The sequence below is a fragment of the Oreochromis niloticus genome, linkage group LG7 (genome assembly GCF_001858045.2).
Source record: "Oreochromis niloticus isolate F11D_XX linkage group LG7, O_niloticus_UMD_NMBU, whole genome shotgun sequence".
Taxonomy (NCBI): Eukaryota; Metazoa; Chordata; class Actinopteri; order Cichliformes; family Cichlidae; genus Oreochromis; species Oreochromis niloticus.
The window spans coordinates 31,847,582-32,135,939 of NC_031972.2; the positions used below are offsets into that span (position 1 = coordinate 31,847,582).

General features: G+C 39.7%; 12 protein-coding genes, 2 long non-coding RNA genes and 1 other non-coding gene across 24 annotated transcripts; 6 read left to right on the plus strand and 9 right to left on the minus strand.

The window, feature by feature from the left end:
• Positions 1-49,079: 49,079 nt before the first annotated feature.
• LOC100706356 (growth arrest and DNA damage-inducible protein GADD45 gamma) lies at positions 49,080-50,324 on the minus strand. The gene is made up of 3 exons (XM_003440075.5): positions 50,179-50,324; positions 49,872-50,079; positions 49,080-49,758 (listed from the first exon to the last, which is right to left on the minus strand). The coding sequence occupies exons 1-3, from the start codon at positions 50,277-50,279 to the stop codon at positions 49,645-49,647; spliced, it is 423 nt and encodes a 140-aa protein (XP_003440123.2). The 5' UTR covers positions 50,280-50,324; the 3' UTR covers positions 49,080-49,644.
• Positions 50,325-54,296: 3,972 nt separating this feature from the next.
• On the plus strand, positions 54,297-55,878 carry gadd45gb.1 (growth arrest and DNA-damage-inducible, gamma b, tandem duplicate 1). The gene is made up of 3 exons (XM_003440074.5): positions 54,297-54,525; positions 54,640-54,847; positions 54,960-55,878. The coding sequence occupies exons 1-3, from the start codon at positions 54,383-54,385 to the stop codon at positions 55,071-55,073; spliced, it is 465 nt and encodes a 154-aa protein (XP_003440122.2). The 5' UTR covers positions 54,297-54,382; the 3' UTR covers positions 55,074-55,878.
• An 822-nt stretch (positions 55,879-56,700) lies between these two features.
• On the minus strand, positions 56,701-63,905 carry nim1kb (NIM1 serine/threonine protein kinase). Of its 4 annotated transcripts, none has more exons than XM_025909382.1 (5): positions 63,789-63,905; positions 61,295-61,571; positions 59,779-59,838; positions 59,413-59,681; positions 56,701-57,701 (listed from the first exon to the last, which is right to left on the minus strand). In XM_025909382.1, exons 2-5 carry the CDS (start codon positions 61,557-61,559, stop codon positions 56,943-56,945), a joined length of 1,353 nt encoding a protein of 450 aa, XP_025765167.1. In that variant the 5' UTR covers positions 61,560-61,571; positions 63,789-63,905; the 3' UTR covers positions 56,701-56,942. The 4 variants fall into 4 exon arrangements, with proteins under 4 accessions (XP_025765167.1, XP_025765166.1, XP_025765165.1 ...); XM_025909381.1 differs by lacking the exon at positions 63,789-63,905 and adding an exon at positions 62,120-62,546; XM_025909380.1 differs by lacking the exon at positions 63,789-63,905 and adding an exon at positions 61,877-62,113.
• On the minus strand, positions 63,795-71,452 carry ccdc152 (coiled-coil domain containing 152). Of its 2 annotated transcripts, none has more exons than XM_005470453.4 (8): positions 71,221-71,452; positions 70,709-70,814; positions 70,203-70,271; positions 69,329-69,393; positions 67,371-67,500; positions 66,477-66,604; positions 65,389-65,496; positions 63,795-63,957 (listed from the first exon to the last, which is right to left on the minus strand). In XM_005470453.4, exons 1-8 carry the CDS (start codon positions 71,281-71,283, stop codon positions 63,829-63,831), a joined length of 798 nt encoding a protein of 265 aa, XP_005470510.1. In that variant the 5' UTR covers positions 71,284-71,452; the 3' UTR covers positions 63,795-63,828. The 2 variants fall into 2 exon arrangements, with proteins under 2 accessions (XP_005470510.1, XP_005470509.1); XM_005470452.4 differs by having other exon boundaries at positions 67,365-67,500; positions 71,221-71,443.
• A 1,185-nt stretch (positions 71,453-72,637) lies between these two features.
• On the minus strand, positions 72,638-99,256 carry ghrb (growth hormone receptor b; the record flags this gene model as incomplete). The annotated part of the gene is given in 9 exon segments (NM_001279455.1): positions 72,638-73,586; positions 73,961-74,030; positions 74,198-74,288; positions 74,488-74,632; positions 75,647-75,825; positions 77,206-77,384; positions 78,689-78,824; positions 90,174-90,261; positions 99,239-99,256. Coding segments are annotated over 8 exon segments (1,725 nt in total). The 3' UTR covers positions 72,638-72,740.
• Positions 99,257-102,956: 3,700 nt separating this feature from the next.
• c7b (complement component 7b) lies at positions 102,957-111,808 on the plus strand. The gene is made up of 18 exons (XM_005470456.4): positions 102,957-103,197; positions 103,345-103,397; positions 103,588-103,663; positions 105,365-105,506; positions 105,616-105,760; positions 106,051-106,189; positions 106,530-106,658; positions 106,789-107,032; positions 107,136-107,249; positions 107,354-107,520; positions 107,724-107,952; positions 108,109-108,280; positions 108,542-108,629; positions 108,742-108,874; positions 110,595-110,786; positions 111,003-111,099; positions 111,203-111,384; positions 111,500-111,808. Exons 1-18 carry the CDS (start codon positions 103,078-103,080, stop codon positions 111,673-111,675), a joined length of 2,598 nt encoding a protein of 865 aa, XP_005470513.1. The 5' UTR covers positions 102,957-103,077; the 3' UTR covers positions 111,676-111,808.
• Positions 111,809-112,405: 597 nt separating this feature from the next.
• On the minus strand, positions 112,406-135,783 carry c6.2 (complement component 6, duplicate 2). Of its 2 annotated transcripts, XM_019361312.2 has the most exons (21): positions 135,320-135,783; positions 134,912-135,084; positions 134,045-134,175; positions 132,129-132,267; positions 122,856-122,981; positions 122,314-122,470; positions 121,864-122,008; positions 121,639-121,780; positions 120,959-121,097; positions 119,237-119,434; positions 118,719-118,962; positions 117,701-117,823; positions 117,427-117,593; positions 117,121-117,346; positions 115,782-115,950; positions 115,573-115,684; positions 115,350-115,482; positions 115,020-115,214; positions 113,790-113,877; positions 113,362-113,606; positions 112,406-113,266 (listed from the first exon to the last, which is right to left on the minus strand). In XM_019361312.2, exons 1-21 carry the CDS (start codon positions 135,449-135,451, stop codon positions 113,088-113,090), a joined length of 3,363 nt encoding a protein of 1,120 aa, XP_019216857.2. In that variant the 5' UTR covers positions 135,452-135,783; the 3' UTR covers positions 112,406-113,087. The 2 variants fall into 2 exon arrangements, with proteins under 2 accessions (XP_019216857.2, XP_003440120.1); XM_003440072.5 differs by lacking the exons at positions 132,129-132,267; positions 134,045-134,175; positions 134,912-135,084; positions 135,320-135,783 and adding an exon at positions 123,377-123,664 and having other exon boundaries at positions 122,856-123,027.
• Positions 135,784-137,553: 1,770 nt separating this feature from the next.
• LOC100705033 (E3 ubiquitin-protein ligase RNF180) lies at positions 137,554-146,438 on the minus strand. Of its 3 annotated transcripts, none has more exons than XM_005470459.4 (8): positions 146,067-146,438; positions 143,386-143,478; positions 142,842-142,937; positions 142,083-142,709; positions 141,196-141,324; positions 139,681-139,930; positions 139,488-139,586; positions 137,554-137,918 (listed from the first exon to the last, which is right to left on the minus strand). In XM_005470459.4, the coding sequence occupies exons 2-8, from the start codon at positions 143,476-143,478 to the stop codon at positions 137,722-137,724; spliced, it is 1,491 nt and encodes a 496-aa protein (XP_005470516.1). In that variant the 5' UTR covers positions 146,067-146,438; the 3' UTR covers positions 137,554-137,721. The 3 variants fall into 3 exon arrangements, with proteins under 3 accessions (XP_005470516.1, XP_005470515.1, XP_025765068.1); XM_005470458.4 differs by lacking the exon at positions 146,067-146,438 and adding an exon at positions 144,939-145,090; XM_025909283.1 differs by lacking the exon at positions 146,067-146,438 and adding an exon at positions 144,681-144,819.
• Positions 146,439-147,748: 1,310 nt separating this feature from the next.
• On the plus strand, positions 147,749-149,803 carry htr1ab (5-hydroxytryptamine (serotonin) receptor 1A b). Its single transcript, XM_013268535.3, has one exon. The coding sequence runs from the start codon at positions 148,263-148,265 to the stop codon at positions 149,511-149,513; it is 1,251 nt and encodes a 416-aa protein (XP_013123989.1). The 5' UTR covers positions 147,749-148,262; the 3' UTR covers positions 149,514-149,803.
• A 15,747-nt stretch (positions 149,804-165,550) lies between these two features.
• LOC102079823 (protein tonB2) lies at positions 165,551-170,953 on the minus strand. Of its 2 annotated transcripts, XM_005470462.4 has the most exons (4): positions 170,795-170,953; positions 170,641-170,692; positions 168,738-169,174; positions 165,551-168,585 (listed from the first exon to the last, which is right to left on the minus strand). In XM_005470462.4, exons 3-4 carry the CDS (start codon positions 169,055-169,057, stop codon positions 168,114-168,116), a joined length of 792 nt encoding a protein of 263 aa, XP_005470519.1. In that variant the 5' UTR covers positions 169,058-169,174; positions 170,641-170,692; positions 170,795-170,953; the 3' UTR covers positions 165,551-168,113. The 2 variants fall into 2 exon arrangements, with proteins under 2 accessions (XP_005470519.1, XP_005470518.1); XM_005470461.4 differs by lacking the exon at positions 170,641-170,692.
• A 36,286-nt stretch (positions 170,954-207,239) lies between these two features.
• Positions 207,240-209,983, plus strand: LOC102079973 (uncharacterized). Of its 2 annotated transcripts, none has more exons than XR_269358.4 (2): positions 207,240-207,524; positions 209,069-209,608. It is a non-coding gene; the product is annotated as an uncharacterized LOC102079973 (long non-coding RNA). The 2 variants fall into 2 exon arrangements; XR_269357.4 differs by having other exon boundaries at positions 207,256-207,524; positions 209,072-209,983.
• On the minus strand, positions 209,068-214,088 carry LOC112847272 (uncharacterized). Its single transcript, XR_003220710.1, has 2 exons — positions 213,897-214,088; positions 209,068-212,834 (listed from the first exon to the last, which is right to left on the minus strand). It is a non-coding gene; the product is annotated as an uncharacterized LOC112847272 (long non-coding RNA).
• Positions 214,089-220,415: 6,327 nt separating this feature from the next.
• Positions 220,416-232,267, plus strand: parm1 (prostate androgen-regulated mucin-like protein 1). The gene is made up of 4 exons (XM_019361314.2): positions 220,416-220,548; positions 224,011-224,802; positions 230,626-230,704; positions 231,171-232,267. Exons 1-4 carry the CDS (start codon positions 220,515-220,517, stop codon positions 231,259-231,261), a joined length of 996 nt encoding a protein of 331 aa, XP_019216859.1. The 5' UTR covers positions 220,416-220,514; the 3' UTR covers positions 231,262-232,267.
• Positions 232,268-254,943: 22,676 nt separating this feature from the next.
• LOC100703954 (uncharacterized) lies at positions 254,944-260,185 on the plus strand. The gene is made up of 3 exons (XR_002062802.2): positions 254,944-255,079; positions 255,311-255,387; positions 256,795-260,185. It is a non-coding gene; the product is annotated as an uncharacterized LOC100703954 (transcript).
• Positions 260,186-264,065: 3,880 nt separating this feature from the next.
• spp1 (secreted phosphoprotein 1) lies at positions 264,066-271,713 on the minus strand. The gene is made up of 8 exons (XM_005470464.3): positions 271,437-271,713; positions 267,899-267,970; positions 267,736-267,774; positions 267,577-267,651; positions 265,717-265,779; positions 265,490-265,621; positions 264,887-265,231; positions 264,066-264,727 (listed from the first exon to the last, which is right to left on the minus strand). Exons 2-8 carry the CDS (start codon positions 267,950-267,952, stop codon positions 264,311-264,313), a joined length of 1,125 nt encoding a protein of 374 aa, XP_005470521.1. The 5' UTR covers positions 267,953-267,970; positions 271,437-271,713; the 3' UTR covers positions 264,066-264,310.
• Between the last annotated feature and the right edge of the window lie 16,645 nt (positions 271,714-288,358).

Sequence of the window (288,358 nt, forward strand, 5' to 3'; positions counted from 1 at the left end):
ACTCGGTTATAAAATAACTGAGTCATCGTCTATATCACTATAATTATCCTCTAATATCACTGTAAAACACACCCCGTTTTATGTGTCTGAAGCGAGAGCCCTGCTCAACAGAAAGCTGATTACCACCCTCATGATGGCCATTATTTTTGTCGAGCCAAAGAATCGCAAAGAAAGCCTGGCTGTTTTGACCTTTGTTCGCCATATACTCCTCGGTGTCACTGTTTCACAGCAGAATACTACAATTCTACAACGATGATAGAAAATCTGGCAGAGAACTAGGCTAAGGCTAAACACACAGCTTAAATACACAATTAGCTACAGGTGAAACACATTAGGGCAGACCAGGCTATCGCACAGGGGGAGACACAAGGGGGTGGGGAGGATGGGGCTGCTGAAATGAGAGACAAAGGTAAGTAAAGAATCACAAAGGGGAAAAAATAACAGAACATAACTTATGGCGTCCAATGGGACTTCACAGGATGTCTCTGATGCTTTGCTTCCAGTGTGTCTGTTTTACTGTGACACACACTCAGCAGCTGAAATACAAAATAATGTTAGTCAAGTTGACAACAAGTCAGTAAATTCATGTCATTCAATAGGCTTTACAATAACTGTGGATGGATATTTGCCTTGGTGTTGGCGTAGTGCCTTTCAAAGTAAGCAAGCTCAGTTCTAATCAGTTTGGCGCACTTAAAGTTTTTTCCAGTGACAAATTTTTCTTCTTTCAGCTGCTCCATTTAGGGGTGGCCAAAGAGGTTCATCTGCCTCCATCTCACTCTCTCCAGATTATGTGCAATAATTTTCATTTCAGGACTAACATGGCAACAGGGTTCAGGTGTCTTTGTTAGCTGAGAACTATGCAAAATTAAAGTTTTAAGAGTGTTATCATATAATACACCTATATTCCCAAACTGCTCGTGAGAAGCATTTAAGGTAACTGAAATTATGTAAAAGGGACTGACTAACCCAGCCATGGGAGGGCACAAGCCAGTGGATTTAGCGATGAGCCGAAGGCTGGGTAAATCGATAAAACAAGAAAGTTATCTGGCATAATATTTTTGACAAATAATACATAGTGAAGGACATGCAGGGAGTCGGCATGATAGAAAAGGCAGATGATCTGCTGTGGCGACCCCTAAAGGGAGCAGCCAAAGGAAGATCTCAGTGTGACTGACTGCTGCTTTTCATCCACCATTTATGTGGTTGCTCCAACAAACCAGTCACTGCTACCTGGCTTATTATCCAGAAACACATCCAACCAAGCCGGGCAGAATGATGAACAGCCTTGAGGTCATCAGAAGATTGGCACATTTAAAAAAATTCCCATTTGAGTTTCTTTGAAATTCCAATAAAATCACTACTTCAACGTCTGGTGAAATAACCATCTGTCTTGTGATTGGTTGATCTTCTGGTCGACTGACGAGATTACTCAGAGGAAGCTGTCAATACGGTCAGGTTAGAGCCAAAGCACCACTTAAATCCCACCGCTTAATTTAACTTTTTAGAGCCTCGTTTGGGGCTGACTAATAGAAATTCTTACTTGACACATTTTATGGATACTCAATGTGATCACCTCACAAAAGAAGCAATCAGACATTCAGATCCTCGCATCATCTGCTCCATCCACCACTGTGAGTAATGATGACACCTGTAATTGGATTCACTCTGGGAAACAACAATCATAAGAATGGTCCAGGGAAGAAAAAAAAATGAGTCAATTATGCACAACAGTAATGCGCTGAGCAGCGGATTTAGACAAACTCATATTTATTCTGAGAGGCGAAGTGAGTTAGACTGTGCGGTGGGCACTCTTCTGAGGTGTTTTATTGAATTTGTCAGGCTGTTTCCTTCTCTGTGGCCCAGTCCTTTCCTCTATCTGTTATATCCATCACACAGACTCGCACACACACAGACACACAAACAAACTTAAAATGATGGGTTTCTCCCTGCACCCCCGGGGCAGGGTCGACCCCTGCACCAGATTAAATCTGACACTCACGACCAACTCTGACAGGGGGAGAAAATACCGTGGGTGAGGATGGGGGAGGGTGGGATTTGAGGGTGGTGGGAGCTGAACGGGGCGATTAGGTTGAAGAGAGGGGTTCAGTGGTTAGTTTGGAGTGACAGACTAATAAGGCCTTTCCTTCGTGAAGCTTTATTTTCATATTTACTCCAGAACATCGGGAGGCCAAACAGCACCCTGACTCTGACGCACTCTGACCAGCATAGATTACATAGCAAACACACACACTGGTAAGGTCGAACCTTACCAATCCTGTTACATGGAACTGACAAAATCTAAAGAAGATAAGACTGATACTTGTGTCCAAACCAAGAGGAGGAACCGAATACCAACAAACTGGCAACAGCTCCCTCTGCTGACTGAAACTGAGTGAGCACATAATTAATAGAGCAAAGTGCAGTGATCAGATATTATATTATTATTATACTTAACTGGCCTTTAAATTTATTAGAGAGGCTTTAAAAAACTGTCACACTCAAGAGCATTTCTCTAAAAGTCTGATAGCATACAATACAGTAAATTTATTTAAAGTACAATGTTTTTAAAATCAGAATCAGAAAGACTTTATTTATCCCCAAGGGGCAATTAAGATACAACAGAGCAGCATGAAGATAAGGACAGGGCATGAACAGGCAATAAGAGTGAGATAATAAATACACAGAATATGCAGTATATACACATATTACACAGTTTTAAAATTAAAGTGACTGAAAATAAAAGGAGGTCCCTCATGGAAGGGAATGATGAAGGAAAAATGGAACAATTATAACCATGTATGGAATAAAAATCCATCCAATAAGAGGTCTTTACTTTAGCTGGTTTGACATGAACAAAACACAGAAGCTTAACTGGTTATGTCTTCTTCAGGGTGCAGACCCTGAAGTCTGCAACTTTGTCCAACAAAACGATAACCAAGCATCATCCTGATGTCCTTGAAGTTTTATTTATCTGTATATTTATGCAGAGATATATTTATCTGTCTCCACACAGCATGAAAACTAAAAAGACGCAAAAGCTTACAGTGTAAATATTACAGACCAGGAACAGTCTCAAGCAGAAAAGGAAAAAATAAAAGCAAAATTACTTAAAATGTCATCTTATTGTCCATGCAAAGGCATGTAAACTATATATTATATATATTATCCACAGAAATAATTAACATGTGTGCAGAATGATCTACATTTTGTGGTTTCTCTTTATTATACTAGTTTTGACTCACAATAACACGGTTGTGCTCTCTGCTAAACTCTGGTCATGTGACCTTTGCCTCAAACAAGCTTTAGAAGGTTTACAGCACTTTTAACCACTGTTAAAATGTGGGAGTATTTAATAATCCCACATTTTAGACTATTTTCAATACGTGCCACCCTTTTATTGTCTTTTGTCTATTGTGTTTTATTTAATAGATTTTAACCATTTCTTGTAACTTAGATACACATGAATCTATAACAGAAACATATAAAATACACCTTTATTTGACTGTCTCTGTGACACTTACATTAACTATCAAAAGAGCTACTGTTAACAAAAAAGGTCCCCATGAACCTTTAAAACATAACAGTTGTTTGTATATTTAGGTCTACCTTGAAGTCTCTTCACACAGCCATTTTAGGATCTACCTGTTTTTGTGCAAGTGAATGGAAGGAAAAGTAGCCTAGGCTGATGATAAAAGCAACATACAGCAGCTATAAACGTGAAGCATACTGATAAGCAAACAAATCTGTGCACATTCTGTTAGTGTCTCTGTTTTCCTCCCTGGTTTTCCTTTTTCTTTTCCCTTGGGATAAATAAAAATGAAAATATAAACAAAAATAAGCCTCATTCATTTACAGATTAATATTTATGACGTATTGAAGCCACTGGAGATGGGCAAAAGAGCTGTTCCTGGCTCGTGACCCTGGTATAGACACACAAAGATACAAAGAGAATTACAAAGAATAAATATATATATATATATATATATATATATACACTGTTTGCTGAACCTCATAATTCATATCGATAACTTTTCCAGAAACAATAATACAAGATAAAATATTTACAACTCCCATATGATACATAATGCTTGTGGAACTGTATCCTATAACCTAAGAAAGGATGAAATACATCCACTGACTTACTCACTTAATCACTACATCAGTAAATCACCTGGTAGCTGTTAAGTAAAAATGTATAAGTACAGTATGTGTAATACATTTTCCTGACATGTTTGCCTATTTGGGTAAAAAAGAAATGAAGGCAGCGGAAGATAACCCACAGAGCCACAAGGAAACTGTGCAAACTCTACACCTAAAGACCCCAACCCACTATCAAGTGTGAACCCTGCTGAAATGTGATCATAAAGAGATGGACATGATCAGCGCCAGTAATCAGACAGGCTTTGGCTTTAACTGATGATGAGTTGCTACTAAGAGGCCCAAAGTGTGGTTAAAAAAAATATCCCCCACACTATTACACCACCACATGAGGAAGGATGGATCCATGCTTTCATGCTATTTACACCAACGTCCCACCATCTGAATGTTGCAGCAGAAATGTGAGATTCAACAGACCAGGCAATGTTTTTATCTCCTTTTGGGTGAGCCATGAGTATCCTGTTCTTAGCTGATAGGATGGACACCGGATGTGGTCTTCTGTTGCTGTAGCCCATCTGCTTCAGGGTTCAATGCTCTTCTGCATACTTTGGTTGAAACGAGTGGTCTGAAATCAGCGACTCTCTGGATATTTTCTGCATTTCTCATCAGTGTTTGAAATCCTAAAGATGATTGACAGTCCCAGCAGATCATCAGTTTCTCAAATAATCATCAACACAACATTCACAGTCACTTCAGTCAAATTTCTACCCCATTCTGACTCTCAGTTTTAACTTAAGCTGGTTGTCTCGACCATGTCTACACCTACCTAAATGCAATAAGTTGCTGCCATGTGATTGGCTGATTAGCTAATTACATTAATAAGCAGTTGAACAGATGCACCTGATAAAGTTACTGGAGAGCGTACATGTACAGTTATACATATTAATACTGACTGTAATTTTTGAATATTATTAAGAGTTAAACTGTTAAACGATGAGATGCATTCCAGATTTAAAACCCTTGGAAAGCCAAAACCAACAGTGTGTTAATTCCTAAATATTTTTTCACTTCCCACATTGGATCACTCAGCCCAAATACCATGAATCACACTAAAAACACAGTAAATCTTTAAAAATAAATGATAAATGCATTGTTTTAAAGGGCTCCGTACTTCCATAAAACACTTCGGCACCGTAATGTTTAGCGAATGTCACCCAAACAAGATTGAACGTTACATTTTCATCACAGGATTTATATACATTTGGTTGGAGTCATTTACAGTTTGGCAGAAGCATGGTAATGTAGGACTGGTGCATTACAAAAAAAGCCCAACATATACTGTTTTTGTGGTGCTGAACAAACACATGTTCCTCATTGACTTTAAAAAAAAAACTTTTTATGAGAATTGTTGACAACAAGAAAAATGTAAGTTATCCTTGGCAGCTATTTTTATGCTTTGGTATATATCAGCATAAAAACTTCAGTGCCTCAGATGTCAACAGGTTAAGCATTACTTTTTAAAAAAATATAAATGAATAAATGGAACAGATTCAAAGGAGGCAAACATCTAACAAACAATTTCTCGGCATAGCCAAGCTCTGCAGTAGCTACATATTTGATTCATAGCTCGTGTCATAGCAGCTGCAGGTACAGCTATAAAATGTCATCGATCCCATAGACCTGTTAGTCATCTTACTGTGGCCTCCCCTACCAAGTTTTTATCCCCAGATCCCTCTGAGCACTGACACTGAGACCTACTGAAAGTATTTCACTGTGCAAACACAGAGCAAAAGAATCTCACGTGGTGCTAAAGAATAACAAGGATCGTGCAACAGTATATCACTCTTCACAGTTTACATATTACATTTATGTGTATATGCATGTGCGTCATGCCGTGTAGCTGCAGCTGTAGAGGAAACAGAGCTGAGTGGCCAACACTGCACAGCTCGGTGTCTCCTGAGAAGCGGAATGAGATGAGGTCATTTGAATAGTATATCACTTATAAAAAGAAAAGATCCCCTGAGAAAGCACATAAATGGGCACGAGAACATGAAGGCAGGTATCACAGTGGAAGGCTGAATGTACAACATGTTACTTCACTATGAATCATGATACATCCATTTCCTGGGCTGTAGTTTGTGACTGATCTCTCCCTGAGGATAATTACAGCCTGTACAGTTTAGCTTTTCTCCAGTGATTTCCTGCCCCATGAAAATTAGGCCTCGCTGAATCCATTTATCATTGCATTACCACAGTCCTGTCCCCCCCACTCCCTCTATATATATATATAGATCCAGGTCTGAAAGCAGCAGAAAATGAAAGGCAATAGCTCCAACAACAACATCACCAGCAATCACACAATCAGTCACCACCGCTTGATTACAGCACTTAAGATAACTCATGTGTTTGAAAACAAGCTACACTGACCTTTGTGGTGGTGAACTTAAAGGAGCACAAACAACCATCCCACAAAGCTATTTTATCTGTTACCATGTGAAAACTAAACTGATATTTATCACTCACTAAATATTTATGCCATTTTCTTCCTGGGCATTTTCTGGAAGCCCTGTTTTCCAGCTGTGCAGACAGAGAGAGCTGATTGTAAAAACAGATATGTGCATTTAATATGCACGATCTGTAGGCAAGGATGCATTTTTCTTTTTGCTACCCGAAGGTTTGAGAAAGTCTGAGAACTACTGAACAGTTGCATTTGAGGATTTGAGTTTTGGTTTGGTGCTAATAAACATTTCCCAGTGAAGAGCAAAAGCTTTTGCTAAAATACAGTCTAGAAACCATCAATCTGAGCATGATTTTGCTTTTTATTAACATCTTCATATTTATCAGCATTCATAAAATATGACTGACTGCATAAAAGATGAAAGATTAAAGAGCACAAACACAGCGAAGAGGCTCAGTTCAGTGAGTTATAGTGGAGGTGGGGCTTAGAAGACACGACTGCTACAGACAAATTAGGAAAACAGTAGTTGGAGTCATGGCTTCACCATAGTCACTGCAATCATTTGCAAAAAACTTGTTGCCCTTAACCTCGTATTTGATACTGGAATTTTAATGTGTTTATGATACTTCTGTGTCATCAGTGTGATTTTTTTTTCTCCCCTCCACAAGTTAAGTGCACAATAAATTTTTAGGAAACAAATTGCATTAAAAAAAGCAGGGTGCAGCAAATCCATCCATTCTCTTCTGCTTATCCTTAATGTTGTTTGGGACTGGACCTTATCCCAACTGCCATAGAGGGAGAGGTAAGGTATACCCTGGGCAGGTCGCTTGTATGCCACAGAGTTAACACAGAGAAACAGACAAACATTCACACCTATGGGCGAATTAGAAGTACCAGTTAACCTAACCTCACTAACTGCATGTCTTTGGACTGTGGGAAGAAGCTGGGTGTAGCAAATGTGCAACAAATTTAAACTCAAACGAATGTTTCATTTTCAAACATTTTTCTAAATTAGAAGCTTCTGGCAATTATTTCGTCGTTCGGGCTTTCAAGAGTTAAAATGGTTCCTTGAAAGATGGGAACCCAGTTTACGACCACCTGCACTCAGATCCCATCTTCAATGTGACTTTGTTGTGTTAAGATGCCAATAAAACAGCAGTAAGATGGAGTCAGTCTGCTATTAGTTTGCATTTAATGGGGTCAAGTTGGCAGTTCCATGCAATCTCTTTTGATAAGAGATTAACGGAATAATTTGCCATTTGTTGCAAATACATTGCCATCTGTACACATAGAAATTCATGTGAACTTAACATTCAGCGTCCAGCCAGAATGTCATAGAAACAGAAATCTATAAAATTCCTCTACAAAGAGTGACATCATTGCTGCAGGACATGATGTTTGGATCCGGTTGCCTGTGTAGAGACAGGACATTGAACACTGCCAGAAAAAACTTAAAGGAACACTTTGAAAACAAATCAGATCTCAGATGCCGGATGTCTTAACTGATCTGGGTAATGTCTATACTAGGCTGGGTAATGTGTTAGGAACTAAAGGAAGCCACATCGTTTGATAGAAACGAAAATGATCAGCCTACAGAGGGCTGAACTCAAAAATCAAAGTGAAAAAATGTGGCAGGATAGTTCATTTTGCTGAACATTTTTCACTGTCTCAAAATGGCACATAGTAGTTTGTATGGCTAGAATGTGAGAGCATGCTCCTAACGAGACTAAAGACAGTGTCCTGGAGATCTCCGCCCAGCTCTCCTAGAGTAACTGGCTGTGTCCTGGAATCTCCTCAATGGGACACACAGTAAACCTTCTGGCAACTGGACGCACCGATGTACCATCCTGAAGGAGTTGGACTACCTGTGCAGCCTCTGAAGGGTCCAGGTATTCCATCATGCTAACAGTAGTGACACTGACCAGAGCCAAAATGCAAAACTACTGAAAAAACAGTCAGAATAGATGAAGAGGGAAAAAAGTGGCCTCCCACTGTAAACCCACTCCTGTTTTGGGGGTAGAAACTGCTGAAAAACCCCTCTGCTGCCTAACTGACCAGATCAATATTGCAGAAATTTCGTTGACTTGAGCAGTGTGCATGTGCACCAAATATCATTGTAATCCATTCATTAGTTGTTGAGTTTCACTCTGAACCAAAGAGCTGGACCACCGGAGAGAATGACATTTCCATTCCTGTGATCATGCTAAAAACAGGAAAGGAAGGTGTGTGTAAGTTGACCCTGTAGCCATGATATTTTGCACACACAGAATGAAAATACATATAATAACATTTTAAGGTCTATACCTTTATTTATTTATTTCACCATGACATGACTGCTATGAATAATGCAAAAGGGCAGTAAATATTGTGGGAGGGAGAAAAAAAAGTCCTTCGAGTCTGCATGATAAAGCCAGCGGAGGCAGCACATTACTCACAGGTGTATGATGGCAATAAACGCATATCTGGGGAAATGCTATGTACATCTCCTGAGCTTTTCTCTCTCTTTGCTTTATGGCTGAAGATGAATTTTCTCATGCATTTAAATTATACACTGCTTCATTAAAACAAGGGCTCTCATTCAGCCTTTTCTACCAGGAAATAAGCTTCACGAGCAGCCATTAAAATTCATTTAAACATGTACGACGAACTCTCCAGAGAGGCGCGCGCTAGTAGCATAAAATATGACCGTGACGTGTTTGACTTTTGTTGGGAAATGAGGGAATGAGCGCTAACATTTAGCCTGAAGTTTATTTGACAAGGCTGTCACTCCAAAGGGAGCGCCTGGACTGGGCCATAAACACACTTCACCTGCAGTTTAAACAATGTCCAAGTTTTAACACTTAATTTTTATGCGAGAACAAGCCTTCCTTTTATTCCCTTTGTTGTATCAGTAAAACAGCAGGGAGAGGTTTATTTTGAAAAGAGAAAGTAGGAACACATTGCTGAGAGGACTCTACGGCTTTCTGTTTGGTGTCGATTAAATAAGGTGGCAGCAGTTGTATCAAAGTGGGCTCGGAGACCATCAGTAGTGCGTCATTATGTCGGTGGGAAAATGCGGAGTGGGAAGTGAGAAGTGATGAGGGTCACGGTGAGGTCGTGACATCAGGAGCGGGCCTGATTGAGTGAGAGGACCCCGGGGGCTTCTGCTCATGCATGAACCTCCTCAACCAAACAAAATATTTCATCTGAGCGCCTCTGTTCCCAAACACATACATATATCCAATATGTGGACTTCTAAACAAGTCATATCAGTCAACACGTCGGTAATGTTCAATGGGAGTCTGTGAAAAGTGTTTTCATCCTGAAAGCCAAGTCTCCTGAAAACGGAGAAAATCCACTTTAAAAACACACGTGAATGATTTAAAGGAGGTGCAGCAAAAGGTTAGAAAGTTACAGGGAAACTTGTGTCTCCTTTTAACTTTCAGTCACTGCTAACAGTTTTTTCCTCCCTTGTTAACATCATGGCTCTAAGGATGGAGCTTTCCATCTTCCTGTCATCTTCCACATTTATTATCCTCAGATGTTCCTAAAGACTTTGGTGTTCCTTTGACTTTCTTTAAGCATCTTAAATGTTTTCGGAAGATTCAATAAACACTCCAGTCTGATAATTATTTGATGATTCTGGCTTTACAATCTTCAGCATTTGAATTTTCTGAATTTTCAGCTCATATTTTCTGAAGAACATCAACATGATGCTGACTTTATTTATCCAATTTTTGGGAAAATCCTTTGTTATATGTTATAGCAGTTACGATGACAACAGAGCGGGTGGAGACGACTGTTCGGGGTGATTTGTGACAGATGGATAGCAGCTAAAGTGAAGAGGAAAGTTCACAAAGTTGTAGCAAGACTTGCCATGATGCATGCTTGAAGGCGGAAGCGCTGATAAACAGACACGACATTGAGCAGGCGACGCTGAGATTTTATCTGGAAGTGAAACGAGTGTATCAGAGGAACAGTTGACCAGAAACAAAGAACTCAGAGTGATGGTAAAACCGAGTTTACGCTAATCTCAGTCAAGCAGCCCGAGCTTTGTGTGAATGTTGGACTCTACATAATGGTGATTATTTGACGATGCATCTCAGACCGTGATACAGAGTTATTTGAAAGTTATGTAACAAGTACCGTAACTAAATGTTTAAGACTCCAACACTGGACGTGTATTTGTAAATATGGCATTTTGCCAGACATATTAAAAAAACCTCCTGCGATCTGGATCGACTCAGATCACTTCTAATTTGGTTGAACCCCACCTCTGAGTTTCATCCAACTTAAAGTAATACTAGTAACAAACAGACAAGCTGAACCAATCAACTAACCTTTGACAGATAACAAAGACAGAATACTCCTTGTTATCTGCACTTTTTCCAGCCCAGTACTTTTACTTTTTCACTTTGCAAGAGTAGCTTTGCATGATTCCCAGTTTAAAGTAATCCTTGAATCCTTGGCACCTGGATTCCTCCACCGTCTCAAAGAAGCTTTTTTACTCTACTCTAGATCGCTTGCCTTAAAGGCCATTTTCCCTCTAAGCCAGTCTTCTTCTCATTGGCTTCCCCTAACAAACAAAAAGGTTTGAATAGCAGGTGGGTGGGGCTTCTGTGCTAACAGCCAATAGTAAACAAAAAACAAATAGAGTGTCATTAATGGAGGATCTAGAGCAGTATAAACCTCACGCTTGTGCATTTGTTGACCTATAGACATTATTTGAAACTTAAATTAATAACATACATATGAAAGAAAATAAGCAAAACCACAATCATTCCACTTTAAATCTGGTGATAAATGATGACCTATTTTATTTTATTTTATTGTATTTTTGTGTGTGAAGCAAGGCATTATGGAGGCAATGTCTGTAAGTCATTAGTTTGTCTCCACTGGTGCACAGCTATTGTCCATTTGAACTGATCCACGTCCTCACAGCGTGGCTCCACATCAAATACACAACCTTCCCTTTTGTCTAGAAGTGAGCGAGCGCTCTGATGTTCTCTTCCCCATAAATGTTATTCCTGCTCTCATCAGATTTCCCCAGCAGTATCTGTGTCACCTCTTCCTGCCGAGAACTAACTCAAAACATGTTTGCCTGTGATTCAGCATACCACGCCGAACTGGTATTTGTTCATTAAACAGAGCGTTCGTTTTGGCTGGGAGGATCTCAGAGGTTTCTTTGCGGGATCAGGTATCGGTCATCCTGTGATTGTGGCGGAGAGTCTCCGGGTCACCACGAGGAAAGAATTCCTGAGAGGAAAATAATGTGTCCGTGTCAATGCCAGTCAAGTGCGTCAGCCGATCAAAAAGAATGTTTCCACTTAACTCTAGACATAAACAATGATTAAAGGCTCACAAACAGTCTGACAATGATGATTAAAAAGGGATGAGAAAATATTACCCACTTAATAAACTATAGGCGTCTCCCTCTCACTAAGGCCAGAGATCTCAGAATCTAATCCTTTATTATATACACAACATCTACTGAAGATACTCTCCCCAACTCAGGGTTACACCCCTTAAAGCTTGGCCTTATTAACAGCTGGATTGTTGTGAACTTTACCTTCCATATCTATTTCAAATAAGCTGCACAACACAGTTTTGTTTTGGAGTCTCATTAAACATAAAATATAGCCAAATTTACTTAACTGAAATCTGGAGTCATCATGTGAGGATAATTTAGACAAATTTGACGTCCTTGTATAAAAATATAATAGCAGAAAATATGTGAAAAATCTTCACATGCGTACACAAAGACATATGAAAAAATGTTATGAATTAGATCTGCTTTTGAAGAAACACATGAGCCTTTTAGACACCAATTCCTTTTCATTGATCAGAAGGCATATAAATGTGTTGGCTCTATGTCTGGTTGAGCACAATGGCTACTTTTTCATAAAGTCTGCAACCACAGTCTTAGTAGGTCTGACCTTTCAAGATGACACAAGTGTGAACTATGTGCCTTTGCATTAAAAAATAGGCATGCAGAAGATCTCATGTCTAAACAGCTCAGTTTAAGATACCTGCCATGATGCATTCACAATGCATACACTATATGAACAAAAGTATGAAGCCATCTACGCATGACACGCACAGGAACTGTTTGGCTGTGAACCCATGCTATGAATCTCCCAGCACACAGTTTTTGTGCTGCTGTTAATGCAATATGAGATTTGGAAATCTGAAGCGTTGGCTGATTTTACACATGATGCGCTTCAGCACTCGATGAAACCCGCTCTGTAACGTTATCTGGTCTGCCACTTCATGCCTGAGCTGCTGTGGTTTATAAATGCTTCCACTCTGTAATAATAGCACTTACAGCTGATTGTGGAACATCAAGAAGGGAAGAAATTTCATTACCTGAATTGCTACAAGGATGACATCCTAATACAGTATAACAGACACTTGAATTCATCTTTAAAATCTTTAAAACAACCCTTTCTTTCACAAGTGTTGGTAAAGGCAGACCCCTTGGCTAGGTACTTGATTCTGTGCACATGTGACAACCTCACTGAAAATACCTGAATTCAAAGATTAACCACATAGACCACACAGTGTCAAATTTTGCAAGCATAACAACATTTATTCTGTCAGTGTTGTTCATATGTTGGAATAAAACCGAGGTGAAAATTCACTCAACTAACTTAGCATTTTAATGAAGCTTCATCCCATCACAGCTTTCTTCACACATCTGTTGACCTGCTTTGTAAAGTACTTGGTAAATCCACCTGTAATGTGTTGAAATATTATTGTGTTGATACTTAAAATACCTTAGCAGGCAGTATTTTAACAATAGGGTGTATATGTTTGCAGCTGTTGGTGTTGGTGATCAATATCAGCCGAGTGGGCTGGAAACTAACGTGTGTAGCCAGGTCCCTTTTTTTGGTATATTTGTGCTTTTGTACATTTTCTCTCAATGTCTTTTTTGTTTTTGTCTCTTTGCCAGAAACCTCCATCCTGTTTTCAGAGACCTTGACCACAAAGATTTAAACAGCACATTACTAAGCGTATTTGTGGCTTGAACGCACACTTAACTTCACTCCAATTAAAGGCATCAGGCTGAACAGATATCTGCTGCCTTTTTGTCCCAGCTGTGAACTGCAGGACATTAATACCTGTCTGCTCTCCACTCCACAGTCTTTTATTTTTCAATCCAATTGTATTTATGTAGCACCAAATCACAACTTTATATTGTAAGGTAAAGAAACTACTATAATAGAGAGAAAACCCCAACAATCAAACCATGCCCAATGAGCAAGCACTTGGTGACAGTGGGAAGGAAAAACTCTTGTTTAACAGGGGCACTGGATGATTTGCTCCTGCCTGAGCTTGTTCGACTTATTTACTTCTCTTTACTTTGTCAGTTAATGTAAGTAAAACTATCCGTCCTGCCTCTGTTGTGTCTGACCTTGACTTAATTTTTTAAAGAAGAATAACGTTTACAATTACTCATTTGTTGTTATCCTATACAAAAAACAGACAACCAAACACACATTTAATCCTACATTTCCCATATTGCAAATTAATAGTGTTTCCTCCCTTCCTGCTCACACCTCCACTTTGTACTGCAGGCTTTTTGTTATAAATTTGCCGTCTCAAACTCGAGCTAAGATACCCTGCTGGTTAGTCTCTGGATGATTTGGCAAATAACTGTCTGCCTCTTCTAAACAGAAGAGGTAAGTGTGCGAAAGTGAGTGCATGAGTAAATGAATGTTAGTGAACAGCAGCTTCTCATAACATCCTCCCAAAGACGACAGATAATGAGTTTAGAATCAAATCAGGTGTAAATGCTGATATCATTATAGCGGCTGTAATGACTCAGTAATCACCACCATCGCAGTAGTTATGAGGACTGAAATGAAATTGTAAGGGAGCGATGGAAGTCAATGCCAAGAAATGGAAAACTGGAAAATGCTTTGTATTAACGCATTGAACAGGATTTAATCTTCATTCAGAGGAAACATTACACACTGTATTGTGTCTTTTAATGTTAACTGTATCATTGCTTCACCAGATTTACAGAATAAAGATTTATAGATTAACTGGCGAGCATCAAAAATAGCCTCTGATTATAATTACTAAAATATTTAAAGATATTTATTACAGATTTCTACCAACACAGCAGTTTGGCAGTAACCACCTGGTTTCAGACGGTTAGGGAGGCTGATAGTTGGTGGTGTGCAGCCGTCATTATGCTCAAAAGTATTTACTCAACCAAATAACATGTGAAACAATGAAATTATATATGAATTACCTCACCATGTAAATACAGGAGGAATCATACACTGTAAAGATGGATGTATCTATTGTGACGCCACCCACCGGTTTTAAACTCCACATTTTAAAGGCTCATCATCAGCTTTTTGATCTTTTCCATCTTAGTTTTCTGAAACAAAAGCTCACCATAACTGGAGTGCTAAATTAGACAGGGTAATGCTAGCAAGCTTGGTTAGCACACAGCAATCCTAAATTGTATGGATGTGATACAATGTCTGCACAAACCTGCTAATTAGGTATCATTCCATTAAAAAAGCAATAAACAGTGCAAGCAAGGTGAAGACTTCCAGCTGACTTAATCCAGTTAGCGGAAGTTTAGCTTAGCAGATGCAGAAAAGTAGCCACATCCCTAACTCCAGTATCCAGAAGTATGACTTAAAGGGTCAGAAGCCATGGAAACATGAAGGTTACTCTCAGGGCTCATCAAAACTCTATTTTATGGTCACCAAGCCACAAAACCCGTATGTGATATGTCCAAGCATTTAGTTGGAACTCTAAACAATTAACTAAGGCAAGAGAGAAAATATAACAGGGCTGCAAGCAAAATGTATTATTATCATTTTGCTGAAAAGTTAAATTTGCTATCCAAAAAAAACAAAACAAAAAACCAAATAAACAAATTCTAGTTCAGTGAAATTAATGACATTACTTCAAGATAAGGTCAGGGAGTCTTAAATGAAATGGGAAAACACGGTGGCACTGACCACTGGACCTCAATAGTTGCTGTGGAAGCAACAAACAAACAAAAAAACTCAAAAAAACCCAAAGCAACAACCTCAAAGCTTTTAACATGACCTGCAACACTGAACAGAGAGGTGGAGTAGCTGAAGAGATGCGCTGGCAGACCACAGCAACCTTGACAGCAGAGTTTCAACCATGTGTCCAAAGAGGGAGAGAAGCTGAGTAGCCTCAGAGTTTAGCCTTTTGTGGTCCAAAGTTCTGGCATAAACCTTTTACTTGGATAAAGAACAGAGGACGAAGCATCACATGTGCACAAATGGGCAGGACCTGTGTCACCTTGTAGTCTGGCTAAGAAAACTAAGGAGAATTTTGTTGTTGATAAAAGTTGGACTGCTAATGTGTTTAATGGTGCGAAAGGTTGCATTTTGACCCAAACTATGAACCTCAGTCTCTTAGCTGAAAAGGCAGCAGATGGTTTATGCAGAAGTGTAAACACGGAGTATTTTCCAAGAACATTACCAACAGATATGAAAAATGTTTACAGTGCACTGTCTTGACAGAGGAAGAGCAGACAAGGGTGACTTTGTGACTCTCCCATTTGTGTTTATCCTGATTCTGTAATCCTCATTACAGAATGATGAGCTGCTTTAGCAACTCCATTTACAGACCTGGTCTGAAAGACTTTTGACTGAGAAAAGTTGATCCAAGTTTTATGTTTTGAATGTTTAGTCTGTCTCGAAGTTTGTCAAAACTTATTTAATTTCTGTGTGTGCTGCTGAGATGAGGAAAGGTTTTCTCCTCCAGAAATACTTTACATACCATGCAGTCTCCTCTTCTCAGCAACTTCTGCTTTTTGTTACTAATGTTGTTGTCCTCTCAATGAAGATATAAACCCTTTGCCCACCTCTTGCTTCCTTATAAATATTGCATAAGTAGCTGCTATTATCTGAGCTCTGTAGCTGTGACCCTTGCAGTCTTGACTTTCAGATAGTTCTACTTTTATTCAATGAATCTTTCCCCTGGAGTCATGATATGTCTGGGTCTCTGAAGACATATTGCACAGTCTGATTGTTAGTAAGCTCTTGTAACTGGTGGAATCAAGCAGGGTCAGTGTGGGTGAAAGGACTCACTTAGAACTAAGTCAGAAAATAAGTTTTGTTACAAATTCCAGTAGATTTGCTTTTTTTGTGGCGGCTGCTGGATTTATCCAAGTGTGTTCTATGATATCTAAGCAGATGTTAAATGAAATATTGTGTGCTTTCCAACCCAGGCATAAAGGTAGCATAAATCTGGGAGTACTTTTGGTGTGTCTTCAATATTGCATCTCTGCAGGCTTCACACCATCAAATTACACCAAGAAGCATTTCAGAGCCAAAATGTTTAACCTGCACTGAGCCTTTTATTTTGAAAATCCTCCAGATTCTCTTTAGTGTTTCTGTCTCTGACTTTCTGACCATCTTATCTGCTGTGAGCACCTTGATAGGAAAATATCTAGGTGCTATTTTAAATGAGCACTTCCTCTGGGACACACTGCCGATTCTTTGGTGGAATGCATTCAGCGGTTGAATGCAGTGGCGCCAAAATAAAACACAGCTGTATTTCTGTATTCTTAGAGGCCTCTGCACTGGAAACAAGAATAAAACTATATCTGAGCACATGTATGTAAAGAGTTAAAATCAGTGGTATTAACAATACAAAACCAAGTTTGTGTCTTTGTCATCCTCTTTTCAGGTACACCCACTCAACAAACAATTCTTTTTTATTTTGCTCTATTTCAGCATGTTGTTTTACACCTTCCTGAAACAGAGCTGTGAAGCGCAGCATTGCTGTCAGTCAAAAATAATGAGAAGAAGAATTTGTGTCAGAAAAATTGTGCTGCATGTAGCTCCAAAACCTGCATGCCACAATCCAAGAAAGTTACCAGATAAATTTTATTTTGCATACAAGAATGAAAGTGTTTATACCAATAATACGTCTACATAACAACTGTACACAAAAATGAACAATTTTTAAATGATAAAGCAGTTTGGTTATATATATGAAGGTAGTTACTCAAAGCATTAGATAAATAACCTTAATTTCAGTGATTATCAGCACATAAAAACTTTATATATGGAACAAGACGTGAAAATGTGAAACTTAAAAAGTTTTAAATTAATGTTTTAAATGCTTCTTGTGCTGGTTATTATATTACTACCATCATCTTTGCTTTTGTGGATATCTTCGGTAGATTTCACTTTATTTCAGTGGCGTTTCCTTTTTTTATAATGTCTCTGTTGCTACCCGTGAATTAATCTAACAGTCACCATGGATACCACAGGCTCCCCTGCACTTGTCCAGCACAGTCCATTATTGTAAACTGTAACTGCAAACACCTCTGTTTAGCTGCCCAGAAAAACCTTTAAAACATGAATCTTTTTATCATTTCATTTGTTAAAAACATTTAATGGAGTGAATAAAACAATCTGTAGAGAATGAAGAAATCTGTATCTTCTCTCCTTATTTTCTCAGTCTCGTAGGTAAAGCTATCACATTTATAACTTTTTTTCCCCCTCGTTGGAAAATACAGCAGCTGTAGCTTCAGCTAGGAGACAAACTATGAGCCAGCTGCACAGAAATCTTCTGTGTTTTTGTTATTTGTTGAGATGTTTGAACACTGCATTTGAAATTACCTGCTCGCTCCTGTATTATAGCAGTAGCTGTGGATGTTGGTCAGCTGGAGCACCCTTTATGGCAGTGGTTCCCAAACTTTTTTTGCCAGGCCCCCCTTTTTTACAAGAAAAATGTTCGCGCCCCCCCACCACCTAACCCCCCCGCACAAACACATCCTCCAAACACACACGCCCATATTTTGTTTACAAACTCCATTGGGGTTTATTTCACACCTCAAACATTTAGTAAACAATTAAGCAAATACAAGTAAACGGCAATAAATTACAGGTAGTAATAAAATATACTACTAACTCTTTTACGCTACGTCCACAACTACACGGGTATTTTTGAAAACTCAGCTGTTTCTATGCGTTTGGGCTTTTCGTCAACACGTAAACGGCGTTGCGATTCACCGAAAACGGAGATTATTTAAAACTCCTTTTTTGCGTTTACGTGTGGACGAGGATTACAGAGTTCGTCACGCAATGTCAAAGGTATGTGCCTTTTTTCACGTCACGCTGTGCGCCACGTTATTGTTTACATGAGATGAATTGCAGAATGGCAGATAGAGACAAAATACTGTTACTGTTAATCTGACTATCTTCAGGTTTTACACGCTTACATATACACACGCAGTTACTGTCCCTCCATTTAGAAAGGCAGAGGCGTCACGGTGTAATTATTTTACGTGTAGTTGTTTTTTTTTCCTGTGTAATAATATTCAACATTGCTATCAATACATATATCAAAAAATGCCTCTCTGTACAAAATGGGTTTAAACACATAAACAGCTGTGAGATACTGTTTGTCCTGATTTGAACCGGGGGAACAAATTACAGCAGGATCAGCCTGATATTATTTGTATCCCACTGTAACTTTACCGCATAAAGAGCTAGCATCATGTTAGCTCTTGATTTTTAGTTCACAAACACTTCTTGTAATAACTAACTACTCCTGACATTAATGTCAGGAGTAGTTAGTTATTACAAGAAGTGTTTGTGAACTAAAAATCAAGAATGTTGGATACTGTTTGTCCGTGATTTGGAGAGCACAGCGCGTGCTCCCGACGCAGGGAAACTAATTTTGCAGGGGAGACCTACCTTGGCACTTGTGCAGGTGAAGCCAAAGGGAAGATATGCTTCACCATATTTTCCTGTCTTTGGCTTGGAAGGAAGTTGGTTTGGAAACATATTTGGCGATGCTTCATCTCCTGCTTTGCGTTTGTGTGGGAGCCCCGTCAAAAACCTGTCCACAGTGTCCAAGCGCTCTTTTTTTTTTTTTTTTCATACCGCGCCCCCCTGCAATGGCTCTGCGCCCCCCCTAGGGGGCGGGCCCCACACTTTGGGAACCTCTGCTTTATGGTATCAGCACCCATGGTCCCCAGAAGACTGTGTGTGTGAGAATGTGTCATAGGCTATTGAAGGGATTCTATTAGACACCTTGATGTTCCTCTCTGAGTAAAGCATGTGATTTACCAAATGAGATGTTCCACCTTGATGGTCAGTCCACCTTAAGGCCCAGTAGCCAGGGACAGGAGACGGTGATTAATCTTCACCTCTACATTATGTACTGGTCAGGTCCTCTATTTTAGAGAGATGCTAAATAAAGGAGAGGGAGAAGGACTGCTTTGCTGCCTGGGAAGTTATTAATTCCTTGTGGATTGTGATGCAGAAGTGAATCCCACCTCCCAAAAACCAGAGAGGGCAGGCTAAGAGTTCAACAGACTGCATTGTAGTGCTGACTGCAGTTTTTTCCTTAATTTTTATAGTGTTTAAACTTTTTGTTTTTAACCATTGTATACTTTTTTAATTGTTATATGGGTTTTTAAGTTTGTACTTATGTGTATAGCATTTATTAAGGATTGTGGCCTCTCTGATTGGTCTGAGCCTTTGCACCTGTTTGACTGAAGGATGCGTGGCCGCCCATGAGAGAGCTGTCGGGTGAAACAATGGAGCCAATTATGGAGCGTTTCTTCCAATCTGATTGTGGGAGTTTTATCTATGTTACTGTAGGGTTTTTGCAGGATATTACCATCCAGTTAGTGCAAAGTTTGTGGATGTAAAAGACAAGTGCTTTAATTTGATCTTATGCAACAAAAACGAGCACTTTTAACTCTTAAAAACTGAAAGTCGGCATGCAGAATAACCTCCAGCCCTACATCCTCGGGGCTCTTGAAGTGCCAGTGCCTCAGGGCCCAGCACGCCTAGTGCTGATTGATTCTTTAATAGGGAATGAACAGCAGCGCCTGGTGCTTTGGGTAATTGTCATATTTGTCACCCGGAGAGGCGAGCTGAGGCAGTGAGCTAAGGAGGCGAGCATGAACAGCGTCTGTGATCTAATTGGACAGAGTTATCAGGCACCGAACAGCGGCATCCGAGCGACGAGCGGTGGTGATCCATATCCTGCTCACAACAAGAATGAAAAGTCGTTGAGAGAGACAGAGAGACATTAGAGGCATTGGGCACATGCATCAATTTACACACATCCTCATAAACACACACACACACACACACACACACACACACACACACACACACACACATTGAGTGTATCATATTAGTTTTAGTACCAATATATCTACGTAAATATATAGCAAACAAGTCTTTGCCATAAAACAAAGCTGCACACGGGCTTTCATCATCACCTGAAATTTACACTAGAAGCAAGACATCATTTTAATAAGCACCATAAAAGCCTCTTTCCTCTTTACCAGGATGACTGATATCAGGAGTATTACCACACGTTCAATGTGCAAAAGTGTAACACTTTAGTTTTTGCTCACATTTATTATTTGAAATAATTTTGCTCTACATTCTTACTCATATTTTTCATATTTTATTTTTCTCCTTCCAGTACTATGGCCGCCTGCCAGAGTATTCATTTTGACAGCCAGAGTGAAAAAATGCTGCCAATGTTCCCAACTCTGAATATCAAACAATTATAATGACAATTATAATGAATTTATAATTTTTAAGACCTGGAGAAACTGGCAGTTGTTCAAAATTTTAAACCACTTCCTGAAGATTTTCTTTTACAGTGGAATAATTGGTTTCAAATCTGTTTAAATCCCTTACCAGACCGTTTGGCATCCACCCCGAAGGTTTAGAAAGCTCTTTAGCTCTCCTTGTGATCATGAAACCGCACTGTTCAGTGTCAATGAGAGCAGCAGACCCAGAATATAAGAGGTTTTAAATAAGACACGTCCCTCCTGTCCAAAAGAAGACCTTATTGTTGGCAACCCTGATTCTATATTTACAGATCTGAATGCATCACTTTAAAGAACAGGCACAGTTTCATCACTCATTTGCTTGCTGAAATATACTGGAACAAATCAGCAGTTTCCTTGGGATGTACTTATTTTTTCATGACTTAAAGGAAGAAAACTTTGATTCGATTTCAGTGAATTGTGCATTTTACTGTTCCACAATGAAACAAAACATCTAAAGGTGAAACTTCATGTCTTGATTCTCTTGCATTCATCACATGAATCCAACACAGATTTTACATTGATCCATACATGGGCCATTGATCCACTCACACTGTGGGTGGCCCATGTATGGATCAGATGGTAGTTGAAGCCAAAGGCCTTGGTGGCCCGATCCCCAGGTGCTGAAATGGGGTTTGCATACATGGCTGAATTAAATATTGGACTATATATTGGGAAATATAAGTAATCCAGGAGCCACTTACTTTTAACCGTACTGTCCACCATTACTGGTCAGTCAAATATGACCTAAAAGGTTTGCCACAACATAAACCATCTACTCCAAAACTTAAAACATGACCCTAATATGGTTGTTTTTTAATATATTTTAAAACTTCAGCACTAGAACAATAGTAATTCCTTGTGGGGTAATGCGAGTGCATATACAGCATAAAAGCTGTTTTTTCTTAAGGGAGGACACTACAGGTGATTAGATATGTTTTTGTATTGCCAGCCTCTTAAAAGTGTTCAAAGTGGAGCTGTTAAGCTTTTTCCTGTCAGTTATAATTTACAGTATATACAGTATACAGTTCCTGTTAAATATAGCAAGTGCTTCAAATAATTAGACAGAAGCTCAGACTGAAGAAAGGTTTTTTATACTGGGGTCTTTATGATGTCAGTGAGATTTGACATCCTAATATGTACATATCAGGTGCACAGCTCTTTGTGGGAAGGGCTAAAACAGCTTGTTTCAGATAGAGTGTGAATCGTTCTCTCTGAGAATAAAAAAGGCTGTAAAGGCTGTAAATACAGAGGACCACTTAAATGTGTACTTGAAGAAGACATGCTAAAATAGCACAAAATCTTCTCATATTGTCCCATGATTATCCTGAATTATACATGTGATAACATGTGATGTTAACATCCCAACCACAAAGCAGAACACGGCACCAGCGCTATGGTTTAGTTTGGTAAGGTTTGGTTTGCTTCTTTTGACTCTTTTCAGATAGTCGCTTTTCCCACGAAGAGGGTGTCAGTCCGTAAAATGAATGGGGGACTGATGCCTAAAACAATTTAGAAAAACGTTGTGTTGCATGTAGACGTCATAGCACAGATAACCCAGGACACATGAAAAAGGAAGCACGAGAGAGCCTCTTTGACAACACATGAGGAAGGAGGAGGCTACCTTGTTTAAGACCTTCTGATGAAAGAGTTGAACTAATGCTCATGTGTCCTCTGTAATAATTTATGACCCCCTGCAGCTGTGCAAATACCACTATCGAGCAACATTTCTCACCGCGAATGACGGCATGAGCTTCAGTATTATAATGACGGATCAGCCCTGGATAATTCATCTGAGGGCCCTAAAATATGCAATTACTCTGCAAGTTGCTGAGGATCCATCTATCACAATGCACAGCAATTCGCCTACAAAAGGCAGTGTTTTTATCAACGTAGCAGTTAAGGGATAGAACATTATAGACCCTTTTGTTGACCAAGAGGAAGATCTGATCCATAACAGCAACTTACAGTGGAGGTGGAAGAAGGCAGGAATTGCAAAATCTATTGACTGTGAAGAGCCAAGTGCTCAGGTTGACCTCTGACCACAACGATAAGGAGCCTGGGAGTGAATGCCTTACAACCTGCAATCAATCTATCATAAACACAAAAGCCAGTCCAATAAGAAATTCTAATGTCCAGGTCTCTTAATGTCTTACTATTTTGTCAACATGAACTTTTGGCTTCTGTCATCTCTTAAGAAACCGCCACAATTTTCATCATTTTATTGCTGTCTGTCCTGATTCCAAAGGGGAGGTTGTATACCAAATTTCTTGGAACCAAATTCCAAAGATTCACAGGAACATGATTTAAAAAAGATTCACATAATGACATGTTTGCTCCTCTGCAGGAATGAAAAATAAAGGCTGTGATTAGCTGAGATTTCTTTGTGTGTAAGAGAGAGGTGGAAAGGCCCAGTTCTAGTCCGGTACCAGAATGTCACCCCCACATTAATAATAGTAATTCATTTAGTTTCAAAACATAGTTACAAAGTGATTTACGGAAGATGGTAAAACAGCCCAAAGTCAAAAATGAAAAAAAAAAACCAAACTTGAGAAACAAACCATAAAACATGAACAAATGTGAATAATATAACAAATCAACTAAATAAGCGGCGGTAGAGAAATAAAACAGATTCAAGAAAAGAAGAAAACAGCTGTCCTGTAAAAGTAAATTTTGAGGAGTGATTTAAAAGCAGAAACATAGTTTGCTAACTACGTTTCCTCTGGTAGAGTTCCACAGTTTTTGCGTCCATTTGTTTATGTATTTGGCTACCATGTTGAAGGATTTTTGGGTATGGAGTCAACCCAGATGTGCTTGAGTTCAGTCCTCCAAAAAGCCAACAGCACACATCCCAACAGTGATGACGCTTTGCAAGGATGGAAGTCTGATGAGTTGAAAAGGTTGCTTGAGGAGGAAAGAGAGTGGAGTTTACCATGAACTGGAAGAAATGGAAAAAATAATTACAAGAGCAAAAGTTCATTGCTTTCTGTTTCTCGTCAAGCTAGTGGACCGACAGCAGTACAACCATAAACAATTGTAGTCCACAGTACTAGTGGTCCCACATGTTTTTTTAAACTGCCCCCTGGTGACTATACACAGAAACACCATGTATAACATAGTCTGCAGTTCTTCATAGAACCAGGCCAGAACTAGGCCAGAACCATGCCTGTCCCTCCAGAAGGGTTTTACGGTGGCCCTGAGAGGCCAAACGGACTGCAACTTAAGAAAACACCAGCAATAAGAAAAACACTGCAAAAGCACACAAAACACAAATGAAAAGGAAATGGGAATGTAACACGGCTACCATGTTTTGGGTTGCAACTGGTCCGTCCGGTTATTGTCTTCCCAGAAACACTTCCTTTGTGTTTTTTCCTATTTCTGTTTTCTTTTTTCCTATTTCCGTTGTCGTTTTTTCTATTTCTGTTGTGTTTTGTGTGCTTTTGCAGCGTTTTTCTTATTGCTGGTGTTTTCTCAAGTTGCAGTCCGTTTGGCCTCTCAGGGCCACCGTAGGGTTTGGCTTATAAGGCCTAAATAAATCCATTATATAGATGTAAGAAAGAACTTGTAAGAACAATTAAAAGTTAAAATAACCTCTGTAGCTAACAGGTAGTGTAGCAAGGTTAAGAGTGATGTGGTTATGCCTTTCTGAAATTGTTAAGTGTTGCAGCTGAGTTTTGAATGAGCTGAAAGTGGGAGATGGACTTTTTGGCTGTGGCCCAAGTAGAAGGAATTACATTAGTGCAAACATGATGAGATGAAAGCATGGGTAACTTTTTCCAGTTCTGCTTGAGATAGCGTCTATAATACCTTGGCAATTTGTATGTCAAAAATAAAGCTCTGTTCAAGTAAAAGATCACATTCAAACTGCACGTGGGATGCTGGATGTTGAAGGATGGCATTCCAAGATCACTAACAGCCATCCCAAACCAACTAGTCTGAAATGAGAATGGGTTATAAAGCCCTCGGTCGACAGGCTTGCTAACCTCAACCAACACCTCAGATGTGCAGAGGAAAGTGTGCACACTTGCAAAAATTACTTTTGAGTTTTAAGCTCAGAAGAGTTGCCCCAGTAACAAACCCAACTGACTGACTTTGGTGAAAAAAGGTTAAAAAAAAAAGATGATGGGGTTTTGATTTAAGCTGCAGTAATTTCAAATACCTGTTAATAGTTTTTAATCACTGAGTTATCCTTTAACTGCTTTTGTGGTACTTCCAGATTTAATGAATGTTAATTCATGAATGAATGCAAATAAAAATTACCAATGTGCTCATTGTTGCCGTATTTGTTCTGCATATATACTTCTAGTATTTTTATAGTGGCCAAATTTGAACTTTAACATGCAGATTTATCAGGATTTTCCTGGCCTATGGTAGACGTTTTTCATAAGACAGAAACATTACAGAACATCGGCACAATAAACACACAACGTGTTTGAACAGACTTTTTTATTCATTTATTTGATTGTTGCAGCACAGCCAAGTCACATGTTCACAGGAGGGATATAGACCTTTTCCCCCTTGTTTACCTATGAATTAAGAAAAAGACATATTGCTTAACATTTGACTGATTATTGCTAAAATTTGACTCAAGATAAATGACAGGACAATCCCATCACTCATGCAAAGTCACCTCTGTCTCTTCACTAGTCTCCCAGAGTGTTTGGGCAAAAGAATTCCTGTGGAAACCTGTCACATGTTTTGTTTTTTGTAATGTAAATACTGTATACTAGGGACCCAGTGACATGGAGGGAGATGATCTGCTGTGGCATCCCCTAAAGGAAGCAGCCAAAAGAAAACAAAGAAAACTGTAGATTTGTGCATATTTTTAAACCATTCCTTACTCTGTATGTACATGCCCTTTTAAATGCACTGGCACATGCCAATAGCACTCAAAGGCCTTGCAGTGTATATTTACAGACACTTGAATGAATAAATAAATAAAATACAATTTTATTTATACAGCACCTTTCTAGACAGAGTCACAAAGCACTGCACATAAGATAACAAATAATAAAAAGGTAAATCAGACAATATAAAACAGGCAAAAATTAATCAAAAGCAATTTTTAAAAAGTGAGTTGTGAGTTGTTTTTTAAAAACAACTACTGAGTCCACAGTTCTTAAGGAGGAAGAGGTAAGTGGGCAGCATGGTGATGTGGTGGTTAGCACTGTTGCCTCATAGAAAGAAGGTTCCTTGTTCAAACCTTCTAATCAGGCTGGTGATTTCTGGAGGATTCACATGCTCTCCAGGTACTTTGGGTTTCTCCCACAGTCCAAAGACATGCATATCAGGTTAATTAGTGCTTCTGGCTGTAGATGTGGATGTGACAGTGAAAAACATGTAAAAGAACTCTGATCCACCGTGTCCATTTCACGCTTTGCCTCTCCAAAACGTGAAATGGACATGCATGCAGAAAGTTGCATTACTGCATGCCTTAAAATAAAATATCTCGCTGTGCTGTTACTGCAGCTTATGGCTTGCATTCCCATTTCACGTTTTCGAGAGCCAAAGAAATGGACAAGTTGGACCGGTGTGTCTATTATAAGCTTTGGGTTGGGACATCAGGTTGGACAGTGTGTGGTTCTTTGCATTTCCATGTTGGCCCTGTGATAAAGCTTGCAGCCTGCACAGCATGCACTCCCTTAGTCCCACTATAGTAGTGATAGGCTACATCAGTGGTTCCCAAACTTTTTTTGCTGGGCCCCCTTTGTTTTACAAGAAAAATGTTCGCGCCCCCCCCCTCTGTTAGGTGTAGGCTGTGTGCAGGCAGGAATGGTGGACCCATAGTGCAGACGCTCGGAGGCAAAAAGGTGAACTCAAAAAAAGTAACAAAACTAAGACTTCAAACATAAACTCAGGCAAGCAGACAAAACACACAGCATAATAAACGGTAGATCGTGACAATGACAAACTGAAACACAGGGCTTAAATACATAGAGGGAGCAATCAGGGAATGGGCAGCAGGAGGGAAACAGCTGGGGCAAATCAGGACTAAGGAGACAAGGAAAGCAAAACCAGATACACTAACATGAAACACGGACTTTCAAAGTAAAACAGGAAACATAACACAGAGACGCGAACTTAACAAGGGGATACAGCCGACAGGGGAGACAGCAACTATAGAACACAGAGACATAAACCATAAGACGGAACTCTAAGAAAGAAACCAAAGACTAGAAATGATAAATAATATAATAAACTCAAAAGCCCTGGGTCAACGACCCAGGCATCCTAACACCCTCGCGCGCAGCGCACGCACGAACACAGCCTCCAACCACACACACCCATATTTTGCTCCATTGCGGTTTATTTCACACCTCAAACATTTAGTAAACAATTAAGCAAATACAAGTAATCTGCAACAAATTACAGGTAGTAAGAAAATAAACTACTAACTCTTTTATGCTACGTCCACACCTACACCGGTATTTTTGAAAACGCAGCTGTTTCGTCAACAAGTAAACGGCATTTCGAATCACCGAAAACGGAGATTTTTTTAAAACTCCTTTTTTGCGTTTACGTGTGGACGAGGAATACAGAGTTCCTCACATCAAAGGTATGTGCCTTTTTTCACGTCACGCTGTGCGCCACGTTATTGTTTACATGAGATGAATTGCAGAATAGCAGATAGAGACAAAATACTGTTAATCTGACTATCTTCAGGTTTTACAGCTTACATATACACACACAGCTACACAGCGACTCTATTTAGAAAGGCAAAGGAGTCACGGTGTAATTATTTTACATGTAGTTGTTTTTTTCCTGTGTAATAATATTCAACATTGCTATCAATACATTTTTCAATCCCTCTGCAAAATGGGTTCAAAAACATAAACAACTGTTGGATGCTGTTTATCCGTGATTTGAACAGGGGGAACAAATTGTGGCAGGATCAGCCTGATATTATTTGTATCCCGCTGTAACTTTACTGTATAAAGAGCTAACATCTCCAAAATGCCAGTAGTTAGTTATTACAACAAGTGTTTGTGAGCTAAAAATCAAGAATGTGGGATACTGTTTGTCCGTGATTTGGAGAGCCCAGCGCTGCTCCCGACGCAGGGAAAACTAATTATGCAGGGGAGACCTACCTTGGCACTTGTGCAGGTGAAACCAAAGGGAAGATATGCTTCACCATATTTTCTAGTCTTTGGCTTAGAATGAAGTTGGTTTGGAAACATATTCAGCTATGCTTCATCTCCTGATTTGCGTTTGTGGAGGCGCCCCGTGCTAGCAGTGTCCAAGCGTTTGTTTTTGGGTTTTTTTTGGTTTGTTTTTTCCTTTTCATACCCCCTGCGATGGCTTTGCGGGCCCCACACTTTGGGAAGGTCTGGGCTACATGATTGTGACCGTGGGCTAATGATCATAAGTTGGATATGGAGTTAAGATGATTTATGGATGGACGTTCTGTTGACTTATTTGGCTTTAAAGATGATTTTGCCTGCTTTTGGGAGGTACATGTATTCCCTTATGAATGTTTTTTATGATTGATCATCTAACTGACATTATACTGACATCATCTTAGTCCTGAATGAAGCATTCACCCTAGACATTGTCCTTTTGTGAGCCAAACTAGTTCACTGTGTATATCTGGGACTTGCACTTTTCACCCCCTCAGATCCCTGACTGGTCACAGTGCTAAATAGTTCAAGTTATTATTTCTTTTTCTTCTAAATTTCTAAGATAAATACCAACAAAGTAGAAAATAATATTTTAATAAAAACCTGTATTATATATTGAAACAGATCAGTCTTTAATCCAAGTTATTGACAAACTATTTGACTCATATGTTCATGTGATGGTAAGCTCCTGTTTTAGGCCTTAATTAAGAGACTGCTCCACAGGCACACGTGTGAATCCATGTGGAGTTAACCTCTCGCTCCATGACAAGTGTGGGGACCGACAGGAATGTGGTCTTTATCTACTCTGCCGCAGTTGAGCAGCTTTTTCTAGGTCATTGCTCCTCAAACATTTTCTTTTTAATATTACATCTATTATAGGTACATTAGTGGCATCATTAATCACTGAACATCTCAGTGGAAGTGATCACTTAAATAGTTTTTCAGCAGTATTTCAGATTCATTCAAATCATAGTATTTTTCATTTTATTTTATTAAAAACAAGTACTTTTGTAAGCATTTACATAACGAACTGTAGGAGGGAAGTAACAATACCTCCACTTGAACATAACCTTGTAACTCTTTTCAAAAAGATTAGTGCTGATTTTGAAATGCTCTGAATATTTAATATTTCAAATAAAACAAAAAGTCCCTCTGTTCTCATTTTCTACTGATGTTCAATTAAAATAAAATTCACACCACAGGGTGAAATATAGAGAGGGGGACACGAAAATAATAAGAAAAAAAAGATTATTGTTAAATAACAATAATCTAAAAAAGAGAGAGGACAAACATTTTACACTGTTGTGTAGAAGATCTACTCATGATATGGGTCACATTTAAATGTCAGGGGCCATCCAGACTACACCGCTGAACAAGTGGGACGAGAGATTTTATTATTTGGTCACAGGCTGGTGTGGATTGATGATGAGTGTGTGTGATGGGGCTGTTTGATGTATTTCCTCAGTTTTTCTCCTTCTTCATTAATGAAGTGCAGACATTGTTAGGCTTACTGTATAAGCTGCTAATAGTAATTAAAATGAATGTTTTTTTATATTATATGTGTGGGAAGCTCTGGGTTTGCAGGAGGAAAGGTTATATGTTGTGTCATAGCAGGCTGTTATGTTTGCTACATTATATTTAATAAAAATACAAATAATAAAAATATGACAGTGAGTCACCTTACTTATCTATTTCTTATTTTCTATTGAGGCATTGTGACTATCACTGTTGCCTCATAGCAAGAAGGGTCCTGGTTTGAACCTCCTGATCAGGCTGGAAAGATGTGGCAGGGATAAAAACCACCTACAACAGATAAAAAGTATCTGGAAGTCATGTGCTTAAGAAAGAAGGGGAAAAACCCTCAGCAAGGATATGATCTGAAAGATGAATCTGTCCCTTCAGGTGATCCATCTACTGTTGGATCTAATTTCATCAGACATCTCAGTGGAAGAGTGATTGTCAAGAAGCCATCCTTAAGGAATGGAGACCGGGAAACAAAAAAAGGTTTAGGAATGCCAAAATACACCAGAACTAAGCTGAAAATCATTGGCAATTGGAATTATGGATCGATAAATCCAAATTTGACATTATAGGGTGAAATCTTCATCAGTATGTATAGAGGAGTGGGAGGAGAGAGGGAAGGTACAACGATGAGTGTGTACAACCATCTGTAAAACCTGGCAGAGCTTCTGTCATGGTTTGGGGCTACATTTCATTCAGTAATGTTGGATTTCTTCTCAGAATTGATGGAATTATGAACACAGAAAAGTACCGTCAGATTTTTATCAACCATGTAGTACCATCTGGAAAACATCTGATTGAGAATGGCTTAATTTCTCAGCATGACAATGATGCTAAACAGACTGCCAATGCACACAATGAAACACCATCAGTCATGGACTGGCCTCCCAAGTGCCCGTAGTTCAATGTTATTAAAGCAATGTGGGATCATCTCCATGTAGAATGGAACAAAAGGCTGCGAAAATCCAAAGAAGAGCTTTGAATATCCTTCAAGAAGCCTGGAGAAGTATTCCTGAAGACAAGTTAAAGAAATGACAAGGAAACAGCCTAAGAGAGTTTAGACTGTGTGGAAGAATACATGTGGTCATACCAAATATTGACTTTTAAACTCAGTTCTTGCTTAATATAACATAATACAGTGGTTCCCAAACTTTTTTTGCCAGGCCCCCCTTTTTTACAAGAAAAATGTTCGCGCCCCCCCACCACCTAACCCCCCCCCGCACAAACACATCCTCCAAACACACACACCCATATTTTGTTTACAAACTCCATTGGGGTTTATTTCACACCTCAAACATTTAGTAAACAATTAAGCAAATACAAGTAAACGGCAATAAATTACAGGTAGTAATAAAATATACTACTAACTCTTTTACGCTACGTCCACAACTACACGGGTATTTTTGAAAACTCAGCTGTTTCTATGCGTTTGGGCTTTTCGTCAACACGTAAACGGCGTTGCGATTCACCGAAAACGGAGATTATTTAAAACTCCTTTTTTGCGTTTACGTGTGGACGAGGATTACAGAGTTCGTCACGCAACGTCAAAGGTATGTGCCTTTTTTCACATCACGCTGTGCGCCACGTTATTGTTTACATGAGATGAATTGCAGAATGGCAGATAGAGACGAAATACTGTTAATCTGACTATCTGCAGGTTTTACACGCTTACATATACACACGCAGTTACTGTCCCTCCGTTTAGAAAGGCAGAGGCATCACGGTGTAATTATTTTACGTGTAGTTGTTTTTTTTTCCTGTGTAATAATATTCAACATTGCTATCAATACATTTTTCAAAAAATGCCTCTCTGTACAAAATGGGTTTAAACACATAAACAGCTGTGAGATACTGTTTGTCCTGATTTGAACCGGGGGAACAAATTACAGCAGGATCAGCCTGATATTATTTGTATCCCACTGTAACTTTACCGCATAAAGAGCTAGCATCATGTTAGCTCTTGATTTTTAGTTCACAAACACTTCTTGTAATAACTAACTACTCCTGACATTAATGTCAGGAGTAGTTAGTTATTACAAGAAGTGTTTGTGAACGAAAAATCAAGAATGTGGGATACTGCTTGTCCGTGATTTGGAGAGCACAGCGCGTGCTTTGGACATGTTAGTAACATGTCCAAAATGTCAGGAGTAGTTAGTTATTACAACAAGTGTTTGTGAACTAAAAATCAAGAATGTGGGATACTGTTTGTCCGTGATTTGGAGAGCACAGCGCGTGCTTTGGACATGTTAGTAACATGTCCAAAATGTCAGGAGTAGTTAGTTATTACAACAAGTGTTTGTGAACTAAAAATCAAGAATGTGGGATACTGTTTGTCCGTGATTTGGAGAGCACAGCGCTGCTCCCGACGCAGGGAAACTAATTTTGCAGGGGAGACCTACCTCGGCACTTGTGCAGGTGAAGCCAAAGGGAAGATATGCTTCACCATATTTTCCTGTCTTTGGCTTGGAAGGAAGTTGGTTTGGACACATATTTGGCGATGCTTCATCTCCTGCTTTGCGTTTGTGTGGGAGCCCCGTCAAAAACCTGTCCACAGTGTCCAAGCGCTCTTTTTTTTTTTTTTTTCATACCGCGCCCCCCCTGCAATGGCTCTGCGCCCCCCCTAGGGGACGGGCCCCACACTTTGGGAACCTCTGACATAATATATCGTCCCTGTGTGTTTCCCCATTTCAATAAATTGCTGTAACAATTCCTCTTTTTCCTTAAAATGTAAAGAAATGAAGGCTGGCTCAAGAGTATTGCACAGTACTGTATGCATCAAAGCCTCAACCACCAGAAAAGCTTAGAGTTTCCACATAATGCACTCAAGTCCACATGCTTGGAATAAACTAGTCTTTAACAAAGTCAGTGGATGAGTGAGAAGTCACGCACATGGCAAAGAACTTCTCTGTAAACTCTTTAACATCACACTCAAAACCTTAGAAAGAGATTAAAGGTAAATAAGGCCAGAGAGCTGAAATCAAGTCAACTCCCTAAAAACGTTTGGGTCTCCTTCCATCCATCAGTGTGTTCATGGCTCTGACCTCTGTGGAGTCTCAGCAGTGCTGTAGACCAAAAAACAGCTCATCAGCAAACACATCAGAGTTTATTTACTCCTGCTAACCCACTCAGCAGCGTCTCTCTATGGCAGATGAAGCTTGCTCCTTTGATATCCATTACCGTATTATTCGCCGGTAATATCTCTGCCAGCATTATGGCTGTAATTATGACTGTCATTCAAGCTGGGCTTTTAACATAATTGAGTCATAAGAAATTAGCATAAAGGCTAATTTGTTTGATTATGCGTGAATTTTGGGAATTATGGAGCTAAGTGATGACGGCTGTGTGGCAGGTTAAAAATGAGCTGTGGGGAAATTGTTTAAGGAGCTCCGAGGAGAAGTGCAGCGATGCAGCCGCTGTTCATAATGTGTCCGTCATGCCTGCAGATCACCGCCATCCTGCCAAAACCTCGTAAATCCACTCTTTGACTTTCATGGTTTAATATCGGGAGAAGGATCGCTCCCTCCTCTGTAAATCCCACCGTTGGTCGTAAGAAAGGACGAGGTCATCAGTTGACATTCTGTAGACAAACACTAAATCTCAAGAGGTTTATCCTTAGATTTGAAAGGAGTAGGACAGAAAGAGCACAGCTAGTTGGAGTTTGTGCTGGGTGTCTGACGAGCTTATTGTTGGCAATATGAAAGAAATAGCCCCCAGAAAGACACTATTTGGTTTTTGTGCAGACTTAAAAATGAGATATAATGCATTAAACACAGGCAGCTGCCTCTGAGACAGGAAAATAAAGCAAACATGGAAGTGCTCATTCTAAGACTGGCTCCAAACGTGAGTCAGTCCCCATAGACTCCCATGTTAAAATGATCAACTTTAGAGGATCAGAAGCAAGATTGTGGCCTCTATGGAAAGTTTCCCCCCTCGTAACAGCTTTATGACGTCTTCATTAACAGGTGTCCCAACACAGGAAGCTGTATGCTAAGAAGATCTGCTGTTGGTGTCCTTTTGAGCAATTTTACTTGATATATCTAACAAAACACTAAAACGTACTGTGATGTACAGACCACCCAAGAAGTCTGTGCTTTAGTTTTGGTACGAGAAATTCTAATATTTAAGATAAGATAAGATAAGATAAGATAAGCTTTATTAGTCCCACACGTGGGAAATTTGTTTTGTCACAGCAGGAAGTGGACAGTACAAAAGTTATATAGCAAAATTAGAATACAATAAGAATAAAATACTGTACACAACTGTACAGAATAGAATAAAATAAAATACTATATACAGTAGAATAAATAGAATAAAATAAAATATACAATAGGATAAAAATAGAATGCAAATGCTTTATAGAACTGAGTAAAAATACAACTATGTCAGAAAAAGAATATTGCACTTAGTGTTATTGCACATGTGTGGGTTTGTGTGTTTGATCAGTTGAAGTCTTTGTTGTGGAGTCTGACAGCAGTGGGGAGGAAAGACCTGCGAAATCTCTCCGTCCCACACCGTGGGTGCCGCAGCCTGCTACTGAAGGAGCTGCTCAGTGCTGTCACAGTCTCATGCATGGGGTGGGAGATGTTGTCCAACAGGGATGACAGCTTAGCCGCCATTCTCCTGTCACTCACCACCTCCACTGGGTCCAGAGGGCATCCTAGAACAGAGCTGGCCCTTCTAATCAGCCTGTTCAGTCTCTTCCTGTCCCTGGCAGAGATGTTGCCACCCCAGCAGACCACACCATAAAAGATGGCTGAGGCCACCACAGAGTCATAGAAGGTCTTCAGGAGTGGGCCCTCCACTCCAAACGACCTGAGTCTCCGCAGCAGGTACAGTCTGCTCCGCCCTTTCCTGTAGAGGGCGTCTGAGTTATGAGTCCAGTCCAGTTTGTTGTTCAGATGAACACCAAGGTACCTGTAGCTGTCCACAGCCTCGATGTCCATACCTTGGATGTTCAGTGGTTGCAGTGGAGGATGTTTGTGCCTGTGGAAGTCTACCACCAGCTCCTTGGTTTTACTGGCGTTGATCTGGAGGTAGTTCAGCTGGCACCAGTCCACAAAGTCTTGGGTTAGTCCTCTGTACTCCTTGTCGTCCCCATCAGATTTGATTCATCATGGATGAATCAAATCTGTTGAAGAAATGATTCAGTTCATTTGCCCACCTCACATCCCTCCCAGGCAGAGAGTTCTGATGTTTGTGGCCCGAGATGGTTCTGAGGCCTCTCCAGACTTCACCAACGTTGTTTTGCTGAAGCTGGTTCTCCATCTTCTGCCTGTAGCTGTCCTTCCCATTCCTTATCAGTCCCCTCAGCTCTCTCTGCACCCTTTTCAACTCCTCTTTGTCTTTGGATTTGAAGGCCCTCCTTTAAATGTGAAACATAGATATATGTCTGTACACCCAAGGGTGACCCAGTGGTTTTGGGTTGAAATGAACCTTTCATAAAAAGTGCAAAACATTAATGATCAAAAATCAGTCTCTTTATTTCTTTTTATCAGTGTTGGGTTGTGGCTTTGGGCTGGTTTTTTCAAAGTGGACTGGAATAGAGACCTTTTTTGAGTTTTGAGGACAGATCTAAGTGGGAGAAATCCAAAGCCGGTCACAATGACCAGTCTGGGACAAAATTCTGGCAGTGTCAAACATTTAGCATGACTATCTCATGATGTGACAGTGGCTACAACCTACATCTGCCAACTACCCAATAACAGGAAGAAGGAACTTTCTGCTGCTCCTGTTTTATTCGAGGGATCACCAAAGGATGTGGTTTGGCACAGATTTTGTACCAAATGCCTTTCCTGACACAACCTTTCCCTTTATCCAGGCACGGGACTGACACCTGAGGCTGAATTTGTATCTCCTCTCCATCTTGAAGTGGGGAGCTTTCATGTGTGAGATGGTTGTGTTAACCACTAATTATATACATAAGCATAACAGCAAATCTCCATACATCCATTCACCCACTTTTGTTTATCCACTTCAGGTCACCATGTCACCCCATCTAAACCCATAGATCAGGGATGTTACACTCATTTTCTATCACGCGCCACTTAGATCCCAGTTTGATCTTAAATGGGCTGGACCGGTGAAACTCCCCCTTCCCGTTAATGTGAAGAAGTTCATCTGCACATTTAATCCCTGAAATATCTTAATATAAGAAAAAGGAGAAGTGCAATTTCAACAGTACAAAGAAATCTGACAGCATAACTTTTTAAACACTCTTTAAAATGACAGAAAAAAGGTTCTAGTAGCTCACTGCCCAGACTGCCCTGTAATTATAAAACAGAAAAGTTTTGCTATATCACAAAAAGTCCTTTTTTTAAATTGCAAAAAAACAGAAAATCCTGTGGCAGACAGTGAAAAACAGGAACCTTTCTGCCGTTGAATTGTTTACCTATTAATTCATTAGTTTAGTGCAGTATGAATGATCATGGGGGAGCTTCACAAGTCTTTATTAGTAGGAAAAGCTGTAAAACTAAAACTGAAAGTCAAAATTTTAAGCCCTTGTTCACTTTTTTTCAAAGCTGTCCAGTGGACTGAATTAGACTCTTTGCCAGGCCAATTTTGGACCCTGGGACTTATGTCTTACACTCCTGCCACAGACAGTTTAAAAGATGGACACAGCCTAAAGTCTGCTATCCTTTTAATGGCCAACAGAGGGCGATACCCACAACAAACCCTCTGGTTGTATAGAAGTCTGTTGAAGAAGAGCCTTCAGCTCCTTTGTTTTTTTGATTTAAGTAAACATTAAGTTTGTGAAATTGGTCACAAATGTCTGTATTGTAATTCCTGTGTTGTGCATTCAGTAGATCATTAAGTGCATTTTGTAAACTATGATCATTTGTCGAGTCAGAAAAGGAGGATTATCTAGGTTATGCTCACTGACTTGTCTGTGGGTTAAACATGCAAACAAATTGGAGCTGTAGCAGCAGATGCTTGGTATTCAAGCAACAAAGCTGCCAGTTACATCCAGGTTACACAGTGTGGACCATAGCGTGTAGACAACTTTACCCCAGGTCTGTCTTTGGTTAAGGGCTCAGTTTTTTCCTCTCCTTTCATGGATGCAGCTTTCTGACCAAAGACATCGGTGTGAAGAAACTTTTCCCATGAGACATTTAAATTCAAGCACAGAAGAAACTTTTTAACTTTGTAGCCATTTCTAATGGATTTGGAACTTTTTACCTTCACTGAGAACATCCTCTCTGTAATCACTGGAAGTGCTCTTTCTAAAGTAGAACTAGCCTTTAGATCAGTGACCCTGTTTTTTTTTTTCTTTTTACACTACACAGGGATCAAAGTTCAGCTCCAGCGCCTCACTCCTGAAGCACGTAGGATGAAAGAGAATTTGATGAGGCAACAGCTTTTGTAATTTAGAGCGTGGCAGACGGACAGATTTTCGAACAAACGTAATTAACGCTGGTGCTTCAGGACAGCAAAGTAATGAAACATAATATAACAGCAAAGTAGGTGGAGAAATGAGGAACGAGCTGCTGATTTAGGATTACATGGAACAGGCTTTTTGACCCGAAGGGAGACTTTATGAAAGCCGGTTTTACACCAAATTGGCAGTCAGAGTCACAAACCCCACCCAGCAAACACACACACACACACACACACACACACACACACACACACACACACACTCTCTCTCTCTAAACTGAAAAACCAGTAATGAAAATAAAGGTTCTGCTTTTCTTTTTACTAAAGGTTAAAATAAACTTGCAGTCATGCAATTAAATACTTATAATAGATTTTTATTTGTTTGTGCGCCGCTGTTTAAAATTGGAAACAATTTTAAAATTAGTTTGTTTTCATTAGAAATAAATAATTGCTTTTTTATAAAACTTTAAATGAGCATATGTTTTCATTATACAGAGCATTTCACAGTTTGCAAAGTTCAAGGCAACAAATGCTACGTAGAAAAAGCATCACATTGTTCCAGTAAAGAAAAATATTTTAAAGCTTTTAGTGATTTTTTAAGTGTCCTTCTAATTTTGTGGCAACCAGAAGATGAACAAAGACAAGGAGTGTTAAATACAGTGTAGCGGTTAAGAACATGTGATTTATTTATGATAAAGCAAGCCCAGGGGCATTTAAAAATGCTCTAGAATCATCCATCACAGCAATCAGTCACAACAGTTGTGTCTCACTGGGAAAGGCCTCAAGGTCCAACTCCGCCTCCACGTCCGACACCACCTCCACAAACAATTCCACAGCCAATCTCAGGTCTCCTCGGTATCCATTCATCTTGTTGCCAACAATCATGTCACATTCAAAGTGACTTAAATTACCTTTCTTGGCCACGCAAACACTCTGCTTGAGCTTCAGCAAGTCGACTTGACCACGTCTTGGCCCCATGTGATTGGCTGATTAGACATTTGCATTATGAAGCAGGTGAACAAGTGTTCCTAATAAAGCAAACCAGTTATGTGTAAATGAATCATGAATTTAATTTAATAAGCATGTTTTTTTTGTTATGTGTTTAAAATACACTGGCTTTATTTATTTGTTCTTTCTATGGCTTTACTTGTGATAGGCCTTTGCATGCAGGAGTGTTAAAAATACAGAAAGTTTTGTTTGGATCATACCACGTTTTGCTTCATAATGGAGGGGTGATGGTCTACTTTAAACATGTTGCTTGTTTCATTTGATTGTTGAGGAATATGACGTTTTAAATGCTGATAGGTTTAAGTAACTATTGAAATAACTGTTGGTTTTGTGTCTTAGTTATAAGATATGTTAGAGTGTGTTTAAGCTCCCCCTGTCAGTCAGTGAGCTTGGGTTGGATTTCCTCTGAGTAATTTTCATGTGTTACTTTGATTGGGTTTAGGTTTTGTTTTGTTTTTTTACCTCTTACAAAAAGGCCCAGAACTATGATTTGACTTTTTGTTTAAAATAAAACCGTTTTCCTTCAAAACCACATTGTGTTTCTCATCCTAACCAGCTCACAGTCCTTTACAGCTCACCTGATCCGGGCATTATCACCCAGCATCAGTGTCAACCTCGCTAATCTCTCACGGCTGAGTGGGAGCGAGTCTCTGCAGTATATCTGCTCCTTATGTTGTGCAGAAATGCCTGAAACCAGAGTGATGGAGGCTGTTACAGCAGCAGAAAAGGCCACTGTTTAAATGACGGGGTGTCCACATACTTTTGTTCGTGGGTTGTAAGTTTTCAGTCTGCAAGTGTTTAGCAGTGTCGAAGCAACAGCGTCTCCCCCCAGAGTCTATGTTTCTGGCTTGCAGCGGGAGGCTTTGTGTCCTGCAAAAAACTGATACCCAGAGTCAGTGAAGCGCACGAATCCAATTTGCTGTGTGGGAGCATTAGAGTATTAGACTCCTGTGTTAATTTCTTTCTGAAATGACTTCCAGTCTGTTGTGTGCGCACCCTGGGACAGAGAGAGGGGAAGGGGGAGACAGATTAAAAGAGGAAGCTGGGGAGAATCAGAGAAAACGGGGGAGGAACCAGACAGAAGGCTGAGCAGAAGTATTCAAATTGCTCAAGTATCAGTTCTAATATTAAGACAGAATGGAGGCAAAAGTGTTTAAATATAATGGCATATCTTTGAAAAGTGAGGAGGGTACAATAAAGTCGAGTGTTTTTTAGCGAGTGCAATAAGACTGAAATGTTTTAGACGGCTAGAAACTGAGTGGATGAGATGATTCAGACAGGGATGATAGCAAATTTAGCAGCAGTTATAGCTGGACTGGAGCAAAATATTGCCCTGAATATTAGTTGTGTCCTTTTTGTGTTGTCTCATATACAAAAGCAGTCTGTAGATGGATTCCAGTGTGCCTATATCTGCTGCTAATGACAGATTCATGTTTGATAAAACACTCAAACTTTAGAGGCTGAGGAGGTGTTCTTACCACACTTCCCTTGATAGTACGTTCAGGTTCTTCTATTTGATTTAATCCAGAAAAAAAAGGGGGAAAACCCTCTGATCTTTGGAACTAAACCCCTCAAGAAGCTACATTAGAGCTCTAAAACTTGGCTATTCTGGTCAGTGCTGCACCAGAAAAGGCGTGTGTTTGCTTGTGTTATTCCCACAGTAATGAAGTCACATGTGCTGACCCATGGTGTTTGTGTTCATGTGTAAGTGAACGTCTGTTTTCCAGCAGCTGAGAGCCAATTAAAAGAAAAGCTGCCGGACTACTGACTTCCCCGTCTGACACTGTGTTTCTCCAGTCAGGCAAATAGTTGCTGTAAGTCAGCAGAGACTTGTGATCTCAACTGTCCGCCTCCAGTTTAAAGGACTGGACATGAAGTGCTGAGCTTAAACATGTTGCTGCCTGTAGCCTGTTTCCATACTGCTGATCTGCCACGAGGACGTGTGGATGTATTTCCAACACAGTGACCACACACACAGACTCTCTGGTGGCTGAAAAAACACTTGCTCAAAACTTTGCTTTAGCTTCACGACTGGGTGGTCTGATTTTTGGGATGCAGATCCAAGCAGCAGCTGTCATCACCATCTAAATGTGCATTATGGAGAAAAGGAGGACTAGAAACACAGAAGTTGTGATATGCACTTCATGATTTTCTTTTTAGGCTCCTCAGAGTATTTTAACCCTCCGGCTGACGCAACAGCGTAATTAAAGCTTTGGTAAATCTAGCGGACCTTTATCAAATCCACTGAGATTTTAAATAAGCTATAACAAAAAGATAATTCTACAAAACTATTAGGGAAAATGGACCTCCCAAGCGCAAACAAAACACAGCAAAGCCAAGCAATGTGGACGAGAGATGGAATGGTTGACTGCTACCAATTAACCTTATCACCAGACTCCACCCAACAGGTGCCTGTGGGAAGGGGACTTTCCAGAGGAGAAGGGGTCCCATCTGCAGCTTGGAGACCCGACAGACCGACTCTACTTCATTGCACGACACACCCCACTTAACCTAATCTTGACCCGGCGGCACCACCCGCCCAGTGCTGTGACTGTGCTTGATATACTCAGCCCAGAGGTCGTCATACTGGCTGCTTTTCAAGCTATCAAATTCTAATAGGAGAAAATTTACAATACTGTGCAAAAGTGTCAAATCATCCTTCATTTATTTATATTTTGCCTGGAAAATGAGAAATATGTGCAAAGATTTATTGAAAGGTGCAAATATACATGGAAATATATGTTTCTCTTAGGAAAGCTGTCATTTCTTTAATTAGCTTACATTAATAGTTCTCCAGGCTTCTTGAAGGAGATTTAAAGCTCTTCTTTGGATGTTGTCGGCCTTTTTGTTCACTCTCTGTCAAGATGATCCCACACTGCTTCAATACTGTTGATGTCTGGGCACCATGACTGATTTTGTTCAGCTGTGTGTTTCTTCCAACCTTTTCTATTCTTTTACTGCATTGTTATTGTGTTTGGGATCTTTGTCGTGCTGAAAAATCAAGCTGTTGTTGATCACATGCTTTCCAGATGGTATTGCATGGTGGATAAAAATCAGACAGCACTTTTCTGTATTCAAAATTTCATCGATTTTGAAAAGGTCTTTCAGGTCGTGCATCAGGTCTTTGCCGGATTTCTTTCTCCCTAATTCTTGGACATGACTTTGATATTGTTACGGACACACAGCACACACACTGTTATCTTTGGTATTTCTTGTAGATTTAACTATAGAAATGGGAATAAGTTTTGTTTTTTGTGACATAGCAAAACATTGCTGTTTTCTGTTTGCTTTTCCCTTGAGTTTAGGTGCCTTTTTATGCTTGAATGATTAATAGGTCAGTGATGGTCAGGTACAAGGACTGAAAATGGATAAAAAAAAAAAAGCAGCCAGTGGTCAGAGAAAAACTTTGAAAGACCTGGAGAACTGTTGATTAAGACACCTTTTTAAAAATAGCTTTAAAAAAGTTAGAAAGTTTGGTTCACTGGAAGCAAAATACTTTGAAAAATGAGGGGTGGGCCAAGCCTTTTGCACAGTAGTGTGGAGTGCTAAATTGTCAGTTAATATAAGCAAGCCTAATTAGCAAAGGTGTAACTATAAACTGTACTTATCCACTGCACAGTGCTAGGTAGCAGGCCAATGATGTATTAGACTTTCAATCAGCAAAACTGGAGCACAAGTGTCTGGGCCTCTCTGAACCACACAACAAGCCATAATATCCTTTAGATAATTCCACTACAGATCCAGATCCAGCTAAAAGGGATTTCAAAGTAAAGAATCCTCTTAGAATAACAATAATAATCACAATGGAGAGTGAAATATAAAATAATTATGAATGATAGTTAGTTAATTATCATGATTAATAATAAAATGTTCTAGAAATAACAGATAAGAAATAGAATTTAAGTGCAATGATCATTTGTGTTATTTTATCATTTTAACAGATGTATTGCAACAAATAAAGAAACTTTCAGCTTCTTTATTTTATCATCTGAATCTAATTGACATGTTTTTTACGGTCATTTTTATCCATAATGGACTTAAGACCAGGCTGCACGACATGCTGCACTGTTATGCAGGAACCCTTTTAAACCACTAGGTGGAGGTATTTCTCTTCGTTCACTACGCCGACTGGAGGAGAGCGGTGATAGCTGTAGTGCCACTGTGATGCTACAGGCTGACAGAAGAAGACAGGTCCATTATATCTTTAGCTGTAAACCCAACCTAAACTATTTACCAGTTAGTGTAACGTGCATTAGTTTATGTCCGTTTTACGCCATGTTTTATGGTCCTACTCCACCTGTCAGCTGTGTTCGTCTTTCAGAATAACGTGTTACATTTGAAGAAATACAAAGAAGTCTCATAAAAAGAACTGTTCAATATTTATGAGCGCTTTTTATATTTGTGGCGCCTCGCAAAAACACTGTGCTCGTCCGTTTCACCGCTATGATTTCATTCCCCTCCTAAATAAAGATTAGGAGGGAGTCCAGTTAAATGTATTAGATTTTTTATTTTTTACCCTTTTCTTTCGAGTCTTTCATCTCCTAACACGCGGGTCCCCTCTGCTATGCCTTAAGGCAAGTGCAGGCGTGCACTTGAAACAATAATTTTGAGTAAAACTGCAACTAAAATTTCTAAAATCAAAGTGTATTTCTTCAAATAATTAATCACTAAGGTATACCGATGGATTAATTTTGACCAGGTTCCATTAAATGAAAGATGTCATATGTAAGTCAGCTTTTTTTTCTTTCCTACAGCCAGGCATACTTAATGCAATAAGCAGTTTCAAGAAAAATGCTTTTAAAATGAATACAAATAATTTTCTTCTGACACATAAACCCAGTTGATTAACATCATTATATATGACATACTGAATAAATGTATAATTATGGGTTCATTTAAATTCCCATACTATTTACTGAAGATTTTGTATGTTCCATGCTGGCCTGCATTTTGAATTTTGCGGGTCAGCATGCTTTTCTGTCTTTTCTGATACACAATCATTTGCAACAACTGCAGAAAGAGAGTCAAAGGTCAGGTCCGTTTAGAGGAATAAAACAAATACCTACAGATGACCTATACCTCAAATAACTATTACAGTTTTAATACTAGTTATATTTATTTTAGGCCACATGCCTGTAAAATGTGTACATTGTGCTTTCACACCAGCACTGGACTCAAGATATCAAGGAATTTAAGAATCAAGTGAAGAAAAACTAAATAATATCTCATTCTTTTTGTTTAAAATAGTTCTGGTTCATGAAAGAAAAAAGATTTATTCATGTGATAAGAGTTAGTGCCCAAATATGTAGCATTAGGTTTCTTTCAAATTTGTATTAAAAAAAAAAAAGATTTCTTAATCTGAGGTTTGATTAATGCTGCTAAATGCACTGACTGCTTTTTAATGTATTTGTTTCATCCTGTGATTAACTGATTAGTTTCAGTGGACATCTGAGGCAAAAGGAGTCGAGCAAAAAGTCCTAAAAAGTATACAAAATAATGGATTTTGACAGGTGCAAAAGGAAATAAAATATTAATAGCACTTATCAATCCGCCACACAGATCATCCTCAAGTATTACAACAACAAAGTCTCTCACTTCTATACCTGTCTGGGTAATTGAGAAGCTGAACTTTTAATAACTACATCCCATCGGCCAATCAGAAACTAGAGATTTGCTGTTGCTGAGTAGCGCAGTGGGCAGAGCTCGAGCTGCTATTGGCCTAGGTTGGATTTCTTTTAGTGATTCCTGAGCAGATGATGTGCCTACAACCATATGGCAGACCTCGGGGTCCTCCTTTGTGCTGTGACTTATGTGACTCCCATCAACTTTAAAGGGCCCCACTTTAAAAAGCCCCCCCCCCCCCGCTAAACCCCACCTTCCTCTTCCTCTGCTGCTGCTGCTGATCTGCAGGATCAATGGGGAGTCAACTCTACGTCGATCTGGCAAAGTGTGCCCTTCGTTTTGTATACAGCCTCCTCCCTTCTCCTCTTCTCCACCCCTCCAGCCGTGCAGCCTGTCCACTCACAGCGCCAGACTTTGTTTTTTGGTGAAAAGGACCGGCTCAAATGTCCCATGCAGCCAGCAGCAGCTGCTTCTGGACCTCGCCATTCTTCAGCACAAAAGAGGACAGAGGGCCGAGGTCTCGCTGCACCTTTGTTCGGGGCCCCTCCTGTCGTTTTCTGCTCTTTGTGTCCATTGATGGGGGCGTAGACGTGTTGGCTGTAGCTTTTTTTTTTTCTTTTTTGTTTGGTGGGGGTGTGCAGTGGGTGGAGGTGCAGCACAGGCACATTTAACCATCTGATCTTCCTCCTCTGCAGCATACAAGGATACAGGCCACTGCTGTGTCACTCAAATCTGGCCTCTAATCTACATTATTACATAAATTATGGTGGCTTTGGACTCATTTCAGTGTTGAAATTCTGCCATGTTGTCTGTAAGGCTAAACGCATACACAGCAATTCACCGTGTTGAACCAGCAGCAGCTGAGCCAGGCCCTCGAGGGCCTCAACGCTCAATGGAGAAACAGACCCGTGTTTTGGCAACAGCTGGCAGCGCTTCAGCTCTCTGAGTCCACTTTATCTTAACAAGCTGCAACGCTGGACAAAACAGATAAACTCTTTGTCTTCATATTTACTTATAAACACTCTTGTTACCTGAAAGATGAAATCATCATGCAAACAAATGTATTTTCACTCCTAACTGATTTCTAATTAACTTGTAACAATGCTGAAGTTTTCTCTGGTACAAATACAAACGAGCTTTGGTTTACTTCTTTAGATGGTGGCGTGTTTACACCGGATCTTTGTGCAGGATTGAGGCCAGCGATGAGCGGCGCAGCCTTCAGGGGGCCTGCTAATGTAATTAGTGATTAGACTCATTACGAGCTGGAGCAGGTCTGGGCGATTGAGATCACAACCAGAAATTAGCATCAGCAGCTGATGACCGGGAGAACAGGGTGGGCGTTTCTGTTCCGTATGTACACGTGCACACATCTGAGTAACTGTGCACACAAGTGCGTCGTTTGACCAGCAGCGCGACAGCAGCAGGCGTATGGAAATGATGAATCAGGAAATTAGCATAGTTAAAAAAAAAGAGAAAAAGATTAGCATTGTTGACAGACAGCTACTGATTTCTGCAATTTTGTTTTTTCTAAAGTAAAAACAGTTTAATTGAAATTCAATAAAGCTTTGGCTAGGGCTCTTAGATTATTAAATATTTTAGGATTTTAGATGCATAAAAGCCTTTATTGACCAAAAAAACCTGATAACCGAGCAAAGCAAGAAATATAAATGGGTTTGAGACTGTTCAATCAAAACGCCAATAAAACGGGGGAACACAGAAACACACACTGAGCCTGCAGCCCGTCATTACCATCTGCTGCAGCTCTCCAGCACTGAAAAGACTTTAGGAGGAGGAGAAGAAAGCTTTTATGTTGAAAGGATACTTGAGAAGCAGCATGCGCCTGCAGCAGCACAGCTCTTAATGGACGGGTTGAGGCTGAGGGCAGCTGGGTTTGTTTAGGGTTCAGAGAAGCAGACAGAAAATTTACCCTTAAAGGTGTTTGCAGGTGTGTTTTAAACCTTTCCACTTCCACCCTTAATGTTACTCTCTGACTCCAGCGATGCTAAGCTAGTATGCTAATAAAATTCTGATCCCCTGCACATGGCGGACACTGGTTCTCATTAAGTGTATCATAAAAAAATAATAATAATAAAATAAAAGGAAATTTTTCTAAAATACTCAAAACTGTTTAACTACTTTTAGAGGCCGCTCCGTCCTGCTGTGCTCAGACTTCATATGTGTTTCTGCTGACTGCTCGGCCGGGGGATGTTGTTGTTAGTCAGGATTTGGCTTTGAATGGATGAATGGCAGCAGACTTGTGCCAGGCACAGGGCCACCTCCTCCTCCTCCTCTCTCCCTTTCTCTCTCTGTCATTAAATTGGACAGCAGATGGAGTGAGTGTTGGGTTGGTTGCTGTGGAAATTTAAAGGGCTGATTACGTTTCAGCTGGCCTGGCCCTTTTTTCTTCCTCTTTTTTTTGTGACACAAAGGGCTGCTGGGTGTGCGTACGTGCACACGCCAGAGTGCAACACAGACTGATGAAGCTACTTAAGGTGCAACTGATTTAGATCAACCACTTTTCTTCTTCTTTGGTTTCATTTTTCAATCTTTTAAAACATCACACTAGAAAGGTGCAGATCAGCAGAAAGAGTAAGGACTTAAGTAGCAATCATGGGTGTCTGTGTGTGTGTTTGTGTGTGTCATTTAGGGTATGGGGGGCCTGCAGCAGCTGTTGACGCCACAATAGTTCACACTGCAGGCAACATGCAGGTCAGAGCGCCTTTAAAATCTGAATCCAAGCACACAAAAGCTTCTTAAACATTCTGAATTGTAAATTTGAGAAAGAGAAGAAAAAAGCAGCGTGTGCCAGGAGCAGAAGATCACCTCCATTAACCTCCATGCAAACTCTGTGTAGCTGAGTTTTATGGGGTTTTTTTGTTTTTAAAGAAAACATCACAAAGTACAGTTAGCATGCTGACAAGAGTGAAATAATTTAAAATGTTTGGAGTTGGCAATACTAAATGAGGTAGCCTCCGAAAATGTCATCGGTTCAGTCACTGCAAAGTTTTATAAACACCCTTTTTTTTAAAAAACATAAACTTACCTCTGAATAAACTGGCCATCAATTAAATGAGGAGACTCAACTTTAAACAGTTTGGAAAGAATCAGATCAGAAAAGTTTGATGGATTAGGCTGGGAGTGCTGCCTGAATAGAGCGTGCTGGAGGCAAAACGCTTGATGAGCATTTGCTAGCATGAAATGCTCCAGACAGTTAGCCATGTACTTCCACATCTGCTCAATCTAACATTAGACAGAGTTTTTACCAATAAATTAGCAGTTTATGTGTGAAAATGACTTTTAAAAACACATTTTCATCATGTTGCTTAAAGACAACAGAACTGATAGAAACTCTGTGCTAAACGTGTCGCTACAGATAGCAAGCTAAAGTTAGCTTATGCACAAAATATCGCAAATGTAGATTCTAAGTTGTACAGACAATGAATAAATGTAAGCTATTTTTATATAGCACATTTAAAACCAATGTACTTTACAATAAAATAAAAAAAATTAGTATTACTAATTCATGCTACCGCGTAATTAGGAACAGCTATAATTAGAAAGCTTTAAATGTGTTAATGGATGGATTTTGTGACTAGTTTTTGCAGCCACACATTCAGTGTTTTGGCCTGGGACATTTGAAAGGATGCTACAGTAAGTCTTCTGAGGCCTCCAGTCTGAACTGAGTTTTACAAATTTGCATATTACCCTAACATTATTCTCTTTACATTAGCTCCGGGTTGATTTAAGAATATGTTTTAAAATAGCACACTTATGTACATTAAAAACGGTTTAGAGTATTTATCTCGATTTCTTGTTAGACACATTAGACTCACTGCTGCTCAGTGTCTTCGCTCAAAAGCTCAAAATCTGTTTGCTGTCCTTTGTAAAAGACTGAAGCCTGTAGGGCAGATAGAGCCTTTTGGTCTGTGGCGCCAAGGCTCCGGAACGATTTACCACTCCACCTCTGTTTAGCCGACTCTGTGAAGTCTTTTAAAAAAACAGTTCACTTCTGTTGACATTCTTTATGGAATTAAAATAAAGGGTGAAAAAGGGGATAAATAACTATGTTAAAGGTGTCAAATATGTTTATGTTGTCAAAGTCATCAGTTTTTGAGATACACGCAGATGTTGTTTGCCCGTCTAGCACTCATTATTTGGTTACATTTAACTCGAGTTTAGGTTCATCATCAACAGGACTTTGTAATAATTTAATAGAAAGCAAAAAAAACTAGAATATCACAATCTGAAAGTTTTCCTTCGTAGGTCAAAGTCGGCCTCTCTGGCTATAGTATTCAAACACAAGCTGCTAATAGCTAATCCACTATGTTTTTAATGTACCAACTTGACAAAGCGTGATAAACAATATATACAAAAAATACTTTTTAAATCCATTTTTGAGATTAGAAGGTCACCTGACAGCTGTGTTCAGTGTTGGTAATTAGATTAGATTTCAAAACAAATTTCAAATTTCACACTATCCGTCCATCCATTATCTCTCTTATCATTATCTTCATTAACCTTATTAGGGTCATAGAATTTCACACTAAAAGAAAAAAAATATTTTGACATTTGAAGTACAGGAGAAGCAGCAGGCTCACAGAGACAAACTTTATTTGAGCTGTAATCATTACTGTAGAGTGAAAACAGCAGATTTAAATCTCTGGCCATGCCAGGTAACGTTAAAATCACCTCTGGAGAAGTAAATGGATTGGTCTTAGCTGTGTTTCACGTGACTATGAAACTTTTTAGAGGTCTACCATTATGCATCTATTTTTCCCACTTAATTGTTTTTTTTATCCATCTCGTAACCCCTCACATTGTTCTAGATCCTTTACTGCCATAAAGAAATTAGTCTGATAACAAGAATCTGAGCTGTGCAATCACATTGTTATACTCTTGGTTTTCTAAAACCCCTATTCTTTAACTTTATTTTTATTTCACTCAGTATAATGACGCTGACTGAATATTTTCCTCTGTTCGTGAGGAGCTGCAGACCTTGCTAAGTGATTCCAGTAAAAGTAAAACTCCCTAAAAGGAGCTCAAAATGTTGCCACGGAAAACATTCAAGTGTTACTGTGTTTCTACTTCAGACAACTGAGACAAAAAATTAAAGAATAGTTAATGAGCAAAGTAGAATTTTCAAATGTTTTATTTGTAACTTTTCATGTTAAAAAAATATGCAAGAATTCACAAATAGTTTCAGTTTCCATGAAGTTGAATTGAAAGAGTTTTTGTTTCACACTTCAAGATTTAAAGTCTTTTTTTTTTCATTTAAACTTTTTTTTTAATTCAGTATTTAATATCCAAAGTGAAACCTTTAGATCATTTTTTTCAGAATCTTTTTTTTTTTTGTCATTGTTAAATTTCTAAAGTGAAACCTTTAGAGAATTAAGACAATTCTGGAAAGTGGGAAACATTTCCGCTGACTGCAACTGATGTCATGTTGCTCAACAAAGAGGACATCCTTAAAAAGTCCCTTTCTAAGAAGGCCTCTCTCTCAGCACCGCTTCTTCTCCTGCTGCGCGTGCTTCAACGTGCGACATTTGCTCTGTGGAACCACAGGACGCAGAACTCGCTTCTCCTTCCTCTCCAAACCTCATCCGCACAAAGAATGAGGGTCGATGCGTCGCTCTTGTGGCATGCCCGACCTCATTCACATAAAGAATGAGAGTCATCTTGGCATGGACGGGACAAGAGGCGACGGTTCACGGGGGCCCCTCGGGCCGGCGCCGTGCTGCCTGGACGGGAATCCTCCTCAGGAGTATCCAGGGATGAGCAGAAACAGGGTCATCCTGTCCATCAGGATGAGTATTTCCAGATAAGAAGCTTTGCAGCATCTGAGCAAGTGAGGAGCAGGTCCCAGATCAGCGCTCGGGGAGGCTGATCTCAGGAACCCAGTCGTTCAGACGCCGGCTCTCCTCACAGAACAGGTGCAGTTTCTCCAGAGCAGGGTCCTCCCAAGACCCGTCAGCCGGGTTCTGTTCAAACAGGAAGAGGAAAGTAGATTTAGTCGCATGTTTCTTTACAGAAAGCACACAAAAAAAAATCAGCCTTGAAATTCTTCACAGTGATGCTACTGAGCTCTACATACCGTGATGAGGACGCAGTGCGCATCTTCAAACTGCTCCGCCTTGTCCCCAACAATCTCCACCAGACGCTGCATGTCGCTCACTCTGACGATGCTGATGTCGTTGTCGAAGCAGAAGGACTGGATGAGGGTGAAGTGGATCTGGAGGGCGATGTCACACTCAAACTCCTCATCCATGGCCAGGACGCAGAAAGACACACTGTCCGGGTCTCTGTAGGCAAACAAAAATCATCCTGTTAAGCGCTGCTGTTCACTGTTTATTAACCCTAATGTTAAGAGAAGATGCTAAGGTCACATGAAGTTTACTTACTCAGTCATAATTTTGGCACTCTCATAGACTCCAACAGTGAGTCGCTCCTCGCTCTGAGCACACAGCAGAGCTTCCTTCAGAGATTTTCCAGGAGACTGCATGGTTATTTTGTATCTCACAGTTCAGCTGAAGCAGGGTCAGAAAGTCCAGAAAAGGCTGTTTGTGCTGCTTCCAGGAGATTGCCAGCATTTATACTGCAGACCCGGCACGTGCTGACTCTCTCATTGGCTGATTGGAGCACAATGGTAACAAGAGGCCAGCAGCCCCCACCCCACCCTTAGGCACGCGTGCCCATAGAAAAGTCTTAGAAAGTTGGGGGCAGCTTCATTTGAAAGGATCAAATGTAGAAAGCCTGACCTTTAAGTGCTTATTTCAGCTTACAAGAATAATGAAACCACACAGCAAGACTGCTATTGTGAAAGTCCTCAAAGTTTTGCAAGATTAAGAAGCGACTGATAACGCCACTGAAATGCTTAAACGATGAAGCCAAAGGATATTTAAATCTAAAGTATTTCTCATTGCAACTGCATGCTTTCCAAATCATAATGTTGTACTGTAGGGTTTTTTTTAATGCACCCAGTCATTTGCATGGAGTTAAATTTACCGGTGTTTGTGGCATCTCACCGAACATCAACAAAGTGTTTGTCAGGTTCATTTCAGACTTTTCAAATCTATCTGTTTCAAACTTGCTCTTTCTTGTGCAATCATCTAGTTTTAATGATCTTCGATTACATCAAGAGTAACAGAGCATTAGTAGGATGTAACTTTGGTCAAAACTCCTGCATTCTTGCATTCTTAAGGTTCTCCATGTAACGGTTGCTGTTGTTTTGTGCAAATTGATGTCTGCCTGGATCAGTGCAATAAAAAGCTCCAGTGAAACCAGTAAGAAGTCTATATCCTTTTGATCCAGATCATTTCATATTTGCCATTTAAAATGTATTACTCCATTCATCCACTGAGTTTGGGCTCTGTACAAAGCTTTTCTGCAAGGTTAGAATCCTAACACCCATGTCTTCAGACTGTCTGCATTCATTCATGTCAAAGTTAACTTCAGATCAGATCTAAGCCAGCTTATAAAGATCGCTTTTAGCTTAAACTACTGCAACTCTTATTAAAATGAGCTGAAATCACAGAGAAAGACTTGCTGTGGAAATCAATGGATGGCAGTGGCTGACTGGCTGATTGGTCTGCTGTTAAAAACCCATCTAAAGATGGAACTTTAAAATCTGAAGACATAGAGCATTAGATGTTCAACTTGTTTGTTTTCAAATGATGACGTTATATTTTTCTGTATAAATAAAAGTTTGATTTAATAAGCTAGTCAGATAAAGTCTTGTGTACACAAATGCATCAGTAAACTTACTCAAGACTTGTAAGATATTTTCATGCTTTCACCACTTTTTGAAGTTTCTTAAGAGCTAAATATTTTATTCCTAACTGAAACTGCAGCTGGTGGAAAAATGCAAAGATATAAAAATTTATGAAATATGCACAATGTATATTTGTAAATAGGTGAGAAATGTCCAAATTGTTACTAATGCTGTGGTCAAAACAGCTAAAACACTATTAGAACACCGTTGGAGAGGGCCCTTTTAAGAAGTCGTAGAAAATTTTCTGGAAGAATAAGCAGAAACTTTCCTTAAAAACAGCATCAATGCAGGGTATTCACCAATGTTTGATGTCAAAATAATCAGAACTATCCACCCTTCCAACTGTACTGACTGTCAGGCAGACTTTTAGATGTCGTGACCAGCTTCACATCATGAACTGTTTGTTGTAGATTAAGAAATGGCACGGGCCGCTGCTTTGCATGCGTAAAGACTGGCGCGTGGCATCTGGAGATGCCTGCATGCTTTATCTCTCTACTCTGCATCACTCTCCATAGTAACCGGGAGATACCATCTGTCCCAGGGGGAAGGTAAAGCGAGTGTGAACAAAAGAAGTCACGCAGCACCTGCTGGGCGTGACAAACAAATTTTCCACTCCTGCAAAGATTATATTTGTAAGTTGTGTTAAAAAAACAAGCAGAAATGTAGAAAGACTGCGTGGGTCTACGCTAAATATGATTGTTATGTAATTTGTGTCGCTCTCTAACTCAAAAACGTATTTTCTCAGTGCAAAAATGTATACAAATATTTTGTTTTTATTCACAAAGCCTAAGTCATCTCTGCAAACACTAAAAACACATTTCTGCAAACACATTTCTGAATTATCTGGCAGCTTTGGACATTTTCCTTTATAACGCAGAGGGTGGGATCTGTTGAGTCGCCGCAGGTCACCAGTAAGGAGCTTTGACCACCAACACCTGTCGCGCGCTGCCGGAGAGTCCTCCATCTGGCAGATGTGCTTCACCAACAATGGATCGGTATCGATTTGCACGCGCCTGGCCCGTGGTGATACGAGCTTACGAGCTCAGTGTTTGATTTTGTATCAGCTAGATCCAAATCAAACTTTGGGCCAGATGACGCGCAGATGAGGACTGAAGTGAAAACAAATAAATGACCCTGTTTGAAGCAATAATGCAAAGATAAGCATTTTGTTGTTAAACGAAACACTTGGGGCATTCTCGTCTGTTTACAGCTCAAACTGAGAGTGATTTTTATCTGCCTCTACATGTCTGGGGAGATAGCCTTTTACATTTTGCAAGTTTAGACTGTGAAGTCTGGTCTTTGGTATTCTAATTTAATCAAAACTCAGACAACAGACTGGCGAATGTTGAGACATGTCGACAAAAGACAAAAAAAAAAAAAAAAAAAAAAGCCCTGGGGTTGAAGATGACCTGGGTTTAGGAGAAAGAGAAGGGGGGCTTGGGGGAGGGGGTCCCCTCATAGCGACAGTTCTCCATCTGCCACTGTGCCTTCCACAGAACAATAGTGCTGAATCAATCACCACCGACCTGTGTCTGCACCTCCAACCTCCTGCGCAGTTTACGCAGCAATGGCAGCAGGTCTGACCTGATGCAAGATGTGTTTTGGATTATTATGCAGATGAAATGGCACCAAATAAGAATAGATGTAGAAGAGAAACGGCACTAGAAGTGAACCGAATGAGGCAGCACCGTGCATAAAAGTTTCGGAGTGAAAAGAAGTTGTGGATAATAATAAAGCCAAACAGAGGTCAGGTTGTTTGAACTGGATACTAAAAATGACCAGATAATGACAATATATTACATCGAACGTGCCTAACACGTGGAGCAGGTGAAATGGAGTCGTGCGTAAAAGTTTGTCGGGACCACTTAAATCACAAATGAAAGCATTTAGTGGACCTATGGGCCAAATTCCAAGTAAAATAACTTTTAAGGCTATTTCTGCATAACTCGCGTGGCTCCTGAACTCCCCAGAGTAAATAAATAAAACCCGAGGACGGTAGGATTTGGGGGCCAGCTGATGGCCACGTGGTTCGCGTGGGCCAGCACTGCAGATTGTGCAGCCCGAACTGCGTTCTGGCACGCGCTGATCATTTGCATTTGTATAGAAGACCGTGACAATAGAAGAGCTTCTGTGCTTACAATGGGGCAGTTTTATGGCCAGCCTATACTCCACAGATGGCATCATCCACCTGCCCTTTCTCTGCTGCTGAGAGGGGGAGGGGAGCTTCACACTTTCTCCATTCTGCTACTTAGATTCTATCAGAAAAGTATAAAATGAAGGAAACGGCATTAGAAGTTTGTTTGGAGTTCAAAAAATGTTTTAGTAAAGTTCACAAAGAAGTTTGTGGGGCTATAAGTGTCCATAAGTAACCTTTGCAAAGATTTCCGAGTCTATATGTGCAATTTACTTCAGTTTGTAGTTATTATGAGTGCATGTAAAAAGACAGGTGCATGATGTATCACAGCAACTTGAATCATATGCTGTGTTTTGGGTGGGTTGCACAAAAGGGCTGCAGAGTAATCAAACGCTTTCTGTAATATAATTAAGCTATTTTTAGCTTGCAGGCCAAGCTGCTGTGTGCGTGCAGTGGGGGGTGTGAGTGGCTCGATGACCCCCATCAATCTGCCACGAGCCGGAGTGTGACAATAGCATTATCATACCAATACACCATTCAGCTTTAGCCAATCAGGGCGCAGAGCTTTCACTGCGCCGCACGAGCTGCAGGGTATAAAAGATTGTGACTGCGGCTGTGAAAGCACTCTGCTCTCTCTGCGGATTTACTCTTCACACTTTCTTGAGCTTTTCCACTGCGGAATATCCTCACAACCTTCATCATGACTTTTGAGGAGGTCCTGATCCAGAAACCCGCCGAGCGTGCTCAGTGCGCCGGCACTGCCCTCGAGGAGGTCCTGGTGACCGCCAAAGACAACGACTCCCTCACCGTTGGTGTCTATGAGTGCGCAAAAGTTATGAACCTGTAAGTATGAGACTGCTGGAAAAATAAAGTTTGCTACGTGTAAACTTATTTAAACACTGTTTTATTCAGTTGTGAGTAGAATCTCATGGATTTTGTTCTTTAATGTCCCCACAGAGACCCGGACAGTGTGTCTTTCTGCGTCCTGGCCATGGATGAGGAGTTTGAGTGTGACATCGCCCTCCAGATCCACTTCACCCTCATCCAGTCCTTCTGCTTCGACAACGACATCAGCATCGTCAGAGTGAGCGACATGCAGCGTCTGGTGGAGATTGTTGGGGACAAGGCGGAGCAGTTTGAAGATGCGCACTGCGTCCTCATCACGGTATGTAGAGCTCAGTAGCATCACTGTGAAGAATTTCAAGGCTGATTTTTTTTGTGTGCTTTCTGTAAAGAAACATGCGACTAAATCTACTTTCCTCTTCCTGTTTGAACAGAACCCGGCTGACGGGTCTTGGGAGGACCCCACTCTGGAGAAGCTGCACCTGTTCTGTGAGGAGAGCCGGCGTCTGAACGACTGGGTTCCTGAGATCAGCCTCCCCGAGCGCTGATCTGGGACCTGCTCCTCACTTGCTCAGATGCTGCAAAGCTTCTTATCTGGAAATACTCATCCTGATGGACAGGATGACCCTGTTTCTGCTCATCCCTGGATACTCCTGAGGAGGATTCCCGTCCAGGCAGCACGGCGCCGGCCCGAGGGGCCCCCGTGAACCGTCGCCTCTTGTCCCGTCCATGCCAAGATGACTCTCATTCTTTATGTGAATGAGGTCGGGCATGCCACAAGAGCGACGCATCGACCCTCATTCTTTGTGCGGATGAGGTTTGGAGAGGAAGGAGAAGCGAGTTCTGCGTCCTGTGGTTCCACAGAGCAAATGTCGCACGTTGAAGCACGCGCAGCAGGAGAAGAAGCGGTGCTGAGAGAGAGGCCTTCTTAGAAAGGGACTTTTTAAGGATGTCCTCTTTGCTGAGCAACATGACATCAGTTGCAGTCAGCGGAAATGTTTCCCACTTTCCAGAATTGTCTTAATTCTCTAAAGGTTTCACTTTAGAAATGTAATAATGACAAAATATTCTAAAACATATATGGAAAACAACAACATGTCTATATTCTAAAGGTTTCACTTTAGAAAATGGCTCAATTAAGTTAACGTCATGAGAATTTGTTAGATTATCCTATAAATATTTTACTATGTAGCCTGTACTGAAAACAAATGTTTAAAAAAAATAAAATTTGACTTAATGTGTTTGATCTTTTTGAAGCAATGCTGGAAACTAACTTGGTGTTAACTTATCAGCTGTTTCAAACATTATTGAAAGCTGTAAGTGGAAAATACTCAATAAAACTTGAAAGATGAATTTTGCGTTGTGTTTTCACTTGCAGTTGCAAAACTCTGTTTTTTGTGCTTGTTCGGGGTGTTTAGAGGGAGGAGGGCTGAAACTAGCACAAGCTTTAAACTCCCTTTGGGTGGAGAGACCAATACAGCATGACATCTGAGGGAGGAGGGGGCAAACACATTCAGGCCCTCCTCCTCCAGACTTCATCTGCATATGTATGGCGCAGAGCACAATAGCGGGGCTCCAGGCCTGTCAGCTCCAGCGGTCCAAACAGAGTGCCTATTGTCTAGCCCGCAGATGTCTTCCCTGGCCACGCCGCGCCATCTGCTGCTTCCTGCAGGTTGGGGTTGGGCAGGGCAGGGCAGGGCTGGGAGGAGTCGAAGGGGTTAGTCAGTACACTGCTGCAGGGGGGCTGAGTGAGGTCTGGCTGGTTTGGGCCGGTTTTGGGGAGAAGAGAGGGTGGGGGTCCTGACTATCATATGGTATCCTGCCAGCTGCTGTCGGGACTATTATTTACTGGCAGGCACTTGGTGAAACTTTGGTAAACACAGCACAAAGACCGGAGATCAGCTGTGTTTGGGTGCAGCAGCAGAACCACCTGCTCTGCCTTTAAAATGAAATCTGCATCAAGCACCGCTCCTTACTTTATTTACACTTTCATGAACAGGGTATAAGCGTTCTCTCTCATTTAATGTACAGAGCAGTGCAATAGAGTCCCATTCTCTCTCTTTTTACAGCTTTTATATTGTCTGTTGGGCTTTGGGAATTTAGAAAAAAAAACATTCTTTTAAGTGTTTAAATATTCCTAAAAAGTAATAATTAATGAGTGAAAACACACATTCCTTCATTGATTACGACCTTTGTTTAATTTCATTTGGCACTTCCATGTTTATTTAATATTTAGGGTATTCCAAACAGTGCAGAAGGTGTCTGGGGCATTGCTGCAGGTTGACACCTGAGTTGCATTAGGAGGAGTGAAACAAATTTATCAAAAGCTAAAAATGGTAAAAGCTACAAGTCACTTAAAAATGTTCCTGTTTGTTGCAAGTTGGTATAAAATAAGTCTGTGCAAAAGCAGTGCTTTATTATGAAAGCACACAGAACTTGGAGGTGTGCCTGAGGCCCCTGTAGGCCCGGAGCCCCTCCCTCTTGGGGTCTCTCACCATCCCTCGGACTACTGGGGGAGAGTCGCAGCCCTTCTTCTTCTGGGTGTGGTGCAGCAGGATGCGATAGACCCCGGTGACGGGACTCCGGCTGTCTTTCAGCTGATTGTTTTGCAGGTGCTCTCCGGTAAAGCCGAGCTTCTCCAGCGAGCTTCTGACCTCCTCCACTTCCTCCTCCAGGCTGGCGTTCTCCGAGACCATCAGGCTCTGCAGGGTGGTCATTGAGTCGGAAGGGAGAAACGACCAGGAGAACTCCACAGGTAAGAGCCAATCACAGCCCAGCATCTGGTCGATAGCGTATCGCTCGCTGGGGACCAGCCTCAAGATGCCCTTTATGAGCCTCTGACAGGGGCCTGGCACCCAGGGGGGGATGGTGTAATTGCCTTCAATGACGCAGCGCCGCAGCTTGCCCATGGTTTCGGCACGGAACGGCATGGTGCCGGTCACCATGAAGAAAAGCAGGACTCCCATTGCCCAGACATCTACTGGAGGCCCCAGGTAGGACTCGTCCCTGAAGAGCTCTGGGGCTGCGTAGGGCGGTGAGCCGCAGAAGGTGTCCAGGGCATTGTTGCGGTTTGACACCTGCGTGCTGAATCCAAAGTCGGCCACCTTCACGCAGCCATCGATGGTGAACAGGACGTTCTCTGCTTTCAAGTCCCGGTGGATGATGTTGATGCTGTGCTGCAGAGCAAAACATAAAGAGAAGGTTGGAATTTCAAACTGTAAAGTAAATGTGAGGTTATACTTTCACTATTAAAGCCTCATCTGTGAAAAGGCTTTTGGGAATTTAGATGTACAGCTGGACGGCTGTAATGAATTATAATTTTAATGGTGACCAGTAAAGTGACCACACAACTTTAACATTGTTTTGCAACACAAAAAGTGCTCTGAGCAGACCTGCACCTAAGCTGTCCAGGTTACAGCTAAACCCAAAATCACCCCTCTGAAAATATCTAAAGTGAAAATTAAAATATTCACTCCAATGGTTTAGATATCTGGGTCAGCACAAAGGCTTGTTTATAATCATGTTTTTGCATATTTTTGGTGTATGTCTCCATGCTCCATTCCAAGATTTCATCATCATCATCAACAGGCCCTTTTTCATTCTTCTAATGCAACCTGACTATAAGAGTTGAGTGTGACTCAATAAAATAATATCTTATACAATAGGATAAGGAAAGAACCCTTTTATGAGTAAATATGAGATATATATTGGATCTTCATCAGGACTTCATCAGGATTTTCCGGTAGAGAAAAAAATTTGGGACTTGCCAAAGAGGTTTTATTCTTTCCCCAAAAGAAAATCACCAAGACTGAAATAAAAATATTAAGCAGGATTTTATTTACTGAAGCATGAAGTGCATCAAGTATTTCATGGCCAAAAATAACAGTACATTTCCTCGTGTAAGGTAGCACAGACTTGATGCCACTGTCATGATCCTGGATATTTGACCCAGCGCTTCTGGCTTTGGACTCTTTGTTGTAGTTCTTGCAGTTTTGTGCCTTCTTTACAGTTATCCCAGTTCCCTGGCAATGTCAGATGTTCCTTTGTTTGGTCACTTCTCGTTTTATTTTGCTAGTCTCTTGTCTCCTGTGTGTTTAGTTTTGATTCCTCTTTATGTCATTAGTTTGATTCTGTCCACCTCTCTTTATTTTTCCAGCTGTGTTCTTTATCTATAATTACCCACCTCATGTGTGTATTTAAGCCCTGAGTTTGTCATCAGGTCTTTGTTGTGTCATTCTGGTTTTTCCCCAGTGAATGTCCTGACTTTTAACCTTTGTTAGTGTGGTGATGTATGTCAACACATCAAGATGTTTTTGGTGTTTTTCCAGTCAGGTTGTTTTTATGACAACAATACATACATGTCATGAGGGGTTATGTTTTTATTATAATACCTAATATAATAAATGCATAATGATAAACTAAAATCAACCGTGAAGCTGATGAAAACTAACCAAAACAAGCAAACCCACACTAAAAATTTACCAAATAAAAGAAAAGATACAATTTCAAATAACTTTTTAAAATGGGTAAAATTATAACAGTTCTGTGTCAGACATGGTGAAATTAGCTGTTAGCTGTTAGCTGATTGCTGACCTGCCAGCTTCCCAGTAAAAATCCAGTTTGCGTGTGAACAGGGCAGGTTATAATCTGGCTTATTCACAGCGAGCCAGCGTCTGTCATGGGTCCTGCCTCCTGCACGCTCTACCCAGGCAGCTCCCTCACCTTTAAACCAAACACAGGACTGCCAGCAGCCATGACACATCTGAAGGAGATGATGTCGTGTGTGTCTCACATGTGAGAAGGTGTGACTTCACTGAGCACATAACTAAACTGCATGATGGGAAACACAAGCAGCATCTTGCACTGAAAGCTTTCAACATCACTGACCATATATTTGATGGCAGAGAGGATCTGGGCGAAGGTGATCTTGCTGGCATTGTCTGACAGTTTTCCCTCGTTGCATATCCTGCTGTGGAGGTCTCCTCCTCCTGCGTACTCCAGCACCAGGTGGAGGCGTCTCGGCGTTTCCACAACCTCGTACAAACGGATCACGTTTGGGTGGTGCAGGGCCTCCATGCTGCTGATCTCCCTGGAGAGAAGACGCTGGGCTTCAGCATCCAGCCTCGTCCTATCCAGGATCTTCAGAGCCACTTTGTCTGTGAAAGATTGGACAGAGCGATTATGTCATGATAACTCCAGAGAAGGTGTCCATGACATCAGAGGCTGAAAGTCGAACAGAAACTGAAAGCTTACACAGAGACGGGAGTACTTTTGCATTACATGGAGATACATGGAGAGAGTAGTTCAATGAATCTAAAAAAAAAAAAGTTAAATAAAATAAATTTCTTTAACTAAAGAAGTGACTGCGAGCAGAATTCTTTTATTAAATTTATAACATATAAAAAGATGGTGTTAATTATTAAGTAATGATCAAAAAGTTAATAAAGGGTTAGCTTGCTGAAGGTAAACCTGAAATCCCAATCTTTGAAATTGTTTAGCTTATAGCAGGATAAGATGAAAAAGGACTGGCATCACCAGAACAGCATGTTTATATTATATAATATATAATCAACTGCAGTTTATTGGTCCTCTTAATTAATTTATCCAGATGAACCACCAGATATCAGCTGCTTTTCAGACTTGACTGCTTGGAATAGAAAATTTTAACCAGCTGCATAGTGGAAAGCAACCTGTCTTTGAACATTTGCAGACCAACACAGATGGCAATCAGTCTCAGACAGATTGGCAACGGTTTGCAAATAACTGCCATTTAATTTATAAAAAATTTGCTAACATGTTTCAATCAATATGAGTTGGTCTGAGGCAATATTTCAAATCTACGAGATTCTGGCTAGAATCAAAATAATTCATGTGAATTTCTGTGGATGAAGACAGCAACAGATTTGCAATCTTCACAGTTAAATGTTGTATTATCACAAACAAAATTACATGTAATTGTCAGTTTGACCCCATGTTTTATTCCCATTGCCCTTGCTTCTTATTGCTTCCCATTGCAAGTTGCTTTGAAGATGGCAACTAACTGCGAGTGGTCACAGACCTGGCCATTTGAAAGGCAACAATTTTGCAGTAATTTTGGTCATGCTGGAGTCTCCAAGCAGTTACCTCTAGCAGTTCTTGTGGTCCTAGTGGTTCAACCAGCATTAGCAGTTTTAAGTCATTGGATTTGTGCCCAAATGTTGAAGGTATTAATAATGATAAAATCTGTTTGTGCTTCGCAAATGTGAAAATCTCCTCAGTTTAACTTTGCTGTATGTTGAATGTGTTTGTAATGGACTGTTTTACAACACATTCAAAGAGAAGCTATCTCAAGCTATGTGAATAATTGGATCTTTTCAGGCCAGATTTCTGCCACCTGTCCTGAAACTACTCAGCACATCAGGTTTGGAATCAGGTTGCAGCTGTAGTATTTCAGTAATTTCTCCTTTTTACTGAGCAACTAATCAGCATCTGGTGCATTGGAAGCTTTATAGATGAGTTTTAAATTTGGAAACTGTGTTGCATAAAATTGCTCATTATTGCGTGAGCTGTGTTTGGTTCGCAGTTTCAGGCCCGTCAAAAATCAGACGTGTGTAGTCTTTAAAAAAGGGTTTCAAGTGTTGTCAACAAAGGGCTGCAACCAGTTTAAGCCTTGCATAGCCACACTCTATTCAACCTCTTCTTTGAGAGGGTTGAATCTGAGACAGAGGCAAAGGAAGCAAAGGTAAAGTGTAAGTGAAGATTATCTTGAAGATTCAGAATATCCATCTACCTCTCGTCAGAGCATGAAAAGCCAGTTTGACCCTGGAGAAGGTCCCGTAGCCGATCTCCCCGCGGACCTTATAGAATCCAATTCTGCGCCCTATGATCAGCTCCTTGATGGTCTGCTCGTCCTTGCACATATCTCTGGTGAGCTTCTCCAGGGGAGTGAGGTTGTCTGTCTCCTCATCCTCAGGCCCAGCATCAGAGCTGTCCGTCAGGCTGTAGAGGCTGTGGTGGAGCCTGGCGCTCGCCACCTGGTACTGGCCTCCAGGCATTTCTGCAGCAGGCTGAAGATAATGGTGGAGTCATTAACAGTCCGTCTTATGTAAGTTACAGTACAGAGGAGCATATAGAAGTAAACTAGAGGAACAAAGGGGTTGTTTTTTACTTGATTCCTAATATTCTCTATAAATTTCCCCAAAAGAACCACTATTAAGTTTCGACATTTATTTTATTGAAACCAAATCGCTCAAGTAAAACATTAATTAAAACTTCTAATTCTACATGTTTTGTTACTGTTTTAGTAGCTTTGTGAAATGGCTGCAATAAAACAGTAACACACACAAATAACTACAATGAGAAGTTTTCTTACCAAGTTTCTGCATCAAACCATGGCTTGCAAATGATATTAAAAAAGGGTTTTATTTTGTCCCAACAGGACCCTAAAAAATGCCTTCAGAGCAGCGTCGTCATGGCCTCACTCTCTTCTCAGTCCTCTAAATCAGACGACTACACACTCATGGCAAAGCACATGCAAGGCAGCGTGGTAGGGGGAGCGTCTCAACAATTAGTCAAGTGTTCAGTCAGTGTGGGCATCTCTGGCCACACCCCTCACCTTTGCTTATCTTCAGCCTCTCTTCATGTCCAAGAAACGAAAGCTTAAGATGATGTCATGACCTCTAATCCTGCTTTAATCTGAGTCTGCCCCAGTCCTTTCATACAGCTAACATCAATTCAAACAACAAAAAAAGGGGCCATAAAACAGATATGCACAAATAAGTTGTTTTTAGAGTTCATATGATCAGAATGCAGATTTCATGTCTAACATAATACACCTGTGCAACTGACATCCATGTGCTATCTACGTAAAGTTGATCTCTTGGCTTTCGTGAAGATGAAATGTTATGCAACGGCATTAGCAAATGTTCCCATAGAGATTAGCTCTCTGTCCCCTTTAGATGCTGACAGAACAGCACAGATAACGAGATTAGAAAGGTCAACGCCTCAGCAGGCATGAGCATCTCCATTCAGGTGTGTCATCCCTGTGTGGAGTAGTGGAAGGACATTAATCAGCAGACAGCAGTCAAACACCATGCAAATGTACAAGATCATAATTACTATACACACTGCTCAAAAAAAATTGTGAAACACTTTGCCCCCCCCAAAAAATCATGCTGGATATTTATACTGATACGTACTGGGTAACATGTTAGGAATAAAAGGATAAATAATCAGCCTGCAGAGGGCTGAATTCAAAAACACCCTGGAAGTCAAAGTGAAAATGATGCAGCAGGCAAGTGGATATATGAACGTTTTATTTTTACTGTGCAAAAGATGGAAATGTGACAGTAAGGGGTAAGGCTAACATAAAAGCTAGTAGCAAATAATCTCCATCTAACCAGCCAAAGCTTGATTTCCAGCAATTAATCGAAGCAGTGCTGAGCAGACAGGCTTGTAGCACTGTAGCCTACCTGTAACTGTTTCCACATGTAAACACTTCACCAACTTTGTTGTTGGCTTTGTGTTAATACTTAATGGTTTCTTTTTTAAAGAAGCTGACAATGTGTCACACTGACAACACCCATGCTGTTCACACAATGATACATTGTTTCTAAGTATAACTTGCTGTATCATCTATTTTATTCTAAACAGAGCTGCAATTTATAAAAGAAAAAGAAGAAAAGATTTGAAACTGAGCACTGAAGCCTTGAGAAAACAGGCATTAAGGTAATTTTCTCAGGTATTTTTGGCAAACAGAGGAACTGCACCCGATGTTTTCACTGGATCAACTTTACACATTTTCTTATACAGCTCCTGGCAAGACACTCTGCTAGTTGAAGACTTTTGTCAATTAATAATGCTCAGAACAATAAACCACAGAGAAAATGTCTGACTGACCGCATCTATATGAACACAAAGAGAACTCAGTGTGAATTATAAGAACCTTGAAAAAAAGGGGAATAAGTACTATTAATGATTTCTTTGAATGAAAACAGATAAACAGATTTACATCCTTGAATCAGACTGCCCTTTCAGCCAATTCATTCACAATCGCACTACTCCATCTACACTTCCTCTGTCCCTCCATCCTTCCCTGCAGGCGTCTAATTGGATTAAATCCTTAGACAGGAATACAGCATGTGTTTGTACTTTCTTCACACTGGTCACCTGCAAGAAGAGCTGAATGTGCAGTCAAATCTAGTCACACTGCACAAGCACCAAGTAAATGTCCTGTTAAATATGTATGATTGGAAATTTCAGAATGCTCTATGGGAATCATGCACCTCCACTGGCAGGTCAGCAGCTCGTTAGCCTCTAAACAAATTAAATCTTTCTTCTTTTAGGACGGCTGTCCAGGATGCTGCTGGCACGCTGATTCTCTTCCAGCTCTTTGATTCTCTGACGCAGAGCAAAAATCTCTTTGTTCTTTTCCTCCTGGAAAAACTGCAGCTTCTGAGAAAAACATAAAAAGACATACCACACACTTCTGAAAACACAAAATCACCGCTGACCTATAAAACACTCCCTGTAAATAATAGCTTCTATTCTTCAGATTAATGCCAGGTAAACGAGTTTAGATGAAAAATCTAGTCTGCCATGTGCTTTGCACTGAGTGACTGCTGAAGCTGGTGGATATTTTCATTGCTGTTCATGATTACATGCCTTTTGAAATTATTTTCTTATTCAATCATTTAAAGCCCAAAATGTAAAAAAACACATAAGAAGGAAGGGTTTTTTCCTCTTAATGAAATACATTTTTAAATCATAATAATTTTGGTTAGCAATTTTCAACAAAACACACGAAACCCTGTCTGGGATTTATGAGATACCAAAAATTACCCAAGCATTAGACATTTTTTCTGTAATATAAAATGAGCAACCAAGTACCCCACTTGAAGGAAGGTTTTTGCTAAGTAGCTAAGTACACTCACTGACTAGTTTACTGAGTACAGCTACTGGTTATTGCACATATCTAACATGCCAAGCACATGGGAGCACCTCAGTGCGTTTTAGCAATGTACACACAGTCAAGATGACTTCCTTAAGTTCAGACCAAGCACCAGAATGACTCAGAAAGGTAATTTAAGTGGATTTGAATATTGGATGGTTATATCTAGTGTGCATTTTCTGTATTCAACCAAGGTATGCAGAAGCGCATCTCTGAATGCAGATGGAGGACGGTGACACAAGGTGTCACCGGTGCCATCTAAGAACAGGAACCTGTGGCTACAGTTCACAGGGGCTCCCCAAAATTGAGCAATGGAAGATTGGAAAAATGCCTGGTGTGATGAGTATTGCTCATACCAAACTGGTATGAGCAAGGTATACCTAATAAAGTCGACAGTTAGTGTTAACCTGAAGGAGGTGTCTGTGACAGTCAGCATCAAGATCAACTGTGGTGCAGTTCATTTATAGCAATGAGCCTAAAGATGCCATTTTACTTATGCAGTTTAATTTATGCTTCAAAAATGATCCAGCTGACACTTTCTGGGTAAAGACATGCCCATGTTGAAAGCTGAGTGGTCAAATAAGACTAGAAAAGCAACGTATACAGGCAGTCAGCCTACCATTTAAGGGGGAAATTATGTCTGTTAAAGCATTACTAAGGCTGATAAAGCTGACACAGCATACCAGGAAGTAGCCTGATGACTTAAAACGTGTAGACTAACAAGATAAGATTTCTAGTTAAGACTTAATGGACTTTGCTCTACTCTCAGTTGTAGTTTCTATGAGAAGGATACATCAGTACATCAGTAACAGTTACACACATGGTTTGTACTCACATGTGCTTTTGGAATACGGTAAATCACACCAAGACGCTTAGTTACACACTGACAACAGTTTAAACAAGGGGGTGTAACAGGTTCTATGTGGGCTGCTTACCCTTTTAAAGACACTCTGAGGAAGGCTGGGGCCATGTTGCTGCTGCTGCTGCTGCTGCTGTTGGCTCCACTGGGCTGAACTCTGAACTCTGGCTAACTTTGCACCAAACTGCCAAAAACACACAGAGCAAAACGATGAGCTTGAAACTGAAACTAGACACTCAAAACAAAGCAGAGTTCATTCTGATTTCAGAGATTTAGGCTACGTTCACACTGCAGGCGAAAACGCATCAAATCCGATTTTTTTGACCCTATGCGACCCATATCCGATCATGGTATGACAGTGTGAACGGCACAAATCCGATATTTTCAAATCCGATCTGGGTCACTTTCGTATGTGGTACTGAATCCGATACATATCCGATGTTTTAGAAAGCGACTGCTGTTTGAACGGTCATGTCGCATTAAATCCGTCTTTTACGTCACTGACACAAGACAGACGCCAATCATCAGCGCCGGAGAAGACATCGCGAACGCTTCCTGGCCATCCAGTGTAGATGTCAGTGAAACTGTTGGGAAGACAACGTGAACATTTTATTTGTACTGTATAATCTGTAGATTCTGACAGAAATCTGCAACTATCCTTTGAAGCACCGCCTCTCTAAAACAGCAATAAGGATAATTATTAGGTTATCTACATTATTATGTAAATAACAAAATAACTTAAAGCAAAAATTTGGAAACGTAAAGTCCGAAGTCAAACAATATTGTTTGCTCTGGGTCTAAACAGAGCGCGTTGTGTGTGACATCTTCTTTTGCGCATGCGGGCCGCTTTGAGCGTTCACACTAGAGCACGTTTGCTGTCGCACTTTATTTGTAGTGTGAACAAGCAGACAAAAAAATCGGATTTGATCAAAAAATCGGAATTGAGCATTAAGACCTGCAGTGTGAACGTAGCCTTAGACTCCTGCTCATGTTTCTGTACCAAAACTCCTGCCTATGTTCCTAATATTATTCATTAAAATCACACAAAATTTAAACCTGATTATTAAACATCATAAACATATTAAAAGCAATGACAGATATTTATGTAGATCTATGTTAATCAAATTAAGTATGATGGTTACAATTTTAATGATGTCATTTTACCTCCATCTGTAACTTCAGTAGCTCGTTCTGACTCTCCTTTTCCTGATCTTTTAGTCTCTTCTTCATGTCCTCCAGATCCAGATCCTTTTTCTCTAGCAGCTTCTTACATTCGGCATCTTTAGCTTCCACTGAATAAAACAAACCAAAGGCAGATTTCTCTGTTTTTGTCAGTAAAAAACTGAGGTAAGGAAACTTTAACAGATCTCTTGTTAGCTGTCCATGTTGTGCAATAGGACTCAAGGACCATAAATTATATAAATAATGTGTCAGTATTCCCTGAAACATTGCATAACATCACCACTCTCACTTATTCAGAGTCTTACAACCCCCTCATGCACTCAATGGAGTGTGCTCCCATTATGCATATAAGAGCTCAAGGCTGTCAAATTGTGAGATAATTTGCTTGATGCTTTGTCTCACTCTGTCTACAACCATAAAAAGCAATCAATCAACAAAGCAAGAGCACGTGTTCACAAAAACATTTTTTAGAAACAACAAAACTAAAGATTTCCTGCAAATGTGCGCAAACTGTAAGTAGTTTGATGTCTTTAACAGTTTCTGCAGAGCTTCCTGATCAGAGTAGCAAGTATGTAGCTAAATAAGAGGGAGAAGCAAACCCTCTGCAGACTTTATAAAAGCTGCACTGAAATGTCTAAATGCACATCATAAAAAGATAAACTATGAAAGGATTTTGCAAGCTGGCAATGTTTTTTTTTTTGTCTTGGTGAGTCTGCAGGCAATGTGATTTAGGTATCCCATTTATCAGACAGTGTTTGGAGCTCTTCCATCTACCTGTACTCATACATTTGTTGTAGCATGTCAGGGTGCAATGGGTTCATTGGAAATGAACCAGTTTCTCAGTGCACTGAGCACTCTGTGAGGCCTTACACTGACTAAAATACTCCCTGTGGACATCCTCTGCCTCCCTGCCACACTGCTGTCTTAGATCCTCTAGCGCCCTCTTGTGTCTCCCTTCTTCTGCTCTCATTTCTCTGACCAGCCGCTGAACTTCAGCCTTTCCAACCTGATAACAACATACAAAGGCTGAAATTACTGCTGAGCAAAGTTTAAGCACTTTTAAATCTCAGTATGAAGGCGTCTGCCATGCTCCGACAGGCTCATACCCCTCAGGTGTTTTCACTTCTAAAGATTTCCTCTCAACATATTGAAACTGACTTTGATCGACAGCTCTGTCACTTGCAGGCTTATTTTTGTAGTTAGGTAACATTGACACATCATGATTTATTATTATTATAATTAATCATTGAAGTTATAAATGTGGGTAAATCCAAGCATAGCGTCACTTGTTTCCTACTTGGCAAGAGAGTGCACTACGAAGCATGTGTGACCTAGCCGGGCTTTCTTTGCCTTCAACAACAACATCAATAAGGGCTGTTGTTGAAGGCAAAGAAAGCCTGTGGCTCCAAAGAGATGTGGAGAATATTTTAAAAGTTGTTTCAGCAAAATGAAACACTGGTGATCCAAATAATGCAGAAAGAAAACTCCTAATCTTGTACAATTTGATTATTATTATTATTATTATTATATTTTACCCCTCTGTGCACTCTCAGTGACAGCTTCACTTTACAGCTCTTAAACTTTAATCATGATATTTTTAACAACATAGGCTGCCCATTAAGAAGTAATAAAGTAATTTCTTTATTGAATATTCTCTGTGACAAAATAGACTGATCAGTTCTCTAACCTGTCTGCTATTAGCTACAACAGCACACGACTTTATAGCAAACCTGAAGCATTATGTTGCACTAAATGGGAAATGTCTTCACACTACTTGGCTCTAAGAAAAGTAATTATTAAAACACTTGTACAAAAGCAACGTTTAAATCTGACACAAACCCAAAGCCTCTGTGAAAACACATTTGTGCATTTTCTGCATCATCTGCCAAATGCTCTATTGCAAATTTCTGGCACCCTGCTGGATGCAGTTTGCACTGCTGTTCATGACAAGAAAAGAGAAATTGATTTATGACTTTTAGATAACATTGTGCAATCCCAACGGATACAACACCGCCGCAAACTTCTGCTTAGCCAAACACAACAGACTGACAGCCAAACATGTTAACATCATACTGTAACATCTATACTGGATATAATCCAGGAAAAAGCAGCCTTCCTGCCTCAAGGTGTCTTGCATAGAGGCAGCATCAACTACATCCAACAGCAAGACCGAACAAGACTGCCACATTACATGATCAAAAAAGCAGAGGAGAAAGTAAAATATGCAGGTATAATTCTGTGTTTCTCACTTGACCAACTCTAGGAAAAGCTTAGCATCATTTCTATGATAGATGTTCATCAGTTTAAGTTCCTTAACTCATTAAAGCATCATATACAGCTGAACAGGTGCTCAGACGTCACTGATGTCAGTCTTCGTGTTTCTAGCACCACCAAATTTATATAAAGTATTGAAATCATTGAGCCTAGACTGCTTTTGAAACACATGAGCACCACCACGTAAATAAGATAAAGAAAGATTCAACCCAACAAGTCATGACCTGCTCTTGTTAAATTTGTATTTTCAAAACTTTGAAAAGAAAAATCAAACACAGAGAGCATATTGGTGGTAAGACAATCTGTAGGGGAAAAAAGTATCAACTTACAATGGTCTTTAAACCAAACTCTGAACATAACCTGAAAACCTACTCTGGATATGTGTTCAGCATATGTTATTATGGAGATTTAGCTAGGGTAGAAACACAACCACCTTCCAGCTTTAGGCTCTATGTACCTGATAAACCCTTTAGTTTTGCTTTGCAGTTTAACAGTTCAGGTCTAAGGAGCCAGAGTGAATACAGGAAACACCTGTTGCTCGCTCCTGCTTCTGTTCTTACCTCTGCTGTTCTCTCATTCTGCTGTTTCAGATCTGCTATATCATTCTTGAGTCTCTCATTCTCCACTGAAACATGAAAAAGATGATATGGAGTCATTTTCAGCTGATTATCCCCCCTATCAAAAATATATAAAAATATAAAGGTTTTACATATCAAGACATAATAAAAAGTATTTAGTCCTTATTTAGTGCACATCCCAGCAAATTCCCCCACAAATCAGACCATGCAATGCTCAGAGAAACTGCAAACAACCCAGACTTATTTTCACATTTCAAATGTTAAAGTTTGTGACATACAATCAGAAAAAGACTGAAAGAGGATGGCTTGTTTGGAAGGGTTGCCAAGAAAAAAATTTGCAAAGTTGGACCGGAACAAACCACATGATTTCTGGAACACTCTTTTTGGACAGACAAGACCAAAGTGAAGATGTCTGGCCATGATGCACAGTGTCATATTTGGAGAGAACTAAACACAGCATCTCAATACAAACACCTCATACCCACTGTCCTCTCCAGCATACAGGACCATCAAATGTGCAGACATCTCTGCGACAGCTAAAGTCTATCCAAAACTGGATATTGAAACAAGGCAGTGATCCTAGAAGAAAACAATTACTTCAAGTTCTTGGTGCTAAAAGTCGTTCTACAAACTGCACAGGGTGCACTTAGTCTTTAACAAAACGTTTCTGCATTCTGGGTTAGTTCTTAAATAAATAACAACACAATATAATATGTCACATGTATATACCTAATTTTAAGACCTGCTAAGAACTATTATATCATTATGTCCTGATATGTAAAACTTAAGAGCTGACATAGGGTACTTTCTTTGCTGTATATATGTATATGTGTGTTTGTTATGTTATTAGAGATACCTCTGAGGTGGCACTGCTCCTGCAGAGTCTGCTGCAGTTTGTTCACTGTGACAAGAAGGCTATCTTTTTCTGAAAGAGGTTCAGAAAAAAAGTCTACTTTCATGCTCCAAATACATATATAAAACAGAAATTCATTTAATAACTTACAGAAAAAATCCCCAAATATTTAAAATGTTTTTCTTCTGTAAAGTGAATTGTTACCAAATCCGGCTTGTTATTAATATCGGCCAGATGGTATTTTTCTATCACATATGTACAGTTACAATGCTGGATGCTGATATGAAATGTGGCTAAAATGTCAAATAATGAGATCAACAAGTTATAACATCTCATTTCATAAAGAGGACGAACAGAGGGTCTTCACCAAGGCCAGTATAAGCTGAATAACGATTATTTTTACGTATGAATCATACATCACTACTCCAGTAGGGCCCAATGAATGCAAAACCACCAGCAGAGGGAGATGGTATTAAACTGAATGACAGGTTTTGAGTTTTAACACTCACCTTCAATTAGGCTCTTCTCCTTGGTCTGGTAAAACTTCACCAGTCTATTAGCATCCTCGAACATGATCTCCAACATGCTGTTTCTGCCATTAACTTCAGTTATGTTCTATTTAATAAAGGTAAAGGCCAGAGAAAATACTTTATTTCATAAAGACACATATACATATATATATAATGCACAAACAGTCTAAAGTTTATTATAATGTAAAATACACATTTATTACATATGTATGATGTATGTTCATTAGGATTAAGTTTATTTACAGTCTAATCCCCATTTCACTTACTAGGTTTCCTTCTAATGTTTAAGTGACTAAGAGCAATAAAAAACAACACAAGAAAAAAAATAACTGGCATTAATAAAAACATTTGAAAGCCTTCCTCTAAAAGTTCATAGATAATTCTCTTAGTGTAACAAGGAGGCAAAAAGTAAAAAATGACAAAGTAAATAGCAGATTTAGTTAGCCTATTAGCAAGTTAGCTGGCTAATAGGGCAATGTAAATTACTTTACCTGTTCTAGTTGACAAAACTCCTCCAGAAATTTCTCAAGATTAACGCAGTTTAACTTTGTCATATTTTAAGCCCGAGAGCAAGTCAGTATAGTATTTTCTTTATCATCTTCCTCTTAAGTGATATTAACTTGACGCTAACAAAGACCCCAGCTTGTTTGGGCATACAGCTAGCTTACTAGCTGTAAAACTGTTTCTGTGCAGTGTTATAATGATTTAATATTTAGTAAAAAAAATCTGCAGTTTATATAAATTTCACATAAAAAACTAGATATGGTGACAGTTGTTACCATGCTATATTTTATTATTAAAATTAAAAATAAATAAATTATGACTTGTCCCCAATTCAGAATTTTATTGATATTTTAATTATTATTATTTTTTTTTACCAATGACTGTAGAGTCATTGGTTTTTACATAAATAATGCAGAAAAACAAAATACATTTTAGTTTATTAATAAGACACATAAAGCCAGAATCAGATTTTTTTATTTCATTTATTTGACAGTAATTTTAGACTGTTGCAATAACCATACAAATTAACACTGTTCATATACCTTCAGCTTTTACTTTGTATCAAATGCATATAAGCCAACCAGAAATAAAAAACAAAAACAAAAAATCAATGCACTATAAACACAAATACTGACTGAGCAAAATAATTTCAGTTCATATCTTTTTGGCTTTAGCTCTCAAAACTTTTGACAGTTTTTAAGAACACAATATGTGATAATATTAAAATTAAACATCTTACATTGAGCTCCTGTTTATCCTGTCACACATAAATCATGCTTTATTATTTTTCTTTAGGAATCAATATGTTGAAATACATTGAGCATTTTGAAAAGCACAGAACTGAATGCAGAACAGAGTTTGGGGCAAAGTTGATCTGACAGATAAAAAAATGTAATTAAAAAAAAAAAGCAAAAACAAGGTTATTTATTTGTTTCTTTTCAAATATTGTCTTTTCATATATACAATATACACAAGGACGTGGTGCCTTTAATATTAATACTGATTAAAATGTGAATCTGTAGCATGAAAGGTGTTGGTTGTTGTAAAAATATTGCAGGGAATTGTGCAAGTGCAATCCATTTTTGTCCTTGTTTGGCTTACAGCACCAAATGACAAAACATTAGCAAAGATTTAAACAAATAGGACCACCAGGGCTGAAAGGAAATTCAAATTTTTTACTAAATCTTATAAATGCAAATAAAATAAATAAATGTATACTGGATGGTGCACTTCATAAGCAATCAACATTTACTTTTGATTTTATTCAGGGGATATTCTGACCCCTAGTGGTCAAAAACTGGTTAATACGGCTTTAACAAAGGTCGTTAGTTAAGTTGTTGCAGACCTGGTTTTCGACTGCAGCAGTTTTCAGCTCAAGCTTTCCCTTTTAATGCTTCCCTTTTCCACAATCAGAGTAAAACACATTTTTTGTCCAGGTCCTTTACAAAACTCTGTCAAAGGATGCAGTCAACAGTCAGATTTTTAATTTGCACACTTAGACACTGAATTACGGCGTGATACTTCCCAGAAGGTCAGCGGTCAGGTAGCCGTCTGGTGTCGGCATGTTCTTTGGAATTATCAGATGTGGGGCTGGTGCTGAATTTGGTGACAGTAAGAGACTGTTCTGTCTATCAACACCTTCGACCACAGTGTAGACAGGAGCAGGGATTGGTGGGGGCGTGGTGGTGTTTGATTCATGGTGAGGTGATGGAAATGTTTTACAGGGTTCAGTCAGGTCCCCTGTGGATAATTCTGGGCTTGTTTTTCCTGCATTGAGCTCTGAAGTGTAGTCTCTGTGATCTGCATTCATCACGAGGAGCTGAAACTCTTTCTTCTCTTTCTCTACCACAATTTCGTCCTCCTTCTCTTTACTAGACATTTTCTCCCTCTCGGTCTGTTCCTCAGGTAAGAGCAACACCTTGCCCGATGACCTCACCTCAGTCACCTGGGTGTACAGAGTGTCTCTGCCCGTGACGAATGAAGGAAGCTCCCCAGAGTTGCAGCTTTGGATGGGGGAGCTTGGCTCAGAGGTTGCTGCACATAATGTCTCCTGACTGAGGGCAAGATTTGGGACCAGAGGAAGGAAAGGTGATGGTTCTGGGTCGCATGGGAGATCTGGATCGCAGCAGCTAGCGCGACCTGAATCGTCATCTCTGAAGCCAAGTGATAGTGGGGAGCAGTTAGAAGACAGGTGGTGGTTCATGAGACAGTCAGTGTCCAGGTCTGTCACTCTGTCGCTTTGCTCTTCAATGTCCAGATCGATGAATTCCACCCAGGGGTCGGAGTTGTAGAGCTCCGGCCTCAAATCAGGAGGACCGCCCAGGATTGATGTCAACTCCCTAAGCTTCCCACTCTGCGAGAAAGAAAATATACCAATGCACTTAGAGGCGATCATTGCAATTGAAGTCTTGTTTTTAACCTGTAGAGTGATTTCACCAATATACCAATATGTGTTTATATACATATCCCAAAAATATCTCTAAAAAGATCAGCTTATAAAAATTCAAATTTACCCAAATGAATTATAAGAGAAAACTAAGATGAGCCATATATAATAAAGAAAGAAATATTACCAACATTTCCAGGTATATTAGGCCATTTGTGAGTACAACTTTATCATGGTTGATAGAAAGCAATACTAAATCCATCAAAAAAAGCCAGAGGATTGGTCAGTTTTGTAATGAAGCTAATCAAGCTATTCTAAGTGTCACAACTGTGGATAAGCACCTTGAGTAGTTCAGAGTCAATTCCTTTAATTTTGGGTCCAGGAACAGGAGGCAAAAGGATAACCATCCACCTTGAGGAATAAATTTAAAAAAAGAACAGTAAATTCCACACAACGCATGGAAGAAATTAGAAAACAGTAAACAAAATTGACGTCTGAGCCTGTGGTAGATTTTCAAAGTTAAGCAGCCAAAACAGTTTCAGCTTAGCATAAAAACCCAATAAATCTAAAATGCTTACTTTTCTTGCTGTGATATGATAACCAACATCAGGATGCCCACTAAACACAAGGCACCAAAGATGAGCAAAGCCACAACGGGGAATCTTGAAACTGATGAAAACAATGGACACACACACACACACACACACACACACACACACACACAAAAATCACATTAAACTTGACATAAAACAATGTGAAATAGTACTCAAATGTTAATTCATGACAAGGATAAGATGATCCAAAAATGAAAAGTCTTTAAAACACCTTCTCCACCCGGTTCAAACACTGAGTCAAACAGTGAGTTTACCTTTTGATGGGATGTGAATGAAGACAGATTCGCTGAATTCTCCAAACTCTTTCCCACCGAGCATTTTGCACCGAACACGGATCTCATGATTGATGTTAGTTTGAAGCCCGTAAAGGGAGCACTGTGTACTCGAAACAGGGTCAACCTGTGGGGAAAAAATAAGGTTTCAAAGTCTGACATTTAGGTTTCCTTTGACAACAATAAAAAGATTATTACCAAATCAGCCAGTGTATACACTCGCCCAAAAAACTGAACTTTTTGAAAACACATCAGATCTTGATGGGTAAAAAAAAACCCCAAAACCAATCATGCTGGATATCTGTACTGATATGTACTGAGATAAGGTGCTAGGAATGAAAGGATGCCACATAATTTGATGGAAATGAAAATGATCAACCTACAGAGGGCTGAATTCAAAGACAACAAAATCAAAGTAGGCAAGTCCATTTTGCCAAAATTCAACTGCAGCAACTCAAAATGATACCAGGTAGTTTGTATGGCCCCCATGTGGTTGTATGCATGACTGACACTATCATCATAATGAGATGATGGATGGTGTCCTGGGGGATCTTATCTCATATCTGGGCGTCATTGAGCTCGAAGGTGCAACCTGACAGTGTCAGACTGACTAAAACATATCTATTGGATTTAGGTCAGGCGAATTTCGGGGCCAGTCAGCGGTATCAGTGTCAGGCCCACAGGCTACCCTCATGATATTTCTGATTGTTTGGTTAGAAACATTCACACCAGTGGCCTGCTGGAGTGCATTTTGTACCTCGGCAGTGCTCATCTTGTATTGATGGCCATTGCCAGAGGTTGGACTACTTGTGCAACCTCTTTAGGGTCCAGGTATTGCTGCATGCTAACAATAGTGGCACTGACCCTAGCCAAATGCAAAAAAACACAATTGCAAGTAAAAAAAACAAAAACATAAAAATAGGAAGTAAAACTGTTAGTAGCCTCCACCTGTAAAACAATTCCTGTTATTGGAGTTGTCTCATTGTTGCTCCTCTAGTCCACTTGTTGTTTCAATAACACCAGAGAAGCTGAAACTGATTAACAACCCTTCTGTTACTTAACTGACCAGATAAATACCCCAGATGTTTGAAGCGTTCCTTTAATTTTTTTGAGCAATGTATTAGATTCATGACACACCCACCATTTCCCACACACTGGAGCTGTTGTCTCGGTGCTGAACTTCATACTGCAGCTTCATCCACCCTGTCTCCACATCTGAAGATGGAGGAGGCTTCCAGCTCAACAGTATGTCATAGTGAATGCCAGTCAAACTCACATTCAGCAGCGTCCAGTTCAGGCTGACAGGAGGATCCGGTTGGACTGCGGAACAGAAAGTCACTTTAGAGCACTTTTTCATCAGTAAGGGGGCTGGTGTCAGGAAGTCTTCCACTGAACTGAACTAATTAATTTGTTGAGTAATAACAGACCAATCCTTACATCATTGTCCGTGACTGTCTCTTTCACTGCCTACATGAAAGCAAGCAAAGACCAGAACATTGCATATGCTTGCTGAACTTGTTTTTACAAAGCAAATGGCATACATGTACTACTGCGATCGCCTCTTCTTGGAATTTGGCTGCAAGTCATCCTGAAGCAAGATTTCAAAACCTGACATCAAGCCTTTAGTCACATTCGGCCCGAGAGAATTAGTGAAGTCAGCCACTGATGGCTTGGCACGCCATCAATGTTCAGATTTAATCATGTTGAAACAGGAAGAGGTTTCCCAAACAGTTGGCACAAAGTTGAAAGCACATTGTTGTAGATATTTCTATGAAAAATAGGCTTAGACTAAACAATACAAAAAAAGCGACAAAAAGGAAAAATGTTATCAGACTATCAGTAGATGAAAGTCATGTGTGCTCTGTGCGCTATAAAGATCCTAACTAAATGTTGTCACAACAGTAAGTGAACAGTAAGAGGAAAAGCTGTAAGATATGTCTCTTCTCTATTTTTTAAATGCTCCATTTATCGGCCTTTACAAACGTCAATACAGATAGGTCCTTCATAAATAAAGCATTGAAACAGACACAAAGAGAGAAGAGGTGAGAGATATGCTGCCTGGCGGGTGACGACAATAACCCAAACCTTTCAGGCTGAGGGGTAAAAAACTGCATCCCCAGTTTTTCTTTTTAAGGAATACCAGATGTGTAACAATTTAGGAGTGGAGGATAATGTAAAGTGACAGATTATCAGAAATGTTGCATGGCCCTGACCATGTAAGCAAGTCTCATATACAAGCAAGAGCATTTTATAATCAATTCTGCAGGACACTAGAAACCACTGTAGCTCTGTTAAACCTGGAGAGATATGCTCTTATTTGTTCTGCAGCTCCTATGAAGCCTGAACAATGTGCAAATGCTAAGACTCATGAGAGATGTTATCCATAATTGCACAGGCAATCATAGGAGGGATGACCTGAACTCGGGCCATAACCCTTTATGTTAACCAAAAATTCCATTTTTGAAGTTTTCTCTAGCGAATTATCAGAAACAGATAATACAACAGAAACAAAATTTTGTAGCAGAGCTCAAAAGTATTGTGCACCCCTAAAAATTTCATATAGCCACCTCATGTACTTGTGATGCTGTGACAGTTAAAAAGTGGTAACAGTGTAACATGCGAAAACTTTACAACTGTATCTTTTTATTAGTCTTTTCTAACATAATAATTTCAGTGTGCGCAAAGAGGCAGTGAACTCACCAATGTCATTAACAAAGAAACCCTTCTCATCATAGAGGATGGTCTCATCCCTGGAGCGGAGCTGGACGTTGTAATATGTCCAGATCGAGGTGTGGTTCTGATCGAAAAAGCACTCGTTTGGCGTCTCAGTGCTGTAGTGAGGACATTCAGTCCAATTTTTAGAAGACAGAGGAGGGGGTCTGAGAGGTGGGGAACAGGAATCAGTGCATTAGTCAGTTAAGAAATCCATGAGCATCACAAGGTCACAAAAAAGGTTTGTTCTCATGTATGCATGAAATGGGATTTCATGGTAATCTGCAGATAAGATTATGACTTACCCTGCTAATAAATGGCATTTTGTTTTGAGGGGAATTATAGATGATAAAAAAAGAGGCAGTATGATTAACTAATCTTTTAAATATTCTGTTTGATTTTTGAGGAATAAACAACTGTGTTATATGAACTCATCAAGTATGACATGTATGTAAAATTCAAGCAATTTATTTAGTTTAACGATCTAGCTTCACAATCAAGCAACACAGCTGATAACACATACAGCCAAAGGATTCATGGGTCATGAAGGGAGTGCAGGTCGGCCGCAAGAGGTCGTTTATCATAAATAAAATAATACATTTTTAAAAATTAACTAAAATTCTTACTCCTTATAAAATTTTCCAATTTTAAAGAGACAGAACTATATAATTTTGAAAGGTCGCATCTTTTAAACTTTTACAAATCTTTATAAAAATCTTTTGGAATAAACTTGTAGGTTTAGATGCACTTCTCTGACTGAACCAAATCTAATTCTTATTAAATTCTACAGGATAAAATCCTTACATTTAGATTAAAATTCTCATGAAATATTTGTATTATAAAAAGAAACTGGAATAGGGAAACGAAACAAAATCATTAGATTTAAACAAACTGGGCTGTAACAGACAGTTTGGAAATGGCTGGGGATAGACTGGAGATGGATTGGAACTGGGATTTTAATTATTCCTCTTTTATCTTTTTATTGCATTTGCTGACAATTAGAAAATTTACTTTCCCTGTGTGAAAAAGTGTACACTTAAAAAGAGTATTTAAGGCAATAAAGCGTAAACTGCCCTAAGTAAGGCATGTTAAACGTTACAATATAAGCTGGACTTTGCTTTGTCAACAGAGTCAATGTCTGCACCATAAGTTTAAATTTTACACATTGGGGGTATAAACCCAGTGGCCCTGATTGACCTAAGCAGCTAAATGATGGTTATCTACACATAAAGTGTTTCTACGGTGTTTTTGCTCACTTAACAGGCTAAAAATACTTCTATTCTAATACTTTAAAATCATTCTTAAAGGCTGCAAACAACTGGCGTTTTCCTCACACTACATACGTGTAGAAACTCTTTAAAGCTGTGCTTCAAAACAGGCACCTATCACCCATGTTTTTCTCCTTTTTTTTGCCGTCCTAATCTTTCCCAAAAAAGCACTCTGGTAGTAATGAGAGATCTTTTCTCCTTACACATGTCTAAAGTAGAATAAGCGGAGAGCTCTGGGATCAGAGAGATTCTGGAAAGGGCCAACATTCCATCTGCAGCGGAAAGTCATCATGTCTGGGGAAGCACAGCTAGTGAGGTGTGGACGTCTCTCAGAGAGAACTGAAGGAAACAGGGAGAGAGGAACAGAGGGGAAGATTACACATAATTATCTTTAATAAAGTAAATATCTACTTCTCTTTTCTTTTCCTTGTTACAAGTGTTACAAAATCTTGTTGCTTTTGAGGATTGCAAAGATACACTTGAGTGACAAGCTAATAATGGTAATCTAACTCCACTGAGGAGCGCAGCCACAAGGCGAGTATCAGCAGTTTCCTGGAAGTCATTTTATTGCTCTTTAAGAGAAAGCAGCAGCTGGAGAGTTCAGTGCCACGACGCTCACGGAACAAGTTATTTGCTTTTGCCTTACCTAGAAACACAGTTACACAGAAAGAACCACTGGGAATCTGTTTTACTGCCTGAATAAACTCGAAACACGTGTGCACAGAGCACATTTCTGCAGTTTCCTTTTACGATACTCTGTCCTAGATTCTGTCTGTGTGAACTGTGATCACGATGCAAAGGTGAAAAATGTGAGCATAATGTGGTTTAACTTGTCTTTTCTGTACAGAATGAAGAAAAACATATTTAATGCAGAAACCAATGTTTAAGTGGTGCATAATATTCAGTGCATACAGGTAATAATTTAGCACTGCTTCTTTTTCTCTTCAAGCACTGATGTGCATGCTCAAAACATTCAACCATAAGGTCATTTTGCCCCTTTATTCAATGCTTTCTGCAACATAGTAACATAACACCACTTTAAACATTTGTTTAAACAATACTGATGACACCAAATATCTACTGCGCTCTTGTGGCATTCAGATATTTTTCTTTTAAGATATGCATGGGACTTTTATTGTGGTAGTCATAAAAATTGGTTTGGACAAGGCTTGGACAATTTGATTGAATGTGGGTGGTTTCCAAAACTATGTGAAAAAGATTAGCAGATTTTTTTCAACCCTAAAGCACAAACGTGTTTTTCATTTTACTGCAAATGCTGAACTCATATCAAAATGCTGTGTATATGTTCACATTCACAATCTATAGTTATGCAAATGTTTAGACAGATTCAAGGTGTATTCCTATAGAATCTTTCTGGGGATTTCAAAGTGCTTCCCAACAGCAAATAACAAATGCCGGTTCTCAGTCATCCAGGTCATGGTAGTCTAAGGAAAGAAAGTTAGTGGACTTCTTTAAGTTTCCTGAAGTTTCACCTCTCATCCAAGAAGCTTCCTCAGTTCTAAGTCCAGCCGCCTTCTTTCCAAGCTCCTTTGACCTACTATGACAAGCTCTGAAAGTGAACACCAAGGCCTTAAAGTAACTTTCAGTGCAAAGATGACACAAAATAGGTGTCGCACGGGACACCAGAAACTTTCAGTATTACCTGCTGTATTTAGCTTTAACTAAAAATCCACTTAGTCTTTCTGAACATTCACATTACGTTACTGTTTAACTGAATAAAAAAGGTTATCCAGAATCCTGCAGCGAAAGCACTTACAGGGACTAGGAAAGAGATCACATTTCTCCCATATTATCATTGGCTGCCTGCTAAATCCAGATTTGACATTAAAGTCCTCCTCACATACAAAGTTCTTAAGGATCAGACCCGATCGTATCTCAAAGACCTCATAGTATCATATTATCCCAACGGAGCAATTCTCTCTCAGACTGCTGGCTTGCTTGTGGTTCCTAGAGTTTCTAAAAGAGGAATGGGAGGCAAAGTCTTCAGCTATCAGGTCCCTCTCCAGTGGAAAAAAACCTCCCAGTTTAGGTTCAGGAGGCATGTACCCTCTCGACTTTCACCTCACCCCTATTCCCCTCTGTCCTTGTTTATCATCGTATTTTCATAATGATAATAAACCATTAACCTTGTGTCTCTTCTCCCCTGAAGTCCCACTTGCTTTGTTCTTGTTCCTTCCTGCAGATGTTTCGGTTTCCGGAGCTTTGTGTTCCCAGTATGTGTTTAATGAAGCCTCTAACCTGCCAAATGTTTCCTTTGTGTGCTGTTTGTCATCTCTCTCTGTTAAACTTCACACTTTTCCCTCGCTCTCCAACCAGTCGCACCAGATGGCCACCCATCCCTGAAACTCCACCACCTTCGTAAAGTACAGCTCAGAGCGAGATCGGCAACGATTTTGGTTTTCTCCAATATTATAGAGACTTTACCTTAAAATAAAATGCTGTTAACTGGTGCAACAGTTTTGGACCCAAGTTTTGAGAGCTCGTGGTTTATACTTTGTTCCTTTTCTCTTATGAAAGGTTGTCAGTTTTGTTCATATTCTTTGTGATTTATTTATCATCTCCACAGGCACCTTGGTCGCTGCATTTTGTTTGGTTATCTTTAGGTTTGGATTCTCTGTGTTTCTAGTTTACTGTTTGTAGAGCAGTTTTAATTTAGTGCCTTGTGTTTAGAAGTTTTGACATGTTTATTTTCTGAGCTTCCCTATTCAGTCTTTATGGTGTCTTGTTTTTCTACCTTTGTTGTTTGAGTCTTCAGGTGTTATCTTTATTAACTGATGTCTTTATGGAGTTTGTGTTTAGTTAGTTCCCTCTGTTTGTCTTCGTCTTTTAGTGTCTCCTCGCCCTGTCTTCTTGTGTAGACATGTTCAGTATGTTTTCTTGTCGCACTTGTTAAGCGTTTGTATTCTTTTCTGTGTTTGCTTCCTTTAGAAACTGTGTGCACTTTTACTTCCTACCCTTGCCGTTTTCTGATCGTTCTCAGCTGTTTTTGTGTCTCACCTGTTTTTTGTTAGCCCTTATGTGTCTCCGTATAAAGGCATCCAGTCCTCATTTTTGTGGTTGTGTCGTGTGGTCCTCCACCTGTTTACTTAGTTTTGGATTCTATTTTCTCTTTGTTTTGGACTCTTGCTGTTAGAGATCTGGCATGCATGAAGGTATAAATAAAACAGCCCGCCTCTCTGCATTTGGGTTCATCTTTTTTAATAATATTTGGATGATATCAAATCCAGGATGTGGGGATTAAAAAAAAACCTCATTTATCTAAATAATAACTGAAAAGGTAATTAGCTTTGCCAAATAAAAAGGCACTTTTTAATCCACATTTGCACAAAACTTATAATTAAGGATGTTGGCGCTTCAGCGGATTTTTCCTGACTTTCACAAAACAAATCAGCAGCGCTGATGGAAGAGTGATTTTTTGGGGCTTTTTTCCCTCCAAGTGAGAACCAAATAAAAGCTGGTATTATCTCATCTTAAAAACAGTTAAGTTTTGTGTGGCCATCATGACCTTTTACACTATATGTTGTTTTTTTGTTTTTTTTAATTATTATTATTTTTTTATTTTCCTGAATTTTATTTTATTGTACACTGGTCAAAAAATCCAAAGGAACACTGGATATCTACACTGATATGGACTGGGCAATGTGTTAGATTTGAAAGGACGCTGCATTGTTTGATAGAAATGTAAAGAATACGCAGCAGGTTAATCCATTTTGCTGACATTTCATTGCAAATGAAAATTGTATTCTTTAGTCTGTATGAACCCCGCGTCCTTTATGCATGTAGAGACATTCACAACAGCAGACTAGTGAAGGTCATTTTGTAGCTCTGACAGTGCTCATCCTGTTCCTCCTTCCACAAAGGAGCAGATACCATCCTGCTGATGGGTTAAGGACCTTCTACAGCCTTGTCCAGCTCCTAGAATTAACCACCCGTCTCCTGGAATCTTGAGTCTGTGCTGGGAGACACAGCAAAGTACATCTTGTATGTTGGGGCTATCTATTCTGTGTATTTTGTTTACTTGAGTGGTTAAAAAAAGTGACTTGTTTTGGCTAAATAGGGTGTGGATGGACAGCAGTCTGCATGGGAGGATGGGGATATGTTTGTTAAATGTCAAGTAGGTGTCCTTTTAAACAGAAAGCTGAGAGCCTTTTTTTACAGGCTGTTAGGTAAACACAGCAGTAGCTGCGGTCAGCTGACCACATCAACATGTCCGAGAGGATAACACACGAGACAGAAGTGTGAGAATGAGATGACTCCTTCACATCTGAGAGGCAGCAAATGAATAGCTTTGGCTTGCTTCAGAGAAAAAGGCGTCATGGGTTAAGAATAACCGGTGTATTCGATCCCCTGCTCCTCCTTAGAACTGTGTCAGGATTAAGAGAATAATTAATTTGACACTCAGCTATGTGGTGGATTCCTGTAGCTCAGTTTAGTGATAAATGAAAACCTGGAACATTTCTTTGAGTTGGTATGTGCTTGAATGTGAGTGTTCGAGATCATTACTTCATATTAATTATTATTAATTACTCTTAAACTGTAGGCATGGCCCCAGTGACGGGAGGCGGAGCAATGCAGGTATCTTTTTTTCCTTTTTAAAGGAAAAAACAAATCAACAAATAAGAACTTTCTGATGCAATTGCACTTAACGTCAAGTGAAATTCAACTTTGATCTCTTTGTAATGTTAATGATTGACAAAAAGTGTGTGTGTGTGCGTGTGTGGGGGGGGGGGGGGGGGGGGTGTTCTACAACCACCATTCTGCAGTGAAATAATTGATCCAAAGGATTTCTCTTAGTTTTATCGTGCCAGTATATTCCATGAAACCTTTTGTATAAATCAGTAACTTGCAGATTTGCTGATGTACTTTGGATCAGTGACTCACTTTTACACTCACACACTCTAAAATATTTTTGAATACAGAGGACTTCATGGTCGACACAATGACTGCAAGATGCCCAAATCACCACCCCTCCACCACCATGCACCACCATGCTTGATAGTTGGTATGAGGTGTGGTGATGTGCATGTATTATGGCAGGACATTGTTTCAGAAGCCTTTGGGTTTGTTCAGATGCAACTTAGATGCAAACCTAAACCATGCTGCCATGTTCTTTTAAGAGAAAAGAAGAATTTTCTTTTTTCCTAGAAACCCTTCCAAACAAGCTTGACTGTTTGAAAGACTTGTTTAGTCTTTCTCTAATTGTACTGTCAAACATTTCACATGCTAACTGAGGCCTGCAGATTTTAGGAATTTAGCTCGGGGGAGGTTTTACAGTTTTTTGAGTATTACACAGTATGACCTTGGGGTAGAATTGCTGGGTATCCATTCCTGGAAAAATTCTGGCATTGTGTTAACCTGAAACTGGATGCTCCAGACCGCAAACACGTCAAAACCTCTTTTTTTCCTTTTTTTTTTTCCCCCAAAAAAGCTAGTCACGCTTGTTAATAATGGAAGCAGTAAGGATGTACATAGTTTTTCACTTGGTCGCACAGAGTGATGTGAAAACGGTTTTTCACATGGCTGTAGTGCCAGCATGGAAAATCTTAACCTTGTGCAAAAAATAGCTATCAGCATCTCATATGTTGGCCCTCAAATGGTTTTCCTAGAATGTTTCTGACTCAAAGTGTGTTTCTACCACCAGTGTCACCATCTATCTTATCTAGCTTCATATATAATCTATGATCTCAAGGGACATGTAGACACGTGACTGGGGAAATATAGTTTGTATAAAACAATGACACAGAGGTTTGAATATGGTCTCTGTATGATTAGAATTAAAAAAGGAGATTACTGATGCCATGAAAAGTGTTAAATAATACTCTTGTTTCAATGGGCAGAAAGTATGCTGACCATTCTGGTCAATCAGTAACACTATGTGGATATGTAATATCTTCTAAATAAGGCATGTTATTAGTCAGAATGCCCAGCAGGCTACAAATTAGTCGTAATTCATTCAGCTCCACCAGCTAAAACAATAAAGTGCTTTCAAATGAATGCGACTTTAATTATGGCCCAATAAAATGATAAGAGGTGAAATTATTACTCAGTCAATGGCAATAACATTGCTGTGAAATAGTTATGATTTGATTTGCTTTTTTAAAAGCACAGCTTCCCTGCTTATAATGGTCTTAGAAGGAAAAAACAAATGGGATGCTGCACTGTTATTTGGTTAAGTTTAAGATATGTTGCGACCAAATAATATAATATAATTGGTGCTATCAGCGTTAATCTCGTTAAAATGAAATTGCGTGAGGCTGGACAGCGCTAATGCGTTAACAAGCTAACTACGCTAACGCGTTAATGCTGTGCAAGCCCACGCACGCCGCGATCCAAGCTAACTGGCTAACGGAGATTTGCCGCCTTAATGCAGTTATGGCGTTAACGTCATTTTAATGAGATTAACACTGACAGCACTAAATATAATACAATGAAAGGGTAAGCAGAGTAATTTTATTTTGGAAACACTTTTGCTAACAACATTTCTGTGCTTTCAGGGTTTATTTTACTTGTATTTAAAGTACTGAGTAAAAGAGAAAAAGAAGACAAAATGGAAAGAGTGTATTGTGCCACAGCGTATTATACACATGTGTTGTATAGTGCGGCCATTTGCAGGCAGAGAAGTGATTAAAAAAACTAGACTGGCTTGCAAACTGACAGACTTCATTTTTGTGCTAGTGCATCAAAGTGCTGCTGTGTTTGCTTAGCAGCCGCCAAGCAGAGTTCACTTGTGGTGTAAGTAAACATGTGAGCAGTAGTTCTGGAGCAGCAGATATCATTAGAGCTACAAAACACACAGACGGTTTCCAAGATGGCAATATCAGCTTACAGCTTGTTCTCATTACAGGGCTTCTCTTACAGATCTGCCACGATCTTACGGGGTAAACATGTTTACTTCATGTTTTTTCTCAGAGGCCTCCTGGCAGCCTATTTCAGAGTAAAACAAAACACCCTTGTGTGATTTGTTTTGATAAGATGCGTTACGTTTTAGCTCTGATTTTAAAGGGAAATAGCAGATAAATTAATTTCCTTTTAACGGACTGCCTCGTACACTTACCAAATCCACCTAATTAATCAGTTCATGTTTTTCCCCTTATTGCACCTGTTAACCCTGTGCTCAGCATATTGGTGGGAAGCCTTCATTAATGTCTTTCCTGTGAGCAGACAGCGAAAACAGTGATTTAGAGATTCACATGCTCAGACATCAATAAGTGCACTCTCAGGAGGGAAATGCCTTACGTGCTGCATTTAGAAAAGCCATTTCCTTCCTTGGCTAAGAGCCACGAAGCCTTCATCAGTGATTAAAGTTGCAGCCTTTTAGTAACCCAACAAGCTTTATGGGCAAATCATGGGCAGGAAAACAGTTTATTCATGCCAAAAAGCAACAATATAACCTCCTAAGAGAGCAAATGCTATTTTATCAACGGCAAATGTCCTGATTTCTAACTAATATCCCCTGTGGTGCTCTAGTAGCAAAGAGGAAAAACACTTGTTGACCCCTACAGAGACCACTCAATTCCTAGAAGTAGTACCTCCCACAGCTGGTGCTTCAGTGTAGTGAGGGGAGTTATTTTTGGCTATGTGTGCTCTAAAAAGAAATGTACTATTTGTTCCAATGCTGTAGCTTGACCCAGATGAGCATGTAAGTGGCCAAATGGAACAAGAAAGGAGAGAAGAAAGAGCATAAACACCCCTAACGATGTGGCAGAGCTATTGTAAAAGTTTTGTTACCCTTAGGCGAAAAAAAAACCTTGAAACTTGAAACAGATAATGTTGATTTTTATTGTGAAACAAGAACAAAACAGTTAAAGCTGAAAATCCTCTAACTTTTTCCTTTGCTTTCATCATCATAACTTTGAAAGCCAGTTACATTTCTTAATTATTTCATTTATGTTTAACTGTTTCATTTTCAAAATGCTGGCAGAAATGCCAGATTCAGTGTGGTATTTTATGCCTCATTGGTTGCCTCAGATGTTACAGCCCTTTCTCATCTCCAGGGCATCAATTAATGCCGTTTTGTCAAAACTACTGGTGTGGCAGATGAAAACAGGCACAAGTTGTTCTTTTGCATCTTGCCTTGATGCACCATCATCAAATCCAAAGCAGTCCTCTCCTAATCCTAACCATGCAGATTTTACCTAAACTCAGCAGTCGTTTTCAGTGCCAAATCTAACCAGTGAGTGGAATTAAAAGGAAAAAAAAAAAAAAGGAAAAAAAAGTTTTAAATGTTTAAACGATCCCAAAGTGAGCCAGGGATTCCTGACTGTAAATAGTAAATGAACTGGTTCTTATATAGCGCTTTTATACTCGAGCACTTAAAGCACTTTATATAACACTCCTCATTCACCCATTCACACCTATTCATACAAGCACTTTTTTCTACACCTAAGGCCTTTCACACACAGTCATACTCCGATGAACACATCGAAGAGCAACTTGGAGTTCGGTATCTTGGCCAAAGGTTACTTAGGCATGCAGACTGGAGACTGGAGCAGCCAGGGATTGAACTGATTGGTAGATGACCCGCATTCAAGCCACCCACTATTGTTCCTGGAAATTGTTGTCTCTCAGAGGCAGTGATGTGAAAGGACACCTTGTGTGTAATGGAGAGACACATGAGGAAAATAAAAAGCTGCATTATAAGATCTGCCAGAATGAAAACGGTTTGGAAATCAATCTGGCTGTCGTTATAAGGCTCCATAAAGTTCAGCAAAACTGAAGGTTTTCCTTTTGTATTCATCTTGTAAATATGTGTATAAACTGAACTTTTAACATTGGACATTATAATATAAGTAAGAGGTTGGGTTAGGAGTAAAGTGGTGCTGAGAACTAGCAAAATACAATCAGTTTGCATAGTCACCCTTTCTTTGTTTGCCTCTACGTTTAAGTGGCTTTTAGCCTGTCTGCATGACAACATAAAACACTGAGCACTCTATAAATATACCTGAATATGCAGAATCTGTAGGTAAACACCATATTTTTGGTACTGAGCAGCAAAAATTGAAATTTACCTCCTCTTAAATAATTAAAATTAACTGTAAGTGGTCTTACCACAAAGTGGAAGCATTTAGGACCCACAGCAATGGCAGGTCAAGTAAAGTTACTGGATGGGTGGTCGTTTGCTATAACGTGGTTCACCTTTCGCGGCCTCACTGTTTCGCAGATTTTTTTTGTGCAATTTTGCATGCTTTCTTTTTTTTCTTTACAGCACATTGTGTTCTGCATCCTGACTGGCTGTAGACCATTGTCAATCAATCTCGTGCAATGTCTCCTGCACAGTACAGAATGCGTTCAGCAAATTTACATAAATCTTCGATCGCTAGCAGTGTGACTCTGAAGTGCTGTACTGCATGTTTGTGAGTTTTCTCCCCAACAAACACAAAAATGTCAACAAAACGTTTTGCACCGTCAAAGGCACCTGTGGTAGCACCCAAGAGGCAGAGGAAGATGCTAACCATCGCACAAAAAGTTAAAGCTAAAGGAAGGTAGAAGTTACGAATTTGTCGGACCATAAGGCACACCGGATTATGAGGCACATTAAGCGAAACAAAACAGTCAGATACGTCAAACTTTACTCAACTCATTTTACTTGCTTCCTCTGCTCTGTACCATTGATTCATTAATGTTGAATTCTCTGGCAGCTGCTATATTCCCATGGTCTGGAACTGAAAAAAGGGTTTGATCTTTGGTTTCATTCTATAATACTGGACTTATTTTTCTACGAAGGTTTGAACTGTGAGAGTATTTAAACAAGAGAGAAAAGTGTGAAAATGTTAGTGCCTGTCTTAGAAAAGTGTGTAAATTGTGTAGTGAGGGGTTTTACAGCCTTAAAACGTCTATAATAATTGTAAAAAAATAAAGTTGGCTACTTTGCGGATTTCACCTATCGCGGGTTATTGTTAGAACGTAACTCCTGCGATAAACGAGGGACCACTGTAGTGCACAAACATCGCCAATGATCTGCTGAGTCAGCTACTGCAGAGCTCGAAATTCCTATGGAATTAACATCAGCACAGAAATTGTGCAGTGGAAGCTTCATGGCATGGGTTTCCATGGCAGGGCAATTGCACGCAAGCATTACATCACAAAGCACAACACCAAATAGTGGATGGAGTCGTGGGCAACTGTACCAACTGTAAAGTTTGGCGGAGGAGGAATAATACTAATGGGGTTTTTCGGGGGTTGGCCCAAGCCCCTTAAATATAGTGAGGTAAAATTTTAGTGTCTAATGTCCCAGTACACAAAGCAAGGTTCACAAAGGCATGGTTGGAGGAGTTTTGTGTGGAAGAACTTGACTGGCCTGCACAAAACTCTGACCTCAACCCCACTGATCACCCTCAGGATGAACCAGAATGAAGACTGCGAGTTCGGCCCTCCTGTCCAACACCAGTGTCACACCTAATGACTGCTCTGGATGAATCGGCAAAACTCCCACAGACAGGCTCTAAAATTTTGTAGGATTTCCAGAAGAGTGGAAGCTGTTATAGCTACAAAGAGGGTCCAGTACCTTTGTCCATATAGTGTACATTTGCCTAAATACAATTTCAAGGCCTCTGGCTATATTTTGATGATGATTCGGGCTTTTTAAATTTATGTTGATTCTGAAAATCTTGTCTACACTAAAAAATTCCAGAGTAGGTTCTCATATTACACAATTAGATCATGAAGTTTATATTGGTTCTGTAGATATTCCTCCCACTGGGCAAGCAGCCATTAACCATGGTGACACTAAACCAATAAGAATCCCTCCACAACATTTGAGATCACTGGAGTGAGTCAGAAATGTACAGGCCACTACAAGCTGGCTAGCGTGTTGCCAAATCTGTTTTTAAAAAGAACTCTTTTTACTTGAGTCTTCACTGTTTTCAATCAACAAGTTGTCCTCAGTCTCATATTTTTTTTCTAGAGCAGCAAACACTCCTGTCAAAACACAGCGGCCTTGTAAAATCCCACCTAAAGGGCACTGAACACAAAGAGGATAACAGCAAACAGCAGGAGATCATGTTCTCTGTCCACACCTCTGCTAACTTACTGAGCATTATGTAACATGACAAAGCACCGGATGTCCGTGTGTGACATAAATGGCCAGCACACAACATAGTTTATCACTGTGGATAAAACACAGCCTGTGTGTCCACATACACAGCATTTCCACTTCCATTTGCGGAGTGTTTGGTAGAAAGCCAGGCCTCTATGAACTGAACAGCTTCCCATTGTTTAACAACAGCCGAGTGCTCTCTGTTCAGAATTCCTGGGAAGCCACTTCACTAGAAATCTGCTCTCTGTTCACCGAGGCTCTCTGTGAATGTGTTATGCAACCCATTTCATGTTCATTTTAAAGCCAAACCAGCTCAGTAAGTATGCAACTATTAGTATTTACATTACACTAGGCTCAAAGTCTCCTGTGACCATTAAAAGCACCCTGATCTCTGTTAATAGTTCCCCAGTTATTATGGTGTTGCTCAATTTTTATTCCCACAAAACAGTTCAACAGCATCTGAAAATCTGGATAGTAGAAGGTACCAGATGTCATAGCAGTAGAGTTGCAAAACACAACCAAAGGCATGAGTAAATGTAATTTAATGACTGTGCTTTCAAACCTGAATCAGGTCTTCCACAGCTTCACAAACATGCATGCTGATTTATTGAAATAAATGTTCAAAATCATACCTGGTTCTGAGGCCGACTGCAGCACCAAAGCAGTGAGGATGTGAAGCACGAAGAGGAGCATGGTGACAGTGGGAGCCATGGTGTGGAGCTGTGGAGGAGACATGTGGGTAATGTTAAGCTTCTCAGGGCAGTCCACCCAGCTGAACCACACAGCCCACGAAGGCCCAGCCCACTACCACCATTAAACCAGTACGCTCCCACTGGGGGCGTAACTAGACCTAAACCTCTGCTGAGGCACTGTTATTTAAGGCACAGACTACTTCTACTACTGCCACACTGCTGCAGGTGCTATACATTAGTAACAATCTCTGTATGTTTATAGTTTCAGCTTGCTTATAAGTGGATTTTTATTAACTTTATTTTACTTTATTAAACTTTTGCACATTTGCATTCATTTGCATTTTTTCTGCACAATAACTGACAAAAAAAAATCAATGACTTGAGTAAAGATTCTAAAATAATATATAACAACATAGTGCTTAATGCATGTAGAAGACCAGTAGAAGACCAGCTATAATGAAAACAAGAAAACACAAATATTATATATCCCAGAAATCTCTGTCCTCCCCCTCTCTATCTTCCTCTCTCCGTCTCTGTGCCAAGGTAACAGTGAAACAGAATTTATAACAATAAAGTCATAACAATATTCTAAATAAATATGGGCTGCTGCTGGCAATGGACAGGTAACATTCTTTTCACTTGTTCATACCTGGATCTGTACCTGTCCTATACTGTAAACAAACACTGAAGGTTAAAATTAGCCAGCCAGTGTTTTTGACGCTATTTAAACAGCAAATATGCATAAGCTTTTTAAGAAACTTAAAGTCACTTTAATCACCCTTGATCATCACAACAATTTGCACTTTTGCCTGCTAACACTTCAGGTAAGACGTGTTTTAAATCTGCACCACTGATTTGTGTCATCAGATTACCTCTTCATCTTCCTTCTGGGTTAGCGTTAGAAGTTGGAAAATAATACAAAAATGCTAAACTATTGTTGCTATTATTTTTAGGGCTACTATGGTTTTGGGAGTTCCTGAGCACCCTAAAAATCTTTTCTGATTAGTTTTTATTTTTATTTATTTTTGACATTTTGCCTTTAATTCAGTTTAGTTTCAGTTTGTTTGCTTGTTTCTGTTTAGCAGCTTTAGTTATTTATTAATTCTTATCCAGAGGTAGAAACATTAGTACAGGTGTTGCAATAAGAACACAGAACTTGTTGCAAGAAGTTGACTCACGGTTTTTGATTGGTTGAGTGGTTGCTGGAAGCTAACAAGCACCCGCCAGCCGGTTAGGGAATACACATTTTTCACTAGCAACCAGTGGTTGCTGGGGGCTCGCTGTATGAATGAGGCCTTTGTTAAATACATGGCTCAATTCCCCCAAAATGGATTAAGCCTCATCCTGGACTAAACCTTTTTTCAGTGGAGTTGTCACAGATTTTTTCCCTTTTAGTCTTTTAGGTTTTATCCATGTTTGGGAAACTGGCTGGTAAAATTCTTTATAGTTAAGCTTTCAGTTTAAGAGTAAGTGACATTTTCAGATTCGTCCGTCATTCGCATGTCTAAGACATTTCTGAGCTAACAAGCTAGCCCAGTGTCCATTTTAAGCTAGTTGCATGTTGCTTGTTTTTCCAGACACCACTACGTGCTACATCTTGAGCGTGTCATAATTTAATGGATGCATTTCTTGTTACCTGCGTTAAACTCAAGAAAAGAATAAATCTCATTCATCCACACTTCAAATCACTCTATTATATGAAGCTCAGAGTGCACAAAGAAAGCACTTCTTCTCTGCAATTGCAGCAGAAGCAGAAACTGCAGCTTCTTAACGCAACGAAATGATGAAGCAGTGAGACAGTTACACTCACCAGCACTTTAATTAGGTACACCTTGCTAGTGGTGACTTGGACACCCTTTTTTCTTTTGAAAAACTGCCTTAATTCTCCACTGCATAGATTAAACAAGGTGCCAACATGGTGATAACATCGTGCAGTTGCTGCAGATTTGTTGGTTGAGTGGGAAAATCCCTTCAGATCAGCAGTTCCTGAAATAATCAGACCAGCCCGTCTGGCACCAACAACAATGCCACGTTCAAAGTCACTTCAGTCCCCTTTTCCCCCATTTCAATGCTCAGTCTGAACTTCAGCAGGTCTAATGCAGGCTTAGCAGATATGCATTAAAAAGCAGCTGAGCAGGTATACCTAACAAAGTGGCCAGTAAGTGCATATCCATAGTAGTATTTTAGCAGCTGTTTTTCAAAACTGCAACCTGTTTAATGACATGTTTTTATTATCTTTTTTGTTACACAAAGATGGGGATGAATGAGAAAACACCAGTTATTCGAAAGCAGCAAGGACGAGCAGGTTAAGAAATGTTTTTTTTCATTATGCTTCTTGGTATTCATACACAATCCATCTTTCTTGGAAAGGCATATTTCGAAATACTAAACAGACTTGTTCTGAACGTGACATCCAGCCAGTGGTGCTGGATTCCTGCCAGCTCTTGTGAAATCCAACCTTACTACTTCTCTGGGCTTTGTGGAGCCCTTGTTTGCTGACATCAGTTGCCATTTTTTCAGTGCCAAATGAATCTACCCAGAACTCAGTCAGTTCTGTGAGCTTTGATTAGAGGTGTTAATGAGGGATGATAATAAAGGTCTTTTTGTATAAATATTTCTCACAAATACTTATTATAAAATTTGATAACTTAGCACCTATCAGGAGACTGTTGGAGCTTATAAATTTGTGCCAAGGAATTTTCAAAAATGAAAGAAAACGCGAAAGGACATATATGTTAGGATGGAGGCAGTATTTGTTGTAGGCTTTGTGAATGACGCTGCACCACATACAACTCAGAAAACACTTTCAGTGCTTTTAAAACGCTTATCTTTTAATAATTTAACTCTTTCCCCGCATAATGATGAGTTTTCACACCTCAGATCAGGGATGTCAAACTCATTTTACACCAGGGGCCACATACTGCTTAAGTGGGCTGGACCAGTGAAAGTCCTCTTTTTGCCAGTGAACCAAAATGTAACTACAAATGTAATCCCTGACATATCCTAAAATAAGAAAAAGAAGTGCAATTTAAACAGCATGTCTCAGTGTTTATACATGATAAAAAAAAAAATACTTCTCTAGTAAATGGATGAAATGTGTCAGCATGACTTCTTGGGTTCAGCTTGTAAGACATGAATGTGCAAAATTTTGGACCCCGGGCCTCATGTTTGTGATCCCTGCCTCAGAATATATCAACAAAGATGTGGTTTGATCTCCATTAGAAGAGGCAGAGACCTTCTGATGCAAACTCATTCATGTTGTTCTAAGCCTGTTCTTTAGCTTCGATCTATATGAATGTTTCTCTGACGTCTGCTGTCTTGCCAGTTTACTGTCTCCTCTCTAATATATTCACTGCTACTTGTTGCAGTGCTTTTCAAAGATGTGCAGCAAGGTCATATTTCTTTCTTCAACTAAGCTCACTTTGGAGCATTGACTTTCTTAGACTTGATTTACAAATCATCCAATATGAATTTACTAAAGGTTTACTGAATGATATCAGGATTTAGGTACATATGTATTTTTTGTATTCTTTTTAACTTTAAATATTTATCAGAATTAGACACTTGTTTGGTTTACAGCAATCACTGATAACTTTCTTCCTTTTTTTCAAACTCATTTTATACAGAACATCATTAAAAATGAAAAAAAATGACTGATAAATGCATCAGTTAGTTGCACACATTTATATCAGGGTTATTCGATGTCAGTGTATCGAATTCCTCCTGCCTGACAATCTTGGATTTGCCTGAAAAACACGAAAGCTGCATTTATCAGGAATTATGCAAAATTTCAGGTCTCTACTGTGGTTAGTTTTCTACAGGCAGAGCTGTTTTTAGATGATTTTCTAGCATCGTTTTCAGAGGGCCCATTTGAAATCCCATTATCTAAAGTCCTTGAGCTTAACTTTTTTAGGATAAATATCTCACAGTATTGTTCTGAGAAAACAGACTCTCAGGAGCTCCAGTTAACACAGACTGGCCCTAAAATGTTTCGATATACGATCACTGACAGCAGATTTGGAGACCTGCAGATACCACACTTCTGTAGGTAAAGCACACATAACCTTTAGCTTATAAAGTGGAGTCAAAATGCACACAGTAGTGTAAGTTAGTGTTTACCTCTGTTTGTTTACATGGAGTTAAGAAAGCGGCTTCTTACATGTGTAGTTTTTTTGAGTTTTTTCTTTTTTACTTGTGCTCTTTCAGACTAAACTTCGCTCACAGCTGCAGAGGTCAGAGCCTGTTAAATAAACACACCTGGGCTCCGCTCCCATGTTCAAGGCCAATACCAAGTTTTAGAGAATCTTATCATAACTTATTAACATGTATTCAGGGCCCCGTTGTACGGGTGTTTTCATAAACAGACATCATTTTGGTTGTATTCATCTTTATGAGCCTTAGTTATGTCTAATGATCAGGCTTGATTGCCCTGTGTCAAGCAGCAGCAGTAATTATAATGGGGACAAAGGAGGAAATACACAAAGTATTCTCAGTGTTTCACTTGTTCCACATTTTTTCATGTTACAGCCTTATTCCAAAATGGATTAAATGCCTTTTTCACCTCAAAATTCCACACACACTACCCAATAATGACAAAGTAAAAAAAATAGCTTGAAATTCTATAACAGAATCTGATATGATTGCAATTTCTAACACTGTGTGATATATTATATGTATATGCTAACATATACTGCGATTTATCATGTTTTTCCCCTCAAAGTTACATTTTGTCAGTATCTGTTTTATCTAATAAGATTAAATTATCTCATGTCAAGTTTTTATTTTGCTCACCAACACTGTCACTAAAACGTGTTGCCCACAGACAGAGTCAGCCTGCCATCACTCTGAGATTGAATAGGTCAAGTTGGCAAATACATCCAACCTGTTTGTGATAATACAAATTCTTAGATAATTCTTTTAATGGCATCATGCACTGTGGATGATGAGATATTAAAACCTTGGTAATTTTATACTGAAGAACTAAAACTGTTCCACAATTTGTAAGCACAGCTTTAACTTCATTTTCCAGCCTTTTTAAAACAACTCATATTTGTCTTCAAATTATGTTTTTTATTATATTTTCTCAAAACCAAAAACAAAACTGTAAAATATCTTTTGGGTGAGACTTGTTTTTCATTTTTTTTTTTTTTTTAACTAGGACAGCGGTGTCAGATTTTATGAAAACAGGAAACTTAACACCGTGACAGGCAGGGGAATTCCACCTTAGGTTTAAGACTTTAAAGCTTTGTACTCAGTTACTTCACAAAACATTCAGCCACGTTCAGACGAAATTTTATTCCTGCAAATAAGAAGAGAATTTTCTCATTAAGAAAAGCCCCTTAGTTCAATATTTCATGAAAGTCTGTTTTTCCCTTCAGCTTCGAGATGTTTTGGGAAGACGTTCTTCTCAGCACATCATCTCAAGCTCCACCCACCATTTATTTCTTCATATTTTGTTTTCAAAAGCCAGACTTTCTTCTAATTCTTTAAACTGGTCTGAGGAATAGTGCTCCAGGATTTCACTCACTTTCAGTGCAGTTTTTGTACTTGATCATTTTCAGAGGAATTTTGTTTTATTTGTTTGTTTGTTTAAACAGTTTTTAAAAATCGATATGGCCAAAAATATATATCACGACATATATTTCAAAATTTGCAATAACGATATAACTGACGATACAATTTCTGCAAGACAAAATACAATTCCACAACTTTACAAGCGCAAAAAAAACCCCATCCATTTATTTTCACTTAAACAAGCAGCTGTTTTTTATGTGCATTAAAGCTATATAAAAATTTAACAGTGCAAATGCAGATTCCTTGCTGAAAGTTTAACCAAAAGGCATTTCCAGTAGAAATGGGCTGACACATCCTGAGCATAACCATGTATAATATCCACTGAAGTTAAAAAGAGGCGCTTTGCAACATTAAACTCCAGTGTGAAAAATAAAAGAAGTCAAATACGTATTTTTCGGACCATAAGGTGCATGGGATTATAAGGCACATTAAGTGAAACAAAGCAGACAGATAAATCAAACTTTATTCAACTCATTCTGCTTGCTTCTTCCACTTTTGTACCATTGATTCATTAATGCTGTATTCTATCACAGCTGTCTTTCTGGCTGCTGTTACAACCAAATTTCCCCTTGTGAGACAATTAAAGGATTATTCTATTCTATTCTATTCCCATGTTGTTGCAATATATTAATGACTAACCTCGTATTGTGGATGGAGTATCTCAGTTGTTCTCCTGACTGAAGTTTGGTCCGTTTACAGCATCCTGCCATGCGATTGCGTTTGTCTCTAACCATCAGGAACCTTCACGTTAACTTTTTTCGAGTGGAAAAGTGTTAGCGTTCATCCTCCAGCTTCACCGTTTATGTTATGCTAACATAGCTGTGTCGCTAGCACATCATTATATACCACCTAGCCCAACTTCAGTAACCCTACAAACGTCACTGCTGTTTAGTTTCCCGTCTTCATTTATGTTGGAAGTGATAGCAGAGCTGTACGTTTGAATTTTTTCAGAAATCTCTCAGTCAGAACATGCTATGCTTAGGTAACTAGCGAAACTATCGAGTTAACTTCCGCCAACTTCCTGCTAACTTCTAACTCAGTTAAACGTAATACCCAGATTACTCCCAGATTTACGAGCACCTTAGTCCGACAAATACGGCAATAACGACGGCCCGCTTGCATGTTCTACAAAAAAAATGTGCTTTGTTGTGTATCTGACGGACAAACACCAAACCAGTTCCACATCACTGAAGTTTCACGATTTTTACAAACCAATTCTGGTTCATCCTTTTTACTCAACAATCCGCTTTCCCCCTTCTCATTCTCCGTTGCCGCCGTGCTTTTTCGGCCATGTGCATATGAAAACAAAGGTACAGCGCATGCGCGTTTTACCCATATTCTATCGCGATATTTCATTTTCTTATCGTTGCCTAACATTGTACCGGTATTACCGTGAACGGTATAATATGGCCCAGCCCTATTTAAAAGTCATGCCCTAAAGAAATAGGAAAAAATTCCAGCAAGACCTGACACAGGACCCGAAAGACACATCTGTGTCCTCAGCAGATCCATCCACTGTTCACTGAAGCTCCTCAGAAATTGTCTCAGTGAAAGGTTGGTTATCAAGAAGCCATTCCAACGGAAACAGGGAGAAAATACTGAAGTATGCCATAATATACAAGAACTGGAATGAAAAACAGTGGCAATAGGTCTTATGAATCCAAATTTAAAATTTATAGTTCAAATTGTTGTCATGGAGTTCAGAAAAGAGGAACAAGATTGCATGTCATGACGTTGAGGCTCTGTCATGGTTTGGGGCTAAATTTGCAGTGTTGGGGATATTGTTAAAGTTGATTAGGAAATTATGAATGAAGGAAGTACAGTAAGATTTTGATCTACCATTCTGATTCCATCTGGAAGGCATCTGATTGGCTTAATTTTTCAGCATGACAGTGATCTCAAACACACTGCCAGTGCAGTAAAAGCGTACCTGGATAGAAAAGATAGCAGACCATGGAACTGAGCAAAGAGCTCTGAACATAGCTTGAGAAACCCAGAGAAGTAGCCCTGAAAACTACATAAAGAAACTACAGGAATTATTGCGTTTGCATGTTTCAATAAATCTCTGCACCTACTTCCTATTTTCCTGGTAAAATACAGAGACATTGTCAACTTTAGTTCTTAGCATTCTCCCCAGATGATTCAGTTTTTGACTCATTCAGTTAGAGAATCTTCTTCCTGGAAATCCAAGAGTCCTCCAGCACAGCAAGTACTCCAGAGGACCACTAAAGCTCTGTTAGAGTGGTAGAGGGATCCCAGGCTATTTTGAGGCCCTAGTTACTTTATCTTTAGTTTCTGAGTTATCGAGGCTAATGTGTTCACAGGAACCCTCAGAGCTTTAGAAAAGGTTTCATACCCTCTCCCTGATTTGCACCTTGCCGCAGGTTTTAACGGTTTTTGTCCTGACATGCAGCATTAATTACAGGAGCTTTAATGCACACTTTTGAACGTCTCTAAACTATTATGTCTAGTCCCTTAAGGTTGCCACGAGAGGAGCCTAGACAGGTTCTAGATGCATTTTCAAAAATTACTGTTTCAAACAAGATGCATCCGATGCCACTTTGCATTCAGAGTCATATAATCACATAGTTCTGTGCCAAAGTTTTGAGTCACCCCTCATTGCTAACTTTCATATTATCAAAATATATTTTCACTACTTGTTAGCTGAAGATATTAAAAATGGAATGCAGCGCTGCAATTCATCATATTGTAGGAGTTAATCATTTCCCAGGAGGTATTTGGAGTATAACATTTTTAGGTTTTCAAATTACAAGTAGTGTCATTGCCAATTATTTTATTATTTTTAATTACTTTTCCAGTAATCAACGAATTGATTAATATGTGCATGTTCTTATTATGTATCCCCCCCCCGCCACACACACACACACACACACACACACACAAAGTTCTGTTTTGTGTGACAATCTAAAAAGTAAACTTTTTTAGGTTTCGTAAAGATCTAAAACCTAAAAATTGTTCAGTTTACTCATTTAAGACGAAGGAAAGGAGAAAATCCTCACGAAAAGACACATGAAAAGAAATCCACATGACTAGAGAATTTTTGCTTGGAAACATTACATACCTTAATTGATTAATTTGTATTTTCTCAAAATAATAATAATAAATAACCAAAGTAAAAATTAAATTAGTATTAAAGTAGTTCTAAACAAAAGTAATGAGCAGGTGGCAGCAACCTTACAAACCCCGTTTAGTCCCAGAATCATGACTTCTTGGTTTGTTCACACAGTCGGAGTTGTGTCCGTTCCCCTCTTCAGTCTTACCTCATTAAAACGTGAACGAGAAGCTCTGACAGTATCGCACACAACACAAGCAAGGCTTAATCTACTGCATGTGGGATTCCCAGATCCAGTGGTGGCTTTTAGATCCACGTGGGTTACAACACACATCTGAACGTGAGAGAATTAACTCACCTCAGTGTGCTCTGTCCTGGAGGTCTCACTGCTGTCCTGGATAAAGCTGCAGCAAAGGCGAACACACGCAAGAAGGAAAAAAAAAAAACACTAAAACTCTTAATTCGCTCAGGAAAAAATGACCTCCGGATTGTCTCTGCAGCACAGCCCTGAAGATTTTTTATGTTACTTTTATTTTTGTATTTGTTCACAGAGTGCGGGATGAGCTGGCAGCGCTGTCGAAGAACGCCTCGCTATGTGTCCGTCAGCAGCAGCTGTGATGTGTTTACGCTGTGGAGAAGCAAAGAGTGGCGCCATCTACCGGTGGAGTCTGAGAACAGCAGGAAAACAGCGAGAAGGCACTTACCGGACACTTTATTAGGTAGACCTTGCTCCTATCTGTCTTCATGGCTCTGTGGGATTTAGATGTGGTGGCTGTGGAGGCCATTTACGCACAGTGAAGTCATTTTCATGTCCATGTAACCTGTTTGAGACGTAGTGCGTTATCCTTTGTGCTCATAAAGGGATGGGCATGGTCAGCAACAATACTCAGGTAGGCTGTGCTGGTAAATGATCCAGGGATCCATGTTGTTTATGCCAAATTCTGAGCCTTCCATCCAAATGTCACAGCAGAAATCTATTTTGGTTAGCCTGTGTGGATTGTAGCTTCAGTTTCCTGTTCGTAGCAGACAAGAGTGGCACCTGGTGTGGTCTTCTGCTGCTGTAGCCCATCTGCCTCAAAGTTTTGAATGAGAACCTCATGTGATGCTCGTCTGCACACTTTGTAATGACAGGTTATTTGAGTTTCTCATATCTTGCTGTCAAAGCAGTCTGGCCATTTTCCTGTGAACTCATCATCAACGAGTCCTTTTCACCCAGAGGAAAAGACTTGTGACCCAAAGAACTGACGCTTACTGGGTGTATTCTCTGTAAATTCGAGAGATGGTTATGTGGGAAAACTAGATCAGTAGTTTCTGAAATACACACAGCAGCCTGCCCCTCTTGACCATTTCTACATGCCTAAGTGTACCGAGTTTTTTTTTAATTTTATTTTTTTTAGGTTTTTCTATCAACTTTGTCACATATTTAACAATAAATCTGCATTTGTTCTCATTAATTCAATTTTGTCAATATTTGACAATATTGACAATTTTTTCTAGCAAAATGCAAAAAATTGCCACATTTTTTCTCAATTTGCTGTTTTTGTGTTTCTCAGTTTCTCCTAGCTATGACACTTTTTGTCTCCTGAATATGACCAAATTCATATTTTTTCATGTGAATCCTTCCATGTGAATTTGCTAGATGTTTATTTTTCCCTATAATTTACCATTTTTTTCCAAAACATTTGCCTTATTTCTTCCAAATTTAATCATTTTTTCTTGTAAATTTACAAGAAAAAAACTAAAAACAAAAGAAAACTAAACATTTTAGTATTTTCTTAGTCTGCTACAGATTCTTATTGTATTTTTTCACTCTCACCTTTTGTCCTTAATAATACTCATACTAAGTGTGTCATGTGCATGTGTCTTTATTTGTTTTATAAAACCTGCACACAGTAACCAGAACTCTCAGATCAAGTAAAAAATGTCAATATTTTTCTGTGAAATGTTGAAATTGCTCTGGAAAAAATGGATAACACAGTATCATCTAAACAATTCAATATATTTATGTGATTAAGCGCATTAGTCAACCTTTTTAATAAAGCTCTTACAGCTGATTGGTAGCTGCTGTGGGTGCTGAGAGAAACTGTGATCAACTCAACAAATGGCTGAAAAAAGCTCAGCTTCAGCTTGGACTCTACATGTGGACTAACAGAGCGAATGCCTCCCAGCCTGTGGAGTCACATTTCAGTGCTTTTCCATTCAGCAGTACATGTGAGTCCTTACCCAATCATATGTCAGCTACAGCTTGTTTTTGACCCTGTCCTCAGACCACCCCTCAAACCACCCACGCACTCTCCACATGCTCTGCATAGCACACAGAGAGACACACACATATTCTGCAGTTTTGATATTTGAGATAGGACGCAAACTCGGTCAATATAGGTGAAAAGTTATGGTTATAAAAGAAGCCTGCTGTTAGTGATATTAGACTCTCAGGGGAAGAGGATACAAAATCACAGAACACCCTGTTATCTTAATATGTCGAAATTTTCACCAGGTATATACTTAGACTGGTCTCACAGTTCAATCACAGTAACTCAAAGAATCTCATAAAAATCATTATCATCAGTATCATCATGATTTGGAGCTGCTTTGTTTTTGGTCTGATGAAGAGCAGGTGTGGTTGAAACTTTACCAAGATGCATTGAATAGGTTGTTTTTATTTTCATATGTTGATGTATTTTTAAGTAAGAATCCTGAATTTATTCCAATAGAGATGGTTTAGACATGTGCAGGGGAAGGACGGCGGATATATTCAAAAGGAAAAGAAAAGGCCGCAGAGGAGGTTCATGGAGGACGTGCAGAGGGTTGGTGTAGCAAAGGAAGATGCAGAAGAAGAAGAAAAAGAAGAAGGAATGTTTGGCATAACTTACAGAGGTTCAATAAAGACGTCCCCAAAATATTTAACAATGATCTCTATAGTAGTGTTTTGTTTTGTTTATTGTTGCATACATGACTTCTTATTTTACCAAACTGTTACCTGGATTTTACCTGGAAGTCACCCCCTGAAAGGCCTCATGGGAAACTGGTTTCCGTGTGTAGTTCTTTAGGTGGAGTGTGTCTGCTTTGCAAAATGAGTCTGTGCTGTGTTGTGTGGCCTATAGTGAATATCCTGTTTGTACAAGTGTGTGTGTTCACTTATGTATCATGTGTGTAAAATCCATAAATTCATGTTACTTTGACAAGGTTTAGGGAAAGAAATGTCTTCTAAGACATTTGATGCTAGAGTTATATTATTATTCAAAATATAATCACCAGAACTGCAATACTAAAAACAAACAAACAAAAGGCATAAGCAAGAATTTATAGTCTTGTGTCCTGAGCATCCAACAAGCACCACTACAGCACAGGTTTGTGTTACTCTCACAGTGGTAACCAGTGCCCTCTAGAGGAACAAGTGTGCACACAGGCAGAAGCACAATAGAACTACAGCTTCTATTATTATGCTTCATTAGGCTGACAAAAATAGAGGCTACTGTGCTTTTAAACATCATAAGCAAACTTTTACATTTTTTGGGTGTAATCTTTCTTTTTTATTTTTTCAGTTTCACACATAATACCTTCTTAATCTACTGATTTTACACACCAGGGGAAAAGAATTTCTGCTTTCTCAATCATGCCTTACACATTATGTTTAGACCACATTTTAGCACCAATTAATATACAAATCCTGGTTAATTCCAAAGACTTGAACTATTTCTTGCAGCTATTTGTTGCATAATGACAGACCACTGCTGGGCTATAATCCAGTCTGCCTGTATAAGTTCTACCACTGTCTGGAGTTTTAAGTACCTGAAATGAAGGTAACTGGACTTGTTTTTATACCTGGATTTAATACCTGGGACCTTTCTACATGAATTGTGCAACAAAAAAATCTTATGTTTTCAAATATTGGTCTAATGTGACCTTTGGCTAAATCACGCTGACTCAGCTTGTGGAAGCCTTAGCCAGGATAAACAGCTGTGACGTAGCTGCTGCTGTTCTCCTACAATGAAAAAAGGACAAAAAAAGAGCACACCGTTCTTGTTGTTCCCAAGGCAAACAGGATTATCACATATTTTTACTGGAAACAAACACACGGTTAAAAACTATAGTTAGTTTGGCAAAAAAATGGAAGCTGTGGAAAAGAACGCCGAGTCTCCGTTCATGGCTCATGAATTGTGGATGTTTCTTCAGTGTGGGAATTCCTGAACTCTAATGAGTAAAAACCACCAATGCTCAACCCTCCTCCAACCCTCCCCAGCTGGTTATATGAGCCTGAGTGCTATTGTGCTAGTCCAGAGGAGACGGCTGAACTCTGAGGAGCACATCATGAAGGTAAGCACTTATCAAATTTAAATTATATCTAAAAATAATTGGGAGGTATTTTTGGCTAATCAAGCATAACTAGTTTGTTAATGGTAAATAATGAAAAATGAGGAGTTTTTACATTAAATGAACCCTCTCCCTGCCTTTTTTTCACAGCTAAATTTGGCTGCTGCTTTGGCATTGTCACTTGCCTTCATCTCTCCTGTTTGGTAGGTGCACACATGTACAAATCTTTGACACTGTCGGCTGGTAAACATATCTCTGGTACTCTGTTTGTCAAAACCTTAGTTTTGAATTTTTTTTCATTCTCAAAAGTTTTTCTACTATCTGTTCATTTTAAATAATATAATATAACATAACTGTTTTGCAATGAATACACTGTCCCATCTTCATCCTCAGTTCTCAGCAGGCTGTAAACTGCAGATGGGGGCCTTATGGAGACTGGTCTGAGTGTGATGGCTGCACAAGTACAAAGGTACATTAGAACTGCTTCAGCATTCACTTACATGTAGCAGGAACATCTAGCTAATTCCTTTGCACGTAAATAGAGTGCCTTTTAGCCTGATCTACGGTAAATTCTAACAAGCCATTGTGCTTCTACTCCTGATCAAGGACACTTAAGCACAAGGAGTCCCTCGGAATCGACACTCCAGTCAGCTCTAATCACAATTTAAACCCATAGACTGTATATAAAACATGGGATCAAACATCAACTATTGATTTGAGAAGTCCTGTTGTGAAACCTCAAGCTGAACACCAAACTGCAATTTTGAAATTGGCACTGCAGAGAAAATTGGCACTGGGAGAAAAGCTACACCCCCAGACTTGACCGGGGAAGCTGACAATCACACATGCCAGAAATAGTCATAAACAAAAATGGAGTCAGAAATAAGATGTGTGTAAATGTCGAACAGCAGTTGCCCTTCCGTCCTTTGAAGAGTAGCATTTATACAGCACTTCTTACTGAAGAGAAGCTCTAAATGGAGTGATAATTTAAAATAATAGTGTCATGTTGTATTAAATAGGGCTTAAAACTAGTTATTGAGATGATACAGAAACTTTTTACAGCCTAGGCCTGTTTCTTCACATAGATTTCTATACAACAAAAGATACCAGAGTCGCCCCCTGCCGGCCGTTAGAAAGATGCAGCTTTATGGCACTTCCACTTTAGCTTTACTTTGAGAACTAGAAGCGAAATCTAATTTTTACACATGCATCTTGCTGTATGGGTAATTTGGCCCTACTTTTTGAATAATATCTTTAGGAACTTTACATTGGTTTTGAATATAAGTGTCAGCCAGTATCAAAGTTGGTGAATTCTATCAAATTACCAGCACTGTGGATTTGCTTTGCCACATCAATTCTGTTCTTGCTAAATGTCTATATTTAAGGTCTATGTTTTTCTTTGGTACAAGGGGAGGACACGAACAACAGCAAAAGCAAAATAAGCATTGGCTTATTGCCTAAACATTATTTAAAGATTCGTTTTGGCACAGAATTTCACAAAGACTTGACCCCCAGTTTAAACAAACCGTTAGATAAAGCAAAAACCGTTTGGTGAGGCATAGGCAAAGATCACCCTGCAAGTTTGTTTTTTTTTTGTTCTGCCTCTTCTGATCTTCACTTTAAAGCCGAGCCTTATTAAAGTATAATGTTTTGGAGACCAGTGTTTTGTCCCGAGATGTGCATTATTTCTGCACAGTTTGTCCCTTTGCTGTGATGTAATGAATATAGCAGACAAACAAATTGTTTACACAGCAGCCACATATTCAATGATGCCTGATCCCCACAGTCCATTACGCAGACTCAGATTTGCACTTTGTGTAATCCTCAGGCCAACAGAAACGGTAGGCCTCAAGACTGTGAGAGGAAACACAGTGAGAGCCCTCCATTCATTCATTACACTTGCATGGCTACAGTTTAGTCAGAGCCCCTGCAGTCAAAAGAGGAGTAATACTTCTATTTCAGCCGAATCAAGTCCATGACCAAACAGAGCAGGAGTGAGTGACCAAGGATTTGACGTTTTTGAAGTCAGATACTAGCTAAAAGGAAGAACTGGGATGGAAGTGGGTTGCAAAGCAGTGTACTGATAAACAACAATTGTAGGCAATTAAGCTTCAATAGCAGTATTAGAGTGCAAAAGCAGTATTAATGTTTTGAATCACTTTGTTCACAGGTACGAACTCGACACGTGGAAGTGTACGCCCAGTTTGGCGGTGTGCCGTGCTCAGGAGACGCCACTGAAACACAAACATGTGTCCCACAGAAAAGATGTCCACTGGAAGCAGGCTGTGGAGACAGGTTTCGCTGCACCTCTGGTAAATTGCAGTGTAAACAAAAATATCACAAATAATTCAAATGCCTTCTACAGCATTTTTTTTTTTTTGCAATCTGTGGATAAACCTCTTTACTGAAACCATCATGCAGGTCAGTGTATCAGCCAGTCTCTGGTGTGTAATGGAGACCAGGACTGTGAGGACGGTCTGGACGAGCGAAACTGCGGCGAAGACAACAGACTGGCCGCGTGTGACCTTGACAAAACACCTCCAAACTCTGACTTCACAGGTCGAGGGTAAGTAGCTACAGCTCCCAACACCAGGAATGTGATTGCAGATCAGGATATGATTTTTGGGAAGGAGAATATTTAACTTATGTGTCTAGAATGTGGACTGCATAACCTCACTGGGGTCTCCTTTAAGTTTTGGACTCAACAATTTGTCTCCATGCTAGCCTTTCAGCCAATGAGACTGCAGTTTGGTGTAAAACTGATGGTTGTGTGTGTGTGTGTGCGTGCGTGCGTGCGTGCGTGCGTGCGTGCGTGCGTGCGTGTGTGTGTGTGTGTGTGTGTGTTATGTTGTGCAGGTACGATATCCTAACAGGGAAACTGAGAGCAGATGTGATCAACACTCGGAGCTTTGGAGGGCAGTGTAGGAAGGTGTTCAGTGGTGACCATAAAGTCTTGTACAGACTGCCACATAACATCCTCAGATATAACTTTGAGGTGAGTCGAACAGGAGCCTGTAGTTTTCATGCAAAATAAAGTTGGTGAGCTGACTCCTATGAATAACCCAGTAAGATAATAAATACATGCTCAAGTAGTTGCAGGTAAAAGTTCACTCAAAGTGACAAATTTGCTCTGGATGATGGCCTTTTGAGGAAAACTCAGTTGGATTTGTCCAGCTGTTGGGATAATAAACGTTTGCAGAAATTTCCCTTGAAATCCAGCCTGAAGTTGTTGAGTTGTGAGCTGACTGACAGCCTGAACAACATGGAGCTGATGTGACAAGCTGCCGTTTGATTTTAGGAAATGCTGAACTCTGATGTCTTTGTTTGTGCTGCAGGTGACAGTAGACAATGATGAGAGCGACGAATCCTACGAGAGCTCTTGGTCCTACGTTCAGCACATCCAGGGCAATGCCTTTCTGGTGCACGACCGGCGCACGTTTCACAAGGAGGTTACTAACAAGAAGGTGTGCATACACAAATACTGTTTATGTCTTTTCTTTAATTCCAATGAGATTAACAAACAGTAACTAGGCTCAGATCAGTCGGCTCTGTCAGCACCTTGCTCAAGTTTTTCCTTCCACATCTGTCATCCAGGCCTACCGACTTATAATCCTGAAGAATAAAGTGGAGCTGGCCCAGTTTCAAAACTCTGCCCCCCAGTATCTGACTCTGTCCGAAGGCTTCTGGAAAGCCTTGTCCTCGCTGCCCCTCACGTATGACTACTCGGCCTACCGTCAGGTGCTCCAGAAGTACGGCACGCACTACCTTTCCGAGGGCTCACTTGGAGGCGAATACCAAGCCTTGCTGGAGTTAGACCGTCAGGCACTCGCATCTACCAGTAAGAATATTTGGTATCAATGATACCAGACATTTTAGTCAATTTAAAATAATCCACACACGTTAGAGATAATCTGTTTGATCCTGGCTTGTTTTCTGTAAAGGTACGACAGATATAGATTACCAGAGGTGTTGGAGGAAAGTTAAGCGCCGTTTCTTCAGGAAAAAAGTCAAAACAGTCTGTGAAAAACTGACAAAATCTTTATCAAGCAGCCACGGTGGGTGAAAGGTTTTTGTATCAAGACTTTTGAACCATACACAGTGGCCCATAGAGGGTCAAAGACACCAAATAAATGATTTAACCTCAGCTTACTTTCTACAGGAAGCAGTGTTAACAAGATGCCCATTAAGGTCAATGTGTTTGGAGGAGATATAGGACTCATTGGTGCTCTGAGCGTTCTGGATCTGGAAAACCCAGAAGCTAATGGACAAGTTTACGATAACTGGGCTTCATCTGTCAAAGACTTCCCTGAAGTCATAAACCAGAAGGTATAACAGAGATAACTCTATATGCTTTCTTTCTATTGTCTGCTTCATCCAGGTTAAGTGACTCTTTCTCTGTCAGCTACGCATTTGCACTTAAAAAGATACAATTTGGTTTCTTTACATAATAAATAACCTTCCTTGATGACAGATTATGTGTATTTGTTTTAAATGTTTTTAAGTCCTATATAACCTGTGGGGTTTTTCAGCTGCGCCCTCTGTATGAGCTGGTTAAGGAAGTGCAGTGTGCAGGACTGAAGAAGCTCCACCTGAAAAGGGCCATAGAGGAGTACCTGGCAGAGGAGCATCCCTGTCACTGCCGGCCGTGTCAGAACAACGGCCAGCCGCTGCTGACGGGCTCCGAATGTCGCTGTGTCTGCCGCCCGGGAACCTCAGGACGAGCGTGCGAGAACGGGGCTGTGATTGGAGAACAACCAGGTAACCAGCCATAAAACACAGAGGGGTCAGAACTTAGTGATGTTTGGAGCTGATTTGATACAAAACTATTAAAACTGTTAATAGTTTTATTGTGCCATCCAAACACCTTTCCAACAAGACAGAACTGGAAACTAAAGATCTCCTAATTTCCTTCAGGGGTGATCCATGGCAGCTGGAGCTGTTGGTCTTCCTGGGGAGCGTGTTCTGGAGGTCAAAGGTCAAGAACCCGAAGCTGCAATAACCCCGCCCCCAGCAGAGGTGGACAACATTGCACTGGACTGCAGGTGGAACAGAAGCCCTGTGAAGACCCAGACATCCAATATTTACAGTAAGGATCATTTTATTTAACTATTAGTCTGGTAAATGTAACTTAATCAATATAACGCAAACAAATACATAAAATATAACAGTTTAAAAAGCAAAATCAAAGGTTTTCATTCATGTAAATCTCAAGGTTTTAAAGGTTATTTGCAATGTCCTTAATGATTTGGATCCACAAGTTGTGATTTTGATATTCCAAACTCATCCACTCCGGTGACATTCATTTAGGAGTATCAGAGTCGTCTAACTGCAAACTGTTTGCTCTCAGGATGATGGAGCCCCAGTGCTTCAGTCTTTCTGTAACTCCACCAAAAACCTGTGGGCCTCCTCCAAACCTCAGGAATGGATTTGTTCAGGTGAGGCTGTACAGCTGTTAAGGCTGCTGAACCTCTGGTGTTTGAACTGTGAATCTTCTTTAAGTCCATCAGGCTAAGGATGATTGAGCTTTCCTGTCATTTTTTTTTCTAGAATCCCAGAGATTTTTACCTGGTTGGAAACACGGTGGAGTACTCCTGTGTGGACTGGTATTACCTCAGTGGAAATGCAGTTGAAACATGTGCCGAAAACCAGAAGTGGACTACAGGACCGAGGGTTTGTAAAAGTATGTTTTGTGGGTTTTTTGTGTATCGTTGTTTCCTTTGCTATCAGGTTATCCCAGAAACTGCTGTGTAAATGTAGCCACTGGCTAAGAAGCCAGGACTCAGGAGTCTGGAGTCATGGAGTGATTTTTGTGTGCCATGTGGTCATTTATGAGTGCTTTGGTCCAGAGGGAATTCTTCAGTATTTATGAATGGATTCCTTCACATGAGCAGAGGTGGCAAAAAGTAAAGTTCAGGTACCTGACAATTCTACTTAAGTATAGCAACAACATATTTGTACTTCATTACTTCACACCTTGGCACATGAGCATTTTGTGCTCCTGTGCAGAAATTTCTGGAGCTTTGAGGCTTCTTTTTGTAGTCAGATTAAATTTATTTCAATAGTCACAATTAGGCAGGATGCATTAAGGTAAACAGTCTGTGAGAAAGCAAAAGAGGGAACTGGATATTACCTATAGGGCTACACCCAGCTTTGTTACTTACTGAGATAATGCAGAGGTGATTTCCAAGTCAAAGCTTTGCCTTATCTGTTGGTTGAGACACCACAATATTTTCTTCAGATAAATATTTCTTGCTATCTGATTAGATGATAAAAGAGTCAGAAATTATTGGTGTTGTGCGTGGTTCAAAGGGACCTGGGTCCACTCACTTCAACAACTGGCCCATCCATTATTTTCTTAGGCGTTTTTGTCAGTTATCAAAATAAATATACGACCAGATGTCTTTTCTTTCTTTTCTTTCCTATTGTAGCAGCCCATTTCACAGTGACACATATCTGTGAAATCTGAGCAGCTCGTCATGAATCAAAGGTTGCTCAGAAAAGAGTAAAGAAACTTTCCTTTCATTTTGTTGTTTTATATTCTGCTGTAGGTGCCGTGTTTTTTTTAAAGTAATAATAGTCCTTGAGTTTCTGGCTGGACAGATTGGGAGTCAGGCGTTCAGCGTGAGGATGAAGTCACTTAATGCAACTACTTCCACTGAAAGTAAAAAACCTACAGAACAAAACATCAGACAGGCTCGGGTGGTTTCTGTTCAGAAAAGTTGTAGCTCACCCAAGTCTCTATCTTTTTCTCTCTCTCTCATCTGTAATGAGGGTAATCATTCAAATAAGACGTTGATAATTGAATTACATTTTGGAAATTGCTGTCAACATTAATGAAGCGTCTGAAGCCTGCATTGTTTTGTAATGGCCAGCAGGGGGCGACTCCTCTGGTTGCAAACAGGCAAACTTTTGTTTAATGACTGCGAGGACTCAGTTGCTATTTTCAGGTCTTACTGAATAAAAGGGGAAGTTCATTTTGTAAATGATCGTTATTTCTAGGGCCAGAAAGGAGGATAATCCAGGTCATGAGAGTACTTGTTAACGTGTGAGCATGCAGTCTAACAGTCAGAGATGCTCCTTAACCGTGGTTGGAAGCTTCATAGTAGAAAAACGGGTGACATCTTTGGTGGCGATGCCCATCTTTTATGTACAGTTTGTGGGAACCAGCAGGTTTTACCTCATTTCTAACACCTCCCTCTTGCTGCTTTATATCCACTTGAATTTTGGACATAGTTACCTGCTGAACAGGGCACACAGCAGGATCATAAATCCTACACAGCCTCGTAAGATGGAGTAAAATTAAGTCCCAGAACTGAGTGAAACCTTGAAGATCTCCATAAGTACAGTGTTGTTGTATTTATCACTCCCTAATGCTCAAAAGCTTTCTCCTCCCGTTCCAGGTTCCACATGTGGGATTCCCTCCCTCAACAGTTTAGTTGTAGCCACACCAACCAAACAAGCCTATGAGATTGGAGACAGTGTGTCCCTGTCCTGCCCCGAGGGCTCGGTGATGGACAGAGAGGTGTCGGAGATCATCTGCACTCCCAGTCTGCAGTGGTCTCCTTCTCCTGCCGATGCTCATTGTACAGCAGGTAAAATACATTTCATCTTGCTCTTCTTTAATTGTTCTCTAAGGGTGACTTCTATCTCTCTAGCTGTTATATGTTCAGTATTTTCTACTCAATAACTTTTTCTGGCTGCATTTTGGTGGTGGGCTGGTAAGGTGCAGTCAATTTTTAGGACCCTTTTGTCACGTTATATCTGCTTTAATATATGGTTGAATCCTGCTTTTTGTATGCTTTCCTCAGCCCCCACAGCTCCCTCTCCTCCTTCTGGCCTAACATGTAAACTATGGGAGACTCTGGGAAAGAACGAGTGTGTCTGTAAAATGCCGAATCAGTGCACGTAAGTTGATGTCAATTTCTGTATTTAGCAAATTGGAAATACTCCATCTATTTATAAAACCTCATTTTAATTCTGTCCGTTTCTGTGTATTGTCTTCTTTTAGGACTTCTCTGCAGCTGTGTGCCACACTTCGTGGAAACCGTAATATGGTGCTAGATGTCTGTAAGCTCGGAGCTCTGCAGTGTATGGGCCAGAACTTTGTGTTGACTAGTGACAGCAACTGCCGGTGGCCAGAGAAGAGGTTTACATCCTGCGAGGACTGCCAGCCGGGAACAATCTGTCATGGTGAGTCTCCTCTAGAAAAGTTGGGGGGTTTTTTTCAAAATAAAAGCCAAAAACAGAAGAATATATGTGACTGCACCGGGATGTTGTATATAACCATTGTGCTTTTCATTTGCAGAATCAGAGAGAAAATGCGTGTGCAAGAACGCAACAGAATGCCCCAAAGACTCTGCTCCACTCTGCGTCAGCTCCGGTGACGGCAGAGTTAACGTGACTATGACTGAATGTGAGGCGGGGTCCAGGCGATGTGCTGGAGAGCAGGTCACCGTGATCAGGATTGATCCCTGCCAATAATAAAGATGCTGCTTTTGGCTTTTTATCTCTGAACATTTTGACATTGTACATACACAGAAATGTTGTAAGCTAATAGCTTGTTTTAGTTACATATGGAAAGTTAATAAAACTTTTTTGTTACTGTGTCATACAATCAAAGGACTTATTTTTGCTGTTGGTGGAGCCATTACACATAATTCTGAACCAGCCGTCCAAATGTCTCAGCAGAAATCGAGACTCATCAGATCAGGCTGTGTTTTTTCTATCTTTTATTGTCTAATTTTGGTGGAACTGTAGCCTCAGTTTCCTGTTCTTACCTGACAGGAGTGGTACCTGGTGTGGTCTTCTGTGGCTCATTGAAGGCTGGACATGTTGTGCATGCAGACATCCTCTTGTTCATACCTTCGTTGCAGTGAACGGTTATTTGAGTTACTGTTACTTCCTCTCAGCTCAAAACAGTCTGCCCATTCTCCTCTGACCTCTGACATCATCAAGTCATTTGTTTTCACTAACTATTTTCTATCTTTTCTTATTATTCTCTATAAATCCTTGCATGTCTGAGCCACTTTCAAAGTCACTTAATTCGACATTCTTCCTGATTTTGATAGTTATTCTGATACCTCAGCATGTCTGAATGCCTAAGTGCACGGAATTGCTGCCATTTGATATATTCACATTAATGAGCAGTGTGTGTACAGTGTAAAAAAGGCAAGGGATGAGAAAGTACTGCTGGAAAAAAATAAAAACAAAGTTACAATTTTATGTTTTTATTTTTGAACGTGAAGCACATTTAGCAAGGGTAAAAATACCTGGATTTAGATTTGACTGACAGACTGCTGCTGCTTTCTTCCTCCTTCACACATAAGTCAGATGTTTTTTAAACTGCTTCATTCATTATAGAATATCACTAAAGTGAGGCTATTGAGATTCACAGGCTAATGAGAGGCGTGCAACTCGGAGGGCATTATAGCAACTCGCTGTGTTTTTCACTCTAACCTGCAGATAGCAGGTCAGCCTAGTCTATTGGTCCCCTTTGGAAGATGTTGTTAACTTCCCCCCCTAAATTTTGTGTTCACAGGCATGTTCACTCAATGTTTAAACTGAAGAAGCAGATATTTTTCAACCAGGAAGTTATGATGATGCAAGCCTTAAAAGCACTTAAGCCCATAAACATTTCCTGGAAATGGAGTTTCACTTTTTTACTTTTACCAGATATAAATGTTGTAACTGTGTAATATTCTTTATTTTTTGAAAATCATTTTTTATGTCAAAGTTTGCACCATGTGGTTGTTTATTATGTCTTTAAATTGATGTTTGTGTTGCTCAACAAGGTCTAAAACTATATATGCTGAATGCAGTTTTAAACACAGCATTCAGTGTTAGATGACTCATGCTGCTGAGTATAATGCAGCAGAAAAGCTTTGACAGCATCATCACGACTCACATTGGCCTTCATTGAGAATTTCAAACTCGTACTTTGAGCATTTGAGCGCGGCCATAGAGCAAAGGTCCATGCTGCGAGTCCTCTGGAGCCGGGTCAGCTTTATGCAGAACATGTGCTTTTTCACTCTGGGGCACTCCCGAGCAGCTCTGCACTCACACTTCTGAAACACTGCGGGACAGACGTGAGTTAACGTTAGGTCAGTTATTTGTGCTCTAGAGGCTTCCACATACTGTTAAACTAAAAGCCTTGTGAGGTGAACTCACCAGAGCAGGTCTCCCACTCATAACAAGTGTCAAGTTCACAAGGCTCCTGAACAGAGCTCTTAGAGGACATGTTGGCCCTAAACATGGCCCACTGTAATTTGTCCAAAGTGCCCGCGTCGCACGCAGCTTTGCTGACGAAGAACAGTGGGTCACCGTGGCAACGACCAGCTTGGAAGGAGCATAGCGACATTGACACTGCGACGCCGAGGTCTACGTTCAGGATGCAGAGATTCTCCGGCTGTGACCTACACACACACACACACACACACACACACACACACACACACAGTGCTGTCAATCACATTTCAAACATTCAAAGGGGATTGTTGTAAAAGTAATAGTACATAACATTCAAAAATTAAGAAGACCTAAACATTAAATATGGAAAAATCCATTCAAATGTGACCAGTTCATTCATAAATACTTACAGGCAGCTCTCCCGTGGGACACAGACACAGCGTGAGTTCTGTAGCACCTGTCCTGGACCACACTGAACATCAGGAACAAATGGTTCCTCTACACACAGCACATACACACAAACAGCAGAAACAAAGTATTGTCCACAGAAACTGTCAGCAGGTTAATGGATATGATCATTTATAGCAGATTAAACTATTCTGAAGTAAAAACAAGAAAGACCAAAGTGTAAAAATTATGATGTAAATATGCCAGATTTTTAACAAAACTGCTCATTTACACATGTGTTTCTCATTTGAAATCTGAGATAAAAAGTTCTGATAATAGGTCCACAAAAATCCAAAATCTTTAAATTTAGCCAATTTGCTGTTCAAGGTTCTCCTCTGGGAAATGACCAGATGGACATCAGCGCTGCTGCGATTTGTAGATAATTGCCTGGAATTCCTCCAATGTTTTCAATGAGCCTCCAGACATGGATAAATAAAGGATAGCTAAATAAAATTCACTTTGCCAAAAACTCATTACAACTTCTACCTTGTGTTTGGCATGTTCTTTCTGGCTCAAAATGTCTTTATATAATTCATGAGAGATATGTTTGACAGTCAGTTTTAGACAAATACTGAAAATCAGTTTATGGCACAATCTTCTGACCATTTATTTACATTGGGAATATCCTGCCAAAGTTTCCAATCTATCTGATTGGGTGGTTTTGGAAAATGTAAAAATTGCAGAGGAGGAGGGCATAAATTCTGGATGTTTAACTGTATTTCTGTTGGTTTTACAGCCTTTAATCACTGTTTCTCTATGTACGCCAAAGTAAGTTAATAATCTGAACAATAGAATTGTTGGTATTCCATTAAATAATGGAAAACCTCCAGTTTTTTCATTGTTTACTACTGAACATTGTGCTTTTCACTGTGGGTGCACAAAACTGAGAAGCTGATCTTGAATGGAACCTCTGCCAAACTCAAATCAGATAACATTTTTTACTTTTAAAGGCCGCTTCCTGGAACTTGTTTTGTTTTTTAATGAAATCTTGTCAAATAGCTAAAGCTTCAGAAGCTTTAGCTTTAGCTGCCATTTTATTCATTAAAACCATCTCCACCTGCTCTCAGTGACTGGTGAGTATCTCCAACCAGTCAGAGTTTTATCTAATGAATAATACACATGAATAAAAGGTGCAGGTCAGAAATCAGAATTTGACTAGTAGGGTCACTGTTTTCTCCAGCAGTGTAGTGTACCATTAGTGCAGCGCAGTTCAGCAGGTATCGGGGGCTCCCAGGTGAGACTGTCGCCACACTTGTAGGAACCTCGCGGCAGCGGCTGCAGTCCCGCCTCATTGCAATTCAAACGCACCACTTCACCCACTCTGTACTCATCTTTGCTGGGAGACAGACTTGTGTCATCAGGGATGTCAGGGGGAAGGCAAATCTTCCCTAAAGGTTACAGGATGACATAGATGTCAGGCGCAGCTAATCCTTACGCAGTTCGTCACTTTTTTGTGCATTAAGAACAATTGTGGCGAACCACCAAGATAACTGTGGACTGGTTTAATGGGAAAACGGACTTACTGATGCATCTCCCACTTATTTGACTCCAGCTTCCATCAGGAAGGCAGTTGATGTACTGAAAACCGTCGAGATCGAACCCAGTGAAACACTCAAACTCCTCGTCCTCACCAAAGGTATAATACTGCTTCGCTTTCTGTCACAAAATAATGTAATGCAGTTATGAGCATCTATATAGAGCGTATGTCATAATCTGACACGTTTCAGCTTGTGTGTCGGGTTTTACCCGGAGGAAGCTGTTCTCAGGGCTCTTTGGCCGCAGACATCCCTGCACACCAGGCGGCAGCTCGTCCCTCCAGCCTATCGTGAAGTCGTCATCATTGTCACAGGTCTCCTGTCTGAACGAGAGACACAAATCAGATCCACCAGTAATTCTAAATAGTCAAAATAGAACTTTGAATTTCCTTATACTGAAATATAAAATAAAAATAGTACTTTGTGAAGATGGAGATGTGACAGGCCTCCTCCTGTCTGTCTGGACCACTGCAGGGCTGCCCTCCTTTGAGAGGGGCGGGGTTATTGCACCGCCTCGTCCGATGTCTCTTCATGGAGGCTCCGCAGCTGCTCCACGAGCCCCAGCAGCTCCACAAACCATCCACCGCCTCTGTGGATGTAGCAAAGCAGATAATGTTTCCAGTGTGAATATTAGTAAAACCTGATTAGAATCTGTGTTTCATCTGAACTGTGTTTGCTTCAAGGTTTTGAGACTCGCTAGCAGTTCCTGAACTATTATTCAAACTTCACAATAAGAAGTTGATCCTAAGAAAATGAGGGGCGTATTAGAATAGATATCCAGGACTTAATAAAATCAAAAGGGTAGCTACAAGAAACCTTGTGCCTGAAAAAAATGTGACTGACTAGCAGAACTTGGTCTACAAATAAAAACCAGAAACAAAAAAAGTCCTAATTTTTAGCCCCGTTAGTGATCAGGATCTTTGTCATGTTGTGGACTGGACAGGCGGTCACACCGTGCTTTTCTAGTCTCACTAACCTCTCAAAGCGTTTTAGCTTATAAGCTTCATTTACCCATACATCCCATAGAGTTTTATTTTACAGAGTTTAAGCACTGACTATACAAATCTATTAAATCTACACTAATCCCTGCACCTCAGGAGGACCATCTGTGAAACTCCTAAAGTCCTGGATGTCCAGAGCAATCCGCATTAGACCACCTGGTCCAGTGATGTATTGAGAACCACCTGGAGCTGAACTCGCTCAAGACTGTGGACATGACGGTGGACTTTCGGAATAATACAGCACCTACTCCGACCACTTCAGATTCCTAGACTCCATCTTTTCACTGGATTTGAAGTGGTCCTCATATATAGACTATCTGGAAGAAGGCCCACCAGAGGTTGTACCTCCTGCAGCAACTCAAGAAGTTCAACTTGCCACAGGAGGAGCTGGTCATCTTCTACACTGCCATCATCCAGTCTGTCCTGTGCACATCAGTCACTGTCTGGTTCAGCTCTGTCACGAAGCAGGACACAGCCAGACTGCAATGGACAATCAAGTCTGCAGAGAGGCCCATCGGTTCAGATCATCCCAAATTGTTCAAACTGTTGCCTTCAGGCAAGCGCTACAGAACACTGTTTATGAAAACCAGCTGCCACAGAGGCAGTTCCTCCCCCAGGCTTTCACTTTAATGAACACTATGAAATAACCCACTGTTATATCAATGCTATATCATTAAGGACACTTTAAATTCAGAGTATTTCCACATCACACAGGAACTGTGTTTTTATAACGTGAACCAGGTGAGCACCAGATATACCTGAAGTGTAATCAGGAGCCCGTATTTCACAGTTGGCTCCATAGGTGCCAGTCTGGCAAACGCACTTGCACTCTGTGCCGGACAGAACAGGCCTGGCATTGTTGGGACAGGGAGCGCACTTGCAGGGATCAAACTCCTGCATGTACTGCTGCAGGGCCTTCCTCAGGTGCCTCCTTTTTGTGGCAGCGCAAGGAATTCCTCGAACCAGATCTATGAGGGGAAGCAGCTGGACAAACCGACTCAGACGTAAGTGCAAGATTTTTTGTAGGTTATTTCTGAGATAGAAGAAAGAATACTACAGTTAACCTTGTAATCGACGACAGCGGGGTTTTCGAGGACAGACTTCGCCCAGTTCTTGAAGGATATTTTATCCGGAGTGGCGCCCTGCCTCTCCCAGGCCAGAGCTGCTGCCTCTCTAGCTCGACCTCCTTTCACCATGGAGAAAGACTTCTCCGATGCCTGAACATATGAGCCTGGACAAAAGAAATGTGTAGGGAAAGAGTGAAGAAGATAACACAGTAGAAACTAAATCAATGCTCTCCTTTGAGGCCGTGAGGCAGAAATATAATATTAATGTTACCTTCATATTTCTGAGTCATCCGGTTGTTAGAGCATCGGTTTTCACGCCTGTGTTCTGTGTAGAGGATGATAGTCCAGGTGGTCTCTCGGCCCAGGCAGTCTATCACGCTCTCCTCAGTTACACCTGCATGAGAGAAAAAGAGCAAGAAATGCAGAAATGCAGGAAATGAAAACAAGCTGTTGTGTATTTTATGTTGTAGACCCTCAGTTTCTGAACCAAACCTCTGGATGATCATCTTTGGACGAGATAAGTTGATATGATATGATATACAACGTCAAAGTCAACATCCAAAGTGTTTCTGAGGAGTTAACAGGTCAAAGCGTATTTCCCCCATTCCCCTATATGTTGAGAATATAAAGACAAAGGTCAGGATGGAAGTGAAGTAAAACTGGAGGAATTGCTCAGCCTCGTTTAACCAGACATAAAAAAACAGACTTGCTCAAAAATGCTTCTGGCATTCTCTGGCAAATGCCTGTCAAGAGGTACGGTGCTGGGCTGTGAGCACAGGATCCATCGAAGGATGTTTCTGACAGACTGGTCAGAAAAATTCACAAATAACCACGTGGAAGTCATTGTGTCAAGCTCTGGTTGTGTTCCTCCTGCTCCTGTTTGCACAAAGGAGCAGATATTGGTCCTGGTCTTTCATCGGTGCTCTACAGGTATCTCCTCGACACTTTTGAGACTGTGCTGGGAGAAACCAAACCTAACACCTGTCATCTCGGAAGAGCTGGACAAGCTGAATAGGCTGAAGATACTGACACAAGCTACCCGAAATTACAAGGACATGTCATGTCTCATTGTTGCACCGAAGGTGAAATGTCCTCACAGTGGTTTATGCTTTCTAATTGGACAGATCTGATATCCCTGAACTTTAACTGACTTTGTGTTATAGTGTGTTGTTTGAATGTTTCCTTCATTTTTTTTCTTTCCAGTTTTTAGTGTTTATCTAAATTTTCAGTTTACTGCATGTGCCCAGTGCTGCATTTTCCATTTTGTCCACCAGGCTGTGCTGTTGTACCTGAACTCTTGAGCTCCTCTCTGCTGTACTGGTACAGCAGATCATAGTGGCCTCCCAGTGTCCCTGAGCTGTAGTAGTGTGTCCCGAAGTGCTGAAAGATTTCCCTGTAGAGGGCGTAGTTGTAGTCGAGAGGAAGGGCGTGAAGGAACTGTAAGAAAGGCTGTGACAGGACGAGGTCCCCCGGGTCCCGAATCTTGAATGTTGACACAGGAAGGACTTGGTTTACTCTGATAAACTTGGAGTCCTAGAGAAGAACATCCAGGAAATATATAAGAAGAAAAGATCATGAGGAAAAAAATAGAGATAAAGAAAGAAATATATGTTGACCTGTTTATCTTTGTGGGGACTGTGTTTCAGACCCTACCAATGCAGACATTTTTTATACAATGTAAACATCGTGTCTTTCTTTTTCTTTTCTTTCTCCTTCTAATGTTACATCTATGATTAGAAAATGAGGGAAAACATAATGTGAATGTGACATCAAATTTGTGAGTGCATCCAGTGTTTGCTGAACTCACCTTCTTTTTTGAAGCTTCAAAAGCTTCACTTTTAGAACTGGAGTGCGACTTAGACGATGCAGTGAAGAAAAAGATTGGGAAGAAAAACAAGTTTTGAGATTGCGTGCTGCTGCCAGGCGTCGATTGGGAGGTTTTCAAATCGATGGACTCGGTGTGCAGCGGCTGAGGCTCAGTGTTGAAGTCCTCTGGCTCTCCAACCTAAACAACCACAACTACATCTGTTACCTGGGACTTTTCAAACCCTGCCATATAAAACAGGCGGTGCACTGGTGCAACTCTTGGGTAATATAGCAGGGTGTTCAATGCACCATCCTTTCCATTTAAAACACATTTTGTTATGTTTTCGTGGGGCTCAGCACAGCGGTGGTTTGATTTAATGTTTCAAACAATGTTTAAACAAAAAGTGCTTTTTAATAAGTGCCAAAAAATACTGTACATCATTTATAATGTCTACATGTAATAAAGAGGCGTTTCGTTATTTGTCTAGAATAATTTATACTTTTTGTTTTAGAGATTAGCAGATGCCTTTTGGGGGTAATTTGCATTTTAGTTAGCACTCTGCACTTTAGGAAACCATTTGCACATCAAGAAACTTATGTACACATTAGAGATCTTAAATATTTACTGATTATTTATTGAACATTTTAATGATTTGTGTGATTCTGTCTGTGGCACTTGAGCAGCTACTTGGCGTACGGTGGACAGATGCTGTAAGTTAAAGAGACAGTATTTGTCACAAATGTAGTTGATTATTATGTAGTTTAGAAAAGTGCGGGTACTGCATTTGTGCAATTATTATGAATGTGGATCTTAGTGTAAGCGGATTTGTGGTGCAGCGGTCACTCACCCGTTTGCTCCTCTGCCTTCTGCAATGTGTTTGAGCAAATGTGTCCCCGGGGGTCTGAACACTATTTAAAGGTTCTGGTAAAGTTCAAGTAGGAAGTTTGGTGGGAGAGTCACATGGGGGTTTTAGGTGTTACTTGGGATCTCTAGGGTTATACAGTTTTAATGCAAATGTATTTATTATGGATACTTTTGGGTGATAGCTTTAATTAAAAATCATATATAAACAAATGGTTGTGTGGCTTAACTGCCTTTTTGGAGTGTGGAAACACCCCTGAACGTTTTGAGAAAAGTGTGGCTCATCAGCAGCACGGTATAAAGGGCTACCAATTACCCAGATAAGGCTGCTGGCATATGTCACTAATGCTCCACAGAACTGCTGGGTTTAGCTTAGTAAATTAAAGCTTTGATTAATAAAATACAAGAACAGGCTGCATTAACTCGTGTGTCTGGCTGCAGTGATTGAAGCCTTGCTAGCCTTGCTGCTCAATGGTCGTTCGTCATATCATGACAATATGCAGCACAAGTAGTTTATATAAAAGTATGTCAAGCAGTGTTGTGTACAACTCAATGTGAGCTTCCTTAGGTGCTAACAAGTGTGGAAGTTGCTGGGAACGCTTCCGCTTTTCCACTTTTGAAAGATTACATTGACAATGCTGTTGTCTTAAGGTGGCTGCATGATGCAGCTGGCAGTGCTTATGTTAGCTTGATCAGGCTGCTGCTGGTTTGCATTACGTGCCAGTTGGGTAGGATTTGACTCTATTGCATCCACTTTAGTGACACAAGTAAAATGACTTTATAAAGACTGTCATTGGTGATTGTTTACATGCAAGTGACAACAGCTCCATATGAATGCGAGACTCCAATACCAAGACCTACCTTGATCTTCAAAGTTTCAAAGTTGTGAGGAACTCGGTGGTAGAGTAACGTGCTCGGAGGCCTCTCAATGACGCAGGTTCCTCCCATGAACATGTTATCCAGCACTGCTCCCCTCGGCTCCTGGGCCAGAACATCAAACCTTCACAAACACAAATTGGGGAAAAGTCAAATCTAATTCACCTGTAAGAAAAAATTACATTTTAAAGTCTAACAGTACATCCACAGGCCGTTGTCATTATTGGCTTATGTTGAAATTTCTGAATAAATAAACTGGAATAAAGTGTAATAAAAAGCACTGAAAGCATTGTCTGCATATTTATGTCAGAATCTTGTGTTTATAAATGTTTTTATGATATTCACTATTATCATGAAGATTTAAACATTTAGTCTTCAAGGATTTTATTTATCTGTAATATTTTTTTTAAATATTATGCTTCTATATTATGTATGAACCAAAAAATTCAAGTCATCAGATGTTTTGTTTTCATATTTGAATTGCTTTCATAGCTTGATATCAGCCTCTAAACCTCACAAACAAAACAGTAATTATCTGTTTACAAGTAGAAATACGACTGGAGCACTGAGGAGGAGGAACATAATATATGAACACAGGAGGGAGGAATGCAAGAGGACAGACATGAGTCAGGATCTCAGTCGTGACCTTTTGACCTTTAGCTTACCCGTTCCCCACCAGGTCAGATCCCGGAGCCACTCTCTTCTCTACAGGACACACAACAGTGAACTCGCCGCAGTCCCTCTCGTCGGAGTTATCCCCGCAGTCGTTCTGTTTGTTGCACGTCAGTGTCGAGTTAATGCAGCGCCCTGCAGCAGGAAGAGTGTAAAGCTGTTTCTGTTTCTGTGAAACATTTATGTATAGATATCATTTATGTTAATATACCACTAACCGTTATCACACTTGAAGTTGTCCCTGCAGTTGACAGACTCTATCCTGCACTCTGTGGATGGATAGCATTGCCTCTCCTCTGTCAGCTCGGGGCTGCAGTCGGATCCACCGAACTGAGCCGGCCTCTGGACGGACCGGGTCCGAAACTGTGCCAGTGACACGAGAATGAGGCCGGTGATCATTGTGGTCATATTAGATTAGATTTTAAGTTTCCTCCATTATAAATGAATTTGTTTCTCCCATCTAACTCTTAAATCAGCACTTTATAAAAATGTCACATCATTAAACATTATCAAGGTATTAGTAAGGCATTAGCAAGAGCTCATTTCATCATTTACATAGCATTACTCCTCCTTATGTGGACAATAATGTGGCTGTTTAGAAATTTGTGGAGAAAATGTGGAGTTAAGAGGAGAGTCACTGTTTTACACCGTGATTGTGTGTTCCTTGCCTGTTTCTTGGCACAGGGCGAGCAGTCGGACCACGGCCCGAAATCAGTGAGCAGGCAGTTGATTGGACAGGCGTGCTGGTTGCAAGCTCTGCTGTCGTATTGCTGACATAACTGAAAGCAGCTGCTCTTCCAGAAATATTCGTCATGCTGAAACTGCCTGTCAAAAAAGTATGAAATCCTTTTAGATGCAGCATCTGCTGGCATCATGTGCATTTCACTACAGCAGTTAAAATGGGAGAGGAAAGGGATTCATTTTTTATTTACAGTGTTGCACAATTACTTTGGCTTTAACAGCAAACAAGAAAAAGCAAAACTTCTGAAAAAAATCCTAAAAAGGCCACTTGTGCACGCCATTTTATCCGTTCTGTATTAAATAGGCATTACATATGCGCTCTGTAGAGTGTCCCACCTGTTTATCTATGCTGCATCTCACCTGCGTTTCTTCTCAGCATCATACACTTTTCTCACCTATCGCCTGCGTCTATATCGGTTTAACTGTCTGGGCTCTGTGTGCTAGCACGCTCGTGTTTCTGGTTTCTCACCTCACTCTGTTCTGTGTGCCATGGTTGCAGGTGCTGGAGCATGCAGACCAGGAGCTCCAGGAGTATCGGTCGCAGAAACAGCCCAGACCAGTTGATATGCAGCTCAGGAGCAGCAGCAGGGTCAAGCTGCTGGAGGGAGCCATCATGGGAACTCAAAGTGGTTTCACCTCCACTGAAGATGATGTAATTCCCAGCTCATTATTGAAAGCCCCCAATCTCCTTTTATTCATTCAGGTAAATAGCATTTGTGGTGTTTTGCAATTGCACAAAATTCCTTTTTAATGCAAGTGAGAAGCTTTTTTTCTTGTAGGAAAATGCATGCTTTATCATATTTTATACACAGTGGTTTACACATTATATGAATATAACATAAGACTGAAGTAAGTGAAAACTATAAAGAAATAAAAGAACAAAGCAAGCAGGTGTGAATTGGTGAATTGTGAGCTTTCAGCAGAATGTAGTTTCCCTTTTTTTAAAAATGCATTTCTTTAAAAACATGAAAAAAAAAAAATCAGACTCACCACTGATGTCCTGTTCAGCAAGTGCAATTCTGTAGAGTACCTGTTTGGCTGAATGTTTAGGTAAAGTTAAGTGTAAGTGGAGTAAATGTTCTCTGCACTGCAGGCAGAGCTGAATGTGACTCTGAGGGTCCTGAAAGCAGGAATAAAAAAAACCCCCAAAACCTCCCTGCTCGATATTTGGACTTACTTTGACCAATCAGAGCTCAAAAACTTTAAACTACTTAAAAAAATAACCACAATAATCAGCGCACATAAAGTCCTCATTGTTACGGGAAGTAAAAAGCTCCGGAGTTTCCCAGCTGCTCAGACATAAACCAGATGTTCGGTGCTTGACACTCGACAGATATAGATAGCGAAGGGGGGAGTACGCCTGTCTTCCCACACTTTCTTTAGTTGTCCAAGTGTTTTCACAATCTGGTACCAAACATAGTTCTTGTGCAACACTATAAGAGAAACCAAAATGCAACAACAGAACTTTATACATTTTTTTCAGCTGTATAATTGGAGAAGTTTAATTCATTACAATGAAAAGGTATTACTAAATGTGCACAGGGAAAAACTGGGATTGAATCCTTGGCCAACAAAGTAAAATTTCTGATATAACAGGAAAAAAAAGACTAAATTAACTGTTAAAATTGTTAATATGTAAATTAACTCTTTCTTCGTATGTGGTGGGTTTTGGGCACTATGATGATGCAGTGCTTGATGGCAGGGGCCTTTCATCGTGGAGTTTGCATGTGCTCCTTTTTCCAATGTGGGTTTCTTCTGGGTACTTTGATTTTCTCCCACAGTCTAAAGACACCTATACTGGGTAGTTTCTCTCTCCTTCTCCTTGTTAGGCCTGCAATGGGCTGGCGACTTTTCCTTGATGTACCCACCTCGCGCCCAGTGTCAGCTAGGACATCCTCAAACTGCCTCATCACACAACCTTAGATAATCTGATAAGATACCATTATTATTATTGCATTGTGTACAGCACTGTGAAGTATTTGCCCCAGTTGTGCCACTCAGTTATTGGGCTATACTGTTGTTTCTTAGCTGAGATAACTGAACAATTTAAAATAAAATTAATGTGTCTACAAACTCTAAAAACTACAAACTCCGTTTTATTTATATAGCCTCAAATCACAACAGCAGTTACCTAAAGGTGCCTTGTACTGTAAGGTAAAGGCAGTACATTAATAGAGAGAAAAACCCCAGCATTGACCTGAAACCCTTTGAGGAAGCACTTGGCAAAAGTGGGAAAGATAAAACTTCCTTTCTTTCAGGAAGAAACCTCCAGCAGAACTAGGCTCATGGAGGGGCGGCCATCTGTCGTGGCCGGTTGGGGCAGAGGACAAAAAACATACTATCAAAGGGCCAATTACTTAATTAGTTATCATTAATAATAATATTTAATGATTAAATGCAGAGTGCTGTCTAAGGACATAATGTGTGAATAAGAAACTGCATCAGGAGTAGAGATGGACCGATCCGATATTACGTATCGGTATCGGTCCGATACTGACCTAAATTACTGGCTCGGATACCACTTTTTTATGTCCGATACCGATATCATAAATTTGGATATCTGCCGATACCGATATGAATCCGATATTGTGTGTTTTTTAATCAATAAAACTGTTTTTTTTAATATCTTGCTGCATTTTGTATAAGTTCATACTCAAGTTTAAATAAACAACAACACTAAAGCTATTCTGTTATACCTGCATGTAAAAAATACACTGCACCCAAAATATTTCATAGTTCAGCAACACTGATCAATCTAATAAACCTTACCTAACTTAAAACCTAACTTAAACCTACTCCATCCTCCCTATTCTGGTATTTTAAAGAGTACTTAGCAGAAATATTAAGCAAACTAACTAATAGGGTTGCAAACTCCCAGCAAAAAAAAAATAAAAATAGGGAACCACCCCCCACCCTCCACCTCATGATGCTTAATCGATGTAATCAACTTTAATTTGATGCAGGGTGAAAAAAAAAATGCACAGAAACAAATTATTTTTCAAGAATAATTAAATAGATTCAACATCTTTCTCCAACAGAATTGCAGAATTCACAGATGGTACCTTCCCAAAGGAAAAAGTAGTATAGCTTACTAGGGTATATTAGACTTAAGAGTTACTATATATAGTAATGGACTTCTATACATTTTACATCAGATTAAAACTTTGGGTGTAAGATTCAGATAATTATTTATTAAAAGCTAGACATTTTAAATGAGAATAAGAAAGAAAAGTATGTCTTTGTGCCCCCTTTTCCCTGTTCATGTCCTATCGGCCCCCCTGGCTAAACTTTGCTAGATCCGCCCCTGCACAGTTACCAGCCGTCAGCTACGTAGAAAAGGATCCTGGTGTAGAAAGTAATATTAAATAAATTCTAACAACAGCTTATCAAGGTTAAACGTGCTGCTGTTGTTCAGCCGCTGGTTTCCTCTTTCTGGTGCAAAGTGGGCCAAAAACAAAGAAGAGAGACAGACTCGTGACAGAAAAGCTGATCAGCTGATCGTTAAGCAGTTTCACGATTGAAGTAGCGGCAGGAGAGGGAGGGAGAGAGAGGCAGTCGCTCCATATATCGGTTGTTAAGCTTAACATGGGAATGCTTTACAAACATTCAGAGATGAACTTACACACTTGCTTTACTTCTCTCTGGGATAACTTCCTGGGAGATGAAATGCTGGTTTGGTAGGAGGCTACAAATACACACAGCCGCTCTATCACATGAGGCATACTGCTGCAACGTGCTACGGTTATGAGCCGAGTTACGCTGTGTTGCAAGTTTTGTGAGATGCTTTTTTGATATTTAATGGATCGGATTACATTTTTTTATTTTTCGCCGATATCCGATCCAGTAATTTAGGTCAGTATCGGACCAATACCGATACCTAATATCGGATCGGTCCATCTCTAATAAATAGTAACACAATCACTAATGCCGGGTGATTTTTACCCGATATAATATAACCAATAAAAAGTAATCAAATATATCAAAATATGACAACACATAACAAATTAGAGTGGTCTTCTTTTACTTTCAACTGTGCCATGTCTAACAAAATGAAAAAAAAAAAACCCTCCTAAAAGAAAATAATGACTCTGGAAAGCTGGTCTTTGGTCCACCCATTCCTGGGAAATTTGAGACTTCCCTGGTGAAGGCACAGGCTCCTCCACACGCAAACAGCTGCAGGAGAGAGAAATCATGTAAATGTATTTGCCTGGGTGTAAATCACCCAGCGATAGTGTTCTAGGGTTAAGGTCCTTTCTGTCATTTGGAGGTCATTGGCAAATGACAGCAGCCCTTGGCAGCCAGCTGAAGTTCCCCAGAGAGATCACCATAACATCATTGCATCCAGACATCATGGTTTGGTCCGTGGCACAGCTGAGTTTTCTGTAAGAGGCAGCTTTTGAGAGAAGAGCTCCTGGCAACAAGCTAACAAGCAGAGTGGAGAGCATTGATCTTCCCGGTGGAAGATGGATGGAGACGTTTCATTGGAAGATCCACACAGAAGTTCCTGAAATCTCTTGGAGTCACGGGTCGCAAGAGTAGGAGACGAGCTATTCAAGATATCGTGTAGGAGGCAGAGCAGGGGAGTTTTAGGCTCTGGATCCAGAGGAATGATAAGTTGTGGGACAACGATCTTAGTCAATGAAATGAACGGTAGGGAGCGAACCAGCAGGGAGAGGTGGCTCCTGGCTGAAGACCCTTTAGCCTATTCTCTCGCACTGTTAGAGGTGGTTCAGAAGGAGATTTTTACTGGTGTAGTAAACTGATAAAAAATTGATAATTGGCTCACTGACAAGCATCTAGACATATTTTCTTATGTTAGCAAGTTTCTTTATGCCAAACTAGGCTAAGCACATCTGGATTTCAGCTTGTAGGTAATCTAAGAACTTGGAGTCATACTTACCACCTCATCGTCTCATTCATAGAAAGAAAGCAAACTGGTCTGCTGCCCAAAATATTAAAACATTTTAGGTTAAAAAATAAACAGAAAAGCATCTTGTATATAAAACTTTATTCATATTATAAAATGTCCTATTGGCTGTACATAGGTTTAGCTGTGTTTCTCTACATTGCAGGACACGGTAACTACACACAAGTCAAACACATGCCTGACAAAAATAAAACGACGCATTCCTCAATTGAAACACCACCAATGTTACATTAAAGTAATAAATAGCACAAACACTAATTTACAACAAATATGACCGTTACATTCAGCGAGGAAAATGGCTGTAGTAAAATGCTTCATATGGATTTTGTCTGCGTGTTTGTGTGCGGCTTTTTTAATATTTTCTTCCCGTCAAAAATATTCTTTAAGACTGATAATGCTAGTGTCCCCTAGAGGCTTCGGTGTGCATAACATCCCAGATTACTGAATGAAATACATCCTTGACAGCTTAGCTTAGCTTTGTGCAACAGCTAGGAAAATAACTATAATATTATGAAGGGAAGGTTGATATTTTTCCAAGATATTAAAAGAGATTATTCTTAGACAAAACTGGATTCAGTAGTCTTGTTGTTTTACTAGGATGAAGGGCAAAATGACAAAATGATTTACTTTGAATTTTTTATTTTATGATGTATTTCTTTACTTTGAAAGCAAAGCTGTTTATTTCCTGGCTGATTTACGTCCCTACCCTTTGCCCAGGGCAATACTGAGGACATGTTGGAGAGATGTCTCTTCCAGCTTGGGAATGAATGTGTCCCCTCAGAAAAGCTGAAGGAAGTAGCTGGGGGGATCATCTCTGCTTATAACGCTGCTCCCCTGACCCAAACACAGATAAGTGTCAGAAAACAGATGGATGGATTTTCTTGAAACTAGAGTAACACTTTGTTCTAATTTTACAGTGTTACTATAGGGTAATAGTGACTTTGCCAGAGAATGGGGCTAGACAAAAGTTCATGGACATCAACTGGCTTTATTCCCTGGACACGCTTCCAAACATTACATTTATTGTTGCGTCCTTCCCATTTAGATAGTTTGTACATTTTAATATGTTTGATTTGGGCTTTTTCTTGATATTAATGTAACTGTAAAACTGAAAACAGTGATAAAGTCAGGAAAATTATTAGTATTCATCTTCCAGGGTCTTGAGTAACCATTATGGCAGCTTTAAAGTGTTTGTCTATGGAACATTTGACTTGCCCCTGCTGAAAACACCACCAAAGCCAATATAAAACCATCATCTGCTGGAAGTTACTCACCTAGAAAAACACTGTCAGCGTCAACATATATACACACATTGGGGGGAAAAAAACAAAGAGGCTGATGAAATCTAAAAGGCAAAATTCAGGTTGTGTGCTAAACAGCTCATTCTTTCCTGATCTAAAGCTTATTTTAAGCCTGCATACACATAGTTGAATAAATTCTAAATCCTTTAGCTTCTACAGTAGGAGGAATGCAAATATTGTAGGAGCTAGTTATGTTTATGCGCCATAAGACTGTAGATGAATTGTTTAACCTACACCACACAGGTATACAGAGACTCACCAGTCTCACACTGTGACACATTCAACCATGGCAGTTTGACACAAGCACACAAGAGATAGCTGAAAACTGACTTTGCCTGTGCATAGCCTGAATATGTACATTTGTTAGCTTTCGCTATGTAAAAACACAAAGATTGGGAAGAAAATTCCCAAAAAACAAACAAACAAAACACAAAAATCAAAGATGTCCCACTTTTAAGCTTTGGTAGACAACATGTTGGACCCCAGTAATAACACAATCCATAATAAACTTTCTTTATATTGTAATTCAAATGGTCTGAGGGGGAACTAGGCTTCTTCACCTACTCTGGACTCTAATTGCAGGCTTTAGAAAGTCTAACCATTGACGACTTTGGCCAATCATGGGTCTTTTTTAGGAGAACTAGTGCACTTTTAGCCAGCTAGGTCAATTAAGGGACTTTCATCTGGGTGATAAGGGTTCATATCCTGTGTTACCTTTAATGGTTTCCACATTATTACCATTATTACAAAAATAAAAAGGGGTTAAAACAATTTCCAAATTTTGGGCTTATAGTAGATAACTAAAGTTTCAATTTTGTACTTTATCCCCAGGAAAATACTTCTTTAATTCTACAACACTAATTATAAAAATAACTGTACAGCATGAAACTGTTTTAAAGCCTTTCAGCATGCCATCATGCTATATTTTAAGAACTGAAAAATAACGTACACGATATTTAGCAAGTGTAAATTGATTCTATGCAACAATCTTTAAGTTATTAATTTGCCAACACTCTGATGGCAGCACAAGGTGAATACTGACCAAAGTGCAGTATTAAGTGCTCTAATAAACCAAATAACTAAAAAAAAAGATTTTATTCATGACATTTACTAAATTTAGGACATGTTTTTTCTGCTTTCTCCTCTGCTCTCTGTTTCACCATGTGCATCTGCTCTGTGCGGTGTTAGTGAAACAGAAACACAGAGTTCCTGTGTATTTTCTCTATTTCATCTGTGTATTTTACCTTGTTAGCATCTGATAGTGGCTGTTGCTGGATTTCCTTTCTGGTTTTTTTTCCAAGTGCACACTTTCAGGTTGTTAAAAAAAATCTAAACGGAGCAGGGTGTGGCTGACGGTGGGCCCTTTGTTTTGGGCTGACCTGCTGGTGCTCTAATACATCACCCAGTGGTTCTGTATGTCATAAATAGCACCTTTAAAAAGAACCAGAAAAATATCTCTGTATTTAAAGCCCAACAAGATGGAACCTGAATCTGAGAATGGCAAAGCAATATTACCAACAGTTAGCCTACCCACTCTCAGATATATAGAGCTTAGAAGATAAATGTCTTAATAAGATACATTTGAAAAATCAATCCTGAAACTTTAAGCACCAAAGCTGCCTGAACACATGAGCTGAGAAGTCTGAAACAGTAAATATCAAGATGACGAGGACAAATAGAGCCTGGTAACACATACTGCAAGATTACAATTTCAGATATTGGTTAAAAAAATGAAGGATGGGATTAAATAATTTTAGAGTGCCTCTAAATAAATAGACATTATTGAATAAAGCAAATTGAAATCAAAGTCCTTTACTGTCAAACTCTTAGCCGGACACCATGCAGCAGAGTCCAGGGAAGCGTCTCTTCCTCTGTCTTATCAGTGGGTGAGGAGTCAAATTCAACAAGCTGCTGTCATCTGCAACAAACAAACATGTTATCTTGTTTCCATCACAGCCAGAGAAAGTCCACCATCAGAGGTCACCTCCTAAATATCAGAACTTGTGAGTTACATCACAAAAAAGAAAACACAGGATTTATTTTTCCTGGTCAATGCTCTCCATGTGGCAAATCATAGATACATGACAGTAACAGTACAGATTACAATTTTTACAGTTTTACTACTGTTTACATGCTCTGCACCAGCTTGGATTGTTAAGTTGGGGTTGGTTGGGAACTCAAAAATTCCAACTTCAAACTGTAGTCCGACTGTCACCTTGGAGGTCACTCCTACATACCCAGACATGTCAGGGCATGTTTGCATATTGTCAGGAAATTTCTGAGTTGGTGCCCAACCCTCCCATTATGTTGGTATGGTCACATGGTTCAGTGTTTGAATGGCGGTTAAATCACCTGGGAATGCATCTCAGCACGGCATTACAGGTGTCCGAAAGCTGTCGTAGTAGGAGAACTTCTATCAGTCAGTCAGTCAGTGATCATGACCGACTACAACTGGTAGTTTCTCTTTGCCAGCATAAAAAGGACAGCACTCTCTTGATTGACCAATACTTAATCAAGAGAGTATTGATTGGGAAAGTCCAAGGGATTCAATGACTATCTAAGAAAGAGAACTGTAGACTTACACAACTTGGCAAAGTCTCTTGTTCTGCATTCCTGAATAAGTCAGAATTTCAAAGTTGCCAGTTGGTATTTGAATCTAGAACACCAACTCGCATTTCCCACTTGGAAAGTCGAAGCAACCCCCGGCAACCCTGAGTTGCCCTCCAAGAAAAGAAGACCTTTGATCTGTACTGCCACTGTTGTTTATTTATGACTCCCTCCCTCCCTCACAGAGCACTGACCAGCCTTTATCAATGATTTTGCTGGAGCAGTGCAAAACCACAAATATTATGTTGTATTGCTAGTGATACCTGAATGGCTCTACCTTGCTAAGGCCCAAAACATCTCCTGTTTGCCCTCATTCTTCTAGTTTCTAGAGAAACTACCAGTTGTAGGCGCTAGCCCAGGAGTGATGTCATATCCAAGTTCCCAGGTATCTGGAACCTTTTCTAAACAACTAGGAACCAACATTTTTAAAAAACCCAGGAACCAACAAGGCTCAAACTTACCATGAACTGAAATTTGCTAGAACACCAGAGTCACTGTCCACAGTGAAACTAGTTTTACATCACCATGGACTGAGAGGGTGCCGACCAAAAACAAGAAGCTACCCTGCTCCAAAATCTCCACCTTCTGAAAGTTGCAGCTGCCCACATAGACAAGCCAAATGCCTTCTGGAGAAACGTTTTTAAGGACTTTTCTGATTTCCATTCTTCTTTATCAACTCTATTACATATATTTTACCTATAACAAATGTTACATACCTTGATTTTTCAGTGGCAAGGGCATCGTCTCCCTGAGTTTGCTGAGTAGATTTCGCATCTCTCGCATATCTCTGCACACAAAGAACCAGCAGTGTTTTATGAGTAGTTTAGATAATCCTGCACAACAATAGAGTTTATACTGGTAAAACATTTTCAGAATAGAAATTTAAAAGCAAGTGCAGTGAGTGTACCTCTCTATGTTTTCAATATCATTTCCCACCAGCCACAGCTCCTGAGGAAAGTCGATGGGAGAGGAGGATCGGTCCTCCAGGATGGGAACATCTGAGCTCTCGTCCAGCCTGAAATCCATCTTTGGCTCCGAGTCTGTTCCTTCAGAAACGCACAAATACAGCGGCACTCAAACACGATTGACAAAGAAACCTGACACACTATAAAACACTTACATCTGAAAGCAATTCATGATTTCAAGAAAATTTAATATTTTAGTTTTAATGTTTAACAAAAATGATTTCTTCCTTTTAACATTTTCTTTAAATTCTGTTTTTAAAATGTAATGAATGTGAATACAGCACTCTGCTGCCCCCTACTGTTTCAACACAAAATGACAGCTCCACTGCAATCTCAAATGGGAAAGTTGTGACGTTTATTCAACAGCTATTTACATATAACATTTAAATACATCAGGAGTTTTCCTGCATATAAGAATTTCTGGTGCCCAACAGTGAGGTTTCAGTAAATGAACTTTTAGAGTTTTAATTCGTTTTTCATTAAGCCAAACAGTTTTTAGAAGTAACAGGAAGATTTACTGTAATTGGACAAAACCTGTGCAGTCACCCCTAAAGCCCCAGTGAGCTGGGGAAAACTGTGTATATAAAAATAGTATATGATATATTTTACTGCATTATGCCTGTAGCTATCAACTACTGATGTTCAGCATAATTAGTTTTAATAACGATAAGCAAACAAAACAAGTATTCTGCAAATGTGCTTTAAGCAGAAAACAGCACTTTTGGACAACGAATTAATGCAGTTCGAACCAATTACCAAGTGAACTAGAAATGAATGACAGATCACAAGAAAATATTCCTAGATGAGGGTCCAGTACAGTAGGTCAATCTGAATTCCTGACTAAATGTAAATGAACTGCATTCAATTTTAATAATTTACCAAACAATATTTTTTCAAAAGGATTTTCTCTTATGATGCAGTCACCCTATAGAAAACAGCAGCTGGAGTCTGCAGCACAAACAAATTAGCTTAACAATGTGTGCAATGAGCTTGAGCTAGCTGCCTTTGCTTCATAGATGAGGACCACATCTGCAACCACTCGCAGTGACTGCTGTCTTCAAAGCATATCGGGTGCAGAAATTCACTGTAGTGTACAAGTAGTGATGTAGTTGCTGCAGGATGGCAACTTAACTGCACAGTGACAAAGGGTCTGATCAAAGCTGCTGTTACACAGTGATCATTCAGAAATCGGACTGAGATTGGTTGGAGACAGCAGCTCCCACGAGGTGACCTGTGCATGACAGTGGTCCCCCAGAAGGTGAATTTGTCACCTCTGGACAAGCAACGACTTGCAACTGGTTGATGAAAGTGAAGAATAGTCACTGCAATCACCAAGCAACCACCTGGCGATATACTAGTCACAAGGAGGCCAGTGTTCTACTCTTACTCTAGTGTGACTGAGCCATTAGCACAAAATGCAAGACATGCTGCACAACTGCCTGGAAAACACTGAACTTTTTCCTCCATATATGTCAGAAATATTTATAAGTTGAACCACAAACATCCACTCAGATCTTTTTTGGATTTTGGGTTATAAAGTCTGCATCTCATCAAGCTGTTTTATTGGGCATATATATCCAATTTCATCTAGTATACAAACACAGCCAAAACGAAAAAAAACCCATAATATTCATGGTAGCAGCATATTGCACTTGGAAAGTGGTTAAAACAACAATAATAATATTCTTGTTATCTGAAAGTGAAATGTGAAAATCAGTTTGGAGTAACACTTGATTTTTAAAGCTTTTAAATACTACCTTGCAGACGATCAAACACCTGGCCACAGGCAGCTTTTATTTTTTATCTTTACTCAGCAATTCGGCATCACCACACTGTGTGTTCACTACTGTCACTGTACTTTTTCTGTGTAGCTGCAGCACCCCCAGCAGGCACATCGACTTGAGCATCTCCGTTATGAACATCTCCAGGCAGCACTGCAGCTGGATGAAGAGCCGACAGATCTCGGGATGGATCTCCCCGTCCTCTGGACTGCAGTATTAAGGAGAGGAGAATCAGACACTCATAGTCAATAGTTTCAACTGTTATTCCACACCAATAGGTAATAACTAAACTACTAGACAAACTTTTAGCTAAATAAGTTCTGCTTATATTTTACTGTATTTTAACAATTTATTTGGGTTTTTTGCAGCTTTTTGTGGTCTCATATCAAGAATCATCTATAACTTTTCCTTCATAATTTAGACAAGTTCTTCTGTTGTTAACTTTATGCTAAACTAATGTTTAATGCATGTAATATTTTTCTAATCATGGTTTTTCAACCTTTTATTCAGATTTTGGTCATTATTTGTCTATTTCAGTCACAAATTAATTTATTTTGTCTATATTCTAAGTCTTATTTTGCATTAACTGTAACCTTTTTTTGCTCAAAGCTAACTCATCAGTTGTAGTTGTTTACCTAACTGATTGACTAGTATCTCTCTTGTATGTATCCCTGATTGGGAACACCTAGTATCTAGCATATTTAACCTTCACTTAATAAAAAAAAATATGTCTATATGTATGACTGTGGATAAAATCTATCATTGACTCCTTTTTCCAAAATTGTTGCTTTACTGATTTAATTTAAAATACTCTTTGATGCTCATCTGTTCTACCTGAAAAAACTTTAGCTAATAAACTTAAAAACAAAGACAAGAACAAATTCAATAAATGAGGGAGCCACAGTTTCTTCTTAAAAATATTATCATCCAAACTTCTGTCTAACCCCGAAACAGAGATGACGGCGAGGTCCTGGTGCGCAGCCCGGGCCATGGAGCATCCTTTGGACCGTGTGTGGTGCATCTGAGCCCGCAGAGAAGGACAGTCGGCGGAGATCTCCCCGACGGAGATGACCTGCTCCCGGTACAGCGCTACGAGGGTGTTGAATTCCTGCACAGTCTTAAGGAAAACAAACCATCACGCGATCAGGAAGGACACGACATTACTGTGTGTGATTTCAAATACAACAAACACAGTCTTAATGCGGCTCATCGCGACGCTTTTTATCCATTATGCGCCAATGCCGCTGCACGTGAAAAAGTCGGATTTACACGCATGAATCTGTCCTTTGGTGCAGAGCTGAGCTCAAGTTAATCACTAACAGACATGATTACGATCCTTATTTCATACCCACCATCCTGCTGTCGTCCACAGCCCCCTCAGTGCTCTCCCGGCGATCCGTCTCCGTCTGCGCCGCTTTACCGAGCGGAAAGATGCTCCCTGTGGATCTTGGGCGTTTTTTCCGCCCGTACGGTGCAGAACACATGCATGCACACCCACCACCGGAGCCGAGCCAGACGCAGCGAGGGATGCCCTCTCTTTTCTGGTGGCTGCTGTGTCCTCTGTGGAGAAGAAGACGACAAGCAGACGCTGCTGGGTGTGGGCTTTTCTTTTTTTCTCCCCGCTTAATGCCTAAAGCCTCCTCCCGCAGCGGTGCGTGACTGTTCCCCGGAACAGGATCAGAAAAGATCCCCCAGCAGCTCCCTCCGCATCCCAGCCGAGCGGAGAGTCACCTTCAGCCCCTCCTGAAGGCCGACAGGGAGGCTCCTCAGTCTTCCGCCCCACGCTCACGTGTGCGGAGGATACAGAGAGAGCCAACGGCAAAACAAGTCGTCACCCTCCGACTGAAAATTAACCGTTTCTGTGCATACAGGACAAACGATATGATTTCTTCCACGAGATGCACGATATTAAACTCATTACCTACTTATGCATATCAGTCAGGGGCGTGTGCGAAGTGGACTGTGGTGGCAGCAGCCCATCTCCCTTTCACTGGTCTGGTCACAGAAGTTTGTTGCATGTGGCCTATGGCATTAAGCTGGTTTGACATCCCTGGTTTAAATGAAGATATTCACTACAAAACAACACTTGAAAACTTGTGTAAAGTACAAAGCTATGTTCATTTTAGTCCCCAGTTTGCCACCCTAATAAAAAAGGAGTGCTGGAAATAACAGCAACATCAGAAAATCGGCAACTCCTTTTCTTTAAGAAACCAAGACCTTGTCAGCATAAATGCATCTCAAGGCTTGAAATTATGACTTACAAAACCAATTAATCATGTAACTTCATCCATTTTTTGTGCTGCTATGTCAGTGTATGTAAAGAAACTAGGCTTCAAAATACAGACACTTGATGGCTAGATTACAGCTTCCTGTGCTTTAAGCTAGCTCTACGCAACCTCAGACCCCAGTCTGAAATAACTGGCATCATTACGGTGGTTATCAACTTTTTCTGTTAAACCAGGCTCTCTGCTGCAGGCGCCATGTATCCTCAAATATCAAGGTCATGTGACTTCTCACCAAAATGCTCTCAGAGTACTGCCTACACCAATCAGGCTCACAATTGGATGACGGTAAAAATCTGTAATGAATAAAACAAATGTGACAGTAAAATGCAGATGTGTTGCAAATAAGAGTCTACTGGGACAAAAAAATGATTAATCTGGTGATTTAGGTCTTGACTCTAATCTAAATCAGTATCTGCTGACAAAGTAAAGTATAAGAACATGTACGCAATGCTTAGTTGCATGCATTAATTTGCTTTGTATAGTGCTTTATATAGTGGTTTTACTAAAGGACGACATTGTGACAGAAGAGAATTTTAATAATTTATTTACATGGTGCTTCAGCCATTTTTAAACCGCAATTTAAAACCTGCTCCTGACCAGGTGTTTGCTGATTTAGCTGGGTAAAGAGAGACAAAGGAGGGCTCTGTGAACACTCCTAAGTGGCCCAGTCAGAGCCCAGAATAACTCGATTGAACAACTCTGTAAAAATCTGAAAACGGCTGTGCACCAGCGTTCCCCGTCCAACCTGACAGAGCTTGAGAGGTTCTGAGAAGAATGAGAGAAACTGCCCAAATCAGGTGTGCCAAGCAGAGTTATTATAGTTTAGCATTTTCCAATAAGTTTAAAACCAAAAATAAAAACAAATTTTCAACCAAAAACCAGCCAGCATGCCTTTATTGAGACTCCTGGTATGGATTGCATTTAACAGAAGCAGCGTGTCTCTGTACATTTAATACAGAAAACAGAACAGTAGCAAGATCTTTGGATAGCACTTTTGAAAACACAAAGTGCTTCACAGTTTGGATGAAGTGTACATAAGTCAAGGTGCAAACACACAGCTAGGATATGTACTTACATTCCATTTTTTCACATCCATACAAGCATTTGTTGTGAAACATGACGGACAGAAATTAAAGACCTATGAAACTGAATTTTCAGCAGATGTTTGAAAAAAATAAAAACATTGATACGGTCGACTTCAGGTGATGCCTCACCTTTGGATTTAAGAAATATGGCATTCAAAATTCAAATAGCTGTCAAGGGACCTTAGTGAACATGGCACAAGAAGCTCAGTTTTGCAGTTCTGTGCTTTGCTGTGTTAGCAGGACCAAAAAACAAACAAAGAAATATCATCAGACTGAACATTTTTAAAGTAATTAGGTAGTTATTAATCCCTAATCACAAATGTCTCACATGCCCTCTGTTGTTTCCGAGGTATTCCCAGACAGTATTAACATCAGACATGCGATTCAACAAGCGTAACCTGCAAAACATGATGGAATTGGACCATAAGGTCTAAAACAGTAGAAGAATAGGACAAACCAGAGGAACGCTAGAACCAGGAAACAGCACAGGATGTAGCTGATAACAAAAAATATCTTGAACGAAATGTGGTCCGATTGCACTCCGTAAAAATGAAGCACGGGAAAATCTTCGTCGCTGACACCTAATGAGGAAGACATGAAATGTTCCACGTTTAGTGACCAATCAAAATTTGTGTGTAATGTTGTCATTTGTGCAGAGGTTCGAAATGTTATTCTTTTAAACAACAGAAACACAAGTTTCATATTTTCCAAAGTGTTACATTTTTTAAATCAAAACTACTCCAAACACATGAAAACCTTTGGTAAGAGCAGAATTTGATTGATTGATCATACTTTAAAATTTCCCTCGGGATGAATAAAGTGGAAGAACATTAAACCTGTAAAACAATGATTAGCTTTTAGATGACCACAAACATATGAAAATATGCAATTCAGTTGGCAGATAAACACACTACTCATCGTTTCCTCAGCCAGAAACCTTCATCCGGCAATTCTGCATGAGTCTATTCACAACTTTCAGTTGTGACGAGTTCCCTCATCAGTTCATTTCCTTTACTTTTGATCTGTAATAACATAAGGAGCTCTACATAAAGGATTCAAGGTCTTCTTTTTTTTTTTTCTTTTTTTAAAAATGGGACTCAGGTTTTTTCCTTATTTTAGGTTATACTACTGTTGCAGTGTTAGATACTCACATTAGACATGGCATGTCTGAATATTCAAAAATAACAGAGGTTATCCGAGTAATTAATTTGGACTTATAACAAGTATTAAAACAACATGACTGAACCGAACTGTATTCTGTTCAATAATTTACTCCTTTGTCTTTCAGCAAACTTTTCTTTTACTCGCTTCTCCATGAAAGTCCAGATTTACTCGCTGCCAGGCTGCTGTGAAAGGTTTAGTTCATTTATTTATTGAAGTTTTGAGATTTCATTTAAATTTTAATTAAAGTTCAAGGGGAAAAAAAAAAAAAAAAAAAAAAAAAAGAAAAAAAGAGAAAAAAGAAAAGAGCATAACAGTAGTAAAGAACCGTGATCTCAAAACAAACAAAATTATGGTTTTATGCCCCGATCGAGAAACCAGAGGCTCAGGCTTCAGACTGCTCCACACACTGTTCAGTTTGTGTCGTCTCCTCCTACGTGTACATAAGTATGTTACATTTGAAGAAATAAGAAAATATATTTCCCAAAGACATAAATATCTGTTGTCAAATCAAAAGTGGTCCCATTCCAAAACGTTAAGTTCTGATGCTTCTTTCTCTGGTTGTCAAAAGCACACCGATTGAACACAGTTATCACAGGCAGTATTATTGTAGGGTCTGTTTTACGATATATAGCAGCTTGGGGTGACTGCTGTTGTGATTTGGTGCTGTATAAATAAAACTGAATTGAATTATCAATCCACAGTAAGAGACTAAAAGCTTTTAAGTGGAAGAATGCTCTGCCTGTGTTGCAAACTATATTGATTTTAACTCCAGTTTCAGTTATTGTTTTAGCAGTTTACATACAGCTGTGTAAAGAAAAAAAAAAAAAAAAAAAAAAAATACCCTACAGACACTAAAGCAAGGAGATTTTTGCTTTTGTCACCCTTCACAGAAACGGGATAATCCAGACTTTTCTGTCACAATATTACAATGGAAACACTTCCTAGTCAAATAGAAACAAATGAAACTAAACAGCAAAGCTTCTCACCTTCAGGCAGAGGCCATGACGCACACGGGGAAGCCTCAAATTCACGCTTGCGAGCCTTGTAAAGTTTTGGGAAAAGGGTTTTTGCCCTTTGATCAAGCTCTGAAGAAGACGACAGAACAGGGGACAAATAAAGAACATGTTTGAAGAAAATGTTTTCCTATTCTGATCAGAAAGATCCAGCTAATTAACATACCGGTTTGTAAGTTGGTGTATAAGATGACATCCCGGCAGAGAGGGCAGGTGGTCTTGTCCATTCCGCAGTTCATGGCGTGCGCGCGAAGACATGGCTCGCAGAATATGTGACCACAGGCCTGACTTCTGTGAGGACTGAAGTAGACATCTAGACAGACGGCACAGGTGAGGTTCTCCCTGTCCTCCTGGTGCACCTCCTCCTCCTCCTCATCGTCCTCATCATCCAGCAGCAAAACTCTCACACGTTCAGCCTGGACATAAACAGAGTTTTTATTTTCTGGTCCCAAACAGCGGAGGGAAAAAATGCTTCTAAAAGCATACTTTTGGAGGAGAAACTCCCCAAATTACATTTTGGATCTTCTATCTATAATAATTTAAGTCCTGCTCATTATTTAAAATACATGCATATGTAACTGCACTGGTTCTTATATAGTGCTTTTCTACACTTACGGATACAGTTATGTTTGAAGTTTTCACAGGACTCCAGACAGTCACTTGAAAAACTACACCCCATGATTCAACAGCAATCTAGAACTACCTTTAACAGGAACTTTAAGTAATGATTTTCTGGATGACTCAGTCTCTCACATCATTGTGGAGGAATTTTGGCACACTCTTCTTTACCATGTCGCTTCAGTTCACAGACTTTTGCAGATCACAGGGAAACCAGAGTTTTGCTAACCACAACTGAAGCACAGCCTTCATGCATTTGGCCTTCCATCTGTACACAGCAAGCCAAATCAGATCTTTTTATTAAAACGCTTCTAAAAGTCAACATACAAACACAGAGTTGAAACCCCGCTGACAGCTTACAGCCTCATCAAATAAAGCAGCCACATGGGCCCTGAGAGAACGGGGCCCTGATATTTCCCGCTCTGGGTTCAAATATGTTATGACTGCGGATGGAACTGGACCTGTCGCGGAGAGGACCAGACATCGGGCCCTGTTGCGCTGTCTTTGTGTGGATGTAAGGGGTGGGGTGGATGGTGTTTTTGGGATGGGATCGATAGGACGGTACTTTGGGCATACCCCGGCTGGCAGGAGTCCCCCCTCTCTTTACATGTGTATAATTTGTTTGTTCTTCACCCCACAGATTATGTTTGTTTCATTCTGTTTGTTTCTTTTGTGTTCCTTTCTCTTATTTTTGTTTGTATGTACTATAAATTTGGAAAAAAGTACAAAATAAAAAGTAAAAAAAAAAAAATACAATAAAATAAGATAAAGCAGCCACAAACTCAAGTTTCAGTCTTAAAATAGAGTTGTCACGAAGGGAAAACTACCCACAGAGGCCAAAGTCCCCTTTCTGTGCCAAATATATTTTTAATGCTGTAACGTTTTGAGGGATTTTATCATGATAATGGTGACTGTCTTGCTTTTTGAGCTAAAATCAAGGAATCATTGGAGAAGCTACAGTTTTCAGCATTTCTATGTTGGCTTCCTTTTTCAGCCACAGCAGCTGCCACTTGATTGCATCCTTCATACTGACACTAACTCAGTGTGAACTTTGCTCTCTCACCAGTGCTTTCTCCTTCTGGTGTTGCAGCCATCTCTCTCTCCTCCTTTGTTTCCGCCTCATACTCTTCAGATGATTCTTCTCTCTTTTGCTAAGGCTGTTTGAGGGTGGGGAGCCCACAGAGGTTGGAGGCTGAGAAAATAACACACATATGTCACTTATTTAGCAGCTCAAACAAAATCTACCAGCTACTGAAATGTTTCTTCACTGGTATGCAAGCAGACACTTTAACCACAAGTTTGGGCTGGAGCCTTTTCAAGCTATCATGGGACAAGATGTTGGGAACACAGGGTCATCAATCTGTCACAGAGCTAACTCTGAGAGAAAAACAACCAGCTGCACTCACATTCACTTACAGCCAAGTTAGGATCACAGTTTAACCCAACGTGCCGGTCTATGGCGTGTGGGAGGAAGCCAGAGCACACAGACATGGGGACATCATGCAAACCTCACACAGAGGTCCCAATCAGTGGATTTGAAACCAGGACCTTCTTGCTGTAGGTGACAAACCTATTGGACCAGTGTGCTGCCCAGTTTGGTAGATATCTGCCCACCAGCTATGGTAGGCTACAGCATACATTGCTGTATGAGAATGAGGTTAACCGTGCCCTTACACTCTCTTGGCTGCTAGGCTAGACTGAAAATGGGAAATAAACATGGCAAGGTTTCGCTCCCCCCTCCCAAATTCAGATGCATTCTGAACACTGGAAATACTAAGTGTGGTTTTGGGATGAAAATCACTAAAAGAATCGTGGAGAATTCACTTGACCATTACTTTTACTACTCTCTACTCACTCGTAATCAGACATCATGTGGTCTAGCAGGTTAAAGACTGTTTACAATAAATCAACAAAGAAAAAAAAAAAAAAAAAAAAAAAGAGAGAACATACCACTGGTTCTTCATCATGATCAGAGACACTGTCAGAGATCCATCTCCTTCTGAGAAACAGAGTAGGATCAGAAACCTCGTCGCAGAGAGCTGCAGTCTCTCCAGAAGACTCGACATCCTCCTCAGTTTGCAGGAGCTGCTGATCCAGAGGCGGCTGCGTACCCTCAGAAACAGATGAGGCTTCACCATCTGTGTGAAGCTGCTGGCTTGCAGGATGTGAGACGACAACAGGGTAAAAATCACGACCACCGGAAGCTGGCACACTCTCCCAGAGAGAATTTTCTCTTTCGACAGGAGTTCTTGCATCAGTTTGTGGATTTGAGGCCTGAATAGGACTCTCAAGAGGCAATGCAGCAGCACAGTTATCCTGAAATCTATCCAGTGTAGTCGTGTTAAAGTCAGCCATCTCCTGGTGATTCTGAGAAACATCCATCTGTCCCCCAGTGAGCCTCGACCTTAAAGGCTGGACGATCAGGATGGAGTGCTTGTGGTCGTAATCCAGGCGGCTTTTGCTGAAGTGAATGGAGGCGTCAGTGCCACAGGGACACTGACTGTGATTAATGAAGTTGAAGCCACCCAGGCGAGCTCTACAATTCTGGCAGTTTAGTTTCCCAGCAGTCCACTGGGTCTGGGAACACCAAAGGAACAAAGCTTAATGATGAACTTTTTTTAGTTTCTTGCTTCTCTTCCAGTACTAACAGTGAATGCAACTTTACAAAACTGTTGACACATTATCCTTGTTCACACTGGTCACACTTACTTGGTGAACTGAGGTCAAAATCCACTCTGGCAGTGTGTCAACATCGAGGTGCCAAATACTGCAAACATCAGCAGAGGCTTCATCTGCAGCTGGAATCTGCTCCAAAGCAAAAAAACAAAAAAACAAACAAAAAAAAAAAACCACACACAGCTGAGACAGTTTCCATGAAAAAACAGCTTATCAGGTACTGATAACCAGTTAGTGCCATGTGAGAAAGGATGTTTTCACACGACTTTCTACAGTCCAGTGATAGAGGAGGTGATGACTTAACTTGTTTTGCAGACCTGAGCACCTTGCAGTTATTGAGTCAACCATGAACTCCTCTGTACATCTGTGGACTAGAGCTCTATTAGTCTGAGGTCTTGTCCATAACCCTCAATAAACTGAAGCAGCATTAAAGAGGGCCAAATTTGCTTTTTTATGCCTTTTGTTTTAGCTTCCATCACACATTAATTTCCCAACCAAATACCATAAAACATCTCCTAAAGTAAACTATCAAGTTATTTAAAGAAAACACATTCAGGATTGAAAAATGAACTGTTACCGTGAACAAACATGTTGAGTCTATGACGCTTTTCCGACACTTCCTGCAGCGCAGCACGGATCTCTCCATACTTTCCTGCAGTGGGTCCTCCATCTGTTCATGATGACAAAGGCTGTCAATACACAATGATGAACTCACCTGCACTGGTTCTCGCTCTCAAATAAAGGAAAAAAAAACCCAAAACAAAACTAATGACAAAAATATTTGGATATTCAAACTGACAGTCAGCTGGAATAATCAGCTGTGAATACAAACAATTGGTTGTTTGAGGAGTCCTTCTCCTCTCCTCCAGATGCTCTATAGGCATTAGGAAAACCACATGTACAGAGATTTCTGGGTCAAAAGTTGGAGGCTGGAAATCAATTAGTTCAATCGCTTGCTGATGTGGATCCAGATAGGATCTGAAGTGGCTCAAATCAATTTAAAGCTACTCCCTTTGGAAGTATGCAAATAGATATAGGCTTTACATCTGGTCCACAGCCGTTTCATTTTGATGATAAAAAATAAATCATCTTTAATTTGCAGCAAATACATGGTTATTACAGTTTGGTATTGAAGGTTCAAAGTTAAACTTGCTTAGAGGATTGTTAAGCATTTGGACAATAATATGGATGAACAAGGGTTTTACAGTTAACTAAAGTTAAACCTGTGCGACTTCACTGACTTTCAGGACTTTTTGGATCGACAGGGACGTTAATCTGAGCGCTGAGAAGCAATGTGCTGAATCCTGGATGGGAGATGTTTCAAAAATCAAAACACTTTTATTGTCACATGGATGAAATGGATTCCTCCATCAGCTGACAAAGAGGTGATCAAAAGGAATGTGGGTGTGGTGATGAACAGCTATTGATTCTAATAACCCACACCACCTACTGGACATGAAGTTGAAAACTACATAAAGTATCTTTACCACCTCATAGCACAATAACTGCTGCTTATGCTAGATTTTAGCTCCTTATTGTGTCTTATTTAGAGGTGTTTATTTAGCTCTTGTATAAATGACCTTTAGTGTATTTTTTATTTTATTTTTTTTTATTTTATGTAGCTCTGTTATAATGTTTGCTATATTGAGCCATGGCTTTTTTATGTTTTGGCTGCTGTACCACAGCAATTTCCAAACTTTAGTGGTAGTAAGTATTTCTTATTGAACGTTATTTTTTAACGCTTACATGTGTTTTGCGGCTCCAAAGAACCTTTAAATAGTCGCTAAAAGAAGAAAGGATACTCTACAAGCACGCTGGCGTGCACAACACACATGAAAATAACGGGTCTGTGAACGGCAACAAAAAGCTCACCAGTCAGCCTGGGACACCCAAACTTCTCACCATCGATGTTTAAACTACGAGGGTAACATTACGGGTCATTTCTCTTTTCGCTTAACGTTCGCTTTAAAGTTAACAGTTTCAGTGACATAGGAGCAACATATAAAGTAAAAAATTCAAATAAAACAACAAAATGTGCCGCTAGTTAGCTACTGAGCCGTATTAACCGACAGCGGCTTCGGATTAAATACAACGAAGAACATTTCGACAACTGTTATAAACTAAGCTTACCTTTAAGATGGACATCTTTGTTAGGTAAACACGGGTACGCTACGAAAACAAAGTAAAGTATTTCTCGGCTTTCGGAGTTTAAATAGCTCGGTGACGTCATGAAAAGCGCTCAACGGGACGTCTATTGGGCCAAAAAGGACCGTAAAGAAAAGCACAGCAGGTCTCTGCTGTCGCTTCAACTTCAGTGTTTATTAAGCTTGAGCAAAGTTATTGTAGTTAACTAAAACTAAACTAAAAACAAAAAACACGTGTGAAAAGAGCTATTAGTTAAATACTGTCCAAATAAATACTAGACTTGAATAAAATTAACTGAGAACTTGAAAACCTAAAAAAAAAAATAAGAAAAACAGAAAATACAGAGGACAGATCTTTAGTTGAAGTATCTTTTAGTTTCGTTAAAAAATATTACTAGTTGCCTGAGTCACTGAAAGACAAGTTTACTGACGTTTTTTATATTATGACACACTTTCAAAAGTGGTGTTATTATTGTACCTGTACTCTGAGCCTGAGGAAAAAAATAAGCAGTTACCAGACTTGCAGGATGTTAATTTATTCTTTAACAATTTATTTAATTTGTAAATCAAAAAAACAAAACTGATTGTGTTTAATAGCTAAATACAGTGTTATGTTTCTCTTATGGGTTGGTCTTGGGAGTCCAGTAAGGTCATTGCGTGCCCTGAGATGAAATCAACTAATATGAGTAAAAAAAAAAATAGGGATTCTTACAGTTTGGTGATGACCACACTACAGTGCACACAACGATCAAGCTTAGTCCAGCAGCAGCAATAGAGGAAAAGAGTGTGACTGAGGATGCCGACTATGGAAATCAGATTTTGAGAAATACTAGTTTCCTTTTTTGATTAAAAAAAAAAAAAAAAAAGAGAAGGAAATTTCTGTGAATTTCTGCACTTGGTCTGTGACTCCAACTGTTCTCGTATGTGGTGACTTCATTAATCCACTTGTGCAGATTGAAAAAATCTCTCTCCTTTGCATACTATGCTACCCTCTTATTCTTCATAAGTGCCCAAATTATGCTGAGAAAATACGTCATCATCTCCAGCGCGGAGCTGTAATAGAAGGCAGCATGGATTCATGCTTTCATGTTGTTGATGCAAAATTCTGACCTACCCTGTGAATGTCCCAGCAGAAGACTCAACAGAGCAGGTGATGCAACACGTTCCAGTTTTAAAGCCTCACTTTCCTGTCCTTAGCTGGCCACTGCTGTAGCTCATCCGGTTCAAGCTTTGAGTGGATTCAGAGACACTCTTCTGCATACTGTGGTTACATGAGTTATTGTTTTTTTCTCATCAGCTTGAAGCAATTTGGCCATTCTTCCCCAATCTCTTGCATGAACAAAGCATTTTCTCTTTTTTGAACCATTCCCTGTAAACCCTAGAAATGGGGCATACATGGAGCAATGCCGGAGCAAAACACATGGAAAACTTGAAAATACAGAGAACTGAAGCATACAGCATAGAGGGAGGATGTAAGAAAGGATAAGGGGAGACTCACACACTACACACCAGGTAATGAGGTAAGAGGAAACAGGTGGGAGCACAGCTGATGCTAATCCACAGAAGAAGAGACAAGTGAAGAAGAACTAAATACAAATCACAAGAGATTATCAAAATCAAACAGAAGCTGATGCTGAGACACGGACTCAAACCACAAAACCTGACACAAAGACAGAAAGGTAAACAAAGAGACAAAGCTGACTTCATGTGACACACAATAAGGACAAAACACAGAGACAGAATGGGCACAAAAGAGACCTAACATCACATCAAGCGATTAACAAAGAAGTAGAAGCCTAAAAAAAGAAACTCAAAAGCAAGAAGCAATAACAACAAATTCAAAAGAAAAAATGATAGAAAGCTTGATCATAAATCAATACTCAAACCCCCAAAGAATCATAAACCCACAAAACTCAAAACCAACCAGATCAAGCTTAGTACACCTAAGAAACACCGTTTCCACAATTCACAGTCACTTAAATTGCATTTATGGGCCATTCTGATGCTCAGTTTGATCTTCAGGTGGTCACCTTGACCGTGTCTGCATGGGTAAAAGCATCGTTCCTGCCATGTGTGTTCCTAATAAAATGGCCAGTGAGTGCAAATGGTTGTATACTAAGGCCATTTATGGTTAAAAGCAGGATGTTTATTCTTGTTTACTTGATGTTGTGTAACCTGTGAAAGTGACACATTGTATGAGTTTATTAATTATACAGGAACTGCACTCAGTTTTGCATGTAGTTTTGCTGTTGGGCATCTGAGTTTATAACCTCTGATTTGTGGACAAAGTGTGTAAGTTCAACAGGACACACAAAAGCCTTTAATTTTTAATTTTGCCTTTAATTGAACAGCAAAGTGATTTATAGGGAAAATGCTCCCCTGTTAAAGTGAATTTGGCTGTCCAATGTTTATGTCTGTCAAAGATCCAGCTAAATGTTCATGACTTGTAAATATTTATTTAACTTAATGGCATATTTTTCCCCAACTCAAATAGAGGAAATATTATGGAATTACTCAAAGATTTTAGGCTGTCATTAAAGCTCGAGGAGCTGCAGCAAAGCAGTACTTGTTATATTGTTGACGTATCCATATTTTCCATTCTCAACATTGAGCTACTGAATGAAAATAATATAATGTCATATTAATACAACAATCTTATTTTATTTTATGTTAAAGGCGTCCGAAGCTGAAGATAATAAAATGTCATAAGTGTTTATGTGTTGTGACAGTGAGTCTACGCCCGGTGGCAGTGTGACATCTCAGGTTGACTGTACTGCGCTGATCGTGGTGCTGAAAGCAGACGACGGCCAAATACGAATGAATTAAACAAGAAGGAAAACATATTTCATATCAACTCATATCGAGTTGAAACAATAACTGAAATGGATTTAAATTTTTAAAATTTTATTTTAATTTTAGACCTTGCAAAAATGAGCAAATCCACTTTTTTCAGTACAACTTTAATAAACAAAAAACACTTAATCCACTTGCAGTCTAGAGACCACGGAATAAAATGAAATTATTAAAGTGTTCACTGTGTTTGTTTCACTGCTCCTACACCTTCACTGCCTGCGCTGTGGACTAAACAGACATAGCCATGCCTCTGTTACAGCCTCACACAGAAATGACGCATTTTCCATCACCGGTATAAAACCACAGCATCATTCTTCGCCAGGAGCCGACACTCACAGTTTACAGCCTCTCTGCACTTCTCGGCAGTTCAGCTGACCGCTATGCGCTCTACACGGTCTTCCCGTGCCGTGCGCTCTGCAGAATAAAACTTCTCCAGTGGCATCGAAGTGGCCCAACAATGGAGGGCACAAACAACACGACCGCCTGGCTTCAACTCGACAACTCTTCAAACAAAGCTCCACAACCAGAAGACGAGGAGGTGAAACTCAGCTATCAAGTGGTCACATCCTTCCTGCTCGGCGCGCTCATCCTGTGCGCAATATTTGGGAACGCGTGCGTGGTTGCAGCCATCGCGCTGGAGCGCTCTCTCCAGAATGTGGCCAATTATTTGATCGGCTCTCTTGCCGTCACGGACCTGATGGTGTCGGTGCTGGTGCTGCCCATGGCGGCGCTCTACCAGGTCTTGAATCGGTGGACTCTCGGGCAGATTCCGTGCGACATCTTCATCTCGCTGGATGTGCTCTGCTGCACGTCGTCCATCCTGCACCTGTGCGCCATCGCTCTGGACAGATACTGGGCCATAACAGAGCCCATAGACTATATGAAGAAGAGGACCCCGAGGAGAGCCGCAGTCCTCATAAGCGTCACTTGGCTGGTAGGGTTCTCCATCTCCGTGCCGCCTATGCTGATCATGCGCTCACAACCCAGCAGCATGGCAGAGGACAGGGCGAACCCCAAGCAGTGTAAGATAAGGCAAGACCCCTGGTACACAATATACTCCACATTCGGGGCTTTTTACATCCCACTGACTCTGATGTTGGTTTTATACGGGCGGATATTCAAAGCGGCCCGGTTCCGCATCAGGAGGACGGTGCGTAAAACGGAGAAGAAGAAAGTGTCCGACTCCTGCCTGGCGCTCTCTCCCGCGTTGTTCCATAAAAAGGTCCAAGGAGATACGCAGGCCAAGAGCTGGAAAAGGAGTGTGGAGCCCCGGCCGCTGCCGAGCGTCAACGGCGCGGTGAGACACGCGGAAGACGGCGAGTCTCTGGAGATCATCGAAGTTCACAGCAACTCTAAAGGCAACCTGCCGCTGCCCAACACTCCGAGCTCCGTGCCGCTCTTCGAGAGCAGGCATGAGAAGGCGACGGAAGCGAAGAGGAAGATAGCGCTGGCACGGGAGCGCAAAACGGTGAAGACTCTGGGCATCATCATGGGCACGTTCATCCTCTGCTGGTTGCCTTTCTTCATCGTCGCCCTGGTCATGCCTTTCTGCCAGGAGTCGTGCTACATGCCCCGCTGGCTGGAGGATGTCATTAACTGGCTGGGCTACTCCAACTCCTTACTCAACCCCATCATTTATGCGTACTTCAACAAAGACTTTCAGAGCGCTTTCAAGAAAATCATCAAGTGTCACTTTTGCAGACCGTGATGGTTCAAGTTTGCGCGTGCGTGTGCGCCCGGGACACCACCATAGACTCATCGGATCCCTGAGGGCTGATCTGGAGACATCCAGGTGAAAAGAGACCAACAGCCTGGGAACAGATTGTTCTGAAACAAGAACTGAGGGCTCACAATGATTATTGCCGCTCATCACCATCGTTAAATATCTCCAGAGATGTCTGTAGCCTATGCATAGATAAAGCTCTGATCGTTTGATTCAAGCTCCGTGTTGCTCATCCTGTTCTTTGATGTCCAATTAAAAAAAAACATTTTTTTAAATACTTCCCCCCACGTAGTCGTTATTTTAACACTTTTAAATTCTGGGCCAGGAAGAATTTATTGAATTGAGGGGGAGATGTGAATCCACGTTTCCAGTAGCTAAGCTGTGGATATTGAAAATTAACAAATAGGCATAAAAAAATCAATAATATAGTGATTCCAGCTTTTAGAAATTTGATGCTTTCCTCAGGTGCCTGTCGAAATTTCAGGGCTATTTGAATCCGATGGTTTACATTACAACATTGAGTGGATGGTTGTTGTAATTTGTTGCTGTATAAAAAAAAAAAGAAGAAAGAAGAAGAATATGAAGCTTTTTGTTGGGTCTGTTAAATAAATTAAAAAAATATATTTCAGAAAATGTAAAAAAAAAAATTAAAAATACAACGACTATTTTTGGACATTAAATTATGGACAATGAAATTTATCTATGATGTTGCTCTGCTACACCGTAATTACATACTTTAATAATGGATGCAATGATGTGGCAATTAGCAAAACAGAAAGGGATTTGGTCACATTAACATAACTTTCAACTTCTGAAGGATTTTCATTGTCTCTGGTGATAACTGTCACCCAGCTTCTGCAAACTACCTATGCATGCGCATGCAAATGAGGGCATAAAATATCTACTGCAGTGCCCTCAAGCAAGATGCATAACGAGACACTTTTCCCAGCAGAAGCTGTCAACAGTTAAGGATGTGACTTTGCAGCTTCCACATGTGGAATAGATTTTTTTTAAAATCCATCTGTCTGTGACTAATGTGACTAAATTACCTCTGCATCCATTGCTGACCAATTGGAGGCTGACTCATTACAGAGTCATGCAAATTTGGTGTTTATTAAATTAAAAAAAAAAAAATCTTAAATCAGAATGAGAATACTTTATTAACATCAATCCCACAGGAAATTAGATAGATGAAACTGAATTTCTGGGAAATGTGGCCAAAAATTAATGCTAAATATAATGAGAATATTTTAATTGATGAAAGAGTGTCTCTAATTAGAGAATTTCTTTCTACAAGAGCAGGAATGGATAGAAATGAAATGTGATCCTGCAGGCATTAAAGAGGAAAGTGGTCTTAAAAATGAATATTTAAAGGGGCAAATCTCAGCTGTGCATTTAAATCTGTCAAAAAAACACCTCACTTCCTTACAGGATTTAATCCCTTCCATGTGAAACATGTCACCCTCCGCACAGCATCTTCACACAGACTCCTTAGTCATCAGATGGCTCCTTATGAGCGTTACCTGCATTCTGATCATGTCATGTCATGCATGTATGGGTGTTACATCAAAGCGTTCAGAATGAAACAAAAGCCTCCTTTTTGCAGTCTGAAAAAATGTATTTCACCATTGTGTGTGTGTGTGTGTGTGTGTGTGTATGTGTGTGTGTGTGTGTGAGCTTTTTGCATGTGCCGGATGTATGGAGAAACCCACAGAAAGAGGAGACAAAAAATAAACACACACCAATCATCATATGTAAGATTTCACAAATAGGTTGCAGCTTAAGTGGAAAAGGCGTTACTTCACTTGTGGCTTCATAACATATAAGTCCATCTTAAAAGAGGTGTGAAGGCGGCTCGCAGATGGATGCTGAAGAGGTGGTCGCCATAGAGACATATGGGGGATGCAAACTCCGGCCGAGGGGCAATTACCTGATCAAAGGCCTGCTGCGACACAGGAACACGGAGGTGTGTATGAGGGGCCCACAGCTGCCTGCTGCCTCACACAATAAGCAGGTGTATTATTTTATTTTATTTATTTATTGGTTGGTGCTGAAAAGTGATGCATTAAATTCTTCTAGCAATAAGAGTTCCAGAAATCTTCCTCATTTCTAATCAAACAAACAAACAAAAAAGAAATACTTTATTTTTTCTAGAAGTTGGGAAATCATAATTACAGCAGCTTATTTCAATAAAATGAAAACAATTACTCGAAAGGAACAAGCTCTGAAAGTTAAAAAGTGACATTAAAGAAAAATCTCAGTTTAAGAGAAAATAAAAAGAGGGAAGAGCTCAATGAATGGAAATTGAAATAAATAGCTTAAATCAATATAAATGTAGGTTTCAAGATGCTTCAAATCCAATTTAACTTTTATTTGAACTTAACAGTTTTTTTCTCTATAAACCTCAGACAATGACAGAGCCACATATACACCCACTGATGATTTTTCATTGCAGTTCAACGAGGTGCTGGAAACATTCTTCAGTGAGTTTGGTTCATATTGACATCCTGAATATCCTGTTCCACCATGTTGCTCTGTTTGATTGAGATCTAGTGGCTGTGGAGGCCATTTCAAACTGCTTTACTGAACTCATTGTCATGCTCAAGAAACCAGTTTGAGATGATTTGACCTCTGTAACATGGTGTGTTATCCTGCAGGAAGTAGAGTCCAGGAGATGGGTACAGTGTGGTCATAAAGGCACAAAGATGGTCAGCAACAACACCCAGGTGTGGTGTTTAAATAGTGCACCACCACCACCAGCAAACTGGTGCTACAAGATGGGATGGATCCACACTTTTGTGTTGTTTACACTAAATTATGACCCAACAACGTGACCATCACAGCAGAAATCCAGACTCAATCCAGAAAATGTTTTTTGGATTGAGTCTGGACACAGTCTGGGCATTCTCCTCTGTCATCAGAAAAGCTTTTTTTTACTCTGTTTCAACTCCAGTAAGTCATCTTGACCATGGCTACATGCCTAAATGCATATTTAGCTGATTATATCTAAGTTAAGGAGCAGCTGAACAGGTGTACCTAACAGAGTGGCCAGTCATATGTTTTAACAAAACATCTCAGATATACAGTAGAGATTTTCATTTTCTTTGTTCACACTGACTTAATGGCTCAGTTCTTCAAAGGACGTTTTCAAGAGAATTCTCATCATGAGTTTGGATGATGCAAAATATTTTCAAACTCTTTGCAAGTTTACATGTCGAATTTATTTTCTGGCTAAAAAAAACGAATTACGAGAATTGATGCTCTCTTACACATTGAGCCAAAAATTAATGTGGTTTTGTGGCTTTTTTGCTGTGCCACAGTTTAAATATGTGAGGAGATAATGTTATAATTCCAACTGTGTCCAAAAGAGATTATCTAAACTGACACAAAGATTGGCTTTTTTATTTTTCCATATGAATACCCCCCAAAATTATATATATATTTTAATCATATATATATATTTTAAATTAATGATTATTACTATTTATTTTAGCAACAGAGCCTCCAGAATCCCAGTGGATTGAAGATGCTTCTGATAGATTACACCTTGACTAAAGCAGAGGACTTTGCATACCAGTAAAATACAGAGAAATGGGAGAAATCGCACAAAAAGGACTAACAAAACAAAAAATGGGTTTTTTAAAATACTGTTTGAAAAAAAATCATATTACACTACATTCATGCTTCTGAAAGGATTCACTAATTTATGATAACATCAACTTATGTCACTAATGCACCACCATCTCAGTATTAACATTTCTTTAAAGATAGCAATACATGGTGTAGTGTAACACAAACATACATTCTAGTGACAGATTGGAGATTATGAATGTATGAATTTCAGGAGCAGGACCACGTCTCCAAACACGCTCCTTCCGGCTGTTATGTATATAGGTTCCCCCAGTTCTGCAAGCCGATCATTCTCGTTTACGTGCCCCACCTTCCCTCCCTCCTTCTTCTCCATTCTTCAACTTCTTCACTTCTATTTAGTACATGTGGATCTGCCAGGCCCGGGAGCCATCGCCAGTCCCCTTGGAGGCCTTCCCCAAACCGCAGCTCAATTCATGTCAAAGCATTCACTTTTACCTACTAAAACGCTGTCAAAACTAAAATGAGGACGTGGGCCCAGCTAGTGAAATACCCTTTTTCAATATATATGGAGTACTTAGGTAAAAGGACTAGCAGGTCAAAAGGATGGCGTTTGTGTCCAGCAGATTGACAGGTGACAGGATATGATGTTTGCCGGTATAGTGAAGTTGGAAAAGTTTCAAAACCTTTTTAACATTCTTACTTTGAATTATTTTAACATAAAACTTCATAAATCTAAAGACAAGTCCTGGAAGTGTTGCAGAAATGTTTTAAAACTAGGACAGTCTCACAGAGTTTGATTGATGTGGGGTTTTAGTAGGTAGTAATGAAGAGAAAAATGCTATTAAGATGCATAACGGGAAGTAGGAATCACTCCTTTAGGCAATTCTCTAAGAAACAAACCCAAAGTTCTATAAAGTACCTACTTAATTCATAAATATACAGCAATGGGGAAATCAAAAATAAAGAAGTATTTTTAGTCTTTCATAATGCTTAATCTTTTCTCTTCACAGTGAGGCATCAGATTTGTGTGTCCTAATAACTTTCAAACTTTGTCATCTTAATTCCAACAAAGACTTTTTTCTTGACAGCCAGCTGCTCAAGGTTTCCCCATCTGAATGAACATATTAGTCACATTTGTCATCATCTCTTAGAGGTCATTTCTCAAAACACCACCAGCAGCAGCTTCCCAAAACCTGCTGAGCAAAGCATTAAACTTTTCCCTGAGTGGTCACTTAAAAATGTGCAGGACAGAAGCAAAGCCACTGAAACACTGTTTGGATGCTAGTGTGTTCTCCAGCTTGGTTTACTGCACTTCCTCCGGAGACTGCAGCCAAGTGCACTTGGCTGTAAATCAGCCTGCATACTGGAGGAAGTGAAGAGTGTGGATTAAATTTCATCCATACGCTCTTGAACTGTTCCGTCGTGTTTCCCCTGCTGGGCTGCCTGTGGCGTTCTGCTGTCAAAGGAATTACGTTATGGGTTTTCGCAACCTCGCAGGAAGCAAAGGCGAAATAAAGCCTCCTCGTCTATTGAATTTTCCTTTCTTGAAACTGTTGTTAACGAGTTCAGCTCAGAAAAAGAGGCATTAAACTCAGAACAGGGCTCACAGTAGATTTTTCAAGATACATTATATAGGAAATAAATCTTCATCTTTTTCAGTGTCTTTTCTAGGAACTGAGACTTTTAAAGCATTGTTGCAAATCTTATCTTCAATTTTTCTGTTATGAGTTTCACTCATAAAGAGCAAGTACATAAGCTATATATAATGAGATGTGTTGTGTAGCAGCTTTCACACTTTTTGATGGGATGACTTTTTCTTTGGAAAACATCAGAAAATCAAAATTAACTCAGTCTACGTTGTTTCCTTTGATCATAGATTTAATATTGATCTTATTCGAAAAGGTACAAATGCAGAAGAAACATGCAAATATATAAGATGTTACCAAACCAATTGTAATCTGCCACCCTGGCAGGTCAAAGGCATTTACACACAGTAAAATCTGAAGCAATTGTTCTATATGAGTTTATAAGTCTTCCCTCTACTTGTGTAGAATTTCAGCCCACTCTTCTTTACAAAAGTGCTTTATTTCATTGAGGTTTGCGGGGTTTCGTTTATACACCGCTCTCTTCAGGCCCCGCCCCAGCATTTCAGGCTCAAGTCTGAAACATTAGCAAACCAAGGTCTAATAATAAATAAAGCTGTCATCTTGGGTAGGGGAGGCATATATAACATGTCTTCACTCCTCATCCAAGGGCTTTCTTTAAACTGAATTAAACATGCTTTCATCTCATCAAGGTGAAGTTCTCAACAGCTTTTAAAAAAAGTTATAACAACTTCATCATCCTGTCTCTGTGAGGGAAGCTCATACACCTTTATGGAGGAAGTGGATGATGCAGTAATTTCATGTTTTCCATCTTCAAGCTTTGTATATTTGTATAATGATATTAATAATAATAACAATAATAATAATAATAATAATAATAATAATAATAATAATGTGTGTGTGTGTGTGTGTGTGTGTGTACAATGTGAAATCTTACATTTAATTAAATCTGGTCAAATTAAATTTACTTTGGTATACATTCAGTTTATACACATTTATTGCACATTTTCCTTAATTATTAATTATTTAAATAAATGAACCTTTGATTTTATATGTTTAGATGCATTTTGCCCAATTTTACTATATCATGTTTATTCAGTGTGAAGAATATTTTTCTTTTTTTTTTGGAGTGTGTAATGTAAGAAATAATACTCTCCCGCTTCTTTTATCGCAGCACACTGTGCAGTTACAGAGTTCTGAACGTGTAGCTGCTCTTTCATTGGTGATCAAGCTTCTGTTGATGGGTTCATGTGAAACACACATTCCTGGTCATGCACGAGTGTCTCTTCTGGAGGCGCAAGTAAACAAATGAAGCCTCTGCTGTGAAGTCGTGATGGTTCGGTGTGCAGCTCAGGGCTCCTCTAACAGTAATGAAGTCACGACTCATTATGAGTACATCTTTATTAATTTAACTTTGCCAACTGGAGGCCGGAGCAAAGTTTTAATGAATTTAAGTGCTCCGATCCTGCATTTGAACTGAACTGAAGCAAAGGATAAATTGTATCTAATATCTTTACCTGATTTATCAAATCTTAACAGGCTGTTGAAGATTAAATTTCCCAGTATTCAGAATAGAAAAGAAAATGTGTAAGAAGTAGTGATTTAAGAGAAGGTATGGTCTGTAACTATTTATAGGCCAAAACCACTGTATTATTCTGCATTTCGTTGAATCAGACACTGCTCGCTCCTCTCTCTCTTCAGTCCTTTCATAAATCTTAGAGCCTGTTCGCCCTCAGTCTGACCCTCCTGAACCTTCAGCAGGTGTCAGCGCTGTGACTTTGTTTGGTTTCACAGGCACCATTTTAAGTTTGACATCAAACACAAGCTCTTTGTTTGTTGTCTTGCTGTTTGATACCTTCAGCAGGTGTTCAATCTCATCTCCAGCAGATTAGGCACAAGATGTTAAAAGTAACAATTATGTGTATAAAGGAATAGCAGTAAGAACTGTGGAGTTGTATGTGATGATCTTTTTTTCCCCTCAACCTCTTGATGTTGAGTTCCCTGTAATGGATCCAGACTGTGTTATTATCACCTCTAAGTTGCCATGAGTGAGAACTGCAACCCTAACCATAATCCTAGTCCAAATCCTTAGCAATCCATCCATCCATCCATCCATCCATCCATCTATCCAGACCTAACTCTCCCCAGCCACCCGTTTCAGCTCTTCTGGGGGGACTCAGAGGAGTTTCGAGGTCATCCCAGTTAAATATGCCTGAAACATCTCATCCAGGAAGCATCTTGGTTAGAGCCACCTAAACTGGTTATTTTTGATTGGAAGTGGTAGCAGCTCTACTCTGAGATCCTCTTGAATGACTGAGTTAATCACCTTATCGCCATGGGAGAGCCCATACACCCTAGGGAGGAAGCTAATTCCACTGCTGTATCGGCAATCTCATTCATCTGATCACTACCCACACTGCCATAGATGAGGGTGGGACTGTAGATCAACTGATAAATTGCTAGTTTTGCTTTCACGCCAAGCGCTCTCCTGTTTCTGTGTTATTAGTTCCTTATTTAGTGGCTATTTTGACATTGTATTGAAAGCTTTGGATGCGGGTTGCTAATAAAGATTGCTGGCATTAGCTGATCTGATCAAGCTTCAAAAAACTGGTGACTAAATGTTGCACACTTGGATTGAAAGGAATTGCAACCAGTGCAGCTTTGTGAGTTTGCCTTTACTGTGTCTGCAAATGCATAGACATAGCACATTGTTACACATTTGTACAGTCTCACACAGCTCTTGTTAGGCGCACTGCATTATGGTTAGTGGCCGGGCTTATTTACTCCCGCTAGAGCTGCTCATTTCAGTGGATACTCCCTCTTGTGGTATAATGGAGAAATAACTACCCTTCCAGCACTGTCTTATTGGAGACTGGGACACACATTATTTTACAACAACCAAAGAAAATAACAAATTTAAACAATAAGAACATTTTAACCAATTATTATATTGTAACTAAAATGTTATGGGGGGTGTCTTGTTTTTTACAATAATACCTTTCTTGTGCTTACATAAAACCCCAACATTATGTGACAGGTGAGACCTGAGTCTGGGAACCGCCCCTGGTGGGCGGAGCTGGTCTTTGCCCCTTTCATAAACTCAGGTGTGGATAGTTAGGTATTCTCTAGCAAACCTGAAGCTGCGAGTTCTTGGTCCAAGCTGTTTTTAATTTCTTTCTATGAAAGCCTGATGCGGGTCCCCCTAAACCTCTGTTAGAACGGTAGGTTACACAAAAATGTACCTCTTGAGTTCTGGCTGTTGGCAAAGATTTACAGTTATTTGCACCCTTGTAGGTGGGAAACATTGCGTTCCTGTGAGAACAGTGTAGTGGACTTCACCGCCACTGACCCACATTTATTAGGGTGTGACGCGAACTTGTGGACAGGTAACGAAAACAATACAGTTGAGGGATACTCCCGCTGCGTTTTGCTGTCCAGCGTAAGTCATCTCCTGCCTTTTATTTACAGAGTACCGAGCTGTTGCTTTGCCAAGTGGATTTCTGGCTGCGGGCAAAGGACCCGACACATGACTGTATTGTAGCGGGCCAGGGCTGTTCGGGGTTTGTTCTGTTATTACAATTATGTGTTTGTTGTCATGTTGTTATGGTGACGAGTGACGCGCTCTCTCAGCGACTGTGTTTCCGGTGAGAGAGCGCCTTTTTTTGTTGTTGTGGTGTGGTTGCCGAGCGGAGCAGTGAGGTAGCGGCAGTGTTCTGGTGCAGAGAGAAATAAACGGCTGTGCTCCCAAGAAACCTTTGTCTCCTCCGTGACTGAGCTCGCCACATTGGTGTCAGAAGTGGGATAGCTCACCCTCGCCGGAATGGAGAGAGACACTCAGAGGCTGGAGCAAGCCGTCGAGGAGAGCATTCGCTGCTTGGGAAGTGGGCGAGTGAAGAGAGAGCAAGCGAGCGGCCATGTAAGTCCCCCGACGGGTCCCGACGGCGCGAGCGCACCGCGGCAGCGGCCCGTCGTGACCGACACTGGGACAGTGCTTCATGGGCTGCCTCTGTCGACCGACACGCCGGGCCCCCAACAGCGAGCAGTGATGCCTGCAACGCCAGCTAAGGTACCGAAATACAACGGGCTAACCCCGCTAGAGCCCTACCTCTCACAAGTACGGTTAGCTGCGAGGCATAATGGCTGGAGCGACGAAGAGGCTGCTACACACCTAGCGCTAGCATTGGAAGGAGATGCACTGCAGGTACTCCTTGACCTAGCCCCGTCAGAGCAGCATGAGCTCCAGGCCCTCACCATAGCACTCGAGAGGCGATTTGGGCAGTGGCACTCCACTGATCAGAGCAGAGAGCAGCTGACCAACCGGAGCCATAGGCTGGGGGAGAGCCTGGGCACCATTGCAGCGGATGTGTTGCTGTATGCTCGTCGTGGCTACCCAGAGTTCCCAGCAGCAGCCCGTGAGGAGCTTAGCCTGCATGCATTCCTGCGAGGACCTTTCCCAGAGCGACTACGCCAACACGTCCGCCTGGCCATGCCTCAGACTCTCCGTGAGGCGCTCCTTGAGGCTGAAAGGGCCGAACTTGTGCTCACCTCTCGACCTGACCAGCAGTTGCGCCCCACAAGCTACCCTCAAATCAGAGCTGCAGGCTGCGACAGTGAGGGGGAGGTTGCGGGGATATGCCAGCCGCAGCCCTCGGTGCCCTGGAGGCGTCCCCGTCGACCGACTGACTGCTGCTACCGGTGCGATGAGCCTGGCCACGTGGCATGCGACTGCCTGGTGCCCGCCCCGAAGGCCAGAACTATGTGGCCTCAGGGGGAGGAGAGGGGGAGCGGTACAGCGAGGGGACCACCGCTTCAGCTTCCTGCCCCCCTCCAAGAACGATGCACGGTGGCGGGCCTAGTCGGACACCCCAAGGGACTCTACCTGAGCTGCTGTGTTGAGGACCAGCCCTGCCAGGCCGGGGGAGAGAACTGACATGCGGGGGAAGAAACCGTTGCGGATCCGAGTGAAGGATTTGGAGCTGGTGCATGACTTCTGGCTTGCTGACACCCAAGATCAGTGCATCATCGGCCTTGATCTCCTGACCCGCTGGGGGGCCTGCGTTGACACCGCGAAGCTGGCTATCACTCTTGGTACAGAGACTCTGGCCCTCTAGCGCGGTCAAAAGCAGGGAACCAGAGACTGCAGGCAGACGCGGCTGGTTCAGCACACCATCGACACCGGCTCTGCTCAACCCATCTGTCTGCGCCCACGCCAGCTGCCCCTCTCGAAACGGCAGGGAGAGCGGGCTCAGGAGGCACGGGGCGTGGCTACTGCTCGGGCCACAGCCGGCGGAGGGGGATGGCTCTCGTTGACCATGCAGCAGCTCAAGCAGGAGCAGGAGGCTGATGCGACATTGGTTCAGGTGGGGGCCTGGCTGGAGGTAGCACGACGCCCAGGCTGGACAGGGGTGTCAGGACAGGGGCCCGAAGTGAAGGCCTACTACTCCCAGTACAACAATCTGGAGACCCACGGCGGCCTCCTGTACCGGAGACGGCGGGCCCTCGGAGAGGGCAAGGATCTCCTGCAGCTGTTGGTGCCTCAGTCGCTGCGGTCGCAGGTGCTCGAGCTTGTCCACGGCTCGGTGGGGGCCAGCCACTATGGAACTGCTAAAACTCTCCGCCGTCTCAGGGGACAGTTCTACTGGCCTGGTTGTCGACGGGATGTGGAACTTCATGTGCACTGTTGTGACACCTGTACGGCACGGAAGGGCCCCACTCAACGCCCCACTGCTCCCCTGCAGCAGCATCGGGTGGGGGCCCCGATGGAGAGAGTGGGAGGAGACGTCCTAGGGCCTTTCCCCGTTCCCGAGGCAGGGAACCGGCGCGTGTCGGTGGCCGGGGACTGCTCCAGGAGGCTGAGGGAGCGGCCGCGAGTGGTTCGTGAATACACCCGCCAGGCCCAGGTCAGCGCCGCAGTACGACAGAAAAGAGCCTGCGACACCAGGTGCCGAGGGGGAGCTTTCGTGCCTGGTGACAAGGTTTGGGTGTACTGCCCGGTTCACAAGAGAGGGGTGTCCCCCAGGCTGTGCGGTCACTGGCAAGGGCCGGCGGAAGTCGTGGGGCGGCTGACAGAAGTGGTGTACCAGATCCGCATGCCGGGCCCAGGGCGCGTGGCGGTGTTGCACCTGGACAGGCTCTCACCGTACCGCCCGCCCGCTCCAGCAGTCGCCGGGGCAGGGGATGCTGGTGGCACCCCAGGTTCTCATCCGAGTGACTCTTCCCCTGCTGGTCGAGATCGGCCTGCGCGCCGAAGGAAGACACATGGACATTTGCAGGACTTTGTGTTGGGTAATGGGGTTGTCGGGGACGACTGACCCCTTAGGTGGGGGCTATGTAGCGGGCCAGGGCTGTTCGGGGTTTGTTCTGTTATTACAATTATGTGTTTGTTGTCATGTTGTTATGGTGACGAGTGACGCGCTCTCTCGGCGACTGTGTTTCCGGTGAGAGAGCGCCGTTTTTTGTTGTTGTGGTGTGGTTGCCGCGCGGAGCAGTGAGGTAGCGGCAGTGTTCTGGCGCAGAGAGAAATAAACGGCTGTGCTCCCAAGAAACCTTTGTCTCCTCCGTGACTGAGCTCGCCACAGTATTTTAATTTGGTGTAATTCGACAGACTGACTGCTGCGGCTGTCGATTGTGTTTGTTTCTTGTTTTATTTTTCTGTATCAGTAGGCACCACAGATATTGATTTTCTTTTAGTGTTTTACACTTTTTTTTTTAATAATATAGGCTATATATTGTTGCAGGTGAAGGTGCTGCGTGCAAAACAAATTCTTTTTCTGTTTTGTTTTTGTTTGTTTTTTTGTCTCGCCGCTTTTTGCATGCACAGCGGTGGGCCTGAGTGAAGACGGCACTGAAGATTTGCCTTTTCCTATAGTGTCTTGCCCATTTGGGGTTATGTGTGAGTTGCCATCCCTTTTCAACGTGTGTGATATGTTGATTTGTTCTAAATGGTTCACTGCAGCGCTTATCCTGTCTCACTGGCAATCATACAGTTTTATCGTTTTTTTTATCGTATTTAATAAAGTTTAATTGTTTTTAGGTGCCGCTGTTAGACTGTTAATTTTATTTTGTATTAAAAATTAAACCCTTTTTAACTGACTGTGCGCCTACGGCTCTGTCCTATTTTAAATAGGTACCTACCACGGGTCACAGTTAGGACAAACTTTACAGTGGATTCATCCATCTTTAATATACAGTCTATGTGGACCCAGGCAAGTAAAATCTCCTTTAAAGAAAAGCTTAATCATCATCCAAATGTAATAAAAACATTTGGTTAACAAATAAAAATGTTATTAAGCTGAAATGGTGAATAATGATAATCATAAGGAATTCAAAGGAAAAATAGACTCCACGAGGATTTTTACGTTTAGTCACTAATTTTTAAAAAAGCAGTCGTCATTTCTCCCACTGCAGTTTTGTCCATACATTCTGGTTCATTTGTAAACAATGAAAGGAAGCTGAAAACGTCAGAGTCATTGCACAGCCTTTTTCTTTTCTTCAGAGGAATGGAAAATTTCTCTTGATGTTCAAAGCACAATATCGTCTATGTCACTTGGGAAAGCAATTTCCACGTGTCCTCATCCTGTGTTATTAAGGATGGCTCAATCCATGACATTTTCCATCTGCCTCTTAAATCTGCCTGTATGGATGTTTTGCGACACATATAAACATTGTGAAGGTGGAAGTCTGTTTTTATTGCAGACAGCTGACAGCAATCTTCTCTGGAATTTGACTGTGTGATTCCACCGGTAACTGAGATTTACCTTTCAGCATTTCCTCATTGTTTAACACCATGTTTGTTCTTAGGCGATAACAAAAAACAGCACCCAGCTTTTGGGAAAGGATAAGGTCTGTAATGTTTGATGTTTTTTATTACTTTCAATGAACTGTGTGGCACAGAAACCAAAACCAGCTGTACTGACCTAAAAACCCATCTGTAGTCTTTTGGTATGAAAGTGTAGGTTATAAACACCCTCTCTCGTGCCATCTGGTTTATAGAAACAAGATGGGGATGTCCAAGCTGTCAAACTTCGAGGAATTAAAATTGTAGTGCATGATGTGTGAAGTCATCGATACCTGGTCCCTGGACTGTGTGATGGTCGTCACACTCGTTCCAGCAAATGGCAACTATGACACAGTAAGTACTGATTCTTTGTCTGATACACAGTAACAGGTCAGGTGTTAAGTAGGGACAAACTGTATTTCATTTTATTTAGCAGTGGAAACTGTTCCTACCAGTCAGGCACATCACAGCCAAGCAAGATTTAGAACACTTTTACTCACTGTTATAGATTATAATCATCATAAATACTTAAGTTTTCTTTTTTTAAAAGGAGTGAAACCCTGCCAAGCGGTTTCCTCACTGTTGGCCTGCAGACCCCATGAATAGGATACATATAGACAATACAATAGATGTGGCTAATGATGCCAGTGACAGTAATTAGGTAATTGTTTTTGACACTAAGTGTTTTTAGTTCCTTTACAGCTCACATTACCTCTGATGAGAACACGCCATAATAACATTATTTCATAACTCAAATAGTCAAAACCTCTAATTTTTGCCTAAATATATTTAATCTAATATGTAATAATTTACTTTTAAAATTCAAAGAAAAGTGCACATTGGGAGGTTGGATAGGTTGATGGCTCTTTACCACATATATCAGAGATCTAAGTTTGAATCATACAAAACACAGATTTCACATATTTAATGTTGGTAACTCAAAATGTTATTTTATGTAAGATTTTGTCACAAAAAAGTTGGTAAGAAACACAAGGGCTAAACTAAAAGGTGGTTTTATAAACCACCAAAATAAGACAAAAAACAAAAAACAACAAAAAAAAAAAAACATTCTGCGAGGGATTACACAACCCTGAGGAACAACACAACAAAGACCAAAGTGCACACTCAGACAATGTATATGCAACAGGTAATCAGGACGATGGGAAACACAGAGGGTGGAATCTGACTAACGAGACAAGCAGAAGCAAGACTGAACATAGTCTCTCGTCCTGTGTGCACTATTAAAATAAAACGGGAAGTAACAAAGACTGAACCCAAGACAGGGGACAATAAACAAACATGGAGACATGACTGACTGGGAAAACAGAAAGGAATCACAAAAGATTATAACTAAAGACTGCATAACCTAATGAGAAATGCAGACTGGAACCCAATGGAAACACTATTATGCTGAGAGAACTACATATAGAGCTCCTGAGCTCACAGAAAACCCCAAACATCCCAAAACTCAAAAATGTTGGGTCAAAGACCCATGACAGTCTATATGAATTATATTCATTAACTATCTATCTAAACATTTCTTGTCAAATAAAACACCAAGAGATAACATTCATTAGCGATCTAACCACAGTCACATATTTCTACAAAATGTGTCACCTTGCAGAAGAACATGCACTTGTGCTACCCATGTTACCTTTTGGGAAAGAAATTCTTGCAGGAAATAAGATTGTAATCTTACCTAATCTCATAAGGTTCCCTTAAATCCAGTGTAGAGAGAATCAATTCAGCTGACCTTCTAGGGATCAGTTGTGGCTGCTGAGCTGATCGGTGTATATGTAATTAAAATTGATCTATTCCTAAACAAGCTGATTTGTTCCTCAGACAGAAGGTGCTTTGAATGCTCCCCTCATCTAGTTTATATGCTTTTAATCCAGTGATTCTTGGCACAAGTTATATGCAATTCAGTGATTAACTTAACGAATAGGATTTCAGTATTTCACTACTAATAACTCTGATCTGAATGTTAATGTGAAAATGGAAGCAATTAAATTGGCTTGTATCGCACTGACATGGTTTCCTCTAACAGCCTCTTAGCTATTTTTGTTTGCTTGCTTGTTTTTTATTTATTCCCTATTCATTTTTTTTTAAGAAAATAACCTCAGTGCCTTCCTATTGCATCTTCAGCAGTGAGCAGCAACCAGTTTATTATAGCTTATGGAGTCCACTGTTCACTAACTAAGGACAATAAAGATTGTTGGGGCTAGAGATGTGGCTTTTTTCTAGAGATAATGTTGGCCAGCCAGCTGCTACAATGAATGCCAGGTTGTCCATTTTATTACTTAAGCTAATGCTGGCCAAACAGGAAATTCACTGTAAGCAAAAAAACACACCAGCATCAAATATTGTCTGTAGAGGTCAGGTTGCCTCATGAACCAAATTTCCCTGTGCTGAGATTTGATCTAAGCATCACTAGATTTGTGCAGCTAAGTTACAGCTAGACTGACCAGCTTGCTAGGCCAGCAAAACCTATTGCCATCTAGAGCATATGCAATACATCTCAATTTGTATACTACTGTTAGTACACATTCATCTATTTCACTGTGCACACTACGTACTTGAGTAGTGTGTAAATACATTAATGCTGTTTCGAAGTGAACATGTCAGTGAATAAGACATAGAGCAAACAAGTTGTTTTTGTAGGACGCTGTGAAACCTTTCTGGTTTTCTGGTTGCCATGTTCTTCTTTCTTGTCTCATTCTCTGTATTTGATAAGGACAATCCTATAAAAGATTGGCCTGCAGGAGGAAGGTCTGGCAAGCCAAAAAGAAGTGGGACAATTTGAAAAGAAAAATTACAAAGTATGTACATGTGACTCTTGGCTTTTTCATGATCTTTCAAAGCTTTTGGGGGGGCATTGGATGCTTTTTCATTCATTTTCAGTCTAGTTTTTATACCGATGGAACTGGAATACTGACAACTTTTGACATATTTTCTTACTTTGCATGAATAATACCATGCACTTAATCACTTCAGGGTGCCCTCCACAATGCAAAACTCAAGTGGTTTGCAATAAATAAACTGCTGCCAGATTGGAAACATAGCACTCCTAACCTGTTTATCTTAACCATTTTTACTGAGTTGTTGCAGTAGCAGAGCTCATTGTTTCCTCAGTTGGGAGGTATTTCCTGAGCTGGGTTTTCATGGCAGCGTCCCTCCCTGTTTCACACTATTCTTTGCATTCATGCATTTCCCCCCCCCTCTCTCTCTCTCTCTCTCTCTTGCTTACTGTATCATAGGCTTTTCCTTCATTTAGTATTATAAACTTTTAACTGTACAAAAATCAAATGTGATTATTAAATCGTATGTACAACAATGCAATCACTCAACTCTTAACTAATTTAATTATTGCTCTTCCCCGGTGGATAAACTTACCACAGATTAAAAAGCCCCATTGGCACAAGGGTAACATCTGACATTAACATCTTGTTTCTATGGTAATCTTAGTGGCCACATTAACAAGATGAATTTTTCTTCAATATTTCAATATGTTTTTCCCAACCAACCTCTCATTTATAATTCAACATTAGTTTGTAAAGGGAAGCTGTTTTAGTTGATGGTTGTTTGTTGCTCTCTGCCTGCTGGGGTGAAAACCGAGACCTTGCGTGAGATGTATCTTTAGTCATTTCTGCATCCAAGTCTGCTCGTGGGGTCACGGTCTCCATTCTAAAAGCCAGTTAATTCAATCTGTGTATGCGCTTCTGCAATGTCTCGTAAGTGGTTGTAAGCTGAGGAGGAAAGACATTTGTAACAATATACAGCAGAGGCAATTAAATAAAATGAGGAAATGTCAGGAAAGGATGAATATGAATGTGTCTGTGTTCTGGATGTGTTGAATATTAATCAGAGTTTTTCATTTTGAAATGTTGCATATCCACTTTAAGAATCCTTCAAACTTCAGAACTACTTCATGCAGCAGAAATTATACATGGTTATACATATACATGACTTCTATCATTAGTTGCTCTTAAAATTTGATGATTCATGCACTGTTTACTGGAATACCCATTTTTCATGGAAGGGTGCAGCAGTATTGGCCACTAAGAGATAACAGTCTCATTTTAGAGACCAACAGCATCCAGGTGAGAGGGCTGGAAGGATGGCACTGACATTAATCCCATATTTCTAACTCTGGAGGCCATTAAACATCAGAATGTGCAGGAGTATATGAGAAAGTGAGCCTACACGTCTCTTGATTTATGACGATAGTGAATATTTTCCTGAACGCTGCCGTCGAGTTTTAAAGAAAACAAAATGATCATTTTGTAAGTTATGGTGCTCATTAAGGAGCCACAGAAAGAGCCAGAAAGTAATAGTGAGTTAATCATTAGGTGATCACTAGATAGCTAAAGAGACAAGGGATCATGGTTATTTTTTTAATATTTAAAAATCTCATTATTATCATTATTTTTTACATTACAATATTTTAAGACAATAAATAACAAGGTGTGTATTTTCTCATGTCTCAAAATGTGTTACTAACTACCTGGTGATGAACTTGTTATACATTGCTTAACAAACTTATGAGGCCACCATGGGTTATGCCATATCTGCCCTAACTTAACAGCATAGGTAAATTATTATTATTTTTATGTTTCTGTAATGGTTAATCCACCAGGATGTGCAAGGTCTTTGATCAAACTACTTTAAACTCCAAAATACAATCATTATTATCCATGAGCTTTCAAATGACTGTTTTACAAAAACAATAAAGCACATTGTTATGTTTTTTTTTTTTTGGATACAAATTTACAGGGATATGTCCTGAACAGAAAATTTTGCTTTAGTTGTTGAATATTATAGTTGATTTATTTCTTCTCAGAAAAATCAAGCGTGTAATCTGGGTATAAAATGCAAATTCAGCTTGCTATTTGCCTAATAAATAACAATGCAATTTTTTGTTTCAAACATGTTTTTGACAGAATTCTAAAATATTTCTAATATATTTTCTTGTATCTATGACAGGTGGTTTAAAAGATTATATGCAGTGTACATGTGTGGCATAATGAGAATTAAATGAGGCGGAAAGCAAAGCAAAATGCCACTACAGTTGTCAAAATGCGTTGAGGTCTAATGTAAGCAAAGTAAAGCTACCATACAGTGCTGTGTGAAAGTCTTAGAAATACAGTCTATAAGACCAAAACACGCTCCCCGACACCACTGTAGATGTTCACTGTTGTACCTCGCTCTTGAAATCCTCCACCAAAAGGTCAATGTATTCATAAGCCCTGTTTTACATACTGTTCATCTGCTATTGCTAGTTTTTTTTAGGCCTGCTTCTTGGACAAGTGGAGGACTTCATCTGTCCTCCTGACCTCACAGTCCAGTTTAAAAAAAAAAAAAAAAAAAAAAAAAAAACATGGTTAAAATAGAGGTTCTTTTTATTTAAATTGCAATTTTATTGCACTGGTCCTTTTTTTTGTCAATAAAGCCAGTGGCTGACAAAGTGCAAACTTCATGTTTTAAAGTTTTGAAACGTTAACTTCTTGTGTTTTTCTGTATCTTACACACATAAACATGGAGTACAGGAAACATCTTGTAATCCCTGTCACAGTCACAGACTCCTTGAGGAGATCACACACATTCTGTGAGAGTTCAAAGAGACGAGTGTTCAAACAGGATGACCGTCGACTGGTTGGAGAGGTTGGAAAGCCTGGATGGCCTGAAAGTCCCAATCCGAGAATAAACATCTGCATCTGAGCAGGCACCCCATGATAGGTGAGGGCTGGGCGGGGTGGTGTGGATGACAGGCACGGGAAGAGGGAGAGACAGGACAGGGGGTGTCGGAGGGAGAGAAACTGGAGGGTGAAGAGGTGGACGTGGAAGGACAGGAGGTGGGGGGAGTGGCAGTGGAGGGGGTGCCGGTGAGGGCGGCGATGGAGGTGGCACTGGGGTGAGGACAGCAGGTGTCACTGAGGTTATGGTTTGGAGTGGTGCAGTGTCTTCAGGTACTGCCCCGTTCTTCTCTGGCAGCTCCTGACAAGGTGTGGGGTGTTTGAGTGTGTAGGTGCCACTGTGGTAGAAGCTGGTGTACTCCAAAGCATGCCTCGCTCTGGCCATCCTCAGCCTGAAGAAGACACAACACCAAGAAAATGTAGTGGTAAAACTATCCCATTTCTGAGGCAAAACTGAGTTGGGTCAAGATGCACACAGATGGCTTACCAAACAAGCCAAACATCAATTTACCTTTTGGCTACACGTTATTACACATGTACACACCTGTGTCTTAGCTGCAACAGTCTGTACAGCAGCAGGAGGATTACTGCTCCTGCCAGAGTAAGCAGAAGAATAGCCACCCTCATGTCTAAACTCCAGCAGGATTTCCCACCAGGTCCCGATGAGCTGCAGTTACTGGAGCTTTGTGGAGTCTGCGGCTGGAGAGGTTCCTCCATCCCCCGTTTCGGATTGATGATTGTCCTGACCAACACAGGCTGGATGGAGTCCAGCAGGAATGGGTGTCGGCTCCTGAATATCAGACTCTGAGGTTGGGGTGGGATTTGCAGAGAAGTGCTGCTGGTGACTAGATGACCAAGCTGCATCGCTGCCAGTTTGATCCAGTGAGGAGGAGTAATGGAGTGCTGCTTGATGCAAATCAGTTCTCCATTTCTTTCTCGCAAGTGTGTTCGTGACTCCACAGGAAGTGGCTTTTAGTATCTCTGAAACATAAAATAAACTTTCTCTGTATGCCTGTTCTGTCTGATATGCTTTTGTTATCTTTTATGTAGTTCACTGTCATTCTCAGATGTTTTCACTCTAACTGCAGACAATGGCAGAATATTCCCTCTGCAGTTTTCTTCACATGTATAACACTGCCTTATCACTGGAAATAATCCATTAGGTTTAGAAGAGGGGGATGTCTCAATAAGAGGCTGGATTTAAGACATCCACTCACTCACTGTGAACCCACCAGACTATTACCACAGTAACCCAAACACAGACTTTATAGTGGTGGGTTTTTAAACAACCTGTGGTTACCAGTTGCCAACATGTCTCTATGCTCGTCTTACTGGGGCCTAAAGCTGCCATCTCATTAACAGATGATTGGCTGATCCTCACAAACAGAAGGTTTGAACTACGGGTGTGTGGGGGTGCTGTGATCACAGCCAGAAGGTATCCCATCTCTTTGGCTTCCTAAAGATTCCACAGCTTAAAAAAAGAACTGTCTAGTATATTTAATATGTTATATCGGAGACATTATCCCCATTGACCACTTTAATAGCAGCAACCAGCCAATCACATAGCAGCAACCTAATACAGTTAGTCAAATATGCATGGTTAAGTTGATCGACTGAAGTTCAAACTGGGAATCAGAATGTGGAAGAAAGGTGATTTAAGTGACACTGAACATGGCATGGTTGTTGGTGCCAAACAGGCTGGGCTGAGTATTTCAGAAACTGCTGAGCTACTGGAATGTTCCCACACAATCATTTCTGGGCTTTACAGAGACAAAATATCCAGTGAGCAGCATTTTCTCTGTGTGAAAATATCTTGTTGATGCTAGAAGAGGTCAGAGGAGAACAGCCAGACTACTTGGAGCTGATAGAATGGCAACAGTAACTGAAATAACCACTCGTTACAACCAAGTGAGTGCTCTTTATACATCACAGTCTACCTGAGTATTGTTGCTGACCATGTCCACCCCTTTATGACCACAGTTCTGCCATTATAATACATCATGTCTCAAATAATCCCTACTGGTTTATCGAATGTGGCAAGTAATTCACTGTTACCTCCAAAGTCACCGGATCTGACCTTTGGAATGTGGTAAAACTGGAAATTTGCATCATGGATGTGCAGCCGACAAATCCGTTGAATCTATGTGAACTAATGTAGTAGTGAAGACTAAAGGGAGCCCAACTTAGAACTAGGAAAATGTAGCTGACAAAATAGTCACTGAGTGTAGAAGAGAGAGACATGTCAATGAAGAATCCTGAATGCAGAATTAAACCAGCAGATTTGCTGTTGTGTAATAATGACTTTTAAAACCTTACTTTAGGGCAAAGTTAGCAAATTAGCAAAAACATTTTTAAAGTCAGATCTGACTGCTAATTTTATACATGCAGCTCTCATGTCCCACTGAGCAGTGATATGAAAATTAAGATAAAGATAAAGATAAATTCACACGATCAGAGAAATTAATTGATCTCATTGGTTTTGTTCGCTCGAGTAATCACCTGAAAAGTATTAAAAACACAAGAAATAAAAAGGAAACCTTGAAACTGCCACTGCCTAAACTCCTATTTGGTGTAAATTTTTACAAGAAAGTTTAAACTTACGTCATTCAAATGTGACTGCGTTGAGGGCAAATTCATTAGAAAATGTGGAAAAGAAAAAAAAACGGATCACAACAAGAGCTGTGGTAAAGAGCTGCGCAGCTTTCCAGGACCTAATGCGGAATCCTGAGTTCACACCAGTAGAGAGGAAGCCAGTGAGAACAGCAGGAAGCTGTCCACTTCCCTGACATACAGTACGAAAACGTGATTGGAGAGGACTTCCTATTACCATGGTTACAGGAAACTAGTCAAGGAAATGCTTTTTTCAAGGAACTGAGCTTAATTCTGATAGACAAAGCAGAAAACAGATGCTCTGCTGAGTAGAAGCAATATTTAATTCTTACAAAGCTATAAATACCACTCACATCATCCAACCATGTAGGTTAAAAAAGCAAGCCTCCCATTTTGCTGTACAGCCTCATATAACAAAGAAATCCTTTATAAAATGGGTTTTCAAGGCCTCTTTGCTTTGATAAATAAGAGAACAAAATGCCCAATAGAGTAGAAGAACCACATATATGCCTCCTGACCTCTAAATCTGAGGTCTATCTGAGTAAGAAAGAACAAAATTAACAAAAGCTGTTTCAAAGTGAAAGTGCTGTTTCAGAGCCGCCGAAGCAGCCCAAATTATCCCGACTGTGCCGCGGCGGGTCAACAGATGCAGAGAGATGGTGGCCGCCATGAAAGGCTACCCGCTATCTGATGGAGCCTTTATTCGGGGGACGAATAAATGACACAGGCACAGAAAGAGGCCCGCTCCGGCACAAGTCCAGCTCTCATTTATCTGTCTAATAAGTTTTGATGCCGGGCCAAGCCGAAAGGGAGAAACTCTTAGCTTTCGCTCAATATCCCTGCCTGGCAACCTTGCAATCCTCTGATATTGAAGTAGGGAGTAATAATAAAAGATCTGTTATCAGAAGCCCAGTTGTAGTTCAGGGAGGAGGTGATCCGCCCAGGCAACCTGCCAGAAAAGGGTTCAGCAGCTGTCCTGTTTCTTAAAAACACTAAGGCGATAACAGAAAAACAATCTGATGTCTACATTTAGTTTGGTTATTCTTAATGTGTCTTTATTGAAAGTAGCCTCTATTGTCAGGAATGCAAAATCCATGGAAACACAAAGCCCAAAGATCAAAACTAAACTAAGTATAAGGAAAAACTATTAGGCTTTGGTATGTGAGACTGGACAGTAAATGGCAAATAGACTGACTCTTACATAGCACAGAGCAACTTGGGGTTACTCTCTTGCCCATTTCTTTGCATGCAGAATGGAGAGGCCAGAAATCAAGCCAGTAACCTTCCAATTAATAATAATGGATTGCATTTTATATAGCGCTTTTTGAGACCCTCAAAGTGTTTTACAATTCCACTATTCATTCACTCTCACATTCACACACTGGTGGAGGCAAGCTACAGTTGTAGCCACAGCTGCCCTGGGGCAGACTGACAGAAGCGAGGCTGCCATATTGCGCCATTGGCCCCTCTGGCCATCACCAGTAGGTGGTAGGTGAAGTGTCTTGCCCAAGGACAAACAGAGCTGGGGATCGAACCAGCAACCTTCCAGTTACAAGATGAGCTTACCAACCCCGTGAACCACAGTCGCCCCGAATCATCCTGAGCTACAGCCTCCCTAATACAGATGTCTGTTTAATTTGATGATGTGCTCCACAGGCGTCTTTGCGGCCTCCATTCCTGTTCTTGTACATCTCATTCTTTCAGTAAACTCCAGGTCACACCACCTACTGAAAAACCTGATCCAGTTGCTGGATGAATTAATGATAGGCAGGAGGAAGAGTGCAGAGTACTACTTGATGTTTTTGTGGGAAGAAATGATCTGATTCCATATTTGAACGCCATCTGGAGAGATGGCGGTCAAATTTAGAAGCAAGAGGACAGCTACATGGCCCGTGTCTATCCTGGGACAGGATGTTGAAGTGGTGGGTTAGTACAAGTACCTGGGCGTCCACTTTGACAGCAAGCTGAACTGGAAGTCAGTTTCAGAAGAGGATGTCTAGGCTTCTATTTCCTAAGAAAATACATTTTTTCCCCTTAGGAAATAGCTACTTGTGCAGCAAAATGTGGGTGATTTTCCTTCAGACTCTAGTACCGAGCACTAATAAGTAGGCGGCTTTTATTACTTTTTCATGTAACAAAAATACTCTCTTTTAAATGTGACTTCTCCAGTTAATACTGGTCTGAAACACAGCTCCCTCTTATCTTACTTTCCGTTTCTATCACTGCATCCTCACCATCTTTGTATCCGCTTGTTGTAATGACGTATAAACCCTGCATCTTTTGCGTGCATTAAGGCTGTTGACTTTTTGATGTGCTGTGATGTTTAATATCTTGTTCTATTTAATATTTAAAAAACAGCCATTGTCAGTCTCTCTGCCTTTTTCTTAGTTTTTTAAACCTTATGGTGTAACTACAGCCCTTGGGCTAACAGGTTTGACAGATACCAAATATTTGAACATGTCAGAAAAGAATCACACTTATGAATAGTTGAGTTTTCCATAGCAGGTGTTCCCCTGACTGAAGTGTGGTTTGTTTTCAGCATCTTTTTCCTGCAAAGTGATTGCATTTGTCTCTGCCCATCTCACATTAACTTTTACTGAGGAGTTTATCCTCCTGTTTCACTATGCTAATGTTTTTATATTATTCTAACCATAGCTGTGTAGCTACCCACCAAGTAACACACGGTTATATGCAAGGTAAACCAACTTCAGTAACTCTACAAACATTGGTTCTGTTTAGATTTCCTTCTTAATTTATGTCCAAAGTGATAGTAGAGCTTTGCTTTTAGCTTTTGTAGAAATCCCTCAGTCAGAACATAGTGTATCATCTTTAAATAGAAACTAGTGAACTAACTTCCTACTAACTTCTAACTCCATTAAACGTTGTGAATCCTGTATTTCATGGATGTCTGGATGTTAAATTTTGCTGTCACACCTGGGAGAGCAGCCACACTGAAGATTTTATCGAAGAAGAAAGAATCTGAGCGTTTTAAACTCTCAGTGTGTTAGGGCTCCTGGGTCATTGACCCAGTGTTTTGGATTATAGACTTTTGGATTTTGTTTATTGTGTTAATGATCTGTTTCTTTGGCTTTGTTTGGTATAGTTAAATTCTCTCAAGCCTCTTTCTTTGTTTGTATTTATAGTTCTTAGGTTCCTGGTTATTTAGTTTGTTCCCTGTTTGTCTTAGTCTTGCGTGTGTTCGGTGTGTTCCCCCTACTTCCTGCTTTACTTTGATAGTCTCCTGTCCAGTGTGTGTTTTGTTCAGTCCCCCTGTCTTTTCTGCTAGATTGTTGCCAGCCGTGTTCCCCAGGTATTTCCTCTTTGTCCTGATTCCCTCTTGTATTTAGTGTCTGCGTCTCCCTCTGTCCAGCAACGTAATCTCCCTCATTATCCGACTGTGTGTTCTGTCTGTTAGTTTAGTTTCTATATTTATACTTCCAGCAATAAAACTGTGTTTTGAGTTCTGCCTATAAGTCTGCATTTTGGGTCCTCCATTCCTGCCCACTTCACATAGTACATGCCACAGTGATGCCACAGTGTTTGCTTGAGTCTGGGAACAGAAGAAGAGTTTGGACCCAGAAATGGCTAATAACACCAGACTTAGTGGCAGTTTATATAAAAGAGGGATGTAGCAACTGTGACATCAGCCGCTGGTTAGTGATCTGTGAGCTCAGCATTTTGTCCGTCATCATTTTGGTGGAAAGAGCAGAGGACTATTAGAAACCGAGGGAAACTGCACACTCACACAAGTTAGGCCCACCTTGACAAATAACATGGTTTACTGCCCATCCAGCCTCTTCCAAACCCAGCTGTCACAGGGCAAGAGGACAGGTTGCCAAGCTGTCGCAGCGATTGGGACCATAAATTCATCAGAAAAATGTTTAATGAGATCATAAATCAAGGAAGGGTTTTTTGTGTTTTTTTTATGAGTCACCTCCTGTTGGCCATTAGAAAGAATACAGTTTTTATTCAGCTTCAATTTTCAGTTTCCACACTTACTTTACCCACAGAAAGGGTACTAATAGTTCCCAGTAAAACAAAATATCCGCTTCCTTGTTTGGGACCAGATTTAGTTTCCTTGGGTAATTTGACACAATTGCAAAGTGAAATTTAAGCTTATATGGGACCAGTCAGAAAGTTAATGGTGCTATGGTTATATAGCACCATTAACTATAGTCAGCACTCACTTTGCAGCCAACACTTATTTGAACTGAACTTTACTTTATTCGTCAATTTCTTTTTATGGATAAAAATAAAATAACATTGCTGCTTGCTCTAGGCAAATAAGCATTCAGTGTAACATATAAGTGCCATATCAACATTAATAACTACAATAACTGAGTCTAATTAAAGACAGTGTAGAATAAAATGCAGAATAAAATCTTCTGCATAACGGAAAGTTTATATCCAGAAATCAGAGTCACATGTTTTAGTTTAGTAGTCTAATTACGGTGGGGAAGACGTTATTTGCCAGTCTTGTGGTCCTGATGCAAATGCTTTGGTACCTTATCCCTGACTGCAGGAGTGAGAACAGGTTGTGAGAATGATAGGAGGGATCATTTATGATGATGCAACCTCTGATAATGCAGCACTGGTTGTAGACATCAGACAGAGATGGGAGCAAGCCTTTTTCACAATCCTGTTCAGTTTGTCTCTTTCCTGCTGTTTCCAGTGATGCTGTATGTAAATATGCTTTCAATGGTTCCTCTCTAAAAGACTGTCAGTGCTTGAGTGGGTTAATTTATGAAGAAGGTGGAGAGAATTTTGCCTTCTACACAATGGCCAAGCCATCATTCGGATGCATTCCCAAAAACTTAGTGTACTTTACCCTCCCTACCACTAAAGGTCAGCTGTGGAAGAACTCCATGATAATCTCCTTAGTTTTGTCTCTCTTCACAGTGAGGTTGTGCGTTGTCCACCAGGCTGTCAGCTGCTCCACCTAATTTATGTATGCTCTCTAATCCTCAGTGCTGATCAGGCCAACGACTGTGGTGTCATCAGCAAACGTCAGTATATGGTAGGTGTTAGAAGAGTCATGCATCAGTAATGTGAACAATAATGGGCTAAAGTTTATTTGATGTTGTTTAAGGCAGAGTCCTTATAAACAATGAAGCCAGTTGAAAATAAAAGTAAACAGAAGACATACACACAAAAAATAAAAAATAGTGCTAAAATGATGATGATGGTGGTTATGATGACTATGCCGATATCAAGAGTGATGCTGGACATAGTGATGAGAACAAAAAAGAGGTGATGTGAATGCAGTGGAGAGAATCCTTTAGTTAATGATCCCAGAGATGTAAATGCATTCATGAGCTCTTAATGTGAAGGGCTAATGTGTCCGAGTGTGGAGCTGCTCTGACACGGTGACGAGCTGACAGAAGGCTGAAGTAGGATGTCTGTGATTGGACTTTTGTTTTTTTCTGTGTGCATGACTAAAGACTCCCAGGAAGCTGTTAAGTGCTCTTTGACTGGCCACTGTTAACCCGCAGTGTTAAACACAAGCATGTTCGTCACATCCTGCTCTTTGTAGCAGCCTTCATGAGTATGACAGTGTGTGGGGGAGTTTGTCTTCATAAAGAATCTCATACTGAACAGATGCATTATGAAACATGAGTCATCTCAGTTTGGCTATATCATGGTGTTAGTTTTCGCAGACAACGTAGTACTTCTCTAATAATTCTACTCTTTCTGAAAGTACATACTGAAACCTGTAAAATATATTCACTTTTTAACATATAGTTCATTTTAAATAGGGATCCTTGGTATCAAGGCACTTTATATTATAAGGTAAAGACCCTACAGTAATAAACACATTGTCCAACTTAAAAAGATTAAAAGCCATATTTAGAGTGTGTGCATAGTTGGTCAAAAACACTCTTAAACTTTGAAGTAATGAGGTCAGTATAAAAGGCTTCAAACTACTCTAAACAATTTTTTTTTCTACTGTTGGACTGTTATGATGTCACAAGAAGGGAACACATACCCCACCTGCTTGCAAAGCTTTCTTACTGTTTGTGAGGAGTGGGCAATCAGAGAAAGGTGGCTTAAAGAGAAGTTATCTTTAGGCCTCAGTAACGAGATACGACCGGATGTGCTTCGCCGTGTGAAGACGTGCGTGCGGAGGCTCCGTGTAAAAGTAGTCAAAATAGTAATATCGCCAGTTTGCTACCATTTTGAGGAAGCTCTTTTAATACGATTCGTGCTTTGGAGTGAACGAGTGTGCTCACGGGGCAATTTATGACCGAAAATGTCCAACCGACAGACTCGTGCCGGCGTAGAAAAGTTGCACGCGGATAGCAACCCTGCCGCCGCAGCTAGCAAAGCTAATGCTAGCCCAGCACACGCCGACAACATACCTCAGTGGGCCCAAGACATGATGTCCGAGATCAAGAAAACGAATGCTGGGATCACAAAATACAGAGAGGAGACGAAAACCGAGATCATGAGATGCAAAGAAGAAATAGAAAAAGGAAGAAAAGAGTCCAAAGCCGAGATGGAGAAGTGGGCTAAGAGTGTGGAAGATAACACTAAAGCTCAGTTTGAGTTGCTACGTGAGGAGGTGAGGCTGGTAAGCGAGACGACCATCAGTCTGGCTACCGAGATGGAAGCGCGGAAAAAAGAAGTGGATGACACGCTGAACGACCAGTCTGACAGTATAACCAGCATGGAGACGAAATTGAAAGAAATGGAGAAGGAGATGCTGAAGCTGAGGAGACGGAGTGAGGACCTTGAGGCGAGATCACGACGCAACAACATACGCATCGTGGGGGTAAGAGAAGGGGCTGAGACAGGCAAGAAGCCGCCGGAGTTCATAGCTGGACTGCTGAAAGAAAAGCTGGGGCTATCAGTGACACCGACGCTTGACCGAGCACACCGAACACTCGGCGCGAGACGAGATGGAGCCGGGGCTCCACCGAGAGCGTTCGTGGTGAGATGCCACTACTATACAGAGAAGGAGGAGATACTGAAGAAGGCGAGGGAAATGGAGGGAACGCCAGAAGGTCGGAATGGACGGATTCACATCTTCCCAGACTACACTCAGGAAGTAAACAACAAGAGAGCAGCCTTCAAAGAAGCAAGGAGCCTCCTGCGTACCTGCGGGGGGGGTCAGATATGGGCTCCGTTACCCGGCAACGCTGGTGATTACACCAGAAGGAGGACAAACGAAAACCTTCGAGAGCCCAAAGGACGCCATGGAGTTCATCAAGAAGACACTGAATCCCGGGTGAAGTATATGGGCTGGTCTGAGTTTGGCTAAGTATAAGGGCTACACTGGTGTAGGGACTTAAATGTCTCAGGAAAGATATTGTTGATTGGATTTTACAATACTGACAAAGTAATATCTCATTTTATTGTTTTATATTTGAATATTTTATTTAAGAAATACTGTGGCCCTGCTTCATACTACTTACACATTATTTTTGTATTACTGTATTTTGTTTTCAAAGATCTTTTTGCTACAAGCTTCCCCTACTGTTTTTTTTTTTTTTTTTTTTTTCCCCTCCTTTTAGGAGGTGAGTAGATTGCAGGGGTGATATTATATTTTTAGAACCATGGGATATTTTGCACGGAGCCGCACACGGTAGGCTTAGCGTGTAGGAGATGGTGGACCGGTTGGCCACGAGAGTGCTTGTTAAAGAGCACTGTGTTTGGGTTCATGTTCATATATGCAATGTGTTGTGTGTTACTTGTGTATGTGTGTGTGTTGCTTCCCCGTTTTTTCCCAGACACCGCCCCTTTATTTTTTCTGTTTTTGCTGCCAGATCTTCAGGGTGTGATCCAGATAGTGGACGGCATAGGAGTGTAGTGGGCATGTTGGGCTGTGGACTCCTGGCGTGGCACCAAACATGGATGTGAGCAGAATGGGCACAAATTTGATGAGCTGGAACGTGAGGGCGATCAATAAACCGGCTAAACGGAGTAAGATCTTTTCCCATTTAAGAGACCAGGGAGCAGAGATAGTATATTTGCAAGAGACACATTTGTTAAACAGGGACCATCTCAAGCTGTGTAGGGGGGGATTCAACCAGATCTATCATTCAAATTTTGATAGTAAGAGTCGAGGAGTGGCCATCCTCATACACAGGAATGTACAATTCATAGAAACAACTGCCATAAAAGACAAACATGGTCGATACGTTATTGTAGCTGGGAAATTATTCAATATGCCAGTGGTGTTGGCAAATGTATACGCACCCAATTGGGATAATGTTCAATTTTTTGAAGATTTGTTTTCATTACTACCTAATTTGGACACACATAATTTGATTTTGGGGGGAGACTTGAATTGTGTCCTAGATTTAACTCTGGACCGCTCTAGCCCAACACCTAGTGTGCTAAGTAAATCTGCTCAATGCGTTAACTCCTTTTGTAAAACATATGGTATATTCGATCCATGGAGATATGCAAATCCGACTACCAGGCAGTACTCCTTTTATTCCCCGCCACACCAAACTTATACTAGAATTGATTATCTTTTGTTAGACAATAAATTGACCCCTATGGTAATGAATGTAGAATACCCTGGTATAGTACTATCTGACCATAGCCCGGTCACACTGACACTTAAATTCCCTGACTATACACCACCTCAGAGGATGTGGCGTCTTAATAGTAGATTATTGGCTGATGATGATTTTAAAGAATTCATTAATTCGCAAATAGTTTTTTTCTTGGATCTTAATGATACTCCTGATATAAGTAGTGGCACTTTATGGGAGTCATTAAAAGCGTATATACGCGGACAAATCATTTCATACAGTGCTGGTGAAAGGAAAAGAAAAATGAAACGTACCATAGAATTAATGAAAGCAATAAAAGAAGTTGACCTGGCAAATTCTATGACTCCATCTGAGGAGCTGCATAGAAAAAGGATTTTGCTTCAGACTGAATATGACATCCTGACAAGTCAGCGTGAGGAGGATTTATATCTTAGGTCAAGACAAGATCTCTATGAACATGGTGAGCGCGCCAGTAAACTCCTGAGCTACCAGCTAAAACAATCAGCAGCTGCTGGTATGATAGTAGAGATAGGAGATAATGTGGGTAATAAAATTATAGATCAGAAGGGTATTAACAATCAATTTAAATCTTTTTATGAGGACTTGTATACCTCAGAAATAAATGATAGGGACCGAGTGAAGAATTTTTTTGACAACCTTGAAATACCACTACTAGAGGCAGCAGATAGAGATAGGTTAGAGGGACCCATATCTGCCACGGAGGTAGACAAAGCAATTCGGAATATGAAGACAGGAAAAGCGCCGGGCCCTGATGGGTACCCAAGTGAGTTTTATAAAACATTTGCTCCCAAACTGATACCCTTGCTTTGCAGAGTATTTAAGGAAGTTCTTGATAAAAAAGCTCTGCCCCAAACAATGTCACAGGCCTTGATCTCTGTACTCCTTAAGAAGAATAAGGACCCACTTAAATGTGAGTCATATCGCCCAGTAAGTTTACTTGGATGTGATTATAAAATACTGACCAAAGTACTGGCAGCTAGAATTGAGCTTGTTATAAGTAAGATAATACATCCTGATCAGACAGGGTTTGTTGCAGGTAGACAACTCTCCAGCAATCTCCGCCGTCTGTTCAATGTAGTATATACTGCTGAAGATGACATTATGCCAGAGGTTGTGATATCCCTAGATGCCCACAAAGCCTTCGATAGAATAGAGTATTACTATCTATTTACGGCCCTCGAGAGATTCGGCTTTGGTCCAACATTTTGCTCGTGGATTAAAATAATTTATTCGAGCCCCCAGGCTATGGTAAGAACAAATAATATCATATCTGAACCCTTCTCTCTATTCCGGGGAACAAGACAGGGGTGCCCTTTGTCTCCCCTGCTCTTTGATGTGGCAATTGAACCCCTTGCGATAATGCTAAGACAGGCTGCTGAATTGGTAGGGGTACAAAGGGGGACACAAAACCATAGGCTGTCCTTATATGCTGACGATCTCCTCCTTTTCCTGTCAAACCCTGCCATTAGTATCCCGGTGGCCCTTGGTATTATCAAAGATTTTGGGAGGGTGTCGGGCTATAAAATTAATTTAGACAAGAGTGTTCTTTTCCCCATTAATAAACAGGCGAGGAAACTTTCTTTCCGGGCCTATCCCTTTGCAATACATAAGGATAAATTTACATATTTAGGTGTTGATGTAACTAGTAAATATAAAGATTTACTGGACAATAACTTTAAAGTCACACTGGACAAAGCAAAATTAGATATGGAAAGGTGGGCATCGCTCCCCTTATCATTAGCAGGGAAGATAAATTCTGTTAAAATGAATATAATGCCACGGTTCCTTTATTTATTTCAGACGATACCAATTTTTATTCCTAAATCATTTTTTAAGGAATTGAACAAATGTACATCTGCCTTTATTTGGAAAAAAACAGTCCCTAGGATAAGAAGAGAGTTTCTTGAGAGACAGAAAAAAGAGGGAGGCCTGGCTCTGCCGAACTACATGCACTATTATTTTGCTGCTAATATACATAAGTTGTTATTTTGGGTCAGAGAGTTAGATGAGGATGAAACCCCAATATGGGTTCATATGGAAAGGTATGTCTCTAGCCCAGTGTCCCTGCGCTCCCTGGTCTGCGCTCCTCTACCCTTGAGCAAACATCTTTACACAAACAACCCGGTGGTATCTAATTCTTTGAAAATTTGGACTCAATTCAGATCACATTTTAAAAACAGAAACGCCCTCCTATCTGCTCCCATCTATGGAAATCACTTGTTTTCCCCGGCCCTCGGGGGAACAGCCTTTAGGGAATGGCATAGAGCTGGGGTGGAATGTGTCAAACATCTGTTTAAAAATGGTACTTTTATGTCTGCTGCTCAACTGGAAAAGGACTATGGAATCTCCTCCAAGACTAATTACTTCAGATATTTCCAGGTTCGGGACTTTGTGAAAAAGTCATTCAGCCCCTCCCTCGAGCTTCCACATGTAAAGCGGATGGATAGACGAGCTGATGGACACAGATCCGACTGCTAAGGGGACAATCTCCACGCTATATGCAAATATTCAGAAGGTGGCTTCCCCCTCCCTGGACAATGTAAGAAGGAAATGGGAGGAAGAATTGGGGCTGGACATTTCAGAGGTTGACTGGGGAGGGGCAGTAGATCTAGTACACTCTGCTTCTGTATGTGTACGACACGGATTGATACAGTTCAAGGTGTTACACAGACTCCACTGGTCAAGGGAGAAACTGGCAAGAATGTACCAGGGGGCCGATCCGACCTGCCCCAGATGTAAACAGGTGCCAGCCAACTTATGCCACATGTTCTGGTCTTGTTCCAGGCTGAAAGACTTTTGGGCTAACATCTTTAGAACATTCTCATTCATTTATAATAAAGATATGGAACCAATGCCTCTGACAGCCATCTTTGGTGTGGCACCAAGGGAAACTCAACTAACGGCCTCTCAGAGGAAGGCAATAGCATTCACCTCATTGTTGGCTAGGAGACTGATTCTATTTAACTGGATAAAGGCAACACCGCCATCCCATAAACGCTGGGTGGAAGAGGTGATGGCACACCTCAAATTGGAACATCTCAGATTTACTATACAGGGCAACACCAAGGAATTCTTTAAGGTCTGGCAGCCTTTCATTTCCTATTTTGAAGATGAGTTTCCGTCTACTCCATAACTGGCAACTTTTTACCCCCCCTTTTTTTTTTTTTTTTTTTTTTTTTTTTCTTCCCCCCCTTTCTTTCTGTCTGGGTACAGCTTTGTCTTACATTGTGTTGTAGGACTTGAGTTCGAGTTTTTCTGTATGGATGATATGTTTTTTGAAAACTCAATAAAAACACTTTGATTATTATCTTTAGGCCTCAGTAACATAGGTGTAGAGACTGGTTGCCAACTTCCTGGTAACCACTGGTCTCAGGAAAAACATGCATATTAACCATCGATGAGTGGTTGCAGGAAGTTGTTTGCTGTGACTGGGTGACACTGGTGCAAAGAAGTATACCGTACTGCACCAAAAACTTCCTTTTGATGTTGTGGTTGCTAGCAGATTGCTGTAAAGTCTATGTATCACCAACCACATACTAAGCGGCAGTGAAACTGTGCAAACAGGAACTAGTCACCTTCACTAGAAAATAGTCACCTTCAAAGTAAAAGTTGCACCTTTTGAAATGCGCTTGTTTAGGCAGTAAGGTACAACTTTTACTTTGAAGGCAAAAGTTTTTAGTTTCTGCTGCACATTTTCAAGTTTCACTACCTCTGCAGACATATCTGCATCTTTCATGCAAACTACGGGTGACTGCAGTAATTTGCTATCCAAAGCACAAGGAAAGTTTTTGGTGAAGCGCTCTGTTTGCAACAGCCAGCAACTCCAATCTCCATCATTCATTAACCAACTGGTTGTGTAATAAACATTTTGCACCAGGTGGTCACTTGTCTGTGTCTGAGCCGATGCAGACCTTCTTATAAAACAGGGTCTAAGTTTTAAATATTAGGTTTAAGCTTTTCATTCAGTGTTTTTAAATCTCATGGAAAATACAGATGAAGATGAAATATAATATCTGCAACTCTGATTTGGGACATCAACTATTACGGCATTGTAGCCCTTGAATTAAATACTTAAACTGATTTGTTGATAGAAATGGGTTTTCTTTTATAAAAACGGAGTCAGTGTAGTGTGTAATGCAATCTAAATGAAGTGATAAGTGCGCTGGTCCAGTCAACCATCAGAGGTTAGAGGTCCCTGCAGTCAATGACCAGAATTTATGTAATGTCCACAAAACCTTAAAATAGCAGTCACCTCTAGAAACAGAATTTTACTTCTCTGCAGTATTGTGGGCAGTCTATAGTAGCAGAACATGTTCATAAAAAGAAGCTTTTTAAAAAAGTTGCAACATTTGAATCCAGTAAGTGAAGCAACTGATAAAGCTCAGAGGGCGCAGAAAACAAATTAATAATTTCATCACAACACTGAGCTGTTTTTTTCAATTTTACCTGAGGGACTCAACAGCAGGACACAGCTGAATGACTTGACAGGTTTTGATGAACAGTTTCAGGAATGTGCAGCAAAAGACAGCACTGAAAAGCACTTCTCCAAAGACCAGAACATCACTCTGGAAATTTTTCTCAAAACAAAGTAAGTAAGTATTTTTACTTCTTTTTCACAGGGTTACCCGTCTGGTTTCCTCGAGTTCCAGAACAGGTAAGTCTAACTCAGTGGGTCAAATAAGCGTCCAGGTGAGAACAGACAAACTCACAGGGGTTTTACATTAGGGATGGTTTAAAAAATCGATTTCCTGATTCAAAATGATTTTAGTTTGAATAAAGCGATATTGATTCATTAAATCCTGAATTGATTTTTAAATATAAATGTATTTTGCCAGAAATGCCAGAATCTCAGGTTAAAGCTCACAAAACTATTTCAACAACCACCAGAGAGTTAAAACACCAAATTAAAAAGCATGTAAGCAAATTCCACTGAAAGATGTACACACAGAGAGTGGATCGTTCACCCTAGGGCACATACATGGACACGCCATCGGGTACTGAAAACCGACATCTCACAGATTCTGAACCTGTAGGTTTTGTCACTCTCCGCAACTGATGGAGAGCCCCAGATTTTAAGCCCTATGGTAGTGTCCCCCAAAAGGGTCATGGACCCCCTGTTTATCCATTACCTAATCACACGAGCCAAGGTGTGGAAACGGGTGTGGGTCAGAAGAGTGACTTTTGTCCTGTAGACCAAGGACAATTTCTGCTGTTCAATACCCGAAGAAATTTAAACTTTTTAAAATTATTCCAATTTGCAAAAGGCTTAGCTGTGTCTCTAATAAACCTCTGTGCCTCTGCTCTGTTTCACTTCAGCAGCATCAGGTAATGTTCATATGTTGATTCATGGTTTTCTTCTGTTTTTGAGCTACTGCAGAATGTTTTTCAGTGGGTTATCTGCTATAAAAAGCCAGGCCAGGAAAATCTCCTTCATGTTTTTCTGTGCTTTATCCTCAGTTACTTTAACACAAAGGCATCTGCTGTGATGCTTACACCTCTGATGAAGTCACACAAGTATCAACTTTGTTTTTGTACACAGATATAAAAATATAGATACGTACTGATAAATGATCGGGATTATAATATTTCTTTCTTTGTGAATAGGAATCGAATCAATTATAGAAATCGATACCCAGCCCTATTTTACATGAAGTAGAAATACAGGCAATAAACAGAAAGTGGAGATAGGAAACAGATGAGCATGCTTGAGTTCAAGCCCACTCCTGGAAAATGGTCAGCATGTGATCCATAGTCAGGAGTTGATCTGGAACCGGATGAGACAACAGTGCTAACCAGTGCCACCGTGCTGCCCCTTATGTAAACATAGTGTAGGAATTTTTATCAGGTAGGGGTCAAGTTGCTGAAATTAACTGTTTTAGTTATTTGGACAAAGCATTTTTTGACTTTTCATTTTAATGAGTGCACTGCTGAGAGTTTGCCCAAATCATTAAATTCAGTTTTTAAAGAAAATAAAACGACACCTCAGGAACTTAATATGTTGCTTTTGGATATCACAGCACTGAGTGAGTACAGGGACTGAACTCTTGACCTGTCTAATATGTCGCAGTCTGATATACTCATCAGGCTAACTCTGCACGTGCCAATTCAAAGGAGAGTAGCAATTGTTTAATTGATGTGCAAAGTGTTGTTGTTAATGGCTCAACGCCTCCCAGCCCTCACTCTCCTCCTGCCTCCACATCTGACAGTCAGTCAGTCTGTGTCCTGGTGGCTATCTGCTCTTCCACATGTGTGTCTGCGGCCTCGGGCCTCGTGCTGTCAGATCAGCTTTCCACGGCAGACAGCACAAGGTCATCAGACGACGACCCTCGGCCGGGGCTGCCCCGCGGTCGCTCAGCTGTCCAAATTCATTTTCAGCCATCCATTGTCCTGCGCTCACCAGCCATCAGGGTGGCACCACTGTCAGGAGAGACCCTCATCTGTACACACAAACACATACGAACATGCTCAAAGCAAGAACGTCCATCTTAAAGTATGACGCCTGACATCAGTTTAATCTTTAAGCACTTGGTGCAGAGGCAGCTCAGACTCATGAGCTAAGAGTGGTAATGTATGATTTCTTTTTATTACATTAAAAAAATCCTGAAGTGATGTCAGATATTTAGTTTACTGGTACATAACAAAGGGAAAAACTGAGAAATCTTCAGAAATGCTTCAGCACGCTCATTTTTGGAATTTTGCTCAAAAAAGGAAAATATTTTTTTTTAAAACCCAATTCCAAAAACCATTGGGATGCTGTATGAAGTGCAAATAAATTATAAATCTCATAAATCTGTATTTTATTCACAATGCAATATAACAAGTGGATCTTAAAGAGGCAGACTTTCTCAGAAGTAAAGAAGGGCAGCGGTTCACCACTTTTTAAATAACTTTATCTACAAATTGCTGAAGAACTTCAGAGTAATGCTCATCTACAGTACATACTATCAAGAGATTCTGAGAATGTAGAGAAATCATGTTTAAAGGACAAGGATGAAATTTAATATTGGATGCCATTGATCTTTGGGCTCTCTGGAAGCACTGCGTTAAAAGCAGGCACAAGTCTATCTTGGAAATCAATGAATGTGCTCAGAAATCACTGACTGTGAGCAGAATTTCCTGTCTCATCTACAAATACAATAAAATATGAGTACTAAGTATTATATTTTGTTTTCTTATAAACAGCCTCATTTTTACTTCAAGGCTCACGCCCCCAGTCACGCACACATGCATACAAGTGCTTTTTCTGTACCCAAGCCTGCTGCCTAACATTGGCGCAGACATTCACACTGCAATGGATGCATTGGGGCAACTTGGAGTTCACTATCTTACACACAGATCCTTTGACATGCAGACAAAGTAGCTGGGAGTGGACCTGATTGATAAATGACCCGTTAGTCTTTTCAGCCATAATTTATAACTTGAGCATCAGTTAAATGGGTCTTGAGATAGCTATGCTGTGGCATCATAAAAAGTAAAGAGAAGAAAAAAAGGGTTAATCTGAGCTTTTAGATCAATTTGAAGCAGCGTTTGTGATATTACAAGTTTTAAAAAGTTCATGCTTAGAAAGAGGAAACAGAAAATGAATCACATGGTTGGGAGGATCCTAGTTGGTGCAGCCTCTGGAAGAGTCATCCAGTATCCTCTTGATCTGTGTGTTGTGACGCAGGCCTAAGGCCTGATGAGTACCAGGACCTCCAGCTGAGGCAGGTCAAACTGCTGTTGTGCAGCTTGTGTTTTCCACTCTTGAGCTTTCTGCTGCTCTACATGGGCCTGGAGAATATTTACAAGATGCTCCCTGTCCTTTCCCCCCCCCAGTGCCAAATGTAGCTCCACAACACTTAACCACATTGTCTGCTTGGTAATTCATATTTGAATGGGTTGGACTTGACCTCTTCTTCCTCCCCACATGCCTCATTCAAAGAGAAGGGAGAAAAGAAAAATGGGAATTATACAACCCTCCCCCCCAAAAAACAAAACCTTCTCTATTAGATTTAGATCTGGACTTTAACTAGTCCAGCCCAAATTTATTTGAAAACTGAGGAATGCAAAATAAAGTGAGAAGTATTGGCCCAAGTTTACAGAAATGCCTTTCCATTCTAAAATGATATAGTACAAATGTTTCTATATCCACAAAACACAAATAAAAACAAGATGTGATTAAATAAAAGCATAATTGTGGTTTCTGTCTTAGATTCATGGTCTTACTTAAAACCTCCTCCAACTTCACCGCCTTGGACTGCAGTTACTGACTGTAGCCGTTGTTCTGCACTGCTGATAGTGAGTTCAGTGTAGGGGTTACTGAACCCTGTTGCAGTGAACATCCAAAGCAGAACAGCTGCTGTCCACAAAAGTGGAGTTGGAGTCCATCAGACTACAGCTTTGACTCTGGAGAGCAGCTGATATCATGGATCATAACAGCGACTGGGTCAGGAGGAAACACATGAAAACTAAATGATGGGAGCTTTGTTTGCAGACCATATGCACGAGGCTCTGAATTGTTGCTGATTAAACCATCAAATGATCTTTTAGGAGACATGTGACTAAAATATCGATGCATTTATTTTGAAACAGCATTTTATAAAAAGAAGAGGTGAACATAAATGACAGCAGTTTAAAGAGATCTTTCATTAAACGCTATAGAGAGAGAGAGCGTATCAAAGGCTTCACTTAAAAACGTATGTTTTTCAGACTCCCCTAAATAGTGAGATCTCATGAACTATAGGCTTCAACCCCAGTTTGTTTGTTTGTGTTAGTTTACACAAATACAGCGTAAACAATGTCTGAATTTACAGAGACCCTTTTGGTGCAGAAAATGTGTACCTGAAGTGTGTTAATAATGTCCTGTACTGGTGCTCATTTTATTTTGAAGGCTTTTAATCGCCTTTAAGAAGTATTTTCACAAGATTTTTTCTTTTTTCTTTTTTTTAAATCTAAGAACTTCTTAAGTAAAGCGCTATACAAATACAGGCCATTTACCATTTCTTAGGCACTCCAAACTTTGCATGGCTGAATGGGTATTTTAGGATCTGCTTTCACGCCTCCTAATTCAAAGTGGACATTAGTGTCACATTGAATGTGAAGATGAGGTGTGGGTTAAATGGTTTCTATTAGTCTCCAACCAAACGCTTGACAAAAGCTTCACGCTTATCAAGTGATGGCTCATTGGACTGAATAATTTCCAGGCTTATTTGCATATTCATGTTGGTGACAGAGGTCAGAGTTTGAGTTACTGTCAAGGTGCCTTACAACAGTTTTTATGGTGAGGACTATCTGATTCAGTATTTCTTTCTGTGGACAGTCAAAGTTAGTTTGTGACCTTGGAAAACAGCAAAAAGGCAAAACAAAAGCAATTCAGCAACAATCAGACTTAAAGTTACTTTGAATTCCTTTTTGTATGACTCACATATGAGCTTATTCCACAGCTTTATAATCTGGATCACATGGGCTTAAGAGGATAAGCATACACAAGTGGGACACTTAAAGTTTTCAGAAAAATTCAGTGTTGTGACAAACTCCGTTCACTGATTAAGACAATGTAACACAAGTAAAAATGACCTAAGAAGTAGAGTTCTGAATATGAATTATGACCAGCAGATTGCCCGGGTTGCCTGTAGTTTGTTGCCTGAACCCCATAAGCATGCTCTGCCTTTGCCCATCCATCCATCCATCCATCCATCCATCCATCCATCCAAATGCTCTTAGTGTACTGTGTGCACACTAAGAGGTATGCCTCTGTATATAATCCAGTAAACATTTATACCAACTGTAGGGACTTTATTGCAGTTGAAATTATATATTTTGCAATAGAAAAAAAAAACACTTCTAAGAAGTTTCTGCTCTATCACGTTGAGGTGGAGTGCCTGCCTACCTTCGATCACCTCAGGGAACACAATTAATTATGTTCTTATTCCCAGCCAGACGGCTCCATCTTTCTGATTTATCTGAAATGCTCTGAATAAGTTGTCACTCAGCCCTCTGACTCATGTCTTTCACAAAGCAGCAGGTACAGATTTCCGATGGTTATGTCAGCTGTTAAGTACCCTTTTAGTCAGACAGGTGACCAAGCTCTTGCCAATATCTCCGTGGAAGAAAAAACGATTTTGCTCATTTTTTAAATATATCTTTACATCTTAAAATTTATGAAAGAAATACCATGCTTAAAAAAAATGGTACAGTTTTTGTATTCAATATATCATATACTAGCCCTGCATTTCACAAACCATACGAACTCATTAAAAACTTTAAGACATAAGGTTTCTTTCCTGATATGTCAATCAAAAAATGTCTGAATTACATCGGTAGGCTGGAAAACCACGAAGAAGACTGAAATGTACACCGTCTAGGAGAGAGATCTGAGCTTTTATCAGCCACAGAACAGTTAAGTTAAGTGATGACAGAGCAGCATTGTTTCTAATGCCTTTGATTAGGCCCTTATCTTTTTCATAAACCGATAATAGACATGAATCCCCCCCCCAAAAAAATATTATATGATCATTGTAGGCATCTACAGCTTTTTATTAGCACTATCTCCACATAGTACAACACCAGCCAGTTTAACCAACTGCTTGACATAATAAAAGAAGAGCGCTTGTTTATTTTCTAATGCTGCTGTTTATTTTCTGGATAACAACAGAATATGCACCAAACAGGCAGATTGGCTCATTACAGAAGACCCAAACACTCCACGCTGAGATTTGTGCTTCAGTTTTAGTGACTGACAGTATTTTATTAGTCTGTTGCTTAGCACTGATTAGTGGGTATTTGTCTCTTTCTCTGTCATAACTAACCAAATGCTTGGACTCAAAGGAGCTGAACCCAGAGACAGACTGCAGTTTAAAAAGGCTTCATTGCAGGAATTACTAGGACAGAACTGGGAGTCGTTACAGGTAATTGTGCAGGTAAGTGTCTCTTTTACAGGAGCGAGGCAGAGAGGAAACAAGAGGTAGTTTTGGCCCGAAGTGATTGCTTCAGAATTGATTTTGATAACGAGTGAATTTTGGTTAGAGTTCTCACTTGGATATGTCCTTGTTTATGTGGAGGAGAGGTTAAGAATGGGCTGGGGAAGCAGAGAAGGACAGCAGTGGAGAAGTGGGCAGGGAGGTAAGTTATAAGCAAGCATTCTGAGGCTCGAACGTTTGTGTCACTTCCAGGGGCGGTCCTAGCCTGTTTGGTGCCCTGGGCGAACACTCCCTCTGCCCCTACCCCCCAACACACACACAGACACACACACACACACACACACACACACACACACACACACACACAAAACATATTAAGGATTGTACATTAACATATTTTATTGTGAAAACTGTTGGCGGAACCACACTGAATTTAACCAGATAAATATTTTACATAGTGAGAGAGAGAGAGTATTCAAACGGCTAACGCCCCTCTCCTCCCTGTGCAGCAAGCAGCAGGTGCACCTCGTAAATGGACTGCGCCCTTACTCCTCACAAATGGGCAATAGAAAACCGTTCGGTGCCCATGCAGTCCCCAAAATGCGCTGGCATGATGTCGGGGCAGCATGGGTGCGAGCAACTTTTTTTTGCCAATGCCATGATTCAATTTAATTCAATTTCAATTCAATTTCTTTATTGTCCCACAAGGGGAAATTAGTTTAGCAGCAGGATAAAAATAAACAGAACAATAATATAAAATAATAATGACAATAATAGTGATAGAAAGTCCAAGGACAGTTATTTGCCATTAAGGAGACAAGATGCAGTAGGGATAAAAGAAACCTGGAGTCTTTTAGTCCTCCTCGGAGGTACTCTAAAACGGCGGCCGGAAGGCAACAACACAAACTCACTGTGAAGTGAATGGTTCAAACAATTAATAATAGAATGAGCCTTTCTAAGCACATTTCTATTGTAGATGGCCAAAAGTCCATCTTGCCAGCGCCCTGAAATTTTGCTAGCAGTTTTTACCAGAAGTCCCAACCGATTCTTATTCTTCACCGTCAGGTTACCAAACCAGGCAGCGATACAAAAGGACATCACAGATTCGATAAAACTTCTATAAAACGAAGACAACATCTCAGATGAGACATTAAAAGATCTCATTTTCCTTAAAAAGAACAGTCTTTATTGAACTTTTTTAGTAGTGGCATCAGCATGAGATTCAAAACACAGTTTATGGTCAAGTACCACACCTAGATGTTTATAACTCTCAACGATCCCAATATCAGCAGTTTTAATGATAGTAGGTGATGAACTATAAGAGGACTTCCTAAAATCAATAATAATAATAATAATAATAATAATGCAGAACTGAAGAATAAAGGTATACAGGACATAGCATGTTTTACGATGCCGCCCCCTCCACGATAACACCGAGGGCAATGGCCCATGTCGCCCATATCAAAAACCGCCACTAGTCACTTGTGTATTGGTTCCCATTCCAATTGGCCTTCCAGGATCAGAACAGAGAGAGTAATGTGTTCCTCTACATGCTGCACAAGATCAACACATACCTGCAAGATCTATGATGCCTGTAGGAATCTTTTTTTGAATATAATCCAGCACCTCATACTGAGAGATCCTGGGTAACAGATTACCTGACAAAATATTTTCAGTTTGTTAGGTTGGGGAACTGTGTCTGTGAGAGCTATCTTGGCATGAAGCAGGAAAACGGGGAGGCCTTCGAGGTGCAGCAGAAGTTGCCTCCACCTCAAATGAAAGCTATAACACCGTAGATGGAGCCTCTCACAGCGCTGCAGATCTGAGCAGTTCAGAAGGTCCTTTGTCCTCACTTAAATTCATTTTTATCCTTGTTTTTAATGCTATTTAAATATACAAATCTGATAGTGTAAATATAGATGTTTCTATATGAATGTTTACAGCACCTTGGCAAACCAATGTGATGAGGAATTAAGGTCACTCTGAAGGCAAAAGGAGGTCCAGCTAGAAAGAGGTACATACTAAAGGTTAGGTGAATAATAACCAAAGCTGAAACTTTCTGTGAAAAATACAGATTTTTCTGATCATTGAGAGCAGTTCCAAGAACTTCATGCTGATGTAAACATGTCCCCCAACCACACACTTATTACCGTGAATTAGTTTGTTTAAGGTATATATAGTATTGTTCAAAGGTTTGACCATTTTTAAATGTTAACCAGGCTCTTGTTCATCATTCAAAGCTCATCACTCTCTAATAAGAATGATAAAATCAGTCCTCATTATGTTAAAATGTTCTGGTCATTTGGAGAAAGAGAAGGAGGGTTGGATCCAATCGAAATAAATATTTGGTAACTTTTTATCTGTGAATGCAAGGATGACTGGTTTAAAAGCTGTAACATGGGCAGTAAAACACCTTACTTATGGTTTTTATGAGATTATTTTTCTTTTAACATCTTAAATGATTATTTTAATGAAAACTGATAATCGCCTTTTTTAGATGTTCCTAGTATTAACATCCTGCTGTGTTCTTGCAGCTGTGTTTCTAAAGACACCCGTTTGTTTACCCTCCTGTCTGAAAAGGCTGGAGATTTATACAACCTGTAATGATCAGGAATTTTCCAAGAAATACTAAATATTATATGGAAAGCTGCAAATTGGGGCCAGCAGGCCTCATTAGTTGAATCTCTCAAAACATCGTGAAGGCCAGTCATTTGAATTCTGGTTTCTCACACGCGTACCCACCATGTATGCTAAATATTTCTGTGAAAACCAACCAATAGCATCAGTGAACTGCTGTTTATAGAGGATGATTGCAAAATAATTTTAAAAAAGATGATAATGTCAAAGTGTTCGGTAAAACGCTGAGATTCTCAGCATCAGTAATTATGAAGGGTCGCCCCTGCTTCTGCTGGTTAGAATAATGGAGCCCTCCTCACTGGTGAAGCAGAGTTTTTCATAAATCTTCAACAGTCTGCTTTATTTACCTGATATTTTATTCATATTTCCATGTGATTTAATGTACTTCTCCTCCAAACCACACATTATCATCTGGAAATGTTGTACTCCACAGAGACTCCTGTTTGACTTCACTTGTCAACCTGTCCATCACCACTGCAAACAAGAAGGGGCTCAGAGCAAATCCCTGATATTATTTCACCCCCACCTTGAACCATCTCACCACAGGCTCTCCGTGTTTGAACATGTCCTGAACCACCTTTATGTACTTTTCTGCCACACTTGACTTTATTACCATAGTTTTTCTCTTGACCCTACCATATGCTTTTTACCAAAATATGAGCTCATATTTAATAGACAAAAACATATTTTTGGTTTGTTTGCTTAATGTCTTTATTTGTATTTGTAAGTTTGTTTGTTGTTTTTGCAGAATTAGCCAAATGCAGGATTCAAAGCAGACAGTACAATAAAGAAAAACCAAACAAACCTTTCGTTCAGCTTCAACATTCAAATTAAAATAAAGTCCAGCACAGGAACAAAGAGAAATCCAGAGCATACATGTGACAGATGAGGATGCCAGAGAGAGGGTGAGATGGAGGTAGATGATCCACTATGTCAACCCCTAAAGGCAGCAGCCAAAAGAAGAAGAAAGAAGAGACCATAAATAACCACACTTGATCATTTGAAGGTTACACACACTTTCTTGAGTAACTTTCTTGGCTGTGTCCCTGCATGGGATGACCATATTAGGCCATAGCTGCTCTCTCTAACATCATAATGAGTAGGAAAAAATTTTGTGTTTTTTAGCTTTTGGCTCACAGGGATTATTTATACATAAATAGACCCCATTATTTAAAACTCTGGCCATGTTTAAGGTGATTTGTTTTACTTGTGCTCATAAACTGAAAAACACCCCCCCAAAAAGAGAAAAGACTGCGTTTTAAGATATGGTTGAAGATTTTGAACGACTTCCGTCTAGCTAAGAAAACACCAATAGGACAAGACACACAGATAATTTTTTCATAATTTTTTTTATGCATGTCAACAAGCTTATAACAACCTGTTATGACAGGCTTTTAAGGGAGCTGTCTCAGCTACAGAAGGGTCAGCATAATGATGGTTGTTGTCATTACCCTTAGGTTTTAAAAATCACTGTGCTTTGTAACACCCACTGAGGCGTAACACTGACTGCAATTATCTGTCCTCATCAGACACGTCTTCCTCTCAAACACAGTGTTGTGCTCTCATACACCTTTTTCCCAGCACATTTTGAATTTGCACACAATACAACCTGAATAGAAATGTGACCAATCTGACAAATACCTGAACATTGTATACAGTATGTAAATATTTATTTATGGTCCCTAACTGAAAATTGGTTAAAAAACTTTACAAAGCAAAGCGAGTTAGAAAGCAAAAAACAAACTGTTTATAAGAGTTCAATAAGTATGCACAGAGTTCCAATCAGGAACAGTGTAGATGGTAATTTTTGAATGGATAACATGTGATCATCATTCAAATTCTCTTCCATTCATTAGGTCATGCAGGATCATCACATATTGTTTATCCTGGTAGACAAAGTTGCCATATTTGCTGTATGCCAGAAAAATTTTTCAGCGCTCAATTCCTGATTTTTTTGTTTTATTACAAACTGAACAGTTAGACTTTCTTTTTCTTGGATTATTTTTTCTTCTACTTTAACCATGCACACACCAGAAAGATCACCTTTATCCTCACACACATTCAACTGTCTAGTCTGCACGCGAGAAATCGCTTAGGTATTTAAAGATGAAACTGCCACGGTCAATTAGATCAATTATTTGCGCGCAATGACTGACACAATCTCAGTCACGCATATCAGGTCTCTTTGATGAAACAGATACGCTTGAAATTTGCTTCACCTGACTGCTTAACGGCACTTGCACATCATCTTGTCATGTCTTGATGCATGCTCATTACTCCAGGTAAAGTTGATTCTGTTCATCTGGAAGTAGTTTTCAGTGGGACAAACGACTCATCAGTCTTCTGTCTCGGCTGATTTATCCCAGCCCTATAAAAGGACAACACACCAATAAAACAAACTTCAGGAGGCCTACCGGGTTGGTAAAACACACATGGATTATTATAAAAAGGTGAATGATTTAAAAATGAAGAAGCAAATAATTATTAGAGTGCAGGTATTCAAGCTACTAGAGCTGCAGCTGAGCAGTCAATAAGAGGTTACATCTTTTCTGAGTCATTTTGTCTTGACCTTGGAAGAAGACATCATGAGGTCAAGAAAGGGTCAAGGAGGTTTCATAATGACTTTTTGAAATGGAACTGCAGTGCTGAGAGGATTACTGCATAATAATACGATGGAAGACACTGAGTCTGCAAAGTTTAAACTATAAGTCAACAATGGACTACAAAAAGCAGATCTCTGACACTCTGGCCCATGTGCTCTGATCATGTTTGACTTCATGCAGGCTGCATAAACATGGAGAACCTGCTGGAAAATATCCCTCAGAAGACAGGAAACAAAAACAAACAAAACAACAAGCCTGCAAATCACAATGGAGAAGATCATTTCTCTTCCTGATAAACCCTTCCCTTTTTTAAGACTTTTTCTGAAGTTAATTAATGATAATTATAAAGAAAGAGACTCCAACACATAATATCCCAAAATGAGGCCATAACCAGCACAAACAAATAATTTTCACTTTAATAATTTGGCTAATTCTCCATCTACAGAACATTTTTTTAAACCCACCGACAAAACATGTTGTTGAATGTTCATAATGTATCTGCAGTGTATCCTGTGCATAACCTATTATGCACAGGATGAAAGCACACGATGATCAGATTCACTAGTTTTTGAGGATGGCATATATCCTAATATGGAGGTGAATGAGATTTTTGTAATGACATTAAGAAGCCTGCCCCATGAGATTTATATCTAGCTTCCTTTAATTCTCATTGTATTCATTTAGTCAGGGAATTAGGAAGGTCACATTCAAATAAAACATGTCCTTTACATAATAAATGCCTCTCTTCATTAGTAACACAAACATGCTCTGTGTTCCATATTTAGTTTGTTGGGATCTGGTCACCCTAGTTTCAACTCGCTGTTACAATCTGTCACTGAGCAAGAGCAAAAAAGCAATGAAAGCAGAGTTTGTAGAATTCTACTGAGCTCAGCATTTGAGAACTTCAACACAGGCTGAACTCGCTCATGCATGGTTTCTTTAAGTAGTCTTCAGGAATAGTTCTCTAGGCTTCTTGAAGGACTTTTAAAGCTCTTCTTTGGATGTTGGCTGCCTTTTATTCTGTTTTCTGCCATGCTGAAAAATGAAGCTGCTGCAATCAGCTCACTGTTGTACGTCTCTCCCGCCCTCCTCTGTACACACTGATATAAGGGAAGCAAACTTTTCAACTGATTCATGACTTGTTGCACTGATTTTCAGTCCAGCCCTTGTGTAATTTGGAACACCCCATCCTTTTCTCTCGGTTTCCCTTCCTTAACAGATTTTTTAAGGATATGACTTTCAGATACTGTTCATCTGCTGTAGATTATTTTTTAGGCCTCCCACTTGTTCAGTTTCCTCAAATTTTTTTAAGGACACATTGCAAACCATGTCAATACATGCCTGATTTTTGGCTGACAGCTCTTTAAGAATCACCTTAGTGGTACAAAAATATTGTTTTATGTTTGTAAAACTGTATCATTTTTGTCATTTTTTCATAGATTCAATGAAAGCAATGTTGAGAGATTATGTGGTTTTCTGACAGGCTGTTACTAACAAAGTGCCCCTAGATACAATTTAAAATGAGTTCTTTGCTATATTGTCTGATATGTGTAGACCCAACACTGATTCATCCTTTGATTTCAAACCTTTTCATGCTGATTGATTCATAGATCAGAAAGACAAAACAAACAGCCAATGTCTGAAGAAAGCCTGGAGAACTATTGCTCAAGATCACTCAAGAAAGGCTGATTACTTGGAAGCAAAATGACTCAATGCTTTTGATCATTAACGTAATTTATTGCTTTTTACCACCAAACACAATAAATGTATAAGGCTGAATAACATCCGTAATGCAAACGGTCTTTTAAAGTGTTGCATATGGTGATGCAAGAAGATAAAGAACACAAACCAACTTCTCCGCACTTAGCTAATGACATCCATTCATTAAGACCACTGCATTTAACATTCAGCCTTTCTGCGCGTGCACACCATGTGGTGTTGTGCAGTGACACGTTCGGGCGACATCATCTCTGTGAGCATAAACATGAAAGACGGGCTCATTGAAGAGAGGATAGTTATCAGGCAGCATCGCACCCACACGGCCACTGATAGCTGCAATCAGCAGAAGAAGGAAGAAGGGGACTCGAGAGGGCAGCTCGTCAGCTCTGATAAGGCCTTTTGTATCACCTCTGATTGAGTTGGAATACTTAGAAGATGCACTGTAATGATAGTCATCTCGGCTAGTGCCTGTGCGGGCGTGTTGTCTGAAGATCTGGAGCCATTTTATATTCATGCGTGCTCGTAAAGAGCGAGGGAGAGAAAGTGAAGATGCAGGGGCGTTTGTGTAAGTCAAGAGCTCGAGTGGGGAAATGTAAACACGACCAGGCCCGTCGTCCTCCATCAAGAAATTCAATCTTATGTCACGTGGGATAAAATTAGAATGCAATATAAAGCCACTTACAGTGAGAACATTTCACTAAATAAGCTAATATTGAGCATGACAGTGACTCCATTTGTGCAGTAAATGTAGTTCTCTGGCTGTCTTCTACTGACAGTTACTGGGGAAATTACCTGGGAACCTTAAGTGATGAATATCTCTGTTGTTGAAGCCAATAAATGGAAAAAAGATGCTTCTCAGCAGGGACAGTAGAGTGATTTCCACATTTACAGCCGACAAGTAATTTTACTCCAAACATGGTGCACGTTCTTTTCCATTTCCCCCACTAATAATTACTACTTCAAATACTTCCAGTGCAAAAACAATTAAGTTAATCAATAAGGTGACTAAGCATTCATCTGGAGTGATTCTAATGAAACACTGAAATGATTATGTTTTTAAATGTGGCAAAAAAAAAATCTGTTTAAATATTTTCTGTATAAGTCAGTTTTCTGTATAAGAATCACCAAGCGATTCTATCAATACTGTGCACAAAACAGAAAGTAAAATATCACTGGGTAACATGAGTTACATTCACAACCATATAGACTCAAAGATTAAACAGCAAAATCGTCTGTAGAATTAATACGTGTTTAATATCAATAACTAATAAAATTGGCCTCCAATATGTTAAATGATAACTTCAAAAACCATCAACCGCATCAGCATATGACCTTGAATGAACAGCTCATTTTTTTATACATCTTTGGGCTTTATGTAAGGTTTATTGTACTAATGTTGTTTGATCCAAAGCCTCTTGTTTGTTGCTCTGAAGCTGGAGAGTTTGAGTTTTCTATAAATTGCTTTTGAGCTTAGTATTGTCACATTGATGTTCCTTTTAATATTATTGCCAAGCACTGGCAAATGTGGAAGATGTTCATTAACCAGATTAATCTTCAGGTTAATTTCATCCAATTGGATGAGGCATCCTGTGTGTGTCCATATGAAAATGAAGGAATGTTATACAAGTCCTGTTGAAAAGAAAGTATACCCTCTGACAGTTGTAAGGTTGTACATATCAGAATATAACAGAAAACTATCCAGTAATTAGCAGGTCTTAAAACAAGGTAATTACAGCCCAAGTACACCCCATGACTCAATAGCTCGTTGAAGCACTTTCAGCAGTAATAACTGGAAGTAATGGTTTTCTGTATGACTTTATCAGTGTCAGGAATTCTGGCACATTTGTTTTTACAGTGTTGCTTCAGTTCATTCAGGTTTGCAGTCATCCACCTCTGCACCACTCTCCCCACCTTGATTGTTTTCATTTTAAGACATCCTGGTGTAGATTTAGTCCCGTGCTTGGGATCTTTGTCTCGCTGCATGACATAATTTTGGCCAAGTTTTAGCTTGATTCTACAATCTTATTTAATTCATCTGTTTTACTTCTCAGAAGCTGAGAAGTAGCTTTTACTTCTCCTTATTTTTAGTAGAGACCTGACTGCAAACCAGTGATCACAGGTTATTCACAGATCTGTGCCCCACAGACTGGCTTTTTTAACTTCCTGAGGGCTACCGGATGAAGGGGAGTTGCATTTGTTTCCTCCATCTTGAGTTCCACATGGTTTTCCTAGGTTAACATAACACCATTTTTCATTGCTCTGTATTATTGCATTGGATCTTGGAAATCGCAGTTCTATTAGAACATCCATAAAAAGCAGTGTGGATCTTGGATATAAAAAACTGGATATGCCACAATTTATTAGAGTGAAACTAAGGTTTTTCCCCTCCACTGATAATTGGGAGCTTGAAGGATAAAGGCAATGAAACAAATATGAAACAAATTAACATTGTGGTCAAGAGCAGTTTCTTTTAGCTCAGAATCAATCGGCATCATTTTTAAAAAGTTCAGATGTGGAATGGGTTAGGCATGCTTTTATTACATCTAGTACTTTTAATGGGTGGCCTTAGTTTACACATTAAAGTTGCTTCCAAAGGTTCCATCGGTGTTGGACTGCAGGTCGCGATCATTACTGTATACAGATCAGTCGTCATACTGGGTTTATTAAGTGGAGCACTCTGTCATAAAGTTGAAAGCATATAATTGTTTGAAGATTGCATAAGGATTTGCATTGTAGTCCAAGTCAACAGAAGCCTTATATACGCCCAGCTACTTTAGGCCACAAGTAGAAAAAAGATACTTTAACTGTTTTAGCTGTAATGTTCAGGCAAACTATTTGATCTATTTCAAGTACTACCGTTTGCCGGGGTGCGTTTTCGTGATAGTTGCTGGGAGTGGAGGGCTGAACTTTCTGACTTGCAGCATGTTGTTGGTTTCCCAAAAAGCTCTTTGGCATCATGGAGCTGTCAGAAAGGAGAAGGTCAGACCCATGCTGCGAGCAATCATACCCACAGATGGCTAAAACCTCCCTAATATTAGCTGATGTTGTCACAGCAAGCTGATGTGTGAAGAGTTCCAGATCACACCAAATATGTTCAGCATTTTTGTTATGTCTACTCAGTGTGTGACTTTTTGTTGTCAGTCTTGAATTAGAAACAAATTAGGAACACAAAATATGGAGGACACAGGTAGGATCACACCTAGTTCCTTGGGTTAAGTAGGTGAAGGTGGAAAATGTGACTGACAAGGACAAGATAGACTAAATGGATGTTTCGCTGTGTCAACTGAGTTTACATCTCCCTCCCTGCCCACACATGTATATATGAGCCATTTTCTCCCATTTTTAAGTCAGAACCCAGCTGCTGATCATGAGGCTCTGCTCGAGGGTGGAGAAGGGGGAGGGGGGGAAAGCCTGTAGCTCATTTTGCCCTTGGATTATAAACCTGCAGGGACACCACAGAAAGCCTATGCTTGTCCCTCAAAGCTTCAGTCCTGTGCAGAATACATATGGAGAGAAGTGTGGCATTATTTGAAATTCACAGGTCTTTGAAATTCAGTGAAGGCAGAAAAAGTCTTTAGCAACATTACCTGCACTATAAGGTTTTCATGCTCATTGTAGTTATGAAAGTACCAGTACTCTTTCAAGCTTAATAGCACTGCAGAGAAAAAAGATAATCTGCTCTGTGAGCAGTTTGTGAGCAAATAGTATCGTGGTGAAAGATTCAATTCCATGGAAATATTTTCTTTTTTCTTTTTACTTAATTCTCATTGAAATAGCTGAGATTCTACAGATGAAGTAGAAATCCTTGAAAGACTGATTTTTAACCTTTGACTTCTCAAACTGCAAAGAAAAGCTCAGTCCATTTACAGTAACATAAGTGTTTCTATTATTTAAAATGCAGAAAAGGGCCACAGGACAGACTTGAACCTGGGATGCCCTCCAGCTATGTGGTCACCTGCTCAGCCATAAATATTACTATTTTTGAGTGGTAAGCACAGTGACGTTAAAAAAAGGCTTCAGAGGACTTTTTGCTGTCCTGTAAAAAAAAAATAAGCACAGCCCATGATTCATGTAAAGCCACTTTTAGCAGCAATAACTTGAATTAACTGTTTTCTGGATGACTCCATCAGTTTCTCACGTCATTGTGGAGAAATTATCCACATTTTCTTTTACAACATTGCTTCAGTTCAGGATTGCACTTTGACTGGGCCAGACTGGGATCATTGTCTTGCTGCACGACCCATTTTCAACCAAGCTTTAGCTGTCAGGCAGAGGCCTCATTTTTGACTCTGGAATGCTTTGGTACACAGAGACATTCAGTGACCGCAAGGTGGCCAGGTCCTGTGGCTGAAAAAAGAACCCACATCACCACCCCTCCACTACAGTGATTGATAGTCGGTATATGGCGTTTGTACTGATATGCTGTGTTTGGTATTCATCAAATTTAGCACTGTGTGTTGTGGCCATGCATCTCTACTTTGGGCTCGTCTGCCCAAAGGACATTGGTCCAGAGGTCTTGTGGTTTGTTCAGATGCAACTTTACAAACCTAAGCTGAGCTGCCATGTTCCTTTTACAGAGAAGAGGCTTTCTTTTAGAAACACTTCCAAAACAATTGTACTGTCATGAACTTAAACATTTAACATGCTGGTTGTAAACCTGTTCACTGTTACTTTTTAATAAATTTGACACCCAAATTTAATTTGACTCTTTCCGTCGCACATTGTCTTGTGGGCGCATTTAGTGTTTTCATGTCGTTGTGAAGGTCATCCCATGACTACAAATGAAAATTAATGAAAGCACAATAAGGACCACGTATGTCCTGGGGTGTTGGGCATTCATTATGGGAGTGCCAATGAAGGTCAGAAAATTAAATGGGACTTGGGATGCCAGCACATTAGAAACTAACGGCAATACCAAAGACAGTTTGGTTTGACCTGATTATGAAGACTGCTATGTTCCACATGTATGCAGTGTTGTCTCAGTCCATGTCAGCAGTACTAAAGATTCAAAATTACTACTGTCCAAACTGACTGAATTTGAATTGCACCAAAGAACCATTCTAGATTTTTAAAATGTTATTGGGACTTGAGACAGTCAAACCCAACACATCTGTATTTTGTGCATAATCAAGTCACCAAGTGAAGTGATAGTTGACAAAGCGTTTCAGCTGTTTACTCCTACATAAGGAACACGGGACTCATTCTGGTTGCTTTTTGGTTCAGTCAGGTCAGAGTCACAAGGAATCGCAAACTCCTCGGAACTAAGAAAAATCTGCGGTTGCCCAGTGATTGCGCAATTTTTTTATTTTATTTTTGCATCCAGGAACCGATTGAAGAGAAAGTAGTTGCATCAACTAACTGGTCTCCCAAAAGGTTGCATGTACAATAATCTGAATCTCTGGGTAACCACTTTCAACTGAAAAGGTTAAAATAGAGGTTGCATTTTGAGGGGCAACCTGTCTCCAAGCAATCACAGTCCAGCTTAGACTGCAAACACTCTCGGGCATATTGGAAAACTTTGCAAATGACTGCCAATCTCATTTATAAACACAGACAAATGACCAAGGCGTTGCAATCAATAAGCATCTGTCTGTTTGTCAGCCTCTACTGCCAAGAGCCTCTTGGCAGTAGAGGACTCAACTCAACTGGTTGCCGACTGTTTATATTCTGGATACTATATAAAAGCAAGATTACCAAGCACCTGTGTCAGTTACTGTTAAATCAATTTGCGCTTGCTGCCTTCATTAGCAAGTGCAAACTGATACTATATCACTCATTAAGCAGGTGAACAGAAGATAAACTGCTGCATCTGTTTACAGTGCAGTTCATCAATAAAATGATCAGCAAATTAAAAGAGTATCTGTAGCTGCAATTAGTTTTACAAGCAGTCTACAGTAGCTACTTATCTTGGTTCCTTGTTGTGTCAAAGGCGAGACACTGAATATTTTATGCCTGCTTCACAGTAACACCCAACTTGTGATCTGTTTGTGGTTGTGCAGTTTTTTTGCATCCTTGTTTCTGTTGCTGCCTCCCCAGCAGACTGCAGCATAGAACAGAACACTTCCCACCACAGACTGATTGAACATCAACATTTCACTGCAAATGGAAAGAAATCTTAGTTTTCTTGACAAAAAGAGGCAACTCTGCCCCTTTTTTCTGTCATAATGTAATTTTACTTGCCCAAGGTTGCAGGGGGCTGGATCCTATCCCAGCTGTCATAGGTTAAGAGATGGCCAGTCTGTTACAGGTCTACTACAGACCACCAACCATTAACACGTTCACACCTGCAGCCAGTTTAGAATCACCAGTGACATCAAGCCCAGCCAACTGGTGAATTCAAACTAAGGACTTTCTTGCTGACTCCACACCTATCATTTTAACTCTAATTTTTATTTTGAAAATGACTGCAGGAACATTTCTCTCAGGCAAATATACAGTAGTCACCAAAAGCTTCTAAGCATGGGACTTTCTGATGCTAAAATCTTTGCAGAAATCCTTTATTTAGGTGAAGCTACTGTACCTGTGGCTGTACAAAGATAGTCTAAGACCTTGATGGAGGATTCCATGATAAAGGTTTGATGTTATTGATTTTATGAAAAGTGACTGGACTTCTTTTACTGGCCTTTTTTTTGGGGGGGGGGACCACGATTTGGATGACTGAGAACCTACACTGACATATTTTTGATGTACAAATTTCCATCCTGGTCACAACATTGAAAATCTTAGCATCTTGAACACTACGAGCTCTGCCTCTTGTCTTTCCATTAGTGCCACCATCTCAAAACATCCATCACAGCAGGTCTCAATAACATCTCGTTAAGCTCTTTCCTTCTTGCTGCTATTCTTCCATCTCAAGTCACCCCTGACACTCATGTCCACCTACTCCATCCTGCCTGCAAACTGTTTCTTTGAATGGCTGACCCCAACTATATTCAAACTCTTCCACAGCCACCACCTTTTCTCCTTCCAGCTTCGCTGTTACACCTGTCTCCCTCTCATTTACACACATTATCATGTTTTGCTGTGTGGCAGGCAGGATGTAGGACTCAAACACATGACTCATATTTAGAGAGTAAACTCAAAAGTCCAGTTTTATTGCTGGAAAAACCAAACGACAAATACAACAAACTAAACTGGAAACTAGAAAACAAACCAGGAACAGAACACTAGGTGAACAGAGGAAAACACAGGGCTTAAAAACACAGGGAGTAACAAGGGAACCAGACACAGCTGGGAGCAATCAAACATAAGACAAAGGGGAGGCCAAACTCAACATACTGAACACAGCACAAGGACTATCAAAATAAAACAGGAAGCATGAAACAGATGCAGACTTGACACTGAGATGTGGAAACATGCCAGACTCAGGCACAGAGGAAACATGAAACGCAGTGACAAAAGTAACTAGATGTGGAACACAGGGAAGAAGTAGTGACAGAGAACTAACACTCAGAACTAAGCCAACAACACACAGAGACAAATAAGGAGAACAAGAATACAGAACTAAACCTTCACAAGAGACATGACACCAGGAACACAGGGTAGGCACAGAAAAACAACAGAAACCTCGAAACTAGGACCTATAAATATAACACAAGCAGAAAACAATAAAACAAAATTACACATACTGGGTCACAGACTCAGTACCATGACACATGTATTCTGTCTCGCCCCTACTGACTTCCACTCCTCTCCAAAGCCTCCACCTTTTCAGGCTGTCTTCTACCTGCCCCCTACTCTCACTACAGATTAACAAATGTTGTCTGTAAACATTATAATTAATGGAAACTCTAGCTCAGTGGTTCTTAACCTTGTTGGAGGTACCGAACCCCACCAGTTACATATGCGCATTCACTGAAACCCTCTTTAGTGAAAAATAAAATATGATTTTTTTCAAATTCAAGACATAGATATGTTTTTTACTGGTGCACAAAATGAGCCGTGCATGTCACGGCGGAGGCTCTGCCGAACCCCTGAGACAGACTCACCGAACCCCTAGGGTTCGATCGAACCCAGGTTAAGAACCACTGCTCTAGCTTGACCTCGTCTGCCAACCTGTCCATCAGCATTACAAACTGTTTCCATCACTGAGGGAAAATGTTTGATCAACATGACATCTGACAAGCATAATATCCTGTGAAGTCTTTGCCACCTACAAAGAAGGCAGCCATATTCAGAAACATACTCTACGTACGTTGTACGTTTGTCTTCAAATATCACCAAAGGCCTATTTTCTCTAGCATTTTTCAAGTTATCCTGGTTCTCATGTGGTGCATGGCTCTAAAGAAACAAAAAGTTATTACCTACCACAAAGTACTGAGTGTAAGAAAGAAAAAGTGACCTCTTCATAATCTCAAAATGCCACAGTTCCTGTATTTCACAGATCCCTGCACATGTTTGCCTTGTAGGCATTGCTACAGTGGGAAACAGACTGCAGCACCCACTGCTACCATCTGCCAGTCTGCACTGGCCTGACACGGGTTAGCAGGTTTTCACATTATGAAGAAGCTCGTAAGACTCATCTGCTTCTATATAGGAAAAAAACCAGGATAAATTACTTGAGTGATCAACTGAAACTACCTTTGGCAGTTTTCATAGACAAAACTTCTATGAATAAACGGAGAAAAAGTTTTCTCCAAGTCATTCACAAAACTTATCATGAGGCGTGCTCGATCACAGCAATACTGATTATGTATGTGCCTGTGTGTGAGGGTGTGTGTGAGGGTGTGTGAGGGTGTGTGTGAGGGTGTGTGTGGCAGCAACTATGAGCCATTAGAGTTCGGGTATGTGGTTATGCGGTGTTCAGATCCTTGGAAAAGAAAATGTCTGTCAATTAAAACAAAGTCACTACAGGTAATTGGTTTAGACTGATGACAGTATGGTATCTCAATTAAATATCTGACATCTCTGATAAAGATAATGATATTCATATATAATTTCATTACTACAGATAAAACAGATTTCAATTACCATAATTAATATGCTGCACCAAACCTGAACACAGAAATTCAAGGACAGCTTTGGGGGTTGTTTGTAAAAGTAACCAGAAACAAACATTTCAAATATATGCACTCACGTACAAAAGGAACTAAAACTTTGAATTCTAAGGTTTTATGTATCAGAACATGATGAAAAAAATCACCTGGTCCTCACCGGGTTCTAAAATTATTTAAATTAAACCTGGGATGAAGAACAGGCAATTTGTCAGACCATGTGATTATTTATTTAACAAAAACAGTCAAACTGCAGAAGCAGCACGTGAAAAGTACACCCTGAGATTCAGTAGCGTGTTGCACCACCTCTAGCAGCAACAATTTCGGGTAACTGTTTTCTGAGTGACTTCCTCGGTCTCTCACATCGTTGTGGAGGAATTGTGGCCCGCTCTTCTTTATTGTGTTGCTTTAATCCATTGAAATTCACAGGTATTCGTTTATGCACAGCTCTTTTAAGGTCCCCCACATAATTTCAATCAGACTGAGGTCTGCATTTGCTGCTGTGATTGAAATCATTGTCCTGTCACATGACTCAGTTTGGACTAAGTTTTAGTTGTCAGACAGTTCCTGTGACTGTGGCAGTTATGCAAGTATGAGGCACATTGTTTGGAAAGGGTTTTATAAGCCTTCCCAGATTGATGGGCAGCAAATATCTTTGATGATGTCTTTTCTCCTTGGGATTTTGTTAACATGCCTCGATGCTCCAGGACTGCAAACTGCTAATGTTAGGGTCCCTGGGTCATCGACCCAGAGTTTTCAGTTTTACATTATTATTGAACTTTGATTTTTGATATTATTTATCCTTTCTAGTCTTTTGGTTTCTTAGAGTTCTCTGTCTTATGCTTTATGTCTCTGTATTCCATAGTTGCTCTGTCTCCCCTCGTCAGGTCCGCGTCTCTGTGTTATGTTTCCTGTTTTACTTTGAAAGTCCGTGTCTCATGTTAAAGTATCTGGTTTTGCTTCCCTTGTCTCGTTAGCCCTGATTTGTCCCAGCTGTGTTTCCCTTCTGTCGCCCATTCCCTGATTGCTCCCTTTGTGTATTTAAGCCCTGTGTTTTCGTTGGTCTGTGTCATGATTGTCCTTATCCTATGCTGTGTGTTCTGTCTGGCTGCCTGTGGAAGTTATTTTGGTATTCTCAGTTTTGTTACATTTGAGTTCAGCATTAAAGCTGTTTTGAGTTCACGTGTCTGCACATCGGGTCCACTGTTTCTCCCTGCACACAGCTCATGACAGCTAAAAGATCTGCTCTTATAGACGTGCCAACACTTGCTGATGATCAATTAGTCAAGCACATTTGACTAGCAGCGACTGGCTGCTTCTTACCCTTTTATTACCTGGCAGTAAGGGTAAGCTAGTTTTTGAAACAGTGATTCTGTATTTTGTCGTAGCCTTGCATTTACCTAATTTTAAGATCTGCTCAAGACCAGATTGTTTTGTCTTTTTTATTATGTCCTGATATGTAAAAACTTATAGATGGTGTATTTTCTTTCTCACATAACTCTATATTGAACATATATTTAAACTGGAGCTTAAATATATGCACTGTGTATATATTTAGCATAGCTATTGGAACACTTCAGGTTCATTAAGATATTTGATTTAATGGTTTGATTCTAAGGCCTAATAGTCTAAAGCTAAATTATATATATACATTGATTTAAAACACAGAAACAAGCAGACAGTAAATGTTCATGCTGGGCCAATATTGAGATTTTTTTTTTTTTTTTTTTTTTAAGCAGTTTGAGGTTGTTTTGTTGTTATTTTACACTGCAAAATGGCACACATGATGCAGCCATACATAAACAAGAAACAGAAGCCTGAAGCAGCATGCTTTATGTGGAAATTTGCTGTCACACAGGACAAAAATGCCAAGAAGTGAAAATTGATAAAAGTCAGAAAGATAGGAGACGAAATCAAGTGTCACTCAGATGAGAATTAGAGATGTCACAAAGTCTTCATTCTTTGACAGATGCTAACTGCCAGAGAAAATCAGTTTAACCATTTCCTAACAGGAGAGTGTGTGAGCATGAGGCTGAAGCATTAGATGCACTGAAAACAAATGTGGACAAGCTAAACAAGATTTAGCGAGATTTACATCTCACAATTCTCACTTTTATGTGAGAAAACTCTCAAAGAGAGAACCTCAAAGGCAAGCCAAATGTGATGAGGACTAAGGCTTCACTCACACAGGCCTAGAGACAGGTTAGCAAACCCCTATAAATATTGTTTCACAAGAAAAAGTCTAAAATTGCAAGGTTTTTGGTTCAGCGCCATATACCTCTATGCAAACAATTTCACATTAGCAACTACCAGCAAGTACTTGCAAACCTTTTCCTAGAAACTAATGGTTGCCAGGACATCACTGACGAGTCTTTGGGCCAGAGGGACTGGGGTCCCTTTGCCATCAATGTTAGAGACCAAAAACTGAGGTAAAAGAGGCTCAATCAGTCTATGAGGAAAATACAGCTATATTTAAACAATTTGTTGCTGATTGCGTCTAGTTGCACATGGGGTAAGTTGTATAGTTTGACAGTTAACGAGGAGCTGAAACTTTCTATTAGGCTCTGAGAGCTGCAGATTTGGGTGCTAATGAGAAACCCTTTTCCTACTGTCATGCTGCCTTTTGATACAAGGATTACTTGTTGTTTTTTTTTTTTGTTTTTTTTATAGTTGCTTAAAAACTATTTAGAGCTGTTAGAGAATTAAAAGTTTTACTTATGTTCATACTGTGATGCCCTTTAAAAAGTATTCTGTTAAGGTTAATTATGTATGTGTCACACTGCGCTCATTGGTTGCTGTGCCACCCATTAATAACATGTTTGTTATTGTCATTAGCAGTTAGAGGGACATTGCTACTCATTCTATGTCTTATGTTGGTATCGCCTCCCAGCAGCTGCTGATTGATCATCAACACTGACCTCAGTCTACACTGTAACCTTTGGGACCCTCATCAGGACGACGTGTGAAACAGAAATAATGTTTTGACTTGGCTGGAGAGACCAAAAGGGCCCTAGATGATCCAGTATGTCATTTTATCAGCCCCTGTCCAGCCTGCAGCCGCTGCAACCGCCAATGCATCAATCACATCACACTCCCTCCCCATCAATATAAATGCAAATCACACAATCTGCTATTGCTGTGTAGATTATGACTTAGCAATAGGCTGTCTGCAAAATGATGCTGTGAAAGGTCACCAGCTCATTAAGTTTGGGTGATCTCCAAGACTGGTACACGGAGTAGAAGGGGATGAGCTGATTCGTCTGTACACTGTAAAGAGCAACAGTATTGCTGATTTAAGATATGCAGAGCTGGGACTGCTGTATTTGGCAGCAGCTGTATGATGTTTCAAATCATTTTCAGAAAGGTGAACCTGCCCTGGATATCCATGTGACCTTTTGTCATTTGACGCTATGTTTATGCCCACTGGAAATTTCATATATTTTCCATCTTTTTTCCAGTTGCTGAACTTTTCTTCTTCTTCTCAAGTTGACAAGAGATGATTTATTGCCTTTGAGATAATTGTAAAATTTAGAGGCCAAAATGTTGAGAGCTGAGCTAAACCAGGGTCGAATTTCTGTGTGGATTTTAAGTAACACATGATTTAAATGGTTAATAAATGAAAATCCCCACTGGCCAGAGCAACAAATTACTGTCTCATGACACGAACGTGCTTTGGACTGGCTTCTTAATGATAAAGCGACACACAAACACACAAAATGTCACAGAATGATGACACCAATGGAAATTATATTTTATTTTTAATGAAAAAAGTCGGTATTCGTCCTACAGCATTGCAAAGTGACCAATCTGCACTCTGAACACTTCTGAAACAAAAAAGGGTCAAAAGTTATTTTGCACAAACATTTCTACTTTAGGCAAGAAATATCAATCAACTGCTGGATGCACTCCCTTGAAACTTTGTGCATTTATTTTCCCCTTGTGGATGAAATGAAATAACTTTTAGATTTTAGTCACTGCTGTTTGTTTTTCAAGATTTAGAGCTTATTAAAAGATGTTGACATGACAACACAGGAAATTAAGATGGTGATAACAGCATTCTGCCCTAAATTCACTGGTTGCCACCAGTCAATGGACACTTTATTATGTCACCTCACTAGTACCAAATTGGACCCCTTTTGCTTTCATCACTTCAGTCACATCCTGAGTGCTACCCTGAGGTGGTCACCACAAGGAAAATGATAAAAATTATGTCTTTGTCCAAAAACCTCTGACAGCCTTAACTGGATGGACAGGGACAAATAAATATCCATTAAAGACTAGTTTGGTCCTGTTTTTCTTCATTGTGCTTATTTTTGACAGTGATCATGTACGAAAACAGTCAAATGAGAGATGCTCTAAACAGAGACACAAACCAGCATCCTGCAAGTTACTAGTCAACTATTGCTCGCCCAAGCATAGCAAACCAAACTCTTCCCAAATAGTATAAGTCAGACTTCATATGGAATTTTCTTCACTGAAGATGACTCAATGCGCTTCCTCTGTTACCACATGAACAACATGTTTGGGGACAGCTTTTTTTTGAATTTTTGGCTGCCCTATATGCCTGTTTGCTCCCATGTCTGTGCCCCACTGCCCCTTCCTCTTTCTCATTTTCTTGCCTACTTTTGCTGGTACCAGGGAGATCTGTCTGGCCTGGAAGCCATCACCAATCCTCACTAAGACCTTCCCCAAACTGCTTCAAACATTGTCTAATTGTATATGATGTTGTTGTCCCTTCTAGTGAAATGATAGTAAAAATCTAGTAGGTAGATTCCACATGACATTAACTAAGCACGGTCAGTTCTATCTGGAGGATGACTGCTTTCCAGTAAAATGACCATGTACCTCTATTTCAAACTTCATGAGACGCATGATCAGCGTATATGATTTGGAGGATGCCGTGTTTGCTCTGTTACAAGCAAAGAGAAAACAGACACCTCCGCTTTGGACTTAATCTAGTGATGGCTAAACTCCAGCCTCAAACAGTCCATTTAAATTGCAGACCTTTCTCCACTCGAGGGATAATTACCCCCATTATTCTATTGATCAAGTGGCACCTGAAAATCCCTTTAATGTCTTACCCGCTTTGTATTTAGCAGCAGCAACACGCCTCCTGTGATGTATAAGCAAAAAGTTCTTTTTCAAAAAGGGCTAAAATGGCTCTGTGGGCACCGGTTCAACCTCCAGATAAACCAAATGTCCACCTGGGTTAAACTGTGGTGGAGGAACATTAAACCCCTCCTGTTGCTCCTTTGTGCTTGTAAATCCTTGTTCTTTTATCGGTGGAATAAAGCCCCCGGACTATCGGTATAAAACACAAAGAATTAGAAATTATTCCTCAAATGTGAAAGAAGTATGGGTCTTGTTATTCATTCATGACAGCGCCTCCTTCACTGCCCATCCCCACAGAGGTTTCAGTGGTGCAGCAGCCACCCTCATTTGTTTTGCAAACTAATTCAGAGCTATCAGCCGCCAGGCCGATTAATTAGGCAATTGGTCGGAGAGCAGAGGGAGTTTTTCACAGCAAGGTCACTGGGTGAGGTGTCCGTTATTCTCATCTCCCTCTGAGGTCTATGTAAACTTCTTACTACATGTAAGGATTTTAATGCAGATTGTATTTACATTGGCTACAGCTACTTCATTAGTTTTGGGTAGAAACAAAAATAGGTCTTGTTTGCTAACTGATCAGTTCAATCTGATGGCAAGTCTTGCTTGCTTAAATGCAAGGGCGCCTCCAGAATTGTTTACACAGGGGTGGCCATATGGGGGCCACTAAAAATATTGGGTTGGCATACCAAAAACGTCAAACTTCAACACAAATTTTCATTTTTATTATGCTGGGAGAATAAAGCTGGTGCTGTATCTATATATCTTCTAGAAACACTTAAAATGGAACAACTACTTGTTCGTGATGTCTGTCCATGAGACTGAGGATAACCCTGGCCTTATACTCTCTAGCCACTGTGCACACAGAAAGTTGCAGACATGTACGAGTAGCTCCTTTAATGCCACATTCTAATCAATTTGAAGGACGCACGCACAGACAAGACTATGCAGACAAGCTGAAGCAGTCACAATAAACTAGAGGGGACGTGGATGTCTGTAAAGAGTCCACCCTCTAATGATCAATTTTGCATCACTCTGAGCCACGCAGACCTTTGCATATTTGCAAATGCACACACTGGTGTATGGTGGACTGGCGTTGCTCTGTCTGGCAGTTTGTTTCTACAATTTCTATCCATGATTGAATAATTTGAGTTTCTCCCCATGTGCTGCAAAATTATTAGCTAGTGTAAATAACATATGCAGATATTATTCCATATGTCTATTATATAATGATGCCCATAGACTGCCTTAGAGATAATGTATATTAAAAAAATTCTCCTCTTGCTCCTGCAGGAGGTCTTTATCCTTCAAGCTCAGGTCCTCTACTGGTGGCTTGGTAGCTTGAGGGTCCTGCGCAGAATCTTTCCAGTTCCTAGGAAATGGAGAGAGATCTCAGATGTTGTTCCTGGGATCTGCTGGAGCCCCGATTGCTCTGATTGTCACTAGGACTACTGTTACCTTCACCTTCCACATCTTCTCGAGTTCTACTCACAGCCCTTGGTATTTCTTGAGCTTCTCGTGTTCCTTCTTTCTGATGTTGCTGTTTATATCTATAACACATTATTAAAATAAAAAAAAATAAAATGGAAAAAAAGATTTATCAAACAACTTAATTCATTCCATATTGTAAATACTGGACATTATACCATTTGTAAACATACCCTGAAGCCCCAGGAATTTGGCTTTTTCATGATCCTCGGTCATTTGACCCAGCATTTTGAGTTTTCATATGTTTTGATGGTTTATGGTTTATGTTTCAGTTCATTTAGTTATCTTAAGCTCTTAGGTTGCCCAGTTATAGTTCATTGTTTATTAGATTCTGTGTGATAATTAGGCTGCAGTATGGATACGGACATATGATCACAATGATCATGTTTTCATTTGTGATAATCCAGAATCTGCTTTTTAAGAATTGGAAAAACACATTGTTACACATTGGCCTTGTTATAAATAACTATACTGCTCTCTACTGGCTTATGATTTAACTGCCAATATATTTTAAAAACAGCTTGAAAATGTAATCTATGAACTTGGCAAATAAGTATCTGCGACTTACAGTATCTGCAAGGATATGCATAAATCCTTAACATTCTGTTGACAATCTTCTGAAACTGAAATATGCAAAAGGCAACCAAACCCCAAGTCACAGAGTTTGCACTCTTAAACATCACACCATGTGTGGGTGGTGCTATCATAGTGATTTCTGCTACTGCTACTACCACTACTACTAATACTGCACCCTAATAGAAGTCACAGACTGTCTGCAAAATATGATTAGGCAATGTGTTACTACTCAGAATACATGATAGAAAATTGTAGAAATTACATTTCCCGTTAACCCCCTTCTCAAAATAACAGATTCAGAGCTTTGGGTCCCAGTTTGCTTTTTTCAAATTACTTAAATTACTTGTGTCTATGCCTGAGTATTGCTTCCACTTTCACTTCTCACTTTTTGGGTTGCAGACAAATTTCAGTTTTATTTTGAATCATTAAAGCAAAGGTGTGACACATGCAGCCCAGCTCGCCAAAGGTTTGCCTGCAGCCCACTGCATAGCGCTGCAAAATGTGAAATCTGCAGTTTTCTTGTTTTTTAGTAAACCACACTGCCATACCTGGCCAGACGATGCCTGGATGATCACATCGGAGCGAAAACAATGGTAACACCAAGCAAAGATCCTTAGACGTATCTTCTCTGTAAAGACCACCAGAGGGCGAGCCCTCTGCTTGCAAAGATTCAAAATTAGGTACTAATGAGAATACAAAGAGTTATATAAGGTGTGGTGCAGTACTGTGGGAAAAGAGGCTGTTCAACATCCTTTACGTCTTGCAATGTGTGCCATAGGGCAGCAGTCCAAAGAGGGGTGCAGTCTCCAATAACATTAGAGGCCCTTCTCTGACATCTAGAAAAGCTGTGTGCCTATGACGTTCTCTGCAGTCCTGTTCACTCCCAGAAATTTGAACCTGGGGCAGTGCTATCCAGCTCCACATGGTTTGATCAGCTCATGCCAAACTTTAAAAATGGCCTGGATAGAAAGAAATTATTCAAGGACCAACTTATTCTTCTCTGTCCATTTTATTTGCAGTTCACATTCATGGCAGTGAGATCCTCATCATTTATGCGATGCCAAAAGCTGAACAACCCTTCTCTGTTACTTCTTCCATAACAGAATAGCTGACTGTCTTTGTGTAAAGCCAACACACAGCTGATTATACATGCACTCTGAACTTACCTAAAAAGCTACTTTCAGCTGCTCCTTTATTTACTTGCGGTTACCACAGGAGGTAGCTCTACGTTTGATTAGGCAAATTTTTACATCAAATGCTCTCCCTTACACAACACCGAAGGATTTGTATCTCCTTCCAAAATCAAACCAGGAGTCTGTCGCTTAATCTGTCGCTTGAATGTGTAATTCACAACATTAAAGCCACTCTGACTTCATCTAAAAAGCTTAATTCATTTCTTTCCTCCTTTCAGAACTATAGTGGAGTAATTTCTCCCCTTTAAAGGAAGCTGAAACTGATGTCCTTTCAACCACTGCACTGAGTTTGAACTGATGGTTGGACATTCTCCTTCAGGATTTTTTATTAGAGAGTAGAATATATCAATTACAGCGAGGCATCCAAGTCCTGAAGCAGCAACGCAGCCCCACACTATCTTACTACCACCACTATGTTTGAATATTCTTATGATGTTCATTTTATGAAATACTGTGTTAGTTTTATTCCAAATGTAACGGGACTCAAAACTTCCACATAGTTCAGCTTTTGTCTTGTAAGTCCACAGAATATTTTCCCAAAGTTTTGGGGATCATTAAGATGTTGCTTTGACAAATGTGAGATGAGCCTTTGTGTTCTTTTTGGTCAGCAGCTCTCCCTTGATGCTATTTTAGCCCAGTCTCTTTCTTCTTGTTGACTCATGAAGTCTAACCATAACTGAGCCAAGATAAGCCTTACATTCTGTAGATGTTGTTCTGGGTTTTGTTGTGACTTGTAGAAGTTTTGGGTGGCCAGTCACTCCTGAGAAAGTTCACCACTGTTCCCTTTGTGGATCATGACTTTCTCTGTGGTTCACTGGAGTCATAAATCCTTGGAAATGACCTTGTAACTCTTCCCAGACTGACAGATGTTGTTTTTCAACTGTTTCTTTAGATGCTGTTTTGATGTGTTCCTTTTTGACCTCTCTTAGTCTACTTCACTTTGTCAGACAGGTAGTATTTAGGTGGTTTATTTCTTCAAGGCGTGTGGCAGTAATCAGACCTGGGTGTGAATACTGAAACTGATCTTTGAAGCAGGTACATTTAGATATCTTTTTTCTCTTCATAAATGGCCTCATCATTTTAAAAAACAGCATTTTGTATTTACTTATGTTGTTTTTGACAAATATTAAAATTTGTTAGATGATCTGCAATGTGTAAATGTGACAAATATTTAAAAAAAATAACACACAAAAAAATTAGGAATAGGGCAAGTACTCGTACAGAGTTGTTCTCATCTTCTGTCTTTGTGTTTTAGTTTTACTTCACTATCTTCACTTTGCAAAAGTGCTGTTAAACTTGCCAGCCCCCTGGCAAAACAACACATCCTTAATTCCTGAGAAACACAACCAGTTCTCTTTCTCTGTGGCCTCACCCGTACTAATCTTATCAGTCACCTACAGTCACACTCCAGGCACACAACATCTATCCGCAGCGCTGCGAACAGCACAAGACGTCTACAGTCTAGGGAGATGTACTGGCTCACTGTGATGAGGATAAGCCAGCACACTTTGAAAACATGAAGTTTTTCATCACCACATTTGAATGTTTAAATCTAAATGTAAATCTTTAAAAAACCAAAGAAAAATTTAAAAAAGCTCAGGTCAAGAGGAGAAATGATCTTTACTACAAAGAGTCTTTATAACTGGTTGAAATAATGTTGGGAGAATATTTTGTAATGCAACTGATCCCCTTTGATATATTAACATGAATGTAAATGAAGAAAATGCTGGAAACCTATGACACACTATGCTAAGCAATGATTTAATTATAAGCTTTAAAATCTAAAAAACCCACCAAAATACAATTACACTCCACAGTAGATAAAAGGATGGTATTATTTGTATAAGTATTTGTAAGCATAAAATCATACAGATCTTTTAAGGATTATTTCATTATGGTCAATATAATCAGTTACTAGTTCAAATTATCATCCTTTTAAATGAACAAGTAATGCTGGATCTGCATTATTTTGTTTCACCAACACTACTAAAAAATGAAATTGGCACGCTGGTGTAGACACAGGCAGTCAGTCAACAGTTTCAGTTCAAGTTCTTGAACCATTTTCAGGGAAACAGAAACCTTTTCCAGAGAATCGCACAGCCAAACCGTGAACCTGAGCAAGCTGTTCAAGAGAGATTAAACCAAAACACTGATTTAAATCACATCTAATCAGACACCGCCTTAGTGGCACTTTTAATGTGAAAATATTCTATGTTTATGATTGTATTTTATTTTAATTATATTTGAATACTTTTAAACGCCACACAAACTATTTCACATCATGTATATAATTTAACAAACCCTTAGTGAGCTACATTTATGGTTGCTAATTTTATTTTTAACTTGATATCAGACTTGTATTACATTTCAGCTATTCTACTACAGCTACTGTGGTGCTGCAGTGTAGTGCCCACTTAAGTGTGCCTAACACCTATCTTCCACATCTTTACAAAAACAAATTGCTCATGGATGCCTTTCACCACCCAAACTGTCTTTCATACCACTTCGTTTTAATTCAAAGCTGATAGCTGAGATAGAAGTAGGCTAACAATGTCATCATTGCTCAGTTGTCAAAGAAACTGCAGGAGCAGCTTTCATGTCAAGTGAAGGGATACGTGAGCTAAAGGTGATCATGTATATTCAGATCTTTTTCAATGTTCCATATCAGAGAAAAATAATCAGAGGAAACTGTGTTGCATTAAATGCTGCCATGTTTGCAGTAATGGTATCTCTTGCAGAGATTTGTGTGTTGGTATTTTTATTGCAATTAAAAAACATGTTGCGTTTGGACTAAAAAGATTTAAATTCAAATTGATTCAGTTTCTGGGGCTTGAAGATACAGAAGTGGTATGTATTCATTCATTCATTCAAAATAACAAATTAATTAGACTTCCTGAGAAAATGTTACATTTTTCTGAAAGGGTTTTTTCTTTTTTTCTTTTTTTAAATAAAGTGTTCTTTGAATTTCCAAGATAACTGAATCTGATATATTTTTTGGGTCAAAGAATATAAAAATCAAAGGAAGTCTGTTTAAGGAGGAAGTCTCCTTTGCTTTATTAGGTTAAACAGTCAGGATAATAACGAGAATATTGAAAATGGTTATCTCATGCCAAATTGCTTGTTAGTGATAACATGTAACCTGTGTGCTACTATTTTATGCAAAACTAAAAAAAAAAAAACTGCAGCTAACATTTGTATTAATGTTAGCTCATTTACACAGCTGGCTCGATCTTAATTTGAGTTACTGGGAACATCTGATGGGTTTCTAATTTGCCTGAGCACTCACTCGATTTACTATTCATGGAATTACATTTTTCTTACGCTGTGTCTACATTAAACTAATAGTAACTGATATATTAGTTAGCTCTCAAAGGCTCATGGCAAGCTCTTTGTCTAATATCTTATATCTTTGGTTCTCAATGACTGGAACGTGACTCAAAACCTGTCCAAACAGTTTTTGCTAAGTGTCCACAATGTTCTGATGTTACAGTTCTAAACCCGACTTAATGGGGCTTAATTTGACGCGGGAAACCTCACCCGGCCCGGACACGGAAAGGATTGACAGATTGATAGCTACCTGATGGCTAGCTACAGAGCTAAGGTAAAGCTAAAACAAACATATTAGCAGGATATGGAGGATGAATGTTAGCTTTCTTCCTGTTAAAAAAAGTTAATTTGAGAGTCCCCAATGGACAGAAACAAATACAATCATATGGCAGGGAAAAGAAGCTGAAATTGGACCAAAGTTCAGTTAAGAGAACACCTGAGATGATCTGTTCCCAGCATGAGGTTAGTCAGTAATATCCTACTGCATGGTCTGGATGACTGGCTATGAAAAAATCCTGATTCTCAACTTTGCCTACCCATACAAATATTATTTAATACAAATCTTGATTATTCAAAACATCATAAATATTTAGTGCCTGGCAATCTGAGCCCGTGGGCTGTAGTTAGACCATGAGGTTTTAAAAACTGAGATTAAGGATGCACTGCACATTAACAGTGTTAATAAAAATCCAGAGAGGCCTACAGTGATCACAGATTATTTCTAAGGTCTTGTTTATATTAAATAAAACAAGATACAAAGCATTAGAAAACTTGTTAATACATTCAGTAGACTTGGACTTGAAATTTAAACATTTCTTTTCTTGACTATCTCACATGCACATATTATGAAACCACAGGGGAAGTTCTCAATCATACTAGTTCTCTGACAGATTATATCTAAATCTAATGTGTCGGTCATCTAAAATTCTACAGGCTTTTGTATTTAACATCACAGATGGCTCAGCTTATGGTGACCTTTTAGACAGATGCTGGGATATTAAAGTGTGGAATTCGGTAAGGACAAACAGCATTATGCAAACAGTAGTATGCAATCCTAGACATACTTGCAAGAACGATGCTAGTGTGGATACTAATAAAAAAGACAAAAGGCTGACAGCATAGCTGGGCAGTATAAAAATTACAGACACCAGGATAATTAACAGTTGCACCATTTTACCTCTTTTGTGTAGAGCAATGCAGTACTATAAAAAAAGTATTGAGTCACCCTTCATTTCTTTACATTTTCCTGGGAAAATAGGAAACAGGTGTAGTGATTTATTGAAATGTAAAACTCAATAAATAACTACGTGGAATAAGAGTTTACAAGGGGGGGGGGTTCTACTGGATTTTCAGTCCAGTTCTTGTTTAATCTGGCATACCTCAAAATTTTCTTTTCTATCTTCTTGACAGTGCCTTCCTTCCATTGATACAGAACTGTAGATGTATCTCCAGATGCATCACTCATAGATAGTAGATAGTTTTTTTTTTTAGGCCTGCCACTTCTTCTTTTGACCCATGTTGCACATTATGCCAAGGCATGCCAAATTGTCAGCAAACAGCTCTTTGAGACTCACCTTGTTAGTACAAAACTATAAATTTATGTTCTTCAGACTGTGATATCTTTATCTCTTTTTCATAGATTCAACCAGTGGCAGATGTAGAAAATTTTAGATGGGGGAGGGGTGAAGGAAGGGCAAGAGGTCTAGGCAGGGTGGCATATGCCTCTTCAGTGAAGTATGGGGGAAATCCCCTATATGTAAATGGAGTAATTATCCACAAAAACACTTTAAACTATTTATTGTATCATGGTCTCTCCTGGATTAAACTAGAGAAATTGGAACAAATGATGTCCTATAGTAACAACGTCCTGAAGATACAATTAAAAACTGGTTCAGTCTTTTTAAGTGGATTAACAAAAAACAAAAATCAGCCAACGTCCAAACCTGGAGAACTATTACTCAGGACCACTTTAAAAAAAACATTATAAGTCTGACTCCTTGGAAGCATTGAGAGGTGGCTGAAGACTTTCACACAGTATTTATTTGTTTTCACTATTATTTCACACCTTTGAGTCAAAGTATGTCAATGCTGTTCTGTTATAAGCTTATCTGCTGGTTGAGAAGGCCTGAGCCGTGTTCTAAACGTTTGTGCTGCTCTCTGCTGGTACAAAATAATAATTACAATTATCAATGGTTAAAGGTTTGATTAATTATTTACATATAAACTGGCCCCAAATAAGATAGAATAAATGACACAGATATTCAAAACACAAAATTACAGCTAAAGCTTATTTTGTAATATATTAAAGTGACAAAACTTCATCTCCGAATTGTTACAAGCATATCTTAGATCAAAAATGAAGATGAAGTCATTACAAAAAAATCAACTACAGATGAATTTGTTAATTTCTAGTCAGACTTCCTGTCTTCGCTTGTTCATATCTTGATGAACACAGCCTCATAATGTGATTGTGCTATTTTATGAGGTTTTGAAAGTGACATCACGAAGCCTCGCCCCCCCAGGCTTTTATAATTAGTCACCTACAGTCACAGGCAGCCGTACACACTACAGCTTTCTACAGGGAGCAGAGAGCACAAAGCTACAGCCACACAAGTGTTTGTGAAGACATACAGCTAAAGGAAAACTATGACAAGGGTCAGTCGTCAAACTCTGATAACATGTAAGTAAACATCAAAACAGGCTCCTTTCCAATTTACTTAGATCTGTTTTTAAAGTAAAGGTCTTGAGTAAGTGACTGAAGAGCCATGTGAACTACCATGTTTATTGTTAGTATTTTTTAGACTCTAAGTGTAGAAATTACTCCCTTTAGTAGCTGATCTGTGAATTATTTGAACTGAAGCTGCTTTGGTGAAATCAGCCTTTGCAGTATCTTTAAAAACTGCCTCTTTTCACTGGTTCAAATAGCTTGTTAGAAGTGAACTTTCAGTGTAAGAAGGTTAAACTCAGACCTGCTAGAAGTTACACAACACCATGCTTTTTTAATGTTTGATTTGTTAAGGAAGTAAATGACACATTTCTACCGGTCTAAACTGAGTGATGATGACATGTGGCGCTAAAGCTCTCAGACAGGAAATGTGTTGTTTTTTTTCTTTTTTTGACTCGACACTATTTTGAAACCTTTGGGTTGAATCTTTATCACAAAGTACTGCATCATTACTTTAATGTTTCTTTCTCCCACTGGTGGTAAAGTAGAGTTTATTTTCATTAGATTCTCTTTTTTAAATTAAACTTTTAAAATTGTGATCAAACAACTACAATAGAAGGAGGAAAAAAATAATACATTCGTCATACTAGATCCCTGCTCTGACTTCCTTTACATTGACAGAAACACAGATGGCAAGACTGTGTCTGTGATGAAATATGTACTACACAGACTGTAAACGTTCAGCCTTTCTGGTCTTTTATTCATATTAAGTTCCAAATCAAAAGATGGGGGAGTTTTTTTTTCATGGTTCCGCCAGATAAATTATCATGACTAACCATGACCAACTACATTCTGATTACACAATGGTAGTGGTAGAAGAGGTATGAAATATACAGCCCCGGTCAAAAGTTTAAGATCACTTGAAAAATGGCAAAAAATCATATTTTGCTTGGTTGGATCTTAACAAGGTTCCAAGTAGAGCTTCAACATGCAACAAGAAGAAATGGGAGTGAGACAAAACAGTGCAATTTATTGAAAACAATGCTTAAACTGAAACAGGTTGTTTTACAGCTGATCAATAGTTTAGGACCACATCCCTTTAAAAGGCCAAATCTGTGCAAAAATGTGGATTCATTGTCATTTTCTGTCAGGTAGTCTGATGGCAAAGGCAAAAAAACTTTCCCTTTTTGAACATGGTTGGGTTGTTGAACTGCATAAGCAGGGTCTCTCACAGCACGCCATCACTGCTGAGGTCTGACGGAGTAAGACAGTCATTTGGGATTTCTTAAATGATTCCGAGGCTTATGGAACAAAAAAGTCAAGTGGATGACCCCCAAATATTTCACCAGCACTGAGCCAGAGGATCCAACTGGCTGTCCGTCAAGACACTGGACGATCCAAATAAAGGCCGTTACTGGTGCAGACTGCAGCCCCATAACCATCAGACGGCATCGGAGACTGAAGGGCTTCAAAAACAAAAAAGGCCTCGTCTCCTTGAACGCCACAGAGCGGATCATTTCAACTTTGCAAGAGTTCACCAAACATGGGACAGTGAAAGATAGAAGAAAGTTTTATTTTCTGATGAGAAAAAATTTAACCTTGATGGTCCTGACGGTTTCCAGTGTTACTGGCAAGGCAAGCAGATCCCACCTGAGATGTTTTCTACATGCCACAATGTAGCTTCAGGAGGTGTAGGGGCATCAAACGGCCGCTGGCTATGTCCAGATGTTGCAGAGAGCATCCCTCATGACTGAGGGCCCTCGTCTGTGTGGTAACGACTGGGTTTTTCAACAGGACAACGCTACAGTACACAGAACAAGGGACTATATCCAGGAGAATAACTTTGCTCTTTTGGACCATCCTGCATGTTCCCCTGATCTAAATCCAATTGAGAACCTTTGGGGATGGATGGCAAGGGAAGTTTACAAAAAGGACAACAGTTCAACAGTTCCGTCTTCACCAGTTGGAGAAATGTTCCCACTCACCTCATGGAAACACAAATTTTTGAAGTGATTAACATTAATGGCGGAGCTAGTCATTACTGAGTTCATGAACTTTGATGTCTGTTATGGGGGGGGTTAACGTGGTTTTTTTGTTGTTTTTTTTAGGTGTGGTCCTAAACTTTTGATTAGCTGTAAAACAGTCTGTTTCGGTTTAAGCGTTGTTTTCAATCAATTGCATGTTCAAAAAATGTTTTGTCTCACTCCCATTTCTTCTTGTTGCATGTTGAAGCTGTACTTGGAACCTTGTTAAGATCCAACCATGCAAAATATGATTTTTTGCCAATTTTTAAGTGATGTTAAACTTTTGATGGGGACTGTATATATAAAAGCTGGAGTTGGGCAAAATTAATTGGGTTCAATCCGACTAAGCAAGTGAGATACTGTTCATACCTAGGTGACATTAGGCCTACCTTAAATGGAAAAAAAAAAGTGCAGTCTGACATTTTTGCAACCAGTTTTAGCCTACAGGACATTAATAAGAATATAAGGTCTTCCCCCTTTAGCTTCAGACCTGGAGGCCTAAATTCATCCTTTATATGTAGTTTATGAGTTTATTGTATAATTAATATAGTTTAGTGCATGCAGACTCAGCGTCTTCAGTCCTTGAAAACAGCTCAGTAATGTATTTGCTGAAAACACTGTTTCACAAAGAAGATCAAAACCTTCAGCAGAACAACAAATGTTGCTACTTATTTTAACAGTAATAGATGCTTTCAGCTTCTCTCTAATTTTCCAAGAGGTCACCAAAGATTAAGCTACACATTTGATTTGTCACCGATGTTACACCAGATCCCCTTCCTGATGCAACCCTACTATATAGCCAGGGTTGGGACTAGTACTGTATGAGCCTGGGTTTGTGTCTCCTAAACAAATAATAACCATTTCCAAAATGTACCTTTAATTGGCATGAGTTCAATAAACTCCAAATAAAGCTGCACACTGTATGTTTTTTAACTAAATATCAGTCAGAGAAGAGGAAATTATCTTTGTTGAGCATTTCTTATTTTAAATGGATGTTTAGTGCATGTGTGTGCCTTTTATAGTAGAATTTGTCTAATGTTTTGTTGATTTGTAAGATAAAAGTCCACTTTAAAATAAAATCAATAACCTATAAAACTATACACAACCTAAATCAGATTGCATGAATTCCAAAAGCAGAGGAATTTCCAGGAAGCACACACATTGCACATTTCTACCTAACTCTAATTTCTATTTAGAAATTCATTTAACGCCAAGAACTTTCAGTGTGACACTCTACTTATCAGCTAAAACATTTTCAATCCTACCTGGTACATATGGAAGGGGTCCGCATTACTATCGATTTCTAAAGCTCCGAAATACTAGTTTAACATCATTTTAAGGGAGAAAAGAAAGGACAGGAAAATTCCAAACTCTACATTTGGAAGCAGGACAGGAGGAATGTCATATACCACATTCTCACAACCTTACAAAAATCTCCTGTCTTGAATTGCAGGTGTGTTGTTATTCTGTGCAGTAACAAAACAGATGGCAACCTCCACAGCACCAACTTCAACTTCTGCAAACCTTGCTGAGACATCAACTGCAGGTGTCACTGAAAACACCAGCACCACTGACATCAACCAAAGCGCCAACACAGGCATTACTCCCACAAACACCACTGAAACAAACAGCACCACTGACATCGCCCAAATCACCAGCACAGCCATTACTCCCACAAACACCACTCAAACAAACAGCAGTACTGACATTACCCAAAGCACCAGCACAGCCATTACTCCCACAAACACCACTCAAACAAACAGCAGTACTGACATTACCCAAATCACCAGCACAGCCATTACTCCCACAAACACCACTCAAACAAACAGCAGTACTGACATTACCCAAAGCACCAGCACAGCCATTACTCCCACAAACACCACTCAAACAAACAGCAGTACTGACATTACCCAAAGCACCAGCACAGCCATTACTCCCACTAGTGCCACCCAAACAAACAGCACCACTGACTTCGCCCAAAGCACCAGCACAGCCATTACTCCCACAAACACCACCGAAACAAACAGCACCACTGACATCACCCAAACCCCCAACACAACGATCACCTTAAGCACTTTAAATACAAGTATTCAAACAATCACAGAAACTACTACCAAAACTACCATCACCACCCGAGCTACCACCACAACAGCCATCACTCATGGAATCACCACCCCCCCAAGAGCCACCACCAGGGGTACCACTCTGGGGCAGGATGAACACAAGCCTAAAGGTCTAAGCTCAGGTATGGAGAATTGCTCAGACACAGTTATTCTTTCTGTTTCATGCATTTCCTTTCTTTTTCGATCGATCCCACAACAATTCTGCTACATGACAGTAAGTCAGAAACCAGTGTATCTTCACTGACAAGTAGAACCACATCAAGACTCTGAAAAATGTCATCTAGGATAATTAATATCAAAAGCCTGAATGCAAAAATGGTAACAATAACCAAAGCTTGACTAGACGGTATCATGTAGATTTTTTATCATTGTTTAGCATACAAGCATGACATTATTACTAATTAGTTACAAATACAAATCTGATCTAAAAAATGTATAGTTTATCCTCTTGACACCATGAAAGCTGACAAACTGCCAGTGAGTAAAAGAGAACTCAGATGATAATCAGAACAATTAAAATCGTGTTGTTTATGCTAACTTTATTACTACCACCCAAATGTTTGCAGCAGAAATCAAAACAAACTCATCAGAACAGCAGTTTTGGTGAGTCCAAGTGAATTGTAGCCTCAGTTTTTCACTGATAGGATTGGCACTCAGTATGGTCTTCTTCTGCTGTAGCCTGTCTGCTTTAAGGTTTTGCATTGAGAGATTATGCATTCTGTGGTTGTAGTGAATGGTTAGTTGAGTTTAGTTACTGTTGCCTTTCTTTTCACTTGATGCAGTCTGGCCATTTTCCTCTGACCTCTGGGATTAACAAGGCATTTTCACCTAGAGTTACTGCTCACTGGGCCAATTGTTGGACCATTCTCTGTAAACCTTTGAACAGATGGTTGTGTGGGAAAATCCCAAGAGATCAGCAGTTTCTGAAATTCTCAGATCAGCCCATCTGCCACCAACAACCATGCTACATTCAAACTCACTAAAATCCTCTGATTTGTGTTAGTGAGCAATTGAACAGGTCTACCTAATAAGTGGCCAGTGTTAAAAATGGTATACCCAAACTCTTAACTCCTAAAATGTCAAACTCACTAGGATTAAAGGTAACACTTTATAAAAATGACCCAAGAGCAAGGGCTCAGTGCTCATATAATTAAATGGAATTTCAATGTATTGTGTTTAAAATTATGTAATTATATTTAACTAAAAATACAGGTAACTACACTCTAATAAGGGGGAAAGCAAGAAGAAATTATAATGTAATTTTAAAAATGGATAACAGAATATCTATTGTGCACATAAAATAATGAATATTAAATAAAGATGTTAAAAAAAATAAGCATATAAAATGGCAAGATTAAGGCCTGCGCCCCTCCAAAAATACAGGCCCACATAGCAAAATTGGTATGGCCCGGATCTGGCCTACACAATGTGCTTACACATGGCCCACATACCGCAAAGAATGACGGCCCTTTGGTGGCCTAGATCTGGTTTGCCAGAGGTGGTCCACACATGGGCCAGCACAAGGCCAGTTGCAGACACACTGCTGGCCCTGTGCTGGCCCAGAACAGTTTCAGCTCTGGCCCCAGATGTCAGCCTAATGTGTACCCTAAGCCATGTAATGACAACATGTGCCGGAACATAATAGTGCAAAAGTAACATGACGAAACTCTGTTCTTTTCAAAGGAACAGAGTCTTCTAACTAAAACAGGAAAATAGGAACATAAATAGTGCCATCATTGCCAGACCCGGCCCACATCTGGCCATGACACCAGTCAGTCAGAAGTGCCAGCTTGATGCCGGATCCGGGGAAGACCTGTTTTCTGTGAGCCTGGGCCACATAAACCAAACCACAATTGGGCCAGATGTGGCATGCCATCACATAAACAGTGCCATCTATGCCAGGCCTGGCCCATATCTGGATGACATACCACTTACCATGCCAGAAGTCAGCCAGCAGTGCTGGCTTGACACCAGATCCAGGCCAGACCTGTCTGCTATGTGAGGGATGACAGATGGAAAATATTGTTTGTTTCCTTAAAATTTCCACAAAATTACCATAAAAATAGCACTTAAAACTACTTAAAATGTAATTTATGTCTCCTTTCCTGTAAAATACATGAAATTATGCACTTAAAATTACTTACACACTACTGCAATTTATTCATAGTATAGTTGTTGTTTTTTTTTGTTTCTTGCAAAACTTGTTCTTATTCAAGTGTCTACAAAAATAATTAATCAGACATATCATGTAAAGTAAGGAAGTATATTTTGTATTAGTATACTCACTGTTTATCATATATAATTTATTATTTCTTTCTTTTTTCTTTTTCTTTCTTTTTTGATAACACTAAACTGTGGTTTGGATGTTACAACATTTACCACTGCCACATTTTTGATCAGTCAGTGTAGCACCTGTTCAGATAGCACCACATTACACTGCACCAAAACGTGTTACCCAAGTACCTGCCCTTTATAGACAACTCTGTGTTTATTGCAGATGCTCTCTCAAGACACCCACTGTGTGTTCCCTGCGGTTTCATTGAAATTATAAATTATTTTCTTATCTTTATTGTACTCCTTCAGATACACCTCTGGTATACCAGTAACTCATTAACTTTTGGTTTTAATCAAAGAATAGTTACAATATACTGCCAATAAAGGGCATGTTCTCTAACATAATGACTGGTTTCTGACCTGAATCTGATGTAAACCATCTGTCTATCTTTAACACCCCGAATGTAAATATCAGCGAATGTGTTGAACATATGCTTAGAAACACAATGGCACAGGTACTCATAGTTCTTTTGTTAAATGAGCAAAGTGAAAGCATGCAATACTCATGCACTACCCCAGCCCTTCTGTTGCCCGTCTGTGACTGACCTCTTTTCAGCGTGGTTTAGTCTGCGGTTAATATGTGAACAGTTTCCTTTCACGCTTCCTTGTTTACTTCATAGTAACGTCCTTACCAGCTATATAAATGTTAGTGAATAAGCAGAGAAAGAACTAAGTGTACAATATCCAGTCATTATCACTGTCAGATCACATTATAAGGTATATTAAAACATTCTTTACATTACTTCATGGGCATTTGGACCATCTAATCTCATTAAAGCCAAAATAACTTTAAGTCATTTACAGCAAAGAAAAGTAGTTTTCCACAAATGGGAACCTACTGCTTATTTCCCGTTATCAGTGGCTAGTGCACCTGATAATGTGTGTCATTTCATGTTATTTCCTATGGCTCATTTCATATGAATCATCTGGTTACTCAAAAAGGCCCAGAAAGTATGTTGATCATTTATGAGCAGTTACACATTTTTCAACAGCAATAACTAAAAGTTTGTATTTAAAAAGTAAATAAATGAAAATATGCAGGTCATGATCTGTTCCAAATGCTGATTTGTGGTGTCAAAAAATCTTCACTGCTCAGTCACAATCCATTCTTTGGAAAATAACAGAACGCATTTTCAGTGTCCATTTCCAAAGCGTGCCACCTATCAAGGGTTTAAGACTCAGTTCAAAGATCAGACAGCTATCTGATAAAACTAAGGCGCATAGTCAGCAATAAGCAGGTAATTTAATATTGAAATTAAGGCTTGTAAGAGTATTAAGAGCAGCTTTGTTTTTCAAGGAAGTGTTTATTGATTATATCTGAACATTTTACTAGGCTGTGCCTCCGGGCCAACAAATAGAAACATAAGATCCTTGAGGTGTTCTGATTTCATCCAATTTCTCACATGGAGATTACTTATCAAAACTAAAGCTCAAAGATCAGTTACTTTAGACAATGGGAAGAAAAGAATTATCTTAAGTTCATAGTACACTGTGCCACAAAATGACCACCACCTCTCGAGACTTTTAGCTTACCTCTGCATAGTTAGAGTAGTACAGTCGGCTGAGGCCACTGACATACTTAAACATCAGGTGTGTTTAGTTGATGAGAAAAACACATTTTATGAATCTTAAATGAAGAATCATTCAATACATTTTTCGATACACTTTAGACTGATTGATTTTAGCTTGTTTGCAGTATGGCTCTTGGGTTAGTGCTGTCCTGATACATCAATCTGGTTGATTTCAACTGTCCTTTAACCTTTTGTTTATTGCTATTTTTAAAACAGCTGTCCAGTTTTTTAGGTTATGACCAAACACATGCACAAAAAGCCTATATACTTAGGCTGTAGTCACATTAGGTAATTTATACCTAGCTGAACAAATTTGAACAGCAAATGTAACTCTAACCACCAGTTTTTTCAAATTTAGTGTGATTACTGCATATCATGTGTGAGCATGGTTAACCCTACTTTGTCCTGGCCTATTGAAAAGGTCAAGCCAGGCAGGGTTTGGTTTGACTCAAGAACAGTACACATGTAGTGTGATTGCTAACCACTCCTGAGCATTGACCTCTTTTAAACCATAATAAAAAGTAAACTAATAAACTGTCATATAGGCTGTGTGGCAGGCAGAGGTAGGAACCAAATGCAGGATTCAAATCAAAAAGGAGTGAACTAAAGAAGGAACTCATGAACCAGGAACTAGGAACTATAAACTAGAAGGGAGAAAAAAAAGAAAATTTACAACTTTGAGTTTACAAGCCAACCATGATGCACAAGGACGCACACAGCAAATGGGGACGATGCAACAACAAGCAGAGGAAGACTGAGCATAACGAGTGTATGGGAAACAGGAGGGAACACACCTGGAACTAACCAGTTAGCAAAGGTACAAGTAGAAGTAACACTACTACAGTTAAAAATACTCCTGATTTAACTTCTTTTCTCAAGTAAAAGTAAAAAAGTACAGGCTCTGGAATTTACTCCAAGCAAGAAAGTAAAAAGTAGCTCTTTGGAGGGCGTTTCTATTTTTGTGCAATGCTAACTGAACCTTGTGCTAGATTTAACATAATGCTAAAACAATATCAGTAGATGAGAAAACAAAATTTAGTCTAATTTTTCAAAATAACTACACTCAACTCGAATCTGAAAAAAAAGAAGGAAAATTTTTAAAAAAATCTCTATATTCTGTTGCCTACATTGTAGAGAGTGACTTTGCCTCTAAACAGGCAAGTGTGTATAGTCAGGGGTTTAATTGGGTCACACACTGTTCTTTACTTTAAACCCATCACAGTAGAGCAAACTAACCTGTTTATCCTGCACTAACTTGCAGAGAATTTTCATGCAACCATTAAATAACAGTTAGTCTACTTCAGTTTAACTTAAAAGCATGTTTCACAAAATAAAAAAAACAACTAAAAACCATAATGTCACATGTACTGATGTAAAAACATGAGGACTTTCATGTAAGTGTTAAAGTTCCAGTTTATGAAACTGACCTTTGTGGCTTACAGTGTTGGACCCAATCCACCACAAACTTCACAAAGGAAAATGTGACAGAAGTCCACAAGTAATCACTTAGTACTTTAGAACACACACTAAAGTACACAGGCACTTCAAGAAAGGGAAGACCGGACTATTTATACACAGAGAATTGACTGGAAGTGACAAACAGGTGAGGAAAGACACAGGGGACAAAAAGTGAATGCACGTCAGGGAAGGCAGACAGGAAGAAAAACTAACACAGGACATAAAAAAACAAACCTTCAAAGTAAAACAGGAAATGACAGAAAAAGACAAACAAAAAGAATTTCAAGGAAACACAAATGGATTAAGGCTTAGAGACAGAGTGAGACAGATGGACGCACAACTAGAAACAGTCAGGAGTCTACTAAGATAATAAAATAAGAAACACAAAATATTAAAAAAAGAAAAAAAGAGACTCAATAGCATCACTGTACAAGAATGATCAAAACAGGAAATGACAAACCCAAGTGAAACCAAACAGGAAACAATAAAAACTTGAAGGCAAGTCAAACTCCTGGGACTCAAACCACAGACTATAAGAGGAAACCTTAGACTTATTGTCTATTTCTTTGTTCTTTTCTCCAGGAAGTATTGCAGCCATCGTTTCTTTTTTCATTGTATTGGTTCTCGTTGTGTTGGGAGGGCTGTACTACTACAAGATCAGGTGAGTCAACTTGTGTTATAGAAGCCGAATGCTCATAGTTCACAGCCAAATTTGATTGTACCAGTCAGATGATTTCATTTCTCCAAGCAGCCCCCATATGCGTGACCAAAAGGATAGTTCTCAGGGGATTGATCCTTTGTTAGTCGTGCTTTAAAATTATTTATTTTTTTCATTGATGGTATAAAAGATGCTTCCAGATCTAAAAAGTAAAGCTAACCTAGAAGTGTGTCTGTGGTCACAGAAAGGTTTGTGGTTGTTGGGAAAACAGCCCTCAGGTCCTTCACTTTTTTACTTTCAAAATGAACTCAGTCAATAGATTCAGGTCACACTAAGTAGAAAAATAACTGCCCTTAGAAAATTCTGATCACTGTAAGAGTGAGAAAGGTCAAACCCTCACTGAAGTGTTTGGTGTTTTGAAACACTTTACTTCTCTCACTCTGTTTTGTCTTTGTATTTTCCGTTTCAGACGGACGAACTACGGTCGTCTCCTGGAGAGCCAAGATTACGGCATGACAGGAAACTTCAACAACCCAATGTACGACCCCTATGATGCTTGACCTCTGATCCCAGAGAAATCCAAAGTCCTGCAGACAGAGCCAGTCTGATCAGAATGTGCTAACAGTATGTGAGTGATGACTTCACGATGGTCAGATTTTTCAAGTGTTAGATAGACATCGAGCCAGTGTCACGCCAATGCTCGAATGCACTGAATTCCTCGAACTGCTATTATATTTCCAATGTGACCAAAAAGTATGTATTTAAATAATAGCAGCTACTAGCATTTACTCAGTTACCTTTTCAAAGAGCTTTAGCTTCATGAACTCTCATATGTGATCACATTTCTAAGAGTGGAAAGTCACAGGTTATCTAGTGTGTTTGTACAGGTGTTATGACTTTTGTCAGTGAAGATCAGCTCCAGTGTAACATTACAAGAGAAAAAACACAGACGGTAGCAAATAATACAGAGCCAGCAGAGACAACTTTCCAATGTGTCAATAAAGTGATGAGAAAAGTTTTTAATCTTTATACAATTTTCATAGTGATTTTGTTTTATAGAAAAGTGAGATATATCGCAAATCTAAGATGGAGACACATTTTAACAATTCCAGGTGTCCATGTTAAGTGAAGTAATAGAGACATTTACATAAAATGTTTTAGCTTTATTAGTTTGATTGTGTGTGTAAAAGTGTCAAACTGAATGATGCAAAGGAAGAGAGGGACCAGCCTTTAAAAGGCGGGTACAAGGTTGATTGTTTAATTGTATTCATCAAGCTAAAAGATGCGTTTTTTGTATTAAATATCTTGTGTGTCCTCAGTAAAACACATAATAAGGAGTTACCTCTCTCTCAAACCTGATCAGCTGCATCTGCCATTTTTGAGTGACATTTTACCTACTAGATGCTGTGTTGAGATGTGGTTTGTTTTCATATTTCTGGGATATTTCTGTCGTTAGTCAGGCTGCTGTTTTGATTGTTTGTACATTTTAATGAGCTGTGTTTTTGTGAATAAATTGGTGAATAAAGGTGATTAAAGTCAGTGTTATCGCCATTATGGCAACAACAATCTGAGTGATGTTGTGGAAAATGTAGAAACTAAACCCAGCGCACTTCAATGGTTCAGACTTTTCAGCTGTGCAGTATACAGAAGAAGTACTGCAGCTATCTAAACACAAAAGCATGATGGCTATAATTATCTGAAACCAATAAAATGGCACGACAACACAGCATGCGTAGTACACGCATGCAGATGCTGACGTTCGGTGCGATGTCTTCATCTCTTTGCCTCAGTAGACTCAGTAGGCATTTATTAGTGGAAGCTTTAATAATAGTCCTGCCATCACTGCCATCCCATCCAAACTGCTTCCATTCTTCCTCTTTCTCTCATGGTTTCCCATGAAATCCTCCTCCCAGACCCACACGCAGCTTGTCTGTGTCATTTCGTTTGTCCGTCTTCTTTTTTAATAATTTCCACAGAAGTTCTGAAAAGGTCAAATTCTGTCCATTATAAATGTTTATTTCTGCTGTAAATCTAGTTATTTTAAGAGAGGAGTCTGTGGGGATTGACTCAAATGGCCACTAGAGGAATTGCAGTTTTTGGCATCACAGCACTGACCGCATTTTTTAGCCCCAGAGGCTGCCTCTTCGCTCAAAATAGAGTACTTGCGACTATTCTGTTTGCTTTGCTACATAACACCCATTTTCCCAAAATCCTGTACAGGGTTGTCTCAAGACTGGAGGAAATCTGGTGGAAAGAAGACCTGTGATTCACAAATTCGAGCAATGGTGCATTTTGTAGCGAAATCATTCACATTTCACTTTAAACAATTCTAATCTAAAGCTGCAAAGTTACAAGTAGTTGCAAATGAGGGAGTATTTCTTCCCCAACCAATAAATAAAGCAACATAAAATGGAAAGCTTGAGTACATGAAGTATTTTTTAACTTTTTTTTAAAAAATGTGAAACTAACAATAGAACAGGACGAGTGAAGGGAAAACAGTGTATGCAAAATAAACAAAAGACAGGTTAGTTGAATGTGTGTGATGTGTAGTTTGTAACTGGACTGGCTACATATGTGTGTGATAAAGAAAAATACATTCAAATGAATAATAATTTCAATAACTTTAATCATCATCATTATTATCATCCTCCTCCATCTTTGTGATCATAACAACACCAACCTGATCATATGTGTATTATCACATATATGGATATTTATATTTTGAAGTGATATATTTATGTATGAGGTTCTAGAAAGTATATGAAAGTAAAGCTTATATAGATATTTTAAATTGTAAAGACAGAGGAAAAAGAAAAACTGAAGTACAGCATTTGAAATGTATTTTATTATACCACCTCTCTGTCGTCACTGCTGGGCAGCAGCAGTAATAATAGAGGGAGCAGAGTCTGCACTGTTATTATCAGGCTCTAAATACTCCAGGCAGTGTGTACGTGTGTGTGTCCTTTATAATTACCATTATTTACATTAGAAATCAGAAACATCTGGATAAGAAGTAAGAACTACAATGACTTAAATTTACCATTTGAATGTGAGCCGCAGTCTGTCACTCATGCTAATCACTCAGACATGTAATTTGAGCAGTTGTGTGTCAGTACACAGCAAATACTGAGCTGTTGATTTGTCCTGAATATTAAGATGGTTTAGGTTCATTTACTGCCTTCATTAAACATAGAAAGTGCCAGGCTCTGACAACAGGAAGTAACCTTTTGCTCTGTCACACTTCATTGCAACAGTTTGGAAACCACAGGCTGATAAGCTGCAAAATGAACAATAACAGGGAGGCGATGGATAAGCTGAGACTGAGATTATGTCTTTCCCTCTGATTAAATTCTGCATTACAAAGTTAGACAAATAAGAATTAAATGGGCAAAATTTAAAGATCAGAATTTTAAAAATCCTGTAACAATATCCAGCTTTGGACAGAAAAACCTGTTTATTATTTCTGACATACATGAGTCCTTAAGAGGACCAAATCCAGAATGAAAAGCGTGAGGAACGTGAACCTGCAGGCATAATTTTTTAGAAAAACAGTACATTTTAACTTCAAAACCACTAAAAAGCTGCATTCGCCCACTCACTGATAAGAGATGCACTAACAACTAAGAACAGAAAACCACGGTTTGAACTTTAGTTTCATTTAAGAGGAAAAACAGGAGGAGGTTTCATTTTCGACCTAACTGGGACACTTTTGCCCACTGAAGCTTCACTGCATCTGGTTTCAGCAGTTCTAACTTCAGGAGCATGAGCTCAGTTTGGTGCCTAAAAAACAGGTGGGTGTATAAAACTGTGTTTCACTCGTGAAAACTAAACTGTGGTGATGCTAGAAAAGGAGCAAATCATACAAAGTTTTAACTTTGTATGAGATTAAGATTCTCTGGGTCAAGCTGACTGAATGGAAGTATCCATATTATCATGTTTTGTCTCCATATAATCTTTTAACACTAGATATACTCAAATGTAGTGTGCAAGTTATCTTTTGCATAGAATGTCCTGACAATAATATGTGGCCATGAGTGAAGATGTGCCCTATAGTTGTTTGACCCCATTTGCAAAGACAATTTAAAACCAGACAAAGACAACCTGTTTGTGTGTAAATCAGTTTATTTCAGTTATTGATGACAAACTACAGCCAGACAATGATTAACACCCAGGTTTAACCTACAACATTTGGTTAAGTGTCGACATTTAATAAGGCGGAAGTGTAAAATACCTTTGGGGATTTTTCTAATCTGGTTTTGGTTTGATGTTAATTGTTCATATGTTTTGATTAAACTCCATTTACAAAACTATGCAGTGAACCTGTGTTTTTCCATGAAAACCGATTTGATTGCACCTTAAATTGTTATGTTTTCATAAAAAAAAAACAATTTGAAAAAAGAAAATAAAAGAAGGAAATATAATCATTTATATTTTCTTTTTTTCTTTCTTCATAGTCATGTACCGCTGTAGGAATGTTTTGGACTTTGAACTTTAGTTTCATTTAAGAGGAAAATCAGGAGGTGGTTTCATTTTTGACCTAACTGGGACACTTTTGCTCACTGATGCGTCACGGCATCTGGTTTCAGCAGCTTTAACTTCCAAAGTGCAGGACGGAGGAGACAGGATGTGAAAGCACTTTAACTTTAAGTACTGGCAACTTACAGAGAGGACAAAAATAAGCACAGAGCCTGGTCAGAGCAGAACAAGGAAACGTAAAGCTGAGGATTACACAGCAGGAATGTGGGACGACACAACAAGAATACAGACAAACAGGTTTAGAAGAAGCCACAATATTGACCATAAAGTGCTGGGACAAAACCCAGGAACGTGACAGAATTAGAACTAGAAAAAGTTTGCATTTCCTGCGAAAATGCTGTGTGGATGCCGGAACGCTGAAGCTGTCTGCTGAAAATGACTGAAAAAGATGAAAAGCTGCAAAAAAAAAAAAAAAAAAAAAAAAAAAAAAAAAATTGTATGGCATTAAAGAAACTGAAAATTCTGCTGAAAAGAAGTGAAGTAGAATTTTTTTTGCTGAAAAGTGGTGAAAAGCCAAAAATTCTACTGATAGGGGTAAAGACAGAGTTTCAAGGCGGTTACTCATCTCACTAAGCCAAAGTCACTCTCAATGAGTCAAACTCATTCTCACAAAGAAGAGGTGGAGAGACAGACAATTCTGCTGAAATGAGCAGAAGCTGCTGAGAATTGTGCTGATAAGAGGAGAAAAGGCTGAAAATTTTGCAGAAAAGAGGTAAATCAGCAGAATTTCTGCTGAAAAGAGTTTTTCCCGAAAACAGCTGAGATTTGTGCTAATGAGAGGTGAAAAGGCTGAAAATTTTGCAGAAGAGGTGAATAAGCAGAATTTGGGCTGAAAAGAGGTGAAAATTCTGCTTAAGAGTTCAATCAGCAGAATCTCTGCTGAAAAGAGGTTTTTGCTGAAAACAGCTGAAAAGAGTTAAAAAAAAAGTTTAACTATTAAATGAAAGAAATGTTGCCATAAGCAGGATTTGAACCCGGGCCTCCCACTCTGAGAACGGGTGCTCATCTCACTGAGCTAAAACACAGCTCAACCGGGCAAGGAAAACTAGTGACCCCACTGATAATGTGGCAGAAATGGGCAAAAAATATTGCATAAAAAATTCAATATCTCAAAAAGTATAGAAGTTATGAGCACCAAAAGTCATAGCAGGAAAGAGCAGAATTTTTTAAGATTTGAACGGTGAAAATAGCACAAAAACTGAGGGAGTAGTTAAGCGCCAAAAAACGTACGGAAGCAACCAGAATAAAGTATAATAAAGTAATAAAATAATAAAAAAACAATAGTATATTTGTATATTTTGTAGTATATTTGTGTGGATGCTGCCAGCATCCACACAAATATCAAATTAAACACAACCAGAAGGTCTCTAACTCAAATAATATCAACTTTATTTAAAGTAAAGTATTTATATAAAAAAAAAAAAAAAAAAAAAAAAAAAAAAAAAAAAAAAAAAAAAAAAAAAAGCCCTACTAGGCTGTACATAAAACTATACACAAAATAAATGAAAACAGTAAGAAAAAAATAACACAAATAAAAAGATTAATTTTAAAACTGAACAATGTAAGTGACTGTCGAACGTGCAAACTGAGAATGCTCTGTGCCCTCTGAATTTCAGCTTATGAAGCCTGCAAAATACACATTTATCCAGCTGAACAACTTGTAAACATTTTGGTTTTTAACTAATATATTCACTTAACAGAGGTGGTTTGTTCCACCCCCTCACAGTACACACAGTGTGTAAAAGAGAACTGTTTGACCTCAAAGTAATGCAAGTGAAATTCTCTAAATGTCACAGCTGTGGTTAAAGCCAACACCGTGCGAAGCAGACAGCTGAATATAAAAATATACAACATGTTGTATATGCCTTTGTGATAAAAAACAATGTTCCAAAATAACATGCCAAACTAATCAGCAGTTGAATGAGTCTTCTCAACTCCCACATAGTGGCACTTAAAGTGTCACGGTCACTGAACAGAAAGTGACACTGGCGGCACTGGAGACTGAACAGAAAGTGACACTGGCGGCACTGGGGCCTGGACACAGGGCCTGGCCTGGACTACAGGCGGCACTGGGGCCTGGACTACAGGCGGCACTGGGGCCTGGACTACAGGCGGCACTGGGGCCTGGACTACAGGCGGCACTGGGCCTGGACTACAGGCGGCACTGGGGCCTGGACTACAGGCGGCGCGATCGACATCTCTTCCCCGCCGACGGCTCCGACGGGCCAGGCAAGATCACATCCGGCGAGTCGGGCAGCGAGGCAGGAGTGGCAGAGAGCAGGTGAGGTGTGTGCTGAAGGAAGGCCTGAATGGTCGGAGAGAGCGAGCCAAACAGCCACGGAAGACCAGAGAAGAGCCGCTGTAGGCGTGTTTCCAAAGCGCGACGAAGCTCCTCCGGGGGGATATTCCAACCACAGGCTGAGAAGATTCTCAACGGAGAAAATGATGTCATCCCTTAGCTCCTCCAAAGGGTCGCAAGCTGCTGGGTCCATGCTGGCTGGTTTGTGCTGTCACGGTTTGCGGGTGCAAGCCGTGTGGGAATTAATTAGGACCAGGCAGCGGCAGCTCAAGTGCAGGTGAGAATTTATTAACAGTGATACTAATAAACAGAAATGGCGGGTGACACTAACCGGTAAACCTAAACTGGGAAAACTAACAAAGCAAACCAGAAACGAAGATGCAGGGAGGTCCGAGGAAACACACATGGAGAGACGCAGGGAGACCGAAGGGAAACAACACAGACGAACCAGCAACGAGGACGAGTGAACACACACAATAAATACACACCAGTAATTAGGGGGATGGGAAACAGGAGGGAACACACCTGGGAGACATAACAGCTGACGAGGAGGGGGAACGTAAACAGGACACACTGACATAAGACACAGACCATCACAATAAAACAGGAACTACACATACAAGGACACACACGGGCCGAACAGAGAAAACACTAAACAGAAGAAGAACAGAACCAAAATCACACTAAATAGAAAAACACAAAACGCTGGGTCAAACAGACCCAGGATCATGACATAAAGGAACAATGCAGTGTTTTGCAAGTTGGGCTGGAAATTATGCACGTGCATAAATCATGCTATTTTATGCAGAAAAAGAAATAGAAACAAAAAACTGTCAGAGATTTGCACAATATGCTCTAACAAAAGCAAATGTAAGAAATAATCAGAGTGGACATTGGAAAATGACCAAATATTTTATTTACTTATGTATTTTTTATCTTATAATAGTACTTTTTCTAACTTCAGTTCTTTCATTTAATGTGAATAAGGATGTTCAATAAGGAGAGATCATTAGAAGGAATTGAGCATGATTTATTGATATACAGAACTCAATTATTTGGAGATTAGACCCCAATCGCCCATCACAGTCCCAGCAGTGATTAGGGCAGGATCCCCTCGGAGATGTCTAGGCGCTGTTGGTGGAGAAGAAGATGGAGGCTTGAACAAAGCCTGAGTAAAAAGGAAGAGGCGGAGATGGGGGAGAGGTGGGTTGCACAAGGAAGAATGGCAGATGAGCAGTGAGATTTAGAGTACACAGAGTGGAGGTTGATTGGCCTGAAGAAGGTGGGCAGAAAGATGATTGGACTAGAGCAGTGATGTCAGCAATGAGCTTGTCTGCGTGGGAAAGTGGAAGTGAAGTAAAGCTTAGATTAGCCACTAAAGAACTGTAAAGCAGAGAGATGTGTGACTACTGATCTTCCTCAATGAACTTATACATAAGCTTCATTATTGGTACATTTATACTGCTGCATTTTGTACAAATTGGAACCTAAAAATTCAACAATACTCTAGAAGGATATTGAAATAAAACAATATATATTAAAAATCACCTTTCCCTGCAGAGTAGACAGTGGTAGACGTGTGGAAGTAATAAAGGTTATCTTCTCTTATCTTATAAAATATTTCTTCATGAGACACTGTGAGGTTTTTGTTCTTCATCTCGAGTCTCAATGAGATTACTTAAATTTTAGTTTAAAAAAAATAATGTGTCACTTCAACGCAGATGCCTCACTGAGCATGTGACACACACTCCACATCTTCACTAAACTGCTGCATCAGTCACACATACTACAGTGAGTCATGTGATGATGTGTTTGACAGTGTAACTAGTAAATGGAAAGTCATGAAATATTTGCTGGTGGTCTGCTGAATCTAGTGCCACATATTAACAACTTCATGTATTCCCATAAAATTTGTTGCAGATATTCACGAGTGCCCTCAGGCATGAATTCCACTGTTTACCTAGGTGACACTAATTTACGGACTCATGGCTCATTAACTTCAGTTTAAACATTTGTAATGTTGCAACGATTAATGTATAACAGTGGCATCTGTTGGACAGAGAGTATGTTACGTGAATGTAAAATGCAAACTCATATTCTTATAACTTGATCATGGGAGTAAAGTGCAGGACATGAAGTTGTAATGCAACTGATAATATAAAAAAAATAATGTTACTGAGTTATTGTATGAAAAGTGTGGGAGTAATGTGGATGTTGATGTTGTATTTTTGTTTAAATGTCCTGTTGTAAGGTGATTTTTAATATTCTTTTCTTCTAATATCAAATTTTAGTGACATCTGTATGAGATGAGTTTACTTTTGTTTGTCTTTGAATGTAGATTGTGCGTGTTTGTGTGCATGTGCTTGTGTGCGTGTGCGTGTGTGTGTGTGTGTGTGTGTATAGATATATTTTAATTCCCCTCTCGCCCCTGTGGGCCTCTACCAGAGGCCTGGGAGCATGAGGGTCCTGTGCAGTACCTTAGGGTAAATTAGAATAGAGTAAGTGTTTTTGAATTAATGGGTTATAGCTCATGATAACATCATATAAAACCATCAGGTGAGTTAAATATCAGGTAGGAAAACATACACTGGGTCTGTTTTCTATTATGACTACAGTGCAAATGGTGACTCTAATCTAAGTCAGAGCCCAAACTCTTGGAGTTCTAGTCACAAATAATAGTTGCACATGAATTTTTTTTTTATTACCACTAGATGTCAGTAGTCATAAGATTTTGTAAAATGGAAAAAAACAAAGAATGGAGTGGAACAGACTGAAAACTGGTCAATATTTTTCTTTATAAGCAGGCCTAACCTTTCCTCTTTTAGAGTATACATGAAAGATTAGGGCATTCTGTTACACCAGGGGCATGTAAAACATGCAGAGAGAGTAATTTGTCTAGCTGAAAATGATTACTTAAATTAAAGCAATGCTTTAAATACTATTTAAGAGATTGCAGTAAACAGTTTAAAATGAATTACCAGCATTGAGTAGAAAATAACTAATAATAATCATCATCATCATCATCATCATCATCATAAGCTTCTTTCCTTAAATTTCATGTAATCATTCTAAACATGTTGAAGTGCAGCCGCACTCTGAAAGATTCTGACTGTGCTTAAGCTCTTTAAAGCCTGTGGACTGTTGGACACCACAATCACCTAAAACAAACATCAGTAAAGAACCACTGTGGTCTCAACTCATATCAGTTCAAACTGTAGGAGCCAGCTTAAGTAATGCCCGATGGTGTTCAGAAGTCTTCATGGCTAAGGAAATACAAATGTTAAAGAGGAGCCAATCAGGTCTAGGGAGCATTTCAGGGTCTCAGTTTAAAGATTTAAGTCCAGTGGTTGTTCCTCAAAATAACTGTGTTTTCAAAAAGTAACTCCAAGATTTTCAGAATCAAATGTAAGAGGCTTCCAGCTCAGGCTGAACATCCGGTTACATTTGTAATGGGGATTTCCTTATTTACTTTTTAAGATACTGAATGTTTCATGGACTGAGCAGTTAAATAATCAGGAGACAGTTTGGATTGTCATGGAAACCTGCTTGAATGAACCAGCAAGATTTATTTTTATCTGGAATGAGCATTAGTTTTGGAAAGCTGAGTCTTTATCTTTAGAATCTCTTTCAGGAAATATCCGTTATTATTCTTATCACCAGACATCCACTGCTGTGTTTAACAGCTCCTCTCAGGCATTACATTTCATTTCTTGGTTGATCTTTTAAGGGGTTATAAAGTATTAAAGTAACCACACACACAGACTGACAGATCAGAAGAACATCAGGTTCAAAAACAATCAAACCACTAATGACACTTAATGAGAACATTCCATTACGACATGGAACTCCAAGTTCTAGTTAGAGTCAAGACCTTCTGTTTTGCAGTCTTCTAAAACAACACATCCAAACATGTGAGTGCTGATTAGGTAAAGCAGTGACTCTCACATCAAACATCCAGCTTATTGGTCCAAACGGAAGGGTGGTGCTGACACTGACATGTTTAATATTTCCCTTAAATCATTTCTTAATCTGAACTGACAGCCAGCTCTAGCCATTGCTGTGCCTACGATAGATGAAATTATAATTTGGTGATTCCATGCATAGCTACACAGGAGGACATGACTGTTTTTTGCAGATATGTATACAGAAGAACTTCTCTGTACTATTGGAATTTTGTACAAACAATTCCTTTTGAATCCACAGTTTGACAGGCAATCCTTCACACCCAATCCCAAGAATATTGTCTTTTTAACAAAAAATGTTTAAAGGATTGAAAAGGTTTTCACCTTACATCATGAGCAGTATGATCATTTGGTCTGTTTTCATAAAAGCCCCCAATCCCAGGTGGTCCTTGCCTGAAAGTCTTGATTAGTATTTCATCTAATAGAAGGTCACAAGTTGTAGTGGATTTTTGTATGACATGTATACCTATAAATCTAACATGATGGATTTTTGTACCTATATATCTATCTGAATATATATATATTCTAACTTTCATGTGGAGTTTTAGGCATGCAGTGGTTCACACACACACACACACCCACAAGTCATGCAGCACACTCATGAGGCATATCTTCACTGTCCTGTACACACACACACACTATAAACCTACACTGGAGTGTTTTATTTTTATGTTATGCATTTAACTCATATATTTGATGTAGTTAGGCCAAGTATTATTCACATTAATATCATAATTATCTTTTATAAACTATGCTATTTGCTGTACTAATGTGTGACCTTTGACCACGTTGTGACCTATTGTCAGAGGGTAAAGCAAGGGGTTAACCTAGGGGTGTCACTTTGGACCGGGCGTTCAGCCAGCGCCCGGTGTGAACTCTGGCCGGCATTTGACCCTGCACCTGCTCCTGGGTGCGTGGGAAAGTTACTCAGCAGCAGGAGGTGGGACTACTGGTACCTTTAAAAGGGGGCTGGGGACAGCCCTCTGGGCTTTTTCCTGCTGTCTGTCCGTGGGGTTGGTCCCTACCTGCATGCGCTTATTGCGAACACCCTAGGGGAGCTTTGCTTTTCCTTCTGTTTTGCTGAGCTACACTGTTCAATAAAACAGCTGGCATAGAACTTTGTTCCTCTCCTGTAATTTTTGTGTTTTTGACTTTAATTGGAATTGGGAAGCTGAGATCTACCTATTGCTAATCTGAAGAATTACTCTCCATTGTGACAACTACAAAGTTCACCTGTGCTACATTAAGCTCACATTAACCATGTCCCAGCAAAGTGCTAATTATACCCTGCTGTAACATGACATCTGGAGTCACTATGGTCGAGGAAAGATTCCTGCTATACTCATTTGAAATCTGCCTCAGGTTCACCGCCTGGGGAGCATTTTGTAAGAGTCTGTGGACGAGCAGGTAACCGAATGTCAAACTCTTGGACTCGCGATCTGATGACAAAATGTATGTAACTTGGACCCGAGCAGGTTCATGGATTCATAAATTATAATCATGGCCTAAACTATGACTTAAACCCATGTGCACAATAGAACCTGGAAGCTTCAGCTGGCTCACATATCACTTGATTTGTTTTTTGGCGTATTAAAAGGTGCTAAAGCAATTTAGCAACGTCCAAAGTTTTAGAGGACTTAAGCCAAAAGGATTAGAACTGATAGAGCAGAATGTGATATATCATCTGTTGTACTCCAAGTATTATCTTTCCTTGTGAAGCCTTACTACTTTGCCCACAGTGCAACTTGATCACCAGCAATTTAGCTTATTATCAATTATCGATAGGAGGGGAGGAGGTAGAGGAATAGACCTTGATTTGAGAGGAGCCTGACAGTGGGTGGACAAGCTGGCAAGCGAGGGGCAGTTCCAGTAAACAGCGGCAATGGACCACAGGTGAATGGTGAGCCAAGGTGGCAGGAGATGAGTGGCGTCTGAGGTGGGTGAGTGCACATGAGACTAAATCCAAGGCGGGCTACAAAATTGCAGCAATTGTGTTGATGCTAAAACCTCTGAGGAATGGTCCAGTACCAGTGTTGAGTCTATATGCCATGAAGAAATAAGGCAGTTCCAAGCAAGCAGGTACTACCACAGTATACCTAACATAGTGGCACGGGGCCTCAGGTTGGAGTCGCTCCATTTAGCCCTCCACCTGTTAAACCTGTTAGCTGAACCTTCAGCCAGGCCAGTGAGTGTTAGTCACTAGAATTTGTGCTTGAGAGGTGAGGTGGGTAGAATGAGCACCCTGGTCCCGAACACATGAATAAAATCCAGACAGCAGAGCCCTTTCTTCCAGTTTCCCACAGTTTTCCCTCTCTAATGTAAACAATGACATTCTCTTATGACATGTTCGTGATTTTCCATTGTCATGTTTGGCAAGCGGGATCTTGACTGTGTTGCTAAAATGCCTCCCAGCATGATGACTGAACGAAACTAATTATCTGTGAATCATTATGTTTTTTCAGTCACAACATCATTAGAAAAGCACACTCCCATTTGCTGTAAAGGTTGGTCTGGCATTCGGGTCTTTAATGTTTAATAGATGGACAGAGCAACTGCTTATCATTTATTTTCAAAACTGCAGTTCTATCTTTGACAACAAAGCAGACTTTCCCAGGAAACCTTTTCATTTATGTCATAAAAATAAATAATAATAGACAAAGATCAGTAGTATTCCATCAGAATATAAATGTTTAATTGTCATTGTTCGGGATCTATAACCCAGATTTGTACCCTGTTATCAGCCAACTAGCTTTTCTGTTCACATCTTACAACACAGACTGACACGGACTCCCATATGGAAAAGATACATATAAATCTTATAAAGTTTGTATCTGTCTTGTGTGAAACGTGTATGAAAAGCATACAAGAGTGAAAACAGATATAAGACAACACAAAGATTTGATATCAAATCTTTGTGTTGTCTTTCCAACTTTAAATGGATTAAACAGAAGAAATGGAAGCAAACTGTCTGCTTTTATGTCAGTAAAGTGCCCAAAGATACAACTTCAGAGTATCTCTTTGTGAAGTTGTTCCTTATGTGTAGACACAACAATGGGTCATCCCTTGAATAAGGTGTCTTTTTTATGCTTGAATGATTCTTAGGTCTGTGTTAAGTGGTTCAACAAGAAAAAAGCAGAAAAGATTTAAAGATAATCTTTGAAAAATCATTAGAAAGGCTGGAGGAATATTGCTCAAGGCCACTTTAAAAATCAGACAAAAGTCTGGCTCCTTGGTAGCAAAATATAGAGAGAAGTGGAGTGGCTCAAGACTTTTGCTCAGCAAATTTCTCATTGCAAAATTTTGTCACAAGGTTTTCGGTACCTCATACGGGATTTCATGTAACACTGGAAATTATGTAACACCGACCTTGAGCAAGGCAAATATGAGCAACAACAACAAAAGGCCACAGCACTACCTTCATTTTACTTTACATACTGACCAAGTAAAAACTCCATTTATGAAAACAGAGACAGCCTTTGGGGATTTTTTTTCAGCGAATACTTTTACAGTTTAAATAAACAAATGCTTAACTTTACTAATATAGGAAAGCTGTTTACTTTCCCCCAAAAAGTGTCTAATTATAAAACTTTATTGACAGCTTCCTGTACTTAATAATGCAGTCTGTGGGTGAATAGCACTAATCATTGGCCAGAAGAAGGATGTGAATGTGTTATTTTCTCTGCCTGACTCAGACAAATACACTAAATTTGTCCATGACTGAGTATTTAGGAAGTTGGTTAGTGTCTCATGATCCTGAAGGTACGCAGTGTCTGTCTGTCTGTGGTAATGATTATGCCCTTAATGAATGATTTAACTGTATTGATGTCAGGAAGTCAAAATGAAAAAGCTCTAAATGGCCACATAACACCCATTAGTTAGTGGTTTGCTAACTGGCTTGTGTCTATGTGGTAACATTTAAACAGGTATGAATTCATGCATCATTTCTTTTTTTTTTTTTTTTTTTTAATTCATATTTTAAATGGACAGAAACATTAACAAATATACAACAGGAATAATCATACTGTCAGTTCTCTGTCCGCTTCTTAACAACAACCAACAAATAAAGACTAACAATAACTAAAGACAAACAAACAAACAAAAACCAAAAACAAAACAATAACAAAAAACAAAAAACAAACAAAAAAAACCAAAACAAAAAAAGAACAAAAACAAAAAAAAAAAAAAAAAAAAAAAACTCCAGGAGAAACAAAAAGATAAACCGCCTCCTGGGAAACATCAACAAAAACAAAATCAATGGGGCTAAACCCCCGGGTGCCAAAAAAAAAAAAAGACATAACCTTGACCACTGATAACATTAGACAATTTCTTCCCTCTGCTGACTTTCAAAGTAAAAGAACAACAACCAGAATACCAACGACACATGAACCCCCCCCAAAAAAAACCACTTATCACAATATCTAAGAGACATTGTCGATATACAACAAAAAAGGACCCCAAACCTGCTCAAAAATATCTTCTCTCCCCTTAATTCTGTACATAACCCGTTCATATGATGCCATCTTAGACATTTGTTCAGTCCATTCCCTGAGAGAACAGGGGCTGGATGACTTCCAGTGCCTCAGTATTATCCTGCATCCTGTTATGAAAGCCAGACGCATCCACAGTCTCTGTTTTTTTGAAAGAATACTGTTGTCAGGTAACAGGCCCAGGACACATACAGCTGGAGACTTAGAGAGATTAAGTTTAAAAATATCATTCACCAAGTTAATGATCCCATCCCACAAATAATCATTTTTCCGACATGTGTACAACATATGAACTAGAGTCCCGGCTTCCTCCTGACATTTCCAACAGGTGTCATTATCCACAAGCTTCAGCCTGACTAATTTACTGGGAGTCCAGTAATTTCTGTGAAGCAACTTGTACTGGATAAGTTGAGACTGTGTTTCAGGTGAGCAAACATACCATGATGAAACCAGCTGCTTCCAAGTGTCCTCTAAAATCTGGATACCCAGATCCTTCTCCCAACACTGCCTCAATCCCCCCAAATTGGGAGAGTGCGCCTCTCTGAACATCCCATAGAATTTGGATGCCCTGATTCTATTAATGCCAGGAGCTGCAAACATCTCCTGAATACTAGATGGAGGGTCTGGGTTATTATTCAAAATGGTTTTAATACAGTGTCTTATTTGAAAAAACCTCCAAATTTCCCTTGGATCCAGATTAAATTCTCGTCTGATTTCTGCAAACGATTTCATGCCAGTCTGCCCAAATAAATCCCCCACCTGATTGATACCTGTCCTAGCCCAAGCCTCCCACCTGACTGGTTTCTTACCAATTAATATTTTCTTATTATGCCAGATAGAGGCTCTAGAGGTTAGATAAGGGCTAACGTTGATATATTGGTGAGCTCTAGACCAGGTCTCTTGCATGAAAGCCAATACAGGATCTTTAAACGGTACTGGTCTTCCCTTCTGAGTGAGGAAGGCCTCTAAAGACGAAGGAGCCACAAGACTTTCCTCAATCGCAACCCATGAAGGCTTCTCCGTAAGGGAATTGTATATCTTAACTAACTGAGAGAGGGAGAAAGCATAGTGATACCAAACCATCTTGGACAATGCCAACCCGCCATTATCTTTTGGAGCATATAATTTGGACCGATTAAAAGATGGCTTTTTGCCTGCCCACACAAAACCCTCCACACATGTATTATAAAGCTTTAACAAATTATGTGGGACTGCTATCGGTAACATGTGAAGAAGGTACTGAAGTTTAGGGGCAATAATCATCTTCACCAAATTAATTCTGCCCAAAAGGGACAGATTTATTTTAGCCCAATTCTGCAACAACGGACGAATGTTTTCAATCACTGGGGAGATATTTACTTGCATTATGTTGTCTAAACCAGGGGTCAGTTTAATCCCCAAGTAAGTCAAACCCTCGGGCATCCACTTGAACTGCCATGAGCTCCTCGTAACTGGAGGACACAATTTAGAAATGGGCATAACTTCCGACTTAGACCAATTTATGGTGTAGCCAGAGATTACAGAAAAGGAATCAATAATTGAAGAAATTGCAGGAACGGCCTGTTCTGGGTTACTTGAGATCAGTAAAATGTCATCTGCATACAAAAAAATTTTATGTTCTTCTTGACCCATATCCACCCCTCTAATTTGCTTACATTCACGTAATGCAATAGCCAAAGGCTCCAAAAACAGGGCGAAAATGAGTGGTGATAAGGGTGAACCTTGTCTAGTACCCCGACTTAACGAAAAGGAGGGTGACATTATCCCATTGGTAGTAACTGTAGCCATTGGATCTGTGTATACCACCTGGATCCACTGCCTAAAAATGGGACCAAAACCGAATCTCTTCAACGTATAAAACAGAAAGGGGTACTCAACTTTATCGAAGGCCTTCTCTGCGTCTAAGGAAAATGCGACGACAGGGTCTAAATTAGTCCTGCTCTTCCAGAATATGTGCAATAACCTACGTAAATTATCTGCAGAACTTCTATTTTTCACAAAACCGACCTGATCCCTATGAACCAAACAAGGAAGAACTTTCTCAAGCCTAAAAGCTAATATCTTGGAAATAATCTTTTCGTCCACATTAATTAATGAAATTGGGCGGTAATTCCCACAATACTGTGGGTCTTTCCCTTTTTTATGTAATAACGTGATCACTGCCGATCGCATACTAAATGGTAGTCTCCCTCTTTGAAATGCATCTTGATATACCGACAGTAGTCTTGGAGCTAATTCACCCACAAACACCTTATAAAAATCTGATGGAAATCCATCATTGCCTGGAGATTTGCCCAAACTAAGACTGCCAATTGCCTGCTTAACTTCAATTAGTGTAATCTTACCTTCTAATACAGTTCTTTGGTCTTCAGACAGGCTGGGAATTTTAATAGAAGAAAAGAAATCTGACAGCCTCTGTTCCTCCACCAATCCATTGGAGGTGTAAAGCTCCTGATAAAATTTAGTAAAGGCGTCATTAATTTCTTTTTTACTGGTGGTCAACTTATTATTATTACTAGGAACAAAAATAGATGGTATAAGGTTGCTAGATTTTATCTGCTTAACCCTGTGTGCCAACATTTTACCTGTTCTTTCCCCTTGTTCAAAATACTTTTGATTTAAACAAAACATTGCATATTCCGCTTTTTTCTCCAGAATATTATTCATCTCAAATTTAAATTTAATTAATTTATTCCATAGTTCCCTCTCTGGGTGCAGCGTGTGTTGTTTTTCAAGCTCCTTGATGTCCTGTTCCAGCTTCATCAGCTTGTCCCTCTCAGCTTTTTTAATCAAGGAGCAATATTGGATAAGGCGCCCCCTCAAGTAGGCCTTAAAAGCATCCCAGGTCATTCCAACATTGTCAATAGAGCCCTCATTGTGCAACCAAAACTCCTTTATCATTTCCCTTATACATTCACAGTGACCTTTATTCTTCAATAATGAGTTATTCAGACGCCACCTAGGTGACGGTTTAATATTATCATTACCAGAAAGAACAAGGTCAATGGGAGCATGATCCGTTATAGCAATATTACCAATAGAGGACCCAATAGTTTGACTCACCAGAGAGCGAGACACCAAGAAATAGTCTATCCTGGAGTAGGTTGAGTGAGGATGCGAAAAAAAAGTATAGTCTCTTTCTTGAGGATGAAGAAGTCTCCATATATCTACCAGGCTCAGTTCCTCTGACATCACGTCCACCGCCGCATTTACTGGGTCCTTATTTAATCCAGTACGGGAGGATTTGTCCAACAATACATCCCTGACCCGGTTAAAATCTCCCCCAATTACAATATTTGTATTACCTATAGTCCGCACAATGTTACAGACTTCATGAAAAAACTGTGGCTGAGGAGAATTGGGAGCATATATGCTGACTAATGTCATTTTCCGCCCCTGTAAACATGCATCCAAAACCACCCATCTACCCTCCTGATCTGTATAATGCTTAAAAACCTGAAAATCCAGGTTTCTTCTGATCAATATGACCACCCCTCTTTTTCTAGCAGAAAATGCACTAAAATAAACTTGAGCCACCCAATCTCTTTTAAGTTTTAATGATTCCGCCTCATCAAGATGGGTCTCCTGAATCAGGGCTATGTCTGTCTTTTTCTGCTTCAGGTATGTAAGGATTTTCTTCCTTTTAATAACATTATGACAACCTGCTATATTCCACGACACTATTTTACATAACTCCATAACACCACACGAGCCAAGTTATTGTACAGATTTATCCAGAAGAAAATCCCATATACCCATATAACAAATCTTAAAGCCAGTTACATGAAACAACCCAGTGGTCCAAAGAATAGGTCTATACAGTACAATTGGCACCATAACATCAAAAAGAACAACAAAACAAAACCCAATTAAGAAAAAAGAAGAAAAAAAAAGAAAAAAAAAGAAGAAAGAGAGAGAGAAAAAAAAAACCAAAATCGTTGGACCGTAGCACTCAAAATTCCCATAATGGCGTCCCCCTCACGCTCCCCCCCCCCAGGGTCGGAAGGTGTAACGAAACCCCGATCCAGGAATAAACCACAGAAATAAACTGACCCTTAACTTAGAAATCCTCTTAGTCTACATCACCCGGAATGTTAGCCGAATCCAGGCCGCTCAGAAAGTGCTTAGCCTCTGCTGGGTTGGAAAACTGATGAAGCTGGTTATCCACTGTAAAAGTCATAACAGCCGGGAAGCGTGCATGCATCATTTCATGACAAGGGAAATGACTCTTACTTTAAGCCCTAAGACCCTTTAACATTGTAAAATGTCACAAAATGGTTACATGGGCTGAGCAAGCAACAGTTATAAAGTAAAATTTCATGATTTTAAATTCCTTTAGTAGTTACACAAGCTAAAAGACAAAGTGAAGAAGTTTAATGTTTTCTTGCCAAAGTTATGGTTTAAGCAGAAATACCAAACACTGCAGTTTCTCTCATTTCATCTGTAAGAGGTCTCAGTTTGTTTTGTGTTTCAACACAAATACCTCATACCTAGGGATGAGTATGGGGGTGAACGCTTGAGGATCTGGGCTTGTTTTACAGCCACAGGACCTGAGCACCTTACAGTCATTCACTCAGCCATGAACTCTTCTGTATACAGAGTTGATGCAACCGGACAAATTTACAACAGAATAGCTGAAACAAAAAAGAAGAAGAGAAAAAAAGATGTTACATCAATCACAGTCCATCGTAACACCTGTGGCGAAACCATAACATAGATGTTCATAAACAAATGCCTACAAAACTCGGTGAACAGTGATGTGACAGACTGATAAAGTCATACACAAAACACTTATTTCAAGTTGTTGCTGGTAAAGTGGTTCTGCAAGCTACTGAATCCTGGGCTGTACTAATTTTGTACTAATCATGTGAAAACTGTTTGTCACATAACTGCAAATCCACCTTTTATAAACAGTGTGGTCTGGTTAACCACTCGGCCTCACTGCAGCCAGTTCTTTAGCTTCTGAATGGAGTAATCTGGACTGCCTTGAACTAAATAACCAGATGCATTCTGTTGGAGTCGTAGATTACTCTTAAACAGGCTAAACATCAGGGTTATTATGATTATCTAAAACTAAACTAAAAGCTAAAATAAGATATTTTAGAAAAACTTTTAGTTATCTAAAGTCTAAACCAAAACTAGACTTTTCTGAAACATGAAAAATCTAATCTGGAAAATTAATTAGAACTAATTAATACCGAATAGAAAATACCGAAAATGTAATAACACTGCCAAACACTACTTGCTCATGCGTACATAACTGGACAGCTGAATGTAAAAAAAAAAAAAAAAGAAAAAAAAGAAAAGAATTTAATTTGCAAAAGAACTGACTAAGTTCCCTCCTGCTGCTCCCTGCTGCTGCGGAGTCGGGGCGGTCTGCTTCTCCCCACTGCAGGGAAAAGGGTAACACCACCTGGGTCTGGGTGCAGTTTCCCCCTCCAGGGGCAAGGGTACCTAGACCCGGTTCTTGGGGAGTGTGATTGTGTGTACAGTGTCTCTCTATGTCTGTCTCCACGTTGGTTGAGTGTTGAGTAATTGCATATGAGAGCAGGAGGTGGGAATGGATGTTTGTATCTGTGTGTGCCTGTATGTCTGTGTCTACATGTCAGGTTGGGTATCAGACCCCACCTCTCTGGGGACATCTCAGGCCCTCCAAGGTATGGAGGCCTATCTCCCCCACCACTTCCCCTGCCAGTGGCAGACGCCCTCAGACATCGGTGCGTTGGTGGTTCTTTATGTCCGGGGATGGGCGTCCAGGTACACACCGGCTCACTCCTTGGTGGCTGCTTATCGGGGCCTGGAGCCTGGGGCTAGCTCGGGCCACTTCAGGGGTGGGGTGCCCTCGGCCTCTCGGCCTGGGGCTCGGTCACTCTGGCACAGCTGGCTGCCGGCGGAGCTCACGGGCATGTCACTGCAACCCCCCCTGGCTTCTGCTCCGCGGCTGCTGAGTGACCCCTCATCTGGGGCTCTCCTCAGCTCTTTCTGGGATAGTGGCACAGTTGCCCCTCTGTTGGTCTTCCTTGGTCTCTTGTGCTCTGAGGGCCTCTGGATGTCTGGAGTTTTGATCTCCTCCATACCTGCTCATGCCCTGGAGGACGGGGCAGTGGCCCCCCACACCCTCTAACAGATCATTACATGAAGGAACCTTTTAAAAACAAGCGCGTCCATGCTCACAGGTGTACATACGGGTGCTCACACACACAAACTACACCCTTTTTGGCTCCTACCTCAAAGCACACTGTGCACTGTCGATCTTACGTGCTGCACAATAATGTTTAATATTTAGTATTTACTGTTATATTCCCATATATCATCGTGATGTTGTTTATTCTATTGCTCTCGTTTTCTTCTGCTTGTTTTCTTTTTTCTTTCTCAACAGGTGATCGATATATGTATTTTTTTGTCTGCTTATTTTGTTGGTTTTTGTTTTTTGCCCTTTATCCCCGTCCCTCTTCTCCGCTGTTTTTCCCCCTCTTTCTTTCTCCCTTTTCTTTTCCTCATTCAAGTCTGTCCCGTATCTAGCAAGTGAAAATAAAAAAAAATAAAATAAACAATAAAAGGTGAATCAGATGGACCATTACGGCAAGGCTGGGATGGTCCATTTGTTAAAGTAAATCCGTTGGGCATCTTTCTTCGCCTTTAGACAGTAATTCTGATGGCAAAAGAACCAAACGGGACAGGCGAAAAAAAAAAAGAAAAAAAGAACTGACTAAGTTGGTAGAAACATTATTATCGTCATCATTATACGATTAACATGTTTTAACAGCTCAAACAGGTGAGTAATGCTAATATTATGTTTTGCTGTGTACACGAAATCAGTGTATGTAACACTTTGACAACTTTTTCTTCAGCACATTAGAAGAAGAAGTAGACTGCAATGTCTGTTGCGATTTTCACTGGGTTGGAGGTTTCACCAATTGTTTTCTATATATTTGTGGTTAATGTGTAAATTCTTTGCCAGACTTGCTCTGTAAGCGTAGAAGAGGTTCTGCATAAGGTATGAAATATTTCAGATTTACTGAAACGTCTGACGTGAAGATTTCCACAATTCTTCTTGTTCATGTGTCATCTGCAGCTCTCTGCATGATTTTTGCAAGGAGAAGAGACAGGAAGATGGAATTTGGAAAGAGTGATGAAGTAACACGGTAGTGTCACACACACACACACACACAGACGTGTGTTCAAAGTACAGCTCCGCTCTGTCTCGACTGTAACATTCCACTGACAGCTCAACAGTCTGTCTCTGTGTGGGGTCACTTTTCAGCATGTCAACCAGACTTTTGGCATCTGCTTTTGCTGCGTCAAGTTTAAGTCCAACCTTTACCACAACATTAGTCACAACTTCTACCGCCAGTGTTTTGAAATCCTCTTTCTGCAGTCAGAGTTTTCATGAAGAATGCTTTTACATTTCTCAAGCCTTTAATATTGTATGTTGTTAATACATTGGACCATTTCCTCCAGTCATTAATAATGATAACAAACCCAAATGATAGTCTTAATAGCATTTTGTCCCCTTCTGAACAATCCTTCAAAATGAAATTTTCAGTGTTTCAGCTGAATGACAGCAAATACAAGTCCATGCTAAGAGCACAGGAGGATCTGTTCTAGTATGAACAGATGAAAACATAAAATAATTATAATTTGCATTCTTTATAATAGCCAGCAGGGGGACTGGCTACAATAAGAAGTCTATTTAGTCCATGAGACAAAGACCCTGCTGCTCAACCAATGTGTGAATTTAATGAACAGTTTTTCCATGAAATAATGTTTTCACACCCTGCAGAACTGCATATTACTTATTTATCACATCTAGTGACGTTTTTTGCATACCAGCTCTTCATCAGACAATTAAACACTAAGCAGCGTCCTCCTGAATCACCTATAACAGTCTGATGATCAATCACATCCAATGAAAAATCAGATATTATATAGAACAAACAGCAGATAAGTGAAAAATCTGTGAATGGTGCACATTGCCTGGACACAAATGCCCACAAAAAAGAAAATAAATTAATCTAACATTTTACTTAAATAAAATACAAAAAAATATCAAAAATAAAGAATAAAAAATGTAAATTTAAATTGTTAAATTAATTTAAAAAATATAAGTTGCCAGTGAGTGTGTCCTCAGTTACTCAGAGAGCTAACCCTGCATTGTTGTGTTCAAGCAAAAGAAAAAATAAGAAAACCAAAGTTATCAAGCCAAGGCTTCAAAACATGACCCACAAACCACTGAGTGCTGTCACAGTGGCTTTCTCCATCCTTTATATGCACTGTTAATGGGAGGCGCACAAGAGGATGCACAGAAATAAATCTGACTTGTTTGTTTTGCATTTATTTATTTTGGTGTTTTACTTGTTTTCTCATGATGACTGCACGTTTTACAGGAACTGTGGCCATAGGGGGTAATATGGTTGTTGGGGTTGTCTTTACCTTACAATATAAAGCAACTGTTGTTTGATTTTGTGCCAAATAAATAAAAATCAATTGAACTGAATTGACAGAGATGCTAACTACAGGTGAGTTTGACTGAATAACAAAAACAATGCTCTGTAAAGGTCTTAGTGTTAATGATAAATAAAAAGAGAGAGCTCAGCGTGAGGGGTTGAAATTGGATTTTGCTCCAATTTCAACCCCTCAGTGCTGAGCTTCCATTTGTATATCCCGATAAACTCCTTGAGGTGTAATTATTCATTTACAAGAATGTATCTACACAGACTCAGAACCCTTACTTATTTCTGATCATCAAAACAACGCAAGCATTGCCAGTAAAGCTCATAACTCAGCAGACACGATAAATAATCTCAGTGCTAATTTACTAGCATTTTGGTGAGGTACAATGTGCTAAAACCCTTCTGTCCTGGCCCTCCCCTTTCACTCTGGCCCTGGGAAAAAACAGTATTACTCAATCCTTGTCTCAGGTCCTCGTCACAGCCATGCCCAGCCCAGCCTCTCTGCCAGGCGGTATATATGAGCCACAGTCTCCACTGAAGTCACACACCTTTGAACACTGATAAACAACAAACAGCAGCACAGAGTTGGATTGATTTTACAGAGGGTTTAAAAGAATTTATAAACTACAGACCAGAAAGTGGTGAGTTTTTTCTTTTCTTCTTCTTCTTCTTATTTTAACAGATTGTATTTTGTTTTTTAATGCATACTTTATAAAATTTGATGATGATAACTGCTTCTATGAGCAACTTTTAATTAAATTTTAATTTTATTTATAACACGTTTCGGTGTACATCCGTCATGCCCACCCTGTCACAGTGTCTTGTTTCTGGATTGTGTGACTGTTTTTTTCTGTGGTTTCCCTCCTTCACAGACAGCAATCAATCAAAAATGGAACTTCTGAAAACCGCCCTCGTCATCGCCCTTCTTACAACAACATCTGCTAAGCCAGTAAGTCAACCTGCAAACGAACCACAAACTTCTCTTATCTTCCTCACTCACGCTGTTTTCTCCCCATCTCTGTCAACTTGAGATACTTGAGATACTTATATTTTACTCGAGTTTCTCCATTTTATTCCACTTTTCACTTGAACTCCACCACATTTCATAGATTTCTACCAATTTGTCGAAGTTACAGTAAGCTAAAAAAAACCCTAAGTAGTTAAAGATTGTATAGAAAATGTGCAAAATAATGATTTTAAATTTGTTCTTTTAGTCTGCCCATCGTGTCACAACCACCCAGATTTTGTGCCCCTTGGGGTGTCTGACCCTCAACTTGAGTAATTAGTTGATTAAACTAGCCAACACTTTGGGATGCATAGTGTCTACTGGCATAGGTCATGGTCTGAAACATGACATCAGTCTGCAGTCCTTCAAATGAACAGTGGGGAGTGACTCCATTGGTTTCAAAAAGAAGTCAGATGTACTTTGCTGGTGATTTTAAGGTTTGAACCACTGGTTTAAACACAAAAGTGAAGCTTGCTCAGTGAATTACTTTGTGCTGATCTACTCTGTAATTTGAGCATAGCTATCATACGGACGTGTATCCCTTGGTTTTATGAGCAGATCAACCCTCATCCCATCCTGTTTCAAAACACCAAGATGGGAAGAGGCACAGTGCTCAGCCACAAGGCTTAAAGGCGGGATTTCACAAACCAGTGGGCGACGTCACAGCGGATATGTCCATCTTGATTATACACGCTATGATTTGGGATGACACTGTCATCCAAACAATTACAGCCTACATACTCCCAAACCACACATCCAACAGCACGCAAATGTATTTATAAAACAAATATGATTATGTGCAAAGGATTTTAGTCTATTTGAGCATTTGGATTGTTTACTGGATTTCAACCAGTTTCAATCTCCATTTTTTATGAATAAAAAACACTTATTTGAAATATTTGTTTGAAAATTTCCATTTATTGTATGATACTTCCTCCTCGCGCCATTTATCCTCAGCTTATATCACAGTAAGGTCATTTTCCATCTTTTTAATTTATAACCTTTCCTGAATGAAAAATTCTATTCATACATTTGGTCTTTGTTGGGATATTTTCTCACTGAATGATGTTTTCTTCCAAATGTGACAGTGGCGTGTAAGAAGTCCGTGTTGAATAACGGTTGTTGCTGGATCATTTTTAAAACATTTCTCTGTAACTTTAAGGGACATAAAATTAATGTTCTGGCAAATTGTGGGGCTAAATTAAAAGTGTTTTTAAACCTTTTAAACACCATCATTAAAATTATATTTTTCTGCTAAACAAGTACTTAAATGAAAAAAAACAAAAAACAATGTGCTTATTTGACAGAATCTGAGGGTATTGTCTGTGTTATTTGGTTTTTCCAACACAGATGGCTTTCAGAAGGCATCATGATGCCGATATTCCCGACCACAAAATGCAACATTTCCATCACAGGTTCACTGGGGACGATTCCAACTCCATGAGTTCCAGCGAATCTTCAGAAAGTCAATCATCTGAGGAGGGGGGATTTTCCTCCGAGGAGTCTTCCAAAGTGACCACGCCAGTCACGACCTCGACTGCGACGACACCCGTTGAAGAGGGGAGTACACTCCCTCCTGAAGTAAGCACAATGGGCACTGAACAACCAATTGTGATGAAGACGACGCCCCCGCCAGCAACGCCAACCCCATCTGTCAATGCCACACCAACATGCGATCAGTGCTTTACGGTGCTGATTCCAACAGCAGCTCCCATTACTGACAACAGAGGAGACAACTGAGCAACAGTCAGACAACGAGAGCCGTACAGTTTGCTTTTTTATAAATTCTTTTGCTTGTATCTAAAAATGGCTTTAAAAAAAGAAGTGCTTGTGCACTCATTTGACTGGTATCAGATCATCACAATCAAAACTCTGCTTTGTATGTTGCAGTAACTTAGAAAGACAACAATAAAAAGTTGGTTTAAAGTGAGAAACGTTGGACATATACAATGAAATCTGATTCTTTAAAACATGTACAGAATGAGAAGTCCCAATAGGATGCTAAATTATTTTGAATCCATGTTTTTCCCTTGAAGAAGTAACAAAGGTTGTGTTACCTTTTAACTCCCCCTTTTTAGCATGCACCCAGCAGAATTAAGGGGCTTCTTACATCTCAAATTTAGAAGTCAAAATAGTTTGTCAAAATAACAGGGCAGAGAATGTGATGGCATGATGATAAGGCAGTACTTTCTTAAAGCCAATTTTGAATTAACATTGTAATGTCTATAATGTCAATTCAAAATTAACATTATAGACATAACACACACATATATGTGTGTGTGTGTGTGTGTGTGTGCTACTAAATGTACATTAAGATAAAGTCTTAATCTTTCGCTGCTGTTTAGTCGTATGAAATGGAGTGGATGACCTGCAGTTTTTAGGTAAAAGCTATTGCTTCATAGCATATTTCATATAAACAAAAGCACTTAAATATTTAATTATATTACATGAAAATACTCTGTTTGCATCTTTATTGCAGCTTTGAGGACAATTCTTACAGTGTGCTAAAATAAAGTTAACTTCAGGTTTTCTGGAAAGATCTGCTGATATGTTGAAAGTCTAAAGATGTGTGGCCAAGCAGAAAAAAACATCAGGTCAGCGATGGTTACTGATTAAATTTTACAAAACAACAACAAAAGGTTATTTCTCTTCATGAGGTATCCAGAATATGTATCCCTCAGCAGTGTGTTTATAGACTGGGGAGGGTGTGCCGTGTCAGCTCTTGTCTGTTGTCTGTACATGCTGGTGAAGAGTCCTTACCACAGTGGGGTTCTGTAATTGCACGCTATAAATGTACATTTTCACAGATTAAATGTAGAACAGAGAGGCAAAAAAACACCTAAATGTTGCTGATTTGTGTCTGTTTTATACTGCTTTGGACTTGTTTGGACCTAATATGCCTGATTATATAACAACTGCTGATTTTACAGAAAAAAATACAGAAATACAGAAAAAAAAATACAGTCATGTGTGTATAATCGTTAAATTCTTAAATTAAACGTTTTATGCAGGTGAGAAAAAATGCTATAAACAAAGAATGCTTTCAAAAATGGAAGTGTTAATCATTTATTTTTCATCAATCAACAAAATGCAGTGAATGAACAAAAGAGAAATCTACATCAAATCAATATTTGGTGTGACCCCCCTTTGCCATCAGAACAGCAACAATTCTTCATGGAGAACTAACCACAGATCTTCAGTGGATGCAGGCATCCTCACATCCTTCTGTCTCTTCATCCCAGACACACTCGATGATGTTGATATCAGGGCTCTGTGGGGGCCGAACCATTACTTCCAGTTCTTCTTTATCCTGAAGATAGTTCTTAATGACGTTGGCTGTGTGTTTGGGGTCGTTGTCCTGCTGCAGAATGCATTTGGGCCCAATAAACAATCATTTATGTGTCTGAAAGCATTCTTTGTTTAATTGTAATTGTATAAAAAGTGGCTGAGGCTCTATGGACATCATGCATTAGTTAACAAAGTTTCGTTAGGACCATCTTGAAAGGCTTTGTTGTGAAATCAGATGTGAAGGTCCAATTGCATGCTAATTGTGACTCATAGCATAAGAGTTTTGTAAATAAGTAAATACTTTTTGCAAAATGCTTTTATTTGTAGTTTATCCCTTTATCCTTAGGAATGTGCAATAAATGACAATTTATCACCACAAAAATTCAAAGAACAGACACAATTTGGCTAATTGAATTTTTAAATTCACAGAGAACAAAAATAGATTAATGGAATCTGTTTTTTTATGTTAATCTAGAGATTTTAGGGAATAAAGCAAAAAAGAAAGAAAGAATATTAGCCTACTAATGCCTCTCTGTCTCTTTGTGTGATGCCTGGATTACTCATCAAGAACCAAAATAGGGTTGTCTTAGCTGGGTGGATAAGAAGCTCAGCATTGAGCTATAACAACAACCTATCTAGCTCCATCTAGTGGGAATGGTTAATTATTACAGTTTCTGTTAGCTGAGGAATTCAGTTTTTGGCAGAGGCCGTTAGGATGGTGTGCAGAGTCAAATCTGCAAGTAAAATGATCAAAGAAATAATAAATATAATTTAAAACACAAATTAACAATAACAAAAGGGGTGATGGTAATAATCTAATATGAAGTAGGGCAATAAATTCAAAATTCTAATAGCAAACAATATTCAAGTGTCATGGTTCTGGTTCATTTTGACCCTGCTTTTTCGGTTTCTTGTATTTTGGTGTTTTTCTAGATTATGTTCATTATATTTATGTTGTGATTCTTTAGCTATCCTGTGTTGAGTATTATTATTCTGGTTTAGGTTTTGTTCTCTTGCCCTCATGTTTAGTATAGGTTTAGTTCTGTGCTTAGTCTTCTCTGCCTGTGTGTCCCTCTGTGTAAAGTCCGTGTTTCTCAGTCTGCGTCTTTGTGAATTGTTTCTTGTTTCCTGTTTTACTTTGAAAGTTCATGTCTCATGTCAGTGTGTTCAGTTTTACTTCTCCTCTGTCTCGTTAGCCTAATTTCTCCCAGCTGTGTCTCCCTCCTGTTGCCCATTCCCTGATTACTCCCCTGTGTATATAAGCCCTGTGTTTTCCTGTGCTCTCTGTTGTGTTGTACCCTCTACATGCTGTGTGTTTGCCTCCTGTGCCTGTTCAGTTTCTTTGTCTGTGTTCTGTTCTTAGCACCTTTGTTCAGAGTTTTGGTTTTGTTTGTTGGTAAGTTTAATTTATAAAGCATTTTTTCCAGCAATAAAAGTTGCGCTTTGAGTTTCAGTCCTGTCTCCGAGAGTCCTGCATCTTGGTTCCTTTTTCCTGCCTCCCACACAGCCAACCATGACATCAAGAGTATAATAATAACAGTAAAAGAGATGCACTGGGAAAAATGACACAATAAACCAAAACTAACCTGAAGCTAAATGGGCTAAAAAAATAAAAAAAAAAAAAAAGAAAAGAAAGAAAATTACAGATTTTTATATCTGCAACTGAGAACGCCTGGCTGTCTGTTGGAGACATGGAGCAAAGGATTGTTAAAAATCTAATAGATAAAATAGAGCAAGCCCGTGCAAGCTTCTGTGCTAGCTCAAATACTGTCTGAATTAGTTTTAACATATTCATACACAAACACACAAACATATATATCTCTGGTATATCTCTTCAGCCTAGTGACAGTTTCTAGAACCTCAGTTATGGACGTCATGTTGTCTTCTGCACCTCAGTTCATCCTTCCCTAATTTTAGCTTCCAGCCTTCATCTCCTTGAGGGGCTTCCCACTTTCTCATCATCCATAGTTCCCAGATGTGCTGCATTTAACACATAAATAAATAAATTCAATTAACTACATTTTAACCAGAAAATTGGTCGAAAAACTAAATGCTGACAAAAATTGTTGAAATTTCTTGTTTAAAATTCGTAGTTAGTCAGTTTGTTTGTTAGTTTGTTTGTTTTCCAGGTATTGCCAGGTATTGTATTCTCTCTATGCCCACAACTGCAGTCCAACCCACAACAACAACCTCATCATTGAGTTTGCTGATGACACCAAGGTAGTCGGACTCATCTCAAAGGGAGACGAGGCAGACTACAGAGAGGAAGTCCTGAAGTTGTCAGCATGGTGTTCAGAAAACAACCTGGCACTGAACACTAAGGAAACCAAAGAGCTCATTGTCAACTTCAGGAGGCACAGCACTGACTTAGCCCCACTATACATCAACGGGGAGTGTGTGGAGAGGGTTCTCAGGAAGTACAAGCTGGACTCCAACCTGCCGCTGACCTTCTACCGCTCGTCCATTGAGAGCCTGCCAACCTACTGCATCACTGTATGGTACGGCAGCTGCACTAAAGCGGACAGAGCGAGGCTTCAGAGTGTAGTCAAGGCAGCACAGAAGATCATCGGCTGCCCTCTCCCCTCCCTGATGGACATTTATTCCTCCCGCTGTCCCAGCAGAGCAGGAAAAATGATCAAAGACTGTTCCCGCCCTGGTTTCAACTTGTTCAACCTGCTTCCCTCAGGGAAGCGCTACAGGTGCATCAGCACAAAGACCCACAGACTCAAGAACAGTTTTTTCCCAATTGCCATAACCACCCTTAACTCATATATGCACCGATAACACTCTCCCACCCCCCATTTTCCCATGTTCCTCTATATATCAGCACTGTGCAATACTAAATTCTATGTGCAATAACCTGAACTGTATATACAAAACACTATTTATTTACATATTTACATTTTTTTAACATCGTATTGTATATTTGTACATTTTATATATTTTTTCTGTTAATACTGTTCATATGTATATAGTGTAGCCAGAACCTTTTTTATAAATTTAAGAATAAATCTGATTTTTTTTTTATTAAGAGAATAGTGAAATTGCCGATGTTCTTGTTAATTTGAGCCTGTTTGGAAGGGTTTTCCACTCTGTGCGTAATAAGATGTCTGGTTTCAGTATTGCACTGTACATTTCTCAACATCATGCAGCTCACAGTCTTGACAAGCACAGCATCACACTTTATTTTATTTTTTATTTTCTTGTCTTTTTGCCTGAGGATCTTCACGGCTGTAGTCGGGAGAACTGATGATACCCTGCAATCTGCCTAAAGTCTGCATTTATGTGTCTGCACATGTGTTTAAATGTGTGTATAACTCTTTTGACAGACAGTAGAACATAAACAGAATGGAAGGTGAAGTCTGGGTAAACAGTCTTTCACATTTCAGCCTATACACTGCATCAGGGTACATTCTGGGCCAGGCTTTGACTTCATGATTTAACTTCTAAAGAAACGGGGAAAATTAACAAAACATTATTTCAGTACCAAAAATCACAATTACACACTAGCTGAATTATGCATTGATGTTACAAATAATACATAAACACTTTTAACTATTAACTTTGCAGTTACTGGTTTGTTGTTATTGTGGGGAAGAAAAATGTGTATTTCATAGCCCACCAGGGAGCAAGACCAACCAATCAGGGATTAGTACTATAGCTAATTTCTCTCTTGAATCATAAATACTGCATGAGGAGTAAATTGTTATGTAACTTATTTTTTTATATATATTTTTATATTGCCCATTAAAATTTTATATAAGCCATTAACATTTGATTAAAGCTTAAAGTTGAGCAGTATTAAAGATTGCGGTTTGTGTAGTTTAACATTCAATTTGACTGAAAGAGTCAGCTGTTCAGATTCCCTTGTTTATGAGAATATTTTTCAGTCCTTGTTAGGCGTCAGCATCAAAGTTACCACACAGACATGAGTGACATTAATTTTTAAGGTTGTTCCCTTTAAACGACTGGAATCAATTCTACAAAACCTTTCAGCTGTTCACGATATCTGCTTTTCTGCACTTTAATAATTTTGTATTTCTGTACATAACTGTTGCCTTGCTTACTGTATTTATCAACATAACAGTCATGTGTAAAAGACTTCAAATTGTTTGCTCATAGGGATCTTCTGATTGTTGGGGTTGCCTCTGTATTGTTGTGGGGCCGTTACAATATAACAATACAAGGTGCCCTGAGATGACCTTGTATGTGATTTAGCATTATTTAATATTATTGAATTGAACTGAATCAAATTGAACTTCTAGAACCACTCCTTGTGAAGCAGAGATGTTTTGCAAATCCGTATCCACAGCCAGAATCCACAGCGCCACATCTGGTGAAAACCAAACGCAGCATATCAAAACAAAGACCTCAAACCAGCTGTCAAGCATGGCGGTGGAAGTGTGATGATTTTGGTTTGTTTTGTAGCCATGGGACCTCAACAGAGCTGTTCATAAATGAATGCCTGCAACCCTAAATAAACTGGATCAATGTTGTAAAGAAGTGTTGGGGGGAATGATGTGAGATACTGATCAAGTCATATATAAAATCATTACTTGAAGTTTTTGCTGCTAATGCCAGTTCTTGGCGTGCAGTTAGTTTTTCACCACATAGAGTCTTGTGTAAACTTTTTCACAGGACTATGCGGTAAACTTCCAATTAGTGTTTATGCTTACACAACCAACATAGTTTTTTTTATGAAAAAGAACTTTATTAATATTTTAGAAATGGTACATTATGATACATTACAGTAAACAACATGGGACAAACAACATGTAGTGTAGGTAGCAACTGTGCAAATAAACAGGGCCTTGTTGTCTGTATGTGTGTACTGTATCTATATCTGATTGAACCCTGCACTAGAAGATTTTTTTTTGTTCTTTGCCTGGATCCTTTTTTCTACACCAGCAAAATGTAATGTTAGCGAGCAAAAAGCTAAGCCACACTGGCAGCAAATGTGTGACTTAATGTCAGTTTTAAATTTGATTATTTTCAAAATGATTACAAGTATTACTAATGTATTTAAATATACAATGTGCATTTGCATTTATTTATTAAGCATAAGAACTTTGTATGTTTGCGTATTGCAGTTATTAATTAATGGTAAATGGCAGTTTTGTGCTAGTGTAGACAAGAGGACTCAACTTTGTCATCATTTTTGTTCTTTATCAGTTTTGACCTTGTACCCTGCTGGAAGAGAAGGGAGAAGGGGAAGGGGCAAAGATCATGAGGTCGGTCAACCTCCTGTTACAGGTAGCAGTCGTCATTTTTAAAGTTCAATTAACTTCTTTTCCCCTACTGGATCAAAGATGAGATTTACAAGGACCACAGGATAAAGGCGTTAATGGTTTATTTAGCCAAAACCCTAGAGAGCAAAACACATGTGCTTTTTTAGATGATGCACAGATTTTCATGGAAATATCAGCTGAAAACATGAGTCAATAATAACTCAGCCTTGGTCATCCCTATTGGACCCTGCAGGGGAAAAGGGCTCGGGAGGGGGCTCTTTGCACCTGGATGCAGTGTGCACACATTATGTGATTCGGACACCACCGCCCACTCTATTTCCTAGATGGGCTTATTTGGCAGTGATGACTGCCGGGATGTCAGTGGTGATGTCAGGTGCCGCCCCTTCCTCATCAGAGTCACTCTCAGCGCTGTCACTCTCATCGGAGTCAGCGTCAGCAGCTCCAGGTGTGGCTGTAGCCTCCTCGCTGCTCTGGCTCTCCTCGTCTTCGGCCTCCTGACTGGTGCTATCGCTGGTGGTGCTGGCACTCTCCTCTTCCTCCTCCTCCTCTTCTTCCTCTGGGGTGCTGCTGCTTTCACTCTCACTGGTGGTGGGGTCACTGGTGCTGGTGCTCTCCTCTTCCTCTGCAAGATCGGCCTGGCGGGGGTCCGGGTCCTGAGATGTGCCAGAGGAGGCATCCAGACCCTGGCTCTCCACCTCAGGGGTGCTGGTGTCTTCCTCCAGGAGTTCAGGGTTGACATAAATAGTCTAGAGGTCAAAGAAGAGATGTGAGGGTTAGTGTGCATATTTATCAACATTATATTTTTAATTTTTAATGCAGTAATCTAAAATGAGGGTTAGGGATTCTGCTAACTTTAAGGACCAATTCTGGTTCAGTCTTTCAGAAATTGATAAAGCTAACTGTACCTTATACACCTTTGGCAGCTTCTCCACCTCATTGCCGTCGGTCATTGAATAGGCTGTCTTCTTTCCTGTGTCCACAAACTCATAGGACTTGTAGGGCCCGGGAGCCTTGTGGTAGGATTTTTCCTCCACATAGACGATGGACTTGTACTCGCTGGGGTAGCCTCCCAGGTTGTCACCGCGGGCTGTATCGGTGACGACGGTGGCCACAATGGAGTCATCAGTCGGCTCAGGGGCCGGTGTCTCTGTGACAACCACGGGGGCTACTGTAGAAGGAGCAGGCGTGGAGGACTCACCAGACTCTGAGCTGTCGCTGGATTCATCCTCCTCCTCCTCTTCCTCTTTTTCCTGTAGACAAGATATGGGAGTTGAGCTGTCAGAGATAGCAATGGCAAAAATTCCGTTGATTTTCCAGTAGTTTACTTTAAATCGTCACATCTTCATCGGCATGGCTGAAAGGCATTTTATATTAAAATTTTTTATTGACACAAATATCTAAACTTAAGCTTGAGAAATGTGACACACATCAGACTAATTGTTTGAAATAATAACTTTTTGTTATTTAAAGAAGTAATGAAAATGTTTTCACAGGATGTTTTTACTCACACTCTCCTCTGCTTCATCATCATCATCACCGTCTTCACTGTCCTGCGTGTTAACTGAGGGCGAATCTGAAGTTGTGTCTGTGACGACAGATTTGACTTCAGGTAGAGCCTCGGCTGCCACCTGCTGCTGATGCTGCAACAACCATTAAAGCACAATGTTATAGGAGTTTAACAATAAATGCATTGTAACATAAATGATCACTGTTCTGATCTCTGCTCATCTCTCACCTCCTCCTCTTCCGAAGTTTCTGCGCTCTCATCTGAACCAGCAGCCGCAGCTGCTACAACATTCTGCAAGATGGAAGAAGTGCAATGAATGTGATTAATCATCATTGCTATAAAGAGTCCTTTCTTTGGAAGAAAGAATCTTTTAAATCGTCCTTTAGTTTTCTTTCATTGCTTTTATAAAATTTGTACTTTAAGCTGAACCCAACAAGAGGAGATTATTTAAAGGTTGCATCTCTACTTCACAGCTAAAATCAGAATAAAATGATTGAAGAAGAATGTTTCTGTTTTTATGAGCTGTTGAACTACAAGGTTAAAAATGCTAGTTCTCCTGCTTTTCTCTGCTCTGTATAACAAAGATTTCACCCGTAGTCTCACTAAACTCCAGCTACCAGTAGCACATAGCCACAGATGAAGTGCATCTAAAACTATGATGCTTTGCCCCTTGTTAATATATTGGTGTGTTCAAGATATTGTACCTTCCCTTTTATAATTTACATTGTTCATATTACTTATTACTGGTAATTGTGTTTGAGCAGTTATTAAACGTTAATAATCAGTTGATCTCTTTTCTGCATTACTCTGACATTTGCCTGATTATACTTGCACACTTTTACTGTACTTAAACAATGTAACAATTGAGAAGAGATATTTTACTGTTATTTTATCATTACATTAGAATCATATAATAAGCATTGCATTAAAGCATTTATTGAAGCTATTGACATTACATTAACGTTTGTATTACAGTGATTGTTATAACCTCATGTTAATCTTCTATTTACAGGTGTTGGTATAATCATATAATCTTTCATTACAGGTGTAACCATGATCATCTTTATACATATTGCCGCTTGGTGCTTATTATGGAGTTGTGCTCATGTCAGTAAGGGTTAAAAGCTACAGTCAGCCGGATGTCTGGCTGATCTATTGAGGGAAGTGACGTAGAGCGTAGAAGGCCGCACATGCTTACAAAACACAGATATCATGTTATTCATCATTATCCTTTATTCATTTATACTCTTTTTATTAAGCTTTGAGTAGTGGCATTTGATTAGAACATTTATTCAACAGACTACATGTATGGTTTCAGTTAGGTTATTGCACACATGCAGAGTTGGCCTCTGTCCTTATAGACAGAGTGAATGCTGAGGACGAGGCACACACGCACACACACAAGCAGTAGTTAAACTCGTGTAGAGGGGAGAGTTCAAATATTTAAATAACAATCTGCAAAGCCTTGTAGCTGTTTGATTATGCTTGCAGGAGAGACTGTTTGTTCCAGGGGATAAGCAGAGTTAGAAGATTACTGGGAAGGATCTGGCCTCGGGAAGAAGATGTTCTTTTAATGTGTTAAAAGTTGTCAACATTGATTGTATTGTACCTACTTTACGCATGAGGGGGCGTTCCAATACCCTGATGTTCATAAAAACTATTGTTGTGTGGTTTTCGGAGAGAGATCTGGTGCTGTCTGCGTACAGTGTCCCATCTCCCACACGTGTGCATTAAAATCATCGTTTGACTTGACCCGGCCGGACCAGTGTTGTTATTTTGGTTTTCCTCCTGTATCCATCCCCAATATTTTGAACCCGTGACACATTAAAACATGTAGTAAAATATTGTTAAATTCCTATAAAACCTTTGCTTTGTATAGGCTTTGTTATCAAATATCACATATGTGCCTTGTAAGATTTAAGTGAGTAAGTGAAAGTGGCTGACAGCGCAGACAGCAGAGAATTAGAGGAGAACCATTACTGCAAGGACAAAAGCAGAAGATACTGGAGGGAAGATAGGAGAGAAGAAAGAATGAGAGGAGAGCAAACTGGAAAAATGATAAATGGACACAAAAAATGAATATTTTACCTGCACAGGTGGGGGGCGAGCCTTAAGAACCACGGGCGCCTGTTTTCTGAGCGCTGGAGGTTTTGGTCGTCTCACCTGTGGAGGAGAAAAACATCATGGTTGTCTCACTCTTTCTCTCACCACCTCCCACCTCCCACCAGCCTCTCTGGGAATACTTACCGCTTCCTCAGAGCTCTCTGAACTGGAAAGTTTTCTTGCCTAGAAAAACAAAGGCACCAGAGTGAAATTTATGACAAAATGGCATGATAAAACATGTTATGTTCTCAGTTTATTTATCTATTTTTAATCTGGGTGTAGTTTTGATTTGACAAAAGTGTCTCACCGGCCGGCAGAGAACTGTGGCGAAGAGCAGAACAAACACAACAGCCACTTTCATTGTCTCACAGTTTGATGCCTGGTTGGAGGAGAAAGCCAGAAAAAACGCAACTTGAAGTCACACAATGAAGCATCATTGCACAGCACAATAAAACAATAAAACATAATCATGATACACAGCGCTCGGCACCAAAATATTCGTCTGAAAGCCATAACTTCACAGGAAACACAATGACATGTCAGCCTCTCACCCAGATTCCTTCCTAAAAGCGGAGGCTGTACAGTGACATGACTGTTAACCGTCCTTGGTATGTCCTAGGGAGTCATTAAGGCCTTAATTACAGAGCTAAAGAGAGCTATGTGCCTTTGACGACTCAGTTCGATACAGTAAAACATTTTCTCTGTCATCACAGCAGGAAAGTCACATCACTCTGCAGCGTGGTTTTTCAAACTATGAGCAGGCGGCTCATAACTAATTTTGGGCCCAAAAAAAAGACAGGAGAAAAATAACAGGTACCATTTAGAAGGAGGCTCATTTTGTTTGAGAACATTTGAGAGAAATGACTTTGTTTGAATTTTCTACTGCCTGAGTCTAGTTTGCAATACTATGAATTATTCTGTGATGCTTCTTGTGTTTTTGTAGAGGACTATTTTCAGTCTAGGCTCAATAAACACTTTACAGTAGCAGGGTGGTGTACATGGGGCTGAGCCAAAAAATAAAGCGCAGCCAATGCAGCAATGTGGATCATTTAGTTAATGGGTTTATTTCATTGTTGGTTTGTCTTTGTTGTCATTAAATAAAGTAGATTTGACTTTTAATTCATGTTATTTAGTTCCTTCTTCTCTTTTCTCATCATGTTCTTTAACAAGCCTTAATGTTGGTGTTTGCTGTGGGAGGAACAGCCTAAGTGCTTATCTTTAATGATGGACTTTTCCTATAGTGTGTAATTCACTAAGTTATAAATGGAAAGCCACAGCGCAACTGCATAATGTCAGATGCCTCTGTCGCTGTATGCGTGCATGTATTTTTTTTTATTCTTTATGAGAACAAGTTTTAGCCTTAAACCTAGAGAATAAAGTATAATGAAGACATTTTTGTTCTTTACTGTCTGGACTGGTTTCACGACTAAGTTAAAACAACCTCATATGTATGGTGGCAGTAATTGTAGCTGTGTATGTGTGTATTTTTGTATATCGCACTGTGTGAGGATTATGTTTCAGACCTTGAAAGCATGGACATTTTTGTTCTGTCCTTTCTAAGTGTAACTTGGGCTGCTTGGGAAATAAGTGCTGATTTTGCATGAAAAGCAACCACATATGCACATGTGCAATGGAAGTAACTTTAAGTGTGTATATTGTTCTTGTTTTTCTATCTTGGTGAGGACCACTGCTTTAGACCTTTAAAGTGAGGACAGTTTGATTTTGATTTTACTTTTATAAATAGCTTTTTTTAGGATTTCAGAATTGGTTTTCGGGTTACGGTTAGGTTAGGTGTTGGGTTTATTGCTGTTGTGTTTAGGAGGTTTGATACTGCTCTTAGAACTGTACACACAAGTGATGCTAAGAGTTAGCTTAGCTTAAAGAGTCGAAGCAGGGTTAATTGTAACCTATCAGCCAGCAATTTTAAAGGCAACTTACATGTTTCATCTATCTTATTCATTAAATTAAAACCAACAATTTTTTAAAAAAACAACACACATTGTGGTTTAATGGGGAGTTACATGCTGTGTGAGCTCTGAAACTGTAGCGTTTTTCTTGGGGTTGGTGCAGGTTTCCGGTGACCGGTACTTTTTTCAAACTTTTGGCATCTCAGAGACAAACTGGGTTTAATAAAACACTTGTTCGTCTAATATTGCATTAACTTACAATGCTTGTAATTTTCTTAAGCACCCTAAAAAACCATGTGAAAGTATACGAGGAACCAGTTGTGAATTTTAGATAAGCTATGCTCTTTTTACTTGAAAATGTTTACCTAGGATTTATAGCAGCAAGAAAGTTGGAATGAAGAAATATTCAGAGTGAAGAAGATGATTAGTGCAAGAGGGCTGATATGATTCTCTTAATTGCCCCAGTCTGTGTTGCTAAGGACTTTTTTCAGGTCTCAATTTGTCCATCCATCATTTAAAACTGTCTGTGGTAAACAGTTTTCATTGTTCGAAGTAAGAAAAGATCTTGAATCTAGTTACACAGGTTATTCTTTGAAGATCGAACCAGACTAAAATATGCTTAGTGATTAATCAATATATGTTTAAGAAAAGCAGAAGATTGAGAGGAAGTAGAGACAAATGTGCAATTATTTTGATTTTTTTTTTAATTTATATCTGACAAAAATATATTTAACAGCAAAAGTTTAAGCTGGCAGTGCATTGTTGTGGGTATGAGTGTTGTCAATGTCGTTTGTCAACACTGGGTTAGTTTCCTGTTGCCCACAGCTTCCTCTTCCTATCCTTGGTGGCAAACCAATCAAAGAGCTGCACAGACTCCAACCAATCACAGACAGTATTTCAAACTCTCATAAGTTACTGCAATAAACTGCACAGTGGATAACCAAACTCTCTTGTGGGTTTATTATCAGTTTGCTCTGCACTGATTTAAATTCCTGACAAGGTCATTTCAATATGAATAAAAAAAACTAAGCTAGAATGGATTTTGTTAGAAATCTCTCTTTCTTCCAAAGAATGGGCTGTTTACACCATTACATTACAAATGTCTTTTTTTGTTTCTTATTTGCTAAACAAAAGACATTTACCTATTAAAACCATTCAAAAATTTTAACATTTAGTGCTTAATTATGGGGAAAATAGTGAAATTAAAAATAGTAAAATTGAAAAAAATAATGTCATTTTACAAACAAGTTTCTTTAAAAGAGATCCTATATATATGCAAAAGTATGTGGACACCTAAACGGTTCATCAAGTGTGATAGTTTAAAAACAAAAAAGGCTTTAATCTGCTGCTCCAACTGCTCTATGCTTTTTGCTTAAAACTTTCCACATGATTTCTGACTTGGCTACGACAATTTGCTCTCATTGTAACATTTAATTAGTTATGTACAACACTGGTGTTAGATGATGACATGTAGTGGACTTTCTCATAAAGGATTGGTTTCTGTACCAATCGGCCAGTTTCTTAAATATCAGACTAGAAAAGATGTTTCTTTATGAGTCTTTTTGACATTTTAAAGCTAGGAAAGTCTTCTGCAAAATGCAGCAGGTAGCACACTGTTTTCAAAAGTATAGCTAAATGCTTTATCATTAAGAATTTGGGGATACTAAAGTCAGGAAAGGACTCTCCACATTCTTTTGGACATGCAATGGAGAATGCAGCAGATATCGTCAAGGACCTGATAATCAGATTTCCAAATTGTAATAATACATTCTTCAAGCTAAAACAAAACAAAGAAAAGAAGCACATTTTCAGGAGCTTTTATAAACATTAAGCTAGTTTCCCACCTCTAACCATAACATTAGGAATGCATTTAACAAACACCAGACAAGCACTTCATATATTAAATATAATGTTCATTTGTCATGACTTCATTCTGACCTTGTCTGCAGTTGAGGGAAGCTTCAGGGATTCGGCGGCTGCAGCAGAAACACAGAGACTTGGTTTGTCTTTAGTTTATCTCCTGGGTTTGCCTGGATGTTGTTTGCTTCACCGTGATGATGCTGCTCAAAGTAGGGCTACCGGCCGGCTTATAAACCTTCCAGCCTCTGGCAGCAGCCAATCATCTTAGTGCTTGTGATGTCATGAGGTTAACCGCTCCATGGTGTCCACCTCTCCTCTCTCTCCCACTCTTCCTGTGGTTGGTGGTGTGCTGTGGTGGTGTCAGGGGCAAATACACACAGACACACACACAGAACACAAGACAAATACGTGGATAAAGGCATGCAGACATTTGAAACCCAGACAGAAGCATATGAATGCGTTTTGTTTTTGGTTTTTTAGCCTCTCTCTTTCACGCACACACAAGCTCACTATGTGTGTAGTTAATTTAAGGATATGTAGTAACAAGCTCTGGGTTAAAAACAGCAGCATATAGTGGTAGGTGGCATGACAGTGATTCAGCTTCCTTACAGACAGAACAAAATCATCTGACTGAGGTCTCTGTGGATAATTAACAATTTGTCTGTGACACCAGACTGATTTGTCTTAAACTGTCAAACAAAAGGTGCTACTTTTTTCCTTTGTGTATGCAGACATTTCTGTGTTAGAACTAGACCTGACTGTTAACAGCTTAGAGCAAAAAGGGAGAACATTTAGTGGCATAATGAATAAAGGAACATTTTTAACATTGTTATCAGTATAATTTATATTTCCAATAACAGTAACAAAAACAAAGTTGTATTTAAAATATTTTAAAAGCTGGAACCATGGGATTTTCATATGTTTGTGAAGTTTCATAAGCTCCACTTTTGTGCACAATTTACAGTGTCAGAACAATCTATGACAAAATACACAGTATCTCATGTTTACCATCTTAGGAGTTCTAAATTTACAATATGAGGATGAGACTTTTTAGGAAGTACAAAACTTGAATTCACAAAGTTTCTCTAGTAGCCACTTGATTCTGACTCCAAAAGGTGGTTAGTACGCACAGAGCTGAAATAATGTTTTCTTTTATTTCAAGTAGACTAGGTTAATGCAATGCTCTTTTTGTTGGATTTCCCACGAAAGACTATCACAGTAGAGGGCAACCTATTCAGTCACACAGGCCTAAAGACTGGTCAGCAACCCTTTGGCAAACTCTGCTCATTAGGTAATATTATATTATTAATTGACCAATTGGCGAGTGCTTCCTGTAGGTTGCTGGTAGGCACTAGATTATACTGGTCATAAAGCGGTCACCAAAACCATCTTGTGATTGCTGTGGTTGCTTGGAAGACATTAATGTTTACAAACACAAACCAGAGTGTAGGTCACCTTTAAAATAAAGGTTTCAAAAGATGCAACTTTTCCTTTGAAGCCAAACGGTCTTGTTTTCTGATATGTTTTACATCTTCACAGTTCTACTGCTGCTTAGTGTTTAACTGAGGAGTATCTGAATGGTCCACTGAATGGTCTTTAGCCCTGTGTGCTTGGAGACTAATGTAATTAACAGAGAGGAGATCATGCCAGCTTTACCAGATCTACTTTGTATTCCAGTTATGTTACTTGTATATAAATTCCTAAATACTCTTGTAGCATTTTAGATTTCTGAATAATTGTGTTTTTACATCCCAAATTTCCCACTTAGATCATCTGCTGCAAAAATCAATATCATATCGGCCTTTTGCTTCTATTAGTTCCAAGTCTATTTTCTTTTTCCATGCTTTCTATTTGTGTCTAACAGAGTAAAAGTATATACCTTTAAGTATAAATTATTTTTTATATATACTGGGTTATACAAACAAAATTCAACTGAATTGAATATTATATATTGAACTGACAATCAGATTGGTGCTAACATAGTGAGTTGTAGCTGCTAGCTTTGTGCTTGCCTTCACCTCAGCTTATTCAAGTTACTGATTTAAACTTCTTAACCTGTGTTGTTGGCACTGGTGCAGTGGAATTACAGTATTTTGTGTGTATGTTTATTGGAACTCATTACAGGTATAGCTCTGTCTGTGCAATGCACTCATGTTGCATTTAAATGCAGCTTGCTAGGTAACTGGCTAGCATTAGCTGAAAACTTAGCATGCGACCTCATCATCTCAGTTTTGTTACTTCTGGCTCTAAAACTGAAAGTTAGAAAGCAAAAGACAGACCAAAGGATGACGTTACAGGGGTTACAATACAAAGACTTATGTTCTCTATATTGTAAAGGAGTAAAACCCGGGCTTTGTATGCTCTATTTACGTTTAGCGCTCATTCACGGCAACAGTTATCTCAGGGCACTTTATATATTTGTAAGGTAAAGACTGCACAATGTATACAGTATAAATTAACTGGTTGTATCCAGACAGACATTCTTTGAATACAGTTATAATTTGTATTTTAGTCTCACTGAGATGACAGAATCATCAACCCTGATTTAACTGTGTTGTAAATTTTCTCCAAGGCTCACCCTGCAATTACAGGAAAATGTCTGACTCTGTATGTGTTGATATTTGAAAATATGGCATTACTGTTAGAGTATATAGGGTACATGCACAGAACACATAAACACAAGAGCGGCACATCAAGGGGGTACACACATACCGAGATATTTTCTGATTGATGACCTAGACACATTTATGTTTAAAAAATGTGCAATTATATAGGTACATGGTTGTTTCACTTTATCTGTTCACATCAATCGTCCCTCCGTTGAAGCACATACACTCTGACACTGATTACAAAAACACAATGCGTCATCAGACTGAAGGTACAGACATATTCTCAGAGTCTGATGAGTTATGAGTCCTCAGAGTCACAATTTTACAATTAAATTACCACTCAAATTAAAGCTTTTTTTTTAACCCCTCTTGAGGGGTTAAGGGGTTTGTTTGTTTTTAGACACAGCTCATCAGATTTGTCCTTCTTGTTAACCTACAATCTCACTGATTAACCTTAAGCAATTTTCAAATAATCTTTTAAAATTGTAGGCACAATTTTAGAAAATTCAGTGGTTATCAATAAAGCTTTTTGGTTCTGGACACTTCGGCTTCCTCCCACAGTCTATCTCAGTCCCAAATCCTGCCTCCATGAGCCTGAATTAGACACCAGGTTAAGAAAATGGATAAATTAATGGTTTATGCAAGGGAACTAGCTGGGAGGAGTATGCAGCAGACATCTCACATGATGCCCACTCATTTGCATTTTTCTTAACTGCTCACAGGTCACAGGAGGGCTGTCACAGGTTTAGAGGCAGGTTATTCCACAGTCAGGTCACCAGTCCATCAAAAGCATTTTCTATTAATTTTTTACCTCTGAAAATAACAGATCATTCTCCATATTTGATGTTTTATTTTCATCTGCTTGCTTACATACAAGAAACAAAGGTCAGTGTTACTTTTAGCTTTGACATATTGATTGATAACCAAATATAAGGCATAGATTTACAAAATCAAGACATGTAACTGTGTGCATGTGTGTGAGAGAAAGATACATATTTGGAAAGGAGAGGAATAAAGCAGCTTCAGACATGCCTGGGAAAAATGTGTTAGCACACGTTTTTATCCTGGAGAAGAGATGTTTATGTGTCTGAGATAATTTACTGTCTTTTCTTTATGTTTTATTGCTAATTTTTAATGCAAAGCTTTTTAAATCTCTTTATCACTTTATCTCGCAGTCCATTATTTCTACTCTTCGATACTGAAACCAATATATACAGCATATATATTGGTTATTAATTATGTGAATGAAAAATAATGTTAAATGTCAATAGAGATCATTAAGTAGGTGCTGTGAGTGCAGATTATACCATGCATGGTGTCAGGTGATAAAAAGCAGAAAAACCTTAACCTTGACTCCTGCAGCAAGGTGAGCTTGTGGTTCTGGCATGGTTTTGTATCCACCTTTATCCTGACAGTTTCTGACCTGAAAGTACCTTTGATTAAAATCAAAAACAAAAAAATAATGAAAAAAACATTAAAAAATTAAAAAAAATAAAGCAGTAAAAACATCAAAGATGAACAGTGGAGGATGGACTGGTCTGGGACTCTGAGTCCCCCCATAAGGCCTCCTACAGTTTCCAACACTGGGAACAAAAACAAATTTTGGTGGTGTGAAATGTTTATTTGGAAAAACACAAAAGTGTTGTTTCATGGTTCAATAAAATTGTCCCAAAGAAAGGACCAAAGATTTTATAACCTGTTTATATGTGTTTGTATCGTTTGCGCTCTGATTGTGCATGAGCATGTCTTAATCATCTGTCTCAGTGTACCGTTTGCATGCATTCAACCTCTGTTTTGTTCTGTCTGACTATTCATATCTGTCGGCACTCATATTGCATTGTTGCATTCCTCAAATGTATGTGTGTATACTTAACTAAATGATTTATACTGACAGTCTGCTGTGCTCCACCAATAAAAACTGATTCAGCTGGCCCCCAACATGACCACAAATAACACTCTCTACAGATTGTTCACTGTTACAACATTTATTGCTGTTTCTCAGAAAATATAAAACACAGCAGCATATAAAATAATAACAAGAACTAAGATAAGAAGGTTGGCACAAAACAAAATGAAGTGAGAAACTAGTGCATCCTCTCTTCAAAGCCAGTGTCCTGCTTTGCACTTTTGGGTTCTATTGAAGGAAATTTTAAACTGCTGGCTAAGGGTAAATTATAATTTGCATACGTCAATCAGAGTTCACTAAATTTAATATTGAGTCGGTGTGTAACAAAGACGGACTCTGTAGTTTTCTCTGGGCCCCTCCTAAATCGGAGCAGGAGTAACAGGTTTAGCTGCATGTTCTCCTTAAATTTCTGACTGTCTGAGTGGTGTCCAATAAAAAATAAATGCCATAATAAATGGCGTGAGCTTTGTAAATATTTGGGTAACCTTCTGGGCAAAACCTGGTCTTGTATCCATCCCACTTTGATTTGAGCCGCTTTCATTTCTACAAATCTACTAATCTTTTTCATCTACAAATCTCAAAAAAAGAAAAGAAAAGAAAGACATTGTGGACAATTTCTCCCACCTTTGTGTGAACAGTTTGGGCACGGCCCCTTCCTATTCCAACATGACTGTACATCAGTGCACAAACCAAGGTCCATAAAGACATGGATTAGTGAGTGTGGCATGGAAGAACTTGACTGGCCTGCACAGAGTCCTGACCTCAACCTGATAGAAACACCTTTACAGAGACTGAATTAGAGCAGAGACTGTGAGCCAGGCCTCGCTCAACATCAGTGTCTGACATTACAAATACACTTCTGGATTAATGGTCAAAAATTCCTATAAACAAACTCCTAAACCTTGTGGAAAGTCTTTCCAGAAGAGCAGAAGCTGTTAGAGCTGCAAAGAGTGGGCCAACATCATATTTAACCCTATGGATTAAGAATGGGATGTCCCTCAAGTTCAGATGTGTGAAGGCAGACAAGCAAAAACTTTTGGCAATATAGTGTATATCATGTGCATTAGTTCATTTTGACACCTTCCCAAATGTTCTCATGTAGACAGTCACAGTTGTATGCAAAGCTGAGGTCATTGGTGATTTTCACCTCATGGCTAGTTGTAAAATGCATGTGATGGGCCTCTGTGTGGAAATATTCCTTTTAATAGCAACCTCAGAATATTTGTGTGGTAATACAAATTGCTGCTAAAGCTTTAACAGAACACCAGTCTATCAAATTGTTTTATCATTAAAAATATATATTTAAGAGTGTTAATGGGTCCTGAGAGAGAGCTGATGTGGTCTGGTTGCTGTTAGAACAGCAACAACTTCATCTGGAGTTTTATTTCCATTTGCATTTTCACATACACTCAAACTCATTCAAACACACACACAGAAACAATTGCACACACACTCCCCAGGCTATAAATGTGTTGGAACACTCTGTCAGACTGTGGAACAAAGCATAAATGAGAAGAGTGTGAAACCCGCTATCATAAGGACTTTCCCAGACTGTGTGTGTGTGTGTGTGTGTGTGTGTGTGTGTGTGTGTGTGTGTGGATGTTGTGAAGGCATATAAATCTGTTGTATTTTGACAGATGTCCTCACAAGTGCAGGCACAGGAGGAATTTGAAGACAAACTTCATACTGACATCTTTTTGCCACAGCTCATCTATTCTGTGAGTTCAGTTTGCAACAGCTGCTCTAAATGTATCAGCACAAGTCACATTAAGAAAACACACAAAGTATACAAAATTGCACTAACACCTATGCAGATTTCTTACTGAAAATGCCATGGTTTTCCCCAAGTGTGCTAAAATTAAATCACTTTGGTCGGATATTTTTGATATTTTCTCATAAACCATTAAGCCTACTTCTAATCTAATCTTAAATCAAAGAAACTCTCTTATTCCATCATTTGAGAAAAGAATATTATTCCTCACTGGGTAAGACTGCTATACTAAACATGTAAGATGTGGCAAGACAGTTATCATAGAATAGATTATGAATAATTAGATGTGAATAAAAGATAAAGCCACTGATGTCACCTAGTAGATTGATGAGGACATAACGCACTCATATGATCGCAAATTATCATCAGTTTAATTTTAAGTGTTTCTTTTTTTATTAGGTACATCTTCTTTTCCTTCAGAACTGTCCTTATTCTTCATGGCACAGATTTAACAGGGTCCTTTGGATCCATACTGACAGGATAAAATCATACAATGGCTGCAAATTTGTCGATTGTGCTGAATAGATGTCCGGTACCACCAAATTCCAAAGGTGTTCTGTTAAATTGACATCTGGTGACTGTGGGGGTCATCTGAGTGCAGTGAAGTCATTGTCACTTTCAAGAAATAGGTTTGAGATTATTCAAGCTTTGTAGCAAGGTGCGTTATCATGCCGGAAGCAGTCACTAGAAGATGGGCACACTGAGGTCATAAAGGATGGATGTGGTTACCAACAATACTCAAGTATGCTATGGTGTTTAAACATTGCTAGGTCTAGAGAACTGACAGACCCCACTTTGATAAAAAAAAAATAGGGTACCCACATTGGGTTAATTTTTTAGATGTAGAAGTTTTAGAGAACTCATTCCTTCCTCTGCAAAGAGATGGCCAATATGCTTGCCAAGTGGACAATTACAACTCTGAGGTGAAAAGAGCCTGTTGGTTGCTTTTTGACCTCTAGAGTTCTTTCTGATCATTGCTTTCGCCCAGTGTTTCTACACATTTCACCTTCTTGGCTTACATTTTGTTTTGACTCCCTGTTTATTTATTTTTTCATAAATTTGGTAATGTCTAACCTCATGGTTAGGTTTAGAAAAGGCCATTAAAATACACCCTTCCACAAAGTTAACCACATGTTAGAAAGGTAAACTAAGGTAAAAGGTTACTGGGGTGAAGACTGCATTGGGTTTTTATTTTTTTCTTCATGCACTTATTCACACAAGCACTCGAGGTGTGACATTCTGGGCTACTTTTTCTTTCATCATCATCTGTGTAGAACGGATGATAACCTTTAGGGGTAGGCATAGCAGGGTGGCAACCAGACGTGTCTATGAGACAGATGTTCTTCTGCTGCGGCCTAAAAACCCAGCTTTCAGACATCTTCCAGTGTAAGTGCTCAAAACAGGTCTTTGGTTTAGGAGGGATATCCTCTCAATTTTGGATGATATTGGATGATTCTATAGGGTAAAATTACATTTACTGTAATTTGTTTTAGTTAAAATGGCCTCCCAATTTGAATGCCATGAAAGATACAAAAACAAAAAAACAGCCAAAAGCATCGAGACGTGAACCAGCTCCTTCAGTTTTCACATAAAACTAAAGGAGCTGTTTAAAGTACACCAGCTGGCAGTCGGAATCAAGCCAGATCGTTTCATTCACACAATTTAGTGAAACAACAATCACGTTAAACCTAATTCATTGCTGTTATTGACTCAGCTTAAATGATAGTGAAAGCAGCCACAGTTTGGACATTTTTCTGTCTGAAATTTGCATCTTTCATAAACAAAGTCTGGAGAAGCCACAGTTGTTGTGGCAGGAAGAAAATACATTGTGAAACAGACCGGGCTCTGGCTTTATGTGGCTGGAGCTGCTTATCCGCCACCTATAACAAATAACTGTTGCATCTATGCAACACAAACACAAAGCTCAGTAGGAATAATACAGTTAATCTAGTGGAAAGAAGTGAAAACAGTCACTTCTCGCTGTCTACAGAATTGAGCAGGATAAGAACAGAAGCCAAGGAGTTCTTCATCTGGGACATTTTTATTGATTTTTGTGCAAAAATTGGTTTAATGTTCCAAATAAAATAGAAAATAACCAATAAGAGAAACATTGGAACAATCAGCTTGGATTAAAACATGTTTCTGAAAACAAAAATATAAAATTGTTCATTTCAGAGCTTTTATCACTTCCTGGTTTTATTTTGTCACGCTGACCACAGTTGAGTTTCTCACACACACACACCAGTCTGGAGTATTCTTAGCTTCCACCTCCAGTTTCCACAGTGACTGGGTGGCTTTTCACTTCCTGTATCTGGTTTGGCTGTAGCATCTCACTTCCTGGACGCAGTGACATGCTTTCATGAAATTTCTTTGTGTGTGTTTGTGGGTTTTGTGAGTGTGTGTGTGTGTGTGTGTGTGTGTGTGTGTATTATATAATATGTTTCCAGAGTGGGCCACTACAAAGCTAGACTAATGACTTAGCAAGGTATGTTGTTTAAAGAGGTGGCTCCCTTTTCTTCTGGTCTGCACAGTGTTATGTTTGGAGATTAAGTATAAAATCACCTTAAAGTGACACGATTTCACAGATTTTTCTCTAATTGCATCCTTTAACTGTTTCACAGTTAACAAATGTACACTACATTGCCAGAAGTATTCGCTCATCTGCCTTTGTAACAGTGTTTATGTGGTATTATTCCACTTGCCACAAATGTCGGTGTAATGGGGAAACAGCGCCCCCCCCCCCGCCCTCTCGGTGTGGCTGGTTAGGTGAGGCTGGCTGCAGTAATCGCTGCCAGTCTGCCGTAGCCATACGAGAGCTGAGTTGTATAGTTCCGCACACAATGTAGCTAAGTTTTTTTTTCTTTTTCGCCTGTCCCGTTTGGTTCTTGTTTTTATTGTTTATTTTGTTTTATTTTCACTTGCTACACACGGGACAGACATGACTGGGGGAAAGAAAAGGGAGAACGAAAGAGAGGTAGGGAAAGAAAAGCAGCGGGGAAGAGGAACGGTGATAAAGGGCAAAAAACAAAAACCAACAAAACAAACAGACAAAATATATATATATCAATCACCTGGATCACCCGTCGAGAAAGAAAAAAGAGAAAACAAGCAAAAAAAGAGAGCAATATATAATAAACAACATCATCGCGATAATCTATGTGTAGCTAAGTAGTACAGACACATAAAACATGTTTGATCAACTGATGGGCACCGAGTGTAATAACTGCTTAGTGGACACATGTCCAACACCAGTTTTATGTACTTTTCTTTTTTTTTCTTATTGTGTAAAACTGTATGCTAAAGCGGAATGCTAATGGGACGTTCTGCATCAGACGCTTTGCATTGCCTTTGGTGATCTAAGGCCTGGATGTAGCTGCTTGGCACTGGAAACCCATTAAGCTCTTTATGTACTATTCTTGAACTAATCTGAAGGCCACGTTAAGTTGAAGCAGTTTGCTTGCCTAGGTGCTTGATTTATAAACCTGTGGCCCTTTCAGTGATTGGAACAGCTGAATGAGTACTTTTGGTTATATACTGTATGTGTCTGATGTCCCTGTGGGCATTGGCTCATTCACTGTCAGCTGCTGAGACATGTATATTGAAGCAAGACCATGAAGTGGTTTAAAAGTAAGTGCAAATGTTTTAAAAATCAGTACAGAAACTAATAGGCAGCTGGTTGAAGAATTTTTAAACAGGTGCAGTGTAAACTCTACTTCTGGTCCTGTAACAAGTCTGACAGGAGAGTTCTGAACCAGTTGTAGTTCATTTACAGCATTTCCAGGTAGACCAGCTAGAGGATTCCAGAAGGTGAACTTGCTCAGTGTATGCAAAAGCATGCATCAAATTGTCAGTCACTCAGAAAGATAAAAGTCTGCAATTTAGCATTATGGTTCAAGTGATCAGGAGGTGATCACTTTAGAAATTTAGTGGCAGAGCCCACATAAGCACTAAAATTAAAATTAAATGTTAGTCCTAGTTTTCTTGTTTGGCTCAGGATAAGTTCAAGGAAATTCAGTTTTGCAGTTATACAGTCTATTCTTGGTACTTTAGAGATATTTATCATCTTTTCCTTTGATAATGTCTGTAGCTAAAGCGGGCAAAACTCAATTGGTAAATTTTGTGCAAAATAAGAGTGAAATGATGTGTAAAATGCCCCATTTTATGTGAGCGTGCACAGAGAAAGTTCATAGCCACCAATATCACACCCATTATCTCTGACTGAGGTTTTTAGTTTTTGCCCTGCCAGCTTACATAAAGAAATCCTGGCTAAGTCAAACTTACTTCATAGTATACCCTCAGCTTACCATCAATGATATTTACAGGCTTTAAGCTTCTTAGATTTCTAATATAAATAACAGATTGTTTAGAAAAGTCCTCGAGAGTGAAAGGATACCTGAGCAGTGGAGAAGAAATGTGCTGGTACTGATTTTTAAGAACATGGGGTGCAGCGCTGTAGTTACTACAGGAGTGGCTACCAGGAGCAGAGATAGGTACTTTAGCAAAGCAATGAATGGTGTGCACACAAGAGGTGAAGAAGAGTGTGCAGACGGGGTGGATTGGATGGAGATGAGTGTGAGGGATGGGTTTACAACATGGTAGTGAGACTCTGATGTATATTTTGGAGATAGTGGCACTAACAAAAATACAGGACGCTGTTTGTTTTCGTTGTTTGTTTTTCTTTCAAATCATGCTTTCAATCATGGGATAAATTTAGCTATGGCCATGGTCATACTAGAGGATCTGATGCAATTAGAAAATGCTGCACCAGCAGAGCTCTTAGACAATAAAAACAAAGTCAATAAGAAGCAAAATAATAAATAACAAGGTTAATGGGGTTGAATGAGAGCTAGTATTTAGATGAGTCTTCTTCAAATCCAGCATGCTGAAATAAAGGTGCAGAAGCCTTGTTGTGACTCTGCTGTTGCCAAAAATTCAAACCTGGCAATCACGACTCACCAAACTCTATATAATTAAGGATCTACTTGCGCATCATGTGGCTTGGGTACGGATGGGCACTGGGAACCTAAATATGACAACAATAGCAGAGTCTACTTGTTTCAGACCAAAGAAACTAAATTTCACTGCTAGCAAACTTTGTTTAAATGTCAGCGCTTGTGGCGACGCTGGTTTGGTGAAGGATGCTGTGTCGTCCTTCTGTTTCTCCGCGGTGCTGCAGGCTGACTCTCATGTGGGGGAACATAACTTGTGTTTATGTGTTTTTAGTCAGAAAGGAATTGCGGGACTTAAACCAGAGTTTGGTTCTCTACCAAGTTTCAGTGAGAAAGAGTTCTGATCAAAGCTGCACATTACAGATTTAGATTAGAGGGAGAAATCAGAGTTTTAGACTCATTTTAATTAAAAATTCTAAGACTGTAGTGGGCTGGCATGTCTTTGCTGGTACACCTGTGGGTGGAGCTTATCTTTCTCATGCTTTCATTCTTGTACCTGATCCGAGTTCTCTTGTTCGGTTCATGATATTTATTGGCTGGTTCGTGCTGCTGTTCTCTCTCTTGGCTCTCGTAGTTTTATTTCCCTTTTTCCTGTGACCTCATTTCTCTGTGTACTTTCCAGCAACCAGTTTGAATCCATGTCTCTTGTATATCCCAGTTCCTCCAAGGAATCTTACAGTCACTACCAGCCACTCTTTCCAGTAAACTTACTCTTGTTTTACAACAAAAATGATAAAACTGCAGCTGATCTTTTGAGCCTGAGTCCACTTTGAGCTGAAACATGACACATTCCTATATTAAAAAAACAAACAAACATATGCTCAAGTGAAAAACAGACCTTACCTACATGTCTTGTAACCCCAAAGACGTTCTTTTGCATCTCGTCCTACTACGGTTACTACGGTACCGATCTTTATAGTATCGGACATGCAATTAAATTCAGAAACAAATGATGCTAGGATCTCTGTGAAGTGAGATCTAAGAGGAATAAATAAATAAATACATAAATACAATAAAAATAAAGAACTCAATGAAGAAACTGTAGAGCAGCAATTATATCTGGTTTATTACATTTTTTATAAAATGCATTTTATATGAGTTTCAGGAGTAATTTAAAAGTTGATGCTGAGTTTGCTAACCTCAGGTGTTCAGGCAAAAATGTCCACAGAAAATGACCCATTTCCTTTTTTAATGAGGCAGGATGAGGGAACAGGAGGGTGTGGCCTGGGCAATGCAGAGGAAGGATTAAAGGTTTAAATTTGTAAGCAGGCAGGAACTTTGTAGATTTTGTTGCATTGTTAGCACTGAAGAGTCAGACAGTAATCATCTGTAAAAACATTTCAAGGCAATCAAATGTTGTCATAGTGATGGTGAACAAAGTAAAACTGCTGAAACAAACTAAAGCTTAATATTTTAAAGATATCACATTTTAAAATGTCATCCACTGCTTACTTCATAATTTGTCTCAACGCATCACATTTTGGTATTCTTAACCTCTGAAATACAGATTTAAAGTGTATTTTAAGTTTTCTGTTTGTGTTTCTGCTGTAACATTTTTTTAGCCGCATGCAGTCCAGGCATGGTTCCATTTTCAGCTACTGTAACTACTGTATAATCTTCACTCTCTGCTGTTTCTATGTGCAGTTTTCTCTCTTTTCTTGATTCATTCTGACATTACAGCAGGTTCTCTGTCAGTAATTACATATCACATTTTTTCCCGCATAATTCTGGCAGTGAAATCAGGCCAAAGTGCACACTCCAGTCTGTTTATAGACCAGCACAGCTGTGAGCACTCTCCAGTGCCTTTTCTCTGGATGCTGGATGAAACTTGTTCAAAACTCCATCAGCTCTTATCCTTATGGCTATGGACAACTTCACCAACTTAAAGCAAAATGTAGTCAAATGGTCCAAACAGGGTTCAGTTTTGATGAAGTATATGCCTTGATTTTATTTATTTTTTTACATTTGATTTTACTGGACCCTTTTTCTGCTATTGTTGTTTAGGTTATCTGTGACAGACTGTAGTGATTGGACAGTATGACCGTTCATGTCATGGTTATTGAGGCTGGACTCAAAAGCCGGACTCCGAACTGTGGAATCAGAAAGGAGGGTTTATTTACAACACCAGTGAGATTATGTACATAGATACAGTGAGGAGGGAAAAGGGGTTCCATGAATTCCAAGCGAGAGTCTGGGGCTGGTGGAGGGAAACACACGTTCACTCTCCTCTTTGTACAGTGAAGAAACAGAAACACTCACACTGCCCAATCCAACACTGTGACCACTCTCACTCACACTCCTCCAGGTGTCCAGGGGACATCTATACGAGGAGATATAGAGAGATGTCAGCAAACCACTGGGAAACACAGGGAAATACAGAAGAGAAAGAGCCGGACTAGCGAGGAACAGCACGCCAACATGGCCTTAAATGCAGTCGAGATTCATCAGCCGTGATGAGCTGCAGGTAATTGTGTGTGGGTTTGGAGGTCAGAAGAATACAGCAACACAGACGCCGCCCTGGCAAACATGAAGAGCACAGCACCCCAGGGCGGCCACTGAAGAACCAGGACAGTTTACTTGTAATCTGTGCATGTAGGTCAAAATATTATAACCACTATATAAACCTATATAACCACAAGTCTGCAACTATCAGTTCTGCTGATCTTTAAATATCAATGGAATACATCAATACTCATTTCAAGACCTCATAGCACATCATTGTTTAGATTTCTTTTCTTTTTTTTTAAGTCTCTGTGTTAGTGTTTGAGAGGGCTAATCTCACATCTGAAGTCCTTTCCTAATGGTCAAATGTAATGGGCGTCCACTAAATCCAGAAATATCTTTGCAGTTTTGCATTTTCCCTTCTGCTTTAAAGATAATGAATCCCAACAGAGGTGCACATTTTCCATCAGGACCTGCATCAGTTAAATGCAGTGAGATGCAGATCAGAATCAGAATTACAGGTCTTATATACATACATTCAACTTCCTGTCTGTGCTAGAGGCTCAGGGTGGTTCCTTAACCACCTTTCTCAGACATTCTTCTTCTAATTACACCCAAAGAGAACATATGCATGTTAGATGGGACCTGAGGGGGATGTGGGGGTTTTGCAGAGCACAGTAAAAGTTTGCCCAAAGGTAAAGCTCTATATTGCACTTGATGAGTGATGCATTACATGCTAGTGTCTGCAGTAATTAACATCAACACAGGGCTCGGAGTTCTGTTTGGTTTGGCTTGTGTTTCAGGCAAGATATTATGTATTCTCTTGTTTTTGTAGTCTAAGGATGTAATTCATAGTAGTTTTTATATAGTTTGGGTGGGGCTCAATTTAGATTTACTCAGTTTTCCACAGAGACTGGTGCAGCTATTACGCAACACCCCTTTGTAACTGTTTCTGCTTTGATAAATGGTTTTGGCAATCTTGTCAGGTTTCAAAAAGTTAAGTGCATTTTGTACAAGCCATGTTTTGCAGTTTGCACTTAGAAACACATCTGGATTGATTCAACTCACAATCGAGCTGTTATAGCAGGCGTTGTTGTCCTAAACTTAATATATAATGTGGCTGGAAATAATGTTTATTTTCACTTTATGTTAGCTCTGATTTGATCTCTACTGACTCCAGAGCATTTTTTTTTTTTAAATCTGTCTGTTTTTTGTATTTATATTTCTTCATTAGCCATTCAATAACTCTTCTGGTTGTACGAGGGTAACACACACTTATCAGAGAAAAGCTGCCAGCTGCTGGGTGGATGAGAGTGTAGAATTTCCATTCTTACGTCTACATTCAGTCGTTAGCAAGGATCAAGGCCATTTTGTGGTTTCTTTGGTTGTTGGCTTTTGGACTTATGTCACCAATTAGCCAGCAGCCTAACCATTATTTTTAATGCATATTAGTCATTTTAGAGTTTGTTTCTCACTCATTATCTGCCACCACAGACATTATTTTTTAGTTCCTACAGTCTGTGGTTAAATTATCTGCAAGTTTGCAGGATTAGATCAAAATGGGAAAACACCCAGCAGCTAATCCTGCGCTTGTAGACGGATATTAACTTAGAGGTGTTGTTAAAACAAACACATTTAACCAGACTGCACTGGGAAAGCAAGCCTAGAGCAATGGTATCACATTGGGCTTTCTGTGTGTTTATCCCATTACAAATCTTATGAGGGTGTGTGTTTCTGTGTACGAATTAAAGCTGAATGTAAATCTCAGCTCACCAAGTAAAAGACTGTTTATGTAGTAGCAAAATTTAACCAACGCGGTGGACAAAATAAAGTAAGGATGCTGTGTAAGGTGTGAATACAACAATAGGATGCAATGATTTGCAAATCTCATTTGTAAATGTTTAAATCTAGACACTTCACCGTTACTACAAAAACTTTAACTTATTGTAAATATGAATGGCAGAATGGCAGCAACACATCTCAGAAAAGTTTGGACAGAGACAACAGAAAGCTGAAAAAGTAAGTGGTACTTAAAATAAACAGCTGGGCGGACATTTTGTCACTTTTCACGTTTATTGGCAACAAGTCAGTAAGATGATTGGGTATGAAAAAAAGCATCCTAGAGAGGGAGAGAATCTCATAAGTAAAGATGGGCAGAGGGTCACCTATCTGAAAAAAACAAAAACAAAATATCTATAAATTGTGGTACAATTTCAGAATTATGGTCCTCAAAATATAAGTAGAAATCTTTGAATATTTCATTATTTACATAAATAATAAAACACAATAAAAGATTCAGGAATCTGAAGAAGTGCTACTATGCAAGCAATCCCAGTGGAAGGGGTTACATGAATAGAATGCCACTAATCATGGCAGCACATTAACAAGCGTGGAGCACAAGATCCATAGAGGCTGGGGTCTATCACACCAGGCAAGACCTCAGGCGCACACTGTGTAAAGATGCCTCTGAGACAATCCAGCACATAACAGCAGGGGCAAGATGCTAGCAGGGCATACATGGAACACCATAACCAAATGGCCGGCATAGTATACAGAAACATCTGTGCCGAGTATGGCCTGAAAGTTTCAAAATGGGAGACGCCCCCTAGGGTGGTGGAGAATGATTGAGCTAAGATCTTGTGGGAGTTCCAGATTCAGACGGACAAAATGGCGATGGCCAACCAACCGGACATAGTAGTAGAGAGCAGAAGACGACGGCCATAGTGATAGACGTAGCGATACGTCTAGGTGAATGACAGCAACATCAGGAAGAAAGAACACGAGAACCTGAAGGAGTACTAAGGGCTCAGAGAAGAGCTCGAGAAGATGTGGAGGGTGATGGTAACAGTGGTCCCAGTTGTAATCAGAGCACTAGGTGCAGTGACTTCCAAACTCGGTGAGTGGCTCGAGCAGATCCCAGGAACAACATCCGAGATCTCTCTCCAGAAGAGCGCAGTCCTAGGAACAACTAAGATACTGCACATGACCCTCAAGCTCCCAGGGCTCTGGTAGAGGACCCAAGCTTGAAGGATAGACCGCCCGCAGGGGCAAGCTGGGAATTCTTTTCTTTTTTGTATCAATCACACACACACCTCTACACATCTAAAAACATTAAAAAAAAATACTATTCAACAACATATATCAAATTAAATAGAACCTTAAATAGATAAACCTAAATGCAATGATGAAAGTCATGGTTTATGTTGTCATAACATGAATTAGCTTGGTGTTTGTTCTCAGGCTCTGAAAGATAAGCCAAGGAAATGATTGTGTCTGTATTTGGGATTACAACATGGAATAATGTGACTATAATTATAATTTGT

Coding starts and splice junctions, on each gene's coding strand:
- LOC100706356 (XM_003440075.5), bottom strand. CDS start 50,279: ATGCAGTCTCCTGGAAAATCTCTGAAGGAAGCTCTGCTGTGTGCTCAG. Junction 50,080..50,178: donor AGTGCCAAAATTATGACTGA/GTAAGTAAACTT, acceptor GTTTGCCTACAG/AGACCCGGACAGTGTGTCTT. Junction 49,759..49,871: donor CGCACTGCGTCCTCATCACG/GTATGTAGAGCT, acceptor CTGTTTGAACAG/AACCCGGCTGACGGGTCTTG.
- gadd45gb.1 (XM_003440074.5), top strand. CDS start 54,383: ATGACTTTTGAGGAGGTCCTGATCCAGAAACCCGCCGAGCGTGCTCAG. Junction 54,526..54,639: donor TGCGCAAAAGTTATGAACCT/GTAAGTATGAGA, acceptor ATGTCCCCACAG/AGACCCGGACAGTGTGTCTT. Junction 54,848..54,959: donor CGCACTGCGTCCTCATCACG/GTATGTAGAGCT, acceptor CTGTTTGAACAG/AACCCGGCTGACGGGTCTTG.
- nim1kb (XM_025909382.1), bottom strand. CDS start 61,559: ATGCCTGGAGGCCAGTACCAGGTGGCGAGCGCCAGGCTCCACCACAGC. Junction 59,839..61,294: donor TTTTCATGCTCTGACGAGAG/GTAGATGGATAT, acceptor TTTTTTTTTTAG/ATTCATTGAACTACTCTCTC. Junction 57,702..59,412: donor TCTCTGCCATCAAATATATG/GTCAGTGATGTT, acceptor TTTGCTCTGCAG/CACAGCATCAACATCATCCA.
- ccdc152 (XM_005470452.4), bottom strand. CDS start 71,283: ATGACAAAGTTAAACTGCGTTAATCTTGAGAAATTTCTGGAGGAGTTT. Junction 66,605..67,364: donor CAGGGAGTATTTTAGTCAGT/GTAAGGCCTCAC, acceptor TGTTTTATTCAG/TGGAAGCTAAAGATGCCGAA. Junction 65,497..66,476: donor TACTGAAGTTACAGATGGAG/GTAAAATGACAT, acceptor TGTTTTTGGCAG/TTTGGTGCAAAGTTAGCCAG.
- c7b (XM_005470456.4), top strand. CDS start 103,078: ATGAGTAAAAACCACCAATGCTCAACCCTCCTCCAACCCTCCCCAGCT. Junction 107,250..107,353: donor ATCTTTATCAAGCAGCCACG/GTGGGTGAAAGG, acceptor TACTTTCTACAG/GAAGCAGTGTTAACAAGATG. Junction 108,630..108,741: donor TCAGGAATGGATTTGTTCAG/GTGAGGCTGTAC, acceptor TTTTTTTTCTAG/AATCCCAGAGATTTTTACCT.
- c6.2 (XM_019361312.2), bottom strand. CDS start 135,451: ATGTGTTCTGCACCGTACGGGCGGAAAAAACGCCCAAGATCCACAGGG. Junction 118,963..119,236: donor TTGAAGCTTCAAAAAAGAAG/GTGAGTTCAGCA, acceptor GTTCTTCTCTAG/GACTCCAAGTTTATCAGAGT. Junction 117,594..117,700: donor GATGACTCAGAAATATGAAG/GTAACATTAATA, acceptor TCTTTTGTCCAG/GCTCATATGTTCAGGCATCG.
- LOC100705033 (XM_005470458.4), bottom strand. Junction 142,710..142,841: donor TTTTGACCTCAGTTCACCAA/GTAAGTGTGACC, acceptor TGGTGTTCCCAG/ACCCAGTGGACTGCTGGGAA. Junction 137,919..139,487: donor GTCATGGCCTCTGCCTGAAG/GTGAGAAGCTTT, acceptor CTTCCTCATTAG/GTGTCAGCGACGAAGATTTT.
- htr1ab (XM_013268535.3), top strand. CDS start 148,263: ATGGAGGGCACAAACAACACGACCGCCTGGCTTCAACTCGACAACTCT.
- LOC102079823 (XM_005470461.4), bottom strand. CDS start 169,057: ATGCAGCTTGGTCATCTAGTCACCAGCAGCACTTCTCTGCAAATCCCA. Junction 168,586..168,737: donor CTGTTGCAGCTAAGACACAG/GTGTGTACATGT, acceptor TGTCTTCTTCAG/GCTGAGGATGGCCAGAGCGA.
- parm1 (XM_019361314.2), top strand. CDS start 220,515: ATGACAAGGGTCAGTCGTCAAACTCTGATAACAT. Junction 224,803..230,625: donor GCCTAAAGGTCTAAGCTCAG/GTATGGAGAATT, acceptor TCTTTTCTCCAG/GAAGTATTGCAGCCATCGTT. Junction 230,705..231,170: donor CTGTACTACTACAAGATCAG/GTGAGTCAACTT, acceptor TTTCCGTTTCAG/ACGGACGAACTACGGTCGTC.
- spp1 (XM_005470464.3), bottom strand. CDS start 267,952: ATGAAAGTGGCTGTTGTGTTTGTTCTGCTCTTCGCCACAGTTCTCTGC. Junction 267,775..267,898: donor CCACAGTTCTCTGCCGGCCG/GTGAGACACTTT, acceptor TTGTTTTTCTAG/GCAAGAAAACTTTCCAGTTC. Junction 265,232..265,489: donor ATGATGAAGCAGAGGAGAGT/GTGAGTAAAAAC, acceptor TCTTGTCTACAG/GAAAAAGAGGAAGAGGAGGA.